Here is a 288358-nt window from a genome sequence, read left to right on the forward strand (position 1 = left end):
TAAATCTGTGCAAACACTCTATGTAAATAAAGGAACCTATAATACACACAGAAAATCACAATAGCGTGATATATCAAATGAACAAATCCACAAGGGCCGTGATTAGGGTTCGAACCTACGCACGGGGTGTTCAGAGATGCACCTTAGTCAACTGTACCACGACATGGTCATTTTTAAATGTCGTGGTACAATTGACTACAGTTGACAGTGGTACAATGGACCATGTCGTGGTACAAGTTGACTAAGGCGCATCTGGGAACATCCCGTGCGTAGGTTCGAACCCTCATCACGGATCTTGTGAATTTGTTCAAAGGGACCTAGTCTATGGAACTCACTCCATAACGAATTAAAATGCTGTCCAACCTATTCAAAAGTAACACCAAAACGTACCTAATTTCACCCTCAAAATTTTCTACCTAGTGCTTCACTCGCACTGTATCATATGTTACCCCCAAAATATGTGCCTAAGCCATATAACTTCACCGTTGTAATCACTACCATCATCTTATGTCATGGTTATGTTAAATACAAATGTCACTAGGCATTTGTCTTGTATGTTTTGTAACCTTTAAATACACAATAAAGCATATATATATATATATATATATATATATATATATATATATATATATATATATATATATATATATATATATATATATATATATATATATATATATATATATATATATATATATATTATTAAATATGACCGAAAATGTAAGATTAATAATTCTAACACGAATTTTCTCAATCTTTCGTACATTACGCTTCACTGTTGGAGGTAAATCAAAAATTAATTCTCCAAAATTCATTTTTATTTCTAGTCTGACGCGACACGGGCGCGTTTCGTAAAACTTATTACATTTTCAAAGACTTTAGTTCACAAATACACAACTGAATAGAACAATTCAGCAATTCGTTCTATTCAGTTGTGTATTTGTGAACTAAAGTCTTTGAAAATGTAATAAGTTTTACGAAACGCGCCCGTGTCGCGTCAGACTAGAAATAAAAATGAATTTTGGAGAATTAATTTTTGATTTACCTCCAACAGTGAAGCGTAATGTACGAAAGATTGAGAAAATTCGTGTTAGAATTATTAATCTTACATTTTCGGTCATATTTAATAATATATGTCTACAGGAAAGACTGCTACCAAAATATACTAAAATATATATAGATATATATATATATATATATATATATATATATATATATATATATATATATATATATATATATATATATATATTTATATATATATATATATATATATATATATATATATATATATATATATATACACAAATAAATAATAAATAAATCAGTTCTTGCAAAGCCACTAACATGCATAGCATTTCAGGGAGGTCCTTTATCCTAATTTTTCCCCGAAATACGACCCGCCAAATCGTTTAACCACCAGATCGCCAAATCGATTGGCACCCAGTCAATCCTCTCTGACCAGGATATGAACCTATAGGGTAAAGCGCTGTGTCAAAATATTTAAAAGCTCGCACAAAGCTCTGTCGCGAGTGAAGTGCCGTGCGAGTGTTTTACCACTGCGCCACGAGTACCGCACCCGCAAATGACTGATGTATTACTAACCATCCTGTGAAATGGGGATATTAGATGAACTTATAGCTAATTTTTTTTTATCTACACTGTGTAATCTTTCATATAGAATAGAGTAGCAGCACATTGCTGCGTATACCTAAGCTTGCTAATAATAAAAAAACTATATATCATTATATTTCAGTGTTAGTATTTCTAGTTTCTAATGCTGTGCTGGAGTATTAGTTTAATACTTAACATAATTTTAGATTACTTTTAGATGTATATCTGGAAAATCTAAATCTTTCTAAATGTTTTAAATTACATTTCTGAACGTAAATCTGAAAATGTAGTTGGCAACAACGGTGAGGCTCAGAGTGTAAACAGTGGCGTCCAGGTGGCAGAGAGGGCCGCCGCTGTCCACCATGGAGGGCATACTGTATAAATGGACCAATTACTGGAATGGTATGTGTTAATGGTTGACGACTGTGGTGGTGTGGTGCAGCAACCTTGTGGGAGTGTCTTCGGGCGTGTGTAGTACATCTTAACACAGCATTTATGTGTCTGGAGTTTTTGTTACTTGACAGACGAGATGATGTGGCAAGTCGTCTTGGTTATGTTCTCATATTAAGCGGCTCTGAAGTAACGTATTTGGGGTATATATATCCATAATTATATATTAAGCGGCCCTGAAGTAACGTATTTGGGGTATATATATCCATAATTATATATTAAGCGGCCCTGAAGTAACGTATTTGGGGTATATATATCCATAATTATATATTAAGCGGCCCTGAAGTAACGTATTTGGGGTATATATATCCATAATTATATATTAAGCGGCCCTGAAGTAACGTATTTGGGGTATATATATCCATAATTATATATTTTTTAAGTGCAAAAGCAAAATGAATTTTCTAAGTAGCATCATTTAACACGCAAACGGGTTTACTGAGGTATCTTTGAACTTGTGTTCTCCTAGATGTGTAGACATGTTGTACAAAGTGACCTTCTCCAGTCTATTACACTTCGTTAACAAATTTTAAAACCAAACTCAGCCCAGCCCAGCCCAGCCCAAAACCCAAAATCAACCTAATCAAATCTAATTGATTGGGTTGAACCAACCCAACCAAACATTGTTTGGCCTATTTCAACTTGAGATATATATCAGTCTTAATATAGAATATAGTTAATATATACAGGGGCCTATATACATATATACATATATGTATATATATGTATATATATTTGTAATCCTAAGGTTCCAGGTTCGATTCCTGGTGGAGGCAGAAACAAATGGGCAGTTTCTTTCACCCTGAAAGAAACCTAGCAGTAAATAGGTACCTGGGAGTTAGCTACTACGGGCTGCTTCCTGGGGGTGTGTAACAAAAAAGGAGGCCCGGTCGAGGACTGGGTCACTGGAATGCTTAGCCCCTGAAATCATCTCAAGATAACCTCAAGATGAGAAGATAGAAAGTGAGCCAAATGCAAAATACCTGTGCATGATTACTGTACCTGAATTTACCTGAAGGCCACTAATACTAGTGGCCTTGATGATGACAAGAAGCTGGCAGCTTGTCAAAGGTCCCCCCATTAGATCTCTTTAGACCAGATTAGAATGTATCCTGCTAGGTATATTGGATTATTATAAGGCTTGGTTAGGTTTAGATAGTAAACACTTGCCCGAAACGCTATGTGTACTAGTGGCTTTAGGTATTGTATGTATGTATTACCTCCATCTTTAAATCTAACAGAATGTACAGGCATACATCAGTTTAAGAGTTTAATTGGTTCCTGGAGACGCCTCGTATTCTGAAAACTCGTATTCCGAAGCTAATTTCCCCATAAGAAATAAAGGGAAATGAATTAATCCGTTCCTGACTACCCCAAAAACCCCACATCAAACTAAATTTTTATACCTAATTCATCTAAATAAACCTACAAAACTATGTTCAAGTTATTACTTACCTTGCTGTTGAATGCTGTAGGCGTATGGAAGATGGTGAGGAGGGGGGAGGAGGAGAGGAGTTACTGTTTGGAAGGGGAGTCCCCTTCCATTATCACATCAGGCAGTGAAGACCTTTCTGGTGTGCTCTCCCTGGGACGTTTTATCTGAGTGCCACTAGGTCCTGGTTGAGGCTCACTGCTCGATTTCCTCACCACAAATCTGTCCAAACCCTGGCTTTCTCACACATAATGGCCTGCGAAACACTGTCACCCCTTAACTCCTTGTCGTGTATCCAATTTAATAACAACTTTTCCACTTCTTCAAGTATTTATGGTCTTTATTTCGTTATTGTTCTGACTCCTTTTGCCACTTTAGCACTCATAATCTCATTTTTCTTCTTAAATATAGTGCATATTGTTGATGTGGCTTTGTTGTACTGCCTACAAAGTTCAACAACACGTGTACCGTTCTCATGCTTCCGAATGATCTCTTGTTTCTCCTCTATTGTCATCCTCACATGGGCTTTCTGGCCTTTATCCTTACCACTGGCTTTCTTGGGACCCATGGTGATATATATAATAACAAATTGTATAGTCAAATCACCAAAAATCCAACAAAACACTGAAAATCCGCGAGAAGAATTGATGTGGGGTAGTCACTGGGCGCGAGACAATGGTAAACTGAGGGGTGGAGGGGCGACAATCGCCGAACCACCACGCGCTGGGTCGGGCTGTACGCGTATCAACAAACTCGTGTCCCGAGGTAACCCTCGCGTTCCGAGACATATTTTTCGAGGAAATCCTGCTCGTATTCCGAAAAACTCACATTCCGAGGTACCACTGTACTGTAATGCTGCAACTATGTATGTACTGTTCCTAAATAAATTATTATTATTATTATTATTATTATTATTATTATTATTATTATTATTATTATCATCATTATTATTATTATAGTATATGGTTATATGGGGTTAAAAGTGAGTTGGAAAATGTACAACTCAACTAGAAACCTTTTATCCTGCTGTCTTGTTGCTCAGTTTTCAGTGTGTCAAAACAACATTAATTCACATGCCTAAGTAGCTACAATAGGTTTTTAAGGTTTTTACAGTATTCTTTGCTGGCTATTAAGCAATAAAGGTGTATACTTATATAATTTAGATTTATAATTTTATGTACTGCATATATTCAGTCTATTGCTAAAAAAAAGTCTTGTAGGAATCGCAGAACTCCTTAGTTTTTTTGCTGAGATAGTCATTAGCGCTTGTCTGTTGAAAATGAAGATTAAATTCAAAATAGTCTCCATGGCGCAATGGTACAACACTTGCCCGGCGCTTCGCGAGCACTTTGGCCTGGGTTCGTATCCTGTCCGTGGAGGATTGGCTAGGTTCCAGTTCTTAACTGATGCCTCTGTTCAACCAGCAATGAATGGGTACCTGGTTGTTAGACGATTTGGCGCGTCATATTCCGTGGAAAAATTAGGATTAAAGACCTGCCCGAAATGCTATGCATGCTAGTGGCTTTACAAGTATGTAACAATTCTTGTATACATAAATAAATAAATAAATAGTGTTACACCATAATGAAGCTGCAAGTGTTAAAAGTGATACACATTCAAGAAACAAATACTGCCATCAACGATATGAATAAAATAAGTCACTGAAATAATACAGAGCAGTTGGGCAAAACTTGCCCGAAACGCTATGCATGTTAGTGGCTTTGCAAGAATGTAAAAACATCAATGCTATGTACTCTTATAAACCCAATGTACCTTCTTGTATATAAATAAATAAAAGATGCCAGTTACTTAGGTATAATATTGGAGATGATGGAGGCCTGGTCTGAGACCGGGCCATGAGGACGTTGATTTCTGAAAGCAACGCAAGGTAACTGCAAGCTATTCTGTAACATCAAACAATAATCACAGAAATACTGTCATAAATAGTGTAGCGAGTAGATTATCCCAATAATATACTCGCTCCAAATATATTAATATGTTAATATTCCTGTCAACCTTTGGAGATGAATGAGGTGAGGCGTTGCCCGGGCAACACGGTGAGGTGTTGCCCGAGCAATATAAGCAGCGGTGTAGCGAACATTGGCTAGTCTACTTTCAAGTGTGGTCTAGAGCAGACACTTGCGAGATACTGTACCGACGCTCAGTGCGCCCAACTCACACCAAAGTATCACCGGTGTACTTCTGTATATTCGACCAAATATATATATAGTATCTTAGTGTCTGTGTTAATTTGTCACCATACTTTACGTAACAATAGAACCGTTACAATAGTATCTTAATCATAGATTAATAGATTAATCTGGACAGCACAAGAATTCAACAACTACAGCATCTAACTAAGATACAAGGGATCAAGTAGTTAAATTAATGACATTAAACAGTATAAGTTATTATATCCAGACAATTATTGTTTAGCAACCTTCTAGACTTCATTTCCTATTGAGTAATTAATCCCAGATTCCTTGAATGGAAATGCTCTTTCTAACATCTGTAGGCTGAGTGAGTATTTTATTTATATGAAGCTTGATTTTGTGGATAAAGCATTGCAGTGAATAATTACAATGAAGAAAATATGAATTCATGAAATTTAATACACAATCATCTGATTAAAAGCAAACAGCATAATGTAAGAATGATGGAAGGCACTTGAGAGATAGGTTTACTAAATTGTGTGTAACTTGTGAATGCAGTATTCAGTTGTAGTGAGTGCATGCTTGCCAATAGAGAACTGCTTGCCATCTACGCAGTCATCCAACATTTCCGGCACTTCCTCAAAGGGGTGAGAATTCTACATCCTCACAAACCACAAACCCCTCACATATGCACTGACGGCCAAGGGTGATTCTCACTCCTCGAGTAGCCTGCCACCTGGGATTTGTCTCCCAATTTACCTCTGATATCCGCCATGTCAAAGGAACTAACAACATCATAGCCGATGCACTGTCTTGAAAAACCATAAACCAGGTCGTGCAAAACCTGGCCCAGGTGGACTATTTGTAATCAGCAAGGCCCAACAGGAAGACTGATCTGCAGTTCTCGAACTTCTGACGCAGTCCGGTTAATAGAGATTCTCGTGGAAGGTGGTGGTAGTGGAAGGCCTGTGACACCTCCCGGGCAGGAACTCTTAGGCTCTAAATTCCTGCCCAATTTCGCTGGAAAATATTTTCGGCATTTCACTGCTTAGCACACCCAGGAATACATGCTTCCCAGAAACTACTAACTCAGCATGTCGTATGGCCAGGAATTGATGCCGATGTTCGACGATGAACTCACTCATGTCTCCAGTGCCAGCTAGTGAAAACACATCGACACACGGAGCCCTCTTCAACAGTTCCCGTTACCTTCTGACCGTTTTGAGGTGGTGCATATAGACATCGTTGGACTGTTATCGTTGGCAAGGGAATACTCTTATTTACTCGGCTGCATCTATCAATTCTCCAGATGGCTGGAAGCAATCCCATTGGTCAGCATCTAAGCTGAATCCATGGTCCAGGCTTTTCTCTCTGGATGGGTCACCCATTTTGCCAGCCCCTCTGCCAAAAGGACGCCTCTCTGAAAAAGCCCGTCTGCATCACTAACCATGGATGGTAATTCAAATCATATCTATGGAAGGAACTTGTGGAATTCCTCGGCACCACACAACCAAACCACAGCATACCACCCCAAGTCGAACGGAATGGTAGAACGCTCTCATAGACAACTAAAGGGTGTCCTAATAGCTCAAGCATGCCCCGATGATTGGACTGACAATCTTCCATAAGTCCCTCTTGGCATCCGTTTGGCCACGAAGGAGGGCGTGGATCAGCAAGTCTCGGCAGCAGACTTGGCATACGGATCTATCCTTTGGCTTCCGGGCGAATTCTTAACCCTGACACCACTCATAACGCCCTCAGACCCCACTTTAGTCCAGAAATTATCAGTGGCCATGACAAGCATTTGCCCAACACCACCACGCCAACCAAAAAACACGTGCTACATACAGTGTGTCTCGTGAGCTCCACACAGCTGAACATGTGTTTGTAAGAATCGATGCTGTCCGACGCCCTCTTCAGTCACCTTACGAGAGGCCATTTAAAGTGGTTTCTTGAACACCGAAGTTCTTCACCATTGAACGCCGAGGCAATCGGGAAAAACATTTCCATCGATTGCCTAAAACCAGCACACTGTAACGCTCCCCCAGACATTCCTCCAGAAGCACTTCGCACTTTTCGACCGCAGTTACCAGCAGCACCACCACCTGATCCTACGATGACGGACGATCCTGTGCAACCTCCCACCCTAAAACCCCAGTTAGATGACATTAGCAAAGAGGAGGAAGTTGACTTCAAAGGTTATACTATGTGTACAATTCACTAACCAGCCAGGTTCCTTGATCAAGTATTTTTCCCTTCATCCCCTGGGAGAAGTTATGTAGTGAGTATATTATGTCACTGATATACTTGCTCCAAAACTCATTAGCTTAATGAGATTGGTTTGTTAAGTCTACGTAATCCATTAATTACAATTAATACTTCTTCCTGAAAAGTACAGTTACTACTTTTCCCTAACCTGACAAAAAAAAAACTAACTTTTTAGGGACCTGACAGCTGAGGGGACAGCACTTCAGATTCGTAGTCTTAAGGTTCCGGGTTCGGTCTCCAGAGGAGGCAGAAACAAATGGGCAGAGTTTCTTTCACCCTGAGGTACCTGTTCAGCAAGCAGTAAATAGGTACCCGGGAGTTAGACAGCTGCTACAGGCTGCTTCCTGGGGATGTGTAACAAAAAGAAGGCCTGGTCGAGGACTGGGACGCAGGGACGCTACACCCAGAAATCATCTCAAGATAACCTCACGAAGATAACATAACCTGTTAGAGAATGGTGAGGCGAGGTGTGGACCGATTATATAAGCTGCCGATAGCAAATAAACAGCCTCCCCTTATGGGCTATTCATGCCCGTGCTACCTTTTGGGGGAGGCTTAATCTTTATCAATCAATCAATCGGTAATCAGCAGTCTACTTTCAAGGCCAGGCTTGGGGAGTAGAAGAACTCCCAGAACCTCATCAAGCAGCTATAAAGCAGGAGTGGTTTAGTACAGGCTGCACACCTTTAACACTGACTCGCCGTACACTCGTCTCGCCGTCACACCATTGTTCACCAAATTTCACCTGCAAACTTCTGTATACTACATTTATCCAAATATATATACTGTATATATATTATCTTAATGTTTGTGTTTATTGTCACCATAATTGATGTAACAGAAACGTTACACAGTGTTCAACACAACACCACTTTGTCTGCATTGAAAAATAGTGCTTAAAATAAGAGTGGGTAAATTTTTGTTAAATGTAAATCACTAAGTTTTCTTTTGCATTTTTTTTTTGTACTTGCAGGATGGCAGCCAAGATGGTTTATTTTAGATCAAGGCGTTTTGGCATATTACAAATCACAGGAGGAAGTAAACCAGGGATCTAAAGGATCGGTGAAACTCTCGGCATGTGAGATTTTAGGTAAGAGGATGCTGCATTTTATCTGGGTGCTACTGACAGTTATGATGTATTGTGCTCCTGCACTATGACAAAAGTGGCGTACTAGAGCATACAGACTTATGTTTTTCAGACTAGGTTTGTCATTATACAGTACAGTATGGTATTGGAGAAGCATCATGCCCATTAGCTTAAAATTCATTATTCTGTACAGTGTATCTGCTGAACAACTCCTAGGGGTCCCATGGGTTGTCTATGGCTTAAAACCTATAGCATAACACTGCATGATACCAGTGTTTAGGTAATATTTGTTAGACTAAATAAAGCAAGAGTAATGTTATTGGTAATTGCTATCATGTAGTTCAATGTCGTGTAATTCTGTATTAAGTGTAACTACAACAAGTGTAACTACACAAGTGTTATGACATGTTTGATGTCATATCAGGTCTAGGGCTAATTAATTATATTTTTTTTATTTTTCAGTACACCCAACTGATACAATGAGGATAGATATTGTGATTCCTTACGAGCAGCACTTTTATCTCAAGGCCCCTTCCCCACATGAACGTCATGCTTGGCTAGTAGCCCTTGGCAGTGCCAAAGCTGGCATTCCTCCATCGATACCCCAACCAAAAATTGAGAAAGGTATTATAATTCTGTTCTGGCATCAAAAATGCTTATATATCGAGTACATATAAAGATTGTATTTATACCACCTGATGCAATATATTATATATTTTCTTTTACCATAAGCCAATATTCATTTTGCATTTTCATTAAGTACAGTGAACTGTCCAAATCTGGATTTTATAACTTATGTCCCAATCCATATTCATGAATACTCTGATATTTATTACCCTTATTTGAACTATTTATAAAAAAAAATTGAGGGATTTTTTTTGGTTCGATTCAAAATGAACTATTGAATTTGTTTTAACTTTGCTTAATAGGTTTTCGATGGTTCCAGGTACTATACTGTTTTGTTTTCGTCTATGACAATTTTTAACGCTTAAAGCTAAAGCGTCTGATAAGGTACTACATGAAAGACTAGCAAGGAAATTACAAGCACCTGGAATAAATGGCATAATGTTAGAATGGATAAAATAATGGTTAAAACAAAGAAAGCAAAGGGTTGTCCTAAATGAAAATATATCTCACAGGAGAAATGTGGTGAGTGGGGTACTGCACGATTCCATTTTGGGGCAATCCTTTTTGTCGCATACATTAATGACATAGATGAGAATATTCCAAACCACATCATCAAATTTACAGATGACACTAAGATTAATGGTAAAGTAGGAAGTGAAAATTATACTGAGACCTTACAAAGAAATCTGCATGAATGCCACAAATGGTCGGGAGACTGGCAAATGCTTTTAAATATAAAAAATGCAAGACCTTGCATTTGGGGCTTACCAATGCACATCACAACTACCAAATCAACAACATTACTTTCCAGCAGATTGATGAAGAAAAGGATCTTGGATCTTCATGGATCAGAATCCAACAATCGCTGAAAGTTGGACAATAAGTGGGAGTTGCAGCGAAAAAAAGCCGACCAAACCCAAGGAATAATCAAATGAACCTTTTACTTCAAGGAAAAGAAGGTAGTTATTCAATTGTATAAATATTTGGGCTTGATTCAATGTGTCTTTGGGCCAATCGGATTGGTTCTTCTGGAAGTTTCTCTCCTGTCGGGTTCTCTTTGTGTAAGCTTAGGAGGCCCTTTTTGGGTACCTCCTGTGTGACCGGGTTTATGCCTCATTGATGGACCCGGCCTCTTTTGAGCTTGAATCTTCTTTTCCGTTTTGAATGTAAGTATAACGAGAATCTGGAGTTATCCTGGCTAGCGGACAATCTTTTATTTTCGCCTGGGGCTTGACATGGTTTCTGTTGTTGCCACACGCCCGAGTTGTGCGAGGTATCAATGGTGTTTTGGGCGTTTCAGGTCTCTTTTTCTATTTTTTTTTTTTTAGACCTGAAGAGCAGGAGCCTGTTTGCATCTGCTCTTTCTCGGGAAGTGGGTATTGTTCAGCTCCATGCACAGCTTCCTTATTTGTCAACAGCACTGGTTACCGGAGGATTTTTGTTCCTGTCTGCACATGGGTTCTGTCATGTGCTTTTTTGGGCCTCTTTGAGCTGCATTCTGAGAAATTCAAGGATGATGATGTGGCGCTCGGTGGTGTTCCTCTTGTGGGCCTCTTGGTCTCGGTTGGTGCAGTGTTTTCTGTGCTCCCTAAACTGTACTTGCATATTCTCAGGGAGGCAGTGGCCACTTTCTATGCCACTTGTTTCACATGTTCATGCTGGGTCCCATCTTTAGACGGGGCCCAGCATTGACATTGTGGCCCTTTGCTCTACTTTCCACTTTTTTTTTTTCTCTGCTCACGTTCCTGGAGGAAGTTTCGCCACTTTTCACCAGCAGCTACTACTTGTAGAGCTGTCTCAGACCTACTGGTTGTTCATGGGCGGTGGGGGGGGGAGGTAATTCTTGGACTTCAAGGCAATTTGGGAGAGCAGTGCAAGTGCCTATTGTTGGTTTTGGTATGTCATCTGTGGAACCAGAAGTTGGGTCACTAAGCACACCCCCTCTGCTGGTCCAACTTCATCTGGTTGGTGCCATGCTCGCTCTGTTCAGAAGAACAGCTCAATGGGTTTGCTCTGGCCCTTTCACAGTTCATCCCTTTGATGTGGGCAGTGTGGGGTGGGGGGGAGGCTAGATTAGTTTGCCAACACCTGATCCCACAATTCATGGGCTTTTCAAGTATGATGGTTTTGTTTGGCCTGCAGTAGCATTGGTCAGTCCCTCCGCCTTTGGTGGGTTTGGGTTTTTCGGGGCAAGTATCCTCTCCTCGTCTACATTGGGTCATCTTGGAGTGGGTGACTTCAGGCGTGGTTGAAATGACTGTCATTTCTGTGGGTTTCCAACATTTTTCCAATCCTGAAATGAGGTTTGCCTGATCTACAGTTCATTCTCACTCTTTCCAGGCTGAACCGGTTCATTCCTTGCCCTTCCTCTAGGATGATCACCCAGGTCAGGCTTGTACTCAAGGCAGGTGCTTGAATGATGCCTTCAGACCTCGGAATGCATATTGCATGTCTTTATACATCTGAGGTTCAGGGATTGGTCAGTCATTTTCCTGGGGTGGCAGGCTTGTCACTTTTGGGTTGTCCCGTTCGGGCTCAATCTGTGTTCCTCGCATGTTTACACATTTGGCTTGGAACATATTGGTCTGCCTTCATTTGCTTGGTGTTCAGGCTCTGGCCTACCTCTACAACTGGCTGGTGTGGGCTCCCAGCTGACCCGCATGTCTGCTAGCCAGGGATCTGGTTCTTTCCCAGCTCGCCCAGTTCGGGTTCCTGGTGAACTCGCTGAAGTTCCAGTTGGTTTCGTCCCAAGTTCGGACTGGTTGAGCCTCGTTTGGGACTTTCAGTTGGTATTGCTTTACCTGCCTTTTGCTGCTGTGCCCTGTCTACAGTGCCACCATCTGTTAGTGTTGAGCTGGCCCTGAGTGATTTAGCAATTGCTCGAGCACTTGGTCAGGAGCTTCAGTTTTGCCATTCTGGTGTATTCTCTGGGCAAGGTTGTTGGTCCCTTCAGAGGTTGTTCTGGTTTCTCCCTGGCAGCCTCTTTCACCACTTGCAATCGCTGGGTGTGGACTCTGTTGGCCCTTCAGCAGTTGCTCTATCCTCCTCTACCTTGCTCAACATCTTCACAGATGTCTCGGCTCTTGGTTGAGGCTGTGTGACCAGCTGTCACCAAGCCGGTCAGGGTCATTGGTCTTCACTCCTTTGTTGGGCGCACAGTATGGTTCGGGAGCTTGCAGCTGTGTGGCATGTACTACTGAGAGTTTGAATTCTTCGGGGCTCCATAGTCGGCTCCATTCAGACTTCTCCTCCCAATTTCCCCCCCCCCCTCATTCCCCCCCATTCCCCCCATTCCCCCACTCATCCCCCCCCACCCCCATGGATTATTGTCTCAAATGGAGGGGGAGGGGCTTTCGATCTGTCCCATTTCCTTCCTGTTGCCACAAAGTGGACCGTTGAATCTTCCTCCTTCATTTGGCTTTGTAGGACATTCGGGCACCCAGACGTGTACCTTTTCGTGTCGGCATCGTCTTGGTCAGCATTCGTCTATATGCTTTTTCCCGATAGTGAGGCCCTTGTTGTAGATGCCTTTCAGCTGGACTGGTTGAGGTAGGGGTTCATATACCTCTTCCCCCCCTTGTCTGGCAGTTGCTCCAGGTTGTGACATGATTGGAGTCTTACAGGGGAAGAGTGATACTTCTGGCTCCTTGGTGCCCTTTTCAATCATGGCTTCGAGCAAAGCTTGCTCGTGTGAATCTGGGCACTTTTCTGCAGCTCTGCCTCTCGTACAAGGTCGACCTAGTGACATTATTTGCCGGGTAAGCCCTTCTCATTCAATCTTCATGTCTGAAGATTTTGACACGTATTTATTGCCATCTCTGTGGTGATCAGTTGGTTGAGTTGGTGTCCCACCTGTGGTCCTCTTTGAGGCAATAGTATGAGGTGTTGTGGCATTCATTTCACCACTTTATCCATTTGTTGTTGTTGTTTGGTTTCTGGGTAGGTGGTTCTCTTTTCTGTACTGACTTTTTCTTAACCTTCATTTTATGCTGAATACTTTGAACGTACCTGGAGCGGGTTCTTGGAGTTCTTTTACACCCCGAGCCCAGCTGGGGCCAGGCCCACATATCTACTACAAGCTGGATGGTCCGGCACTTCTTGCAAGAACGTATCCAAGTGCGTCTTGAAGACATCCAACTTTGTTCCGGCAATATTTCTAATGCTTGCTAGGAGTACTGTCGCCTCATACCATGTGGCAATGGTGGAGCCACTGGGGGTCAATACTACCTCGGCTAGATTTTGCAAGCTGTCTTGTGCATTGTTTCACCTCCACCCTGCACATGTGCTGCCTAAGCTTGCTTGGTCTCTTGACCATGATCTTTCTTTTGTCTGCTCATTTTAGTGTCCCATTCAGTTCAGGATTGTTTTTTGAAAGCATAATTCTTGATTTCTCTTGTCTCTGGTTATTGGGTGGCGAGCTTCATGCTCTCCTTCAACGTTGCATTGGGGATTTTGTTCTTTCGACACTGATAGGCAGTTTGTTAGTTTGCAGTTGGCTCCTTTTCTTGCAAAGAATGAGATACTTCCTATAAGTATTTCAAAGAATGAGATACTTACAGGAAATTCTTACTGTACGAACATTCGCCTTATGAACAATCGTCCATACGAACATTCTTCTAGGTCCCCGTGTACCCCCTTCATGCATAAAATCATTGTACTAACTCGGTGGAGCATCCCTTTGAATTTTGCAGCAGCACGAACATGCGTGCAGCAGCTACAGTACAGTATTGTATGGGCAGGGGGTGGGGGACATGCATGGGGGTAGGTGGCTGGGTGTGTGATACCCAGTGACTGCAAGTCCTCAGTGACCCCACATTATTGCTTTTAATTATATGGATGGTGGAATACTAAAGAAACTGTTCATGACTTTTGTGAGACCAAAATTGGAATGTGCAGCTGTTGTATGGTGCCCATATCTCAAGAAGCACATCAATAAACTGAAAAAGGTGCAATGGCATGCTACAAAATTGCTTCTGGAATTGAAAAAGGAGTTACAAGAAGAGACTAGAGGCGTTAAACATGCCAAAACTAGAAGATAGAAGAAAAGAGGTGACATGACCACCACTTACAAAATACTAATAGAAATTGACCCCAAATTGACAAAGATAAATTCCTGAAACCAGCAACTTCAAGAACAAGAGGACACAGATTCTAGCTAAGGAAACAAAGGTGCCAAAAAATATTAGAAACTTTTCTTTTGTTAACAGTGATAGACAGTTGGAACAAGTTAAATGAGAATGTGGTAGAGTCAAAATCTTTCGGTAGTTTCAAAGTGTTATATGACAGAGTACTGGGGTTGGGGACTGTGGCAAGTCAGTCTGGGAAGTGACTTGGGTAAGGCACGTCAAGGAGTTAGTGAGGTTTTCTAGCATCAGTTCAAATGTTTTGTATACTGCAAGGGTAGATATGGAGGGAAGATATCAATCAAAGGCGATGCAGAGGGAGGGATACGGTGGGTCAGCCTCAAGAATGGGCTGGCTGGATTGCAAAAAGAATGTTAAGAGTCAGTCCAGCTTCTTTTCGTGTGCATCTGCAATGCAAGTGACTAGTGTTTCAACAAGATCGGGACTCGGGTGAACAGTTTGTAGGAGAGGATCAGACACCGGGGTTACAGGAATGTCAGTGACAGACATATCAGGCACAAGTAAAGGTGGCAATGGAGTGGGAGGTAGTGGTTGAAGGCGGACCGAGTTAGGTTGTTTCATGACTGTATTGCAGGGTGATGGTGGGGAGAGCCCAAGTTTGTGCTGCTATGTATGAAGGACATTGTTTGAAGGTAGTGTCATGATTGCCACTACAATTTGAGCAGCAGAGTATACCGGGCACACAGTTTCGTGTGTAATGGGAACCAGAGCATTTCTCAAATTTGATGTTGTGTGTGTAGCTTTTTGAAGTACAGTACAGTACTGGTATGGTGAAAATCTTTACAACGAAAGCACTGACTGGGACGTGAAACATACACCTCTAGTTTATGGAAGAAGCCGTTAATCCAAACCTGATCAGGGGAAAAGTAGTCCAGAAAAGTAAGTATGCCAGCGTCGGTATCACTCGATTCTTCATTTGTTCTACTCAGAAATTTCTCGCAATTGACAGTATTTACAGAGTAGAACATTCATACTGTTCCAAGGAACTATGATATACACAATGCTAATGTGTCCACTTAAAATGATTGTCATAATATTACTTGTTCAATATTTAAGTTATAAACACTGTTTTACACTAGCATACTATTTAGTCACGTACTATATTATAGAGTATGATAATCACTGAAGCAGTCCATATAGCACAAGGCAACTTTACATTTCAGTGTACTAGGTACACACAGATTTATATTTTATTTGTATGTTTGAATGTGTTGAAATATATATTACTGTATACTATTTGTTAAAAGAAAAATCCAGAAAATTAGGTGATAGCTGAAACTGAAACAATTACAGTATAGTACTGTACAGTATTTGTAAATCTGTATTTATTTATACAGTACTGTATTTATTCAGAAATCAGGATTGTACCTAGAATGATATGATCTTGATTTTTTGGAGAATACAGTGTGTAGTTGGAGCCTTGTATTATATCTTCACTAAACTTCATTTATTTTACAGAGCAGGAACCAGATAATGTGAAAGCTAAAAAGTCAGAATTACGATTGACTTGTGACCTTCTGATGAAGCAGGTCTACAGTGTCAAAACAGCAGCCAATAACCCTGATGGACCTGATCTTGAGGTTTGATATATTTATCACTTACTTATTCTGCTCTTATTCAGCATGTGATGGAATTTCTTTTTAAATTTAGAGTACAGTATTTATGTACAATGTTTTTGTATATACACGGCTTTATTAACACTTGGGCATCGTGACGACGTAAGCGCAGTCATTGATACAATACATGCAGTTCAGGCATGATGTCAAAGCAAACAATTAATTTTTGCTTATTCTTATTAGCAAGTATAAACATTGAGTGAGAGAGTTTAACATTGGGTTGTGAGCTCACGGGCAATGCCCGGCCTACCTTGCAGTGTGCTGTGTCCGAGCCAGGCAAAGTGTTAAGAGCTAACTTATAATATTTGTAAATAGTTATATCACTGTCACCCACTTTGTCACTCAAACCACTCACTCCCTAACATTCCCTCCCCCCCACACACAGCACTCCCTAACACCCCCTCCCCCCACACACGGCACTCCCTAACACCCTCTCCCCCCACACACAGCACTCCCTAACACCCCCTCCCCCCACACACAGCACTCCCTAACACACCCTCCCTGCACACACAGCACTCCCTAACACCCCCTCCCCCCCACACACAGCACTCCCTAACACCCCCTCCCCCCCACACACAGCACTCCCTAACACACCCTCCCCCCACACACAGCACTCCCTAACACTCCCTCCCCCCCACACACAGCACTCCCTAACACCCCCTCCCCCCACACACAGCACTCCCTAACACCCCCTCCCCCCCACACACAGCACTCCCTAACACCCCCTCCCCTCACACACACGACACTCCCTCCCCCCCTCATACACACGACACTCCCTCCCCCCCTCACACACACGACACTCCCTCCCCCCCTCACACACACGACACTCCCTCCCCCCCTCACACACATGACACTCCCTCCCCCCCTCACACACGACACTCCCTCCCTCCCCCCTCACACACACGACACTCCCTCCCTCCCCCCTCACACACACGACACTCCCTCCCTCCCCCCTCACACACACGACACTCCCTCCCTCCCCCCTCACACACACGACATTCCCTCCCTCCCCCCTCACACACACGACACTCCCTCCCTCCCCCCTCACACACACGACCAAGCCCAGGGCCATTCTGTCCTCCAGGTAGACTCGTTTACTCGTCCCCCTCGTGGTCGTCGCCGTCAACCCCTTCGAGTTGTGAAGATTACCTTTGCTGGTGCCAGGTGCTCTGTCCAGGAGTACATTCCCTCTCCTCGGCTCTGTAATAAGTGCTGGAGTTTTGGGCATGTAGCTCTCCACTGCTCTGGTACTCTCTCTGTCCTGTGTGGGGACAGAGGTCACTCTTAAGTCGGAGTGCACTTCTTCCCAGGCTCGCTGTCTCAATTGTGGTGAGGCCCATCCTACCTTCTCCTGCACGTTACAAGCTTGAGGCAATCGTCCTCAACTTGAAGCAGCGGGAACGTTTGTCTTTTCCTGAGGCGAGGCACCAAGTTTGCCGTCTCCCACCTTATGCTCGCGTATTGTGCTCTTCCTCTCCTCGTCCTTCCCGCCTTCCTCAGTCTCATAACCGTTTCCAGGCCTTAGACCCAGACACGCCCACCGCCGCCTCCTCTTTTCCTTTGAGTTCTGTCCCGAAGGGTCCCCCATCATGGCTCTCTGTCTAGGGTTCCCCTTCTTTCTACCCAGTCTGTCATGTCTTCTGTGTCTAGTTCCTTGTCTTTCTCCGATCCTCCTTCCCATCCATCTCCTCTGTCTCTTAGCTCTCCACACCGCCTGTCAGTGCCTGCTGATGTCCATCGCCTTCCCAACGGCCATCGTGTTTGCTCTCGTTCTGCTTCTCCTGTTGAGACGCTTGAATCAAGCGTGCACAGTGCAGTGTTGCTGGGATGCCTGTCTCTTTGAGTCAGAAGCGAAAGCCTGACTCCTTCCTCCTTCCCTGCAGGTAAGAAGGCTTCGCTTTCTTCCTTGCCCCCTACCTCTGACTCTCACTACATTCCCTCCTGTTTCGGTGGTTACGCCCCCATGTTCCTGCTTTGGAGGTTTCTTTGACCCCCGCTTTTCCCTCGGTTGCTGCTCTTGCTGAGGTGCACTCCATGGTTTCTGCCCCTCCTGCTGCTGTCCTTGACCCTCGGTTGTCCCCCCCCCCCTCCTCCTCCTCCTGTCCCTGCACGTCTGCCCTCTGGTCTGTCCTCCTGCTCCCTTCCCTCCATCTTTACTCAGTTTACCCATGTTCCCTAACCCTGACTTCGCTGACCCTGATCCTGCGCTTCTTTAACGTGCTGTGTTCCCTTTTCACCTTTGTTTCTTCGTTGTTCTCTGTTGCTGTCCTTTCTCTTCTTGTCGATGTCTATTCTTCAGTGGAATGTTCGTGGTTATTATACCAATTTCCTTGAACTCCAGCTTCTGATTTCACGATTTTCACCCCTATGTGTCTGTCTCCAGGAGTCGATGCTTGGTGTTCGTCCTGCTCACTTCCATGGCTATTCCTTTCCCTCCCCCCCTCCCCCCCAGCTGTTGCTGGGGCTCCTAACTCTTCTGCTCTCTAGATTCGCTCTGATGTTCCCTTTGTCCCCTTACTTTTTCCATTGCCTCTCCATTGTTCTGCTGCCCGTATCTTTGTGAGGAAATGGTACACGGTTTGTTCCATTTATCTCCCCCCGAGTGTCCCACTTTCTCTTCCCGATCTTAAACACCTACTGGACTCTTTGCCAGAGCCTGTGCTCCTGCTATGTGATTTCAATTGTCATCATTCCCTTTGGGGTGATGTTCTGACAAACACCTGGGGTCGCCTTCTTGAACCGTTCATCCTCTCTCCTTTCCTGTCTCTTCTGAATTCTGGTGAGCCCACTCATTTGGACTCTCGGACTCGCTCCCTTTCCTGTCTTGATCTTTCTCTCTGCTCGTCGTCTCTTTACTTGGATTTCATGTGGCGAGTTCTTGATGACCTCCATGGCAGTGACCATTTTCCCATCCTTGTTACCTTTTTCTCTGTGGCTCATTTGGGTACTAGGTTTCCTCCTATGTCCCCTTGTTTGTGTTCCACCCATGCTATGTGAATGTGTTACGTGAATTATGTGATTTATCAAGTTATTCAACACACACACACACCACGCACGCATGCACGCACGCACGCAAGCAAGCAAGCAAGCAAGTAAGCAAGCAAGCAAACAAGTAAGTAAGTAAAGAGAAACAAGTTGTGAAACATCAAGAGGATAACACGGAAAGTGTTAACAAAGTCGAGCACGAGGCGTTGACAGGTGCCAGACAGCAACCTTCCAGAGTGCCTCCACCCAATGAAACTATAAATTTCACTTACTTTCATGTTTTTCTTATATTTTGCAAACAAATTAATAATTCTATAATGAAAGATTAATTTTTGGAATTTTTTATTTTTTGCATATAGCCGCTGGCTATTTGAGTTTTGACCATATTTTTTTTTATAATTTTTATGGCAATTTTTACCATTTTATGACCATTTTTCCATAGTCGCTGCCCAAGGGTTAAGACCTTTTTCTTGCTTCTGTTCATTCCATTATATAAATGGTCTCTGTACATAAGAGATTTTCTTTAATGTGTTTTATTGTTATAAATTGTGCCTTTGTAGGATTTTTTTTAATTTGTGTTAGTTATGAATTTATTACTTGGCATTACAAAATTTATACCAATTGATCTTTTTACAGAAACTAGATGAATCGACAATTCTACTGTCAGCTACATGTGATACTTTCATACACACACTAGAGGAATGTATGAAGTTGTCCAACACTTCACCCACACCACAACTCACTGGAGACACACACCCTCCTCCCATCACCCTCCTCAAGGTTTGCCACTCTTATTTAAGTGTACAGTAGCTTAATAAGGACGATGCTTGCAAAATGTCTGAGTAAAAGACATTGAAAATGCCTTTATCATTATTTTATAGGTTGAGTGTCCTTTACAGTCTTGTTCATGCCTGTCAACTACTCACAATTTTGTATTATGTTTTAGGAGAGGAAAATCTGCAGTACTTCCACACCAATATCCACAAGACAGAACTCCATGGAAAGGTAAGATTTGTTGCATGTACAAACTTCTTGATTTAATATTTTTACATGGTCAAATTATCAGAAGTTATCCTGTATGCTAAATTACAAGAGTGGAGGGTAACGAATATTTGCTAGTACTGTACAGTGTATCTGGCCTTTATATTCATGAACAGTTGACTACAGTATTTTTAAAATAAACCATATCTTTATATGTTTAATTTCTAACATTTCTATCCTCAGAAGAACAGAATGATGGAGATATAATATATGAAGAAATTAAGTTTTCTATATAGAATTGTGTTCATGCCAAGAAATGGGGAACATTACTGCTGTACTGTACTTGTAAACACAACACTGTTTTGTGTCTGGAAGTTTCCATACAGATGTCAGTCTGAATTTCATGTTTTAAACATGATCATTTGTAAAATTAATTCCTAAACTTTGTCTAGTCTGCATAACTGCATATCAGAACAGTAATTAAATCTTTGCATTAGAATATAAATTAATTTGGATTATGGCAAACCATAACAAGATAAAAGTATTTTGTCATTTAAACTTCATCATCATCATGGGTCCCCAAAAGGCTTCATATATATATGATAAATGATGGAACAAAATTTTTGGCTATGGGTTTTGTATTGAGATACAGAATATTCCACTATTTACAAATTTATCTATGAAGATTGCCTACCCATCAACATGAACAGCATGTGTGTGTGAAGCCATGGTCAGCTTTATTCTCCCATATTGCTCCAGTTTTAAAGTCTCCAAGATATTTCCCATGTTACCTGCTTTTCTTTGTACAGTAAATAATTAAACCAAAGCTACACTAATTGAGGAGAATATCATTATTTTGTAATAATTTTATTGCAGAAATTAAACTTGTGCAGTTATTGAACATTGAAATTAGATTAAATCATGAACATACTAATTATTTATTTTAATTAATGCAGTGCAGTATTGTTTTCATGTAAAAAAAAAGAATAACAAATCAGATTTAATTCTGTTTATAAATATTTTTGTTGATCAGTGGTACTTTCTCAACGTACTGTATTGTACCATAAATTATCCCAAATATCCTGATTGAAACAATCATGAAAATCAAAATGTGTTTTTAATATTATACCACAGTACAGTACATATATAACTCTTAAGCTGCAGCATTTCTGAGTAACCTATCCACACATGCAGCAAAACAAATGTTTATTTTTATTTAAAGCAATAGATTGTTATTTAAATGAACCAAGACTTTGCATCACTGGCTGTATGCTGCAAAGACAGTGTTTTTATCTACAATGACAATCTACAATGTTATTTACATTAACCAAGAAATTTTGTTACATAAATCATTATTTTTTAGAAATCACTTGAATATTGAGTGTAGTTTCTAGTTATTTATGTTGGTTATATTTGTTTAAGCAAGAGTTTGTTTTCAATAGGGTAAGTTATGTCTTGAAGACCTCAATTTTCTTCTGAGGTAACCGTTCATTAGTTTAATTGTAACCAGTCTTTCATGAGTGAAATTACTAAAGAACAGGATTGCTGGATTGTGCGTTCCAGCCAGACTCGTTTGTTTACATGCAACACAGCTTAAGGGTTATAGAATCTTATAGCACCACTTTTAATACTTTTTTGTACACATTGTATTATTATTGTTCACTAACATCTTTTTAATGATGTGGGTTTGTAAAAAAAAAATCTATACATTATGGATGTATATACAGAAACACATAAAAAAGTCAAATATTTGTACAGTAGTTAGTAGTATAATAGTGTACTGAGTACAATTTATTCAGTATGTAAGAATTTTTCTGCATTGAATATTTCAGATGTCCATTAGAAAATAGGTGATTGTTGATGCATTACTGTAATATAGAAAAAAAATTGCATTATAATATTTTTTAGAATATTGGTGTGCATGTTAAAAAAAATTGAACTGCTATTGTGTATTAAAGTGTATACCGTGTAGCTACTCCAAGGTGAAGTGGATAAATTAGTTTTATTGACTCGTGGTCTTCATTTTAGCCGGCATTCATGTGTGTGCTGGCAAGTTATTGTTGGTTAATACATAACTTGCTGCTCTCTATGTGGCTGAAGGAGCTTTAAAAACTTTTTTTTGTGCGTGTAACTGTAATTGATATATGAGCTTGAAAATAAATCTGAACAAATAATCAAACACTATATATATACAGTATATGAAATCTGTTAAGTAAAGTTTGGGATATATTTATGAATGATTAAAAAAAAAAATAGCCATGCAGCATAATGGATGTACAGTACATATATGTATATATTGCCATATTGTCTAGTACAATATTTGAGCTTTATTAAGTTTGCTATAAAATGGCACACCATGTTATATTTGGGTGCTGGAGTATTATCATGTATTTGGGATTTACAGAGAATTATCAGCACATTTTCTGTTTTATAGTGTTACTAATTGTGTATATATAACAGATATATAAATACAACTGATGCCAAAGGAAAATCTCTATGGAACAGTTACTTGAAGTATTTTCTTTAATATGGTATTTATTATATTTGGGTACATAAGTTTAAACGGCCTTTTTTTTTAAGGTTTATCTGTGCATACTGTTAATCAGAATTTACCAGCTGTGCAGGTCTTGGTTTTTTTATTAGTTCTGTGTAATGTGTTTTTGTTGGCTTTCTTAAGCAAAGGCTTTTGGAGTTTTATAGAAGGAAGTGAAGTACAGTAGGTGTACCACAGAGCTACAGAAGTGTGTACGGAGTCCACACGGGTTGATGTGGCCATAATGTAATTACTGTATGTTGTACATCTTTTCTTTAAAGGTTTATTAAATCCATTTTGACCAAATTTGCATATGTTCTATTTTTTAAATTGTATTTGAATGAGAGTTATGAAATATGTAATTTGGTTAATATTTAATCCATGGTCCATTTAATTTTCTAATTCTTTTTGTAAAGGATAGTGTGTATGAAGGTAGTGAATTATAAGTATATGATCATATAAGTATATTTTATCAAGATGCTATATTATTTTTAAAGCATGTGCAAGCTTGCTCTCTGTCTCTCTGTATGGTCTGTCTGTCTCTCTCTCTCTTTCTTTTTTGTATCTTTCTCTCACACAGTGAATCTGCAATCTTTTTTGCTTGTGTGTGTATTTACTATTTGTGCCTGCAGAATCGAGCTATTAGCTCCTGGACCCCACCTTTCTAATCAATTTATTTTCCCTCTATTATGGCTACTACATATATTTCTCTTTAGCACACACATGCTACACACACACACACACCCCTAGTTACCAGCCCGTAGCAGCTGTCTAACTTCCGGGTACCCTACTTACGTCAGGTGAACAGGTGCATCAGGGTGAAAGAAACTGCCCATTTATTTCTGCCTCGGCCGGGAATCGAACCCGGGCCATAGGGACTATGACCCTTCAAGCGCTGTCCACTCAGCCATAAAGCCTCCTATCACCCCTCCCCCTCCCTGTGAAGTGGGTAGGGGTGTGTGTGTGTGTGTGTAGTTTATACATATATATGATGATCCAGCCTTGTTTGAAATTTAGCCATGTATAGTTTGTCCTTACAGTATAATGCATAATGCTCTATAGGAAATTCAACAATACCATTGATATTGAAATATTAGATGATAACTTGGTTTGTCAGTGCTGGAATTGTCTGAGTAATGAAATTTTTTTACTTAAGGAGTGTGGATACAACTGGTGCACCTGTTTAAATTCATGTTAGTCCAGCTTTATTATTACTGTATTGTATCACTTTTGTTAAAATATTATAGCTGCTTGGGATATGCTCTAAGCCAGCCTGTGGGCCTATTGGGTGCTCAACTATTTCAATACAAGACCATGAGATGTGTAAATTGGATACAGATTCATGGGATGCTGTACCATTTTATATTGGGTTAAAATTATCACGGCATCTTGTCAGACAATTCTGATTATCATGTATCCAAATAAATTTTCCTGTGTTGTGCCAGTTTACAACTTATCCAGAATATATTATGTAGAGGGTTTATTGTTCTCTTAAATTTGTTTTGAATGAACTGTATTTTATTCTTCATTTTGAAATGTGCATGTTGAACGTTTTATAAAAATACTCTTTGTACAAACTCTACAAAAAGAATATTTCCCCAGTGCATGGACCAATATGATCATTTTGTATAATTAAAAGGCAATGTTTTGGTTTAACACATGATTATTTAAAAAACAATCGGTTTTATTTGTATTTAATCCTTTAATTGGTATTGCAGGACACGACAGTGATTGTATACTATATAAAACTTGTGCAGCTCAACATGTTGTTTGCTTTAAAACTGAGGTATAGCTATACCTGCTGGCAAAGAAGGTACTGTACAATATTTCCATTCCATTAAAAAAGTAATATACTTTCTTATTTGTTTAGTATTATTTACAAGGTAATTTTGTCATGGTTAAATTATTTTCCCAGAGCAACTATTGTGCTAGAGAGATGCAAGTGATGTAGAAATGTAAGTGATGTATTTTGTAAGTGGTGATATGATCACCACTTACAAAATAGCAACAGGAATCTACCAAATTGACAAAGAAGAATTCCTGAAACAAGCAACTTCAAGAACAAGAGATCATAAATTCATGCTAAGGAAACACAGGTGCCCAAAAAAGTATTGGAAAGTTTTCTTTTGCAAACAAGAGTGGGAGACGGTTGGAAAAGGTTAAATATTCACCTTACGGGAGTTGAACTCTGCTCTTTCTGCCCGCCTCTTGACTATCAATCAACTGTTACTAATTACTTTTTTTTTTCACACACCACACACCCCAGGAAGCAGCCTGTGACAGCTGACTAACTCCCAGGCACCTATTTACTGCTAGGTAACAGGGGGCATCAGGGTGAAAGAAACTGTCCATTGTTTCTCGGCGGCGCCGGGAATCAAACCGTGACCACAGGATCACGCGTCCAGCGTGCTGTCCAGTCGGTCACCGGCTCCTAAAAGTGAGGTGGTGGTGGAGGCCAAAACCGTCAGTAGTTTCAAAGCATTATTGCACCATACTGGGTTGCCCCTCAGCTCTGGTGCCTTTTGTTCAACTCCTACCCACAGCTTGTATGCTGACACTGGTTTCCTGTCTCTCTAGGATCACTGAGATCGCTACTGTCTTCGCTACCTTCTTGAGGTTATCTTGAGATGATTTCGGGGCTTTTTAGTGTCCCCGCGGCCTGGTCCTCGACCAGGCCTCCACCCCCAGGAAGCAACCCGTGACAGCTGACTAACACCCAGGTACCTATTTTACTGCTAGGTAACAGGGGCATAGGGTGAAAGAAACTCTGCCCATTGTTTCTCGCCGGCACCTGGGATCGAACCCAGGATCACAAGTCCAGCGTGCTGTCCGCTCGGCCGACCGGCTCCCAAATGTGACCATGGTCACATCTGTCAAAATGCGTCAAAATGTGTCGGTTGTCAAAAACTTTTACAAAGTGTATTTTGCGTCTGAGTTATTCGTCTGTGACAAATGTCACACTGTCGACTTATGTGACAATGGTGTTATTGCGCACACTGTAACAGTCTAAATGTCATAAACATATGGAATGTATTAGATGAAGATCATGTCGATACTAATTCTGTACATTGGTTGAACGGGTAAAAATCAGTGTATTGAAGCAGCGAGAGTGGAGAAGGGTATGACTGGATAGGAGGGGGTGGAGCGTGCAAGCACATGTAGGCGAGTACAGTGGCACACAGGTGAGCAGGTGATGAGGTTGGACGCCAGGTGTCAAGTGATCAGTGGCAGGCACAGGTGACATGCTACACCAACTGCCCTCTCCTCACACACACCCTTACCTCCCCATCCAATATCTCTAGTACTATACTGCCCTATACACCAAACATGCGCGCGCACTTTTCACAAACACTTGATTGTCAGTTGAGAGGCGACACCAAAGAGCCAGAGCCCAACCCCCGCAAGCACAACTAGGTGAGTACGCCGCCAGTTGAGAGGCGGGACCAAAGAGCCAGAACCCAACTCCCGCAAGCACAACTAAGTGACTAGACACACACAGTGGACAGCGCTCTAGGGTGGTAGCCCCAAGGACCCAATCACAGCATGTCTATAACTGCGGGCAACACGGGTTCAGACCAGGGCGCTGCTCCTGCCATTTACAGTTGCTGGACCAATATGACATGACCTTAGATGCCTTGCAAAGTCAAGCAAAACGCTGACGTTATTTACACAGATTTCGCAAAAGCCTTCGACAATTTGATCATGGTGGTATTGCGTACAAAATACATTCAAAGGGAATTACAGGAAAAACAGGCAGATGGATCTACAATTTCCTAACAAAACCCAGATGTATAATAGTCAACTAGGTAAAATCTGGAGCATCAAACTGTGAAGAGCTCAGTTCCCCCAGGGTACTGTGCTTGCTCCAGTACTCTCTCTCAGCCTCATATCGGTCATAGACAAGGACACAAACTATAGTACTGTATCATCCTTTGCAGATGACACTAGGACCTTTATGAGAGTAGACAACATAGAGGACACCGTAAACTGATGTAGATCACATCTTTCAATGGGCCACATCAAACAAATTGTCTAATGAAGACAAGTTCCAGCTCTTGCTATGGTAAAGATGAAACTATAAAAACGAAAACCACATAATGTAGTTAAACCACAAAATAGAAAGAAAAAGCAATATAAAAGATTTGGGAGTAATCGCATCAAAAGAACTTACTTTAAAGAAGACAACTTAATTGTCACAATTGACAAGACAAATGACAGACTGCATAAGAAAAACCTTCCAACAAGAGATGCCAAATCATTGATGACAGTTTTTAAGACACTAGTGGTCTCTAGGGTGGAATATTATGGCACCCTAACATCCCACTCAAAACTGGAGAATGTGCAAAGATCTTTTATTTTGTATGAAATGAACTTCTTACAAGACAAGGAGGCATGGCAGGAAGTGCAAAATAGCTCTGAAGAAAAGCGAGGAGGAATATGTACGCTGGGAGACAATTATATCAATACGTGCCCAAGACTATTCAACTCTTTCCCCCATAAACATAAGGGAAGATAACTAGCCGACTTCTCACGGTGTTGATCAACCCCATGAACCGGGCTGTGATACGTCACATACTGCGAGCAGTGGCGTCTAACAGCCTGATTAACCAGACCAGGAGACCTGGTCACAGACCGGGCCGTAGTGACACTGATTCCCAGAACCAATAAAATTTCAACATGTAAATAAAATAAATCATGTGTCACGCCCCCTCACCTGGCGTCAACATGCTGGAGGCCGGTGAAGGGAGGGAAGAAAGTGCAGATGTGGGGGTGGTGGTGAGAGGTGTTGGGTGTGAGGGGGGGACTAAGGGTAGTGTCCCTGGTGACAAGAGAGAGACAGACAGTAGACACACTTACCTTGCGCGGTCCTTACAACACCCTCATTTTCGCCTGTGTTGTGCTTTGACTTTTCCCCCTCCTGTAGTTCCTGTTCCACTTCATCACCTCCCTTTCTGTCCGGTTGTCTCACGTGCAACACTCACTCTCGGTTAGTACTACTAATATTTCTCCTCGTGTTGTTCCGTCCTTACCCCCAAGGAGAGTCCCCCTTCCTCAATATTGCAAATCCCTGACCCACATCACTAAAGCTTTTACCCCCCCTACAGTTCTGAAACCCCTTTTCCTTGAACACTTTTCTTCACATTCCCGCTTCGTTTCCATCTTCATCAATGGGTCTAAGTCTGCAGACGGTGTAGACTACTGTTGTTTTTCCTGACCACATCTATGTGTCGCCTGCCTCCGAAGACTGGCATCTTCACGGCAGAACTTTTTGCTATTCTCGTCTCCTGCTTTCTCGCAGTCAATCCTCCTTTGTGGTTGTAGTTGACTCTCAAAGTGCCCTCATGGCTCTGGAGTCCTTTAATCCAGTCCATCCGGTGGTAGTAGAGATTCAACATTGGCTGTTTCTTATCTCCAGTAGATTAAGAATAGTGTGTCCCTGTGGCCTTCCTTTTACCACCGTAACCGGCGGTGGAAAACGGCTCTGGCAAGGTTGCATATTGGCCATACGCGCTTAACTCACGGTCACTTAATGGAGCGCCGCCCTGCTCCTTGTTGTCCTAACTGCATTGTCCTTCTTACAGTTGTGCATATCCTTGTCGAATGTCCTGACTTCCAGGACAAGTGTGTGTGTCTTACTTTCCAACCATCCCCCGAGGTCACTTGTCCCTCAATAGAATTCTTGGGGAATCGGTTACTTTTGATATCGTTCTCCTTATGCGTTTCTGTTCTCATATTGGCATCCTCAGTAATATTTAGTGCCCTCTGATATTTCCTCACATTTGATGGTGCTACATAGCATTCCTGGCTTGGTGCCTTCTTTGATAATTACTTCAAAGCATTATATGACGAAGAGTGCTGGTAAGACTGAACACTACAAGCGTAGCTCTTTCTGTAATTACACTTAGGTAATTACAGACACACACACAGAGACTGTATCTGTGTCTCTGCTTGTCTGAGAGACTGACAGACAGACAGAGATAGGCGACAAAAATTAGGCAACAGAGAGAAAGGTGGGCACACTGCATTTTATTACTGCCATAAAGCCTTTGACACGGTACCACATAAGAGGCTGGTACAAAAGTTGGAGAAACAGACAGAAGTAAAAGGTAAGGTGCTCCAGTGAATAAGGACGTATCTAAGCAACAGAAAACGGCAAGTAACTGTGAGGAGGGAGACATCAGAGTGGCGAGATATCACCAGCGGAGTCCCACAGGTTGTTGGACCCATCCTGTTTCTAATACAGGTATATGTAAAAGATCTTCCAGAGGGGTATAGACTCATTCCTCTCAATGTTTGGTGATGATGCAAAGATTATGAGAAGAATCTCATCTCTATATTATGCACTAATCTATCCCTATCTCAACTATAGTATCTGTGCATGGGGTTCAACCACTGCAAACCACCTCAAGTCCATCATCATCCAGCAAAAATCTGCTATCAGAATAATATCAAATTCTGCTTTCAGACAACACACAGCCCCCTTGTTTAACTCCCTAAACATGCTAAACATAATCTCACTCCACAAATTCTCTTGTGTCAACTACATTTACAAAACCCTGTTACTAAGTTACTCTATCCCTTTGAGATGTATTTTTTCTAGTCTCAATAAACATACTTGAACTTGAACTGTAAATATTTGTGGCTTCCTGACCATAAAGTTACCGCCGCAGTCGAGGGTAAGAGACCGGATGTACCCAGTATACAAGCCGCACTAGCTATTAGTTCATAAAAGCTGACAACTTACCCAGATAAACATTACTTCCTAATTATATATATATGCAAATAATACAATTAAAATGTTTAAAACGTGATTATATATATGTATCATGTGGACAGTTTTTAATGTAATTTTTTCTCCTGATATTCGGGTTCTCAATTCACTAGGGAGTGAGTTCCATAGACTAGGTCCCTTAATTTGCATAGAGTGTTTACACAGATTAAGTTTGACTCTGAGAATATCAAAGATATATTTATTTCTAGTGTGGTAATAATGGGTCCTATTACATCTGTCCAGGGAGAGTTTCAGAGCAGGATTTGCATTTAAGAACGAGGTTTTGTAAATGTAGTTGACAAGAGAATGTGTGGAGGGAGTTAATATTTAGCAAGTTAAGGGATTTAAACAAGGGAGCTGAGTGTTGTCTGAAAGCAGAGTTTGTTATTATTCTGATAGCAGATTTTTGCTGGGTGATGATGGGCATAAGGTGGTTTGCAGTGGTAGACCCCCATGCACAAATACCATAATTAAGATAGGGGTAGATTAGTGCATAATATAGTGAGAGGAGAGCAGAGTTAGGAACATAATATCTTATTTTGGAGAGTATACCAACGGTTTTAGAGACTTAGTTATGTGTTGAATCTGGGTGCTGAAGTTGAGTCTCTTGTCTAGGAATAGGCCAAGAAACTTTTCATCATTTTTATTACTGATGTTAATACTGTCTATCTGTAGCTGAATTGCATTCGATGATTTGCTTCCAAATAAGATATAGTAGGTCTTTTCTATGTTTAGTGTTAGTTTGTTAGTTGACATCCATAAGTGGACTTTTTTTAATTCATTATTCACAACATTATTTGGGGTCTAAATAGATGAGGGTAGTATCATCAGCAAACAATATAGGTTTAAGAACATTAGAGACATTAGGCAGATCATTGATATATATAAGAAATAGAAGAGGTCCTAAGATGCTGCCCTGTGGCACTCCAACGGTTATTGGTAGAGTGGAAGAGGTTATATCATTGATGGTTACACATTGGTGTCTGTCACTAAGATAGGATCGGATATAGTCCAGGGCAAGGCCTCGGATTCCATAATGCTGGAGTTGAAGTAAGAGGTAGTTGTGATTAACAGTATCAAAGGCTTTTCTTAGGTCAATGAAGAGTTCAATCGGAAACTCATTTTTGTCAAGGGTTGAGTAGGTTACGTCAAGGAGACTAATGATTGCATCATTGGTGCTCTTTTGGGACCGGAAGCCAAACTGGCAGGGGCTGAGTATGTCGAATTTTACGAGGTAGGAATAGAGCTGTTTGTAGATAATTTTTTCAAATATTTTTGATAGAATGGGTAGATTTGATATTGGTCTATAATTGTTTATGTCCGCCAACCAACATCTTAGTACACGAAATAAGTCACCTTTCATGTTCAACTCACCGAGGACTGAGCCTAAGTTGAATAGAGAGGGGGGGGGGATGGTCTCTAGTTGACAGGCAGAGTCACCCTCCGTCCGGCCGAGAGCCTATTTCGGCTGCTGTCTTCTGCCCTGCTCTGCTGTGCTGTGCTGTCTCTGTTATCCTATTACCTATCCCTCTCGAATCTACAACTCCGAGTATTTATTTGGGGACCAACTAGCTAACTCAGCCCACAAATAGATAGCCCCAGGCCCTCTATCAAGCCACTCCTTAAACTTCGGCTTGTTTGACGGACCTACTCCGCTATCAGGCTACAATTATCAGATTAGCAGAAGCAAGGTGAAATTCGCACGAGCTGACCTCAGGTCGACTTGAGGTCATTAACACTTAGAGGTGTGAGTTTCTTAATTCCTAGGGGCCGCCAATCTGGCGCCTCTCAAAACTTGTCTGTGACTCATGTACTCTATGTATATATTAAATACAAACTAAACAAAACACCTTTATGGTGTTACATGATCACAAATGTCATATCATTAATGCAAACACTCAAACGACAAGACCGACGGGTACTTATCAATTGGGTGGTAAGTCATGTGGGAATAATAGGAAATGACATTGCAGACGAAGCTGCAAAACTTGCAACTAAGAGAAGAAATGTAGACATTTACATACCACAGATTAAGAAAGTAATTAGAAACTAATGCAAACGATGTACAGTGACCACAAAACAGCAGTTGCAACATCAGGATCTGCGGGTTGGTACAAGAATTCAACCAACTACGAACCACTTAATTTGATGAAAGGGAGCAGTAGAACAGGAGAAGTACACTTAATCGCATCAGGCTTGGATACCCATGTGCATGGGAAATATGTTTACAGGTTCCGGAAGGTGAGAGGAAATGTCAACACTGTGGGGAAATGCTCGACAAACCACTGCAACATTATTTAACACAGTGCACAGTTGCAAACCCATTAAGATGTCAACTTAGATTCAACAGAGCAGAAGTTGTTAAACACGTGGGACAAAATCTTACTGAAGCGACCATACCTTACCTAGTAAATATCTTTTTGATATCCCAAGAGTTAAACTTAATCTGTGTAAACACTATGCAAATAAAGGGACCCAGTTTATGGAACTCACTCCCAATTGAATTGAAAAGCTGTCCAACTTTTACATCATTCAAAATCAATACTAAAAAGTACCTAATTTCATCTTCATAGTTTTTCACCTTTTGCCTTAAAATTGCACTGTATCTATTGCTACCCAATCTCCCAACCTTTATGTTCCCAATTTGAACATCTTTACCATTGTGATCATTGCTGTCTTCTTATATGTGCTGCCAATCTGCTGTATGGTGTTTATTAATCTTTTTTATCTGTATCTATTGCTACCCAGTCTCCCAATCTTTATGTACCCATTCTGAACATCTTTACTATTGTGATCATTTCTGTCTTATATGAGCTGTCAATCTGCTGTATGGTGTCTATTAACCTTGTTTAAATTACCAATCAAGCTGTCAATATAATCAATCAGAGCTTTAATATAACAATGTGCTTTAATACACTTACTAAGCTCTCTCATCTCATTTTTCTCTTGCAATGTATTTGTTATCATTTATCAATTCTGATAGAAATTATCTACTTAATATTATCTGTTAGATTAAGGACCTGCCCGAAACGCTGCGCGTACTAGTGGCTTTACAAGATTGTAAATACTGTACTATTCAATGTATTCTCACAAACCCAATGTACCTTCTTACATATATATAAATAAATAAAATAAATAAATACGAGTCATAAACACTCATGCTCCGCCCAAGTAAAACAGAAACACGCAACGCTTAGTAGGCCAGCCAGAGGCTAAGGGCCCGCGCAGGAATATCCTTGCAAAAATAAACTCATGTACTAAAGTGCCCCAAACTAACCTAGCCCAGGACCCACGAATAGAAAAAGGAACATGTCAATTTTGTGAGCCGCTGCAGGAGTAGGAGCAGGAATAGCGGGAACAGGAACAGCAGTAACAACGGGATCAGGAGCAGGAACAGCGGGATCAGGAGCAGGAACAGCGGGATCAGGAGCAGGAACATCAGGAGCAGGAACATAAACAACATAAAACTATTGGGTATAACTTACTTAATATCAAAAAGATATATATACAGTATATATATAAATATGAAAGATATATGATCACGCTAGGACATATCATATACAAATCTAACGTCCTGTCCAATATATCTATGTAATTGACGACAAGCCGCCACTAATCTATTCAGTTTCCAGTTTAAAATATATTTCTACATATTTTTGTGACTAATTTTACGCAATTTCAGAATTCAAATATGTTACGGCCCTACTGGGACGCAACTGGGTTGTTCTCTGATGGTAGTAGAGTTTTGGGTATCTGGCCCCAAGTTAGTAGAGGCTTTCAAGGGGTGAGCTCCGTAATACAAATGAAAACAATAGGGGAGGTATACAAGCACACTAAATTATAAGAATTTTCCTTCGTTATTATATTTGCCACCACCATATATATATATAAAACAAGTCACACACGGGGATTATAACTACACTTATATACAGTTCCGTCTTCTTCTGAAGACACTGGATATTCGGCGATGCTCACTCTGGGAAGCCCTGGTTCCTTCTTCCGTGGCCCATGATGAATCCACGCTGGCTACCCCGAATCTACCCTGGCCACAGGTTAGCCAAATTACAGTCCCACTGGGAGCTTCGTCGTGGAGGCCTTCAGCCACAATCCAGCCTGTAGCTGGCAGGTACCGATCAGCTCCGCTGTGTAGGCCACTCCACGACCGATACTTAGGGTTGCGTGCCCTAGCCAGGAGCCTCGTGTGACTCGCTGGTCACTCTCCTCATACAGCACCCAAGTGGGTGGTCTCTTCCACCAGCCAACCCCGGATAAGGCGATTCCCGACACTGCCACGCCTCAGGCAGGTTATTACTCTCAACAGAGTTCGTCCGGGGGTGACTCACAGCTCCTTCAGCAGACTGGTGAAGAGACCTTGGCTGCCTTGGGTAGACTAGTCTATCGTCCAATACAGCAGTCCCAGGTTGACTCTGCAATCAGATACGTCATTAGTACTGGGAATACTACCTGGGGCCACTAGGAAACATCACTTACTAGCTTAGACAGAAACGTCCACCTATTTGCTCCATAGATGGCGTTCACTGTCTAAGCGCCACCTCACCAGAGGTCAGCAGCGGCTACGTCATGAGCCGGCTAAGACAGGCATCCAGCACCTGTGGCCGGTATATCCCGTCCTCACTAGATGGCGTTGTCCATGTTGTGGGGTTTTCGGCTGGCGACTCACAGATGGCGCTAACTTCATGACTTCATGCTCGGACGAAGATTTTGGTTCGTAACAAAATATTGCAACTATCCATAGCTTGAAAAGTTCGTCAGATACCATAAAACGTTATTCTGTTATTCCAAAAAATATACCTATTAATCAAACTACAGTATAGGGATCTATAATGTAAGAACTCTTGTACCTTGTATATATGAAAAAAAATGTATGGTGCATTACGAGAATTTCTTAAAATACCCAACTAACATAGATCCTTGTTACAGACGGAAAGATCAGAGTTAAATTGTAGTTTAATCCATTTATCATGCATCCATACCCATCCTGTGGGCAGTAGTGGACTCCATACCCATAATGTGGGCAGTAGTGGACTCCATACCCATAATGTGGGCAGTAGTGGACTCCATACCCATAATGTGGGCAGTAGTGGACTCCATACCCATAATGTGGGCAGTAGTGGACTCCATACCCATAATGTGGGCAGTAGTGGACTCCATACCCATAATGTGGACAGTAGTGGACTCCATACCCATAATGTGGGCAGTAGTGGACTCCATACCCATAATGTGGGCAGTAGTGGACTCCATACCCATAATGTGGGCAGTAGTGGACTCCATACCCATAATGTGGGCAGTAGTTGACTCCATACCCATAATGTGGGCAGTAGTGGACTCCATACCCATAATGTGGGCGGTAGTGGACTCCATAAAATCCTATGGGCGGTAGTGGACCCCATACCCATCCTATGGGCGGTAGTGGACCCCCATACCCATCCTATGGGCGGTAGTGGACCCCATACCCATCCTATGGGCGGTAGTGAACCCCATACCCATTCTATGGACGGTAGTGGACCCCATACCCATTCTATGGGCGGTAGTAGACTCCATAAAATCCTATGGGCGGTAGTGGACCCCATACCCATTCTATGGGTGGTAGTGGACCCCATACCCATTCTATGGGCGGTAGTGGACCCCATACCCATCCTATGGGCAGTAGTGGGCCCCATACCCATTCTATGGGCGGTAGTGCACCCCATACCCATTCTATGGGCGGTAGTGGACTCCATACCATAACAGTTCCCATGGAGTAGTGGTTAAGGCAATCGCCTGGCGTTTCGCGATCGCTTTGTCCTGGGTTCGTATCCTGGCCGGGGAGGCGTCAATTCTTAACTGTAGCCTCTGTTTACCCAACAGTAAATTGGGGTTGCTTTCGGCAGGCTCGAATTCCGGGAATATAGGATTAAGGACCTGCCCGGGACGCTACGCGTGCTAGCGGCTGTACACGAAAGTAAGAACTCTTGTATAAATAAATAAGTAAATAAATAAAAAATACCCATCCTGTGGGCAGTAGACCTTTGAGCTTGAGTACCTGTGAGCCTGTGTACCTGTGTACCTGTGAGTCTTTGTAACTGTGGGTCTGTGTACCTGTGAGTCTGTGTAACTGTGAGACCGTGTACCTGTGAATCTGTGTACCTATGTACCTGTGAGTCTTTGTAACTGAGTCTATACAACTGTCAGTCTGTGTACGTGTGAGTCTGTGTACCTATGAGTCTGCGAACCTGTGAGTCTGTGTACCTGTGGGTCTGTACTCGCCTCACCTAATTGTGCTTGCGGGGGTTGAGCTCTGGCTTTTTGGTCCCGTCTCTTAACTGTCAATCAACTGGTGTACAGATTCCTGAGCCTACTGGGCTCTATCATATCTACATTTGAAACTGTGTATGGAGTCAGCCTCCACCACATCACTTCCTAGTGCATTCCATTTATTAACTACTCAGACACTGAAAAAATTCTTTCTAACGTCTCTGTGGCTCATCTGGGTACTAAGTTTCCACCTATGTCCCCTTGTTCGTGTCCCACCCGTGCTGAAGAGTTTGTCTTTGTCCACCCTGTCAATTCCCCTGAGAATTTTGTAGGTGGTCATCATGTCTCCCCTTACTTTTCTGTTTTCCAGGGATGTGAGGTTCAGCTCCTTTAGACTTTCCTTGTAGCCCATACCTCTCAGTTCCGGGACGAGCCTGGTGGCATACCGCTGAATCTTCTCTAACTTTGTCTTGTGTTTAACTAAGTATGGACTCCAAGCTGGAGCTGCATATTCCAGGATTGGTCTGACATAAGTGGTATACATGGTCCGGAACGATTCCTTACACAAGTTTCTAAAATCAGTTCTTATGTTGGCCAGTCTTGCATATGCCCCTGATGATATCCTTTTGATGTGGGCCTCTGGGGACAGGTAGGGTGTGATATCAACCCCCAGATCTTTCTCTTATTTGACTCTTGCAGGATTTCACCTCCCAGATAGTACCTTGTGTTCAGCCTCCTGCTCCCTTCACCTAATTTCATTACCTTAAACTTTCCTGAGTTGAACTTTAGCAGCTATTTTCTAGACCATTCCTCCATTTTGTCCAGGTCATCTTGTAGTCTTTGTCTATCTTCATCCGTCTTCATTCTTCTCATAATTTTTGTATCATCAGCAAACATTGAGAGGAACGAATCTATACCCTCCGGAAGATCGTTTATATATATTAGAAACAGGATGGGTAAAAGTACTGAGCCCTGTGGGACTCCGCTGGTGACATCTCGCCACTCTGATGTCTCCCCCCTCACCGTTACTCGCTGTTTCCTGTTGCTTAAGTACTCCCTTATCCACTGGAGCACCTTCCCTTTTACTCCTGCCTGTTGCTCTAACTTTTTTAACAGCCTTTTATGGGGTACTGTGTCAAAGGCTTTTTGGCAATCCAGGAAAATGCAGTCGGCCCACCCTTCTCTTTTCTGCCTAATTTTTGTTTCCTGGTCATAGAATTCTATTAAACCTGTGAGGCACGATTTACCATCTCTGAACCCATGTTGGTGGTGCGTTACAAAGTAATTTCCCTCCAGATGCTCTACGAGCCTTTTCCTCGCGATCTTCTCCGTCACCTTGCATTGTGGGAGTTTTGAAGTTGGAATAAAATGAAATTGGTATAAGGAATTGAGCTCGGAAAATTTCTAAGAATTTTCTTTATTCTTTAACCTTTATTCCTGTCGTGATATTCAATTAGGTCGCCTGAGGAAGGACTTGCTTAGCTAACACACCAGTGTAGTAAGCAGCTCATTCCTCACTTTGGGACCATGTATGAACAATTGACTAGGCGTGAAGCAAACGCCGAGACCCCAATGAAAATTTAAATCCCCTCCACTTGGGTGACGACCTTCGCCATTCAGCTGAAGCGAATCTAGCGAGTAGGTCAAGGGCTCTCACAACAATAATTTATTGTTGTGTGGTGCCGTATATTTGGTCCAAAACTCAGAATCAGTCTCAATTTTATTAGTCATTTTAGAAGTCGAGTGTGAAGAACACTTGCATAACAATTATAATGTGTGGGGTGTAACGAAAAGACAGTGTTAAACATAACAACTTAGTTTATTCAATAAAGTACTAACTACTACAACAAAACAAAAAGAAATGTCAATGACGTTATTCGAAATCCTTCCTGTGACACTATCAATGACAGCTAGACACCAGCCCCTCGGACTGCATAATGAACTAACTCGAAAATAAGCGTGACCACAGAGGAATCAACAAGAAACAAGAACTAACAGATCTATAATCACAATTACAACAAATGACACAGTAGGTTCTGAAACACGTCTCCTGTAACCTCCTAACTGTTCTACGCCTCAGTGCAGTCTACACCTGCAATAGCGGTTGCAATGCAATCAAATCAGTAGTCTTTCAATGACAACAATAACTAATGGGTTCACTGGCAACTCCAGCAACCCTTCCTCAAATTAATCCTTACGTTAACACTCCGTCCCACGGACGATCAACAATCAATAACAATTGATTTACGTTAATAACACAATAACATTTATGTTAAATTAATTGTCAGGGGACATATTTTTCCTGCTCTCTCGTGCACTGAATTAAGTACGAAATTGCATAGTGCACCAGTGACGTGCACCGTGATTCAACTTTCTGAATATAACTTTTCCACAGTCGTGTTGGGTGTCGTTGGACAGCCCATGACATTCGCTAGCCATTGATGTCATTCTGATCGCTGTATCAGGTCTGTGAAGGAAATTACAGGAGGGAGTTGATTTCAGGGAAATTTTGTACAAGTCAAGTGTAGAGAGGGAGGTATGGGGGGGGGGTTAACGGCCGTAGACCACCCCACTATCACGTGTCCACCTCGTGAGAGAGGGGGTAGCGTCATAAGGCAGGTACGCCATTGGCCAAGGCTCCTGAGCCTCAGGAATGCTGAACCGTGATTGGCCAAGACGCTGAGGGGTACCACATGGTACCCCAGGCATAGTGTTGGCGGGAAAAAGACATTCTTACCTAGAACGTTGCTATGAGAGGACGTAATTTTTCGTGCTAGGCCAAGCATCGGGAAATACCGCCTGCAACGTTACTAAAGTCACGCCTATCATCTTGCTATCTTTCCGTGTGCCGTCCGTAAGAATCCGGTAGTCGGAAAGGTGCTTGTACCGAACCGTGTGAACTTGTCACCTAGCCGCGTAATTGTGGGACGCCATCTTAGAGCAACTGGACTGAGTGAGGCGTTAATTATCAGGCTACGAAAGTGACATCCGCCGTCTATCATATCTGTGCTTGAAGGTACTGCAGTGAGACATGCTAGAGAAGGTTTCAGTGTTATGAGAGAAACCTTAAAGTTCCTAATTCTGAGGAACTACCAAAGAGAACAGTGAAGGACTCCGTCTCGGGTCTCGTGTACCGTGTAACACCGTGTACCGTCGTATCCTGGGGTACCGTGTCAAGTGGAAGGGCGTGGTACCGCATCCCTGCTGTTGTGCGCGCACCCTGGTCTGCCTAAGCCGACGTGTCTGTGCCACCCTGGTCTCTGTGTGTGGAGCTAACCCCGTGGTCTAGGACCCTGTGCTCCACCTGACCACGTGTAGGAAGTGAGGACGCCTACATCATCATCCAGCAGCAGCAGTGGGAGTGTGATTTTGACGTGTATGAGAGTGAATGGGAGTGTTGCGGGCCCGCTGATTGATGTAAGTACACTGTTTCCGTTTGGGTAATAAAACTCTGAAGCTGGGTTCGCCCCCAGTGTTCCGTCTGTCCTCTGTCCCTGGGACCACCTGGGGAGGTGAATGGGAATTGGAGACGTGTGAGTCTACCCTGTTTGCCGTCATCAAGTTGAGGTTGGGCCCAACTGTGATTTTGATGTGTGTGAGGACACCTAGAGACACGGTAGAGTAAAGTGAGTTATTTGCTTCTATTTTTTCTATGTGCCGCGTATGTATTCCTGTAATTTGATTCCCTTTTTCAACAGTGAAAGTGGTAACAGGGAGGTTTCCCTTGGTTATAAATTTTACTGTTGTATTGTGGTAAAGTGTGAATTATTGGTGGATAATTTACTGAGGGAAGTCATTTACAATTTTTGCCGCGAGTGGCAAGGATGTACTGTGATGTACTGTGTTGTACCGTGTGTAAACCGTAGACAAGTTTGTCCTTGGTGGAAGGCGTTGTGTACTGTGAAGGATTCCGTGAGAATTAAAGTCAGTTAACGTCACCGGGGGTCACGATTTACTTAACGAGGTCACTTGTTCGTTGAACATTGTTGTGATTAACGTAGAGACGTGTAAAGGCAACGGTCACAGTGAAGTTCACACAGTGGAGGAATTGTCAAGTGAAGACTAACGTAGTGTTAACGATTTAACGAGCTGTCGTTAATTGAGTGATTAACGTAAGGGGTTGACGGTCTGTTATGATCGGAGTCAATTGCGCTGTAATTAAGCTGCTGTAATTCGTTGGACTGATCAGATCTGTCTGCGGACAGAGTGATTAAGCACTCGTAGCTAATTAAAGAGGATTAGTAACCGCCACTTAGTGAATTCACCAGGTGTTGATGTTGTTGTTTACACGGAGTGTGTTGTAACCTTGTGTGTGGTACAGTAGTCTACCCTCGTTAAGGTAATCTTGTCGTAAGACCGGAAGAAAACTGTCAGTTGAGAGACAGTAGGCTTTATCAATACTCGTCTGAATTAATAGGCTGTTGTATTCAGTAATTAATTGGGAATTACTCACCGAATGCTTGACTTTCAAGTTGATTTGTTCAAGAGTAACTTTTGCTTTTGATTGTCCTGAGAGACAAGTGTTAACGTAAGATTTTTATAAGGGGTTATCATTCTTGGATTAACCGCCTTGTTACTTGGTATCTCGTTGTGGGCAGCTAGCGCCAGTCAAGTTTTTGTGATTATAGTATTGATCACCGTGAAGCCGTGACAATATTGATTGCAAGCTTGCGTCACAGTGGGCACCACAGTGTTCAGTTAGTGTCATTGTTCAGTCAGCGACGACGGGATAATTAAGGATACCGTGGGTCCATCAGGCTGTTGATTAGCTGTTCTTGAATGTGCCACTGGAGTGACAGTAAAGTAACGTAAATTCACTGTGTAGTAGTTTTAGTTATTGTTTTGTGAATAAATTGTTTTGTTATAGAAAACGGTCATTTACGTCAAACCTTCCAATATTACTGCCCCACATTTTATGTCCTGCAACGCTTTGCCTGTTTATGTTCATATCAAGTCTGTATCTAAAGCTCGAGTCCAATGCACAGCACCACACTTCTATAAATAAGAAGTGAGAATCCGTCGGCTACCCTTTATTAGTTTGTTAACTAGGAGGAGCCAGCGACCTAAGTGACAGGTGTTACCCGTGTGGTTTCGACTGACGGTTTGCTCCCGCGGTCCTATGATCTTAGGCTTTAAGATTAAATATCTGCCACTGGCAGCTCTTGCTGTTTAAGGTCTGCCTCTCTTGCGAGGTAGTTACGATTAACGTAACATCAATAGGACTTAATTCTTTTGATAATTGTCAAAGAAAAAAAAAATCTCACATTAATAACTCTTACAACTGTCACTAGTAACACGGAAATTACACAACACTCTACCCGTCGAGCATTCAGTGAGAAAATCCCATTAATCCCTGTACTACCAGACAGCTGATTAATCTCTTTACTAGTTACGTTAATTTACGTTAATCGGTTACTAATCACTCAGCGATGGTAAACTCTGATTTACAATGTCCAAAGTGCTAAGAGAATGGTAATCACTCGTGATTACCTTTAGAGTAATTAATTACTATCCTCAAGATCAATAATTAAACAATCAAAATACGCAACCTTTCACACTGGCTCAGCAATTTACATTAAGGTATGAATTCTGTCTGAGCCTTCTATACTCAGACCAATTCAGGCGGCTAATAACAGTAATTAGCCCCACGTTTACGTTATCCTAAAATGACGTTACTCCTCCCACGAGTCAATCAAGTGCCGATACTTCCGGGCAGATAAATAACGACGTTACGTTAATGGAACAATGTAGCCTTCGTGTGAGTCGATCAAGCAAGGATCGAGGTTAATTACTTTGACTTCCTGAAACACGTCAATTACCCGGCCCACTGACCGTTAATTACGACAGACAATACTCTAATTCTTATCTGGCTGATGGCTAGAGTCTGTGTACCTGTGAGTCTGTACTCACCTAGTTGTACTCACCTAGTTGTGCTTGCGGGGGTTGAGCTCTGGCTCTTTGGTCCCGCCTCTCAACCGTCAATCAACAGGTGTACAGGTTCCTGAGCCTATTGTCATATCTACACTTGAAACTGTGTATGGATTCAGCCTCCACCACATCACTTCCTAATGCATTCCATTTGTCAACCACTCTGACACTAAAAAAATTCTTTCTAATATCTCTGTGGCTCATTTGGGCACTTAGTTTCCACCTGTGTACCCTAGTGCGTGTGCCCCTTGTGTTAAATAGAATGTCTTTATCAACCCTGTCGATTCCCTTGAGAATCTTGAATGTGGTGATCATGTCCCCCCTAACTCTTCTGTCTTCCAACGAAGTGAGGTTTAATTCCCGTAGTCTCTCCTCGTAGCTCATACCTCTCAGCTCGGGTACTAGTCTGGTGGCAAACCTTTGAACCTTTTCCAGTTTAGTCTTATGCTTGACTAGATATGGACTCCATGCTGGAGTCTGTGAATCTGTGTAACTGTGAGTTTGTGTATCTGTGAGTCTGTGCACCTGTGCACCTGTGAGTCTGTGCACCTGTGAGTCTGTGCACCTGTGAGTCTGTGCACCTGTGAGTGTGTACCTGTGAGTCTGTGCACCTGTGAGTGTGTACCTGTGAGTCTCTGCACCTGTGAGTCTGTGCACCTGTGAAACTGTGCACCTGTGAGTGTGTACCTGTGAGTCTGTGCACCTGTGAGTCTGTGCACCTGTGAGTCTGTGCACCTGTGAGTGTGTACCTGTGACTCTGTGCACCTGTGAGTCTGTGCACCTGTGAGTCTATGCACCTGTGAGTCTGTGCACCTGTGAGTGTGTACCTGTGAGTCTGTGCACCTGTGAGTCTGTGCACCTGTGAGTCTGTGAGTCTCTGCACCTGTGAGTCTCTGCACCTGTGAGTCTCTGCACCTGTGAGTCTGTGCACCTGTGAGTCTCTGCACCTGTGAGTCTCTGCACCTGTGAGTCTCTGCACCTGTGAGTCTCTGCACCTGTGAGTCTGTGCACCTGTGAGTGTGTACCTGTGAGTCTGTGCACCTGTGAGTCTGTGCACCTGTGAGTCTGTGCACCTGTGAGTCTGTGCACCTGTGAGTGTGTACCTGTGACTCTGTAATTACCTAAGTAATTACCTAAGTGTAGTTACAGGATGAGAGCTACGCTCGTGGTGTCCCGTCTTCCCAGCACTCTTTGTCATATAACGCTTTGAAACTACTGACGGTCTTGGCCTCCACCACCTTCTCACTTAACTTGTTCCAACCGTCTACCACTCTATTTGCGAAGGTGAATTTTCTTATATTTCTTCGGCATCTGTGCACCTGTGAGTCTGTGAGTCTCTGCACCTGTGAGTCTGTGCACCTGTGAGTCTGTGCACCTGTGAGTCTGTGCACCTGTGAGTGTGTACCTGTGAGTCTGTGCACCTGTGAGTCTGTGCACCTGCGAGTCTGTGCACCTGTGAGTCTGTGCACCTGTGAGTCTGTGCACCTGTGAGTGTGTACCTGTGAGTCTGTGCACCTGTGAGTCTGTGCACCTGTGAGTCTGTGCACCTGTGAGTCTGTGCACCTGTGAGTCTGTGCACCTGTGAGTCTGTGCACCTGTGAGTCTGTGCATCTGTGTATGTGATCACGAGTGCCAGAATTAATGACCTTCTTCATATCCATATATCTTAATGCAAGCAGGTATTTACATTTTTCTTTTTAATAAACTTTTCGGTATGTGAATAATAGTTGTCATACGTATAAATTAATCACTGAGAGAGATATATATTAACACCAACATATACAAAATATTAGCTATTTATCTTAAGGGGGCGTCTGGTTGGTTATAAAAAAGTTGTTCAATGTCAACCAATATTTTTGGACAAGTTGTATATGAAAGGGGCTGGAATTATCCCAAGGTTATGCCCGAAACGCTGCGCGTACTAGTGGCTTTACAAGAATGTAAATACTGTACTATCCAATGTATTCTCACAAACCCAATGTACCTTCTTGTATATATATATATAAATAAATAAATAAATAAATAAATAAATAAATAAATAAATAAATAAGGTTCAGTACTGCAGCGTTAATAGAAGGGACCATTTTTTTCGACGATTTTTACACATTTTCAAGTCCGAATTAATAAATACACGTTTCAGATATAATTATTCTATGACACTTTTCTGACATATTAGCATATAATAAAGGATTGGAAAATAGATAATTTCCAAAACATCTTTAGTTTTCCTAATACAAATTTTCAAAGTTCCGCCCCCCAAAATATGCAAATATGTCATGTTTATGGCTATTATAAAACCAATAAATAAACTTAGAGGAAAAATAATTTTTTAAATCTTAGAGACATGCACTCTACATTTTATGTTAATTGTGAATAAAAAAAATTTTGAATAAAAAATGAAAATGTTATTTGAATGTTTATGTTACTTGAAAATAAATACGAAAATAATAAAGTCTAAGGTTCTAAAATCTGTGGCTGAGGTTGACATCAACCAATTTTCTCCAAAATTGGCACCCTTACAGATAGGCTTATGTGCAGTCAGGTGTATAAGTTTAATGTAAATCGTCCGATAAAAAAAAAAAAAAAAAATTGGGAAAAAAACAAAAATAAAATTAACTTAATTTTTTTTCCAATAAAACTAATTATAATATTTTTTTAATATATGCTATTGTGATAGCAAAGAGTCATAGCTATGATTTCAGTTGACACTTTGTTTGATAAACGTTTTTGACCATTTTGGTATTATTTTGACACCTACTTCAATATTTTTTTTCTCCCTTCCTATTTATGCTACAATGCTGAGACTTGGACCAGATGAAACTCTTTTCATGTACAACTCGTCAAAAAAGTTTGATTGAAATCGAACGAGTTTTCATTTATTGCATATTTGGGGCAAATTGGAACAAGACGCCTCCTTAATGTATGCATCACGAACCCACTCAAAACATGGAATATTATTCAAGTGGAAAAGATATAAAAAAAAAAATTCAGAGAGACATCTTCAGTTGTACATCATTAACATCTGAAGAAACGCTGCGCGTACTAGTGGCTTTACAAGATTGTAAATACTGTGCTGTTTATTCTCACAAACCCAATGTACCTTCTTGTATATAAATAAATAATAAATAAATAAATAAATAAATAAATAAATAAATAAATAAATAAATAAATAAGAACAGCCTGAGAGAAAGGCCCTCTGAGCTCACGCCTCATGTTATAGGAGCCTAACTTTCTGGAGGATTGAAATTGCTTGCCCAAAAGCGATTTCTTTGTGTGAAAGATTCCTAATATCAAGTATCCAGCTCGGGACTCCCAAGTTTTCCGCTGCTATGTGTTTTATTTTATCTTATACACTTGTCAGACTATTATGTGAAGGGCCTGTGTACCCAGGCCGGCATGTCAAGTTTTTTTTTCTACCACAGACGTGGCCACACATTTACAATGCTAACCAGCATATATACATTTTCTTCTGTACTCCATGGACAGGGTTAGAGATGTGTTAAACATATAGTTCAGGGGTTTATTGAACAATCAACTACAGAAGGTGATTCGGTGCTTTTAAAATTCTAAGCTAACCTACATACGTAAATACATAGATACATGTCAGCAGTGCTAGAGTGACCCCTGGTAAGCAAATGCCTGAAAAATGAGCTAATGCTGTTAACTGGATGATTATTTATTTTATGACAAGAAATCATTCGTCTGGGAATTATTTCTTCTGGTATGGGTGAGGGCACCAGGCAAGGCGGCAATTTAAAATAAGTGCGAGAATGGTCAAGTCCTAATATACGCGTTGAACAGAATAATAATAATAATGATAATAGTAATAATAATAATAATTCTTTTTATCGGGGATAGGGAAGCTTGTGTATATATAATTTAGGCTTCTGTCGGGGTCTCCAGCGAGGTGGAACTGTATAGACCCCCTCCCCCTATCCCATCTAGGAAGCAACCCCATAGCAGTTTACTGCCTCTCTGGTACCTATTTACTGCTAGGTGAACAGAGGCATTAGGTGAAAGGAAACATGTCCAACCAGTTCTGTCACGCCCAAGGGATCGATCCCAGGATCCTCAACTGTGAGTCGAGAACGTAACCTTTGCACATTTTAGCTCACCTAGGTCACCACCTTAATTATTGGTCAACTATACAAACTAAGACATTAATTCCCAATAACAACTTGATAACAACCAAAAAGGTTATAAGCGGGCTCATTGAAGATATAATATCACCCAGATGCTTCTCACTAACCTTTACTGGGATTTCTCACTCCAGTTGATACTCCAGTTATGTTACCACATATAAAAGACGCTGTCAATCAATTTATGTAAATATGTGAAACACTTTTATTTTGGCTTTTAATTATTTTAGACAGCATGGATGAGTAAATCTTTGCCTCCAGATTTCTAGCTCCTGCCATTGCATTGCTCTTCAACAAATCACTTGAACTCCAGATCTTTCCGGATATTCTAAAAAAAAGCGAGAGCAACCCCTGTCCACAAATGTGGTGATATCACTGATGTTAACAACTACAGACCTATATCAATTCTGCCAACCTTGTCAAAAATATTTGAAAAGCTAATCTACAAGCAGCTTTACTCATATCTAGCCAAACTCAATATACTTAGCTCTTGCCAATATGGTTTCAGACCCAATAAAAGCACTAACGATGCACTTATTAGTATGATTAACTTGATACATGCAGCTCTTGATAAAAATGAGTTCCCTGTTGGGTTATTTGTGGACCTACATAAGGCTTTTGACACTGTCAACCACCAAAACCTTCTTATTTATTTATTTATTTATTTATTTATTTATTTATTTATTTATTTATTTATTTATTTATTTATTTATTTATATATATATACAAGAAGGTACTTCTTAAATTATATCATTATGGAGTCAGAGGTCACTCCCTGCAATACCTTCAGTCTTACCTTACTGACAGGCTCCATATACATAAACATACTGGAGCCTGTATGTTTCTGTGAATAATTCCATTTCCCCTACACTATCCATAAGCATTGGTGTCCCACACGGCAGCATACTTGGCCCTCTCCTCTTTCTCATCTACATTAATGACCTTCCAAATACCTCTCAACACCTCAAACCAATCTTATTTGCTGATGACACAACCTTCATTTACTCCAGTCCTGACCCTCTTGCTCTAAATGTCACTGTGAATACTGAACTAAATAAAGTCCATCTTTGGCTAACTGCTAACAAACTAACCCTTAACATTGACAAAACTTTCTATATTTTGTTTGGTAATAAATCCTCAAGTGAAATTAATCTAAGAATAAACAATATACAAATCAGTAGTAAAGTTGAAGGTAAATTCCTTGATATCCTCATCGATAACAAGCTGAACTTCCAGGGACACATTCTAAATATAGCAAAAAAAGTTTCGAAAACTGTTGGCATTCTTTCTAAGATCAGATATTATGTTCCTCGTCCTGCCCTGGGAACACTCTATTACTCTCTCATCTATCCATATCTCAACTATGGTATTTGTGCTTGGGGTTCTACTACCCAAAATCGTTTACGTCCTCTAATTACCCAACACAAAGCTTCTATTAGAACAATATCAAATTCTGACCCCAGACATCACTCGGTACCCTTACTCAAATCTCTGAATATGTCAGATATTAAGTCACTACACATCCTCTCATGTGTACTCTATATATTTAAAACTCTGAATTGTAATGTCAATCCTGACCTTGAAAGTTTCCTAGAAGGTTGTAACAGAACCCATGGGCACCACACCAGAAACAAATACCTATTTGATATTCCAAGAGTACGACTTAATCAAACTAGAAATGCTCTACAAATCAAGGGACCCAGAATGTGCAATGACCTTCCCAATCATGTCAAAGACTGTACCTTTCTCAACCAGTTTAAGATGAAAACTAAGCACTACCTAATTAACTCCCTGTAACATACCTTACCCCTAAATGTCAACCCATGTCTTACTATTTTTTTTAAACAATGCTGTTTGTTGACCAACTTGTATTTTGGCTATTTTCTATCATGTTCTCCCTTTTTTATCTTTTATTTTTTTCTTTCAACGCAATTTATACTTTAAGCTCAATTACTTTTAAGTTTTAGTTTAAGTGTTTTTTCCCCACCTCACCTTGCCCGGAACGTTATGCGTACTAGTGGCTTTAGGTATTGTATGTACTACCTCAATCAATAAATCAATCAGAATGTTTGTAACTCTGCATCTATGTATGTACTTTTCCTAAATAAAATATCATTATTATTATTATTATTATTATTATTACTTAGAGGGGAATATTACCTCACGTTGAATCCTAGCGAACGTGCTGTAGGTAAAAATAACTACAGCACGTTTGCTAGGATTCAACGTGAGGTAATATTCACCTCTAAGTGTCTCACATATTTACATAAATTGATTCACAGCGTCCTTGATGTATGGTAACATTACTGTAGTATCACCTAAGTATAAATCACTAACCTGAGCACTTAGTCTACACGACACTGGATAATGATATACAGCAAATAATAAGCAACGAACCATAGCTCTTTCTTTCACTCAGTTTCTACTACAGAACTCTAATATGGTTTTAGGAAGAGATACAAATGGAACAATAATTTAATAGGTTCTGCAACACTTATAATTACTCTCACTCGAAGACTAAGACATCTGTCTCCAGTCATCGCTCCTGCTCTAATAAATATGATTTTCTAGAGAAAAATATGAAAAGTTAAGATCATGAAAATGTGAAAACCAAAATTTGCATAGATTTCATACAATTATTTGCTTTTACTCGTAAGAAGTGTAAAATTTTGCATTAAAACTGTGTGTAGTGTCCAGTCCCGTGTTAAACATTACAAAACACAACCAAACGTAGCTAATAAAGCAAAAGTGTGAGACACTTTATGTTTGTTCCAAAATGTTCTTCAACAAGTAACATCACTTTTGGAACTATGCTTTTTGTTTATATTTTAGTATTGTGTTTTATTATATTTGCGGCATTTTGCCTGAGAACGTTAACGGTGGAGCACGAGCCAAAGTTGTGTATTGGTATATTACATCATCCACAGATTACCTGTCAGGTAGTGTGGCTAGATAATTACCTCCCCGCCACGGACCACCTGCTGACGTCAGCTCACATGCAACACCAGAGAGTGTGTGTATATATATACGGGTCTAGCCCTGCCCAGGACTACAGTTCTCTCCTGACGCCTCCGCCGCAGTACTGCAAGACGAACTGAAAGCACCAGCGCCAGAGTCGAGACATCGAGGGGAGACTTCGCCAAGCGTCATGATGCAGCGGGTCGTACAAGCGTGGGTGTTGGTGATGCTAGTGGTCGTCGTTGTTACCAGCCACCCTAAGTCCTCGACCAAGGTATTTAAAATACAGTTTTAAGTCTCGTCTGTAAATGCGCTCGTACTCAAAAAAAATTTGGCCATAAATATAATTAATTTAGTATCAACTTTCTTTGTTGACATTTAAACACGAGCCTATGTTGTCATTATTGTTGTTTTCTTTGTCAGTCATTCAAAGTCTGATTCCTGCCACCCAGCTCACAAGAGTCTGGTTCCTGCCACCCAGCTCACAAGAGTCTGGTCCCTGCCACCCAGCTCACAAGAGTCTGGTCCCTGCCACCCAGCTCACAAGAGTCTGGTCTCTGCCACCCAGCTCACAAGAGTCTGGTCCCTGCCACCCAGCTCACAAGAGTCTGGTCCCTGCCACCCAGCTCACAAGAGTCTGGTCTCTGCCACCCAGCTCACAAGAGTCTGGTCCCTGCCACCCAGCTCACAAGAGTCTGGTCCCTGCCACCCAGCTCACAAGAGTCTGGTCTCTGCCACCCAGCTCACAAGAGTCTGGTCCCTATGCCACCCAGCTCACAAGAGTCTGGTCCTGCCACTCAACTCACAAGAGTCTGGTCCCTGCCACCCAGCTCACAAGAGTCTGGTCCTGCCACTCAACTCACAAGAGTCTGGTCCCTGCCACCCAGCTCACAAGAGTCTGGTCCCTATGCCACCCAGCTCGCAAGAGTCTGGTCCCTGCCACCCACTACTCTCGGTAGGTGGCGGTGGCAGGCTCTCCACAATGTCCTCGGCCACGTCATCGAGTCGGGCCATGAATGTGTCCGCGAGGTCCACTTGGTTTTCACCACTCGGAAAGTTCCTCGTGTCCTCGGGATTTACCACCTTGGCAAGCACAAGGCTGCCCTTACAGTTAAGTCCCATAGACCTGGTCACTGCGCACGCAGGGTACACAACATTATCCTCTGCGGCGGGTGGATCCAGGCAAACCTTAGGGGTAGGCAACATAATAGGCAGTCTGGAGTCCCCTACCTTATCCCCTGCTAACTCATTACCAACTATTACATCAACATTAGGGAAAGGTAGGTATGAAGTGACTCCGACTGTACAAACACCCTTGTGGAAATCAGATTCCAGGGTAACCTTATGGAGGGGTACTGCTCGAGTATCACTAGTGACACCCTCGACCAGTACCACCTCTCCAGTGTCGAGAGTGTCGGCACCTTGCAACGCACTCTCTAAAATTAAAGTCTGGATGGCACCGGTGTCTCGGAAGATCACCACGTCCTTCCAGGAAGAACCCTCAGACAAAAGTAGTCTCCCTTTCGATAAGAATGGGGTAAGCAAGTCCAACCACTGTGGGTTGGAGGTCTTACTCCCTAACCGTTCCGAAGGCCTCAAGCCCTGTGTCACAACTAGAGCATTGGGTCTTTTTTTACGGGTACAGTTGCCAACAACGGCTAATATTGTGGTTTGGACGTTTACAGTGACCACAGATACGTCGGGGAGAAGAGACATTACTAACAGAATTACCCTTCGGTTCACTCTTAGGTGTCGTGGGGTTAGACAATTTAACAGGGTTAGTTATGTCTGAAACAGAAGGTGCATTAGGTAAAGGGTTAGAATGAGCTGGTCTGGACTGGCTGTGGGTATAAGTTTTGCTACTCTGTGGGGTATAATTATTTTTATTGGGCCTTTTGCCCGCCAATTGGTAGTTTTCTGCCATCTTGGCCAAATCCCCTATCTTAGAATTTACCTCTATCCTACTTCTAATGTAATGTGAAACATTCTCTGGCATAATATCTATAAAATGCTCCATTAAAACTACGTTCCTGAGAGCCTCGTATGTTTCGGCTTTCGCCGAGTGAATCCATTTATCAAACAATCTAATTTGATCATTAACAAATTCAGTGAGCGGTTGGTTGTGAGTAGGCCTAAGGTTGCGATAAGCTTGGCAGTGAGCTTCAGGCGTAATTTCATATGCCCGCAAAATACGTTCCCTGACTTTATCATATTCAAAACACTCATCGTCAGGCATATTTATAAAAATATCTTGGGCCTTACCCCTAAGTCTTCCCTGTAGGATTTTCACCCACTCTTCCTTTGGCCAGTTCATGGACATGGCCAATCTCTGAAAATGGTTGAAAAACCTTTCAGGGTCCGACTTTGAAAATTCAGGCAAATTATGCTTTTTCTCATAATGCCTAGGGTTTGAATCCCGGACAGGCCCCCACTTGTTATGAAAAATGGTGGGCTTGCTATGGGGGAACTGGTACTATTAAGGGGTAAGGGTAGTTAGAGTACAGAGTTATCAACTATGGGAGAACTAAAAGGCCCGGCCCCCAAATAAACTAAAAGTAGTGCTGAATACTTGGCTACACACAAGGTCAATCTAGAGGTTGATTATTGCACTCCCACACAGGAAGAAGGAATACTCTGTTCTAGCTTACTTATTTATTAACCCCTTAACGACCCCCCATATACACTCACACCAATAACAGATTCAGATTCAGATTCAGATTCAGATGTTTATTCAGGTAAGGTATATACATACAAGTGATGTTACATTAATGGATTGATATATAGATAGAGCTAGTACATACAATGCCTAAAGCCACTATTACGCAATGCGTTTCGGGCAAGAAAAACATTAATATCTAGAACTTAATACTAATTGAGCATAAAGAATAAAAAGTGTTGAGAACAAATACAAATAAAGATAAAAAAAAAGGGGGGGAACATGACTGAAAAAGCAGCACAAATACAATAGGTTGACAAACAGTGTTGATTAAAAAAAAGAAAATAACAGACATGGGTTGACAATAGAGGAGTGAGGTAGATTACAGGGAATTTATTAGGTAGTGTTTAGTTTTTATCTTAAACTGGTTGAGAGAGGTACAGTCTTTAACATGGTTGGGAAGGTCATTCCACATTCTGGGCCCCTTGATTTGCAGAGCATTTCTAGTTTGATTAAGTCGTACTCTAGGAATATCAAAACTGTATTTATTTCTGGTGTGGTGCTCATGGGTTCTGTTACAACCTTCTATGAAGCTTTTGAGATCAGGATTGGCATTATAGTTTAGCGTTTTATATATGTATAATACACATGAGAGAATGTGCAGTGACTTAATATCTAACAATATAATATCTTAATATATAACAATAATAATAATTACTTTACCACACTATCTTACGTTAAAAGCCTTGGTCCAAATAGGCAGGATACAAGGTTTACACTGAGAACAAGCTAGGGTAAAGTACTACTGGATAAGCACTGAAGCTGGATGCAGCTTAGGGTAGGGAGACCATGTGGTACCCTAATACAAAAACACAACACTTAGGGGTACCCAAAACACTGGCAAATACTACCCCCAGGTCTCACCAATCTTTATTACCAGAGTGGGTACACTTAAAACGCCCCGTACTTAACTTAATGGTACAGGAACTTCAGGTAAGGGAAATAAGTAAGAGGAGAAGGGAGGAGAGGAGAGGTGCAGCCACAGAGTAGGTCTTGTCCCCACGAACGCCAGCCACAGAAGAACGCTCCCAGCGACCAGCTCAGGCCTCCCGCATGTGGTGGTGCCGGGAGGAGTCTAATTGATCGTGCAGCTAAGCACATTAAAAATCTTCCCCTATACAACATATTGTTACTTTCCTCGTTCTCAGGGTAGTTAATCTTATAACAATGTTATACTTAATCCACAACAAGCTCAAGAGTTTGAATGCTTGTGAGCAACAAGATTCGTCCTACGTTTGGCAGGGAAGATACGAACAGAGACACATCTTGAGACACTTGAGAATGAACCATGGAGGTTCGAAACGTTGTGCAAATTATATAAATAAGTGTAATACACTCTATAGTAAATCACTTCTTTTCTTCACCTTAAAAGTACGAAAATGAGTTTTGGAGAACTCCTATTTCAATTAAGCCCTGATGCTAAGAAAATAGTTAGAGGGATAGAAGCCCTAAACCAGAAAATAATAAATACAGAATAAGCGGTCATATTCAATGAAACATATATATATATATATATATATATATATATATATATATATATATATATATATATATATATATATAATATATATATATATCTGTCTCTCCATGTCTGTTTCCGTCTCTCTCTCTCTTTCTCATATGAAATTTAATTGTTTATTATTGATGTGTGTGGTCACCAGTGATAAGAGGTTAGCGGTGGGAGATAGCAAATAAAAATAGTTACCCCACTACTCTGATTAAGGCGTGGCAGTTTTAGTTTAGTTCATTTATTATGCACCCCATACCCATCTTGTGGGCGGTAGTGGAAAGGGTTACAGAGGCACATAATGGGCTCAGGGATTGAACCCCACAATTCATTTAGCTAAGCAAGTTACAATCTTGATGAACCAGTTACAAAATTCAGTATAAGTCGTCACATCATAAATGGGTTCGAGATCGATCACAAGTACAGTTTCTAAATCAAGCAACTGACATATGTGGAGAGCTAGTGTCACAATTGATATGTTTGTCCTGCACACCGCCCCCTATCCAGTGGTGGATAGGTTACAATCACTTAGTTACTACCTACAGTTAGCAAACTGGGGATATTTGGCTAAAATTTCTGGTAGCAGATCATTTTTAATGAAATATTTACACATCGCTGGAACATTGGTTATAGAATTGTCTCTGAATTCACGTATCTTTTCGCACTCCATCACATAGTGACGGAGGGTGTGTGAATAATTTTGTTGACACAGTTTACATTTGGTCAGGTCTACTTCAGCTGATAATGAGACAGGCAGACAGCATGACAAACAGACATTCTTTCTTTTGCGTATATATATTTTTTCCTCGACTAATCTGAACTCTCAGATCCTTATTCAAATCGAACCTAACAATGTGTTAAGTCCGATTAGGAAATATTTAGCCAATATTTGGTATCGTTGTATTAATTGTCCAGGCTTGGAATGCTGCACTTGTCTATTTCGATCTTACCAATTTTAAGTCCGTATTTAAAGTCTATTTAATTTTTTATGAAATTTAATTTTTGTTATTCACTCGAGTATTTGAGTGCATTGTTAATTTCGTGTGTATATAATAGCAAACATGGGCGCTCCATATTGTAGTGTCGACGGTAAACTGAGGTATGTGAGAAGCTGGCAGCTAGAGCTCTAGCTCCCGGCCACCAACTCAGCCCAACACTATATATATGTTAGCAAATATATATTTGTCCTGCAGGTTCAGCAGTGTCACGGTCCATGCCGCCGCGGCCCGGGCGTGTGTGTGCGACCACAAGAGTGTCTGATCGTCATCGGGAGGTATTCAAAGTGTTCGAAGCATTGTGTCTGCTGTCTCAGTGAGTTTCTTATATATTTCGTTGCCATTCTTAGGTACATCGGCATTGCACAGTTCCGCTAGACTAAAGGTTTTCATAATAGTTGTATCCGGAGCTAGATATGCGATACTGAAATCTCCATCTCCCAAGATGGTCAGTTCAAGTTCAAGTTCAAGTATGTTTAGTGAGATATGCAATAAATACATCTCAAAGGGATAGAGTAGCTTAGGCTATTTCTACCCCCCTCTACTTCAAGTCCCTCAAGGGGCGCACAAATTCAGTGAGTACAAATAGACAAATAACATTACAAGAATCCCATTTAACATTGCAGGTTTATATAGTAAGTACAGCATATAATTGTTACACTCTCGGGGCAAAATTCTTGTAGCTCCTAAGTATACTGTCTATCATACCATTATCACACATCCAAACAATTTGATGTGGTACACTATTTATTTCCTTATTTCTATAGTTTGCAATAAGTTGACACTCTAATACATAATGTTCTAAGGTGTGGGCGTGCGGCATACTACATAATTTACACTCCTTATCTTTTTCACTGACATCAACACCGTATTGCCAGATATATTTGTATCCTAATCTTAATCTCATGTAAATTGAATCCTTCCAAGTAGACTTTCCTTTACCATAAGTGAAGGACGAATTTGTATTTATTATTGAATAATTCTTAAGTGTGTTACTACTGTCCACCATTGCCATTCTCTTTATCATTTCTTCACCCTCCTGGATCATCTTGATTCTTGTTTTTATTTGTTTCAAGGTTAACTGACATACAACATCAACAAGAGTTTTTTCAGTGGCTCTCTTCGCTATGTCATCAACTACCTCATTCAACAGTATTCCCACATGTGAAGGGATCCACATGAATCTTACTTTATACCCAGTTTTTTCTAGTCTCTTAACATTCTCTCTACACTCTATCACAATATTCTGATATACTGGGCGTCTGCTATTTAAAGACTCTAACGCTCCTCTGCTGTCAATAAAGAAGCAAGCATTATTACTACATTTGACTACTTCCTGTAATCCTGCTAATACTCCTTGGAGTTCAGCCTGTGTTGAAGAGACATTGTCAGTTAAGCGGCGTCCAATAACAGTATCTACAGTGCCGATGTCAGTGTACTCCCTGATCAAGACTCCACATCCTGCCTTCCCATCCCTAGCTACTGACCCATCACAATATACATGTAGAGTGTTTTCTGTAGGCAGTTTTCTAATTATACAGTCATATGTTGCCCTCAGCTCTCCTATTTCATACATACTTTTTTTCTTATGCAAGGGAGTAATTACTACATCTACATTACAATCCTCCCATGGTGGTGTAAATTTTCTCTTGGGCACAGCAATACACTCTGTAATAACATCATACTTTATAACATTATAACATAATTTATTCATATGTTCTCTCTTCTTCATCATACACTGTTCACTACTTCCCACCTTTTGAACCGAGAGGATTAATTCATTAGCTCCCCACCTCTCATTAATCTAATGGCAGAGGCTACATTTATCTCTACAATTCTATCCCTAATACTCTGCAGATTCAACTCCATCTTCATTATCTCAATCATAGCATTTCTTGGGCATCCTAAGATAATTCTCATGGCTTCATTTTGTACCTTCTCCAACTTGCCCATCCTACCTTTACCAAAACAAGAAATGACAGGTGCAGCATAATCAATAAGAGATCTTACAGTACTCAGGTATATCATTCGTAGCACAGGGACTCCCACTCCGACAGAGACCACCATTTGGTCACCACTTGGTCCGGGAGACATCTCCCGTCACGCAGGGTGCAGTTGCGCCTCCACAGATCTCCAGTATCATCTTTTGATACTGGTAATGGCTCGAAAGGGCCACCACTTACGGGCTATTCATGCCCGTGCCACCTCTTGGGTGGCTTAATCTTCATCAATCAATCAATCGACTCCCACTCCCTTTCCACAGCATGCCAAGGCCTTCAGAGGTTGTAATCTCTTCCGACATTGACCCAACAGTCTGTTCATCTCAGCTTCCAAACTCTCATGGGTATATCCAACATATATGCCTATATATTTATATATATTAACTCTCTCTATATTTTTACAGTTTATTTTCAATACAATGGGGCTCCGACTTCTACATTCAAACTTAGTTTTGTTTTCATTAACCACCAGTCCCATATGGTGACACAGGTTTCCGAAATTGTCCAACACTGTTTGAACCTTTGAAATATCTTTGCCCTGAAACAAAATATCATCGGCATATATGATCGGAGTTACCCCATTTGAGTATCTCTCAGATGCTATCTTATTCATTAGTACATTAAACAGGATGGGACTCAACACTCCTCCCTGAGGTGTGCCGAGTTCAAAAGACCTCACACCTGACATACAACCTTGATACCACACCTGAGCCTTCCTTTCGTAAAGATAATCTCTTATCCAGCGCAATAATTTCCCTTTAACACCAAGACTAGCTAATTCATATAAAATAACCTCTTTGTTGGCTTTATCAAAAGCTCCTTGTAAATCAATGAAAATTCTATAATAATCATTTTCATTAGCTAGACATTTAATAATACAATCAGAGGTACTTTTTCCTTTGAGGAACCCGAACAAATTACTAGACAGCTGATCACCTATTATATATAAAAGTCTATTTAAAATGATCCTCTCCATCATTTTACAAAAACACGAGATTAAAGACACAGGTCTATACTCTCCATTGGCTTTAGGGATAGGGATGATCATAGCTTTTTTCCATTTACTGGGAATACTGCCCTCTTTATAACTAATATTAAAGAGGTCTAAAAGTGGGCTTTTCGTCATAATGGCAAGTTCATTAAGTATTTCATAAGTTACTCCATCCTCCCCAGGGGCGGTAGATTTCCCAACTTTAATCGCCGTTATTAGTTCTTCTCTGGTAATACCTGTGCAAGTGACATCACCACTGTTACCTGCTATAAGTATAAAATCCTTTCTTAGATCTTTCCAAGAATCTAATGACTCTCTCGTTACAGCGGGTAATGAACTAAGTTTGGCAGCTTCCGCCCATTTATTTACGAGCCCATTTGCAATTCCTTGCGGATCTGGATGTGCAACAAAATTATGCTTTTTACCCCTTATTTTACTTACGTCTTGCCAGATTTCCTTCAAGTTTCTGTTACTCCCAACTTTCTCTGCAAATTCCTGCCAATACTTGCTCCTAATTTCCTTTCTCTTCTACCCACACAGCCTAGCAACTGCCAGTAAAGCATTCTTCCCTTCCTCAGTCCTACCATTCCTATTCCAATCCCTGTGAGCTCTCCTCATTGTTAATGTCCACCCCTTAAGCATCTTGTCATGTGTATAATTTTCTTTCAATGCTTCGTTAGAGATGTACTGATAAAGGTGAGAAAAACCGCAGAGGGCAAAATGTTTACAATTACTAATGAAGAGAACCTCAACACTTTCCTCTCCCAATGTGGTTTGTCTCACCTTATCACTCTCAATGAATTAACTTAATTAACCCCCTTGTCAACTAGTGGGGCTAGGTATCCTAATTCTCCTTGTTTCATTTTTTTACTTAATTTTTAACTTACTCTTAACTAGTCATTTACTGAACTTAATTAATTGAGTGCATTAATATTTCTTCAGGTCTTATTAATTATACAGTCATAACTGAACTATTTATAGTTAATAATCATTAGCTTAAATTTGCCTATGTTTATTATTCAACTTTTTCTTTGATTTCATTTATTACCTAGGTTGCCTAGCCTCGCCATACTCCCTTACTCCATTGTACCCCTGGCTTTGCCTGTATCTCAAATTGCAAATTGTTACTTACAATGTACCTGAGAGTACTTGTAAGCAATCTACCTCATTTTTTCTTTTTTTTGCTCAATTTGTTTTTGTATTGTATAGTCTTGTTTATATCTTTGTTTTGTATTTCTATATCTTTTGTTTTGTATAGTCCATGTTTATATGTTTTTTCTTTAATCTCATTTATTACCTAGGTTGCCTAGCCTCGCAATACTCCCTTACTCCATTGTACCCCTGTAAGCCCCTTGTAAGCTACCTCATTTTTTTCTTTTGTTGTTCATTTTGTGTCTGTTTTGTACAGTATTTATAAATTTTTCCCCCTTTTATAGCTAAATTCTACTTTGTAATTTGCCTTTCTTGCATTGTTTTCCTGCAATCAGCTTTTTTATGCAGACAAGTATAGACCCAGAACTAAACCTCTTATCCACTATCTATGACAATCATCACTTTAATGACCTAAATTGCAGATATTTTGCAGCACATGATGTAAACAATGTATTAACTCATAATCACAATATCTCTGTAATCAACTTGAACGTTAGATCCCTAGGTAAACACTTCGATGATGTTAGTGCCTTGATTGAAACTATTGACAACAAATTCTCTTTTATTATACTTACTGAAACATGGTTGAAAGAGGATACTACTCAACTCTTTAACATGCCTAACTACTCGGCAATTCACAACTGTCGTCAACTTCAAAGAGGTGGTGGCACTGCTCTTTACTACCACCAAGAACTAACATGCTTAAAAGAAATTAGAACTAGAGACTGCTGTGGGGAGTATATCTTCGCCAGTTTCAGAGTCAAGGGTGCCGAGTCTGTCCTGTCTGTGGGTGCAGTCTATAGAATTCCTAACACTGATGTATCCGAATTCAACTCAAACCTTAGAAATCTAATACTCGATAACAGACTGAACAAAAACCATCTAATAATTGCAGGGGACTTTAATATTGACCTCTGTGAGCCTGAACATCCTACTGCTGTTAGCTTCCTCAACTGTATGAATTCCTGCTTCCTCATACCTTTAATCACTAGACCTACTAGAATCACTGATAGTACTGCCACGACTCTAGATCACATCTGGACAAACATAACCTCTCCGCTAACTTCAGGTATAATCACCGATAGCACTACAGACCATTACCCCACATTTCTCTTAACTAACATTAGCAAACCACCACTAGAGTCAAGGGAGTTAAGTTTTAGGCTGCACAATGAAACTGCTATAGACAATTTTATAACTGCTGCTGATAATGTCAACTGGGAGTCCGAGTTAGGTAACATAGGGGACATCAACCTAGCAGTGCAATCTTTTCTTCAAAAAACTCTTAGCCTTTATAACACCCACTGTCCTATGCTTACAAAACAAGTCACAACCAAAAGGCTTAACAATCCCTGGCTTACAAAGGGAATACTAAAATCCATTAATAAAAAACATGACCTTAAGAAGAAGTATAGGTTAGGAATTGTCTCCAAAGAATTCTCAAAGAATTACTCATTATTGCTATCTAAGAAAATTAGACGAGCCAAAACTAAATACTACGAAGAAAAATTTACTCAAATAAAGAGCAACATTAAAAAAACTTGGAGCACAATTTCACAAATATTGGGATCAAAGAAGACTTTAAATAACAAACCAACACTCCTTTCCAATAACGATGGTCAGCTTACAGCCTCAGATTCTGCTATTGAGTTCAATAGGTTCTTCTCTTCTATTGGGTCATCCCTTGCAAATGATATTCCATCTTCCAGTACTGACGTTAAGGACTATCTCACAGGCAACTATCCACAGTCTCTGTACCTAAAGCCTATTAATTCCACTGACGTCAATGAGATAATCCTTTCCCTTAAAACCAAGTCTATTGCCCTTGAGGAGATACCAACTTTAATTTACAAAAAAGCCTCCAGATCTTTAGCCCCTGCTATTGCATTGCTCTTCAACAAGTCACTTGAACTCCAAACATTACCAGATATTCTAAAAAAAGCGAGAGTAACGCCTGTCCACAAATGTGGTGATCCCACAGATGTTAACAACTACAGACCTATATCAATCCTCCCAAACTTGTCAAAAAATTTTGAAAAACTGATCTATAAGCAGCTTTACTCTTATCTTTTTTTTGAGATATATACAAGAGTTGTTACATTCTTGTACAGCCACTAGTACACGTAGCGTTTCGGCAAGTCCTTATAATCCTATGGTCCCTGGAATACGATCCCCTGCCGCGAAGAATCGTTTTTTCATCCAAGTACACATTTTACTGTTGCGTTAAACAGAGGCTACAGTTAAGGAATTGCGCCCAGTAAATCCTCCCCGGCCAGGATACGAACCCATGACATAGCGCTCGCGGAACGCCAGGCGAGTGTCTTACCACTACACCACGGAGACTGACTATCTAGCCAAACACAATATACTTAGCCCTTGCCAATATGGCTTCAGACCCAAAAAAAGCACTAACGATGCACTTATTAGTATGCTTAACTCGATTCATACAGCTCTTGATAAAAATGAGTTCCCTGTTGGGTTATTTGTGGACCTGCGTAAAGCTTTTGACACTGTCAACCACCAAAACCTTCTTCTTAAACTACATCATTATGGAGTCAGAGGACACTCCCTGCAATACCTCAAATCCTACCTTACTGACAGGCTCCAGTATGTTTCTGTGAATAATTCAATTTCTCCCACCCTACCCATCAACATTGGTGTTCCTCAGGGCAGCATACTTGGCCCTCTCCTCTTTCTCATCTACATTAATGACCTTCCAAATGCCTCCCAACACCTCAAACCAATTCTATTTGCTGACGACACAACCTTCATTTACTCCAGTCCTGACCCCCTTGCTCTAAATGCCACAGTAAATACTGAGCTAAATAAAGTCAATCTTTGGCTAACTGCCAACAAACTCACCCTTAACATTGACAAAACTTTCTATATTCTGTTTGGCAATAAATCCTCTAATCAAATAAATCTCAAAATAAACAATACCCAAATTTGTAACAAATTAGATGGCAAATTCCTTGGCATTCTCATTGACCACAAGCTGAATTTCCAGGGCCACATTCTAAATATATCAAAAAAAGTTTCAAAAACTGTTGGCATTCTTTCTAAGAGCAGATATTATGTACCCCGCCCTGCCCCCCCCCCCCCCCCACAAGTGTATCTTCAGAAAAGAAGGAATCTGGCAAGTATCTTAAATCAAGGGAGCTATCAGAGATGTATAGATTAATGAAATTTAACTCTCAGTCCTTTAATTGTATCCGCAAGCTAATACTTTCAATACCTCTATATCTCTGAGGGATTCCAGTTATCTCGGCAGGTATGGTACTTTTGACATAACATGAGACCCCCCTAGTTCCTCCATCAGCATATAAGTGAAAGCCTCTATAGCCATTTAGCCTCAGAATGCTACCATCCCTATCCCCAGTTTCCTGGAGTGCTACTATGTCAATATTCTCTCTAAGAGTATAATAGTGTACATCCACCGCTCTAGTTTTTAATCCATTAATGTTCCAAGATAATATTCTCAAGTTACTTTCATCCATGATTAATAATAAAACTACCTTTGCCCTGTCCGTCACATTCCATGAGATACGAGAGTACCTTAGAAACTTCCTTCCAACACCGTAACATTTTTTCTTTCTCCTCACCTTCACAACTACTACTAACATCGAAGGTAATATTATTCATATCTATTTTCTTTGTTATTTCTGTAACCCGTTTTACTTTAACCGTTCTTTCACTATTTGTCACAACAGGAGGTTGAACACCGCGAACACTACTAGAAAGTGTATTCTCCTGACTATCCTCTATCATCGTTACGTCATGCACATCATTATTTTCTTCTACGCACGTTTCACTTTCCATTTCACGTCCCGTTTTACTTTCAATTACACGTCCTGTTTCACCACCATCTTCACCCCGTCTACCTTCCATAGCCAATTTTTCCAATGCCTCAATCCTCTTATCTAGTTTTTTTAGATACTCCAAAATTTGATTACCAACCTCAGAGGTGACCATATTGTCCTGAACCTTGTCCTCACAAGGTTTCAGTTTTTCCACTGCATGATGTACTTTCCCTAAGCTCGCCTTTACTTTCTCCGTCCCTTTTTCCCACACATTGATCATAGGGGCTGCCGTTGGCTTCCAACTGTTTCCTCCATGTTCCTCTTGCACAATCTTTCCTTGCTGCGAGGATACATCTATCCTGCTTGTAAGACCCGTCCTAGTCTCTTTCAGATGAGGCTTCATGGGGCATAGAAAGGAACCAGCATTGTGGCTGCCTCGACAGTTGCAACAAAATGAGATGATTTTTTCATTTTTTTCAATCTTGACTCTACACTCTCGCGAGTCGTGTTTCTTCCCACAATACCGAGGCTTCATGGGGCACAGAAAGGAACCAGCATTGTGGCTGCCTCGACAGTTGCAACAAAATGAGATGATTTTTTCATTTTTTTCAATCTTGACTCTACACTCTCGCGAGTCGTGTTTCTTCCCACAATACCGACACCTGGGGTCAAACTGGCATTTCCATGCCATATGTCCCCAACGTGAACACTTCATGCACAGTATGGGCTCCTCGACGTATTTTGCAACGTTCCTATAGCCTAGTCCTTGCACAAAAATTTTCTCCAGCGCCTCACCCTTTACCAAGGCAACAACCTGGCTTTGTTTGTCACCACGAACACTGTTCCTCTTTGCCCAGACAACATTATCATTGTTAAGAAGAAGACAGTCAGGATTCAAATAAGTTGGAAACTTGAAAACTATGATCTTTGTGTGCAACATACCTTCTTCTGGAGGAACCATCACTACATTTTCAAAACCAACCGTCGTGAGGCGTTCCACGGCCTGTTCAGTCCCAACTGTTATGTAGGGCCGGTGAAGACCCTCCTTGAAAAGTGGTTCGTATTCCAAACATTGTTTAGCTAGACGTACCGTCCACTCTAGCTTTTGGTGGAAATTCAGTTGGCATGTTGTAGGGAACAACAGCCTCTTCCTTCTTGTCTTGTCTTGCTTGCCTTGAGTCTTGCTGAGTAGGGTCTCATTCTTTGGTCTCTTTGTAATTTCATCGTCACTCTCACTGTCTCGCTGTCTGTTATTATTTCTCCGTTTCTTTCTGTTCACTACTACTTCAAACGGTCTGTTATCATCTTGTCTGTCCTCCTCACTACCACTTAGGCATACCGCCTCAGCCATTTCTTCGACGCTGTCAATAATCGAGAACAAATGCACAATATCCTGTATCACCACGTGCAAAAACGAAGAGTGTGGGGCAATACTCCACCTCCCATCAATCAGCGGACGCCAAGAGCGCCAACCTTGCGACCGCACTCAACCGTGGTCTGGACACAACTGAAGATGGTCAGTCACGCTCGAGAGGACGGGCTGGATCAGGAGCCTATACTGGTCAATTTTTAATGTATTGTGAGAATATTCTCAAGGACTCGGGAGTAGATAAAGTACCTGGAAAGCTCCAGGTGCCTCAGATCGGCAGGTGTAGAGGTTGTACTAACTGGGTATTCAGTAATGTAGTCTATAAGATCATGACCCAGTTCCTGTTCTCAGAGTTGGAACATGTGAGCGGTTGTGTGGGTGCTCAACCATCTCCTGTTTATAGTATAGTTTTTGTAACTATGTGCACCATAGTACAAACATTGACGTACTAGCAATTATATAGTATAACTTGGTACTATTCACTTTATACAGTCCGAAACAAATCAAGCTAAAAAAACAAACTTAAATATTCCTATGCCTAGTATAGCACACACTTTTACTATATTAGGCCTCAGATAGTGTGTATTGGCCTAGGAAGGTTAGGTTAGTTAAGGTTGTCTTTGCAACATAAATACAAAACCTTTTCTGGTTTGTCCAAATTCAATAGTACAGGTTTCTACTTTCTAATTGCGTTGTACGTCGATATATGCACAATGGTCCTCATCGTTATTATAAGTCCCTTGCAAATTATATCCCATCCTCCCTAACTAATTACTACCTTACAGGTAACTATCCAGAGTCTCTGTACCTAACTCTCGCTAATTCATCTGATGTTAATGAGATAATCTTTTCTCTTAAAACAAAATCTAGTGCCCTTGCTGAGATACCATCTCTAATCTACAAAAAAAAGCCTCTAGATCTTTAGCTCCTGCCATTGCATTGCTCTTCAACAAGTCACTTGAACTCCAAACTTTTCCAGATATTCTGAAAAAGCGAGAGTAACCCCTGTCCACAAATGTGGTGATCTCACTGATGTCAACAATTTCAGACCTATATCAATTCTGCCATCCTTGTCAAAAATATTTGAAAAACAAATCTACAAGCAGCTTTGCTCTTATCTAGCCAAACACAATATACTTAACTCTTGCCAGAATGGCTTCAGATCCAAAAAAGCACTAACGATGCACTTATTAGTATGATTAACTTGATACATGCAGCTCTCGATAAAAATGAGTTCCCTGTTGGGTTATTTGTTGATCTACATAAGGCTTTTGACACTGTCAGCCACCAAAACCTTCTTCTTAAATTACGTCATTATGGAGTCAGAGGTCACTCCCTGCAATACCTTCAGTCTTACCTTACTGACAGGCTTCAGTATGTTTCTGTGCATGATTCCATTTCTCCGACACTACCCATCAACATTGGTGTTCCTCAGGGCAGCATACTTGACCCTCTCCTCTTTCCCATCTACATTAATGACCTTCCAAATGCCTCCCAACACCTCAAACCAATCTTATTTGCTGATGACACAACCTTCATTTTCTCCAGTCCTGACCCTTTTGCCCTGAATGTCACAGGTAATGTCGAACTTAATAAAGTCCATCTTTGGCTAACTGCTAATAAACTCACCCTTAATATTAACAAAACTTTATATATTTTATTGGTAATAAATCCTCAAATCAAATTAATCTAAGAATTAACAGTATCAAAATTAGTAACGAAGTAGATGGTAAATTTCTTGGTGTTATCATTGATAACAAGCTTAATTTCCAGGGACACATTCTAAATATAGCAAAAAACGTTTCTAAAACTGTTGGCATTCTTTCTAAGATCAGATATTATGTTCCTCGCCCTGCCCTGGTGACGCTCTATTACTCCTTCATCTATTCTTATCTCAACTATGGTATTTGTGCTTGGGGCTCTACTACCCAAAATCATTTACGTCCTCTAATTACTCAACACAAAGTTGCTATTAGAACAATATCCAACTCTGGCCCCAGACATCTCTCGCCCCCCCCCCCCCTCTACTTAAATCTTTGAATATGTAAGATATTAAGTCACTGCACATCCTCTCAAGTGTACTCAATATATTCAAATTCAAAATTCTAATTCTAATTCAAATGTTTATTCAGGTAAAAGTACATACATAGAAGATGAGTTACAAACATAATGTTGGATTTATGGATAAAGCGAGTACATACAGTACCTAAAGCCACTAATGCGCATAGCGTTTCGGGCAAATTTTGACCAATATATATAAAACTCTGAACTGTAATGGCAATACTAACCTTAAAAGCTTCCTAGAAACCTCTCTCAACCAGTTAAAAAAAATAAGAAAGATGAAAACTAAGTACTACCTAATAAACTCCATGTAACCTTCCTTACCCCCTAAATGTCAACCCATGTTTTGCTATGTCTTGCTATTTTCAAACAGTACTGTTTGTTGACCAAGTTGTATAACTGCTGACATCTGCCATGTATAATCTTAAAGAAAATTGCAATCTTCGGTTTATTTAGTTAAAATTCCTTTCGCTGTTCTGTTGCATTTTCTGCTGTTCTATCCAGCATGTAATTATATTCATTCTCTTTTTCTTTCTTTTCCTTTTTACAAGTCAATTTATCCCTTTGATCTCAATTAGTATTAAGTTTTAGTCTAAGTTTTTTTCCCCCACACCTTGCCGGAAACGCTGTGCGTATTAGGGGCTTCAGGCATTGTATGTACTAGATTAGTACTATTACTCCCACATTATGTTTGTAACTCATTTTCAATGTATGTACTTTTACCTGACTAAATATCTTATCTTAAGTACTACCCAAACAGGAGGATGGGCTAGGGTGCTCACTCAAGGTTTAGTGGTGAGGCTCAAGACCTAAGGCCATCTTTACTCACACCTCGTGTAGCCCACACTTATCTATTTAGGGACCTCGCGGCTGAGTGGACAGCGCTCGGGAGTTGTAGTCCTCGGCCCGTGTTCGATTCCTGGCCGAGGCGGAAACAAATGAGCAGAGTTTCTTTCACCCTAATACATCTGTTCACCTAGCAGTAAATAGGTACCTTCAGAGTTAGACAGCTGCTACGGGCGGCTTCCTGGGGATGTACTCACCTAGTTGTGCTTGCGGGGGTTGAGCTTTGGCTCTTTGGTCCCACCTCTCGTAAATGTCAATCAACTGGTGTACGGATTCCTGAGCCAACTGCTCAGGAATCTTGAGATATGTGCTGTACTGTACTGTAGATATGATATGCTCTATCATATCTACATTTGAAACTGTGTATGGAGTCAGCCTCCACCTACATCACTGCCTAATGCATTCCATTTACTAACTACTCTGACACTGAAAAAGTGCTTTCTAATGTCTCTGTGGCTCATTTGGGTACTCAGCTTCCACCTGTGTCCCCTTGTGCGTGTGCCACCCGTGTTAAATTATCCATCCTTGTCTAGCATGTAATTTTAATAATCCCTGAGAATTTAGGTGCTTTTCTCGTCAGTGAATGACGAATATGTTCTCTGTATTCCCTCTATTTCAGCAATCTCTCCTGCTTTGAAGGAGGAAGTTAGTACTGAGCAGTGCTAATTAGTAATTAAACTAATGACTGCTTACTAAACTAATTAGCAGCAGGACAGCGCCATCACCAACAACAAAGGCGCCAGCAACATCAGCGCCATTGTAGTAATGACCGCTATACCTTCATTTACGCTATTGACATAAACATAAACATTATATTTAGGCAAAAGTACATACATTCATACAGAGGACATCACACATACAGAGAACATCATACATACATAAATACATACACATAGAGGACATCATACACACATACAGAGGATATTATACATACATACAGAGGACATCATACATACATACAGAGGACATCATACATACATACATATTGCCCGAAACGCTTTGCGTAATAGTGGCTTTAGGCATTGTATGTACTAGCTCTATCTATAATTCCATCAATCTTTGTAAAATCTCTTGTATGCATGTACCTTACCTAAATAAACATTTATTTATTTATTTATTTATTTATTTATATATACAGAGGACATCATACATACCGAGCACATAGTGTTGGAGTGACAGTAAGGCAGACACGGCCTCTGGAGCCACTAATTCAAAAAATTCAATTTCAAAATTTGATTAAAACGCTCAAAATTAATAATACGCTCTACTTATTCACCCTTTTATTAACGACTGATTTAATTCCTGATATATTTTTTTTAATTTGAATAATGAATCGAATTATTTAAATATTTTTCGGCAATAATTATATTAGTTATAAACAGTAAAAGAAGGCTTATCATTGCGAGTGAATTTTGTATTTTTGTTGTATATATATATTGTATTTTGTTAAAACTGTTTTCATATGTGCATTGAACCTAAATATCTTTCAGGGCTTAAGCAAACACATGAAACAACACCAAAGACAACAACGGAAACATCTACGATGGAAACTCAAACAACAACAACAATGTAAGCATGAACAGCTGCAGCAACACCACCAGCAACATCAGCGCCAACATCAACAACAAAAGGCACCAGCAACATCAACAACAAAAGGCACCAGCAACATCAGCGCCAACATCAACAACAAAAGGCACCAGCAACATCAGCGCCAACATCAACAACAAAAGGCACCAGCAACATCAGCGCCAACATCAACAACAAAAGGCACCAGCAACATCAGCGCCAACATCAACAATAATACTTTACTTATATGACGTACCAATGAACAGCATTATACCATGGAGATAGTGACGTTATACCAGCAGAGGGCTACGACGCTATAACTTATATATATATATAATAGTAGTAGGCATCGTGCAGTCTTGGGAGACTATGGAGATGCGCTCTGGTGGTCGAGACTGCCATATAATAATAATTATAATATAACCATATTAATAATATATCTCACGATGCACTGGATATACTTGGTGTTAATAACACTGTCCGACCCAACGAGGTGGGTAATTAGGTTGTTAGTGACACCACGAAATGCATTTCCATGCGTCCCTCGCAAAGCGTCAGATTGTGAGCGTGCGGTCACTCGTCCAGTTACAACCCGTTCTCGCACTTTCTTACAGTCAATATTGACTTATTAAATACGTGCATATGTGACATACTAAACATACTACTTTACCTTGAAAAGCTTCATAGAAAACATCGACCTTACCTAACCTTCTTAGTATGTTAAGATAAGCATCTTATTGCTTCGTAATTACAATTATTACCTAACCTATTATAGGTATAGGTTAAGTAATAATTGTAATTACGAAGCAATAAGATGCTTATCTTAATATACTAAGAAGGTTAGGTAAGGTCGGTGTTTTCTATGAAGCTTTTCAAGGTAAACTAGTATGTTTAGTATGTCACATATGCATGTATTTAATAAGTCAATATTAGAGTGTAAGAAAGTGCGAGAACGGGTTGCCAGTTACTAGCCAGACCCACCGGCTCTTAAAGTGACGGCCAGCTCAGTGACGAATATATCTAAACGGATTTGTTTCTATTATAAAAGAATATAAAAGGCTATATTATCTATCTGTAAAAGAAATGGCTTTTAAAATACAATTCTATAATTTAGGATTTTGATTAAAATTATAGAAAATAAGATCACATGAGGGTAAACAGTAATAAATATTCTCTTCATTTTATTGGTATTAGACCAAGTGTCCCAATTCGTGTTGGTAAAGCCACGATACTTCGAGGACCTTCCATGGTCCGTCAGAAGAACAATCACTGACTCTCAAACGTCAGAAAGCTCTAGTATTAACTGTTACCATACATAGATACGTTAATAAAATTATGATTAAATATTAAATGACATTCTGGTCCACTGACTCCTATTTTAGCACATAAAACAGTAACTGTGGTGAAAAGCCTTGATGAAAATAAATTTGTGTTTATGAAAATCATTAGAAAATTTAAACCACAAACTTATTTGAACGTTAACCTTCTTAACTCGTCTCTTGAGTATAAAAACACTAGGAGGAAGATATTATGTTTCTGTAATCTTTTTATCTTACTCTGTCTCTGTCTTTCTCTGTCTGTCTCTCTGAGTGTCTGTCTCTCTCTCTCTCTCTCTCTCTCTCTCTCTCTCTCTCTCTCTCTCTCTCTCTCTCTCTCTCTCTCTCTCTCTCTCTCTCTCTCTCTCTCTCTCTCTCTCTCTCTCTCTCTCTCTCTCTCTCTCTCTCTCTCTCTCTGAATTATTTATAGCCTGTATTTTCAGTTCAGGTGGCGGCATAAAAAAACAGACATTTAGTGTATAATTTAAAGCATACACATTTATGTTAAGAATCATTATTAAATCTGGGGATCTTGTAAGGAAATATATACACTTAATTATGATAAATAAATTCACAATTTGGCCTTTGTAGTTTTTGTCCTATTAACAATTTAATACATATTCAAGAGCTCTCAGGCCGAATAATCAAAGAAAATCGTTTGTACACAAGGTTTATTAAAATGTCTTGATGCAAACTAATTAATGACCCAAGTATAATTAATTAATTTACCTGAAGCCCACAATATTTTTAGTGGCAACGATGGGGACAGGAAGCCGACGCCTTGTCAAATGTCCCCCCCCCCCAATTGTTCCTGAAATGTTTCTGTAAATGAGTTTTGGACTAAAGTAAAGTAATGTCTCGGCATTTATAGCTTCGGCGGACAGGCGATTCCATGGGTTAACAACCTTATGGGTGAAAAAGCAACCCCTACTTACCTAATTGTACTCACCTAATTGTGCTTGCGGGGGTTGAGCTTTGTCTCTTTGGTCCCGTCTCTCAACTGTCAATCAACTGGTGTACAGATTCCTGAGCCTACTGGGCTCTATCATATCTACATTTGAAACTGTGTATGGAGTCAGCCTCCACCACATCACTGCCAAGTGCATTCCTTTTATTAACTACTCTGACACTGAAAAAATTCTTTCTAACGTCTCTATGGCTTATCTGGGTACTAAGTTTCCACCTGTGTCCCCTTGTTCGTGTCCCACTCGTGCTGAAGAGTTTGTCTTTGTCCACCCTGTCAATTCCCCTGAGAATTTTGTAGGTGGTTATCATGTCTCCCCTTACTCTTCTGTTTTCCAGGGATGTGAGGTTCAGCTCCTTTAGCCTTTCCTCGTAGCCCGTACCTCTCAGTTCCGGGACGAGCCTGGTGGCATACCGCTGAATCTTCTCTAACTTTGTCCTGTGTTTAACTAGGTATGGACTCCAGGCTGGAGCTGCATACTCCAGGATTGGTCTGACATAAGTGGTATACAGAATCCTGAACGATTCCTTACACAAGTTTCTAAAGGCAGTTCTTATGTTGGCCAGTCTAGCATATGCCGCTGATGATATCCTTTTGATATGGTCCTCTGGGGACAGGTTCGGTATGATATCAACCCCCAGATCTTTCTCTCTATTTGACTCTTGCAGGAATTCACCTCCCAGATGGTACCTTGTGTTCAGCCTCCTGCTCCCTTCACCTAATTTCATTACCTTACACTTTCCTGAATTGAGCTTTAGCAGCCATTTTCTAGACCATTCCTCCAGTTTACCAGGTCATCCTGTAGTCCCTGTCTATCTTCATCCGTCTTGATTCTTCCAGCCGATGATCCAGCAGCTGAGGCTCCAGAAGGAGGTATCCAGCCGAGGATGTCCCAGCTGCTGAAGTTGATATCTAGTGGTGTCCAACCGAAGATGCCGCAGCTGCAATGGTCCAGCTGCCGAGGCTCCAGATGGCGTGTCCCAGCCGAGGATTTTCACGGGAGAAGAAGGGAAGATCGCATTTTACTCTCCATTCTTAATAATAATTTCTTTACAGTTCTAATTCGTCTTGTTGAAGCGTAAGTGGTTTCGCAGTTCGATGCCCACTTCACATCCTCTTACCTTGGCCTGTTGGCATTATTTAGTATTTACCCGCTGCATAGCGATATGGACATCGCTGCACTCTATGCAGTCACTTGGAGCCACCTGCAGTCCACTGTCTGCTCTGTGTTTTAACATTGACTTATAATTTGCCTTGTTATTAATAATTGCCGTACTGGAGCCTACTAACTACTAGACGCTGACATTCACTATTTCTCTTCGTTTCCCGCAGAGGAGGCGTCTGATTGTTCCAGGAGTTAGCACTTATTGTATCTGGCAGTACCATCACTAGGCTTCTATGCTACGCCCCACTCAGTTATGCTTGCGACTTCATTCAATTCTACCCATTCCTACCTTTCGCTACAGGTGTCGCATCCAGTTATCCCCACTCTTGCAGCCTAAGTTGCCAGCAGTACACTTAGGGGTGGGTTCCCCGCAACTGTGCCTTTGCCTTTCACGTTACCACTGCACGCCAGCTTCTGCCCACCCTTACTGCTTTTAATACTTCCAGAACCACGATAGGACGCACACGAGGAAAACCATTGATGATCGAGGAACACGCGGTGGGGCCCGAAAGGCGGATCACTGCTCTCATGCCCGCCGTGAGAGGTATCCTGGGAGGCGACCTACATGCTTCTAAGCTGCCACCTCCGCCCCACATCCGTGGGGCTCACCACAGTGACAACGACCCACACCGACCACCATTTGGTCACCACTTGGTCCGGGAGACATCTCCCGTCACGCAGGGTGCAGTTGCGCCTCCACAGATCTCCAGTATCATCTTTTGATACTGGTAATGGCTCGAAAGGGCCACCACTTACGGGCTATTCATGCCCGTGCCACCTCTTGGGTGGCTTAATCTTCATCAATCATCAATCTACTCATCCACGGGAGACATTTCCCATCACGCAGGGTGCAGTCGCACCTCCACAGATCTCCAGTATCATCTATTGATACTGGAAATGGCTCAAAAGGGCCACCACTTATGGGCTATTCATGCCCAAGCCACCTTTTGGGTGGCTTAATCTTCTCTCTCTCTCTCTACTCATCACACCATTTGGTCCGGGAGACATCTCCCGTCACGCAGGGTGCAGTCGCACCTCCACAGATCTGCAGTATCATCTATTGATACTGGTGATGGCTCAAAAGGGCCACCTCTTACGGGCTATTCATGCCCGAGCCACCTTTTGGGTGGCTTCATCTTCATCTTCTGTTTAAAACACGGGAGACATCTCCCGTCACGCTGGGTGCAGTCGCACCTCCACAGATCTCCAGTATCATCTATTGATACTGGTGATGGCTCAAAAGGGCCACCTCTTACCAATTCATGCCCGTGCCACCTTTTGGGTGGCTTCATCTTCATCTTAACACATTCACAAGGGAGACATCTCCCATCATGCAGGGTGCATTCGCACCTCCACAGATCTCCAGTATCAGCTCTTGATACTGGGAATGGCTTAAAACCACTTACGGGCTATTCATGCCCGTGCCACCTTTTGGGTGGCTTAATCTTCATCAATCAATCAGCGACAACGACCGACACGGGGTCGACCCTGGGGAGTCGGCCTCAGTGTGGACAGCGTTCACTTTCCCACACCCGCCCTGGGGCCAGCCTTCCAGGACTGGTCTCTGTGAGGGCGGGCTACTACGACGAAGATGTACACGGGATCGACCAGACATTCGCCTTGGTGAAAAGCACTCCCTGCATGGAGTACAAACCTGGCAGTATGCACTCCTCCCAGGGTCACGGTTGGTGGGCTCTCCCGCCCTCTACGCCACATGGCTCGTCAAGATGGCGCTCCATCGGCCCTCCAAGGGAGCTGCGTCAGTTAGCAGCATCTGCCTAGTAGACCCGGAATGGTACTTTTTTCAGTCAGGGAAACCTGACTGTTTTTTAATGGCCTCTCCGGGCATACGGGCACGCTTACGGCCACGGTAGCGAGAAGTCATGTTACTACTTATAGCAGCCAGCTTCTGCTCGCCCTTCAGGGGTGGGGGTTCCGCGCTGCTGGCCCTCACGGGATTGGGGGTGCTCCGACGGAACCCCCAAAGTGATAAGCCAAGAATACCAAGAATTGGAATTACCGTAAATTCAATCATGCAACTTTCAATTACTAGTTAGAGATGTCACTTCACTGTATTTGATTTAATATATTATCATTATAATGGATATCCATTAATATAATTTCTGTATAATAATTTATGGTTATTCACTAATCATTATTAGTCACCATAATTAATTATCCACTTTAATTATCTTTATTCGTTATAATGAGCTATTATGCTTCTTCATTTAAGGATTATCAATTATTTAATCACTTATTATGATTATTATTATTAATTAATTATTTGTATTTAATAATTAATTAATTATTATTATTATTATAACAATAAAATAAGTCCCCCACTCTGTGAACGTTTTCTTCCAACCGCAGAAAAAATATTACAGAGCATTCGGATCACTGTAGTAAGCGCCGGTGTATGCTTGGTGCTGGTGTTCAAACGACCTGACGCTCATCACAACATCACTGGCTGACATCACAGTCAACTCGAGGCTGTCATCAGGAGGTGTGATCAATCTTTCACGAAGACAAGGAAGACCATCTGCACCTCCTGTCTTAAAGAAGAAGAATTTGAACGATTAAAGGAAGGGTGTTAAAGGATATTTAAAGCACACCTGCTGTATTTTATGTGAAATGTAGGTAATGTTTGGAGCAATGTAATCTTAGTTATCAGGTCTGATAACAAATCAGACACAAAAGGCCTGGAAAAATGTTACCCTTATTGTGATAGTAAAATGTGTTGGGAGCACAAGACGTGCAGCAGACAGTGCGACGTAATACATGTCGGGATGAGGCCTGGGTACCGTTAGCAGTGGAAGGTGGCGAGTCTCATAATTTTCAACATTCCTTTGGAAAATTTTGTGAGCAAGAACTGGGATATGATCTTACACTGAATTATTAAATGTCCGGTCATTAGACCCATCAGACCTGCTGGTATGAGGTACCTACATACCTTGCCCTTCTCTTATAACTGTTATTCACTCAGTTATTCATATCTTGCCTATGGTAGCTGTTCCTGGGGGGATCTGCATCCCTAAATTACCTCTGGCCTGTAATTACTCAGCATAAGTCAGCAGTTAGAACAATAATAATCTCCTGACTCAAGCAGCACTCTGGTCCATTACTGACATCTTTGAATGTGTTATTATTAAGTCACTGCCATAATAATAATAATAATAATATTTAGTTAAGAGTAAATGCATACATAAAAACAACACATGAACAGTAGAGGATTCATAAGTAACACAAGCACAGTGCCTAAATTTACCTGAATTTACCTGAGGGCCACTAACACTAGTGGTCTTGATGAAGACGGGAAGCTGGCGGCTTGTTGAAGGTTCCCCCCCCCCCCCCATTTGTCCTGATGATTTTTTCTAGCTGGAATTTAATAATAATGATAATAATAATAATAATAATTCATTGTGTTGGGATAGAAAGCCAGAGTGTATTCATACATGTTAGGCTTATATCGAGGTTCCCCTCCCCCCCCCAGGTTGAATTACTGACCCCCGCCCAGGATTCAACCCCACAACAAGCTTACTAACTTTTGAGTACTGTACCTACTTACATAGGTACTGCCCGATAGTTGAGTGGACAGCACTTTGGATTCGTAGTCCTGAGGTTCCGGGTTTGATCCCTGGTGGAGACGGAAACAAGTGGGCAGAGTTTCTTTCGTCCTGATGCCCCTGTTACCTGGCAGTAAATAGGTACCTGGGAGTTAGACAACTGCTATGGGCTGCTTCCTGGGGGTGTGTAACAAAAAGGAGGCCTGGTCGAGGACCGGACCACGGGAACGTTAAGACCCAAAATCATCTCATGGTAACCTAGAGGTAAGATACTGCTATGTATATTTTTTCAACACATTTTATACTTTAATCTCAATTAGTATTAAGTTTTAGTCTTTAGTGTTTTTCCTGCCCGAAACGCTTTGCGTAATAGTGGCTTTAGGCATTGTATGTACTAGCTCTATCTATATAGTCATCAATATCTGTATCACCCCTTGTATGTATGTACTTTACCTAAATAAACATTTGAATTTGAATTTGAAAGGTGAACAGGAGCATTTAGTGAAAGGAAATGTGGCCAAGCATTTCTGTCCCGCCTGGGATTCGAACCCAGAATTCTTAATTGGCATCAAGAACGAACCCAACTGTACTACCAGGATCCTTTTCCCTTAAAAGTTTAACAGTTTTTTGGCATTTAGGGCTTCAGTGGGTAGGAGGTTCCATGGGGTTTATAACTCTGTGGGTGAAAAATTATCTGTTTTCAGTACTGCATTGTGACTTGTTGAGTTTGAAACTGTTTCTCCCTGTTTGTGTTACATCTGACATTTTGAAGAAGTTGTCTAAATCAATATCATCTAAATTGTTCAGTATTTTAAACGTTTCGATGAGATTAGCCCTGTTACGTCTAGTTTGCAATGTTGTTATCCCTATGGCCCCTCATCCATTCATCCACTAATATTCAGAGCATTTTGGGCGTAACATAAAAATTAATAAAACAATATATAGTACTGTATAATCTTAATGGAGTAATACTTACAGTTAAATGTATGATACAATATATCATTTGAGTGTTGATGGTGAGAGAGAGAATTAGAAAATGATTAACAATTGTTACATGATATTTGGAAATTAAACTTTGCAATAGTTCATAATGAGTTCTTTGACATATACAGTACATTGACAAGAGACTTAACTTCAGGTCTCACATACAACACATAGCCAATAAAGTTTCTAAAACTGTTGGTATATTCTAAAAAATCAGATATAGTACTGTATATATGTTCCCTTCTTGTTCTTCTTACACTATATTACTCACTAATCTATCCCTATCAAACATCCTCACAGGCGAGTTCTCTCTCTTTTGGCCTGTCTCCAGACCTGGAGTGGTCTGTCAATGATGAGTCCTTCGTTGGCTTTGCAAGTGCAAGACATGGAATCAGCATGCTGCATGGAACGGCGACATGGAACCAACGCCTTCCTTTCTTCGTGGCTTCATTCCTCGATCGCAAGGCTCTCCTGATGGATGCCTTTCAACGGGACTGGTTGAAATAGTGGTGCTCTTTTTTTTTCTTTTTTTTTTTTCCTGGTTCAGTTGTTGCTTTGGGTGTTGGCCAGTCTGGAGTCATACTCGGGAAGGGTGATCCTTCTGGCTCCTTGCTGGCCAAAACAGCCTTGGTTTCCAGTGCTTCTTGCCTGGCGTACAAACCCAGGCATTTTTCCATGTTGGAGCCACTGTAAATACTGTAATACAAATATATTATTGGCATCTTGTTCTGAATCTTTCCTCCTCTTATCATTCAGTTTGGTTTTGTGTTTGGTTTCTGTGGAGCCATTCCACAAGTTGTCTTGTGCAGTTTCCACCTTCATGCTCCTGCTCCTCCTGTTCCCTTGACCATATTTAACATTTTCTTTCCTCGCCTTGGTTTACAGTTTTCTCTTTGATGCGTGATATTTTTCTTAAGGTAGTTTTCCTGATGACTCTCGCCTCCAGCTGCCTGGTTGGAGCGCTTTATGCTCTTCTCCAGAGGCATGGATTTTGTTCTTTTGGCCCTGGTGGGCAGCTTGCTCATTTGCAGCAGTCTCCTCCTTTTCTGGTGAAGAGTGATTTGGTGGGCTTCTGGAAGGGTCCTTTAATGATTGATGCTTGGTTGGTTTGGCCGATTGTGCGTCATTTATCCAGTGGTGGCTCTTCGCCACTATCTACATACCACTGGTTCTCTCTCAGTGGATGCCTTATTTGTTGATCCTGTTTCCTTAGTTCTCTGTTCCAAGGCTCGCATTTCCCCGGGTTGTCCGCAATGTCATCAAGTCTAACCAGCCTCCAGTCTACCCTCAGGCCCATGATGTTTGTAAATATGAGGCTTTAGCTTCCGTCTCCTCTAATATGTCCTCGGGATATTAAAGTACAAATCCAGTACAAATGAATAGTATTTCTACAGTACAGTACAAATGTTCAAGAAATTTGTTATATTTCTTGAACATGTCCCTTGCATTAACTTACTTCTCATCTAGTATACCTTTAAATAATTCTTCTCATAATTACTTCAAGTTTTGCCCAAAATGCTATGCATAATAGTGGCTTCATTTTAGAGACATCCCCTATATCTTCAATTATTTGTATGTCATTGTTCTGTGTATGCATATTGTTATGAATAAAGTAATTATTATTATTATTATTATTATTATTATATTATTATTATTATTACTGTATTATTATTATTATATTATTATTATTATTACTGTATTATTATTATTATTATTATATTATTATTATTATTACTGTATTATTATTATTATTTCTGTATTATTATTATTATTTCTGTATTATTATTATTATTATTATTATTATTATTATTATTATTATTATTATTATTATATATACTCTGTGTTGACCAAATCACATACTAGAAAATGAATAGACGACAATGTTTCGGTCCGTCCTGGACCATTATCATGTCGATTGTGGTTCAGAACGGACTGAAACGTCATCGTCTTTTCATCTTCTAGTGTGTGATTTGGTCAACATTCTTCAGCCATGCTATTGTGACTCATCATCTGCATTATATACTCTATTGTCGTGTTCTTGAAGATGCCCCTCATAATTCATCCAAAATTTGCCAGTGCAGACTGCTAATTATATGCCTCTGTATGACTAACCATCCTGTGAGATTGGGATTTTTAGTATCACATAGCTAGCTGTTGATAGTCTATGTAATCCTTCATATAGTCTACAGTGACAGCATAAATGTGGATATACTTAAGCTTGCAAATAAAAGAAAAAGTGAAAACAAAAATAAGTAAATCTTTAAGGTAGAAGCTACTAAATGGCAGAAATGTTAGGCTCAAGTATAAAGGCATATTGTTTACTTTTTAAAAAATGGTCTCACATTAGAGGAAGTATTTTTGCATTTTTATTGAATGGGCAAGTTGGCTTGATAGGTCTGAACTAATCGTTGCTAGATCTTATATTAACACAGTGTGCTTTTACCATCTAAAATCAGCAAATGGCATAACCTTATAAAGGCTTGGTATCATGGTGCATTTACCATGATATTATTAATGCAAATACTCTATTGTTCTTTAATGTAAAAAGCAGCTAGTTCTGAGTTAATGTCAGTAGTGTCCAAAAAAGGATCCTAAGAACCAAAGAATACTGGGAAGACGGGACACCAGGAGCATAGCTCTCATTCTGTAACTACACTTAGGTAATTATGAAGTGCAGAGTGAGTGTTGCTACTACTTCTCACCACCAGGGTGACTTTGTATCCAGTCAGTCGTCTCACTTTTCAGTCCATCCCTCCAAAATTCCTTTTCAGTCTCACTCTGTGTCATAGTCATCACACCATACAGCTATTTACTCGGTAATAAATCTACACCTTACTTTCTATCCTCACAGTTTCTTATTCCATTTACTTCCCTTACATGCATCAACATTACCATCTATGAAAACTTTCACCACTTTCAATTTGTTTAATTTATAATATACAGTATGCAATACTACTACAGTATTTTTTGTAGAGATATATGGTGCCTGCCATTAATATCTGGGACCTGGGTAAGTATGGGTACCGAATTCAAAGCTGTTTAGCTCTTTAATGAGGAGAAGATGGGTCCCTAGCCAAATAAGTTTTAAATTTTGCCTCTTATAACTCTTACCATAGGGGATGTGGGGCATGTTTGCACCTCTGAATTGCAAAAAAGGGGTCACCATATGCATATTTCATTACAATACAAGTACTGTAAATAAATTATTGCACATATTGACCTTAGAATTTTTATTCCAGTTGTAAAGGTGTTTTTGTTTCTACATAAGCATTCTGGTCTGATGTCTGAGACTGATTCTCCATTAGAGAGTCCGATCATCATTGAAAAAATGGATCATAGACATCATCGCTACCCTTGCTGTATTGTGTGGACTCCAATACCATTATTAACGTAAGTGATAATTTTTGTTATTAAATTTTCAGTAAATTGTAAGTACCCTGAATGTTTTAGTTCCCCCAAAATTTGGGAACCACTAATTGCCAAGCAATCTAATCCCCACTAATCCAACTGTCATTAGAAAAAGAAATCAGGCTTGCATAGATAAACTACTTGGAAAACAATAACATGCTAACCTATAAACTGTTTGATTTGAAACCAGGGAGGTTGTGTGTATTAAGCCTGCTTTGTTTATGGCACTGAGACTGGATTCATATAGGAAAGAGATGGATCAGCTGACTGAATGTTCTTTGACTTGAACAATGTTTTTGATGGAGGTTCCATACAAAAGACTGCTTTGGAAGCTGGAACACCTGGGTGATGCCCAAGGGAGGTTTCTGGTATGGATGAGGTACTTTTAATTAGACAGAAAGATGAGAGTATTTGAAGATGGTTATCAGACTGAAAGGCAATGCCATGGGTATTGGTGCTTGCCCTAGCAATGTGATTATATAGATATATATAATATAATATATATATATATATATATATATATATATATATATATATATATATATATATATATATATATATATATATATATATAAAAGTTTGTGAGGGTACCACCTCTGGTGCCAATGTGGGGACCCATAGCCTCGGAGAAGAAAATAAAAAGTATTCAGAGGAGACTTTGTGAACAAAACCGCATTGGAAATGCATAGAAAAAATATTTGAAAATATATTTGTGGCAACACGCGGTGCTTGAATGGCCTGCGCGACCGTGTCTGGGAGCTTCACACACGGGCGACCAGCCCCTGATGACGTCACAGCGCACCTTGTCCACGTCCCCACAGCCAAAGTAAGTGGAATTTGGTAATTATTTTTACATAGACATGTTCAGGGACGGTAATTTATCATTTTACAAAGAAAAATGATATTTTGGGGAACATGAATTCCCCCAGTGTCATGCACACTGGGGGAATTTCACAATAAACACAGTGCATCACACTGGTTACATGGGAGACACTCGTTTTGTATGACGTCCGTTTCACATGACAAACATGGAACGGATTAAATTCGTTATGCGAGGTACCACTGTATATATATATATGTCGTACCTAGTAGCCAGAACGCACTTCTCAGCCTACTATGCATGGCCCGATTTGCCTAATAAGCCAAGTTTCTATGAATTGTTTTTCGACTACCTAACCTAACCTAACTTTTTCTGCTACCTAACCTAACCTAACCTATAAAGATAGGTTAGGTTAGGTTAGGGAGGGTCGGTTAGGTTTGGTCATATATCTACGTTAATTTTAACTCCAATAAAAAAAATTGATCTCATATATAATGAAATGGGTAGCTTTATCATTTCATAAGAAAAAAATTAGAGAAAATATATTAATTCAGGAAAACTTGGCTTATTAGGCAAATCGGGCCTTGCATAGTAGGCTGAGAAGTGCGTTCTGGCTATTAGGTACGACATATATATATATATATATATATATATATATATATATATATATATATATATATATATATATATATATATATATATATATATATATATATATATATATATATATATATATATATATATATATATATATATATATACAGAGCACCACTTGGTTTCCGAACCCCTTGGGGACGAGACCCGTCGGTTAACATGTAAGTTCGTATACGAGAAATAGAGGGGAAAAAATAAACTAGAAATGTAAAAAGAAATTTTTCCGAAAAAATTTACGAAAAAACTCTAGGGGAAAAAATCGACAGGTTCATAGCGTAAATGCGACCGTGTTTTGTTTGTACTCACCAATAAGTGAAGTCCTGATCCGCTTTATAAAAGTCCTTAATTGTTCCTAACTGATTATTAAGACGTCTGGCAAACATCCTCTGGATGTTTCCTGCCAGCCTGCCTGCCAGCCTGCAGGAACATCCTGCCAGCCTGCAGGAACATCCTGCCAGCCTGCAGGAACATCCTGCCAGCCTGCAGGCACATCCTGCCAGCCTGCAGGAACTTCCTGCCAGCCTGCAGGCACATCCTGCCAGCCTGCAGGCACATCCTGCCTAAAATATACGATGATGTACTGTACATTTAAGAAACAAATCTGGGTCACAGGTCTGTGGAGTGTGGTTAGGCTTACGGAGTCAGCCGGTCCCTCCCCCACCACCGACACACCTCCCCCTCTCCCCCCACCCCAAACCCATACACTCTCAAAGGTCACGTGGTTCATGGTTCACTTCAACACCCATATATCGCTTCCTGCCTGCCTGCCTCCTTCCCAGCCTGCAAGCCTGCCTGCCTGCCTGCCTCCTTCCCAGCCTGCAAGCCTGCCTGCCTGCCTGCCTCCTTCCCAGCCTGCAAGCCTGCCTGCAAGCCTGCCTCCTTCCCAGCCTGCAAGCCTGCCTGCCTCCTTCCCAGCCTGCAAGCCTGCCTGCCTCCTTCCCAGCCTGCAAGCCTGCCTGCCTCCTTCCCAGCCTGCAGGCCTGCCTGCCTGCCTGCCTCCTTCCCAGCCTGCAAGCCTGCCTGCCTGCCTGCCTCCTTCCCAGCCTGCAAGCCTGCCTGCCTGCCTGCCTCCTTCCCAGCCTGCAAGCCTGCCTGCCTGCCTGCAAGCCTGCCTGCAAGCCTGCCTGCCTCCTTCCCAGCCTGCAAGCCTGCCTGCCTCCTTCCCAGCCTGCAAGCCTGCCTGCCTGCCTCCTTCCCAGCCTGCCTGCCTGCCTGCCTCCTTCCCAGCCTGCAAGCCTGCCTGCCTGCCTGCCTCCTTCCCAGCCTGCAAGCCTGCCTGCCTCCTTCCCAGCCTGCAAGCCTGCCTGCCTGCCTGCCTCCTTCCCAGCCTGCAAGCCTGCCTGCCTCCTTCCCAGCCTGCAAGCCTGCCTGCCTGCCTGCCTCCTTCCCAGCCTGCAAGCCTGCCTGCCTGCCTGCCTCCTTCCCAGCCTGCAAGCCTGCCTGCCTGCCTGCCTCCTTCCCAGCCTGCAAGCCTGCCTGCCTCCTTCCCAGCCTGCCTGCCTGCCTGCCTCCTTCCCAGCCTGCAAGCCTGCCTGCCTGCCTGCCTCCTTCCCAGCCTGCAAGCCTGCCTGCCTCCTTCCCAGCCTGCAAGCCTGCCTGCCTGCCTGCCTCCTTCCCAGCCTGCAAGCCTGCCTGCCTGCCTGCCTCCTTCCCAGCCTGCAAGCCTGCCTGCCTGCCTGCCTCCTTCCCAGCCTGCAAGCCTGCCTGCCTGCCTGCCTCCTTCCCAGCCTGCAAGCCTGCCTGCCTGCCTGCCTCCTTCCCAGCCTGCCTCCTTCCCAGCCTGCCTGCCTCCTTCCCAGCCTGCCAGCCTGCTTCCTTTCCAGCCAGCCTGCCTCCCTCCCTGCCATCATGCTAACGGGTAGTGTGTGTTAGGCTTATCTTCGGGAATGAGCCGGTCTCACCCCCACCACCAACAAACCACCCGCCCCCCTACATCCCATCTCTCAAGGTCACGCGGTTCAACCGCGTGACTACCACTCACTCCCTGCCTGCCAGCAAGCTAGGCTGCCTGCCTGCCTGCCTGCCTGTCTGTGCCTGCCTGCCTGTGCCTGCCTGCCTGTGCCTGCCTGCCTGTGCCTGCCAGCCTGCCTTTCCCTCCCTAATTCTCACTACTTCCATCCCTTCCTGCCTACCTCCTAGCATCTCTCCCTACCTCCCCCTCCCTCTTAGCATCTCTCCCTACCTCCTAACATCTCTCTCTACCTCCCCCTCCCTCCTAGCATCTCTCTCTCCCCCTCTCTCACTGATTCTCCCCCCCCCCCTCATTCATACTGCCTCCCACCTAAGCTCCATCGTCCATCCACCCACCAGTTAGCCATCACTGACGCAATGCGTGCATTTGGAGCCAACATGGTGCACAGATGTTTCTTGATTGTGCAGATATGTAAAACAAAAGCACAGAATGAACATTCCAGCCTTATGGCAATTCAAAATAATAGGAATAATAGGCCGTGAATCTGTGAAGTCACAGCAGGCAAACTGGACCATCTCCCACCCACCACAACAAGCCGGCGTGACGCTTGGCGGACCCCTTCCTACCCGAACTTTGTTCGGGTAGCATGACTCCCCAACCCCAATCGGGAAACTGGAAGTTTCGGATAACTAAAGTTCGGAAACCAAGTGGTGCTCTGTATATATATATATATATATATATATATATATATATATATATATATATATATATATATATATATATATATATATATATATATATATATATATATATATATATATATATATATATATATATATATTTTAGTATATTTTGGTAGCAGTCTTTCCTGTAGACATATATTATTAAATATGACCGAAAAAGTAAGATTAATAATTCTAACACGAATTTTCTCAATCTTTCGTACATTTCGTTTCACTGTTGGAGGTAAATCAAAAATCAATTCTCCAAAATTCATTTTTATTTCTAGTCTGACGCGACACGAGCGCGTTTCGTAAAACTTATTACATTTTCAAAGACTTTAGTTCACAAATACACAACTGAATTGAACTTACGCATCTCCGATTTTATATCTACATTTGAGTGAGGTGGAAGGGGTGATGTGGCATTAACACAAGACAACAATTATTAATCTTACTTTTTCAGTCATATTTAATAATATATATATATATATATATATATATATATATATATATATATATATATATATATATATATATATATATATATATATATATATATATATATATATATATATATATATATATATATATATATATATATATATATATATATATATATATATATATATGTGTGTGTCATACCTAGTAGCCAGAACGCACTTCTCAGCCTACTATGCAAGGCCCGATTTGCCTAATAAGCCAAGTTTTCCTGAATTAATATATTTTCTCTAATTTTTTTCTTATGAAATGACAAAGCTACCCATTTCATTATGTACGAGGTCAATTTTTTTTTATTGGAGTTAAAATTAACGTAGATATATGACCGAACCTAACCAACCCTACCTAACCTAACCTTACCTATCTTTATAGGTTAGGTTAGGTTAGGTAGCCGAAAATGTTAGGTTAGGTAGGTTAGGTAGTAGAAAAACATTAATTAATTAATTAGTATATTTTGGTAGCAGTCTTTCTTGTAAACATATGTTGTTGAATATGACTGAAAAGGTAAGATTAATAATTCTAACACGAATCTTCTTAATGTTTCTTATGTTTTTCTTCACTGTCGGTGGCAATAAAAATAAAAATTCTCCGAAATTCATTTTTTAATTGTCTGATGCCTGAACGCGTTTCATAATTCGTATTACATTTTCGAAGACTTAATTTACACACAAATTCTTTGTACTTATACTCTATTGGATGAGGTGATATGGTACAAAAGTTTTAGGTGAGGTGACAAACACAAGACAGAACACGAAACAATGGGTATAAATTGGATGAGTGAACATATGAATGGAAGTAACTGCAGAAGGTCTATTGGCCCATACTTCCTCTTGTTGCTTCCATATTGGTTCGGGGACTTGAAGTAGGTAGAATATAGTTGTGCATTAAATGGCCACCCAGAGATGGCTTCTTAAACCTTGTTGGAATCAACCTCACTGAGGACCAAATTACTCTCTATAATCTGGGTATAAACTGTCACGTTATGTCCAGACCGAGTGAGATGGCCCGGAAAGTGGAGTTGAAGATCCTATTGGACGATATATTCGACCTCGAGAAGCAAAAAAAGGTGACCACTAAAGACACCTTACAAGCAGAACTTATTGCAGAAGGAGGAAAGTTTCGAGGTAACTACAGAAGCACCATACTGTCCCCCGAACTCAAAGCGGCACCTAAGAGCCTTCGTGGGAACAAGGAGATAGTCATTAGGAGAGGTGATAAGTCGCCAATATACGTCATTCTTAAAAAAGACGAATATCTAGCAAATATGAACCTCATACTCTCTGACCAAACTAAATTCCAAAGGGTAACGAAGGACACTACAGCCGAATTGAAAACGAAGGTAAACGTCCTCTAATTACTCAACACAAAGCTACTATTAGGACAATATCTAACTGTGGCCCCAGACATCACTCGGTACCCTTACTCAAATCTCTGAATATGTTAGATATTAAGTCCCTGCACATCCTCTCATGTGTAATTTATATATAAAACGCTGAACTGTAATGTCAATCCTGACCTTAAAAGCTTCCTAGAAGGTTGTAACAGATCCCATGAGCACCACACCAGAAACAAATACCTATTTGATATTCCAAGACTACGACTTAGTCAAATTAGAAATGCTTTACAAATCAAGGGACCTCGAATGTTTAATGACTTTCCTAGTTATGTTAAAGACTGTACCTCTCCCAACCAGTTTAAGATAAAAACTAAATACTACCTAATTAACTCAATGTAACCTACCTACTATCCTACTTGATAGTAGGATAGTATGTAACCTATTATCACATGAGACCAGAAGACATGGCAGGACGTGCAGAATACCCCCGTCAAAAAGCAGAGGTGCAACAGGTACTCTGAGAGAGAACTATCAACATCAGAGGCCCGAGATTGTTCAACATAGGGGGCATAACTGGCAATCCCCTCACAGTGTTCAAGAGAGAACTGGATAAGCACCTCCAAAGGATACCTGATCAACCAGGCTGTGACTCATACGTCAGGCTGCGAGCAGCCGTGTCCAACAGCCTGGTTGATCATTCCAGCAACCAGGAGGCCTGGTAGACGACCGGGCCGCGGGGACGCTAAGCCCCGGAAGCACCTCAAAGTAACCTCAAGGCAAGGTACCTCACCCCCTAAATGTCAACCCGTCTACTACTTTAGACAATGCTGTTTGTTGACCAAATTGTATTTTTGCTTTTTCTGGGGGGAGCCCCATCGGCTCCCCGGAGCTTTACCAGGCTGATATGCTAATGTCAGACTTCGGCATCAGTCATGTGTATGGAGTTCTAGGGCCTACCAGGGACCACGGCCAGAACCTGGCCCCCTCAGAGAGGCAAGGGGAGCAATGGCCTATAGAAACCCCCGTGTGGTTGGAAGCATTCTATGTCTGCCATCGACCGGGTCAAGCATCCAGAAAGGTAAGCATTCCAAAACAAACCCCTATTCTGGTGAAAATTGCTACCTTAAGCCGAACTAGTGGATAGAACTCTTCAATAGAAAACAAGCAAACTAGTATGACATCACACGTCACTTCGCCGCTGTCTGCGCAGCTCCCCCCTCCCTGGGAGGGGGAAGGGGGAGCCCCAGACCTCCCACGCCGGCTATCCACCCATCAGTTCTTTGGCTGATGCTATAGGCACCGGTTATGTGCTCCGGCTCCAGTGGTTGTTTCAGCACTGTACCTAGAGTATGGTGTCTGTTTTCTAGGTGGTGCGTGAGCCGGGAGGGATTCTCCAGTACTCGGGCTGCATGCACCTAGGGTTCCCTTCCCTAGGTGCCCTGTAAGTACTGCCCTTGGGGCCACCTTACACAAGTTTCTTGGGTCCTGCCCCTGCTAGGCCGTTTACTGCTTGGTTTTCGGCCGCTCTTTGTGTGCTCGGGTGTTCTGTCTCCCTTGTTCGCTTTAGAGTAAGGGGCAGTTTTGCACTGGTGGGGCGCAGGGTACTGTGCAGCTTGTCTTTACCAATCATGGTAGCCGGCTCTGTTCCGCTTGGGTACGCTGTCCTCTTGCGGGGTTTTCTTTTTCTTTTTGTTTATCTGCCTGGTCGGGATGTCTGCCTTCGTTCTTGCCCCTTGTGTCCCTTGTGTTCTGAGTATTATCTGGTGGTACCCCCTGCTAGGTCCCCATGAGTGTACACGTCCCGGGGGTTCAGCTCTTAGAAAGTTGTTTGGTAGCTTTGGGTGCCAGTTAGCAGTACCCTGTCTGGGATTACCTGAGCGCGAGTCCTCATATAGTAAACGCTCGGGACCCTGGGAAACCCCTGGGGGTGCGTGGGTCTGATGGATGTGACCCCAGAGTCCCCCCCTCACTTCCAGCGAGTTTGAGGGTTGCTCTCACCCTTTGTCTCTGGGGTGACTCTGTTTTGCCTCCGTCTGCTGCCTGTGGGGTCGGTGACACCTTCGGCCCGGAGTCCTGCGAGTTTGGTTGCTCTTTGTGGCTCGGTTACCCAGTTGTGCTGACTAAGCGGGTGCGGGCAGCAGGGGCGTTGCACTTTGAGCCTTGGTGGTGGCAACGCGCTCGTGGTTTACTCCTCGGGAGCCCCGGGGCTGCCCCGTTTTGGTTCGTGTTGGGACTTGGGGGTGTTGGTTGCTTCGGTTCCTTCCACGCCCCCTTGTCTTTCCCCTGGATCCCCCTTCCAGCCTGCATCCGGTTCCTTACCGTCTGTAGGTTCGGGGCGGGGTTTGGTGGTGTTGAGACTCGGGCAGTCTCAGGGAACTCCCCTTCCAGGGTAGTGACGGGGGCATTTGAGCCTGTTCCTCCAGCCGTGTTGTAAGAGTCTGCCAGTGGGCTCCCTTCCTTAGTGTTTTCGGGCTGCCCCGGTTTTCTGGTACGGCCGGGGCTTTGGGGGGACGGCTCGGCCTCGGGGCCTGTCGTGTAGGTTCCCGGGGCTGGGGAGGGGCTGACTTGGGGGGCCTGGGCCCCGTAGGACCCCATGGGGATTTTTATCCCCCTCTAGGCGGGGCTTGTGGTTACTCAGAGTGGAGTCTTTCCTCCCCACTCACTGTACGTGCTGTTGGGCATTGGCCCCTCCCCGGGCTCGGTTCCTTGGCCTTTGAGTCGGTTGGTTCCATCCTGTGGGTGGATGTTTCCTCCCACCCCTTTTTGGGACGGTGTTTTCGTCATGTTTCCCCGTTCTTGGGGTTCTACGTGACTTCTGGTCTCGGGTGTGCCTGCGCCTGTGTGTGCCTTCGGGACTAGTGTTGGCTTCTGTGTTCTCGAGGGTTCGGGAAGGTTTTCGCTACTTCCCGCATTGTTGGAACGTCTATCGGCTGCTCGTCCTTGTCGTCGTTTTGGGCTACTTGTAGCACGGTTGGGCTGCTTGTGGCCAGTGGCCCGGTTTGAGCTACTTGTGGGCCGGTTGGGCTACTTGTAGCCCTGTTGGGCTATTTGTAGCTTTGTTGGGCTGCTGGTGGCCCGGTTGGGTACCTTTTTGGGCTCTGTCTTCACTGCATTGGCCGGTTTTATTGTTCCTGCTTCCTCTTTTGGCTACTTTTCTAATGCAGTAGTCCTGGTTGGCGCCTTCCCGCAGAGAGGGTTGTGCGGTTCGGCCAGTGTGTCATGCGCATGCGCCGTGGAGTTTGTTTTGGTCTGGGCGGTGTAATTACCTAAGTGTAATTACCTAAGTGTAGTTACAGGATGAGAGCTACGCTCGTGGTGTCCCGTCTTCCCAGCACTCTTTGTCATATAACGCTTTGAAACTACTGACGGTCTTGGCCTCCACCACCTTCTCACTTAACTTGTTCCAACCGTCTACCACTCTATTTGCGAAGGTGAATTTTCTTATATTTCTTCGGCATCTGTGTTTAGCTAGTTTAAATCTATGACCTCTTGTTCTTGAAGTGCCAGGTCTCAGGAAATCTTCCCTGTCGATTTTATCAACTGTTACTATTTTGTATGTAGTGATCATATCACCTCTTTTTCTTCTGTCTTCTAGTTTTGGCATGTTTAATGCTTCTAACCTCTCCTCGTAGCTATTACCCTTCAGTTCTGGGAGCCACTTAGTAGCATGTCTTTGCACCTTTTCCAGTTTGTTGATGTGCTTCTTAAGATATGGGCACCACACAACAGCTGCATATTCTAGCTTTGGCCTAACAAAAGTCATGAACAATTTCTTTAGTATATTGCCATCCATGTATTTAAATGCAATTCTGAAGTTAGAAAGCATAGCATAGGCTCCTTGCACAATATTCTTTATGTGGTCCTCAGGTGATAGTTTTCTATCTAGAACCACCCCTAGATCTCTTTCTTTATCAGAATTCTTTAAAGATTTCTCACATAATATATAGGTTGTGTGGGGTCTATGTTCTCCTATTCCACATTCCATAACATGACATTTATTAACATTAAATTCCATTTGCCAAGTGGTGCTCCATCTACTTATTTTGTCCAGGTCTTCTTGAAGGGCATGACAATTATCTAAATTTCTTATCCTTCCTATTATCTTAGCATCATCAGCAAACATGTTCATATAATTCTGTATACCAACTGGTAGATCATTTATGTACACAATAAGCATCACTGGTGCAAGAACTGAACCCTGTGGTACTCCACTTGTGACATTTCTCCATTCCGATACATTGCCTCTGATTACTGCCCTCTTTTTCTATCAGTCAGAAAATTTTTCATCCATGATAGAAGCTTACCTGTCACCCCTCCAATATTTTCCAGTTTCCAGAACAACCTCTTATGTGGAACTCTGTCGAAAGCCTTGTTTAGGTCCAGATAGATGCAGTCAACCCAACCATCTCTTTCCTGTAATATCTCTGTGGCTCGATCATAGAAACTGAGTAAATTCGATACACAGGATCTTCCAGATCGAAAACCATACTGTCTGTCTGATATTATATCATTTCTCTCTAGGTGTTCTACCCATTTAGTTTTGATTAGTTTTCCAATACTTTCACTATTACACTTGTCAATGATACAGGTCTATAATTGAGGGGGTCTTCCCTGCTGCCACTTTTGTAGATTGGAACTATGTTAGCCTGTTTTCACACGTCTGCTACGATTCCTGTACACAGGGATGCATGAAAGATCAGGTAAAGTGGAATGCTGAGCTCAGATGCACATTCTCTCAGAACCCATGGTGAAACACCATCTGGGCCAGCTGCTTTGTTCTTACCGAGCTCCTTGAGCATTTTTTCCACTTCGTCTCTAGACACCTCTATGTGCTCTATGTTGTTCTCTGGAATTCTTATTGTATCTGGTTCCCTAAAGATTTCATTTTGTACAAACACACTTTGGAACTTTTCGTTTAGTGTTTCACACATTTCCTTTTCATCTTCCGTGAATCTATTTCCCATTTTCAACCTCTGAATATTATCCTTTACCTGCAATTTGTTGTTTATGAATTTATAGAATAGACCTGGTTCTGTTTTACATTTGTCTGCAATCCCTTTTTCAAAATTTCTTTCTGTCTCTCTCCTCACTGCCGTGTAGTTGTTTCTCGCATCTTTGTATCGCTGGTATGTTTGGGGGTTCGGCCTCTTCCTGTATTGATTCCATTTTTGTGTCTTTTGGTCTCTAGCCCTCTCGCAATTTCTATTGAACCAATCCTGTTTCCTAGTTCTGCATCTCTGTTTTGGTATAAATTTTTTTGTGCCTTTATCATATATTTCACAAAACTTGACATACATCTCATTCACTTCCTTGCCTAGCATCAAGTCTGTCCAATTATACTCACTAAAAAAATTTCTAAGGTCACCATAATGTCCTCTCCTGAAGTCTGGTTTTTCAACCTCCTTATTTTCTTCCAGCTTATAACGCATTGCATACTTTATTCCCAAAAAGACATAGTCACTTTTACCCAAGGGAGGAAGGTACTGAATGTCAAATATCTCTTCCTCCTTCCTGGTAAATATCAAATCTAGCATGGAGGGAACGTCCCCTTCCCTCATCCTCGTAGCTTGTTTAACATGTTGATACAAAAATGTTTCCAGGATGAGGTCTACAAATTTACAGGTCCAAAAATCTTCTGTTTTAGCTTCATATGCTTCCCAGTCTATGGATTTCAAGTTGAAGTCACCGACTATCAACAGTCGTGATCTATCGTTATCCGCTCTCGCTATAATCTTTCTCATTATTGTTATAAGACCTTCACGTTTACTATCTAGCTCCTCCTTTGACCATGTGCTGCTTGGCGGTGGACTATATGCATTTATTATCATTAGTTTATCATCCTCATGGCAGATCTCTAGTGCTATTATGTCAACTTCTTGTGGATTGGCAGTCATTATTGTGTTTCGGTGTGTTTCTGTGCTGGTGTTTTGCACCCTTTTTGCTCAAGTGTTTCGCCTCTCGTTCTTCTCCCCTGCTGCGGTATGTGCCCCTTCGCTCCGGGGGTGTCCTGGTTTCCAGTTGTTGGGAGGACACTGAGGTTTTCCCTGTCATGGGTGTGGGCCGCCTCCTTCGCCTCTACCCTGCTCTCCTGCGGGTCCGGCCGGGTCCGGCTCTGGCGTCTTCACCTGGCGGTGCTCCCAGGTTCTTCTGGGCACGGTTGAGTCGTGTCACGTTCGTGCCACCGTTCGCCAGGTGAGTTTCTGCGGTCTGGCGTCTTTTGGCAGGGCGCTGGATGCAGTGTTGTTTATATACCTGTCTTTATTTAGGTATATTTTTGTACGACTGAGACCGTTCGCACACCAGTGACTGTCCCATTTTGAACCCTTCCTGTCCCACTCATGTGCATGTTCAACCCATGCTAGGGTCATTCAGGGGACCTACCTTTTTTAGTGTTATGAGGTGTGGGGATTGTGGTGTTGGTTCTGTACTCACCTGGTAAGGCTCCTGGCTGTGCTTGCAAGGTTTTGAGCTCTGGCTCTTAGGTCCCGCCTATCTGGTTAAACTTGCGGGATAGTACCAGTGGAGTGCAGTGGTGCTATAGGCACAATCAGCGAACACTGTATAACCATCAGAGGTCTGCGGTTGTTACACGACCTACTTGCGAGCATACGCCTTATTGTTGGTACGTCCGTGGACTTCCGGGGCACACTAGCTTGTTTTCGAATAGAAGTTCCGGCCCATCCTGGTTGTGGGGGGTATGTGGGCCTGCGGGCCGCTCCAGCCAGCTGCCGGATAGGCCACCCTCTGGCCGGTCTAGCCTGGCCTCGGGCCGGGCTTGGGGTGTAAATGAGCTCCCAGTACCCCATCCAGCAGGTATCGAGTTGGGTTTCTCCGCCGTCAGTCGCCTGGTGTGCAGGTTTCTGGGCCTGCTGGGTTCTGTCGTGTCTCCGTTGGCCCTGTTTAGAGTCTGCCTGCTCCATTCTCTGCCTTTGCAGAAGCGAGTTGCTATTTCCATTTTACATGTTGTGGTGGTGCCTGTTGCTGCTACTGCACGTGTGCATTGGTACCATGTTTCGCGGTGGCGTGTCCTTGTTCCTGTGTCCGGTTGTGGTGTGGCACTTTGCTGCTGTTTAGTGCCTAGGGTTTGCGTATGGGGGTTTGCTTGTTGTTTTTCGTGGTCTTCGGGTCCCTGGTTTGGCCCTCTCATGTGCGTGGGGTTTTTTCTGTCCCTGCCTGATTGTCCACCCCTGGTTGTTTTCCTGTTTTTTTTGTGTGTTTCTGCTCTTTCATCCTGCCTCTCCCCCAGTCTTTTTCCTGGCATCTCCTTTGGTCGGTTTTGCTTGCACTTGCTGCTATGTTGGGGGGCGTGGTCGGTTTCCACCCCTTCATTTTCTTGTGCGTTCCCGTGTTTCCTCCTCTGCTGCAGGGGTGTTCTGCGTGTGTTCCTTGGCTTCTTGGGCGTTTTTCAGCCTATGTCCTGTGGTGTGCTTCTTTGTCTCGATCTGTTGCAGTTGCTCGTACCCTTTGGTTCGGGTACTGTTTCTGGCGGCAGCCCTTCCGCCTTCTTTGGTTTCCTAGCTTGCCCTGCCAGTTGGTTTTTCGGGGTCTTGCGATGTCTCGCGTCGGACCCGTCGTTTCTGAACTCCTGGCGGGCTTGCTTGCTTTGGGGAGTTTTTCTGTTCAGCAGACGTTCCATCTCCTTGTGCCGCTTGGGTTTCGGTGGTCGCGCCCGAGATCTCCCGTGGCTCCGCCTTTTCCTGGGCTTGGAGGGGCCTTGTCGGGGCTGCTTACGTTCTGCCTCGTGGTCTCGCCTCCGGTTGGTGGTCAGGTGGCTTTGTGGTAGGTGTCCCACCTGCGTACTTCTTTTGGCGGCAGTATGGGGTATTTTGGCGGTCCTTCCTTTTCCTGTCCCTTCTTAGGTGGTTACTCTTGTTAGCGTCGGCTTGGTTTTCTGGTGGGGGTTGGGGGCCGTCGTCTTGCCACATACTGTCGCCTCTTTTCATGCGGCGCTGGCGGAGCCGCTTCGCCTTACTTTCGGTCTTGGTGTTGCTTCTGCACCGTTAGTAAGCTGTCTCGTGCGTCGTTTCACCTCCGGCCTGTTCGTGTGCCGCTTGCACCATCCTGGTCTCTGGTCAGCGTGCTCTGTCTTCTCCTCGGTTGGTAGTACCCCTTCGGTTTTCGGCTTTCGATAAATGTGACCATGGCGTGATAGCACACAAAATGAAGTCAATGGGAATAACCAGTAAAGTAGGACGATGGATACTCAGTTTTCTGTCAAACAGGACTCAGCGATTAACGGTCAACCATATAAAATCTAGTCCAAGTGCAGTTAAAAACTCTGTACCTCAGGGTACAGTTCTTGCACCGCTGCTTTTCCTTATTCTCATATCAGATATAGACAAAAATACAAGTCACAGCTTCGTATCATCCTTTGCAGATGACACAAAAATCAGTATGAAAATTATCTCGGCTGAAGACATTGAAAAACTTCAAGCTGATATTAATATAGTTTTCGACTGGGCATCAGAAAATAACATGATGTTTAACAGTGATAAATTCCAGGTACTCAGGTACGGTAAAAATGAGAACCTTAAACATAATACAGAGTACAAAACACAGTCAAATGTACCCATAGTAGGAAAACAGCATGTAAAGGATTTGGGAATAATAATGTCTAACGACCTAACGTTTAAGGAGCATAACCAAGCAAATATTGCGACAGCCAGAAAAATGATAGGATGGATTACGAGAACTTTCAGATCCAGGGATCCCATCACAATGGTTGTACTCTTCAAGTCACTTGTGTTGTCCCGTCTTGAGTACTGCTCAATACTCACTTCCCCCTTCAGAGCAGGAGAGATTGCTGAAATAGAGGGAATACAGAGAACATATATGGCACGCATAGACGCAATAAAGCACCTAAATTATTGGGAGCGTCTCAAAGCCCTCCAAATGTACTCACTAGAAAGAAGACGAGAGAGATATAAAATAATATACACCTGGAAGATACTGGAGGGCCAAGTACCAAATCTACACAGTAAAATAACAAGGTACTGGAGTGAACGATATAGAACAAAATGCAGAATAGAACCAGTGAAGAGCAGAGGTGCCATAGGCACAATCAGAGAACACTGTATGAACATCAGAGGTCCGCGGTTGTTCAACGTCCTCCCAGCAAGCATAAGAAATATTGCCGGAACAACCATGGACATCTTCAAGAGGAAACTAGATTTATTCCTCCAAGGAGTGCCGGACCAACCGGGCTGTGGTGGGTATGTGGGCCTGCGGGCCGCTCTAAGCAACAGCCTAGTGGACCAAACTCTTACAAGTCAAGCCTGGCCTCAGGCTAGGCTTGGGGAGTAGAAGAACTCCCAGAACCCCATCAACCAGGTATCAACCAGGTTCCGGTTTGTTTTTTCGTCGGCTCTTTTCCTTTTGGCATTTGCCTCTGGGGGTCAGGTCGCTGAGTTTTCTTGCTCAGAAATAGATACATATATGTATTTATGGTCTACTCAAATAACCTTAGAGAATGGAGGCTCACTTAAACACATTGTTAAAATCAATAAGTTTACTGAAAAAAACTACATTGGATCTGCATGTTGAAATGATATATGTGGAGTTGTCAGACGCGGCACTACTTTTCACCCACCTTTGGAGCACAGTCAGCTGGACGATCCAGAAGCTCGCTACTGGCCTCTTGAATCCAGCCACTTCCTCCAGCTACCCAAAAGTCACTGCACCCACATATATATATTTATACATCAACTCATGCCTACATGAGTAACCTGGCTCCTAGCCTAACTCTCTATCACACAGGTAGTAATAATAAAGACAATGTTTACGGTATGAAAGATCTCCTAGCTCACCTAGATCAAGGGGTAATGGGGGGGGGGGGAGTTTATCTACCTTAATTCTTTCTGCTATGAAGCTGACCTATTCTCTGGCGAGGGTTGCTGAGGTCCCTGGTCCTGGCGTCTGGTCTCCGTTGATCGGGTCCCACACACAAGGCCCTCAGTCGACTTGTAGACGCTCGTCTTCGCCGTTCTCACTCTGCAGGCAGGTCCTCCTCCTCTTCCTCTCGAGGTACTGGAGACAGATCCCTGAGCACGTCGCCTTCCTCCTCCCACACTGGCACTATAGACAACTTGCAGTCTGGTTCAGCGTCCCCTCCTCGGTCTGCGAGTGGACTTGATCCCAGGCACAGCAGCTCACCTGACGCATTTGGACGTGGCCCGCTAGGCATCCCAGACGTCCCAGCCCAACGTTCGTATCTGCCACAGACTATCAGTAAGGGAGCTCTTGGCGCTCTAACACCAGCCAAACCCGGCTTCCGTGTATTCTACAGGAGCTGGGTGACCTCCCACGATGTCTGCAGAATCAATGCAGCTGCTTGGGTCCACTGGTTGGGGCTTCCTAGCCTCTAAATCAGAAGCTCACTCGAGCGCGGCCACACACTATGACGGGCCGTGACGTATTGAGCCCGCCGGGGCACCCGGAGACCTCCGCCTCGTGACGTCACACCACCCGAGGGCTTCTCCCCCATTGGTCCATGATGTCACTTGACCCTACCTGGCCAATCAACAGCCTGCAGGCGTCACGCTCCTCTGGCAGGAAACTGAGCGCCTCGGCGCCATCTTGTAACTCAAAAGGGCGTAAGCCACATGCATGACCAAACTAAAATGGCAAATTCACTGCCAGCACGATAACGTTCCATATTCTCATATATGTCAAAATGTTCCCTGAACATCAGAGAACGTTCAGGTTGCAGAGATATGACTTCAAGCTGGGACAAGCAAGATATAGGGGTGGGACACCGTCACATTCCTTGCCGGCGTTAGTTTCCTGCTCTGGTTGCTCGGTGTTCGCACCCAAGGTTTTCTCGCGGCTCCGCCTCTTCCTATGCTCGATTGGTCCATGGCGGGGCTGGTTCAGTTCTGTTTTGAGTCTCTCACCATCTGTTAGTGATCAGTTGGCTTCGTTGATGGTGTCCCACCTGCGTGCTTCATTTCAGCTGCGGTGTGGGGTTTTTTGAGGTCCTTCCTTTTTCTTTTTGTCCCTTAGTAGGTTTGCTGCATTTTGTTGGTGTGGTCTTGTCCTTCTCTTGTGGAGGTTCAGGGCCATCATCTTGCCACATACTGTCGCCTTGTTTCATGCGTCGTTGGCGGAGCCGTTCCAGGTGGCTTCGGTTTTTGTGTTACCTCTGCACCCATTTTTATTTTTCGAAGCTGTCTCTGGCGTGATTCACCTCCGGCCTGCTCTTGCGTCACTTGAGCCGTCCTAGTTCTTGGATTGGATGCTCTCTTCTCTTCTACTTGGTTTGCTGTGGCCCCCTCGGTTCTGGTTTGTTTTCCGAAGCTTTTTTCTTGTTGGAGTTGGCCTCTGGGGGGTCGAGTCGGAGTGCTTCATGCTCTCCTCCTGTGCCTAGGTTTCGGCTCTTTTTGGTTCTCCTGATATGATTGTTCACTTGCAGCTGTCTCCTACTTTTCTGGCGAAGACTGACACAGCTGCTTTCCGGAAGGGTCCTTGGGTTGTTGATGCTTGGTTGGTCTGGCTGGATGTGCATCTTGTGTTGTGTTCGGTGGTGGCGATTCGCCGTTCTTTGTGTGCCACGGCTGCCATGACCAGGGTCCCGCTTTGGGTTGTTCCAGTTTCCCTTCTTCCCTGTTTCAGGGTGCGGTTCTCTCGGGTCGTCCGCGGGGTGGTTCGGTCCTGCCAGCCTGCTGTCTATTCCCGTGCCCACGTCATTCGTAGGTTGGCTATGCGTTCCTTCGTTGATGTTCCTGGGCCTTGTCGGGCCTGTGTGGCCTTGGATTGGCAGTTGAAGTCTTTTGTCTCCACTTCGCGTTGGGGAGTGAGCGACTTCCGCCTCCCGGGTTAGGTCCCTCTTGTTTTCGTCTTTGGGTAGGTAGCTCCAGGGAGCCAACGGGGGCTCCCCCCAGAAAACCAATGTTGAATGTAATGAAACACCATTTTCTGGGTGAGACCCAGAGGTTCCCCAGCAACCCTCCCTCCCTCCCTCCGGTCAGCATTTTTTTCTCATGTTTTTTTTATATCCAGCCTCAGAACTGTGGTGTGGATGGCTGGCACAGGGGTCTGGGGCTCCCCCTTCCCCCTCCCGGGGAGGGGGGGAGCTGCACAGTTGGCTGCGTGTCGATATGTGATGTCATACTCATTTGCTTGTTTCTGTTTGGGGAATTATATCCACTTGTTTGACTTTTTGTAGCAATTTTCACCAGAAGAGAGGTTTGTTTTGGGATGCCTACCTTTCTGGGTGCCTAACTCGATCGATGGCAGACATTGAATGCTTCCAACCACACAGGGGTTTCTATAGGCCATTGTTCCTCTTGCCTCTGTGAGGGGGCCAGGTTCTGGTTCGTGGTCCCCAGTAGGCCCACAGAACTCCATACACATGACTGATGCCAAAGTCTGATATTAGCACATCAGTCTGGATAGCTCCGGGGAGCCTCCAGGTCTTACCCAGAAAATGGCGTTTCATTACATTCAACGCTGATTTTCTGGGGGGAGCCCCTACGGCTCCCTGGAGCTTATCGGGCTAATGTGTGTTATGTTAGACCGGGACATTAGCTATGGAGTTCAGACCTACCAGGGACCAGCGCCAGAACCTGGCCCCTTCAGAGAGGTTTCAGGGAGCAATGGCCCTGGAAAACCCCATATGGTTGGGGGTTTTCCTTATCTGCCATCGACCGGGGTTAGGCACCCAGAAAGGTAGGCGTAACAAAACAAACCCCACATGGTAAAAAACTACAACAAAAACCGAACAGAGAGGTAGAAAACTCCCTACAATCCCAAGGAAAACAATCAAACAATCAATTTACTGCCGCGCCGGTCGTCCGCGCAGCCCTCTCCTCCCCGGGAGGGGGAGGGGGGGGCCCCGGACCTCACCGCGCCGGCTGCCGTCAGTTCGCAAGCTAGTGTCAACCGGGATAGACGCTTCTCTGGCCTCAAATTCCTTGGCGGTGTTTGCCTCGTGTGGCGTTCTCTGCTGTTGTTGTGGTGTGCGGTGGCCAGGAGTACTTCATCAGTGCCGGGGCTGCATGCGTCTAGGGCTTCCTTCCCTAGGCGCCCTGTGAGTACTGCCCTTGCGTGTCAGGGTTATCTTCTCTGGGGCGTTCGGGAACCGCTCCCGTAGAGGTTTTTGCTGCTCGGCATTTGCCTCGCCCTTGGGGCCAGCTGGGGCTTGGGGCCCTTGTTTGGCCTTGGGTAGGGAGTGGTTTTGTGCTGGTTAGGGCGTCAAGGTGTTGCGCGGCCTGCCACCTAAGCGGCGACCGGTTCCTGTTGCTCTGGGGACGGTGTACTTTTGCGGGGTTTTTCTTTTGTTTTGTTTTTGGTTGCCTGGTGGAGGTGCTGCCTCGTGGGCCCATAGTTCCCCTGGTATTGTTTTGGTGGTCCTCTGCTAGGCCCCCGTGCTTGTACACGTCCCAGGGGTTTTCAGTATTATCATTTACCCGTGTTTTGTTTGGGTTTCTTAACCGGTTAGCAACACCTTGCCCGGGCTTCCCGTAGTTGCTACCCTACGGGCCCAGGAAACCCCTGTCGGGGCTCGGGGACCCATGGATGCGTCTCCCGAGTTCCAGCCTGCCTTGTGCGGGTTTGAAGGTTGCAGTGTGCCCTTGTCTCAGGGTGACAGTCACCTGTTTTGCCTCCGTCATGCTGCCTGTTGGGTCAATGACACCTTTGACCCGGAGTCTTGCGAGTCCTGTTCTCTGCTTGTGCTCAGGTTTTACTCTGAGGATGTTCCTATTAGAGTACAGGCAGCATCAGCGTTGCATGTTAGATTTAGGTTATTGCAACGCGCTAGGTCGGTTTCCCGCCTGGATGCCCCAAGGCTGCCCCGTTTTGGCTTTAGGGACCCTGACCTGGGGGCGTTGATTGCTATGGCTTTGACTCCTACGCCCTCTGGTCCTTCCCCTGTGGTTCTTCCTGCACCACCCCCCCTGTGTCCGGCTCCGAAACGTATGCGGTTTTCGGCCTTGGCACAGGATTTAGTTGGTGGAGAGACTCGGGCTGCTTCGGGGGCTGCCCCATCCGGGTCGGGGACGGAGGCATTTGAGCCGGTTCCTCCTGCCGAGGCTTCTGGGTCCCACCAGCAGGCCCCCTTGTCTGCCTTTCCCTTGGACTCTACCTTTTCTTCAGGGGTAGAGGGTTTGGAGGACGGCTCTGCCCCGGGTCCCGACGTAAGGGATCCTGGGGCTGGGGGGGAGTCGGCCTGGGGGCCTTGGGCCCCCTGTGACCCCACTTGGGTGCTTTTGCCTTCCCCACGGGGTTTATTGTTGCAGGGGGAGGGGTTTTCTTATCCTCCCTCCCTGTATGAATATGATTTGGGTTCGGCTCCTCCCCGGGTTCGGTTCCGGGCGCCTTTGGGTACCTCGGCTCCGTCTTTACAGGGGTTTGCTACTTCCCGTCTCTCCGCGAAGGTGGCTCGGGAAGCTCTTGCTGCATACCTCTTGCGAGACCCGGGTTATGCCTCCCCAATGGATCCGTCCTCGTTTGAGTTCGGTTCTTCTTCCCGTTTTTGGGTGCGTTTGGAGGTTCCGGGGTCTTCCTGGCTAGCAGACTGCCCTTTCTTTTCGTTGGGGGCGTGGCATAGGTTCTGTCGGACCCGCACGCTTGATTGGCGCGAGACTGCTACTTTTATGCAGGTTTACCTGGGGGGCGAGTTTGAGCACCTTAATGCGTGCTTATTCGCTCCTGTGCTTTCTCGGGATGTTGGCCTTTTCCAGCTTCACGTGCAGGTTCCTCAGCTTTCGGCTTCATTGGTTGCGGAGGAGTTGCGCTCCCGTGGGCATTTGGCTTCGGTCTTGCGTTTCTTTTCCCTTCTCGAGCTCTCTTCTGCTTGGCTCGAGGAGGATGTGGGAGCGTTGAGTGAAGGGCCTTCGTCCGGGGCGCTTTCTTCGGCAGCTAGGGCGTCGGCTGCACTGTTGAAGCTCTTTGCGCCCATCCTGAAGGAAGCGGTGTCTCTGTTTTTTGCTTCTCGCCTCGCGTGCCATCAGGCTGTGCTCGCCCTCTCTTTGGATTCCGCTTGGGCCCTGGCTCTTAGGTTTTCGTCTCCTTTTTGTCCGTTGCTGTTTGCAGAGTCTGCAGTGTCCCAGTTTCTGCATGCGGCTTCGGCTAGTTGTCGTCCTATGGCGGACTTGTTGATTCTCCGGAGCAGTCGTTCTCGGCAGTTTCGGAGGGGTCGTGCCAGGGTTTCGGTTTCCGCTGGTCGAGGTGGGCCTTTGGTGCCAGTTTCTGAGCCGTTGTTCCCTTTGGGGCCAGCGTCGTCTGGGCGGCGCAGTGTTCGCCCTGTTCGACGGTTGGGTTCTCGTACGGGGCGTCGGCCCTTTCGCAGTTTGCCCCGTTGACGGGGCGATGGGGGGGAGGCTCGCTCTGTTTGCCCACGCTTGGTCCCACGATTTGTGGGCCTTTTCGGTCGTGTCATCCGGCCTGCGGTGGCGTTGGGCGACTCGTCCTCCTTTGGGGGGTTCGGGGCTAACAGGGCAGGTCTCTTCTCCTGCGCTTCGTCAAGTCATCTTGGAGTGGGTGCGCTTGGGCGTGGTCGAACCGACTACGTCCCTCAGGTGGGTTTCCCGCCTGTTTCCAGTGCCGAAACGGGACTGTGCGGATCTGAGGTTCATTCTGGACTTGTCCCGTCTGAACCCCTGGATTCCTTGCCCCTCCTTTCGGATGACTACTCTGTCTCAGGTCCGGCTTCTGTTGGAGCCGGGTGCCTGGATGGTGTCCCTGGACCTCAAGGACGCGTATTGGCACGTTCCTATTCATCCGGGGTTCAGGGACTGGTTAGGCTTCGTGGTAGGGCGTCACGCTTACCGTTTTCGATGCCTACCTTTTGGCCTGAATCTGGCACCTCGCGTTTTCACGCGTCTGACCCGAGTTGTGTTGACCCGTCTGCGTCTTCTAGGGATTCGGGTTTTGGCCTACCTCGACGACTGGCTGGTGTGGGCTCCCAGTCGGTCAGCTTGTCTGCTCGCCAGGGATTTGGTTCTTTCCCAGCTTGCCAGGTTCGGGTTCCTGGTGAACTGGAGGAAGTCCCATCTGGTTCCGTCCCAGGTTCGGACCTGGCTGGGTCTTGTTTGGGATTCTCGGACCGCTTCCTTGTCTCTCCCTCCGGTGGCGTTGCGGCGGCTGCGGGACCGCCGTTTGCTGTTTCTGAGGGGGTCCCGGGTCACTCGGCGGTTGCTCGAGCGGTTGTGCGGGAGTCTGAACTTCGCCATGCTAGTCTACCCGCCGGGTCAGGTTTGGCTTCGGCGTCTGTTTTGGTTCCTTCGGGGACGTACTTTCCGCCTCTCTCGCAATTGTTGGGTTCGCCCTCCGGGGGTCTTATGTCGGTTGCTGCGTCACCGTCTTCCTCTTCGGATTTTTCGGGGTTCGGTGCCTTGGCGCCTTCCCGAGCCCTCGCTCGATGTGTTCACGGACGCGTCGTCTCTCGGCTGGGGCTTTGTGACCAGTGCTCACCAGGCAGGCCAGGGACGGTGGGGTCCGTCCTTCCATCGGGCTCACAGCACGGTTCGGGAGTTCGCGGCTGTCTGGTTCGCGCTTCGGAGGATTCGGGTCGCTCGGGGATCGACCATTCGCCTCCATTCGGACTGTTCTCCGGTGGTTCATTGCCTGAACCGCGGGGGTTCTCTTCGGTCCTTGGCTCTTTGGGGTTGGTCCCTTCGAGTGGTTCGTCTGCTGGATTCTCGGGGTTTGGCTCTCCGTGCGGTTCGCGTCCGGGGAGTGTCAAACGTTCTGGCGGACGTTCTGGTTACCTGTACCTTTTTCCTCCGGTCCAGCTGTTGCTTCGGGTTCTGGTTCGGTTAGAGACATTCCCGGGGAGAGTAGTCCTCGTGGCCCCTTGGTGGCCGGCCCAGCCTTGGTTTCCAGTGATTTTGGCTCGGTGCCCGAACCCGGGACGTTTCCCGCGGCTCCGCCTCTTTCAGCAGGTCGGCCCGATCCGGTACGGGGCTGGTTCGACCTTCTCCTCTGCTCTTCGCGTCTGGTCTTTTTGACGCGGGTGTATCACCATTTCTATGGTGATCAGGTGGCTTCTTTGATGGTGTCCCACCTGAGAGCTTCGTCTAGGCGACAGTATGAAGTTTCCTGGCGTTCCTTTCGCCATTTTCTGGCTCTTCGTAGGTTGTCTTTTCTTTCGGATCGGGTTGTTTTGTCCTTCCTTACTTGGCTTTTTCAGGACCGTCATTTGATGCCTAATACTGTCGCCTCGTATCGTGCGGCGCTGGCGGAGCCGCTCCAGCTCGCTTTCGGGGTGGACGTCACATCCGCCCCGTTTCGTAAGCTTTCCCGTGCTATGTTTCACCTCCGGCCTGCTCATGCGCCGCCTGAGCCGTCCTGGTCCTTGGACAGGGTGCTCTCCTATCTTTCCTCTCCTCAGTTTGTGGTGGCCCCTTCGGTTCCTGATTGTTTTTCCAAGGCTTTGTTTTTGTTGGCATTGGCCTCTGGGGGCCGGGTAGGGGAGCTTCATGCTCTCCTCCGGCGCAGGGGTTTCTGCTCTTTTGGTCCTGGGGGTAGGTTTGTCCGTTTGCAGCCTTCTCCGTCCTTTCTGGCGAAGAACGAGACGGCTGCTTTCCGGAGGGGTCCGTGGGTCATTGATGCTTGGTTGGTTCGGCCATGGGTGCATCATGTGTTGTGTCCTGTTGCTGCACTTCGCCGTTACCTGCGCGCTTCGGCCGGAGTGGCTGGGGATGCGCTTTGGGTTGATCCGGTTTCCCTCGTTCCCTGTTCCAGGGCTCGGGTCTCCCAGGTTGTCCGCAGGGTTATTAAATCTAGCCAGCCTGCGGTCTATCCTCGCGCCCATGACGTTAGGAAGTTTGCGGCTTTGGCTGCCGTGTTTGGTAATATGTCTTGGGCTCATATTCGGGCGCGTGGATTTTGGAAGTCGAACAGGGTCCTGGCCGCCCGTTATTTGGTGAATGTCCCTGCTCCTCGTCGTTCTTGTGTTGCTTTGGGTCGCAGATTGCAGCCAGTTGTCTCGACTTCGAGTTGAGGAGTTTGTGGCCACCGCCTCCCGGGTAAGTCCCATTTTTCCTTCTCTTTGGGTATGTAGCTCCAGGGAGCCGTAGGGGCTCCCCCCAGAAAACCAGCGTTGAATGTAATGAAACGCCATTTTCTGGGTGAGCCCCGGAGGCTCCCTGGATACCCTCCCTCCCATCCGGTCGGCGGGATTTTTCGCGTTGGTTGAAGCCTAGTTTCCGAACTGACGGCAGCCGGCGCGGTGAGGTCCGGGGCCCCCCCCCCTCCCCCTCCCGGGGAGGGGAGGGCTGCGCGGACGACCGGCGCGGCAGTAAATTGATTGTTTGATTGTTTTCCTTGGGATTGTAGGGAGTTTTCTACCTCTCTGTTCGGTTTTTGTTGTAGTTTTTTACCATGTGGGGTTTGTTTTGTTGCGCCTACCTTTCTGGGTGCCTAACCCCGGTCGATGGCAGATAAGGAAAACCCCCAACCATATGGGGTTTTCCAGGGCCATTGCTCCCTGAAACCTCTCTGAAGGGGCCTGGTTCTGGCGCTGGTCCCTGGTAGGTCTGAACTCCATAGCTAATGTCCCGGTCTAACATAACACACATTAGCCCGATAAGCTCCAGGGAGCCTCCGGGGCTCTCCCAGAAAATGGCGTTTCATTACATTCAACGCTGGTTTTTTATGCCTACCTGTCTGGGTGCCTAACCCCAGTCGATGGCAGGTAAGGGATACCCTCCAACCACAGGAGGTTGTTTCCAGAGGCCATTGCTCCTTGTGCCTCTCTGAGGGGATGCTAGGTTTTGATTTATGGTCCATGGTAGGCTGAACTCCATTGACTAATGCCCTAGTACTATGAATTGGGTATTAGCACAATAGCTCCAGGGAGCTTCCGGGGCCCACCCAGAAAATGACGTTTCATTACGTTCAACACTGGTTTTTTTATTATATTTCAGATGGTTGTTCCCAATCATTGGTCACGTGGGCATTGGTAATACCTCAGGGGTGATACGTGATTTTGCTGGGCCATACTTTGTGTCGGAAGACAACATGGCATTTGGCTGGCCCACCAAGTATTGGGCACTAGACCCTTACAAAGCTAAGGGTGGACCGACATCATTTGACCGTTGTGTGTCTATGGCCTCAGAAGAGTATATGGGTAGAATGGTAAGTTTAACCTTTTGTAGATAATCCTTTAAACCACAGTTTCTTCCCAGGACTGAATTTCTAAAATGTATTGAAATATACAAGCCTAATATAATTGTAGAATATGAATGTAAAAATATCCCCAAAATACAGATTTCAGTAACTATACAAAGCATCTTTCTGAGCATGACCATTTGGTTACCAGCCTTGGTAAGAGCCACTGTGGCCTCTGGACAAGGATCATGACAGCACAAAAAATCTGGACAAAATAAAAAAAATGGCCCTACATAACAGTTGGGCCAAAAGAGGCAATGGAACATCTAATGACAGATTTAAAAAAGAATATTTTTGGTTACTTCTGAAGTGGGAATAATTTACACAAAAGTTATTGTTTTTGAGTATTCGTCATACAGTACATTACTTGGATCCTAAATTTCTTCATCTCAACAATGAAAGTGTTGTGTGGACTAAGAGGAACATTGTACATGGTGAAAAACAAAGCCAGATTGTTACCTTGTTAAAGAGTGAGGCACCAGAAAGACTTTTTGTACAAGGACTTGGATACAGGAAAGTGGTAAAATATATTGAGGAGCCTACATTATGCATGAAGTGTTCTCGTTGGGGACATATGGCACATATGGCTTGGAAATGCCAGTTTGACCCCAGATGTTGGTAGTGTGGTAAGAAACATGACACAGTGTAGTCAGGATTGACAAAGGAGAAACTTTTATGCCATCTTGCTGCAATTGTTGAGGCATCCACAATGCTTGTTCCTTTCTATGTCCCATGAAGCCCCATGTGAGAGATTTTAAGCTGGCACCCATAAGCAGGGTAAACGAAACTCCGAAGGAAGGCATGATCCTTCAGTAGGAACAAGGAAGAAACAGTGGAGAGACAAAGATAGCCTCTGTGACCAACGTTTGGGTGAAAGAAACAGTGACGATTAAGGCTAGCCTAGTGGCAGTAGGAAACGAAGTCAAAAAAGTGGACCCTTGCAGTAATGAGGTACAGGGCAGCATCGTGGATTCTGTGGTTGGAACACAGATCTTGGAATACCTCAAAAAGTTGGAGAAAAGGATTGAAGCTCTAGAAAAATTAACTATGGCAAACAGATGGGATATAGTGGAGAGTGAAGTAGGGAATAAAACGGAAGTGGTAACAAAGTAAGGAAGAGGATGGAGTATGATGGATGTATAGTATAGTATGGGAGCCGGTTGACCGAGCGGACAGCACACTGGACTTGTGATCCTGTGGTCCTGGGTTCGATCTCAGGCGCCGGCGAGAAACAATGGGCAGAGTTTCTTTCACCCTATGCCCCTGTTACCTGGCAGTAAAATAGGTACCTGGGTGTTAGCTGTCACAGGCTGCTTCCTGGGGGTGGAGGCCTGGTCGAGGACCGGGCCGCAGGACACTAAAAAAAAAAAAAAAAAAAAAAAAGCCCCAAAATCATCTCAGGATAACCTCAAGATAACAAGATCACAGGTGGAAGTCTCAGGAAAATCATCCACTAGTGATGACTGTTCAACCAACCCATCCTTCTGTTTAGATAGTACCTATTGTGATGATGGTCTATAGTCAGAATTTGTACGTTCTTAGCTTTTAGATAGTAGTATACTGACTAGTAAGTAATTCTTTTAAAATAAATGAAGCTAAAACACAAACTTAAATATTCCTAGGCCTAGTATAGTACACATGTACTATATTAGCTCTAGGGAAGTTAGGATAGGTTAGTTTAGTTTATCAAAGCAACCCAAGTAAAAAGTAGTTTTCTGGTTTGTCCAACTCAATAGTTCAGATTTCTACATTCTAATTTTATTGTACGTATTTCATTTGGGGCCTGACAGCTGGGTGGACAGCGCTTTGGATTCGTAGTCCTGAGGTTCCGGGTTCGATCCCCTGTGTAGACGGAAACAAATGGGCAGAGTTTCTTTCACCCTGATGCCACTGTTACCTAGCAGTAAATAGGTACCTGGGAGTTAGATAGTTGCTATGGGCTGCTTCCTGGGGAAGGGGTGTAACAAAAAGGAGGCCTGGTCGAGGACTGGGCAGCGGGGATGCTAAGCCCTGAAATCATCTCAAGATATCCTCAAGATCTCAAGATATATGTCGATATATGTACTATGGTCCTCATCGTTACTATAAGTACTGTACTACCAAAGTAGGAGGATGGGCTGGTTCAACCCAGTGTGGTGGAAAATGTTGACAGAGAAGTTTAGGAAAAATGGTTTACAAAAATAGAATTTGAAGGCATAGTTAAGAACAGAGTTACCTTTGATTGTAGTGGGTGTGTAAGTGTTGAGCAAGTAGTAGGCTCAAAATGTTGGGAGTCTGTGTCCAAGGCGATATTGCTACTTAATGAATTTTCAAACAGAAGCAAAGTTAAAGAGTCTAAGAACATAGAGGGAAAAATTACTGCATCTACATTGCATTCCTCCCTTGTTGGTGTTAATTGTTTATTTGGTAATGCAATATATTCTTGAAGGACATAATGCTTTATAACATTAGAACATTAGGACTTATTATGCTTTCAGATGCATTATTCATTTCTTCCCACCTTTTGAAGTGAGAGGATTAATTCATTAGTTCTCTTGCTTCTCATTAATTTAATTGGCAAAGCTTCATTTATCTCTGAACTTCTATCCCCCAATACTCTGTAAGTTCAATCATATCATCATTATCTCAGTAATAGTATTTCTTGGGCATCCCAAGATTATTGTCATGCTTCATATTGTACCTTCTCCAACTTGTTTAGTCTACCTTTATCAAAACAAGAAATGACAGGTGCAGCATAATCAATAAGAGATCTCTCAGTATGCCATGTGATTTCCATTGGAATGTGAAATGTGAAATATGATTAATAATTGTGTACTGCATGGGTTTTGGAGCCTCCCTTGAGGAACCTAAAATAGACGAGGGTGGAAATAGCCTACGCTACTCTTATCATTTTGAGATGTACTGGAGTATTTCATTTTCTCAATAAACTTACTTGAACCTCCCCCTTCACCTGGGAAAAGGAGGGAGGTGAACTGGGTCTGCTGGCCCGCACCCCCCCTCAGTTCTAATTCTGATGGTGCCTGGTTGCTGTTGTAGTCGTTCTGGCTCTGGTTTCCCATTTTTCAAGTTACTCATCTTTGGCGCCTGTGGTTACTTCTTTCGGTCATAGTGGGCATTTTGTTCAGTTGTAGCCGGCTCCTTTTTAAGTGAAGAATGAGTTGGCTGGTTTCCCGAGGGGTCTTTTGGTGGTGGATGGCAGGGTTGGTTCAGCAAGGGGTGCATCATGCGCTTTTGTCTGGTGGTGGCTTTATGCTGCTACTTTTGGGCCACCGGTTTTTCTTTGGTGAACTCCTTGTGGGTTGATCCGGTTTCCCTGGTTCCCTGTTCCAGGGTTTGTGTCTCAGATCATCCAGTATAAAAAAAACTAGCCAGCCTGCAGTCTACCCTTGTACCTATGATGTCAGAAATTATGCCACTCTGACGGCTGTGTATGCAAATATGTTTTCGACTAATATTTGGGCACAGGGTTTTGGCAGTCGAACAGGGTCTTGGTGGCCATGTTTCACATGAACATCCTTGGCCCTCAACAACATTGTGTTGCAATGGGTTATGTGTTGTGGCCAAATATCGCTTATTTGTCATATACCTGGGGTGCTGCCTCTTTCCTGATAAGTGCCCATTTTCCTTCTCTGTGAGTAGTCAACTTCAAGGAGCCTCAAGGGGTTCCCCCCCCCCCCCAAACAACCAGCATTGAATGCAGTGAAATGTCAATTTCAGGGTGAGCCCCAGAGGCTCCCGGACACCCCCCTCCTAGGGTTATATGTCGTAATGGCTTGGCGCTTTCCGTTGATAATTCGCTCGCCTGAGAATATCTTAGGGAGGAGGCATTATGAACACCGGAAGGCAAGTTTCATTTCGTTCATTGTTCGGGGGAAGGTTGGGCAAACTAGCTTGTGCTAGTTTCCCTGGCACAAGTTTTTTCCTTGTGCTAGTTTCACAAAATTTTGTTTGATTGTTTTCATAGTTGGGGGAGTTCTTTTGGCAGTTTTGAGGCTGTCTCGGTTTTAACCATGCAATGGTCTGTTTTGTTTCTCTGACTTTCTGGGTGCCTTCCCTGCTGGTAGTAGACATGAATTACTTTAACCCTTAGAACAGCGGCAGTGAAGCAATGGTCATACTTGCCTATGCGCAAAAAAAAAAAAAAAAAGCATTATAGAATTATAAATCTGTATGCAAAATGTAAGAAAAACACAAAAATAATCGAATGCTGTATTTATTGTTTCACTGGGTGGAGGCACTCTCGAAAGGTGTGTGGTGGATGTGTCCCGAATTGCTATGCATGTTAGTGGCTTTACAAGAATGTAAAAACATCAATGCTTTGTACTCTCATAAACCCTTCTTGTATATATTTATACAGTATAAATAAATTGATGATTGCTTTACCTGGTACCTTACCTTTAGGTTACCTTGACGTGATTTCGGGGCTCAGCAACCATGTGGCCCGGTCGTCGACCAGGCCTCTTCGTTGCTGGACTGGTCAACCAGGCGCTTGGACGCGGCTGCTTGCAGCCTGACGTTTGAGTCACAGCCTGGTTGATCAGGTATCCTTTGGAGGTGTTTGTCAAGTTCACTCTTGAAAACTGAGGGGTCGGCCAGTTATGCCCCTTATGTGTAGTGGAAGCATGTTGAACAGTCTCGAGTCTCTGATGCTGATAGAGACTCTGATGATGGTACTCTTTCAGAGTACCTGTTGCACCTCTGCATTTCATTGGGGGTATTTTACACATCCTGTCATGCCTTCTGGTCTCATGTGATGTTATTTCTGTGTGCAGTTTTGGGACCAGCCCCTGTACTAATTTCCATGTGGAAATTATTATGTATCTCTCCCGCCTGTGCTCAAGAGAATACAAATTTAGGCTCTTTAGTTGGTCCCAATAGTTTAGATGTTTTACTGAGTTACTGAGTGGATTCTAGCAGTGAAGGATCTCTGCACGCTCTCCAGCTTTGAAAGGATCTGTCATTGTGCAGCAGTATTCCACTCTAGAGAGCACTAGCGTCTTGAAAAGTATCATCATCGGTACAGCATCTCTAGTGTGAAAGGTTCTTGTTATCCAACCTGTCATTTTTCTTGCAGTTGTGACAGCTACTTTATTGTTCTTTAAATGTAAGGTCTTCCAACATGAGTACACCCAAATCCTTTACATTGCCTTTTCATTCTATGTTATGATTTGACTGCGTTTTGTATGTGGTTTCCGTTTTTGGTATACTACATTACAACCATAGAGAGTAGTGAAAAGGATATGAACATAATATTCAATGGTGTAATGATGTATACTGTGGGTGATGACATATGGCCTAATTGACACCATATGGGCAAGAGTATACAGTAGATTGAAAGAAAAGCATAAGCCATCAATGTGGAGCGCATACATATGACAGCAGTATAGTACAAGCTCAATGAATTTTTTTTTAAATATAAATGATTATTTTAATACAGTACAGTATTTATAAATTAAAAGACAAAATTAGGAAAACCCCAGCATTGAATGTAACGAAATGCCAATTTCTGGGTTAGTCCCAGAGGCTCCCTGAAGCTATTATCACTGATTCAGTGCCATACTACTAGGTGCCATCTGCCAGGGACAACAAGACAGAACCTGGCCCCCTTAGAGGCACAGGGAGCAGCAGCAATATGAACACCTTACATTTAACCCTTAGATACGGTTATCGTCATTTATTGATTCACGGAGTAATCACCATATGACGATTTAAAAAGTTACTGTCTGGGTTTTACATATATGATGCAAATATGGATATAATAGCTCTCTGTGGATGTAATGGAGTATACCATGACACGGAAAAAATCCTGATACCACTTCATGGTTAAGATGTACTAGGTGAATGAAGTTATCGTAATGAATATTACTAAGGGAATGCGGTCATCATCATTCCACTATTTGAACAAATACTGTCTGGGTTTTCCATGTATGATGCAAATAGGGATATAATAGCTCTCTGTGGATGCAGTACAGTTTACCTTGACCCATAAAAAATAACTACAATACTTGATTGGCGTGTTATGCCAAATACTGTTGCTTCGTATAGTGGGGTGTTGGCAGAGCCGCTTCAGCTTGCGCTCGAGGTTGATGTCACTTCAGCTCCATTCCTAAAGCTTTCTTGCGCCTTGCTTTACCACCAGCCTGCTCATGTGCTGCCTGAGCCTCCCTGGTCCTTGGATTGGGTTCTTTCTTTTCTTTCTTCCGCTCGATTTGTGGTGGCCCCATCGGTTCGGGATTGTTTCTGGAAAGCTATGTTTTTGATTGCCTTGGCATCTGATTGTCAGGTTCGTGAGCTTCATATTCTGCTCCAGCAATGGGGGTTTTGTTCTTTTGATCCTGGTGGTCATTTTGTTTGTTTGCAGCCTGCTCCCTCTTTTCTCGCGAAGAATGAGATGACTGGCTTGCTGAGGGGAGGTCCTTTGGTTGTGGAAGCTAAATGGGTTCTGCCGGGGGTGTTTCATGCGCTGTGTCTGGTAGAGGCTCTGTGCCGTTACCTGTGTGCCACTGGTTCTGTTTCTGTGGATTCATTGTGGGTTGATATGGGTTCTCTGTTCCAGGGCTTGTGTGTCTCAGGTTGTCTGCAGTGTCATCAAAGCTAGCCAGCCTGCATTCTACCCTCATGCTCATGATGTTCAGAAGTACAGTATGCTGCTTTATCAGCTGTTTCTGGGGGGAGCCCCTAATGCTTCCCGGAGCTTAATAGAGTGATATGCTAATGTCAGACTTTGGCATCAGTCATGTGTATGGAGTTCTTATGTGCCTACCGGGGACCACGAGCCAGAACCTGGCCCCCTCTAGAGAGGCAAGGGGAGCAATGGCCTATAGAGACCCCCGTGTAATTGGAAGCATTCTATGTCTGCCATCGACCGGGTTAGGCACCCAGAAAGGTAGGCATCCCAAAACAAACCCCTATTCTGGTGAAAATTGCAACCAAAAGCCGAACGAGTGGATAGAACTCCCCAAACAAAAACGAGCAAACTAGTATGATGTCATTCGTCGTCGCGCCGCTGTCTGCGCAGCCCCCCCTTCCTGGGAGGGGGAAGGGGGAGCCCCAGACCTACCACGCCGGCGATCCACACCCCAGTTCTTGAGGCGGATGCTATTGGCTCGGTTGTGTGCTCTGGCTCCGGTCTTTTTGCGGCCCTGTGCCTTGTGTGTGGTTGCTCTTCTCCAGGGGTGTGAGAGCCAGGAGTTTTTCCTCAGTACTCGGGCTGCATGCGCCTAGGGTTCCCTTCCCTAGGTGTCTTGTAAGTACTGCCCTTGGAGCTTGGGGTTACCTTCCACAAGTTCCTCGGGGTCTGCCTCTGTGTGTCCGTTTTACTGCTAAGTTTCTCGGCCGCTCTTTGGGTACTTGGGGGTTTTGTCTTCCCTAGTTTACCTTAGGGTAAGAGGCAGTTTTTGCACTGGTAGGGGCGCAGGGCGCTGTACAGCTAGTTGTCACCTATCACAGTGGCCGGCTCTGTTCCTTGGGGTACATTGTCCTCTTGCGGGGTTTTGGTTTTCTTTTTGTTTTTGCCTTGGTGAGGGGTTCTGCCCTAATTGCCACTGGTGTTTGGCCTCACCCTGTTACTTGGTGTTGCCCCCCTGCTTGGTCCCCTTGAGTGTACACGTCCCTGGGGTTGAGCTTAAGACAGTTTGTTTGGTAGTTATGGGCGCCGGTTAGCAGTACCCTGCCTGGGTTTACCTGAGCGCGAGTCCTCTTCAAGTAAACGCTCAGGACCCTGGGAATCCCCTAGGGGACGCGTGGGTTCGATGGGATGTGACCCCGGGGTTCCCCCTCGCTTCATGCGAGTTTGAGGGTTGTTCGGTCCCCTTGTCTCAGGGCGACCCTCACTGTTTTTGCCTCCGTCATGCAGCCTGTTGGGTCGGTGACACTTTCGACCCTGAGTCCTGTGAGTACTGTTGCTTACTGGTGATTCAATTTACCCAGTCTATGGATGACAATCTTCGGGTACAGACTGCACAGATGTTGCATTCTAGGTTTCGGCTGTTGCAACGCGCTCGGTTGGTTGTTCACCCGGATGCCCCGCGGCTGCCCCGTTTTGCTTATAGGGACCCGGACTTGGGGGTAGGGGGTTGCTTCGACCCTGGTTCAGTCCGCACCTCCTGGTCCTTCCCCTCCTGTTGTGCGTTCTGGTTCCCCTCCCCTGCTTCCGGCCTCGAAATGTCTTGAGGGTTTTGGAGTCAGGGCAGGGGTTAGTTGGTCTTGAGACTCGGGCAGCCTCGGGGGATGCCCCTTCCGGTGTGGCGATGGAGGCATTCGAGTCTCCTCCCCCGGCCGAAGCCTTTCGGTCTGACCAGTGGGCCTCATTCTATCCTGCTTCTACGGCTGCGCTGGCCTTGTATAGTGGGGTCGGTGCTTGCGGGGAGGACTCGGCCCCGGATCCTGCTGGAGAGGACCCTGGGGCTGGGGAGGGGCTAACTTGGGGGTCTTGGGCCCCACTGGACCCTGCCTGGGTTTTTGTGCCCTCTGAGGGGGGCATACTGTTGCAAGGAGTGGGGTTTTCTTTTCCTCCCTCTGCATACGAGTTAAATTTGGTGTCTTCCCCTCCCCTGGTTCAGTTCCGTGTTCCCCCGGGTGCTTCGGTTCCGACTTTCCGGGGGTTTTCGGCTTTTCGCATCCAACCTGCTGCAGTGCGGGCGGCCCTTGTGGCACACCTCCTGCGTGACCCAGATTATGCCTCGGCAATGGATACCTCGACTTTCAGGTTTGGGACTTCGTTCCCTTTCTGGCGCCGTTACGAGGTTCCGGAGTTGTTCTGGCTGGCAGACTGTCCTGTCTTTGCCTTGGAGGCTTGGCACTCCTTCTACCGTTCCCGCATGCTTGAGTGGCGGGAGGCTTTGATGGTGCTTCAGGTTTTCCTGGGGGGCGACCTAGAGCACCTCAATGAGTGCTTGTTTGCTCCTGCCCTTCCCCGGGATGTTGGTGTCGTTCAGCTCCATGTGCAGGTTCCCCTCCTTTCGGCGGCGCAGGTGGCAGAGTACTTGCGCGCTCGGGGCCTTTTGGTTGCGGCCTTGCACTTCTTTTCCCTCCTGGAGCTGTCTTCTGACTGGCTCACAGAGGATGTGGGGGCGCTTGGGGCTGTTCCGGGGTCTAGTGCCTTGGCCTCAGCGGCTCGCTCGTCTGTTGCCATGCTGAAGCTTTTCGCGCCGATCTTGCGGGATGCGGTGGCTCTGTTTTATGCCTTCCGGCTCACGTGTCGGCAGGCGGTGCTTGCCTCCTCTGTGGAATCCGCTTGGGCCTTAGCTCTTAGGCTTTCGTCCCCCCTTTTGCCCTCTCTTGTTTGAGGCTTCAGCCATAGCGCAGTTTATTCAGGCTGCTTCGGCTTCTTGCCGTCCTATGTTGGACTTGCTAGTTCTCCAGGGGTCCCGTGGTGGGTCTTCCCGGAAGGGTTGTGCCAAGGCTCGGGGTTCCTCTCATCGTGGTAGGCCACTGGTGTCAGGTTCGGGTTCGGCGCCTCCTTCGGACCCGCCTTCGTCTGGTCGGAGCGGTGTTCGCTGTGTGCGAGGTTCTGGGTCTCGTAAGGGGCACTGGCCCTTTTGCGGTTTGCCCCATTGATGGGGCGATGGGGGGGAGGCTTGCGCTGTTCGCTCACGCCTGATCACACGATTTGTGGGCGTTTCGGGTCTTTTGCACGGCCTCCGGTGGCGTTGGGTGGCCCCTTCCCCTGCGGGAGGTTCAGGGCTGGCAGAGCAGGCTTCTTTCCCTGCTCTCTGTCAGGTCATCTTGGAGTGGGTTCACTTGGGCGTGGTCGAAACGACGACGTCCCTCAGATGGGTTTCCCGTCTGTTTCCAGTCCCGAAATGGGACTGCGCAGACCTGCGGTTCATTCTGGACATGTCCCGTCTGAACCCCTAGGTTCATTGCCCCTCCTTTCGGATGACCACGCTGTCCCAGGTTCAACTCCTGTTGGAGCCGGGCGCTTGGATGATGTCCCTAGACCTCCGGGACGCTTATTGGCACATCCCGATTTATCTGGGGTTCAGGGACTGGCTCGGTTTTGTTGTGGGGCTTCATGCTTACCGCTTTCGTTGTCTTCCATTTGGTTTGAACCTGGCACCTTGCGTTTTCACTTGCCTCACGCGGGTCGTGGTGACCCGTCTGCGTCTGTTAGGTGTTCAGGTGTTGGCCACCTCGATGACTGGCTGGTTTGGGCTCCCAGCCAGTCCGCTTGTCTGCTAGCCAGGGATCTGGTTCTTTCTCAGCTTGATGGGTTCGGGTTCTTGGTGAACTGGAGGAAGTCCCATCTGGTTCCCTCCCAGGTTCGGACCTGGCTGGGCCTTGTGTGGGACTCTCGGACAGCTTCCTTGTCTCTTCCTCCGGAGTCTCTTCTGCGGCTGCAGTCCCGCTTGTGCCTGTTTCTGGGGGCTCCCGGGTCTCCCGACGGTTGCTCGAGGGTCTGTGCAGGAGCTTGAACTTCGCGATGCTGGTCTACCCGTCGTGTCGGGTTTGGCTTCGTCGACTGTTCTGGTTCCTTCAGGGACGTCCCTTCCGCGTCTCTCACGATCGCTGGGTTCGGACCCTGGGGGCTTTGCGTCGGTTGCTGCATCACCGGCTTCCTCTTCGGGTTTTTCGGGGTTCAGTGCCTACCTGAGCTCTCGCTCGATGTGTTCACGGATGCGTCGTCTCTCGGCTGGGGCTTTGTGACCAGTGCTCACCAGGCCGGCCAGGGTCGGTGGGGTCCGTCCTTCCATCGAGCCCACAGCACTGTGCGGGAGTTCATGGCAGTGTGGTTTGCTCTTCAGAGGATTCGAGTTGCCTGGGGGTCGATGATCCGGCTCCATTCGGACTGCTCCCCAGTGGTTCATTGTCTGAACCGGGGGGGGGGGGTTCGATGAGGTCCTTGGCTCTTTGGCACTGGTCCCTTCGGGTGACTCGTCTGTTGAGTTCTCGGGGTTTGGCTCTCCTGGCAGTTCACGTGCGGGGTGTGTCCAACGTCTTAGCCGACAGCCTGTCTTGTTTCGTTCCCCTCTCCACGAAATGGACGGTCGACACCGACTCCTTCCGTTAGCTTTGCCAGACGTTCGGCTGCCCCGAGGTGAACCTCTTTGCATCAGCGTGGTCGCGGCGCCTTCCCCTGTATGTGGCGTCCTTTCCCGACTGCGAGGCCATCGGGGTCGACGCCTTTCGGCAGGACTGGTCGAGGTGGGGATCCTGTACCTCTTTCCCCCAGTTCAGCTGTTGCTCCAGGTCCCGACTCCCTTAGAGACTTACCAGGGGAGAGTTATCCTCTTGGCCTCTTGGTGGCCGGCCCAGCCGTGGTTTCAGGCACTGCTTGCTCGGTGTCAGAACCCGGAGGTTTTTCCGCGGCTCCGCCTCTTCCAACAGATCGGCCCGGTACGTCACGTGGCTGGTTCGATCTTCTCGAGTCTTCGCGTATGGTATTTTTTACTCGAGTTTATCATCATCTCTATGGTGATCAGGTGGCTTCCTTATTAGTGTCCCACCTGCGGGCTTCGTCTCGGCAGCAGTATGAAGTTTCCTGGCGGTCCTTCCGGTTCTTCTTACGTCTTCGTCGTTGTACTTCCCTTTCTGTTAGGGTGGTGTTGTCCTTTCTCTCTTGGTTGTTCCAGGACCATCTTCGTATGCCTAACACTGTCGCCTCATATCGTGCGGCGCTGGCGGAGCCGCTTCAGCTTGCTTTCGGTATTGATGTCACGTCTGCGCCGTTTCGCAAACTGTCTCGGGTGTTGTTTCACCTCCGGCCTGCTCATGCGCCGCCTGAGCCGTCCTGGTCTTTGGACAGAGTGCTCTCTTTCTTCTCCTCGTTTTGTTGTGGCCCCCTAGGTTCCGGATTGTTTTTCAAAGGATCTTTTCCTGTTGGCATTGGCCTCTGGGGGTTGGGTGGGTGAGCTTTATGCTCTCCTCCGGCGCAGAGGTTTCTGCTCCTTCGGTCGGGGTGATCGTTTTGTTCGTCAGCAGCCTTCTCCTTCTTTTCTGGCGAAGAATGAAACTGCTGCATTCCGGAGGGACCCTTGGGTTGTTGATGCTTGGTTGGTTCGGCCGGGGGTGCTTCATGTTTTGTGTCCAGTTGCGGCTCTCCGCCGTTATTTGCGCGCCACGGCTTCTGTGTCCGTGGATGCGCTTTGGGTTGATCCGGTTTCCCTTTTTCCCTGTTCGAGGGTGTGGGTCTTCCAGGTCGTCCGCAGGGTTATTAAGGCTAGCCAGCCTGCGTTATATCCGCGTGCCCATGACATCTGCAAGTTCGTGGCTCTTGCCGCCGTCTTTGGCAATATGTCCTGGGCTGACATTTGGGCGCAGTGATTTTGGCGCTCGAACAGGGTCTTGGCTGCTCATTACCTTGTAAATGTTCCTGGGCCCGGTCGGGCCTGTGTTGCTTTGGGTCGGTGGATGCAGCCAGTTGTCTCGACTTCGGGTTGAGGAGTGAGCAGCAACCGCTTCCCGGGTAAGTCCCTATTCTTGCCTCTGTGGGTAGTTAGCTCCGGAGAGCCGTAGGGGCTCCCCCCAGAAAACCAGCATTGAATGTAATGAAACGTCATTTTCTGGGTGAGTCCCGGAGGCTCCCCAGCATCCCTCCCTCTCTCCGGTCGGCATTTTTTTCACGTGTTTTTGACATCCAGCCTCAGAACTGGGGTGTGGATGGCCTGCGCGGTAGGTCTGGGGCTCCCCCTTACCCCTCCTTGGAAGGGGGGGCTGTGCAGACAGCGGCGCGACGAGAAATGACGTCATACCAGTTTGCTCGTTTTTGTTTGGGGAGTTCTATCCACTCGTTCGGCTTTTGGTTGCAATTTTCACCAGAATAGGGGTTTGTTTTGGGACGCCTACCTTTCTGGGTGCCTAACCCGGTCGATGGCAGACATAGAATGCTTCCAATTACACGGGGGTTTCTATAGGCCATTGCTCCCCTTGCTTCTCTAGAGGGGGCCCAGGTTCTGGCTCGTGGTCCCCGGTAGGCCCATAAGAACTCCATACACATGACTGATGCCAAAGTCTGACATTAGCATATCAGCCTAGTAAGCTCTGGGGAGCCTTCGGGACTCGCCCAGAAAATGGCGTTTCATTACATTCAACGCTGGGTTTTTGGTAATGTGTTTTGGGCCGATATATGAGCACTTGTGTTTTGGAAGTCTAACAGGATCTTGGCTACCAGGTATCTTGTCAATGTACCTGGTCCTCTGCAGCCTTGTTTTGCCTTGGAGCATCTGTCACGGCCATCGGTCTCGCCTTTGCATTGATACCTGTTGTACTTCCACCTTCCTGGTACGTCCCCTGTTTTTCCATTTTCTATGGGTAGCTGTCTTCAGGGAGACAATTGAGCTTCCCCAGAAAACCAGGGTTGAATGTAATAAAATACCAATTTCTGGGTGAGCCCCAGAGGCTCCATGACACCTTCCCTCCTTCCTTTCCTCCTTCCTTCCCTCCCTATGGTCGGCGGATTTTCATCATTCTAGACCAGACGAGTAACGGCCTGGCTGACTCGGGCCGGCTCCCTTCATCTCCTTAACAAGGGAGAGAGGAAGCTAACTAGTGGGGGGGGGGGCTGGTTTGACAAAGTTTTGGTTGTGTTTTCTTATTGAGGAAGTTCTTTTTATATTTTGAAGGTGTTGGTCTCATTTTTCAACCATGCAGTAATCTGGTTTGATTTGCCTACCTTTGTGGGTGCTTCCCTGGTTGATGGCAAGATGATAAACTATAAAAGTAAAGTGTACATGGGCCATTGCTCCATACACCTCTCTAAGGGGGCCAGGTTCTTGCTCATGGTCCCCAGTAGACAACAAAAACTGTGTGACTGATGACCAAGTAGTATAGCACTTAATCGGTAAGATAGCTTCAAGAAGCCTTTTGGGCTTGCCCAGAAATTGGTAAAATTACATTCAATGCTTTTTTTTTTTTTCTTTATCAGCATCTTTATGGCGAGTGGGTGGCTTCTTTGATGGTGTCCCACCTACATTCTGCATTTTGGCAGTAGTATTAAGTTTCGTGGTGCTCCTTTCACCACTTCCTTTCCCTTCATCGATGCTCTTTGGTTTCTGAGTGTGGTGTTCTCCTTTCTTGACTTTTCTTGATCAGTATTTCATAGCAAATACTGTCACCTCATATCCTACAGCATTGGCTGAGTCACTACAGCTCAGGCCCTGGCAGGTGGTGAGCTACCTCTCACCCCTCCCCTCAAATGAAAGGGGGAGGTGGTGGAGAAGTCACGCCATTGATGATAACATTGGTTACCTAAGTGTAGTTACAGGATGAGAGCTACGCTCGTGGTGTCCCATCTTCCCAGCACTCTTTGTCATATAACGCTTTGAAACTACTGACGGTCTTGGCCTCCACCACCTTCTCACCTAACTTGTTCCAACCGTCTACCACTCTGTTTGCGAAAGTGAATTTTCTTATACAGTATTTCTTCGGCACCTGTGTTTACCTAGTTTATATCTATGACCTCTTGTTCTTAAAGTTCCAGGTCTCAGGAAATCTTCCCTATCGATTTTATCAATTCCTGTTACTATTTTGTATGTAGTGATCATATCACCTCTTTTTCTTCTGTCTTCTAGTTTTGGCATATTTAATGCCTCTAACCTCTCCTCGTAGCTCTTGCCCTTCAGTTCTGGGAGCCACTTAGTAGCATGTCTTTGCACCTTTTCCAGTTTGTTGATGTGCTTCTTAAGATATGGGCACCACACAACTGCTGCATATTCTAGCTTTGGCCAGAATAGGTGGTGCAAACAAGCTTGTGCTAGTTCCAAGAGAATTTGATCATTTGTTTACAGTACATAACTGGGGGGTTCTTTTGGCTGATTTTGAGGCTTCTGTCTCTCTTTTTTTTTTTTTTTTTTTTTTTTTTTTTTGAGATATATACAAGAGTTGTTACATTCTTGTACAGCCACTAGTACGCGTAGCGTTTCGGGCAGGTCCCTGGAATACGATCCCCTGCCGCGAAGAATCGTTTTTTCATCCAAGTACACATTTTACTGTTGCGTTAAACAGAGGCTACAGTTAAGGAATTGTGCCCAGTAAATCCTCCCCTGCCAGGATACGAACCCATGACATAGCGCTCGCGGAACGCCAGGCGAGTGTCTTACCACTACACCATGGAGACTGCTTTTTGAATGCAGCAGTAGTTTGTTTTGACTCACTAACTTTCTGGTTGCCTTCCCTGGTAAGGTGGTGAAAATAAATGTCACCATTTCCTGTGCCTCTGTGAGGGGGCTGGGTTCTGGCTCTGGTCTCCGGTAGGCCTCTAGTACTCTATGGCTGATATGACCCAATAGATGGTAACCATCTTAGCTTCTGGGAGTCATCTGGGCTCACCCAGAAATTGGTGTTTCGTTACATTTAATGCTGGTTGAAAGTGGTGTATGACCTGCATGCCCGTTAGCACTTGGGCTGTGTTGTGCACCCCTTTTCTCCTGCCTGCCTGCCTGCCAAAGTTAGACATTTTAATACCTCCGGATTTATCAAGCAGGATATATTCCCATATAGGTTATTAAATCAAGTGGATACCATACTGTGTATGATTTCTACATTTTCAGGGGTAAATTAGTTCTTGACCAATTTTAGGCAGGTTGGTGATACTGTACTATATTTCTTTAATGTTACCATAATGTCTTAATTTGCTTTTAATGCCCCATTCACTTATAGCTATTATGCTAATATACTTGATTTTATTACAGCATAACTTGTTTTGTGATAACTGTCATTCACATGTCGCCATGGCTCTGAACTTAATGCACTATGATTCCTCTACGTCATGGAACATGGTGAAGGTCTGCTGTATGATAATGATTCATGGCCACTATGTCAGGTATGTATTTAATTGCACAAGTTGTCGCTTTTGTATTGCATATTTCCTGTTTGTTAATATTAGTGGTGTCAATAGATAAGTAGATTTTTATATTGAAATGTGTCAGCACTGTACTCTATTGATTAATATTGCTGGAGACTAGAAAAACACAACCTATTTCTCAACTACTTATGGATATATGTCATTAATTGAATTTTCCTCCAAGGACTCTATGTTGCATAAGAACATAAAAATGAATCTGCAAAACCTTTTGGTCCATAATAATTATGTAGAGGCACACCATATTTATGTACAACCACTTTCATTCATTATTTGTCTAACCAATACTTTCTGGGAGGAGCCCTTTGGTGGCTCCCTGATGCTATCTCGCTGAGAGGGCTCCCCACTACTCGCAGAGTAGTCTCACATCAGTCGCAGAGTTCTGTCTGGCCTCCCAGAGACCAGGGCTGTAACCTAGCCTCACAGAGGTGCAGAAAGCAGAAATGGTTATCATCATGCTCACTGAAAAAACATCCTGGAAATCAGTGAAGCTTTACAGACAACTACAAGGTTCATAGAAAATGAAGCATCTAAACTGCCAAATGACTTTGCAAGTGATTCATTCAGAACAATCGCTTCACTCAAAACTAGCTCAGATTTGTAGGTACCAATGGATGCCACCAGGCAGCCTGGAGCCCCCAGCCAGCTCTAAGGTCAGTCCTGTTGCTGATGTGGTTGAATCCAGAAGTGGATTCTTTGGGTCACTAACTATCGCAGCAGGTTCCTCCTCAGCTAATTTCCGGCCATCTTGAGGTTATCTTGAGATGATTTTGGGGCTTAGCATCCCTGCGGCCCGGTCCTCAACCAGGCCTCCTCTTTGTTATACACCCCCAGGAAGCAGCTCATAGCAGCTGTCTAACTCCCAGGTACCTATTTACTGCTAGGTGAACAGGGGGAAAAAAATTCTGCCCATTTGTTTCTGCCTCCACCGGGGATCTGTGTGCATTTAGGTCTCTAATCTCTCTGAGCCTGCTTCTTATCAGGAAGCTTACCAGGAGGCTCCAGCTTTAAGGGCAAGGTTTTTCTGTATTCAGGGTTCATGGCATGGTTGGTTCATTTGGATGCCCAGGAGTTGGCCCCTATGGTGTTTACAGACTTGGAAATGGAGGCATTGGTGAACTTCCAGCTGGACACAGCCTGCACCTCATTTTCCTTTCCCTGCTTTTGGTCTTTCCCTCTTCTCTTGGTTCTGGCTCCGAAGTGTCTGAGGGTTTCAGAGTTGGGCCAGGGTTTAGCTTGGGGTGTAGCTTGGCCTTCTCTAGGGGTGGCACCATTCACTTTGACAGCAAAGGCAGTTAAGCTGTCTCTTCTCACCAGGAATGTGGAGCCTTTGCCTTCACACCCACTCACCAGCTCCAATCCTTCTCCTTGGGACAAAGTCTTTCTGTCCTAGGCGTTGGGCATTGAATACGACTCTGTTCCGAGGCCAACCATGATGGCCCCGTGGCCATCATTGGGGCCAGCCGATGATGGTTCATCAGGAAGCATGAGGAGGATGGGGCTGGGAGAAGCATGAAGAGGGTCCATGAGTGCCCTTCAACCCTTCTTGAGTGTTGATTCTTTTGCAGAGGATATTTTGCTCCATGTTGCATGACTTTCCAACTGTGTGGCAGTCTTTGCAGAAGATTTACCTATCTCTGGGCTAAATTCTTTGATTCCTTTCCAACTGCTTCCTGGTTGCTCATTTCCAGAACTACAGGGGCTTACTTTAGTTCTCTTGTGGGGTTCATATGCACGATGTGTCCAACACTCTTGCGGATGGGGTATCTCACTTCCGTCCCATTTCCACAGAGTGAACCATTGACAATGCCTCCTTCTATTGGCTTTGTGAGACATTTGGTCACCTAGAGATTGACCTCTTCATGTCAGCATGGAACCAATATCTTCCCCCATATGCGGCTCCATTCCCCGATCACAAGGCTCTTGCGGTAGATGCCTTTCGGCTGGACTGGTCAAGATCGGGGTTCATTTTCCTTTTTCCCCCCAGTTCAATTATTGATCTGGTTCTGTCCAGACTATAGGCATATTTGGGCAAGAGTGATCCTTTTGGCTTCATGGTGACTGGCTAAGCCTTGGTTTCTGGCTCTTCTGGCCAAGTGTCTGAACTTGGATGTTTTTCAGTGGCACTGCATCTGTCAGCAGATTAACACAGTGATGTACCTCACTGGTTCGACCTCCTCTGCTCTGTTACCCCTCGTGTTACCCCCGTGAGTGCTAATCAAGCACAATAAAAGGTGTATACTCCTTTCAACTTTATATATAAGGCATATAAGGTCCAAAACCATGGTGCGCCTCTCCCACAGTCAAGTGCGAATGCTGGGCACAGTTTTTAACGGACGACGCAGCATTGTGTCGTCACCATAAATCCGTCTACTAAATGAATGGTGCAATGCTGAGTAGTCGCCGAGCGAAAGTGTAAAGTAAGTAGCTGGGTTATTGATGTCCAACCTGCACTTCTCTTCATGGTGGCACTATTAAGTGGCCTGGCACTCCTTTCACCTCTTTGTCTTGTCATCATCTTTCACCGATGTCGGTTCTCGTGATTGTCATTTTTGTCGTGGTTGTTATTGGATTGGCATCTTATGATTAATACTGTCGCTTCTTATCATTCAGTGTTGGGAATGCCTCTGTTGCTTGCATTCTGCATTGCTGTGGCTTTGGTGGTGCTTTGCAAGTTGTCTTGTGTGTTGTCTCATCTGTGGCCAGCTCATGCTCCTGAGCAATCTTGGTCTCTTGACAAGGGTTGGTGTTTCTTTCATTCCCTTGGTTCGTGGTTGCCCGTTTTGTCTGGGATGTTTTTGTAGGCTTTTGCTTCTGGCTGCAGTGTTAGGGAGCTTCATGTTCTTCTCCATAGGAAGGGGGGGGGGGGGTTCTGTTCTTTTGGTTCTAGTGGGCAGTTTGTTCAGGCGCAGCCGCCACTTTTTCTGGCATAGAATGAGTCGCCTGGCTTCCTGAGGGGTTCTTTGGTGATAGATACCTAGTTGGTCTGGTTGCAGTGCATCAGTTGGTGTATCCAGGGTAGCACCTTGATGCTACCAATGTGCATCCAATTCTGCTGATGACTCAACCCATCCTCTTAAAAATAACGTCACTTTTCGCTCGTATGCGCGCTATGGCCAAATTTGGACATAATTTGAAATGAAATCGACTCACAAAAGTGACGTACTGTCTCGTTTTCTGTTTGAGTCATCCAGCCTACTCGGACAGGTTAGGAGAGGAAACTTTCAATTAACGTTTTCCATAAAGTTTTGAAACTTTATGAGAATTTCCTGCCCACCTAACCTATCAAAGGACCCTTAACTTACTGTTGTTGAAAAAAAAAATCCCAAATTTATATGCATTTTTTTTCATTTTCAAATTACGTCCACTTTTGGCCATACGGGTAAACGGCCAAAAGCGACGTTATTTTTAAGAGGACAGGTTGGATGACTGCCTAGTTGGTTGACCCTGTTTCCTTGGTTCCCCCCCGTTACAAGGATCGTATTACAGTATGTACTCAGGTTGTTCGCAGTATCATCAAAGCTAGCCAGCTTGCAGTGTACCTTTGTGCCCATGTTGTTTGTAAATATTCTGCATTGGATGCTGTCTTCTCTAATATGTTATAGGTTGATATTCACACTCTGAGATCTAGCAGGGGTCTTTGTGGCTTGGTATTTGGTCAATGTTCCTGGTCCCAGTCAGTCTTATGCTGCTCTGGGCTGGGTTTCCTGTCCCCACAGTCTCTTCTTCTTCATCCTAATACCTGCCTTCATTCTTCCTCCAGAATGTACCATGTTTTCCTTCTCTGTGATTAGCTTCAGAGAGCCACCAAGGGGCTCCTCCCAGAAAACTAGCATTGAATGTAATGAAATGCCTCTCTCTGGTAGAGCCCAGCTAGCTCCTTCTTTACCAGGTTCTTACCAGGTTCATCAGTTCATTGTGCATCAACTCCCAACTGACCTTGTGGCCAGCCAGTTGTTGGCTTAGGATTCCAGACCACCTGGTGGAAGCCATTGGTACTATTGGGTTCAAGATAGTTAATTTAATTTTAATTTTGCCTTGAGGGGCAGGGCAAAAAGGGGCGCCTGACAGCTGAGTGGACAGCGCTTCTGATTCGTGGTCCTGAGGTTCCGGGTTCAATCCCTGGTGGAGGTGGAGATAAATGGGCAAAATGTTTCTTTCACCCTGATGCCCCTGTTACCTAGCAGTAAATAGGTACCTGGGAGTTAGACAGCTGCTACGGGCTCCTTCCTGGGTGGGGGGGGGGGGGTAACAAAAAGGAGTACTGGTCGAGGATCGGGCCATGAGGACGCTAAGCCCCGAAATTATCTCAAGATAACCTCAAGAGGGGCGAGTTTATTGGGCAGCACAATTCTTACTGTGAGTGGGCAAACTGCCAAACCAGCATGTACAACACCCCCCAATAGGAAGAAAACCCACTGGGTTGTTCATCCTGTCAATTGTACCCAGACACAGCTGGGACTTGCTTAGCTGTCTCAAGTGAACTCAAGATTAACATTTGTCAACCCTTAAAATCTTACATTCTCTTGCTTGTGCAAAATGGGGGAATCTTTTTAAGAACAGTATCTATACTTGACAAATAGTACTTTCCTAACTCAAACAATGTGGGTTTATCATCCTATAAAATGACCCTCCAGCCCAAATTTTGACATTTGTAACCCAAAAGGAAACAGGGTGGGATAGTCTTCTACTGCAGGAGTAGATATTGCTTAATTTTCTTGTTGCATGCTTAGTGGTGGGGCTACAACCTCAAATGCAGGGAAGTTTCATGGAAATCATATACCAAAAACAGAATTACAGACCCCATGGAAACAATGCATTGCTATTTGTATAAAATTAAATAAGGACACATTACCATATTTGAAAAGTTTATTTGATAATGTAATTTGTCATTAATTTTTGTATGTCCAGTGTATCAATGACTATGCTGACCTGACTAGAGCATAATGGGAACAACATCAGTTACCTTGAGCATACCTGGAGGGTTCTGAGAATTGTTCTACGTCCCAAGCCTGGCCCGAGACCAAGTTCGACTTGTTAAAGTTGAGTGGTATCATGCACATCTACATTCTTGCATGTGCTGCTTTGACAGAATATTTTGAAGAGAAAGGCATCTTCCATGTCAGAGTTATAAATTAAATTAATGTATATTGCTGATAAGACCAAGTGCAAACCCAAATTTATATAATCTTTAACCACTGCACTGCGCAGTGCACCTTGAGTCGCTAGATCAGGGGTGCTCAGGACGCTCGTAGGTATGGCGTAGGATTCAAAACTCCCGTAGGTACACGGGGCTCACATCCTGTGTCTGAGGACTCCATCTTGAAAAAAATCGTGGATAACATTCCCGGGTGTGAGAGACTCGGTACCAAGTGAGCAACTAAGGTTAGTGCATGTAGCATGAGCTAACAGCACTGCTGTTTAGCTTGTGACTGCAACATCACCTAAAAATGTCAAAATATATATGTAACTGCTATTATTTAGTGATGATACCCACCCCCCACCCCCCTCCCCGTTCAGCTCGTTGATGCCGTGAGGTGGGCTTAGTGGATGGCTGCCGGAGTGTGATGCTCCTTAGGACAGTCCTCTGTCCTTTTGTAGCCTTGTGCTCTTGCTACTGTCCTCTCAAATTTTGCTGAACAACATTTCCTTTTCCTTCTGTTTCATTTTTCTCCCCCCTCTTCTCCTATCTGCTTGTCGTTTCCTGCCGACCTTTTGCATGTTTTGGTTATTCTTTTGAACTTCTTCTATTTTTGACGCTCGGGTGCTTGACAAGGCAAACTCTTGCACCCGTAGAACTGTAGTACCCAACGTCGAGAGCAAGGGGAACCTTTTATTGTCAATCCCCCTTTCGTCACTGAACCCAATCTCGACGGACTGACGGTTCTTAAGGTGGCGTTTGTGGGGCATATACTCACAACGCACCCCTAGGAGGCCCCAGCATGATCGGCGATAGCATCTTGTTGGGTGTCCTGCCTCTAATTGTGGCTCCATGGTGGGTGTGGGGGCACATTCGTGAATGAATGTTTATGGTTCGTACCTATGTTGTGTTCTGTTCCTCCTTTACCTTCTCAGGCTCGTGGGGTGGGCGACCATGCCCCCGAGTCGGTCTGTGTTGGAAGACCAGGCTCTGTGACCTCCGCTGCATTGGGCCCCGACCTTGCTCCTCCTTTGGCCTCTCTGACTACTCCCCTTGGCTTCCCTCCCTCCTCTGTGGTTGGGTCGAGCCCCAAGCCCCCAGTGGTGACTACCTCTTTCCCTGGCACGGCTCCATCTCTAGTTGTAACTACTGCGCCTTTTAACCCCTCTCTCTCTGGGGGTTCTCAACGCCGTCTTCGACACAGCCGCACTCGCTCGATTCTTTCCCGTTCTGATGCCTATCAAGCCTTGTTTGGTCCCGCTTCGTGGGCCTAATACTTTGATCTCCTCCCTTTTGATTCTGTGCCTCCTGACGATTTCTCCCTCCATCAACATCTTGTTGATTCCCTGGATGCCTGTTACCTTCAACCCTACTCGTCTCGGTACACGTGTCGTTGCTGCTCCTTCTCAGGATGCAGCTTCCCGCTTGGCTGCCTTATCCTGCCTTGGCGAGACCCCTGTTCAGGTCTCAAAGAACGCTCAGTTGAATGCCAGTGTTGGCACTATTCTCCTCCCGCCCTATGTTGCGACCGGTGTTCGGAATCTGCAGGACTGCCACGATGATATTCGGCATATCCTCGATGCCCAGGGCCATTCTGTCCTCCGGGTTGACACGTTTACTCGTTCCCCTCGTGGTCGTCACCGTCAACCCCTTTGGGTTGTGAAGATTAATTACCTTTGATGGTAGGACCCTTCCACCCTCTGTCATTCTTGCTGGTGCCAGGTGCTCTGTCCAGGAGTACATTCCTTCTCCTAGGCTCTGTAACAAGTGCTGGAGGTTTGGGCATAGTGCCCTCCGCTGCTCTGGGACTGTCTCTCTCTGTCCTTTGTGTGGGGGCGAAGGTCATTCTAAGTCGGAGTGCACTTCTTCCCAGGTTCGCTGCCTCAACTGCGGTGAGGCCCATCCTACCTCCTTCCGTGCGTGTATCTATTACAAGCTGGAGGCAGCCGTCCTCACCTTGAAGCACCGGGAGCATTTATCTTTTCCTGAGGCGAGGCGCCAGGTTCGCCGGCTCCCGCCTTATGCTAACGTCTCTTATGCTCGCATGTTACGCTCTTCCTCTCCTCGTCCTTCCCACCTTCCTCAGACTCACAACCTTTTCCGGGCCTTGAACTTTGATATGCCCACTGCCCCCTCCTCTGTTCCTTTGAGTTCTGTCCCAAAGGGTCCCCCTCCTGGTCCTGTCTGGGGTTCCCCTTCTTTCTACCTGGTCTGTCATGTCTCCTGTGTCTTCTTCCTCGTCTCCCTCCGATCCTCCTTCCCATCCTTCTCCTCCGTTTATTGACTCTCCCCGCCGCCTGTCGGTGCGGGCTGATGTCCATCACTCTCCTAACGGACGTCGTGTGTGCTCTCGGTCAGCTTCTGTTGAGACGCTGGAATCCGTTGCCCGGTACATAGTTGCTGGGACACCGGTCTCTTTAAGTCACCGGTCTCTTTAAGTCTACTGTCTTCGCTATCTTGCGCGGTCCTTACAACATCCTTCCTCTCGCATCTGTCGTGCTTTAACTTTTACCCCTCCTGCAGTTCCTGTTCCTCTTCACAACCTCCTTCTTTCTGTCCGGTTATCTCGCTTACAGGATTCTCTTTCCGTTCGTATTTCTAATGTTTCTCCTCGTGTTGTTCCTTCTTTGCCCCCGTGGAGAGTCCCCCTTCCGCAGTTTTGTACTTCCTTGACCCGCATCACTAAAGCTTTTACCCCTCCTACGGTTCTAAAATGCCTTTTCCTTGAAACCTTTTCTTCTCACTCCTGCTCCGTTTCTGTCTTCACCGATGGGTGAGAGTCTGCGGATGGTGTTGGCTACTCTGTTGTTTTTCCTGATCGCACTTATATGTGTCGCTTACCTCCGGAGACTAGCGTCTTCACAGCGGAGCGCTTTATGCTATTCTCTATGCTCTTCGTCTCCTGCTTTCTCGTTGTCAGTCTTCCTTTGTAGTTGTTGTTGACTCTCGTAGTGTCCTCATGGCTCTCGGGTCCGTTAATCCGGTTCATCCAGTAGTTGTCGAGATCCAGTATTGGCTGTTTCTTGTTCACAGTAAATTTAAGTCGGTTGAGTTTTTTTGGGTTCCCAGCCATATTGGTGTGTCTTTAAATGAGCGTGCGGATGCTGCCGCCAAGGAAGCTGTCCGCTCTTGTCCCATCTCTCGTAAAGGTATTCCATATTCCGACTTTTACCCGGTTATCCATTCCTCCATCCTTACCCGTTGGCAGGCTTCTTGGTCGTCTGTTACTGGTAACAAACTACGTACTCTTAAATGTTGTGTTTCCTCGTGGCCGTCCTCCTACCACCGTAACCGGCGATGGGAAACAGCTCTGGCGAGGTTGCGTATTGGCCATACTCACTTAACCCATGGTCACTTGATGGAGCGCCGCCCTGCTCCTTATTGTCCTAATTGCATTGTCCCTCTTATGGTCGTGCATGTCCTTCTTGAATGTCCTGACTTCCAGGACGAGCATGTGTCTTGCTTTCCGACCGCCCCTCGCAGTCACCTGTCCCTCAATAAAATTCTTGGTGACTCGGATACTTTTGATATCGTTCGCCTTATGCGTTTTTGTTCTCGTATTGGCATCCTTGGTGATATTTAGCGCCCTCTGATTATTCCGCACATTTGATGGTGCTACATAGCCTTCCCGGTTTGGTGCCTTCTTTTGATAATTACTTAGTGATGATAGTAACCAAGTCACCTGGTCATTTTTATCAGTCAGGGGGTCTTTTCTAATACTATCATCACTAAATAATAGCAGTTACATATATATTTTGACATTTTTAGGTGATGCTGCGGTCACAAGCTGAACAGCAGTGCTGTTAGCTCGTGCTGCATGCACTAACCTTGGTTAAGTGATATACTGGACATACCAGTACGTGATATACTGGACGTATAAAATTAATGACAAATTACATTATCAAATAAACTTTGGTATGTAGCAAAGACATTGCTATGTAGCAAACCGGGAGCTGGTCGGCCGAGCGGACAGCACGCTGGACTTGTGATCCTGTGGTCCCGGGTTCGATCCTGGGCGCCTGCGAGAAACAATGGACAGAGTTTCTTTCACCCTATGCCCCTGTTATCTAGCAGTAAAATAGGTACCTGGGTGTTAGCTGTCACGGGCTGCTTCCTGGGGGTGGAGGCCTGGCCAAGGACCAGGCCGCGGGAACACTAAAGCCCCAAAATCATCTCAAGATAACCTCAAGACGTATCCTTATTTAATTTTATACAAATAGCAATGCATTGTTTCCATGGGGTCTGTAATTCTGTTTTTTTGGATTTCCATGAAACTTCCCTGCTTTGAGGTTGTAGCCCCACCACTAAGCATGCAAAAAGAAAATTAAGCAATATCTACTCCTGCAGTAGATTATCCCACCCTGTTTCCTTTTGGGTTACAAATGTCAAAACTTAGGCTGGATCATTTTATAGGCTAGCTTGTTAATTTTCTATGAATCTGGTTTTTTCATTATTACCCATAATGAATGAATGATTTGGGCCCCTAAAGTGTTGTGTTGATGCTAAAACCAAGTTTATCATGATAGATTATTGAGGACTTGTTACAGGATTAGCTACATTTGAGATGTCCAATGCTTCATGTAGATGCCATTCTTAATACAGTATACAAGTGGTCACCTGATACAGTACTAGTAATGCTCTTCTTAATTGGTCCATACTGACATTTTAAGTCAATCTGCCATTTAGTAAATTTTATGGATAGTGAGACTGCGCAAGTCCATTCTTTACTACCAAAATAATTTAGTCAATCGGTAAAGTTTTCCAAACCTCAGCCACCTAAATGTCCTTTCTAAGTTGATTATTGGCAGCAAGACCTAGAATCTTTCCAGTATTGCTCATATTTATGGCAAGATTTTCCTAGGATAGAGACTAGTACAATTTCAGACACTGCAGCCCGTTCTCCAAACAAAGACCCAAAAGTAATTCCATGCACCCACCAAACCCCATTTATGAATGACAAATGGTTTACACAAGACTACTGATTTCGTTCGAACACTTCCGGAACAAGTGCTTTGCTGAAGACTTGTTCGAACTACGTTATAAATGCTTCGCCCACGTACTATAAATACAAATAATCGCCAACAGAACCTAAACACCTAACCTATGCCTAAATATTATAATAGCATATTGTGCATATAAAGATATTTGAGAGAATTCCCATTTTGAATGAACAGCATGTAAAAATTTATGAATGCGTCTGGGGTCGACCGCTGGATGTAATGGACTTGAGTCGAAGACGGGTTGAATGCTGATGCCTCAAAACATTTTCATTGGTGACTTTTCATTATTTTTTTGCTTAACATGTTGGCACTTATTAAACTGAAGATAAATTATGATTTTTACTTTTCAGTTTTGCAGGTTTACTGAAGACATGGTTGCCATTTGTGTGTATTGCTGGAGGAATTACTGCACTCATTTGTCTACTGTGAAGATTGATGTGCCTTGACTACAAATTTAAACTTTTCATTAGGTTATTTAGTTATCTTTAGTGTATTGAAGTTATAGAACTTTAATATTAATGAATTCATAAATTGTTCAACATTGAGAAACTGCATTTATGAAGTTATGATTAAAGGTGGTACTTTTAGTTTGAAAATCTTAAATTGCGATTGCAGTATGCTTTGAGGATGGACTTGTCTAAAGGATCTTTATATGCTATAAAATTAAGTTGTCCTATGGCTTTCCCATGGTCCAAACATTTCATAGCTTGAAATTATATTAAACTTATTTACGCAGATATAGAATATTTATTTAAGCAAAACTGTTTAAAATTAACCAGCCTCAAGATCTGCAAACCAGGCCCATCAACTTCCTCATGCCTAAAACACTCATAGGAACTTAATTTTGTAACCTAACTTAATATTAAAATAGTAAATCCAATTTCCATGAACATTTCTGCCACCTTCCTGTTGAAGATTCTAAGGATCAATGTCTCCACTGCCCAGTCTCTGGCCCACCCTCAGTTATTACACTATATACGCATTAAATATACATAGGTACCTACACATTTTGTTCACCATGGCTGTATAATTAACACTTTCGCACGCCCGGCGAAGGTAAAAAAAAAAAAAGCGGTATGTGCGCGCGGCGTTTTTGCCGCGTAAGCATAAAAACAAAAATGTGTATACTCTCTTTACTCTCCTGACCTTAGTTCTCGAGCTACGTATTTCATTTTGGTACCAACGTGTTCGCAATAAAATTCTCTAGAAGAACATCAGTAAAAAGAGTCACGAAACGTATAGGGATACCAGCACCAAATAAATAACTACGAAGATGACTCGCCGTGAGCGCCCAACAGCAATTTGGGCGCCATGCAAAAAGTTTGCATGGCGTCAGCATAGGCAGGACCTGTGTCATTATTTATATCTGGAGCGTGCCGCAAGTGTCGAGATACTGTTGCAGTTTGAGGCCAATCTTCCGGGTCCCAGCACAATAGGGCCCAATTTGCCACCTCGTGGAACTGTAGCAATGTTAGCTTTTTTTGATCAGTTGTGTTGTATTTGTACAAAACAAAGGCATTATGCAAAGCCATTTGCAGGAAATAAAACGTTATCTTTTAGGTCCACTTGTGACTTTTCCTGGTAAAATGGCAATACCATTTGATCAAAGTGGTCCACACCTTTCATGAACTTATTGTACCATGCAGCCTAGTGGTGAGAAAGAGCCTCATGGCGCGCAGTTTGAAACAAACCCAAAGTAAATCGGATTAAAATTGAATTTTATACAAATATTTTTTTCAGGACATTTTATGTCCACAGCGCGGAAGCGGGTAGGCGAAACACGACTCCGGGCGGAGTCCTCATCCGCGCAAAGTGTTAAGCTGGTATGGTGTCCAAACAGCAACCACGAAATGAAACTGGTTGCTGGTTTCATTAAACCATATACCCACCTCTACATATATCCAATCAAATGCCCCATTACAAACCTAACTTTGGTTTACACGAGGCATTTACATTGCCCAGCTAGGGTGGCCACAAGGCTAACTGCTGTTGGCAGTCTTTTTTGCTACTCAATTTTATTCAGACCCCTCCAAAAAGAAGCCAACTGGTAGAGATATTTGGTCTAGTGGTAAAAGTTCAATTTGCCGAAATTTGTTTTTAAGAATCCGAAAGCCTTCCTGGCTTGCCATTTTTTTATAATTACTTTTAAGAAACCTTGATCCTACATCAACAATTTACATTTTATATAATTAAGGACTGAGAAACTATTGCTTGTAACCTTTGGTTACAGTTTCAATTATCTATTGGGGGTAATAGATCATGTGTCCATATACAAACTAAATAGCTCTTACATATATATATAGACTGGCATACAGTAACATGCTTGCCTTTCTTCAAAAGGAAAATATTAAAAATTACAATTTTGTATCATTTATTTAAGCCTGCAAATACAAATTGTGGTACTTTTATGTTGGTACAGTGAATTTAGACACCTTAAATTCTAGACTGATATGATCCATAAATTTAGTAGTGGTTTGAGCCACAACCAGTCATGAGATTCATCACATTAAACTGGCAATCTTAATTACAATCTTTCCCAAATGTGCAAAATTTAAAGGACAAACATTACACAAGTTAGTGCTTGTGGAACAAACTTTCCTACCTGTCTAGGAAAATTTGTCCTTCACAAATTTGAGCTACACGAGAACATCATCTTAGCATGCATAAAAATCACAATTTACACAAACTAAAATTTAAGTATTCACTAGTTAGGAATGTTCATTAATATAAGAAAGTGCTGGTTTAAATCTTGTCAGCTATCACTCAATATGACCAAACAAGTTACAGCATAACATGACAAGATGCAGACTTGGCATTGGCTCAAGTGCCCAATCAGATACAACTTTTTCCATAAGTTACTATATTTGGGTAAGGAAGAAACTTGGTTCAATGCACTAATAATGCACATTTAATCATTGCTATAATGAACCTTTTTATGTCCTCAAAACTAAACCAAATAATAATTACCTTTCCCAAATGCTTTAAATAAAACACTTCCCTCAAGTACTAACAAAAATGAACAAAATAATCAATGGTATTTGATAAAGTAAATAACCAGATGACTCTTAGATCTTAAAACTAAGGCACTTTTTCTTCATCTTAATCTGAACCAGTGAGTGCTACAATAGCAAAGCGGGATTCTTCAGGATCCCTGTCCATGAACTGACGGCAAACTTTGGCAGCATCCTGTAAAAGAATGTTCAAGTATTACATTAACAAATTTGAACTACAGTATAGTTATAAAATTTTACATCTTGCTTATTTGCCATCCTAAAGGTAATTTGATTGCAAAGTTCCTCTTCAGACTCAATTATTACAGCTTCAACTGCTTGGAAAGGGGGAACTAGTACAAATTAGCAACGGCAGATGGAATGACTAAAGAAATCCACATTTTTGTACCATTGGAATTATGAAGATAAGCAAATCATTATCAAAAGAATTACACGAGCCCAAAAGTGTTGGGCTCCTCCCAACACTTTTTGCTGTTATACACACACACACACACGTACCTATATTTGTGTTCACCATAGCAATCACTAAGCTGGTATGGCAAGTCCAGACAACAGGAGGTTGCCACACAGTCAGCAGATAATGCCATCTTTCCTCCCCCATCAAGATTACTCCTCCCACTATACTCCCCCCACACCGATAATTCTCACCACAATGCTGCTATTATCAGAATCCTGTCACCAAATCCTGTAAATTCATTTTTCACAAGTATATTTAGTAAAGTAGCATGAGAAGTCTTTTGAAGATTCTTGGATGAACGAAACACTGGCAGTATGCTGTGGTTAGAACTGAACATATTTAACAGCACTGTGTTCACTGATATATGATCACTGATCATTGTATACAGTCTATCACAGTCAGGCTCTTCTGTAATACTACCATGGCTAAATAATACCAGTTACATATATATTGACATTTTTAGGCAATGCTGTTAAGCTGAACAGCAATGCTATTAGCCTGTGCTGCATGCACTAGCCTTGGTTGCTCACTCGGTACCGAGGCTCTCACACCTTATGAAGATAAGCAAGTAATTATCAAAAGAATTACATGAGCCCAAAAGTGTTGGGCTCCTCCCACTCCTCCTCCCAAAACAGAAGAGTAAGGGGAGACATGATAACCACCTACAAAATTCTCAGGGGAATTTACCGGGTGGAAGAGCACGGGTGGGACACGAACAAGGGGACACAGGTGGAAACTTAGTACCCAGATGAGCCACAGAGACGTTAGAAAGAATTTTCAGTGTCGGTAGTTAATAAATGGAATGCTCTAGGAAGTGATGTGGTGGAGGCTAACTCCATACAGTTTCAAATGTAGATATGATAGAGCCCAGTAGGCTCAGGAATTCTGTACACCAGTTGAAAGGCGGGACCAAAGAGACAAAGCTCAACCTCAGCAAGCACAATTAGGCGAGTACCTGGGAATGTTACCCACTTTTTTTTTTTTTTTTTTTTTTTTTTTTTTTTTTTTTTTTTTAAATTTTGTCCGTTTAGAAGAGCCTTGGGAAACATTATGTGGACCCCATGTAGCCATGGGACTTAAATCTTATGTGGTACTCCCAACCATATATAGCTGTGGTGCGCCATTCTGCAATACTCACTCACCCCAGCTATATATGTATTGCACCCTTTTTAAGGGTTAAAACTAAAATCTTCCAACATGATTATTCTTCAATCTTTTACATTGCTTATTTTTTCTTCAATTGTTCGGTTTGACTTGTCTGGTTTCTGCTTCGATATTTTTAATTTTCCATAGTGCAGTAATTGGAACTTTACATTTTCTGTGGCCTATTGAAAGACTATCAACATTGGATTGGAGTCAAGTCCTCTATATCATCTACCCAGGAAAATTCTATCTGCAAAATATACAGTACTAGTTTGTATCTTTGTCCACTTGGACCATCAGGAAATAAACACTAATCTGCAAGAAACAAGCTTGCCACTTTACAATAGTTCAAGTGGTTGGACAATACTAGGCCCAGTAAATTAGGCTTGGTTTCTGCCTTTTCTCTGGCCCTTTACAGAAACAGAACAGTTTAGTGCAAAAGTGCTTCGTATATTCCATCCATAGTTGCTATAGGTAGTGTAAACATTCATTATTGGGTTAAGCAGATTCATTGCTAGTGTTTTTGCTCAAGCAATCAAGACCCAGGTTATAAGAAATTTGGTGACAACCATCGGGTACTAAGATATAGAAAGTACGTGACTATTAAAAAGGTATAAATGAGGAAGTATACGAGTGTCAACATTACAAGACATTAGCAAAACCTACACACAATAAAGAGATTAGAGAAATCGGCAGGAAAATTAAAGGCAATTAAGGTCTAAAATCAGTTTGGGAGCATGGGGTAAATCAAGGAACAGAGAGAGGGTGAGACAGATCCCAGAATGATGGTGGGCATGTCCCTATGTCTATCTTAGGATATTGAGGGGGATAAGGATAAAGTACAATAGGCTAATCTGACCCCAATTACAATTTCAAACCTAGCACAATAAATGTAATGGTAAAAAGTAATCCCCCCCCCCCCCCAAGTCTTAACACCAAACATGCTCAAGTTTGGAAAAATATACACACAGTGCAACAGTGTTAGTAAAACATGCATACTCTTTCTAAAGCAAAGAACATTTAAGGATGAAAATTTAACTCATATTATTAAAGATAATCTGCATGAAAATAATGCAGTTCTTTACTAAAAGAAACGTGCAACCCCTACTTGTAGAAGTGTGTCTGCAGATGTTGGTCCATGGTTAACTGGGAACTTCCTGCGACCATCTGTGAAGATACAATCATCATTATTGCAAGATGCCATTAAAATTCAGGAAACTACAATCACAGATCACATGTTATAGCAGTGTGCTATACAGTACCTGTATACCTTTACCCATATCTTGCTAGGTAAATAAAATTGTTATATTAGCACAAGGCCAGAAATTTATTCAGTATTGGTACAAGTACTATTATATAGGACACTTCATAATCTTGGAGGACATTTCTTTGTACCTCAACAAAATTGAATTCATCTTCCCTTTTATGATTAAATTACTTAAGGAGCCAATTTCATTTTACTACCGACATCCCTCTAGTCAAATTTCAATAGCAAATACAATTAATAAAAATTAAGGAAATGCTGGAAACCTGTTGGTCAATATTTTTCTATTAGAACCTTTATATCAAAATTTAAAGGGTAAACTGTAAACTTGTGTACACAATACCAAAATAACTACTTGACCACCAGAACACCAACATCAAATTTCAAGGTAAATTCAGTCATTATGAAATTGTGTATCCAACAAGGCCCTGCAAGTACTGTATATAGCCCACTGCAAACGTTCAAATAGTAGTGTAGCATGACAATTCCTTTGCAAAGATTAGTGTTAAACACTGTTCTGCTATTACACTACTACAGTAACAAATTAATGGAATTTCAGTCAAATTTAGCAGTGGAGGTGACTAACTTTAATCCAAGATTTCACATCCCTGGATAAACTCAAGTCTGGGTCGAGTCAAATGCACTAGAGATGCCATACTACACTCTTCTTCCTATAACAAGTCCTTTAGTCCAGTACACACCTTTAAATCATTATGCACAATTGGCTCTTGCTATTTGCAATAAATATTTAAGTAACACTTAAGTTTTCTACAGAAGATGCATTCTAGAAACCTCCAGGTTAACTATTCCATTATTTTCTCAACCCATCAAAATAATATTACCAAGTACCCTATTCTTGCCACGTGTAGTCAAAAAGATTACTATATAAACATTACAGAACACCAGGTATCATGACAAGTATGATCCAAAATGGCACAATACAAAAAATTATTCAAATTTGTGTATTGAATCAAACATATTTAGAAGCTATGTATGACATACACTTATCTATATAAATCAAAATGGAAATGTTTGTTTGTGCATAACCGCTAATCTCAAAGTTCTTAAATTGCTTTGGAATTTTCACACAACGTTCCATTCGCATACGTTCAGGTTTTTATATACATACTATATAGATGTCACGTCTGACAAAAAAAAAAAAAAAATGCTTTTTCTGAAAAACTGTGTTTTTCATGTGAGGGAAATCTTCGAAACCTCTTTACCGATTGCTTTGAAATTTTGACAACGTTGCATTTGAATAGGCGCGTCTTTTTATATATCTACTATATACATGCCTCACCTGTGACAGGAAATTTTTTTTCTTTTTTTAAACAGCGCCATCTGTTGGACGTAAGAGCAACACATGCTGTTATCTCCGAAAGTTCTCCACCGATTGCTTTGAAAGCTTGACACAACGTTGCATTCAAATAAGCGCGTCTTTTTATATACCTACTGTATACATGCCACCCCTGTGACAGGTAAAAACATGCATTTTTGAAAAACAGCGCCATCTGTTGCATATAATAGCAACATGCATGCTATACTAAATGTCATGAATTCCATTTCAATGTTTCCAATTGCATTGATAAATTTTATTTTCATAGATTGATATATTTTATTTTTTAAATTTAATTATTTTGTGTGACATTGTGTTGGAATTGAGCTGTGTTGTTTACCATACCGATCATTTCATAAGTATGAGTATAGATGCCACACCTGTGACAGGTAAATCTATGCGTTTCTTGAAAAACAGCGCCATCTCTTGCATTTAAGAGCAACACACATGCTATACTAAATATGTTACAATTACATTTCAATGTTTCTGATTGCATTGATAAATTGAATTTTCATAGATTTTGATTTATTTTCATTTCGATTTAATTATTTTGCGTGAACTGTGTTGGAATTGAGCTGTGTTGTTTACCATACCGGTCATTTCGTGTGTATAGTTTATTTTCTTATTTTTTCATATTTTCATTTCATTTTTTAACTTTTTCTTATATTTCAGTGATGGGAACATCAGATCACTATGTTCCCAAATTTCTGGTGGGAACATCAGACCATTTGGGAAGGCATCAGACGAGGGAGTGGGGAATGGTGGGGATGACGAGGGGACGAGAAGTGAGAGATGGTGGGGAAGACGAGGGAGACAATGGAGAAGGTAATGGTGGGGAAGGATGAGGGGACGGGGGAGTTTGGGATGGTGGGGACGAGGGGATGGTGTGAATGGAGAATGGTGGGGGAGGACAAAGGAAAAGAAGTGGGGCATGGTGAGAAGGAAGAGGGGATGGTGGAGTGGGGAATGGTTGGGAGGCCAAGGAGATGAGTGAGGACTGAATGGTGGGGAGGACGCGTTGCTGAGCCACAGCAACATGTGGCCGGGTACTGCTAAAATACAATAAATTTTGAAAGTGCCAAATACAGATCAAGAGCTAAGGGGGAAAAAAAAAAAAACTACAGTGCTGACCAACTAACTGTAGCAACCAATTGGTTGCATCTCCCTGCAACCAATTAGTGGTGGTTGAAGAGGGAAGGTTAGATTAACCACATGAAATAATACAAGGTATAACCTAAAGATGATGTTGCCAAAGAGTAAAATAGGCATGTGTTGAGCTGAAAATATTTTTAACACTTCCGGTGGGCAGGTATGCTTCTTGCTTCCAAAATTAAAACAATTGTTAAAATTCCATTGTTTTTAGCTCATTATGGAACTAGTTTTAAAATGTGTGCCTTTAGATTGCAAACAATTTGATACCAAAATGAACAACAGCACAAAAATTGAGATGAAAAACCTGAAAAAAATTACATATTTTAGTGTGGGTGTGTGCTCACGGGAAACGCCAGGCCGACCTTGGGGTGGGCTGGGGTGCACACGCCAGGCCGTGCAAAGTCATGGGAGGGAGGGAGGGTATCCCTGTGAAAAATTAAAATAATTACCCTACTTTTGGAATACAAATCTAGCAGTCCAAGATATACAATGTGGGAAAATATTTGAGTATTACAATATAGGAAGACCAGCATCTCAAATTATAGCATTATTAATCTTTCCCTATAATGGCATCATTCCGAGGAATTTCCTTCTCATCTCATGAAATTTGGGAAATAATAACTAGCAAATGATACCAAATATAATTATCAGGAGAAAACCTAAAGTCATTATGAGTATATACCACTTTGACGGTCAGGAACTGAATTCCAACCTGTAGGAAGAGAGACTGTTCTTGTAGACTGGATGGTAGAGCCACAATCAAAATATCCCAAGGTGAGCACACCGACAAACAAGGTGCTGTACAAGAGTATTCAGCCACTTCAATGTTGACAAATGTCATCGAGGCGTGTACTGCGTAGGGATAAATAATAGGAATCTGAAAATTCTGCTTCAATAGGTGCGAAGAAGCAAAAGGTCAGGCCAGAAAAGGTTGGAACGAAAGAAACAGAAGAGCCATGAACACAATGCACTACTAACCCCAGCACTACACCATTTTATAGCTTCCCAATCCGCAGGAAAACTATCAAAACTTTTTTCCTTCTAATATTCTTAAAATGAGTTCTCTAATTAAAAGGGAACAAATATAATGTACAGTATGTGACTTGGGTTGTGGTGAAGCCCAGAAGTCGGGCAATTCACTAGTGTTCATGCATTATTTACCTCATTGTAAATCCACAAAGGGCTGGGAGTTGCCAGGAACACTTACATTTTCAATTTTTTGGTTTTCTAGTTATAATCAATAGCATGCCATCCAAGACATTTATACAAGTGTGGAATGCCAGAATGTTCAAATACATGTCACTAATATGTACACAATTACATGAATAACAGTCTTTGCTGTTATTACACCATGCACAACATTTTAAGCAACATTACAAACTACTAAGCAACTTGGGTAAAGGATAGATATTGTAACCCATTATCAGTTCAGCCTACCTCTCCATATTAAATTATAACTGAACACACTGAATTCTGTATTTTGTCCATATTTTTTTTAAGGCAGTGATCTACGGTTTTAGGTTGTCAATGATATTAGTATCATGAAAATTAAACAGATTATCAGATTTTACAAATCTTCATTCAAAACCATATCTTGAGGTTATCTTGAGACGATTTCGGGGCTTTAGTGTCCCCGCAGCCCAGTCCTCGACCAGGCCTCCACCCCCAGGAAGTAGCCCATGACAGCTGACTAACACCCAGGTACCTATTTTACTGCTAGGTAACAGGGGCATAGGGTGAAAGAAACTCTGCCCATTGTTTCTCGCCGGCGCCTGGGATCGAACCCAGGACCACAAGTCCAGCGTGGTGTCCACTCAGCCAATCGGCTCCCTATGTACCATGTACACAGTAGTCTTGCAGTTACCATGTTATGCATTTTATTAGTTTGTTTATAAAGATCAGTTGTACATTAAAATTGCTGTAAAAAGTAGTCATGTTAACACCTTCAGTTTTACTTTCTGTATAAATGGCACTTACAACAATATTAACTTTTATAAAATTTGACAACTTACCAAGTTCATAAAGGTTACCATCAACTTCTACCATGGCAATAAAGTGCTCATTCACCACAGCATCACGTTCGGGTGCCTGCAGAAAAAATGCAAGATTAATGTTACTGAAGTGTTATTCACGCAGAGACAGACACACACACATGGAGCATCACACTGAGGAGTCACTGCTGGAGGCTCCAGGAGAATTCAAATTATCTAAGTGTTGAGAGTAGGGTGGGGCTGCAAGTGGTGTCCCAGAATACATGAAGGTGTAGGGAATTTGTAAAGAAACTCAGATAAGAAATAAGTGTTAATGAATGAAAAATCTGTAGTAGAAAAGTTGATCTTTCAAAATAGCAGAATGTCAACAAAGATCACCACCACCACAGGGGAGGACAGTACCCCATCAGAGGAATATTTTGCAGGTTTCTCTCAAGATGCAATGAAAGGTGGTTTTCTTGGCAGGTTAGTGATTATTGAGGATATGCTAAAAAAATATGAAGAAAAGGTAATTAAATTAGAACAAGAAAATGAAGGTCTGAAAATTGAGTTTTGTAATTTAAAAGTAAGTATTTTCCAGCAAGGTAAGGAAATTAACAGCTTGACTGATAAGGTAAGGATGCAGGACACACACACATCAAGGAACTGGTAAAGGATAATGAGGCATGGAAAGTGAAGAGTAGGGAATTTGAAGAAATAAACAAGAAAATACTCATATGGTGAACAACTACCAAGGGAGCCTCAGGGCTAACATGGAGTTAGGCAAGGAGATGCAACAAGAAACATCACTGGCAACTCAAATAGAGGAGGCTAATAAAGAACTAGAAAAGTATAAAGAAATAATAAGCGACATATGCCCAAGTTGTAAAAGAGAGAGACGATTAAGGAAGTGTGTTTGGAAGTCAAAACAAGAAATGACAAACAAGAAGTGGATCTTAGGCAAGCAATTAGGAAAGAACTCGTTACCAACAGTAAACTGGTACAAAACACTGCAGATAGAAGTAAGTCCATAATAATTTTTGGATGTTTAGAGAAGGAAATTTCCTCTAGGGTAGACAGAGCAGCAGCAGAGATGAAAATCAGAAAAAATAGTAGGATTAGGAGAAGGCCTAAATTCAAAGGAGCATGTTTGAGAGGATGGTCTCAAGATTATCCCACAGCTAACTTGAATGGCTCATTGCAGTGCACAGTGCACCAATCTCGTGCACAAGCCCTATCTCTTAACCCTGAATAGTAATCTGTCATGTTGGGTGTCCCCAGGATGCCCACATAACCAGGAATACTTATAAAATACAGAGGCTGCCGTATGCCCTAGGGTAAATTAGATACAGGGAAGTTAAGCATACTTGCCACAGGGTCAGTGATTATATAGCTGGTGCCAGGCGTGAGAGAGAGAGGGGACGCCAGCGAGACAACAGATCTGACCTCTGGGGTCAGCCTCAACCGGCGCGATGGAGAATAACTGCGACGTGGTTGTGACGTGTTCATGATGTCAGCTCTGTTACTGATCATGGAACGATCAATATGATTGGTTCTCGCTCTTTTGCTGAAATGCCATTGGTCAATTGTAACCCCTTGTGTTTGTGCCCCACGAGGAGCCCTGCATTCTCTTTCAAGGGTATTCACGTGAGGAAGCCTGTACATAGAGGACGAGTCCTGTTCTGTCTATCGGCCAATAAACAAAAGAACACCATCTATTCCTCATCATCAAGTTAAACTAGACGTCTTTTCGATATACCAACGCTCGCCCGGAATCGCGATTGTGACTATATTGTTTAGAAGTCTAGTGACAAATCACCAGAGCGAAACAGATTGGTATCGGGTAACCCCTGGTGACAAATAGAGATCATCTGAGAGTGACCTAGAGTGAACTATGGTAGTGCCGCCGCCTAAGTAAATCTGCGAGTGACTTTTGGCACAGTGTACCACTTGGTACCATATAACCTGCAGCCGCCACTGTCCAGAGCGAGTAGCTAGCCGCCACCCGCCTTGCCTCGCTGTACTACGTGACGTCACTACCCTTACTCACCGCCAGTGTCACCAAGTGTGCGCGTGTGTGTGTGTGTTAGACATACAGCGCACGCCCTCCTGCGAGTACCCTCCGTGTCAAGTACAGTTTGTTGGGAAAGCCTGTCGTCAATGGTCTCATGTCAGAACGAGCAAAACCAGCTGTCAGGCCACCTACAAGTTCTTGCATAAATGTGCTCAACCGAGTAAGTGAAAAGGAGAGGTAGCCATACCCGTAAGTACAAGATCTTGTTTCTATATTATTGTTGTGTGTGTTGATCCGAGGGATCAACCACAGTTCTCGCCTTCTCATACCTGACACAGGTATACGCGAAGACACGTGAAGACACCTGACGGTGTATGCGTGTTTATCTGCGTGGTATCACATTACACTCGTCTGTGAATGTGAGTTTCACATACACCACACATTTAGTTAGTGTGTGATAAATATTGTGCATGATTATTGCCTGTCCCATTGACAGTGCCATTGTGATTTATTGTGCATCATCATTACCCGAGTATCCAGTTGGAACTCTTGTAACCCCTTTGCACACTGGCAGTTAGGTTTGCTGTGATAATGATAGGCGGTCAATTGTGTTAAGTTAGGCGTTTCTCCATGAGTGGATCCTGGTTGATACCTGGTTGATGGGGTTCTGGGAGTTGTTCTACTCCCCAAGCCCGGCCCAAGGCCAGGCTTGACTTGTGAGAGTTTGGTCCACCAGGCTCTTGCTTGGAGCGGCCTGCAGGCCCACATACCCACCACAGCCCAGTTAGTCCGGAATGTCTTTCAGAAAACAGTCTAGTTTTCTCTTGAAGATGTCCACAGTTGTTCCGGCAACACAGTACAACCTCGATTCAGCGTACTATATGGGACCAACCCCAGTTCGTTGGAGCGTTGGATTCGTTGCAAGAGGTGACCTTCAGGAGGCGTTTGTGTCTATCTTTTTCTTGTACACAATAAAAATGCATCATCATATTACATACTCTACCTATACATTACTTCTCTACTAAAAAATACTGTAATTCATTAATTTACCTTATTGTTGAAGTTATGTCCATCTTGAAGTTTTGGAAGTTGTGAATGCTCTACATTAAATACGTACTGCAGTGCATTATGCCGTTAGCACTGTGTTGATTAAAAGTAGTTCTGCTGTATGTCGAGTACTACAATACAGTTTATGAAAACTATTGTACACTAAAATTACTGCAACTTTAGTTTTAACACTGTGTACACTTAAATTTAACACTTGTTCTAACTGTTCATGCTGCACACGATGTTTTTAGATGTTTGCATCAGCTTTGCTGGTGCTTGCTGCTTCTGAGTTGGTGCTGGGCACGGCGGCTGTGCCCGTGCTGGGCACGGCTGTTCTCGTGCCCGTGCTGGGCACGGCTGTTCTCGTGCTGGGTACGGCTGTTCTCGTGCTGGTTGATTTTCTGCTACTAGTTCTTGCAAAATATTGCTTCATTTTTGGCATTAATAAGGCACTATTAGTAAGCCCCTGAGACATTTTGTTTTATAACCTAAGAGCTGTAGTAAAAAAATGGTCAATTCCACGATTATTCTTCCACCGGCGGATAAATACTGTACGTCAATCGCAGACAAAGCTAAGGGCACTGGGTGCATACTGTACGAACGCAGATTAAGTCTATACGTACACCCTTCAGTAGGCTGGTGTTTAAGCCTGATCCAGTAACAAATTTCTCTTAAATATTCGATTTACATCAAATTATATATTTTTGGGTTATATATTTAGTTTAGCAACATTATTACGATAATAAGAGCTATAAAAAATACTTATTTTGGAACTGATTTATTAATTTTATTATTTCGAAGCCGTAGGTCACTGAACTGTGGCGACGAAATCGAACAAAACACTGCCTGGTATTGTGTTCGATTTCCAGTAACATATTTCTCTCAAATATTCAATTTACATCAAATTATATATTTTTGGGTTACATATTTAGTTTAGCAACATTATTACGATAAGAGCTATAAAAAATACTTACTTTGGAACCGATTTATTAATTTTATTATTTCGAAGCCGTAGATCGCTGAACTGTGGCGATGAAATCGAACACAACAAGCATGGTGTTGTATGGACAGGGATTAGACCTGTCCACTCGTGCTATAGTTGTGCTGCCAATAACGTGAATAATTTCTCAAATGGGAGATATCTATCTTATTACAGTATATTTTTGGTTTTATTTAGTTTAGTTTAATTAGGATAATAAAGAGTTATTAAAACACCAGTTTTAGAAATGATTAATGTGAAACGTTCAAAGCCATGGGTCACTGAACTATGACAACACACACGAAAGTGAGTGAAACCTTCACTGTAAAGCGAGGTTTACTGTACAGTATTCCCTTAACAGTGAGGTTTACTGTACAGTATTCCCTTAACAGTGAGGTTTACTGTACAGTATTCCCTTAACAGTGAGGTTTACTGTACAGTATTCCCTTAACAGTGAGGTTTACTGTACAGTATTCCCTTAACAGTGAGGTTTACTGTACAGTATTCCCTTATCTGTCCACCCTCACTCGTCTTGTTTCATCACAGAAAATGTATATAAGAAGATTTCAACATATTAGCTAGGTATTCACGCTTCAGCCTTTAAATTAATTTACAAAGATACGTGTGCCACAAATCGGTGAACGAAAATCTTTGAAACTCAGTCGTTCACTTGTGTTGACGACTCTGGCTGGTGTTTGGTTAATATGCGTCACTTCTTGTGGACCATTCTGGCTGGTGTTTGGTTCATATGATTCACTTTTTGTGTGGTCCACTTGTGTGATCCAACTTGTCTTATGAAGGAATTATTAATTGTAATCTGTGATAGAATGAGACGGTGTCTCACCACTCTGTGAACTCTGTCCCAACATCGTAAGCTTGTGGACCACTTGTGTGGGACCACCTTGTGTGGGACCACCTTGTGTGGGACCACCTTGTGTGGGACCACCTTGTGTGGGACCACCTTGTGTGGGACCACCTTGTGTGGGACCACCTTGTGTGGGACCACCTTGTGTGGGACCACCTTGTGTGGGACCACCTTGTGTGGGACCACCTTGTGTGGGACCACCTTGTGTGGGACCACCTTGTGTGGGACCACCTTGTGTGGGACCACCTTGTGTGGGACCACCTTGTGTGGGACCACCTTGTGTGGGACCACCTTGTGTGGGACCACCTTGTGTGGGACCACCTTGTGTGGGACCAACTTGTGTGGGACCAACTTGTGTGGGACCAACTTGTGTGGGACCAACTTGTGTGGGACCAACTTGTGTGGGACCAACTTGTGTGGGACCAACTTGTGTGGGACCAACTTGTGTGGGACCAACTTGTGTGGGACCAACTTGTGTGGGACCAACTTGTGTGGGACCAACTTGTGTGGGACCAACTTGTGTGGGACCAACTTGTGTGGGACCAACTTGTGTGGGACCAACTTGTGTGGGACCAACTTGTGTGGGACCAACTTGTGTGGGACCAACTTGTGTGGGACCAACTTGTGTGGGACCAACTTGTGTGGGACCAACTTGTGTGGGACCAACTTGTGTGGGACCAACTTGTGTGGTCCAACTTGTGTGGTCCAACTTGTGTGGTCCAACTTGTGTGGTCCAACTTGTGTGGTCCAACTTGTCATATGAAGGAATTATTAATTGTAATCTGTGATGGTATGGTAAAGTTTTCTACCACTGTGAACTCTGTCCCAACATCGTAAGCTTGTGGACCACTTGTGGACCACATGTGCGGTCCACTTGTGTGATCGAACTTGTCATATGAAGGAATTAATAATTGTAATCTGTGATAGAATGTGAAAGTTTTCCACCAGTCTGTGAACTCCCCCGCTTCGGCGAACCATTGTTCGTAAAAGAGCGTGGAGAAACTATAAAAATAACAGGACACTTGAGAGCAGAGAAGGTTACCAGAGAGCCAGGAATGAATACGTCACGGTGAGAAGAGAGGCAGAAGGGCAATATGAAAACGACATAGCAAGCAAGGCTAAGACCCAACTCAAATTGCTGCACAGCCACATCAGGAGAAAGACAACAGTGAAGGAACAGGTAAAGAAACCGAGGATAGGGGCAGACAGATTCACTACAAACAGCAAAGAAGTGTGCAAGGAACTCAATATGAAATTCCAGGAAGTCTTCACATTAGAGCAAGGAGAAATTCCAGAGATAAGGAATAATTAACCAGGCACCACTAGAGGAATTCGAGATTACCAGTGGAGATGTAAGGAAGCTTTAGCTAGAGTTGGATGTGACAAAGGCTATAGGCCTGGATAAAATATCACCATGGATACTAAAGGAAGGAGCAGAAGCACTGTCTGCCACTCTCCATGGTGTATAACTAATCACTGGTAGAAGGGGAAGTGCCAGAAATTTGGAAGGCGGCAAACATAGTCCCGATATACAGGAAGGGGGATAGACAGGAGGCACTGAACTACAGGCCAGTGTCCCTAACTTGCATACCATGCAAGTTAGGGACACTGGATACCCAAACTCATTTATTGGGAGGCAGACTTGTGTAATGGGTAGAAACCTTGTGCAAGATAATATGGAATGCTCGTTGGCAAATCACTTGGTTAGTGATCACTATGCAGTTTCTGCTTCCTATGAGGTACAGTGTGATGTACCTCTGACATCAGAGATGGAAAATGAATATTCCAAATGGTTTGCATAACCACTATTAATTTTATTTCAAAATGGTATCAAGATTAGACAATAACGAATGTACAAGCCTTCTCCAGAGATCTCGTCGATACGATTACTACCTAATACGACACATGGGTGTGTTGGGAACAAGCCGTAAGCCTAGCAGAAGTGGACAACACCTACCACCACCCAAGTGTGTCCTTGACCCCGTATTTGTTAAAGAACATGAACGAGTAAAGCAGCTTGGCAATACATACAAACGAACCAAAGCACAAGGTGACTTGCACATTTCTAGTTGCAAATAGAGAGGCGAGAGACGAGCAACATTATACATAATAAACGTTGGGAAGAGTTCCTACAAAGTATAAATGAGCAAACACTTGAAGTTTTGGGAGGATACAAAAAATCTTTAGATGCAACCCAACTAAACCATTGCACCACAGTCCACTAGAACAAGCAAACATTCTCCTTGATCAATGGGCACTCAAGTTACGAATCTGGCTAGTTCGCACACTTTTCAGGCCAGATTTACTCACCCGCTTCGATGAAGCTGGGGATGTTCGGATTTGTGTATAATGTCAAGAGTTCACAGACTGGTGGAAAACTTTCCCATTCCATCACAGATTACAATTAATAATTCCTTCATAAGACAAGTTGGATCACACAAGTGGATCACATAAGGGAGCCATATGAACCAAACACTAGCTAGACAAGTAACGACTGAGTTTCCATGATTTTCACTCACTGATTTGTGGCACACATCTTTGTAAATTAATTTAAAGGCTGAAGTGTGATTAGCTAGCTACATGTAAAATCTCCTTGTAGACATTTTCTTTGATGAAACAAGATGAGCGAGGGTGGACAGATAAGGGAATACTGTACTGTAAACCTCACTTTATATTCCTTCGTCTGTGTAATAGTTCAGCGACTCATGACAGTTTCAGATTAATAAATCATTTCTAAAACCAGTGTTTTAACAGCTTTTTATCATCCTAATTAAACAAAACTAAGCAAAAAGTATACTGTAATATGACATCTGCTATTTGAGAAATTATGTTACTGGAACAACAATTCCAGCGTAAGGGGACAGGTCTAAGCCTTATACACCCAGCATCATGCGTGTTTCATTCGATTTCGTCGCCCCAGTTCAGTGACCTGTGGCTTCGAAATAATAAAATTAATAAATCAGTTCTAAAATAAGTTTTTTATATCTCTTATTATCTTAATGTCACTAAATATATAACAAAAATATATAATTTGATGTAAATCAAATGTAAGAAATTAATGTTACTGGATTTGGCTTAAACACCAGCCTACTGCAGGGCGTATAGACCTAGTCTGCGTTCATACAGTAGGCACCCAGTGCCATTACTTTGTCTGCGAGTGACGTGTTTGTCCGCCAGTGGAAGAATAATCGTAATAACCCACCAGCCTTAATCAACACCTAAGGATGATGAAAGATATTTGTCTCAAGGACATGACAAAAAGGAAGGAAACAAACGAAAATGAGTCAATATTTACAAACTAGTAGCAGAAAATCAACCAGCACAACAGCCGTACCCAGCACCAGCACAACAGCCGTACCCAGCACCAGCACAACAGCCGTACCCAGCACCAGCACAACAGCCGTACCCAGCACCAGCACAACAGCCGTACCCAGCACCAGCACAACAGCCGTACCCAGCACCAGCACAACAGCCGTACCCAGCACCAGCACAACAGCCGTACCCAGCACCAGCACAACAGCCGTACCCAGCACCAGCACAACAGCCGTACCCAGCACCAGCACAACACCAGCCTGCACCAGCTCAAAAGCAGCTGAAGCCAACACAGCAGCAGCAGCAAGTACCAGCAAAGCTAATGCAAACCTCTAAAAAACATTGTGTGGAGTGAACAGTTAGAACAAGTATTAAATTTAAGTGTGTACATAGTGTTAAAATTAAAGTTACTGTAATTTAAGTGTACAATAGTTTTCATAAACTATTGTAGTACTCAACATATAGCAGAACTACTTAACAGTGTTAACGGCATAATACACTACAGTACGTATTTACTGTACAGCAGGAGTTGCAGCCCTGCTCCTGTGCCAAGCAAGTCCACAACGGGCTCACCATAGCCTGTGCTACTTTGAACTTATTGTACCAAGTAGTGAATCTTAAACAACCACCAACATACTGTACAGCATTCACAACTCCATGATACTTCAAGATGGACATAACTAATAAGGTAAATAACAAATTTAATTTTTTTTTTTTAGTAAAGTAGTAATATATAGGTACAGTATATAATAATGCATTTTTATTGTGTAAAAGAAAAAAAAAAAGACCAACGCAAAACGCCTCCTGAAGGTCACCTCTTGCAACGAATACAACGCTCCAACGCACTGGGGTTGGTCCCATATAGTGCTTTTAATCAAGGTTGTACTGTACAACTCGCTCCCAATTAACAGAGAAACTTAATGACACGCCCCAACAGACAATGAACCATCTGAGAAGTTGGATTTTGGCCCACTTCTTAGCTAGCTTACATTTATTAGATAGAAGAAGAAAGAGGTACTTTGGCCTTTGAAAATTTCGGAGATGTGCACAGGGTGTGCACAAAACCCCATCTTCCTTGTTAATGAAGATAGAAGGTCGAAATTACATCTCATTTGAATGGGGATGCCTTCAGCATTCCAAAGAACTAGCCCTCGTTAATGTAAGTATTCTCAGTGAATAGTTACAGGTTCTCTCTGAATTTTGTAAAGTTGGCCCCATAGCAACAGTGAGAGGAGGGTAGAGGTACTCAAGTCTTTAAAGGTTCCCTGCTGGTGACGTGATGTCACCAGCCGGCTTCGCCGTGATTGGTCACGGCATGAGTGCGCCTTAGGCCCTCGCGGGCACTGACTGGTTGAGTGCCTGGCATCAAAGGGGAGCCGCTGCCTGTATTTCTCGCGCCAAATCGCCGCGGGCGTGAGATTCCCGCCCAGGGGTGCGCATTCTGTTTTGAAAGCCACGGTGTCAAAACGTTGGAAGCCCTGGTCCTGGCCAAGACCTCTGGTTCCTCCCGTCAATATCAAGAATACAGCCAGCTTATTACCTGTCGGCCGTCCCTACACCACCGCCACAAAATCCGGTTATGAAAGGGCATCGCCAGAAGTTAATATAACGAAGATACGTGGTGTCTTAGCCGTCAGCCAGAATCACCCCACCACAGATGCAACCAGACTGTGTCCAAGTGATCGTGAGTTATCGGCTTCACCGTGAGCAATTTGTCATTTTATTGCTCAGTAACTGAGAAGTAAGAATCAAGTTATGAACAAGTTGTTCGTTCTCTCTAGTTTCCCTACAGGACCTAGTTCGATTCCATGAGGAAGCACGATAGGTAAACACCTCTACAGTTGTCCTGTGTGACCACTGTAGGCGTACTTAAGTGTGTTTGTCATCTTACACTTCAATTACCCACATTTAGCAACTTTTGCAACAGTGTCATTGTGTGCATTTGTGGTTAGTGTGGTTTCAATATTATACCATCATTAGGTTAACCCATTTCCATGCCGTTCTGTCTGTACTTCCAGGAGACATGCTGTAATATCAAGTAAGGTTATATTACATTGTTGACACAAGTGTCAGTGTATTGTGGTTATTATTGTTTACTGACACGTGTGTTGGCGTGTTGTGTTCATTAGTGTATTCACCTAGTTGTGCTTGAGAGGATTGAGCTCTACTCTTTCGGCCCGCCTCAACTGTCAACCATTTCTAACTACTAGTTTTTTTGTTTTTTTTTTTCACATCACATCCACCCCAGGAAGCAGCCCGTGACAGCTGACAAACTCCCAGGTACCTATTTACTGCTAGGTAACAGGGGCATAGGGTGAAAAACTCTGCCCAATGTTTCTCGCTGGGCGCCCGGGATCGAACCCGGGACCACATGATCACAAGTCCAGCGTGCTGTCCACTCGGCCGGCTGGCCCCCGAATAGTGTAATTACCAAAGTGTAGTTACAAGATGAGAGCTACGCTCGTGGTGTCCCGTCTTCCTAGCACTCTGTCATATAACGCTTTGAAACTACTGACCTAATATAATACTGTGTATTATATTAGGTGGTCTCTGACCCGGTGTACTTTGGTTTAGTGTATTGCGTATTGTTGCACTGATCTCCGTGAGCGCGTACAGTGTTTTGAGTTCAGCACCTCGAGACGTCTGTGTAACTGCTTGTTCAGTAACTTTAGTAATCAGTATACTTTGTGTTTATGTACTCGAGACGTCAGTATACTTGCGTTTGTTTAATCTTGAGAAGTCTGTACTTTGTTAAGTGCCTTGTGGAGTCAGTATACTCCGTGTTTACTATTCTTGAGACGTCAGTGTAACAGTGTTCATTTTTCTTGAAGTCAGTGTATTGAATTAACGTAGTAAATTGTTGATTTAGTATGCGGTGATTAGTAATCGTGTTGACTAATCGCCGTTTGTTAGCAGTCTCAGTGACGCTGAGTCCTTTACTTCAATTTGTCGTGAATTACGTTGAGCTGTATTAAGTTTTATGAATAAACTAATTGTTGAACTACAAGTGCCTTTACGTTCACACCTTCAGAACCCTTGTACCCAGTATTGACTGCCATTATCACTTATAAACGTGATCCCTTTCACGTTGCCTGGATTACTTGGATTTGAACTGCGTTCATGGCCGCACACATCAAATAAATTCTATTTGATGTGATGAGCTACTCTGATTACCTCCCTCTGAGGTCCCAGAAGCTCCATGACCCAGTGGATAAGGAGCCGGTCGGTCGAGCGGACAGCACGCTGGACTTGTGATCCTGGGTTTGATCCCAGGCGCTGGCGAGAAACAATGGGCAGAGTTTCTTTCACCCTATGCCCCTGTTACCTAGCAGTAAAATAGGTACCTGGGTGTTAGTCAGCTGTCACGGGCCTCCTGGGGGTGGAGGCCTGGTCGAGGACCGGGCAGTGGGGACACTAAAAGCCCCGAAATCATTGAGATAACCTCAAGAGTGCCAAGGATTTGGACTCCTGCAGCTGCTCTATGCATCCCTGGTCAGTCATTAAAGTATAATCTGCCCTCAGCATTAGTTTGATGCTAGTTTAGTCCTTTCCTGACCGAGGTTTCTTGTAACCTATTCACCTCTAAAATAGATAATCTCACACCATCAATCTTGCCTGTACAGCTATCGACGTGTTGAATCTTGGTGATGTAACTGAATGGGAATTAAATCTTATACTAAAGATGGGCAAATCAACTGCTTTTGGAGAGGACAGTATTACTTATAGTTTACTGAGATTAGTCTCACAAGTACCAGGTAATCCACTTTTGGTGTTAGAGAGAGTGAGTAAGTGAAGGAGTATTACCTGATGTTTGGACAAAGTGTCGTCATTCCTATCCCCAAACCACATTCAGATAATTAGAGACCCTATATCTCTAACATCGTGTGTTTGTAAAGTGCTTAACGCATTGTCCTTAACCGACTTTTGTATCGTATACAGGGGCGCCTGTCACCAACTGTTTGGATTCATGTCAGGGCTCAGCCCACAACACTGTTTTTGCTGAATACTTTGCTCATATTGAAGCTTCCCCTCAAGCAGTCTTCATCGACCTAGCAGCAGCTTTTGATACCGCAAACAGGGAAAGCATACTAGAATATAGTATGTTCCTCGCCATTCCTTGCCGAGCTAGTAATACAGGAAAATTACTGAAATGGATAAAGGGCTATTTGTCTAATCAAACAGTATATGTTTTGTTAAATGGTGTTAAAAGCACAGAGCAAACACTTAGAACTCCACAAGGAGGGGTCCTCAGCCCCTTGTTATTCAACGTTCTAATGCATAAAGATCTTCCAACTAATAATGAAGACATTTATGCTGGTGACATGTTCACAGGCTGCCTCCAAGCCAAGAATGCAAGTTCTGCTCGACACTTTTGCTACTAGAGCCGAGGCATGTGGCCACCTTATCTCTGTACAGAAAACTCGTGCCCTCCTTCCATGTGGTATTCCACTACCCAATTATCATATAGATGGGCGAGCACTTGAGAACTGAGTTTTACAGATACCTTGGTGTCTGGTGTTAATGACCCTGGGTACCTTTCTTCTCTCAAGAAGACAGATTAAAACCCTTGAGGGTCCTTGTTTGTGTCAATCATGGAATTAACACGAGACTTGCTAGAATGTTTTATGCATCATTTATATGCTCCGACTACAATGTTCTACATCTCACACTATACAGAGTTGAATCTCTTAAAACCTTGCAAAATGAAGCTATGTGTCTCATCCTTGAGGCTCCAAAGTCCACGAGAACAGTTAATATGAGAGAGTTAAAATTACCTACCATAAGTGAGAATTTTGTCCATTAGCACAGTTTTGGGCATGAAGGTATCGAGTAGATCTCGGCAACACGAAGTTTCAAGCTAAACTTTCTAATATGCTACACTTGCCCGAGATCTATAGAAGAGCGAAATCTTATTATGCATTTTGGTTCTACAAGGTAGCCAACTCCAAAATATTAAATATGTACTCAACTCAATGATTAATCAACCAATTACTCCATGGGATAACTGGGATATATCAGTTGATTCTGTAATTGCATCCAAGATAGTGTACACACTACATTATTAGAGCAGTTAACACTGAAAAGCATCACAGTACTCAGGGGTATGGGTAACTATTAGTGCTATACCGATGGTTCTGTAGAAGGTGGACTATGTACCGGATGTCCATGTAATATATTTGAACAATCTTCTCTCGTACATACAGCAATGAAGCAAGTCAATGATTGGGCAAGTACAACTCAAACTGAACTTGCAGGCACATGCCTTGCCACTGAATTTTTAAAAAGAAATAGGCAGTGGACTTTTATACTGTGACTCGCAGAGTGCACTCCTGGCATTGAACGCACATAATAGTAACACCCAGAAAACAGTGATATTCGAATGAATGTTTTAGCTGCTAAAGAAAACAATTTGAAATTTAATTCCTATGGATACCATTACATGTTGGCATCTCAAGGCATGAGACTTGATAAGCTTGCAAAGACAGCCTGAAGAAAACCAGTAGTAGAAATTGATATGGGCATTTCATTAGCAGTGACAAAGAGAATACTTAAATATCTAATGAAAATCTCACCGACCTAACAAACTCACAAAGCCCTGAAAGTTGTAGTATTAAATATTATGATAGATATCGTGAGGAGACATTTGCACATGGGACTAATAGAGCAAGAACTCGGCAATGTGATGTTATAGTGGCCAGAATACACCCGAGATATAGACATATCTGGAAGCTTTCAAAACCAAAATGTCAAGTACAGAATGTGTCAACTTTGAGAGAAAACATGCACTCCCTTTAACATTATATTGTAGAATGTCCCATATTGACTGACTTTTGCCCTCCTGGGCCGAGGTATGCTGAACTCTAATTACTATATGAATACTGGAACACTTGATATATTGGACTTGTACCCAAGATTGACCATGTAATGTATCAATTATACAATGTATGTGATGTAACTATATAACCCGAGCTTGTAAAAGCATCTTAATCACCTTCAGCGGTTAAGTGCTTAAATTAATAACACTATTTTATCTATCAGATGTCTTACCCTCTCAGTAGAACCATGAATGAATGAATGAATGTATGTATGTATGTATGTATGTATGTATGTATGTATGTATGCATGCATGCATGCATGCATATGTATGTATATAAAGTATATGTGGAAGCTGATCAGAATTACATTTCCCCTCTGTAAATACACACTAATGACACTATGTAAAAAGACACATCAACCACTTTATGTAGGGCATACATAACTATATCCATGTATTTATGTCTGTAGGTTAGATTAGCATTTTAAAAGCATTTTAGAAGCACTACAATCACCTTCTGTGGTTTTATTCTGTTCAATAAATCCCTGAACTATATGTTTAAACAAATCTCTCACCCTGTCCATGGAGAACAGAAGAAAATGTATATATGTTGGTTAGCCTTGTAAATGTGTGGCCACGTCTGTGATAAAATAAAAAATAAAATAAAAATTGTCCAATATATTGTCATATCTGTAGGAACATTCAGTTAATGTTTACTATACAATACATTCAATAATAAGTGGGTATGAGGGTTCATGAGAACTAGATGACAACTATGCAGATACATTATGAAAACTTGACCAAACTATTTAACCCCTCTTTACAGGTACAGTAGTTATTTTTTCTAAAGTACAATAGTATTTTATTACAAACCCAGTAATTCCTCTACAGTATTGCACTAAGTGGTATCTTAAAATTTTTAAATATACTAATATTAGAAGTCTGTAAATATTGGAAAGGATACACTGCATACACAGAATATTTCACTTTACTAGTAACCAATAAAGCCAATTACCTCTGTCTGTCCTTCTTGTGCCGATTCATCGTGAGCTTTGGAAATACCCTCATCACTTTCTAATGCGTGACCTCTTTCTTCCGGCGACAGGGATGTTGTCTTTTCCAGGAAATCTTTTAGTGCACCATCACCAAGCTCAATTCTTGAATAGGAAAAAAATTGACACTTGTTAGGAATTTACATGCAGCCACAGAGTATAACCAAGATAAAACTAGGCTAGGTTTCTATAAAACATTCCAATTTGTTTAATCTTGCTAGAGCACTATTGCATGTCAAAGTAGTATGTAAAGACTAAACTCAAAGGTTCTCACGCACAATGTTAAAATGAACAGGTTTCGAGATTAAGAAAAGTTGTACTCTGTATACTATAGTGCTTAGAAAATTGTCAAAACCCTTTATAAAATTAAATGTTTCATGGTGAGCAAAAACTGCCAAACTGAAAATTTAAAATAGAAATTAACACTTTCGTCCCCCGTGGACATCTGTGACACACACAATTAACCCCTTAAACTGTGCAACACTTCATATGACGTGTTGAGTAACCGAGGGGAAAGTGCACACCCTTTCATATGACTTTTTTAGTACCACGCAAGATTTACATGGCTCGTGGCTACACTGGGTTCACATCAGCTTCTTTAGGGGCTCTTTACAAGAGATGCCATTAAAAAAAAAACTGGGGAACATTCCAGGGTGTGAAAGCCTCAGTACTGAGTGAGCCACCAAGGCTGGTGCCTGCAGCATGAGCTCACAGCACTGCTGTTTAGCTTGTGACTACAGAATCGCCTAAAAATGTCAAATATATGTAACTGACCTTATTTAGTGATGATAGTATTACAGAAGACCCCTGACTGATAAAAATGCCCAGGATTCTGATAATAGCAGGATTGTTGTGATAATTTGCACTGTGCTGAGTGAGGAGCACTGTTGAGGGAGGGAAGGCTGTAGCGTCATCTGCCAAATCTGTCTGGCCACCATTTACTGTCTGCACTTACTATACCAGCTTAGTTGTTTGCTAAGGTGAACAAAACATGTAGATAATTATATACAACAAGTATATATATATAGTTTAATAAAACAAACAAATAGTTTTGGTGTTATGAACATAACTGAATCATTAATATGATCACGATACCTTTGAGTATAACGATGATTCACACATTTTATTATATAAATGTATCACTAAACAATATTGAATATTACTTCAGAAAATACTTAGAAAAAATTAGATATGCAGTATTCAATTAGATAATGTCTTTGTAGCAACTCCCGCTTGACAGCTCGGGCAGAGCCGACTGCCTTCGGCGTTTCCTCTGTCAATGTCTTTTTGCCAGACTTCCCCTCCCTATTGCCTCAAAAATATGCCAGCTATCATTTTTTTATTATTTTCCTGTGAGCAGGACACAAACGAACACTCAAGACTTTTTTTTGCGCGTGCCTGTGGGTGTTGAAGGCCAAATACCCATGAGCAGCTTAGGGGTTAACTCTGCGGATGTGCAAAATGGACAGCCATGACGTCCAAAATTAAAATGTCAAAACTTCAATTTCCGATCATTATGGGACTAGTTTTAAAATGCGCAGTTTTAGATTGCGAACCATTTGATACCAGAATGAACGACGTAGCATGAAAATTGAGGTGAGAAAACTGAACATAATATACAGATTTTAGTGTTGGTGTCCAGACGAGTGCTTGCTCATGGGTAATGTTCAGCGGACTTTCTAGTTTGTTGTGGGTAGCGCGACTGTATTATTACCTTTATATATATATATATATCCCTTTGGAAAAATATATTGCAAACAAATTGATACCAAAATGAACAATGCAACACGAAAATTGACTGGTAACACTCATGGGGTAACACTACCAATTTTCAGATTTGCTGCAGGTGGCATGCCGGATTTTTTTCACTTTGAATGCATATATCCGTTTAGAGATTTCTATTGCGATCATCTTGATCCCAAAATGAACTATGCAACACGAAAATGGATGTGAGAAAACACATTTTAGTGGGGGTGTTGTGGGTGTGGGGATGGGTGCTCGTTCATGGGTCATAACGTGACCCGTGAAACGTTTGGCAGATTTTCGGATTTACTGTGGGTGACAAGACGGGCATTTTGACCTAATATGCATAATATCCCTTTAGAGAAGTCTATTGCAAATATTTTGATACCAAAATGAATGATGTAACATGACAATTGACGTGAGAAAACTGAGAAGAGTACACATTTGTGTGCCATTAGGTGCTTGCCCACGGGTAATGCTTTGTCGACTTTCTTCCTTGCATAGGGGAGGGGGGGGGGGGGGGCTTTTGGACCTTGTATACATGTACCCCTGTAGGAAAATTCTATTGTGAACACAATGATACAAAAATGAAAGACGTAGCACAAGAATTGAGGTGAGAAAACTGAAAAACACATTCTAGTCTGGCCGTGCACTGATACGAAACGCCTGGCACCCATCGAGGTAGACTGGGTCGCACCTGCCAGGGGACGCGAAAGTGTTAATATGATTAATGTCTCATGATGCAAAATCTTAAACCCATTATCTATATTTATCAGGAGAATATATAGACTTCATTCTATTCAATATTTATTTCTGTGGGGGAGCCCCATTGGCTCTCTGAAGCTATCCATACTGAAAGTGCTGTATTAGTTGGGGTCATCACATGATTGACGATTGATAAAGATTAAGCCACCCAATAGGGCAACGGGCACGAATAACCCGTAAGTGGAGGCCCTTTTGGAGCCAATACCAGTACCAATAGCTGGTATTTGGGATCTGTGGATGAATGGGATCTTCATGGTCGCTCGCAGTTTATGGCCCGCAGGAGGCTTAGTCGCCAGGTTGCAATTTAACACTTTCCTGGATTTTCCACTTGGAATTACAGGCGGTTTGCTTAACCGCTTGTTGGATCACGACGTAAATTTACGGACCGTGTTATATTGGGTATTTACTACTCGATCGACTTGGGGTTTGTATGAATATGTGCCATTAAATTTTTGTTTTCTCTAATAGGCACTGTGCCTATTTGAGAAAACGGCAATGTATTGTAACTTAGAGGAGAGACTATTGAATTGGTGACAACGAGGGTAATCGCGCACTCCACACACTCGTGTTGGCCGCGATCATGATTCTACATTTATATGCATGTCTGTGTTGAGAATTTTATTCCGAACACTATACAAACAAAAAAAAACGGAGTGAATCAAGTATAAACTTGAAAAAACATGAGCAAAGTAAAAACTTTTTACGCTCACGGGTACAAACACGCGTAAGATTCGCGTAAGATTTTATTCGCCGCAAATTTATTTGACACTGTTGGCCAATTCTACCCATGTTCTTATAGAACTTTCTATTGCGAACACATTGCTATAAAAATGAAATGCGTAGCTCGAGAAAATGTCATGACAGTGAAATAAGTATAAACTTTCAAAGCGCTGCATCACAACAGTGTCGTCGCTGCTGAAATCACGGCTAACGCTTCGCCCAGTTCCCACACTCGTGCGGAACATAATTAGACATTGATAGGCATATGTCTGGGTGGGGAATTTTATTGCGAGTTAAGTGATATCAAAATAAGCGCTGTAGGATGACTGAGGCTGGCAACAAACGAAAGAGTATGAACATTTACTTCCTGTTTGGGTGTCACGGCGAGTCATCTTCATATTTATTTACTTCGTGGTGGTATAGCAAATGCTTGGGTGACATTTTATGCATATGATCTTGTAGAGAATTTTATTGCCAACGCATTGATACCAAAATGAAAAACGTAGCTCGAGAATTGATGTTAGGAGCGTGAAAAGATTATAAACTTTGTGTTTACGCTTGAGCGCCCAGAACGCCGCGCGCACAACCCGCTTTTTTTTTTTCAGCGAGTGCCGCGCGCACTAAAGTGTTAATGTGCAAAGCAACGCTGTATATTTGAACAGAGCAACCTCGCTAGTGTGGTACCATCAGGATCGCCATCCTTTGAGGAATTGAATTTGTCCGTCTTTGAATTTCCGGAGGAATTCTGGGTCTGGGTATTCTTTTTTCAGTATTGAGAGATCAATGCAGGCGTTCATGGTGTGGGCGTGGACATACATGGGGTGCGGGTATTTGTTCTGGCCGATTATCTTGTTACATCTGTGGGCCAATTGTCATCTGGTGTGCGCACTGCCATTGAACTCTGCGGAATGAACAGCACATGACAAGTATTTTTATTTTCGTCGTCGTCTTCGTCGTCAGTCGCAAGGTCGTTGTCGTCGACTTCGGTGGCAGCTCTGGAGAGCCTCTGTGTTAGTTGTGGAAGTTTTGGGTGGTCCGTTGTCGTCTTTGGATGTGGTGTCTTCGTTGGCATGGGTAGCCAGTGTGGGTGGCGTCCCTGTTACCGGACTGATTGTGGGTCCTGTTGCAGGGTCGCACGCTGGGCCAGTAGCAGGTGGAGGAGCTGGGAAAAGGTCGCCTGGTACCGTCACCGTCGGAAGTCCATTTGCAGTGAGCAGTCTGTTGATAGTGTGGAGGTATAGGTTGACATCGTTACCTGCCAATTTGTCGGCGAGGTGTAGAAGTACCGGTAGGAGGGTGGTGGTAACTGCAGCAGCTTCCCCAGTGTTCTCGGGCAAGGCCGGGGCAGCAGACGAAGGCGGTTTGGCTAGCCGAGTTGAGGTGGTGTTTTCCATCTTTTTTATTTCCTTCTGCCAATGGAGACAGTCAGGCGAAACTGCAGTGTGCGGGCCACTGCAGAGTAGGCAGCGTCAATGGGAGGATGTGCAGGCTGAGTAGTGATGCTCCTGGGCACAGATACTGCATTTCTGCACTTGCTCGGTGCACTTACTGGTGTAGTGGGAGTACTAATAGCACTTGAAGCACTGGCGGAGCTCCGTGTATCATTCCTTGGTCATGCGGGCAGGTGGAATCGTAATTCCGGCGCACTTAAGGCCGTGTTCTTTGGCGTGGGTCGCTGCGATGACCGTGGTGAAGGTCACTTTCAGTAATTACCTAAGTGTAGTTACAGGATGAGAGCTACGCTTGTGGTGTACCGTCTTCCCAGCACTGTCATAACGCTTTGAAACTACTGATGGTCTTGGCCTACCTTGAGGTTACCTTGAGGTGCTTCCGGGGCTTAGTGTCCCCGCAGCCTGGTCGTCGACCAGACCTCCTGGTTGCTGGACTGATCAACCAGGCTGTTAGACGTGGCTGCTCGCAGCCTGACGTATGAGTCACAGCCTGGTTGATCAGGTATCCTTTGGAGGTGCTTATCCAGTTCTCTCTTGAACACTGAGGGGTCGGCTAGTTATGCCCCTTATGTGTAGTGGAAGCGTGTTGAACAGTCTCGGGCCTCTGATGTTGATAGAGTTCTCTCTCAGAGTACCTGTTGCACCTCTGCTTTTCAACGGGGGTATTCTGTACATCCTGCCATGTCTTCTGGTCTCATGTGATGTTATTTCTGTGTGCAGGTTTGGGACCAGCCCCTCAATTATTTTCCACGTGTAAATTATTATGTATCTCTCCCGCCTGCGCTCAAGGGAGTACAGATTTAGGCTCTTCAGTCGGTCCCAGTAATTTAGATGTTTTATTGAGTGGATTCTAGCAGTAAAGGATCTCTGCACGCTCTCCAAGTCAGCAATTTCTCCAGCTTTGAAAGGGGCTGTTATTGTGCGGCAGTACTCCACTCTAAGAGAGCACAAGCGTTTTGAAAAGTATCGTCATCGGTATAGCATCTCTAGTGTGAAAAGTTCTTGTTATCCAACCTGTCATTTTTCTTGCAGTTGTGACGGCTACTTTATTGTGTTCTTTAAAGGTAAGGTCTTCCGACATGAGTACACCCAGATCTTTTACATTGCCTTTTCGTTCTATGTTATGATTTGCCTGAGTTTTGTACGTGGTTTGTTTTTATATTTTCAATTTTTCTGTAGCGCATGAGCTGGAACTCATCTTCGTTAAACACCATAGTATTTTCTGTAGCCCATAGAAAGACCTGATCTACATCTGATTGGAGGTTTGCTGTGTCCTCTATGTTGCCAACTCTCATAAAAATCCTAGTGTCATCTGCAAAGGATGATACAATGCTATAGGTTGTGTTCTTGTCTATGTCCGATATGAGGATGAGAAAAAGTACTGGAGCAAGCACGGTACCCTGGGGGACTGAGCTCTTCACGGTTGATGGGCTGGATTTTATTTTGTTGACTATTACACATTGGGTTCTGTTAGTCAGGAAATTGTAGATCCATCTGCCTATTTTCCCGGTAATTCCTTTTGAACGCATTTTATGTGCAATAACACCATGGTCACATTTATCAAAAGCTTTTGCAAAATCTGTGTAAATTACATCAGCGTTTTGTTTGTCTTCCATAGCATCTAATGCCATATCATAGTGGTCCAGCAACTGCGACAGGCAAGAGCGCCCTGTTCTGAAACCATGTTGTCCGGGGTTATGGAGATGCTGTGATTCTATGTATTTTGTGATCTTACTTCTTAGCACTCAAAAATTTTTATGATGTGCGATGTTAGTGCTCGGTCTGTAATTTTTTGCCTCTGCCTTATTTCCTCCTCTATGGAGTGGTGCTATCTCTACTGTTTTTAGTATGTCAGGGATAATGCCAGTATCTAGGCTTTGTCTCCACAGAATGTGAAGGGCCTGCAATAGTGTTTTTTTACAGTTCTTGATGAATATGGAGTTCCAAGAATCCGGGCCTGGTGCAGAGTGCATAGGCATACTGTTTATGGCTTCTTCAAAATCTAGTGGGGATAGGGCGACGTCTGATATATGATTTGATGTTGGTATCATATCCATGAAAAATTCATTTGGGTTATCAATCTTTGGTGCATTTAATGGCTCACTGAAAACAGTCGTACTGCTTCCTCAGTAACTCGCTCATTTCTTTGTCGTCATCGGTGAAAGTTCCATCTCCCTTTCGCAGGGGCCCGATACTAGATTTTTTTTTTTATCTTGATTTTGCATAGGAGAAAAAATATTTCGGATTTCTCTCTATTTCACTGATGGCCTTTTGCTCTCTTTGCCTCTCCTGGGTTTTGTATGATTCTTGTTGCTTGAGTTCAATTGTTTCTATTTCTCTACCTAACCTTCTTTGCCGTTCTTGAGATAGGGTGCGACTCAAGTTGTTCCACGATTCGTTTTCTTCGCCTATATAGGGAATGACGTTCCCGTTCCAATCTGCATCTCTTTCTTAGGGGTATGCAGTTTGAACATATTCCTAGTGCTACCGAGCTTATTTTTTCCAGGCACTGGTTCAGGTTTGCATTTTCTAGCTGTTCTTCCCAGTTTATTTCTGTGAAGTCCTGGTTTATTTGCTCCCAGTTTATCTGTTTATTATTGAAGTTGAATTTGCTGAAATCTCCTCCACCGGGAATCTGGACTGGTTTTGAAGGTCCATTCCCCATGGTTGTCAGAACTTCAATTAAGTTGTGATCTGAGTAACAGGTATTTGTAATTATGTTCCCGATCAACTCATCATTATTAGTGAAAATGAGGTCCAGCGTGTTCTCCTTCCTAGTTGGTTCTACTATTTGCTGGTTTAGGGCAAACCTGTCGCACATCCGTAGCAGGTCATTTGCATGTGCCTGTTCATTTAGGCTACTTCCTGGTATTCTTTCTGATATTACTGTATTAGCCAGGTGCTTCCATTTCAGGTACCGTAGGTTGAAGTCCCCAAGCAGGATGATATTCGGAGCTGGATTTGTGAGGTTTTCCAAGCAGTGTTCTATTTTCATTAGTTGGTCTTTAAACTGCTGAGGGTTTGCCTCCGGTGACTTATATACAAGGACAACAACTACATTTAGGATCTCTATTTTGACTATCAGCACAGCCTCCACCACCTTCTCACCTAACTTGTTCCAACCGTCTACCACCGTTTGCGGAAGTGAATTTTCTTATATTTCTTCGGCATCTGTGTTTAGCTAGTTTAAATCTATGACCTCTTGTTCTTAAAGTTCCAGGTCTCAGGAAATCTTCCCTATCGATTTTATTGATTCCTGTTACTATTTTGTATGTAGTGACCATATCACCTTTTTATTCTGTTTTCTAGTTTTGGCATATTTAATGCCTCTTAACCTCTCCTCGTAGCTCTTGCCCTTCAGTTCTGGGAGCCACTTAGAAGCATGTCTTTGCACCTTTTCCAGTTTGTTGATGTGCTTCTTAAGATATGGGCACCACACAACCGCTGCATATTCTAGCTTTGGCCTAACAAAAGTTGTGAACAATTTCTTTAGTATATCGCCATTCATGTATTTAAAAGCAATTCTGAAGTTAGAAAGTGTGGCATAGGCTCCTCGCACAATATTCTTTATGTGGTCCTCGGGTGATAGTTTTCTATCTAGAACCACACCACCTCTGGTCTCCACGATGTCAGCTGGCGAGACATTTCCGATGGTAGAGACCTTTTCTAAGATCTCAGCCGTAGTGAGAATGACGTCCTCTCAGAAACGAACCTTGACTGTGCAACATGGTGCAGGTACCATAGATGCCTCGGTCTGTGCACTATCTGTGCGTGCATGGAACTGTCGGTTATCACAGTTCTTGTTGCCTACTGGTAACCAGAGACAGAACCTGGCCCTCTCAGAGGTGCAGACAGCAATGGCCTACGAGCACTTTACATTTAAAGCAAGTCATATTTCCCCATTCTACCAGGGAAGGCATCCAGAAAGGTAGGCAAATCAAAATGGACCACTATCTGGTTAAAAATTGAGAGCTACAGCCTCAAAATAGCAAAAGAACTCCCAGAAAGAAAAAGCAACACGTCATCCACCTAGCTCCCCCCACTCATTACCGTTATTCATCCCTCACCTCCCTCCGGTAGGAGGGTAGGGTGAGCCAGGAACCCACCATTTCAGTTCAAGACTGATGTGCTTCGGGAGGTCAGACTTCAACGTGGGCCACAATTCCAGATTTTTTAACAGATCGTCTGTTCCTACCTTTCTGTGCGCTGGGCTGGAGTTGTTCTGGGCATGCTGCCAGATGCATATGGGGCCGCATGCATCTAGGGTCGCATTCCCTATGTGCTCCCCGAGTACTGCCCTTGCGTGGTCAGGGTTCTCTTCCCTGGGGCATTCGGGACTCACTCCCCTTTACAGGGCTTCCTTGGTTGTGGTTGTCCTCGCCCTTGGGGTAGGCTGGGGTTTTTTGGCTGTCTCTCCCCAGGTTGGGGGAGTTTGTTTGCTGGTGGGGCACACTGCAGCTAATGCAGCCTGCATTGCTATTACACGACTGCCGACATTTCTTTGGCTACTAGTTTTCTTGCAAGATTTCGGGGTGGGGGGGGGGGGTTCTTCCGTTTTCATTCCGGCATTTTTTGCCCGATGTTGCAAAGGTCTGCTAAGCTTCTTATTAGACTTAACCTAGGTTGTGGTGGTGGTCCTCTTTTGCCCTCAGTGTTTTCATGACTGCTAGACAGGGTTTACCGGTTTAGCTGGCCCCAGTGCCTGGGCTTTCCATAGGGCTCGTGCACGCTACAGGCCTTGGAAAACCCCCTATGGGATCGGTCATGCAATGGACTGGTCCCATACCTGCACACACAAATAACATCACACGAGACCAGGAGGCATGGCATAATGTGCAGAACACCCCTTAGTGTTCAAAAAGAACTGGATAAGCACCTCCAAAGGATACCTTGATCAACCAGGCCGATTCATACGTCAGGCTGCAAGCAGCCACGTCAAACAGCCTGGTTGACCAGTCCAGCAACGAGGAGGCCTGGTCGATGGCAAGGTTGCGGGGACGCCAAGCCCTGGAAGCACTCCAAGGTATGGATACTTCTTCCCAGCCCACTCTCGCCTTGTGTGAAATTGAAGGTTGTGTCTCGCTCTTGTTTTAAGGAGAATCATTCGTACTGCCTCTCATGCTGCTGGTTGGGGCGGGGAAACCTACAAACCGGAGTCTTAAAGGATTGTTCCCCCACTTGTGCTCCATTTTATTCATCCCCTCATGTGATCTCAGGATTAGGCAGCAGCTGCGTTGCATGATCAGGTTGTTTTCCCGGTTGAAGGCCCTGGAGCGGCCCCACTTGTGTTTTGGAGGCGTTGGTAGTTTCAGCCTTGATTCAGTTCACGCTTCTTCCTTCCCAGATGAGCATGGTTTGCTCTGATACCTGCTTGATGGGGTTTGGGAGTTGTTCTACTCCCCCAAGCCCAGCCAGAGGCCAAGCTTAGGAGAGTTTGTGAGAGTTTGGTCCACCAGGCTGTTGCTTGGAGCAGCCCGCAGGCCCACATACCCATCACAGCCCAGTTGGTCCGGCACTCCAAGAGAAAACTAGATTTTTTTTCAAGATGTCCACAAGTTGTTCCAGCAATATTTCTGATGCTCGCTGGTAGGACGTTGAACAACCGTGCACCTCTGATGTTTATACAGTGTTCTCCAATTGTGCCTATGGCACCTCTGCTCTTCACTGGTTCTATTCTGCATTTTCTTCCATGTCGTTCACTTCAGTATGTTGTTATTTTACTGTACAGATTTGGGACCTGTCCCTCCAGTATTTTCCATGTGTATATTTGGTATATCTCTCTTCTCCTTTCTAGCGAGTACATTTGGAGCTTTGAGACGATCCCAATAATTTAGGTGCTTTATCTCGTCTATGCGTGCCATAAATGTTCTCTGTATTCCCTCTATTTCAGCAATCTCTCCTGCTCTGAAGGGGGGAGCGAGTACTAAGCAGTATTCAAGAAGGTTCTCGTAATCCATCCTATCATTTTTCTGGCTGACGCAATACTTGCTTGGTTAAACTCCCTAAATATTAGGTCGTCGGACATCATTATTCCCAAATCCTTGACATGCTGTTTTCCTACTATGGGCAGATTCGATTGTGTTTTGTACCCTGTATTATGTTTCAGTTCCTCATTTTTGCCGTATGCTCCCTTCCCCCCTGCTTCCAGCTCCCTAACGTCTGAGGGTTTCGGAGTTACGGTGGGGTTTAGCTTGGGGCGAGGCTCAGGTAGTTTCAGGGGCTGCCCCTTTTGATGCATGTGTGGAGATGGTCGAGCCCCTCTTTCCATTCGAGGCTTCCGAGTTGACCCAGCAGACTTCCTTTTTTTGGTTCCTTTTGACCCCACTTGGGCCCTCTGCACTTGGGCTTCTGCAAGGGAGGGGGTTTTCATACCATTCTTCCCTTTGTACGTGTTCTGTGCCTCATTGTGATGTTGGTCTGGTGCAGCTGCTTGCTCACTGTTTTGCTGCTTTGGCGGCGGATGACTTCAGACTTTTTTTTCCCTGTCTTAATTCTTTCGTTTTCAGGAGCTACCTCTGGATTGGTTTTCAGAGGATGTGGGAGTGCAGGGTGGGGAGGCCCTCAGCAAGGGTCCTGGACTGCTGCTTCAGCATCATCTGCCTTGCTGCAGCATTTTGTGCAGACCCTCCAGGAGGCAGTTTTTAGGTTTTTCCCACCTCCCTTCTCACATGTGGACAGGCTGTGCTAGTTATTTGCTTCGGCTCTGATCCTGTCTTCCATTTTCTTCGCCGTTTTGGCCTTTGTTGTTCCCAGAGGACTGTGTGGCTCTGTCGGCGGCCTCTGCTCACTGTCAGCTTATTTCGCAATGGTTGTGCCAGGGTTTAAGCCTTGTTTGCTCTGGGTAGGCCTCTGGTGCCAGTTTGAGTCTGATCTCCTCGATGCCTTCTTCATCTGGTCAACACAGTGTTTGCTCTGTACGAAGGTCTGCATGTCTGGGTTCGCGTCTGCCCTTTCACGGGTTGCCCCCTTGTCAGGGCTTCCGGGGGGGGTGGCACTTGCCAACGCCTGGTCCCCCAACTCGTGACCCTACATTTATCTTTTCAGATAAATGTAGTGTTCATAGGCCATTGCTCTCTGCAAGTCTGAGGGGAAAGGGGGGCCAGGTTCTGGCTGTTTCCAGTAGGCAACAAGAACTCTGCAACTGATGACCCAACTAATATAGCACTATAGATAGCATCAGGGAGTCTCCATATCTCACCCAAAAACTCATTTCATTACATTTCACACTTTGGGGGGGAGGGGGGCAGCCACTAAACTTTCAATAGCAGCAGTATAATTTGACCTGATTGAACCAAGTCCACCTTTCATGGAAAAATCCATTTTGCAGACTGAAATCATTTGCATACAACTATTAAAAGGAGATTGGTACTACAATTTAAAGGCATTTTTGAAACCACCTCATCCAAACTGACCTTCAGTTAACAAGTCATGTACTTATAGAATATGCATCGTTACATTTCATACACAGTATCTAAATCAGTTGCAACCTGCAAGTCTTGGTCCAAAAGAATGGTTCCAGTTTGTTCAAACATTTACACTAAAGAATGACTGGTGTACCAATGTCACCATATTTTGAAACTGCCACTCCATAAGTTTAATGGAGAGCCATTTCCTAATTCCACCAGTAGCATTTAATTTATCAGACATCCTTCAAGTGGTAGAGCAAACAGTAGTGTACAGAAGACCTTGAAGTCGTCTTATTGACAGTGAGTAACTCTCAAACACCCAAGTGGATGTTTGACAGTACTTCTATAAACGTCATTTAATCATGACAATAACTTAGGTACTAGAACATGCTCTTAACCTTTAACCTCTTTGGCTGCAGCACTATTAGACCCAAAAGTGTTACCATAAAACAATTGCAAAGTTTTTCCTAGTAATGTGCTAGTTTATTACATTCTAGAGCAGTAATAGTAAATCTACCTCTATTGTTTGGTACAGCAAAATGGTTAGTGGCAGGAGCCTTCAATACTGAGGAGCTACCAGACTTAACACAAAAAGGCACTTTTCAAAATTATAAACTATTCTATTAATAAAAACTGATGCATACTTGTCCACATTATTGGCAATGGCATGGATGAGAGCCACAGTGCCACAGGCATTGCCAACAAACTGCTTCATAAAGTAAACTTTTTCAGGGACTTCTTGACCTTCAGCCTCCAACTCCTCGTCATTTTTCGTCATGAACTCTTTTCCCTGAGGACAAAGTTATAGAACAATCTAAAATATAAAAAATGTACAATATAAATTATTAATTTCCTATTTTTGTAAAGAGATCTGGCCAAAGAAAAATAAGAAAAACATTTAGGTAAAGTGTTAGAAAAATTAGCAGTGGTTTTCTTTAGTGTCTACTTTCCTTGGCGAGGTATGTAAACTTCACACAATAGTTAAAAAATAGTTATAATAAATAAAAATTAAGAATGTTATCTTTCAATTTTCTTAGTATTGAGAAGAAACATATTGTCAAATTGAATTCAAACAGTAACTTACCAAATGTTAAAAGCTACTTGTATATGGGAGCATGTTAATCAGTTAGTGCTACCTACAAGTGGAGAGCATCCACACTGCTTTACAGAAAACCCTCATGTCCCTGCCTTGCATACTGTGTTAGTGGTAACTTCTAGCACTAGCCATCATATTTTACCACACCTGCCATCTACACTGCAGAGATTGAGATGGAGAGAGAGAGAGAGGGTGGGTGACTGGATGGGCAGAGTGGTCAGGCACGGGGATGGCAGGCAGGCAGGCAGGGTGGGTAGGTAGGTGGCTGATGGGTAGGTAGGTGGCTGATGGGCAGGCAGGGTGGATAGGTGGCTGATGGGCAGGCAGGGTGGGTAGGTGGCTGATGGACAGGCAGGGTGGGTAGGTGGCTGGGTGGGCAGAACAGGGTGGGTGGGCAGAACAGGGTGGATCGATCGATCAGTTGCTGGCTGATGGGCAGGTCGGTGGGTGGAAGGCAGGCAAGGTGGGTAGGTGCATGGGTAGGCAGAACGGGGTGGGTGGATCGATCTATTGGTGGCTGATGGGCTGGCTGGGCAGGTCGGTGGGTGGGTGCATCGGTAGGGAGGGTGGATGGGTGGGTGGGTTGGCGAGTTTAATGTGGATGAATGGATGGATTGGTGGCTGATTGGCAGGCAGGCTGGGTTTTGGTGGGTGGGCTGGGTTTGACTGGCAGGCAAACTATCACAGACTGGCTGTGGTCATGCCACATCCCCTGGGGCCTGACAGCCAAGTGGACAGCGCTTCAGATTCATAGTCCCAAGGTTCCGGGTTCAATCCCCGGTGGAGGCGGACACAAAATGGGCGAGTTTTCTTTCACCCGATGCCCATTGTTCACCTAGCAGTAAATAGGTACCTGGGAATTAGACAGCTGCTACAAGCTGCTTACTGGGGGGATGTGTAACAAAAAGAAGGCCTTGTTGAGGACTGGGCAGCAGGGACATTAAGCCCCAAAATCAAGCTAACCTCCCCTCAGCTTCATCCCTGCTGCATTCTACCCCTCCATTCCTTCCCAGAAATATCCCCCACCCCGCCAGGCAGGCGAGGACGGTTGGCATGGTATTAATATGGTTCAGATTCTCGGTTACCTATCTACCAGATGGTGGCAGACTGCCCTGACTGACTGGTATACAAGAAGGTACATTGGGTTTGAGAGTACACAACATTGGTGTTCTGTAAACATCAGACTCGTGCTGCTTATAAACTGACTGGTTGCTACCACAACTAAATGCCTAACTGCTTTTGACTGGTTATGACTGACTTGTGAATGCCTGCCCGACTTTACCATTGCTGCTGCCGACTGGTTGTGACCGACTAGCCATTGCCATGCTGCACAACAGAAGCAGTGAAATTTGTTAAAAGAAAAATGTAACCACTGGTCTAGTGAGGGCAAGTTTGTCAAACAATAGCGGGCTGCAGTTTAACATGTACTGAACTCTACACTCAATGCCATATTCCGGATTTAACAGCCCATGACTAAATAAGGCACCAGTTAAGACTATCTCAAAATTGGTCATTAGAACGGTAACTAGGAGGTCCATAAATAGAGTGTATACTGCAATTATTAACATGCCCATGCACTCATCTCCAGCTGAGTGCATGGGTCTGTACATGAATCTGTACAGCTCAGCTTTATACAGATTCATGGAAATTCAATATTTATAAAGAAATTTAAGGTGCCAGTAGCACAGGCACTCAGTATAGTGTGGAGCAGCAGCTTGGACACGGGGGGGGGGGGGGGGGAGACCAGAAGGGCTTAATCAGCAGACAGCCCCTCTAAACACAGGGGAGGTAGCAAAGCATTGGCAAAGAATTATAGACCAGTTGCACCAACATATCACAAAAGTATTAAGAGTAATCGGGAGTCAGGTCACCAGTTTCATAGAAAATGATCTCCACAACCTAAGCCAACATTGATTTAGAGCAGGAAAACTCTCAGCTACTCTACCACTACAACAAAATCACCAAGGCATTAAAAGAAAAACAATGCAGGTGTGGTATACACAGACCTCGCAAAGGCATTAAAAAAATGTGAACCATGGAGTGATAGCACACAAGATGGGGTCAATGGGAATAACTGGTAAAGTAGGATGGTGGACACTGTACTCAGAAAACTGAGTAACAGTCAACCATATAAAAATCAAATCCAAGTGCAGTTAAATGTTTTGTACCTCAGGGTACAGTCCTTTCACTACTTTTTCCTCATTCTCACATCAGATAGACAAAAAGATAACTCACAGCTTTGTATCATCCTTTGCAGATGATATACCTGCATGAAAATTACCTCTGCTGAAGACATTGAAAAATTACAAACATTAATAAAGATTTTGACTGGGCAACAGAAAATAATGTTTAACAATGATAAATTCCAGGTACTCTGGTATAGTAAAAATGAGGACAAACATGATACAGGGTACAAGACAGTCAAATCTGCCCATAGTAGGAAAGCAGCATGTAAAGTATTTGGGAATAATGATGTCTGATGACCTAACGTTTAGGGAGCATAACCAAGCAAAAATTGCGTCAGCGAGAAAAGTAATAGGATGGATTACGAGAACGTTCAAATCCAGGGATCCCATCACAATGGTTGTAATATTTAAATAACTTTTACAGTCCTGTCTGGAGTACTGCTCAGTCCTCACTGTTCCCTTCAAAGCAGGAGATTGCTGAAATAGAGGGAGTACAGAATATATGCAGCATACGTAGACACAATAAAGTACCTAAATTACTGTGATCGTCTCTTAAGCTCTCCAAATGTACTCTAGAAAGGAGATTAGAGATCAAATAATGTATACGTGGAAAATACTGGAGGGCCAGGTCACAAATCTACAGTAAAATAACAGTGAACAAATATGGAAGAAAATGCAGAATAGAGCCAGCGAAGAGCACAGGGGGAGGGGAGCATAGGCACAATCAGAGAACACTTTATAAACAAATCCACAAGGGCCGTGACGAGGAGTCGAACCTGCGTCCGGGAGCATCCCAGACACTGCCTTAATCGACTGAGCTACGACAGGGTTAAAAGGGTTGAAACCGAAGTTCTACTGAACTTACTGGATCCCGTAGCCTCTCCGAGGCACAAACCAGGCTTTTATACAACCCCCCCCCCCCCCCCTGCACCCGAGCTATGTTAATAGGCCGTTCTCCCTCTTCGCCCTTACATCATCACACCCTTGATGATGTAAGGCCCTTGTGGATTTGTTCATTTGATGCATCACGTTAGTGTGATCTCTGTGTGAACACTGTATAAACATCAGAGATCCGCGATTGTTCAACATCCTCCCAGCGAGTTCAAGAAATATTGGCGGAACTACCGTGGACATCTTTAAGAGAAAATTAGATAATTTTCTTCAAGAAGTGCCAGACCAACTGGGCTGTGGTGGATATGTGGGCAACAACAAGCAACAGCCTGTTGGCCAAAGCTCTCAAGTCGAGCCTGGCCCCTGGTTCTGAGAGTTCTACTCCTCATCAAGCAGGTAACATATTAAATATTTTTTGTACACTTGTGGCTGGAAGGATTCAACCAATATCCGATTACTTTATGTCCACTCACACTTTGAACCAAACCAATTAAGAATGTGAATTCAAGTCACATTCCATCTACAAATTACATCAAGACAACACAAGGCCACATGCTTTCTTGATGCCACTTATCTGGATATACACTCTTCTTGTTTTAGGCATGGCCAAAAAAGTGAAACTGGCGAGGCAAGCAGTCCAGAAAAAAATGCTCTAATAAAAAGGCGCGAGGTGGGTGGTTCAATTAAAAATATACAAGAGTCATCAGACGAGTGTCCACTAGGCCTCGCTGCCAAGGGGCAGCTTTTTTTGTACTTTGTCAGTGATGATATTGAGAAGTTGAAACAGAGGAGAGTGGAATCCCTAGTAGTGTTGTGCACACTGAATATGGCATTAGGAAAACTATGCTTTCAGATATTGAGCCTAAATCTAATATCTGACTTTCTAGAAGTCAAAGTGATAAAGCAATACATAACAGAAAGGTAATAAGAAATGCAGAAGTGGAGTGTTGATAAAGCAGTGGCAGCGGTACAAGCAGATGTGTTACTGTAGAAGATGCTTCTGCTTGTGACGCAGGAAAAATGTCAATATTTTGAAGGCATTCTTACATTTATGGAAACTAATAACTGAATTTGACACCAAGGGCATGAGCCAGTACAATCTGTATGTGAAGCTCTTGCAAACAACATTCAAGGGCCAGTCTTTTGCAAAGGTTTCCAAGAGCTTGCATTGAACCTAATACACCCGACTGATCATGTGTTGATCCAACCACTTAACATCTGAGGTTACCCCATCACCATTATTCTCCATTTTAATCAACCCAATGCCAATATCCACCACCTCTTCCATCTAAATAATGCTCCAGCAGCAATAGTAAGTTAACAAGCAGATCGGAACTTCTCATATGGGTGAGTAAAAAATACAGTACTGTTGGATTTTTGCCATAAAAATCGTATATAAAAAAAAAAAAAACAGGATGAACCACTTTTCTGGACTACATGATGCTGTGTAAATGGCATCCAGAAAGCATGTGCCCCTCTATCTGAATGGAGCCACAACAGGGCTCTACGGTACTGTGACCGATTATAGAATTAGTTAAATAGTAGGGGAAAAAATTGAGACCTAAATTAAGCATGAAGCAGTTCAAAGTTGCCCATCTTAAAAATACATACTGTACTGTAATAGTAAAAGATCAATGACATGCTTTAAGTTGAGATTGTATGTAAATTATGCCAAACAGTGGGGGAGGGGGGATATGCAATGATCACTTATGACCCTGGGTTCCTTAGTTGGAAACCAGAGGTCAAATTGAGCTCTAAATAATTACTTTACATTAATTGATAGGAACAAAAATGCATCAGCAGTCCTATCTTCCTTGCCAGACATAAGACAAATCTTGTTTCTTACAGAGCATTAAGACTCTGGGCTTGTTGATTAATAAATATTGAACTAGTTATCAGCTATGTTTAGAAACGATTTAAGTAAATAGTAAAGTACAGTATGTCTGAGTAAACTTGGAATGATGGCTGCTGTACGATTAGCCGAGTATCCAGCCGGCAGCGATCAGGAGGAGGGAGCGGAGAGGCTGCTTCTTTCTTCTCTGGACTACTGTGCTTGTGTCAACACCTCTCCTGTGTGGTTATCTTGAGGTTATCTTGAGATGATTTCGTGGCTTTAGTGTCCCTGCGGCCCGGTCCGTGACCAGGCCTCCACCCCGAGGAAGCAGCCCGTGACAGCTGACTAAGACCCAGGTACCTATTTTACTGCTAGGTAACAGGGACATAGGGTGAAAGAAACTCTGCCCATTGTTTCTCGCCGGCACCCGGGATTGAACCCGGGACCACAGGATCATAAGTCCAGCGTGCTGTCCGCTCGGCGCCCGGCCGGTCTCTGCCAGTGTGGCTCTGTCTTCTCTTCCTACTCTTCCCTTACCCCATGTTGGGGTTATTTCTCAGATAAGTTAATAAGTATTCAGGTATCGTGTTACTAGCTAGGTGTGTGTGTGTGTTTTATAAGTATTGCATAGTATAAGCCAGTGTTTTGCACATCCCTAAGTTTGTGTTGTGACTAGGGTACCACGTGGGGCTTAGCTACCTCGGGCTGCTTCAAGCCTTTTGTGCGCCTCTCGTCAAGTAGACTTTACTCTAGTGTTGTCCAAGTGTAAGCCTTGTATCCCGTCTAAGTGGACCAAGGTAGTTAATGTAAGATAGTGTGGTAAAGTTATTATAGTAATGTATATGGGGGGTTGTTAGTGTTTAATAAATAAGTTAGTTTTTGAGGTGTATCCATTAATCCTGTTGCAGTGGTGTAGATGATTGTATACTAGACAGCAAATCTGTTTCTAAAACCTTGAAGCATTAACAGGAACCTATGTTCCTTGGGGGCCGGGCCTATCTATTCCACTATTTTTGATACATCTTGATTCTAGCTATTGGCCCTTCTCAGTAATACTCCATAACCCCCCCCCCCATAACAAGTAAACAAATTCATAACAATCACTTACGTAACTGTGCCAGGAAGTGTCAAAATTCATGAGGAATAATTTAAATTGTCACTTCAAGAAAACACATTAGGTAAATGGGATAACTACATAGAACAAGGAGCATAAAATTTTATTAAGCCATAATTATTCAAACTAAACAATTGCAGTGTCTAGCAGACTATGCAAAATATAGCATGAAAGTAACTTTGCAAATCTCAGTAATGAACCCTAACAAAATCATTTTTTAGCACTCAAATGGCACCATAAAAGATTTAAAAATAATTTATGCTGTTAAAAGTAATATAAACCTAAAAGAAATTTTGTTTAATAATTATGCTAGTATTCATCCTTGTAAAGTTAAAGGTCATCATTTGTGCCCTTAATACATTCAAGGAACGTCATTTCACATTGTCAGTGACTTTTACTAATAATTAAAAGCATACCTTTTCATTAAAAGGGTACAGCAGAATAACTGCACCAACAGGCTGTGGCACCATACTGAGCAATTCATCCTCCAGCCCATATACATCATGGATAGTCCAGGAAGCAGGTACACCCAGTTCTGCCAGGAACTGAAAAGAAATGTGACTAATCAGAATTTGAAAATGGAAATTTGTACGCTAAGCTTCACAATGGTCGCCTATAGGAATCAAAGTAATATTTTGTAAAGTCTGTCCTCGTTTGTCTGCTGAAGAACTATTTTCAAGCATGGTCTTATCTCTTCCAGTGACACTAGGTTAAACCCACACATCTTTCCTCATAACTTTCTTAATTATGAGCAGTTGCAAAGCTAAAGAGGATAACAACTCGCTGAGCAACAAATTTTGGAACTCTTAGATCATATTTTAGGTAGTCTTCACAATAGAGCAAGATGTTCATGCTGAGGTGGTAAAGAATCAAACTGAGCAGCACTGGAGAACTGATAACTCATACCTGCTAAAGCTGAACATGATCAAGATGATGGGACTACAGGATTTATCTATTGATACAAAGTGGAAGCCTTGTGCTACTTTATTTGATACTAAGTGTAAGTCAGTGGAAACAGGAGAATCACTACAGCTATAATTTCATTTCAAGTATGTAGTGTTACAAACCTGATCTCCTGTGGAGATGTATAAAGGGACAGTATTTATAACAAATTATCTGTTAATACAGGGGAGTTGTGTGGGGGAATTAGAATTTTTCCTTTAAAGATATCGGCAGCTGGGAGGTCGCGAGTGACTAAGATTGCTGGGTGGAGTAAAGGAATGTCATTTCAAAGTAGTACCTTTGAGCTGAAGACCGTTTAGGAGTAATATGTATTGGTATAGCAAAACTGTGTGAAGGAAAAGTGGACTGTCACAACCTGTGAAGGGAGTATGGTTAATGGAGTCAATAAAGGGTTTGTTGAAGGAATGTTGAAGTATAAATTATGAAGAGGCAAGCAACAAGATAACCAGATGCCATCTTTGACAGATGTGAGCAGCAGCAGCGCCGACCGATCCTTGCTTTACCAAGGAATTTCTCCTGCCAGATCACAAGATAAGCCACTGGGTTGTATTATACAGGGTGCAAGACGTGACAGAGTACTGTATATCAACAGTCTACCGAGTAGGTTACTTAGATTCCAGTTTTCCTAGTTATGCATGTGTAACTTATGCTAAAAGGTGTGGTAGTTGTGCACACAGTTCCAGTGTTAACTAGAGTTACAGGGTGACAAGAGCCCTGGGTGGATATAATGGTGTTAACATTCAGAACGACCACAAGTTATTAGGAGCGAATTTTGCAGTGTAATATATGTGTGTGTGTCTTAAATATAACTTGCCTCATCTCTTCTTGGATGCTTCCCTACTCCTTGAATTTTCCTTGGCACAACTAGAAACCTCATCCCTAGACAGTATAGTAAAAGAATATCAAGACATGGCCAAGGAACAAGTCACACAAGAACAAGTCATGGCCTAGGAACATGGCCAACTTCGGATTGAATGAAAGGCCAGGCCATGCATTAGTTATTATAGGTAGTTTATAAAAGGCTGTGACAGTAAATGGTATCAGTCGCAGTTGAAGATCCAAGTATTTGAGAGACCCTACCAATAAAGGGTCGTGACAGTGCTAATAAAGAAACATGAGGCACGAAACCATCGGCTAGTGTCCCATATTTGCATATGCAAGTTATGGAAAGACCTTAAGAGGCTAAACACCTTAAGGCTATTTTTTTTTAGCCTATTCAGGGATGGTAAATACTATATCAAACTGATTCATAACCAAGTGATCAGACAAGATCTGTATACTGTATTAGATTTTTGGACAATCAGAATGCATTGAACAATACCCTAATAGAGGGCTAGTACTGTACTCAAAACTGAAGAATCCAATAGGTGTGACTGAAGGCAATAGTGGTTCCAGGAGACCATCTGCAATGGAAGAATGGATTTTGCCAGTTGCATCCTGCAGAGAAAGTACTTGGGCTAATTCTAGTCTTACTACATACAAAACTTAACAGGGTGAATAAAATACTTCTCATGTACATTGTATTTTAATTGTAAATTAAAATCATCCAGCTATCAATCCAACCCCCATCCATCCATCCAACCCCCATCCATCCAGGCAAACATCCCCATCCAACCAGCCAGCCATCCATCCATCCATACCCCAGCCAGCCATCCATCCATCCATACCCCAGCCAGCCAGCCAGCCAGCCATCCATCCATCCATCCAGCCAGCCAGCCAGCCATCCAGCCAGCCATCCTCCATCCATCCAGCCAGCCCCCATCCATCCAGGCAAACAACCCCATCCAGCCAGCCATCCATCCATCCAACCCCCCCCATCTAGTCAGCCAGCCAGCCATCCATCCATCCATCCATCCATCCAACCCCCCCCCCCATCGAGTCAGCCAGCCATCCATCCATCCCCCACCCATCTAGCCAGCCAGCCATCCATCCATCCAGCCCCCATCCATCCAGCCAGCCAGCCCCCCATCCATCCATCCAGCCCGCCCCCATCCATCCATCCAGCCAACCCCCATCCATCCATCCAGCCAACCCCCATCCATCCAGCCAGCCAACCCCCATCCATCCATCCATCCAACCCCCATCCATCCATCCATCCAACCCCCATCCATCCATCCATCCAACCCCCATCCATCCCCCATCCAGCCAACCCCCATCCATCCATCCAGCCAACCCCCATCCATCCATCCAGCCCCCCATCCATCCAGCCAGCCAACCCCCATCCATCCAGCCAGCCAGCCCCCATCCATCCAGCCAGCCAGCCAACCCCCATCCATCCATCCAGCCAACCCCCAGCCATCCATCCAGCCAACCCCCATCCATCCAGCCAGCCAACCCCCATCCATCCAGCCAGCCAACCCCCATCCATCCAGCCAGCCAACCCCCATCCATCCAGCCAGCCAACCCCCATCCATCCAGCCAGCCAACCCCATCCATCCATCCATCCAGTCAGCCAGCCAGCCAGCCCCATCCATCCATCCAGCCAGCCCCATCCATCCATCCAGCCAACCCCCATCCATCCATCCAGCCAACCCCCATCCATCCATCCATCCAGCCAGCCAACCCCCATCCATCCATCCATCCATCCAGCCAGCCAACCCCCATCCATCCATCCATCCAGCCAGCCAACCCCCATCCAGCCAGCCAACCCCATCCATCCATCCATCCATCCATCCATCCATCCATCCAGCCAGCCCCATCCATCCAGCCAGCCCCATCCATCCATCCAGCCAACCCCCATCCATCCAGGCAGCCAGCCAGCCAACCCCCATCCATCCAGCCATCCATCCAACCCCCATCTATCCAACTAGCCATCCATCCATCCAGCCATCCATCCCCCAATCCAACCAGCCATCCATCCATCCATCCCCCAATCCAACCAGCCATCCATCCATCCAGCCATCCATCCCCCAATCCAACCAGCCATCCATCCCCCAATCCAGCCAGCCAACCATCCATCCATCCCCCAATCCAGCCAGCCAACCATCCAACCCCCAATCCAGCCAGCCAACCATCCAACCCCCAATCCAGCCATCCATCCATCCAACCCCCATTCCAGCCATCCATCCATCCAACCCCCATTCCAGCCATCCATCCATCCATCCAACCCCCATTCCAGCCATCCATCCATCCATCCAACCCCCATTCCAGCCATCCATCCATCCAACCCCCATCCCAGTTACCCATCCAACCCCCATCCCAGTCATCCATCCAACCCCCAATCCAGCCAGCCAACCCCCATCCATCCAGCCAGCCATCTATATCTATACCTCCAACCCCATCCAACCCCCATCCAGCCATCCAGCCAGCCAGCCATCCAACCCCCAACCAGCCAGCCATCCATCCAACCCGCAACCAGCCAGCCATCCATCCAACCCCCAACCAGCCAGCCAGCCAGCCATCCAACCCCCAACCAGCCATCCATCCAACCCCCAACCAGCCAGCCAGCCAGCCATCCATCCAACCCCCAACCAGCCAGCCAGCCATCCATCCATCCAACCCCCAACCAGCCAGCCAGCCAGCCATCCATCCAACCCCAACCAGCCAGCCATCCAACCCCCAACCAGCCAGCCATCCAACCAGCCAGCCAGCCAACCCCCAACCAGCCAGCCATCCAACCCCCAACCAGCCAGCCAGCCAGCCATCCAACCCCCAACCAGCCAGCCATCCAACCCCCAACCAGCCAGCCAGCCAGCCAGCCATCCAACCCCCAACCAGCCAGCCAGCCAGCCAGCCAGCCAGCCAGCCATCCAACCCCCAACCAGCCAGCCAACTAGCCAGCCATCCAACCCCCAACCAGCCAGCCATCCAACCCCCAACCAGCCAGCCATCCAACCCCCAACCAGCCAGCCATCCAACCCCCAACCAGCCAGCCAGCCAACCCCCAACCAGCCAGCCAGCCAACCCCCAACCAGCCAGCCAGCCAACCCCAACCAGCCAGCCAGCCAACCCCAAGCAGCCAGCCAGCCAACCCCAAGCAGCCAGCCAGCCAACCCCAAGCAGCCAGCCAGCCAACCCCAAGCAGCCAGCCAGCCAACCCCAAGCAGCCAGCCAGCCAACCCCAAGCAGCCAGCCAGCCAACCCCAAGCAGCCAGCCATCCAACCCCCAACCAGCCAGCCAGTCAGCCAACCCCCAACCAGCCAGCCAGTCAGCCAACCCCCAACCAGCCAGCCAGTCAGCCAACCCCCAACCAGCCAGCCAGTCAGCCAACCCCCAACCAGCCAGCCAGTCAGCCAACCCCCAACCAGCCAGCCAGTCAGCCAACCCCCAACCAGCCAGCCAGTCAGCCAACCCCCAACCAGCCAGCCAGTCAGCCAACCCCCAACCAGCCAGCCAGTCAGCCAACCCCCAACCAGCCAGCCAGTCAGCCAACCCCCAACCAGCCAGCCAGTCAGCCAACCCCCAGCCAGCCAGCCAGTCAGCCAACCCCCAGCCAGTCAGCCAACCCCCAGCCAGCCAGTCAGCTAACCCCCAACCAGCCAGTCAGCCAACCCCCAACCAGCCAGCCAGCCAGCCAGCCAGCCAGTCAGCCATCCAACCCCCAACCAGCCAGCCAGCCAGCCAGCCAACCCCCAACCAGCCAGCCAACCCCCAGCCAGCCAGCCAACCCCCAACCAGCCAGCCAACCCCCAACCAGCCAGCCAACCCCCAACCAGCCAGCCAATCCCCAACCAGCCAGCAAGCCAGCCAACCCCCAGCCAGCCAGCCAGCCAACCCCCAGCCAACCAACCCCCAGCCAGCCAGCCAACCCCCAACCAGCCAGCCAGCCAGCCAACCAACCCCCAACCAGCCAGCCAGCCAGCCAGCCAACCCCCAACCAGCCAGCCAGCCAGCCAGCCCCCAACCAGCCAGCCAGCCAGCCAGCCCCCAACCAGCCAGCCAGCCAGTCAGCCAGCCATCCAACCCCCAACCAGCCAGCCAGCCAGCCAACCCCCAACCTGCCAGCCAGTCAGCCATCCCCCAACCAGCCAGCCATCCAACCCCCAACCATCCAACCAACCAGCCAGCCAGCCAGCCATCCAACCAGCCAGTCAGCCATCCAACCAGCCAGTCAGCCATCCAACCAGCCAGCCAGTCAGCCATCCAACCAGCCAGCCAGCCAGCCAGCCATCCATCCAACCAGCCAGCCAGCCAGCCATCCAACCCCCAACCAGCCAGCCAGCCATCCAACCCCCAACCAGCCAGCCAGCCAGCCAGCCATCCATCCAACCCCCAACCAACCAGCCAGCCAGCCAGCCAGCCATCCAGCCATCCAACCCCCAACCAGCCAGCCATCCAACCCCCAACCAGCCAGCCAGTCAGCCATCCATCCAACCAGCCAGCCATCCAACCCCCAACCAGCCAGCCAGCCATCCAACCCCCAGCCAGCCAGCCAGCCATCCAACCCCCAACCAGCCAGCCAGCCATCCAACCCCCAGCCAGCCAGCCAGCCATCCAACCCCCAGCCAGCCAGCCAGCCATCCAACTCCCAGCCAGCCAGCCATCCAACCCCCAGCCAGCCAGCCAGCCATCCAACCCCCAGCCAGCCAGCCAGCCATCCAACCCCCAGCCAGCCAGCCAGCCATCCAACCCCCAGCCAGCCAGCCAGCCATCCAACCCCCAACCAGCCAGCCATCCAACCCCCAACCAGCCAGCCAGCCATCCAACCCCCATCCAGCCAGCCAGCCATCCAACCCCCAGCCAGCCAGCCAGCCAGCCATCCAACCCCCATCCAGCCAGCCATCTATCCAACCTCCAGCCAGTCATCCAAGCCACCCCTACCCAGCCAGCCATGCATGCATGCATTCATTCATCCAACCCCCATCCATCCAGCCAGCCATCCATCTATCCATCCAAACCCCCATCCAGCCATCCAACCCTCATTCAGCAAGCCAGCTATCCAACCCCCATCCAGCCAGCCAGCCCCCATCCAGCCAGCCAGCCCCCATCCATCCAGCCATCCCCCATCCATCCTGTCAGTCAGCCGTCCAACCCGCATCCAGCCAGCCAGCCATCCATCCAATCCACCCTTATCCAGCCAGCCATGCATGCATGCATCCATCCAACCAACCAACCCCTATATCCAGTCAGCCATGCATGCATCCAACTCCCATCCATCCATCCATCCATCCAACCAACCCCTATATCCAGTCAGCCATGCATCCATCCAACTCCCATCCATCCATCCATCCATCCATCCAACCCACCATCAACCAACCCACTACGCGCATCTGGTATTCCATTGAAAGTCTGAAGATAAAAGGGTGGAGAGGGATGGGGAGAGTGGGAGGTGAGGGGGAGAGCGGTGGCGTGAGTCACACCGCCACCGCCCACCTCACAGGGTTGGAGAAGGGAGGGGAGAGGAATGGAAGGTTCTCTTCGTGCAAGGGCGGCCATTGCCCAAAATTATAATTCTTTATTATGCACCTAATAACCCATCTCGTGGGCGGTGTCCAAACAAATCTTGCATTTTGTTTCATATGACAAAGTATTTGTTTCTATGAAGACTTTAAAGTTGGCAGTACAATGTTTGGCTTATTTACAAATTACCGCAAAGTTATACGGGAGATTGACCATTTCGCTTATCCGGTGACAGGAAGCTTGCGTATCCACAATAGGCTTTAATCAAGCACATCCCTCCCCCCAACCTCCAGAATACAACCCACAAGAGTTGCATAACTCCCGGGTGAGTATTTACTGCTAGGAACAAATCATTAATTAAGGGAAACGTTCCACCATCTCTGTCCCGTACGCGAATGCCTGACTTTTGAGAGCTTGGACCAACAGGCTGTTGCTTGGAGCGGCCCGCGGGCCCACATTCATCATATCCCGGTTGGTCCGGCACTCCTTTAAGAAAACTAGTTTTCTCTATGTCCACGTTTGTTCCGGCAATATTTCTTTTACCTGCTGGGAGGATGTTTAACAACCGTGCTCTTTACTAGGACTATTCTGCATTTTTTCCATATCGTTCACTCCAGAATGTTATTTTACTGTGTAAATTTGGGACCTGACCTTCCAGTATTTTCCCTGTGTATAATTTAGTATTTCTTCTTTCTAGCGAGTACATTTGGAGAGCTTTGAGACGATCCCAACAATTTAGGTGCTTCATGGTTTTGTTCTGTATCCCCTCTATTTCAGCAACCTCTCTCGCTTTGAAGGGGCGAGTGAATAGCAAGCCTCAAAACGGAACAGTACAAGTTATTTGAAATACTCTGTAGTACAACCATTGTGATGGGATCCCTGGATTTGAAGGTTCTTGTAATCCATCCTATTTTTCTGGCTGGCGCAATATTTGCTTGGTTATGCTCCCTAAACGTTAGGTTGTTAGACATTCCCAGATCCTTTACATGCCGCTTTCCTACTATGGGCACATTTAATTGTGTTGTACCCTGTATTATGTTTAAGGTTCTCATTTTACCATACCCTAGTACCTGGAATTCATCGCTGTTAAACATGTTATTTTCTACTGCCCAGTCGAAAACTTTATTAACATGTTTGTAGTTTTTTTTTTAATGTCTTCAACAAAAGTAATTTCCATGCTGATTTTTGCGTCATCTGCAAAGGATGTTACGAAGCTGTTGCTCATTTGTCTATCTGATATGATAATAAGGAAAAGCAGCGGTACAAGCACTGTACCTTGAGGTACAAAGCTTTTAACTGTGCTTTGATTATTTTATTTGGTTGACGGTTACTGTGGTCTATTCGACAAAATTTAATATCCACCGTCCTACTTTACCCGTTATTCCCATTGACTTAATCGTGTGTGCTATCACTCCATGGTCACATTTATAAAATACCTTTGCAAAGTCCGTGTATATTACATGCCTACTTAAAACTAAACTAAATAAATTAGGATGACATTCCAATTTAATTGTCAAATCATCAAATTTTAAAACTTAAAATTAAACAGCAGCATGCCAAATGCGAAGGAGGCACAAACATTTAAATTTCATACACAATGTAGTATTTTTCCGTCGGAATGTGAAATTCAAGTTGCCAAACCAATAATTATAAACCACACAGTATTCATATTGTCTAAAGTATGAAGAGTGTCAAAAATACTAGAAAAACTGAATAGTATTGTCTAAACATCAAAGAACAATCATACACGTTATGTACTGCCACTTCAAAAGACTTAAACCACATTTGTTACCAACACTTTGTCTCTAAGTTTATACCTCTTAATGTATTATATCTAGTTATATTACGGACTGATTTAGTATAACAATTAAAACTATGCCTTAAAGTTTGTTTAGATTGCCTATTTTGCCCCGTTTATACATTTCGTAGTTCACACAGCTGATATAATGTTACTAAACCAGCTTTTTCCCAGCCGCTAGTTGGAGACTAGCATACCGAGTGAATATTTTTATCAGCCATCCAACTAAAACCATCTACAAATTTTTAATTAGGCCATTCCTGGGAAACTAGTTAGGTTATGTAAACGTACTGAACACTACAAACTAAGATTACAAACTAAGATTTAGGTCTAATAGGCTTGTGGACCTCTCCAAGCAAAGCTGGTTAACCAGATCCAAAAGCTCAACACCGGCCACAAGTAACCTTAGACCAATACTTGTCATGCCCAGCAATTATTTCGCTAAAGCTAAGGTATCTGCTTTAACCAACCATGACCAACATTCAACTTCTAGTGATGAACGTATTCTAGTCTGCTCTGCTCACTAAATGAGCATATTTACAAGTGCTCTGAATAGTTTAGTGTTCCAGAAACACTTGCTACCAACCTGAAAGCAAGATTATTTCCACCATTATCTACACCACTTCATTAAGTGGTTTAAGTGGAATTATCAAATCAACCCAATTGAGCGACAAATTTACCCCATACTACATACAGCCCATCCTCCTGTTTTGGTGGTAGTTATAGTAACGATGAGGACCATAGTACGTATACCGACGTGCAATACAATTAGAAAAGTAGAAATCGGTACTAGTGATTTTGGACAAACTTGAAAAGGTTGAGTTTGTTAGAAAGATAAACTAAATTATTAAAATAACCTAACCTTCCGAGGCCTAATACTGTACACGTGCGATATACTAGGCCTAGGTATTTGTCTTTAGCTTCATTTTTCGGACACAAAGTGAATAGTGCCAAATTCTAATTGCTTGATACGTCAATCTTTGTAATCTGGTACAGTTACAAAGACAACTAATCTAAACAGGAGGATGGGTCGTATATTGGTATATTGCTATCAGCTGGGGATAACAACTAGCCCGACCGGATAAGCATTGCTTCTAAAGCTGGCGATAACACGTGCGAGTACTATAATTTCATTGACAAGAATAAGTAGTCAAACTGCTAGTTATTAATGTAGTACAACTGGTGATGGCAGACTTTACACACGTACACATGGCCACTTTTGCAGTATTATGCCCTAATTATATTTTACAAATTACTTAAATGCGTAAATAGTTAGAATAAACTAAGCATTTAGCACCGATGCTGTTGTATACGGTAAACCAGTCGATCCTCGAGGACCAAGTTGCATTCCAGAGCATGGCTTCCTGATACAAGAAACTAAGCTTACCAGGTGACAGTGCTACTTTATGAAGGGAGAACAAACTTCGCCAGAATAAAGTTCCAACTAAAGCGTGTTTAAAAATGTTTAAAGATTTAAGCTTCAAGAACCTTGCCAAAGAACATTTAGTAATTGACATTTGCTTTGGTGAACTAAAACGAGTCACGGGTTTTTAAAAACAAACGCCAAGTCGTTCTGATACTCTTGTGTATTTTTAATAAATACTAAAACCACCAGATAAGCCGGCTTCAAATTATGTTTCAAGCTTAACACTGGTTTCTATGAATAAACATCTATTTTCATAACTTTTAGGTGGTTCATACTTTCAGCTTTGTACAATTCACCTTCCAGTCAATTACTCTTAAGTGTTCATTTCTTTCAAATTTAAAACTCCAAACCAAATCTTCCCTCTGTTTATTTTTCAATCTTCATGAAATGTGCACTTCAATTTTAACCATTTTGTGCGCCATTCACATCACAAGCCATGCGTTAGGAATGTCAGAAGGGGAGGCGGCCGCAGGTGGGATCGATGCCTCAGGGGCCCGGAGTCCAGGCGAGTGAGTCACCAATTCACGAGTCTAGACAACCGCCACGTGGCCAATTTTACAACCATCTTTCAGTCTACCATGTCTGACAAATACGCACATGGTATGGACACTGGAGCAAAACATTAGTTTGACATTTCCAAACTATTTAGCCGACTCAAAACTGCCTACATGTTAAGCTAAAATTGGTGCAGTGAACAAATAAAAGCTAGCTAAAAAAAATCAATCTTTTAATGCCGCCAGTGTGTCGACAATAGCAGGTAAGGTAATTATCAGGAGAACGCACTAAGCCAGTATGACTATAGCACTAAGGAGGGTGACCAACCATTTATACCATCGGGAGACCAGAACGCAAGTCGGCAAGAAGCTGAGCAATCACTGTACCGACCAATCCAATAAAATATGGTTTGTTGTAAGTATTTTAATTTTATATATTTATAATTTTTGCCCCGAGGGGAGTTATTTTTTCCACTTTTCGGTGCTGCATACTGTTAATATGAATTATTCGCGCTCCAGCAACACTACCATGATAGAACTGATAAGTTGGCCAAGACTTTTGCTCGTAGAGGGAATTGATTACCAACTTTGACTGCCTTTGAGAAGCCCGAGGGCAGTAATATTCCGGGAACAAACTAAATTTCGGAGACTTGAGGCAAAGTGAAATTCACACCAGTTCCTCCATCTATCATCATTCTATTATGCAGGAGGTACCGCACGTCTATGGGTCATCCAATAAGGTTAGCAGACTTCTAGATGTCACCACTGCTAGGCTTAGGCTCGGCTACAAGTACCTCTGGGAATTTGTAACATCTGCTCATGTAGATTTGACTAAATGTAAACTCTCAGCAGAACTATTCGCATACTTTGTGTCATTATATATGTGGGGGTTCGATGTGAAAAAATCGCGGAATTTAGAGATATCATCACCAATAGTGTCCAAGAAATGTGTAAGTACTTCATTCATAATGATGTGCTGCCCGAGATCCAGGCGAAGTATCCAAACATTGCTTACTGTAAGTAATGCATGCACATGACTGTAAAGCTGCCGCCCAGTTGGGTGGGTGTGCAGCAAGACGAGTAACTGTGCGACTCATCATAGATGTAAAGTGCCTTGTATAATGACTTGTGAGCCTCTTGTTGAATCACTTGTGACAAGATTATTGATGTGTGTATTTGTGTGGGTGATTAAATATGTATGTGTAATGTATATATGTATACGTATGTACATGTATGCACGAGCCGGTCGGCCGAGCGGACAGCACGCTGGGCTTGTGATCCTGTGGTCCTGGGTTCGATCCCAGGCGCCAGCGGGAAACAATGGGCAGAGTTTCTTTCACCCTATGCCCGTTACCTAGCAGTAAAATAGGTACCTGGGTGTTAGTCAGCTGTCACGGGCTGCTTCCTGGGGGTGGAGGCCGGGTCGAGGACCGGGCCGCGGGGACACAAAGCCCCGAAATCATCTCAAGATAACCTCTCAAGATAACGAGTATGTGTACATCTATATATAACATTAATAATTGTGTAACTATCGTCAAAAGATTGTTATTTGCTTAGCTAAACGAACTAGAGGGTTCAGTTCCTGAACCGATTATGTGCCTAATCCTATACACCACCGCCCACGGGATGGGTATGGGGTGCATAATAAAGAAATTGAATTGAAGCAACACTAGCGTCGGTATATGTCGTCGGTCTATCCCACTGTTGATGTAACATTATACCTTAAATTTTGTAACTAGCTCAAGACTAGTTATTCTACAGAAATCACTGATATCTTGTGTTGGTATGGCATCTCTTGTCTGAAAGGTTCTTGTTATACAACCAGTCATTTTTCTGGTAGTTGTGACGGCTACTGTATTGTGTTCTGTAACTACTACTGTTATGATTACACCCAAACCCTTTACATTGCTTTTACATTCTATGGTATGATTTGATTGCGTTTTGTACGTTGTTTCCGATTTTATATTTGATTTTTATCCATAGCGCAGGAACTGGAAATTTTCTTCATTAAGTATCATTTTATGTGGCCCATTGAAAGACCCCGATTTACATCAATTTGGAGGTTTGCCGTGTCCTCCATGTTGTCTACTAAAAAAAACCAGTGTCATCTGCAAAGGATGATACGGCTCTGTAGTTTTATGTCATTGTCTATGTAAGACAAGAACATATCTTAGCTAAAGGTTTTTGGGTTCTGTTCCTGAACCCATTATGTGCCTCTAGTGGTTTCCACTACCACCCACAGGATGGGTACGGGGTGCATAATAAATGACCTAAACTAAATGCAAGTTAACATGAGCAACCTCTACACAGTAAAATACAGTAATATACTGGAGTGAACGATATGGAAGAACATGCAGGGTAGAACCAGTTAAGAGCAGGGGTGCCACAGGCACAATTCGAGAACACTGTATAATCAGAGGTCCACGGTTGTTCAGCATCCAAACAGCGAGTATAAGAAATATTGCCGGAACAACCGTGGACATCAAGAGAAAACTAGATCATTTTCTCCAAGTGCCGGACCAATCGGGTTGGGGTGGATATGTGGGCCTGCGAGCCGCTCCAATCACAGCCTAGTGGATGAAGCTCTGACAAGTCAAGCCTGGCCTCAGACCGGGCTTGGGGAGTAGAAGAACTCCCAGAACCCCATCAAGCAAGCAGGTATCAGCCTGATGCTAAAAGTACTGCAGTACTTTTAGCAAGTATTTGAACTAAAGTTCCAATATGAAGTGGCATTAGTAAATCACTTGGCACCCTCTAAAAATTAAAAAAAAAAAAAAAAAAACATTTTTCGACCCAAACAGCTTAAGTCCTAGCAATCCTAGGCAAAAAACGGAGTGTATTAGACTTAGGATTGCTTGGAGAGGTAAAATTTGGTTTTATATTTACAGTGTGGCTAAAAGGTTAATTTGTCCAAATTATACAAAATTAAACTTTCTGATGGTCCATTATTACATACTAACGCTTTCGATCACAGTTATTATAAGTATGGAGGATGAGGTGACATGATGGTAATGCTGGAGGAAGCTCTAGCATCATCTATTTCCTAACCAAGACTTCCGCTGTGCACCAGCCATTCCCTTGTCCAGTTTTTTTATTATAAATAACATTTAGGTACATCTGCTTTTGTATCAAGGGGTTGTCATAGCCAGGGAGTGGTAATGGGGGACGAGCTCCCATGACCTATAAAATCCTCCTATACGGCAAGCGTCTCCAACAGCCTCTGACAACCAAGTCCAACTCCTGGCCTGCACGGGTGGCTTAATCTTTAAGTCCAGCGGAAGTGCTTTTACCGACAGGAGAAGGGGCGAGGGCGTGCCTCTGCCGCCTTAAAACCAGCTGCTCCGGGTAGATGGGACTCGATAGCCTGGGAAGGCAGCCCATCTAGGGGAAGGAAACCCCCGATTTTAAACCTCCGCTGCCTTGCGGCCATACCCCTTTTCTGGGAAAGGCTTCAGGAGTCAACCTCGAGGAAAAATCCGGAGTTGGAGCCCCTAAGGCAGTTCGTTGTTGACGTCGACCTCATTCTGGCAGCTCCTGCGACGTTGCTGGAACCATGTGTATTGGCATTTGCCTTTCTATTGGATAATTTCAGCAACGTGGAGAGGGGGGACCTGCTGCATGGGTAACAGCTTCTCCTCCATATCTACCTACCCAGGCTTTGCGCCCTGTCAGGGCGCAACTCCATAGTCTTAGACTGAAGGATGCCTACTACTATTACTACTACTTCATCTGCTTTTGTGCAGATACCCTACACTATATGAAGGAGAGTACAGCGTGTCAAAAAACTACTTACGTAATGCTAAATATCTCCATCACAGGATGGTTGGTCATACAAAGGCATGAGGTAAATAGTCTGCACTAGCAAACTCTGGGTATATTAGGAGGGTATCATGAACACAAGTGAATAAGGAAACATACTGAAAGTCCTCATCTCTCAGGATGGTTAGTCAAACCGAGTCATACGTTCAGTAGCCTGGACTGGCAAAATTTGGGTGCAATATGAGGATATCCTCAAGAAAACTAGTGAATAAAGTACTGTAATTGCAAAGCTCCAGGTACCTCATGCCAATGGGTCTGATCTGATAACTGGGCATTCGGTAATGTGCGCGAGATCATGTCTGTTCATGCTCAGAGTTTGCACCTGGAGTGCTCAGGATTGGGAAACCGGTCACCTGTTGCCACAGGTAACTAACCCAACCTGATCCTAGCAACCATTGTGTCGCACAGTCTGGATAACCCTTCAATGACAAACATTGCAGCCAAATTTGCGTGTAACAAAGATGAAGATGAATTAGTCCTACGTATCCCCATCTCTGCTGTCAAAACTATTATACCAAACATTCTTTGTCCAGAGATTTCAATTTAAAACTAGTTGATTCACCACATTTAGGAAGAGTTTAGACCTAACCACCTTACTTCACTTTTCTCTTCGCCATAATTACGTTTATTCATATTCACTTTAACCAGTCTTAATGTTTAAACATGCAACTTTTCTACATTTGTATTAATTAATCTGCATATATCAAATTAGGTATAATACTTATATTACAGTAAATGTAATTTTTGAGGAAGGGGGGGTCTCCCTTTAATCTCCCTCGCGATCCCATCCACAATGAACAACCATCAGGAGAAAAACTATGCCTGTGTGAATACAATGTATAGGTGCACATGAACAATTACTGACGAATTGCACACACAGCTGGTTCTCGAAGTATCAAATCATTCACTATTTAATTGTAACTTATGTTAATGACATTCTCCATTATCAAGATCGTTCAGCGTGATGTGCTTCCGTTACATCCATAAATAACACTGTATACCTACCTTATAATGACATGCCTTTAAGAAAGTTTGAGCATCTAAGCATGTAATGAGAGACTAAAGGCGAGTCAACAGCAAAAAAGCCAGGACTAAGATTCAAGTTGGGCCATATGTATGTGAGCAGATATGACAAGACGGCGTCAGAGATAATTAAAAAAAAATGAACCTTGCCTTTATATAAACTGTCTCATTAATACCCTTCATCTTTATACAACATTTGCCTTTCGGCAAGCTAGTAAAGAATAACAAGTCTCCACACAAACTAGACATGTTAGATACTAATCCTAAAAAGGGGTCTCCTAAAATCTTTCCTGTATCTACTCTTCCCTGACGCCGTCTTGTTGAACATTGTTACGGGAATTTTGGTCCTGGGCTTTGCTGCTGTTGACCCTTTCCTTTTTTCGGACTCATTTTTCTCCATAAATAAATTGTCTCATAAATTGTCTACTACAATAATGCTTATAAAAATATATTACATTCGCCCTTCTCTCCTAACGCTGATGTAATTTACACAGATTTTGCAAAAGCCTTTGACAAATGTGACCATGGTGTTATTGCACATAAAATGCGTTCAAAAGGAATTACCGGAAAAACTTACGTTTAATAATAAATTTTTACAATTTCCTGACTAATAGAACCCAATGTGTAGTAGTAAACAATATAAAATCCGGACCATCAACCGTAAAGAGCTCTGTCCCCCAGGGTACTGTGCTTGCTCAGTACTTTTTCTCATCCTCATATCGGACAGACAAGGACACAACCTATAGTACTGTATCATCCTTTGCAGATGACACTAGGATTTTTATGAGAGTAGACAACATAGCAATAATGCCGTGTCTTTTGTCAAGACAAAGATAAAGACTAAAGCCTTCACAATTTGTTACCGTACTAATGCGCTGGTTTGTTAACCATGCGTATAAACTCCGCATTACTTTGAGCAAGACTACTGAATCTGGAAACTTCGAATGCAACTTCTAGGTATCCCCATCCTAGTTTCCTACCCTAATCTACCAGTAAATCTTACACAGTGTTTAAACTGAATTTTTTGAAATTTAGACAAACTACACATTAAAACTAATTAGTCTCGTCTCGTTACAAACATTACGTCGAACGAGCATGGTCCGTTACTATATTAACCATTTAGGTTCAACAATTCTAAAAGTCAAAATTTATTGGTCTACAATACTTCATACAGGAAACAGTCAAAACCGAACTTGTACGCAGTTTGGAGCGAGGAAGACCAACAGGACAACACTAAACGTAAAAAAAAATTTTTTAGTTTAGTTCATTTATTATGCACCCCCATACCCATCTTGTGGGCGGTAGTGGAAAGGGTTACAGAGGCACATAATGGGCTCAGGGACTGAACCCAACAATTCATTTAGCTAAGCAAGTTACAATCTTGAGCTAGTTACAAAATTCACTAAGTCGTCATATCATAAATGGGTTCGAGATCGACCACAAGTACAGTTTCTAAATTAAGCAACTGACATATGTGAAGTGCTAGTGTCACAATTGATGTTTATCCTGCACACCGCCCCCCATCGTGGGCAGCGGTGGATAGGTTAAAGTCAGTGACTACCTACAGTTTGCAAACTGGGAATATTTGGCTAAAATTTCTGGTAGCAGATCATTTTGAATGAAATACTTACACATTGCTGAAACATTGGTTATAGAATTGTCTCTGAATTCACGTATCTTTTCGCACTCCATCACAGTGACGGAGGGTGTGCGAATAATTCGCACATCTATGGTTCATAAAATCAGAAGACATGGATGTTACTACTGCTCGGTTTAGACTTACAATTATCTCTGGTAATTCTATCTGCTGATGTAGACCTGACCAAATGTTTTAAGTAATTTGTTGACAGTTTACAAGTTAGTTTAGTCACTTATACACCTCGCATCCATCCCGTCGGCGGAAGGCGTTACAAAGGCACATCATGGCTTCACGAACAGTCCGTCTAGCAAAACAAGTATATCTTATGAAGCCAGTCATAAGACTCTTGGACATTTTAATTGCCGAAAATATTAACGATAATTTTCGATACGTTTTGAGAAAGCTGTAATGACCAGTTGTATTTCAGCCTATTAATTCAGGTCAATTTAATTAATTGAAAATTTATGAGAATAACGTCCACCTTTGATTATTGTAAGTACGAATGAACTCTAGGATCCATGCTAAATTATGTCGATGTTTAAATATTTCCTTATTAATAACATTTTACACGAGATGCATCAATGAAGTTTAATTTAATTATAAAGCCAATTGTGTGTCAAGGAGATAAAGTCCTGTGCAAACGAAAACTAGGGCGGAGCAAACCGACTGAAGCCAGAAAAACGCCACAGCGACCGTTAGAGCACGATACGATACTTCCATTATCCCCCCCCCCCAATACTCACTGCAGTAATATGTTCAGCCCCCTCCACCTCGCCCCCCCCCCTAGTATAGCCTTATTTTATTCAACACTAATCCAACTCCCCCACCCCCTGCTTCCACAAATGCAAGTTATAAAGATGTCTAGCCAAGAAATTCCGCGAATAACAAAGTTATACTTACGTCGACAAAATCTATACTTGTGCGTCATCTGGAGTCGTCAACAGTGTCAACCGTCCCGCAGACCACATCACATTCCGCAGCCCCAACAATCTATACACCACGTGTGCTAACTTCACTACCGCAATACTTCCAGAACATTCCCCATGCTCTGTCTGGCCACTTTCTACACACTTTAGTAGGGTGTTGAACATGCTGCTATGGAGGAATGTTCACTCACAGGATGAATGGCGCTGCCTAATAAACCCTCCCCTCGGTGCAAAATTCACACACACACAGAAAAGGTGAAAAAAGGTGAAAAGAAAAGGTTAAAAGGTGACACCCGTCGTGTCAACACCTGCATCAGAGGAGCTCCAGGATATGTCACAATTCCTAAGTATTGTAGTATAGGTTGATGATAGCGAGTGGTGTCCCAAAGAACAAAGGTGTTGTGCTTTGGAAAAATAGGCGAGAACACGAATGTGCCAAGTAAAAAAATTGGACAAGAAAAAGTTGCCCTAGTGTTCATAGTGCAGACAACAACATTCAAGATGGCCGCCGGTATGAAGGAAAACAAAACGGGTAGATTTGGGGGGTTTTAATGAAGAAACCATTAATATAAGCAGTCTACACAACAAATTGGCAAAATTAGATATTATAGTGAACTATTATATAGAAATAATCAGCAAACTGAAAGTAATGAGCATTTGAGTAGCAAAGTTTTAGGTCTTGAGAGGTTAGTGAAAGACTTATGCAAGGTCAAGAATCAATTGGAAACAAAGTGCAAAGCCATGGAAGAGGAAAATAAACTTAAAAATAGCTTTGGAAGAAAGCAAATTTGAACATAAATGACTACAATAGGTAAGTAAATTCAACAGGAAAAATAGTTTTTGTTAGTACTGATGGAGGAAGTTACACAGGGAATAGAACAGTGCAAGAAAAATATGCATCTCACCTATGAACAAGTGGCCAAAGAGAAGGAAAAAAAATAGAAGAAGCGGTTAAGGAAGTCAAACACTGCAGCAACCAAGATAAAACAAACATTAAGCTGGAAGCGAGAAAGGAATTTGCATCAAATCCTAAATTGGTGCAAAACACAGTTGATCGAAGCAAGTCCCCGATAATTTTGGGTTGCAAAGAAAATGAAAACATCTAGGTCAGAGCTGTAGAAGAGAAAGTAGTAGATAAAATTGTTGGCCTCGTGGATCTTACTACCATATAGAATGTCTGCGACTACAGAAGGATTGGAAAGTACGTAAAAGGGGAAAGATCGACCTTTGAGGATCACCCTGAACGGTGCCAAAGAGATGGAAGTACCAAGGAATGCTAGCAAATTACAAAGTGATGAGGGGAAAGTATGGTTGTTAAGACGAGATCTTTCAGAAGACAAAAGCTGAAACTGAACCTCGTCCAGGCAAAACGTCTAAATGAGAGCAGGAATGAAGAAGAAATCAATTCAGACCGATAAATTGTTACAAAAAGGCAAACCAACAAGATCACTAGAGAAAGGGGTAGTGAAGAATAAGGAGAGGGGGAACATGTTCCTTAAAATTGCATACACCAACATAGATGGAGTGAGATCAAAGATACTAGACTTAAGTAATGTAACAGCTGCAGACACCAGACATTGTTGCACTCACGGAGACAAAACTTGAGGATATTTTAAATGAGGGGCTACTCAGTTTGGAGACGGGACAGAAAAAGTGGAAAAGGAGGTGGCGTTGCAGTGCTGGTGAAAGAACACCTAAAGATATACAAAATGATTGCCAATCCACAAGTTGACATAATAGCACTAGAGATCTGCAATCAGGATGATTAACAATCAAATGCATATAGTCTACCGCCAAGCAACACATGGACAAAGGAAGAGCTAGATAATAAACGAGAGGGTCTTATTACAATAATCAGAGAAATTATAGCGAGAGCACATAAAGATCGATCAGTTAGTTTAGTTCATTTATCATGCACCCCATACCCATCTTGTGGGCAGTAGTGGAAAGGGTTACAGAGGCACAATGGGCTCGAGGACTGAACCCCACAATTCATTTAGCTAAATAAGTTACAATATGAGATAGTTACAAAATTCAGTAAAAGTCGTCACATCATCAATGGGTTCGAGATCGACCACAAGTACAGTTTCTAAATGAAGCAACTGACGTATGTGGAGAGCTAGCGTCACAATTGATATGTTTGTCCTGCACACCGCCCCCCGTCCAGTGGGCAGCGGTGAACAGGTTACAATCACTTTGTTACTACCTCCAGTTAGCAAACTCGGGATATTTGACTAAAATTTCTGGTAGCAGATCATTTTGAATGAAATATTTACACAGCTGAAACATTAGTTATAGAATTGTCTGAATTCACGTATCTTTTCACACTCCATCACATAGTGACGGAGGGTATGCGAATAATTTTGTTGAGTTTACATTTGGTCAGGTCTACATCACGACTGTTGGTAGTCGCGACTTCAACTTTAAATCCAGACTGGGAGGCATATGAAGCTAGAACAGAAGATTTTTGGACTTTTAATTCGTAAACCTCATCCTGGAAACATTCATGTTTCAACATGTTAAACAAGCTACGAGGATGAGGTAAGAGGATGTTTCCTCCATGCTGGATTTGATATTTACCAGGAAAGAGGAAGATATTTGACATTCAGTGCCTTCCTCCCTTGGGTAAAAATGACCATGTCTTTTTGGGAATAAAGTATGCAATGCGTTATAATCTGGAAGAAAATGAGGTTCAAGCAGTTGAAAACCCTGATTTCAGGAGAGGTCATTATGGGGAACTCAGACATTTCTTTAACCCTTAGACCACACATATTACTGCGCATATTGGGCGCCCCAGTAGCGAAAATATTTGAATTGTGTAAAACTTAAAAATGTTAAACAAATCTCCAACTTATTGGATTCAGTGTCTTGAAACTTTCAAAATATTTTCAGAAATGATTTTAGACGAACTTTTAAAAAATAAGAACGTTTTGTTAAGAACAGCTAATAACTGGAACTGAAGGATAATGCAGTAATAAATAGATGCAAGCACCTGTCCGATGCTCAAAAGAATAGTAAGAAGAGTCCACAGTGGATATGCAGTTGGTTATCTTGAGGTTATCTTGAGATGATTTCGGGGCTTCCCCACAGTCCAGTCCTCGACCAGGCCTCCACCCCACAGGAAGCAGCCCGTGACAGATGACTAACTCTCAGGTACCTATTTACTACTAGGTAACAGGGGCATCAAGGTGAAAAACTCTGCCCTCGCCGGCGCCCGGGATCGAACCCGGGACCACAGGATCACGCGTCCAGTGTTCTGTCCGGCTGAGCCTTTATATCATTTATATCGGTGCCTTTATATCATTGCTGAGTAATAGACAACATAATGAGTAACTTATGCTCTATTTTGTTATATATAATATAAATACATTGTCCGATGTTTATGTGTTACTTTCATCAATGTTCCAAAATATATTTTTAGGGGCCGATTTTTTCCGATTTCAAACTATTTTCTGTCTCTCTAGGTTTTGGTGATTAAGGACCATATTAGGTCTTTTTCACTTATGTAAAGTATACCCTAAATATATCCTCTAAATTATAATTATCCCTTTTTTTTTTTTTAGGTTATTTTTACTTAACTTCAACACACTGACCTGTAACTTTCACATATTCGAGTACGAATGTCAAACAATGTTTATTAAAACAACAAATTAAAATTACCTTTATTCATTGTTGATAACTTCAACTTCAATTATCTCAAACTAGAGTTTCAACTTTGAGTGGCTTTAAAATTTAAGTTTGACCGATTCTCACTATTTTGACATTGTGTGCTCAGCTGTGTTCTACAATCCCTTCAGAATGGATTTTTCATAAACTTTATACATTTGGAGTTATAATTTTTTGGGGTCTAAATTTGCAGCATATTTCAAATGCCTGACAATTTTTTTTATTGTTAACTATACTGAAAACCTATATTCTAAATTTGATGAAAATGAACATATGCTATTCTCAGAGAATAACATTAAATGAACAATTGGTGATGGTTCATATTTTTTATTCAAAATTGAAAATCTGAAGTTTTCAATATTGAATTTTAAAATTAATTTTGATTCTCTTGTTTTCCAAGTTACGCTGTAATCATTTAGACAAAGTTGGAGCATCTGCTTAGTTGATTATGCAAAAAAAAATTGGAAAGCGTTTGTGCAAGTTTTAATAACTTAAATTATTGTGTCAAATCGTATGTATGTATGTATTGCGCTGTTAAGGGTTAAGGAATTTGACTGTAAAGACGCTGTTAGGACGAAGTAAACGAGATGTATGTCAAGTTTTGTGAAACATACGATAAAGGCACAAAAATTTTACCAAAGAAGAGATGCAGAACTAGGAAACAGGATTGGTTCAACAGAAACTGCAGGGGAAAGCCAGAGACCAAAAGACGCAAAAATGGAATCAATATAGGAAGAGCCCAAACCCCCAAACATACCAGTGATAGAAACAACTACACGGCAGTGAGGAGAGGCGCAGAAAATTTTTGAAAAAGGGATTGCAGACAAACGTAAAACAGAACCAGGCCTATTCTATAAATTCATAAATTGCAGGTAAAGGATAATATTCAGAGGTTGAAAATGGGAAACAGATTCAAGGCAAATGAAAAGGAAATGTGTGAAACATTAAATGAAAAGTGTGTGTGTTTGTACAAAATGAAATCTTCAGGGAACCAAACAATAAGAATTCCAGAGAACAGAGCAACCCGTTCTCGCAAATTTAATAAGTCAATATTGACTTATTAAATATGTGCATAGGTGACATACTTAACATAATAGATACCCTTAAAAAGATTCATAGAAAACACCGACCTTACCTAACCTTGTTAGTATCTTAAGATAAGCATCTTATTGCTTCGTAATTACAATTATTACCTAACCTATAATAGGTATAGGTTAAGTAATAATTGTAATTACGAAGCAATAAGATGCTTATCTTAAGATACTAACAAGGTTAGGTAAGGTCGGTGTTTTCTATGAATCTTTTTAGGGGTATCTATTATGTTAAGTATGTCACCTATGCACGTAGTTAATAAGTCAATATTGACTTTACGAATTTGCGAGAACGGGTTGAACAGAGCACAGAGGTGTCTTGAGACAAAGTGGGAAAATATGCTCAAGGAGCTAAGTACGAACAAAGCAGTTGGCCCAGTTGGAGTTTCATTATGGGTTCTGAGAGAATGTGCATCTGAGCTCAGCATTCCATTTCACCTGATTTTTCAGGCATCCTGTGTACAGGAGTTGTAGCAGACATGGAAAAAGGCTAACATAGTTCCAATTTACAAAATTGGCAGCAGGGAAGACCACCTCAATTATAGACCTGTACCATAGACCTGTACCATAGACCTGTACCATAGACCTGTACCATAGACCTGTACCATAGACCTGTACCATAGACCTGTACCATAGACCTGTACCATAGACCTGTACCATTGACCTGTACCATTGACCTGTACCATTGACCTGTACCATTGACCTGTACCATTGACCTGTACCATTGACCTGTACCATTGACCTGTACCATTGACCTGTACCAGTGTAATAGTCAAAATTTTGGAAAAAATAATTAAAACTAAATGGGTAGAACACCAGGAGACAAACGATATAATACGAAATCACCTGTAAGGTTTTCGATCTGGAAGATCCTGTGTAACAAATTTACCATTTCTATGATCGAGCCAGAGATTTTACAGGAAAGGGATGGTTGGGTTGACTGCATCTATCTGGACCATAAAAGGCTTTCGACAGAGTTCCACATAAAAGGTTCTGGAAACTGGAACACACTGGAAGGGTGACAGATAAGCTGCTAACACGGCTGAAAATTTTTCCGATTGATAGAAAGATGAGGGCATTAATAAGAGGAAGTGTATCGGACTGGAGAAATGTCAAGCAGAGTACCACAGGGTTCAGTTCTTGCACTGGTAATGTTCATTGTCTACATAAACGATCTACCAGATGGAACAATTATATGAACATGTTTGCTGCTTATGCTAAGATAAGAGGGGAGGGAAGATAAGAGGGGAGGGAAGATAAGAGGGGAGGGAAGATAAGAGGGGAGGGAAGATAAGAGGGGAGGGAAGATAAGAGGGGAGGGAAGATAACAGGGGAAGGGAAGATAACAGGGAAGGGAAGATAACAGGGAAGGGAAGATAACAGGGAAGGGAAGATAACAGGGAAGGGAAGATAACAGGGAAGGGAAGATAACAGGGAAGGGAAGATAACAGGGAAGGGAAGATAACAGGGAAGGGAAGATAACAGGGAAGGGAAGATAACAGGGAAGGGAAGATAACAGGGAAGGGAAGATAACAGGGAAGGGAAGATAACAGGGAAGGGAAGATAACAGGGAAGGGAAGATAACAGGGAAGGGAAGATAACAGGGAAGGGAAGATAACAGGGAAGGGAAGATAACAGGGAAGGGAAGATAACAGGGAAGGGAAGATAACAGGGAAGGGAAGATAACAGGGAAGGGAAGACTTAAATTGCCATACCCTTCAAGAAGACCTAGACAAAAGTATATGGAGCACCAATTGGCAAATGGAATTTAATGTAAATAAATGCCATGTTATGGAATGTTGAATAGGAGAACAGACCCCACACAATCTATAAATTATGTGAGAAATCCTTAAAGAAGTCTGACAGATCTAGGTATGGTTCTAGATGGAAAACTATCACCCGAGGACCACAAAGAACGTTGTGCAAGGAGCCTATGCTACAATTTTTAACTTCATAATTGCTTTTAAATACATGGGTGGCAAAATACTGAAGAAATTGTTCACAACTTTTGTTAAGACGAAAGCTGGAATATGCAACGGTTATATGGTGCCCATATCTAAAGAAGCACATCAGCAAACTGGAAAAGGTGCAAAGACATGCCACTAAGTGACTCTCAGAACTGAAGGATAAGAGCTACAAGAAGAGGTTAGAGGCATTAAATATGCCAAAACTAGAAGAGACGAAAAAGAGGCCATATGATCACTGCATACAAAATAGTAACAGGAATTGATAAAATTGATAGGGAAGATTTCCCGAGACCTGGAACTTCAAGAACAAGGTCATAGATTTAAACAAACTAAACACAGATGCCAAAGAAATAAGGAAATTCACTTTCGCGAACAGTGGTAGACGGTTGGAACAAGTTAGGCGAGAAGGTGGAGGCCAAAAACCATCAGTATTGTAGTTTCAAAGCATTGTATGACAGTGCTGGGAAGATGGGACATCACGAGCGTAGCTCTCATCCTGTAACTACACTTAGGTAATTACACACACCATTTTCCCATCAGCCCTCCACCCCCACTATTTACCCCCCCCCTCCTCTCTGACTGCCTCACTACTACTCAAGCCCCCTTTGCCTTTCAGACCCTCCCACAAGATGCCCAGACCCCACTCACCCCCCAGACACCCAGAGTTTCCAAGAGTTTCTAGGTTAGGAACACCAATGATGATGGGGTATCCAATAAAGCAGAAGAGATAAAGAGTGAGGCAGATCGACAGTTGCAATAGTGGAAACAAATAAATGGCATGGTCTCGGATGCTATCTTTCCAGAAGGGTACCAAGTGATAAGAAAAGAAAGGACAAAGACGGAGTGGGAGTAGCATTGCTAATAAAGCGGAAATGGAAGTTTGAAGACCTGGAAAATCGGGGTACCAATGAAAGCACAAGCTCCATACATGGAACTGACAGCAGATGGGAAGAATATTGCAATCTTTATAATCTATAAATCCCTACCAAACAGCAGAAAGCCCAGGAAGGAGTATGATGAAAACAACAAGGCATGTATTCATGAACTACAGAGGGCAGCAACAATAGTTCACAGAATGAGAGCAAAACTGCTGGTAATGGGGGACCTAAATTAGAAACGTGGGGAGCAAAGTTAGTAGACGTCATAGACAGGAATTTCCCCAACATGTGAAGGAAGACAAGGAAAAGAGGGATGGGGGAATACACCAAGTCTATTAGACCCGATTTTCACCCAGAATGTAGAAGACAATTTGAAACATTAAATACCACTAGGAGCTAGTGACCATTGTATCACTAGTCTGACTACATGATGGAACTTAAAATTGTGACCACGGGACAAGAAGTCTGGGAAAGGAGAGTTGACTACAGGAAAGGGGACTACAGAAGGATAAGGGACTATCTGGGAAAGTGCAGTGAGAGGAAGAAATTAGATGAAAACCAGACCAAGATATGATGAACCCAGTCACATCGAAATGAAAGGAGGCCGAAGAGAGATTTATACCAACAGTAAAGGAAAAAAGCAGGATGGAATATAATAACCCATGGTTTAATAGTGTCAGGAAGCAAAAATGAGAAGCAGGAGGGAGTGGAGACAGTACAGAAGACAACAGGATTAGATGCGACAGAGCTAGGAACGATTACATTAACAGTATCTGAAAGAAATGAGAAAAATTGCTATCAAAGCAAAAAAGCAACCTAAATTACTACATAGCCATACAAGAAAAATGTCAGTGAACGACCAAGTGACAAGACTAAGAAAAACAGAAGGGGCATATACAGAAAGTGACAAGGAAATCTGCGAGGCACTGAATGCCAGTTTCCATGGAGTGTTCACAACAGAGCCTGAGCAGCTCCCATTGTTAGAAGAGATTACCCTAGATGAAAGATATAGATCGGAAATAGGCGAGACAGCAGAGGCAGTAATGAAACGGTTGACAACATTGGATGCATCTAAAGCGGTTGGACCAGACAGTATCACCGTGGATACTAAAGAGGCAGCGCAGGGCCTCACATGCCTCTGGCAATGATCTTTAATGAGTCACTTATGTCAGAAGAATTGCCCAGATGCTGGAAGAAGGCAAATGTTGTAAAGATTTAAGAAAGGAGATAGGGAGGAGGCACTTTACTACAGATCCATATCACTGACAAGCATCCCCTGCAAAAATACTTTAAAGAATAATTAGGCTAAGACTTGTTGCACATCTGGAGAGCATTAGGTTAGTAAAACATCAACATGGGTTCTGGAGAGGGAAATCATGCCTAACAACCCTTTTGGAATTCTATGATAAAATAACAAGGATAAGGCAGGACAGAAGGTTGAGTTGACTGCATATTTCTAGACTGCCAAAAAGCCTTTAATACAGTACCACACATGAGACTGATATTCAAACTTGAGAGGCAGTCAGGAGTAAGTGGAAAGGCCCTAGCATGGGTAACGAACTACCTAACAGGAAGGAGCCAGAGTAACGATAAGGGGCGAGAAGTCTGACGAGCGAACAGGAATGAGTGGAGTACCTCAAGGATCAGTGCTGGGGACCATTTCTATTTCTAATATACGTAAATGACATGTTTACAGGAGTAAAATCCTACATGTCTATGTTCACGGATGACAAGATTAATGAGAAGAGTTGTGACAGATGAGGATTGTAGGATCCTCCAAGAGAATTTTAACAGGTTGCAGAGATAGTCAGGGAAATGGCTATTGGAGTTCAACACGAGCAAATGTAAAGTTATTGAAATGCGATCCAGTGATAGGAGACCAAAGGGATAGTACACAAAGGGGAACTGCCTACCTGTAATTCAAGAAAGACCTGGGAGTGGACACAACACCTAATCTAACCCTTAAGGCACATAAATAGGATAACAATAGCAGTGTACTCTACACTGGCAAAAGTTAGATTATCATTCAGACACCCAAGTGAGAAGGCTTTTAGGGCGTGTTACACTGCCTACGTGAGACCAGTCTTAGAGTATGCTGCGGCATCATGGAGTCCCCACCTGAAGAAATGCACAAGGAAACTGGACAAGGTTTAGAAGTTTGCAATGAGGCTTGTCCCAGAGTTACAAGGGATGGGATAAGAGCGCCTGAAGGAACTGAACCGTACAACACTAGAAAAAAGGGACGGGGGGTATGACAGGAACGTATAAAATACTCGGGAAAATTGACAAAGTGGAAATAGATGAAATGTTCACACGTAATATTAACAGAATGAGGGGACATGGGTGGAAGCTGGAAACTCATCCGAGTCACAGAGATGTTAAAAAGTTTTCTTTTAGCGTGAGAGTAGTGGAAAAATGGAATGCACTTAAGCAGCAGGTTGTGGAAACAAACTACAGTTTTCATAATTTTAAAATAGATATGATAGGGAAATGGGACAAGAGTCATTGCCGTAAACAACCGATGGCTAGAAAGGTGGGATCCAAGAGTCAGTGCTCGATCCTGCAGGCACAAATAGGAGTTAAAAAAAAAAGTTTACAATGTTTAACTGTTTACAATGGATAACAATAGAACACAGGGACACCGATGGAATCTTGAGACTCGCGTGTCTCAGATGTTAGGAAGTTTTCTTTTAACGGAAGGGTGGCTAGTAAATGGAATGACCTAAATGCGCAGATTGTAGAGGCTAACTCAATTCATAACTTTAAAAGCAGGTATGTTAGAGAAATAGACCAGGAATCATTGCATTAGACAACAGCTAGAAAAGCGGGATCCAAGAGCCGAGTTCGATCCTGCATGCACAAATAGAGTACACATGCGCACGCTTGCTGCCTGTCCAACAAGATATTCCGTAACCAATATGTAGATACTGTATAGCTTTCATGTAGTGTACAGTACAATGCACGAAAGCGCTAGTGTGTGCAGGCAGGCAGCCAAGAAAATTGCAGCATCTAGGACACCTCTTGCCTTCTCAACAGAAGGTGACTGGAAAAACTATTTGAAGCACAAGTTTGCTGCCATTTTTACTGTGCACTGCTGTCCTAGATTTCCTGCCCCCCATTATCCAAATTCTGGTTAAAGTAGAGATCCATGAGGAGACTTATCTTGGCACATTTGGGTTGGACTGGTCAGTACACAAGAACCTTTAACATTGGACAAATTTTGAGACTTGACATTATGCATAGGGCCAATGTTCTTAAGGTTCCCCACCTAGCCGTACTTTGGACAAGATGTTGGCAAGACAATTACGAGGAGAAAGCATTAAGCCAGTTTGACTATTGGCTAGAAACTGGTAACTGTCCCCTCTAGAAGATGTTTATGATGGCAGTTCCAGTCTCTGGAATACTACTAGTGATCATTCCGAGACCAACTCATTTTGAACACAATCATTCAATATTTAGACAAGCATGAAATGAAGGCATTTTATCACATGAAAGCTCTGGCACAACTTGCTAGCTTCATCCTTTAACTACAATGATTTAACTGTATATAACTCTTAAGTTACATTTTCTTTGGTTTTCAGTTTCATCAGCCTACCAGCATTAGAATAAATGCTAAGGTGACTAATGGATGCAAATGAGAGCACAAAGTGAACATTCCCATGCAGTACCTTGCACAATTTCTACCGAAAAATCAAAACCTCTCAGTCCGGCACTCTGAAACCGGACCTAGTATTTGGTCTGGCTCTTAAATCTTCATTCTGTACACACTTTGGAACTGTTCATTTAGCATTTCACACATTTATTTCATTCTCAGTACAGTAATTCTGTTCCCTATTCAAATTTATCTTTTACATGAAGCTTGCTTTCAATGAATTCATAGAAAAGGTCTGCATCTGTGACATTTGTCCACTATAATTTTCTGCCTCTTCTCACTGCTGAGCAATTGTTTCTTGATTGCTTGTAATGCCGGTACATTTGCCAGTTTGCCCTCTTACGATATTGAACCCATTTTCTCGTCTTCCTCTCTGACCTTCTCAATTTCTGTTGAATCACTCCTGTTTTCTGGTTCTGCATCTGTTTTGGTATGAAAGTTTGTGTGCCTTCATCAAATATTTTGCAAAATTTTGTATACATCTCATTTACTTCCTTGCCTAGCAACAAGGCTGTCCAATTAAACTCCTTAAAAAAAAATTGAAGTTCCCCTATAGTGTCCTCTTGAAATTGAGTTCAACTGTTTTGATGTATTCTCTTCTAGATTACATCACAAAGCATTTTTAATGTCCAACAGGACATTATCTCACTCCCAAGGAAGGAAGGTACTGGAAGTCAAATATCAATTCTTTTCTGGTGAATATTAGCTCCAGTACTGACAGGACATCCCCTTCCCTCATTCTTGTGGTCTGCTTGACATGTTGATGCACGAATATCTCCAGAATGATGATTACAAATCTGCCTGTCCAAATGTCCTCCATTCTTGCTTCATAGGCCTCCCAGTCTATGGCTTTAAAAAGTTAACATTTAAAGTTCTCCAGTACCAACAATCGTGATTTACCTATCCGCTTTTACTATAATCTCTTATGAACATTATGAGGCCCTCTTGTTTCTCATCCAGTTCTTCCTTTGAGGAACTAGCTTTCAAGTCCCTAACACTAGAAAAAAAATTAATTTCTGTTCCCATTTGAAGCAAAACTTCTAATGAGGTTCATTTTCAGCTTTTCTCTGTCTTCCTTTGAGAGGTCTTGTCTTACTGACCAGTTTGCCATCCTCATCACACTGCAATTTCCTGGCATTTCTAAGCACTTCCGTCATGTGTTTCACTTCATTAAATGTCACCCTTAAGGAGCGGTTCTTTTCTTTTTCCTATCCTTCTAAAATTAGACATTTTCCTTTTAATTGAGGCCTTCTCCTAAACCTACTATTTTTTGACTTTTCTTCTGAACGATGATACAGTTTCCTTTTCTAAACACCTGAAAATTATTATGGACTTGCTTCTATCTACAGTGTTTAGTACTAGTTTACTGTTGGTAACTAGTTTTTCCTAATTGCTTGCCTAAACTACCACTCGTTGGTCATTTCTGGTTCTGACTTCCAAACACTTCCTCGGTCATCTCTTTTACAACTTGCACATACTTTTTAATTTCCTCTTTGTACTTTGAGCGAACGAGCATGTTTGTTTTCTCACTATCAGGTTGTCAGCAATTAGCAGGTGCCCAATCCAGGGTTTATGAGGGGCATGGGAGTCAACCTCCCAACCATTCTATGACAAGTTAAATCACAATGCAAACTTCCATGAGGCTAGCCTCAATTATCTGGTCTCCAACCTTGGACAGGTTTTCATAAAATATTTTCATGTAATTTAAAGCCCAATAGCCAAACCAAGAAATGTATTTATGCACACCTAAAAATTTGCAAGGATTTTTTTGTTTGTAGCCAATACTTTAGAGCAAAGTGGATATTGCATACCACTAACACTATTACACAAACTTATATGCTAGTCCAAAAACCCCAATGAATTTTTAGGGCAACCTAATATTTTGGCGATACATTTCATAAAAAGGAAGGACTGTAACAAGTACATTTTCCCATCATTGATTACCTTAATATTTTTTCCAGGCACTATCATTTCCTGGTGACAAAAAATTGATACCCCCAAATAACACTGCTATTTTGTACAAAAAAACTTTTTACACCAAGAAGCAGGCTGCAATACAAAATTTGTACTTACCATCACCGACATCACCTCTGCTTCATTCTTACCTTATTCATAACCTAAAAAGAAAAAGAAATACTTAAAAGTTTGAAATCACAATTCACATTCTGCACAATGCTACTTTGTACCAGTAAACTGGAGTTATATTGGCCAAGACTAGTGTTGTAAACAAAAACTTACAAATGTTAATAGGCTCAAGTTCTAATGCAAGGGGAGACTTAAGTACTGTACTGGTTTCAATGTTAAAACCGGTTGCCACAACTTAAGGATACTTGACAACCCAATAGTCAGAAGACCCAGGATGCATATGTATAGACAACTGGTTTGCACGCAGAATACAGACAATTGAAAGTAGCTTTTAGTTTATGCTTAATCAAGCTGCCTGGTTTCTGCAGGTTGATTATACTGTGTATATAAATCTGAATACAGTAATGTTCTATATAAACAAGGATAGATCCAATAGAAACCAATGGGGCATATAAAGCCCAGCTATCTATGCCCAAGTGTAATAGGTTGGAGGCCAGATGCTTGGAGCTAGCTTCACTCAATGTGGCAGGGTGAATGGTCTAGAGTATGGGACTGACATAAGACTGGTTGGGGGGTCAGTTTTATTGGTCCCATTGAGGGGAGGGGCAGATGGAGCATGGGGGGGAAGTAATCTGTGAATGGTGGCTGGCAGAGTCTCGAGTTCATAGTGATCAACATTATTTTATAGTATTTGAGAGCGAGAGGAGAAGTGTTTGAAGAGTGCAAGGGGGATCTTCAGGAAGAAAATTGGAAGATGGGAAGAGGAAAGGGTTGGGAGGGAGACTGAGAAAACTGGTAACCCCCCCTCCATCTCCTATAGTTACCTGTACCACAAGTTAAAGGTCTTTTGTACAGTATTTAAAAACCAATTAAAATAGTCTGGAAAATATGTATAATACAGATGTACAGGTATCAATATAAAATACCATATTGGTATAGTAGTACCGAATATAGAACCGGGTAGCAAGTTTTATAAAGGAGTAATAAAGCACTCATTTTTAAACAAAATAGCATTCAAGCAAATACAGTAGCAATGGCAGTGGAAGTCTTATCTGTATAAAGTAATAAAAGGTTGTAGCCAACAAACACCGATTGAAAAGTGCTTAATGTGGTGAAATGCCTAACTATGCTGTACAATACTGTACTGTACTGTACTTTTTATAGCACAGTTTGTTAACAAAAAAAAAAATTAAATTTACTCTTAAATTCAAAATCTTTTAAGCCATTAGATAGTTGAAAAGTCTCACGTTACAAAGCCAATTACATTCTGGGTACTGTATTCCCCATCCAGTTACTGGCCAAACAGTATAAGCAGGCAACATTTAGCTTAACCTCCAACTTTAGATACAGGTGAACTACTGTACAGTATTTAATAATTAACCGTTTAAAGTGAAGTACTGTATCCATTTGCTTTACAGATCACTTCCAAGACAATGACCCTTTATACTTTTTTTTTCAACACAAACACATTGCAGACAAATGTAAAAATTTATTCTATAAATATCTTATAATTTATCTTATATCTATCTTATAAAATAATTTAGTAAATATCTATAAATAATTTATTCTATAAATTCATAAACAAATTGCAGGTAAAGGATAATATTCAGAGGTTGAAAATGGAACAGATTCACGGAAAATGAAAAGGAAATGTGTGAAACGTTAACAAAAAGTTCTAAAGTGCGTTTGTACAAAATGAAATGTTCAGGGAACTAAACAATAAGAATTCCAGAGAGCAGAGCACAGAGGTGTCTAGAGATGAAGTGGAAAAAATGTTTAAGGAACTAAGTAACAAAGCAATTGGTCCAGATGGAGTTTCACCATGGATTCTGAGGGAATGTGCACCCGAGCTCAGCATTCCACTTCAATTGATTTTTCAGGCATCCTTATGTACAGGAGTTGTAGCTGATGTGTGGAAAAAGGCTAACAGTTCCAATCTACAAGTGACAGCAGGGAAGACCCCCCTCAATTATAGACCTGTATCACTGACAAGTAATAATCAAAATATTAGAAAAAATTAAAACTACAGTAAATGGGTAGAACACCTGGAGACAAAGAAATCGGTCAAACAGTATGGTTTTCGATCTGGAAGATCCTGTGCAACGAATTTACTCAGTTTCTACAATCGAGCCACAGAGATTTTACAGGAAAGAGATGGTTGGGTTGACTGCATCTATCTGAATCTAAAAAAAGGCTTTTGACAGTTCCACACAAGAGGTTGTTCTGAAAACTAACATTAGAGGGGGTGACAGGAAAGCTACTAACATGGATGAAAAAATTTCGTAATTGATAGAAAAATGTGGGTCGTAATCAGAGGCAATGTATCAGATTGGAGGAATGTCACAAGTGGAGTACCACAGGGTTCAGTTCTTGTACTGGTAATGTTCGATGTCTACATAAACGATCTACCAGATAGAATACAGAATTATATGAACATGTTTGCTGATGATGCTGAGATAATAGGGAAGATAAGAAACCTAGATGTTTGTCTTCAAGAATACCTGGACAAAAGTATATGGAGCACCACTTGCTAAATGGAATTTAATGTGAATAAATGCCATGTTATAGAATGTGGAATTGGAGAACATAGACCCCACACCACCTATAAATTATGTGAGAAATCTTTAAAGAATTCTGAGAGAGAAAGATCTAGGGGCGGTTCTAGTTAGAAAACTCACCCGAGGACCACATTAAGAACATTGTGCGAGGAGCCTATGTTACACTTTCTAACTTCAGAATTGCTTTTAAATACATGGGGAAATGGATGGAGAAATAAAAAAATCTACTTTTGTTAGACCAAAGCTGGAATATGCAGCGGTTGTATGGTGCCCATATCTTAAGCAGCACATCAAACTGGAAAAGGTGCAAAGACATGCTACTAAGTGGCTCCCAGAACTGAAGGACAAGAGATACAAGGAGAGGTTAGAGGCATTAAATATGCCAAAACTAGAAGATAGAAGAAAGAGGCAATATGATCACTACATACAAAATAGTAACAGGAATCTATAAAATTGATAGGGAAGAATTCCCGAGGACCCAGAACTTCAAGAACAAGAGGTCATAGATTTAAACTAACGAAACAAAGCTGCCAGAGAAATAAGAAAATTCCCCTTTGTAAACAGAGTGGTAGACAGTTGGGACAAGTTAGGCGAGGTGGTGGTGGAGGCCAAAATCGTCTAATTTCAAAGCATTATATGACAGTGCTGGGAAGACGGGACACCACGAGCGTAGCTCTCATCCTGTAACTACACTTGGGTAATTACACACAAGTTCTTAGTCTTGTACAGCCACTAGCACACACAGCATTTCAGGCAAGTCCTTAATCCTATGTTCCTCAGAATACAATCTGCCAAATCATTTAACCAGGTACCCATTTTACTGTTTGGTAAACTGCTACAGTTAAGGATTTGAGCCCAGTAAATCCCCCCCGGCCAGGATATGAACCCAGGACAACGATCTTGCGAAACACCAGGCAAGTGTCTGGCCACTATACCACAGGGACTACTATTCTTATATTAATTATAATTATATAGAAGTTATTCTTAATGCCACTAGCATGCATAGCATTTCGGGCAGATCCTTAATCCCAATTTTCCCCGGAATACGACCCACCAAATCATTTAACTAGGTACCCAGTCACTGCTGGGTGAACAGAGGATACAGTTAGGATTGGGGCCCAGTCCGATCCTCTCCGGCCAGGATTTGACCCCAGGCCAAAGTCTTCGCGAAGCACCGGGCGAGTGTTATACCACTGCACCGCGGGACTGCACTTATTATAATTCCGAGCTAGGGGACAGGCAGTCAGAGTACATATACATGTTAGGATTATATCGTGGTCTTCCCAAAGATCAAATTACAGACACCCCTGGGTATCTATTTAGTACTAGGTGAAAAGGGGTATTACTTCAAGGCATGTGGTGGGACCTCTGATAAGCCGCTGGCTTCCTGTCCTGTTTCAGGCCACTAGTACTCGCCTATTTGTGCTTGCGGGGGTTGAGCTTTGCCTCTTTGGTCCCACCTCTCAACTGTCAATCAACTGGAGTACAGATTCCTGAGCCTAATGGGCTCTATCGTATCAACATTTGAAACTGTGTAGTCTCAGCCTCCACCACATCAATTCCTAGTGTATTCCATTTACTAACTACTCTGACAATGAAAAAATTCTTTCCTAATGTCTCTTGTGGCTCATTTGGGTACTAAGTTTCCACCTGTGTCCCCTTGTTCGTGTTCCACCCGTGCTGAAGTTTGTCTTTATACACCCTGAGAATTTTGTACATGATTATTATGTCTCCCTTTACACTTCTGTTTTCTAGGGAGGTGAGGTTCAGCTCCATCAGCCTTTCCTTGTAGCTCATACCTCAGTTCCGGGACAAGTTTGGTGGCATACCGCTGAATGTTAGTGACTGGTAACTTCAGGCGATAGAAAAAAAAAAAAAAAATTTTGCCCCGAGGGGCGAGTTTATTGGGCAGTTCCACTCATCTTTTGAGTGGACATACCGCCATAGCAGTATGTACAACACTCCCCAATAGGAAGAAAACCCACTGGGTTGTTCATCCTGTCACTTGTACCCAGCTCAAGCGAACAGCTCCTCAAACAAGAAAATTAACATCTATCAACCCTTAAAAGTTTACGTTATCTTGCGGGTGCAAAATGGGGGAATCTTTTAAGAAGAGTATCAATGTTTGACAAATAGTGTTTTCCTAACTCAATGTAGGGTTTATTATTCTACACAATTCTGATTTCTCTCAGGTGTTCACATTCACGTAGATTCACGTGTTCAAGGCGGTGTCCATCACTCTCACCACAGTTTGAAGTGTGTTTATAAGTAAAATTAGTTTGGATAACCTCCCTAACCATGACTGTGAACTGGTACGGGCCAGCCAGCAAGATCAATGTTAAGCCAGAAATACAGGGATGACCATAGTCTGTGGCAGAGGTGCTAACACATTTTAAAGTTGACAGATATACGTTCGTTAACCAAATACTACTGAAATAAAGGGTTATACTAGAGGATACTGGTAACAAAATAGTGCCGCAATACTTCATTCACACCAAACAAGAGTCAGTCTCAAGTGACAACACAAGACTAAACTATACCTAGATGATTAAGTGAGGACAGTGAAGGTAAGCGTCCGCCTGAGACCCCTCCACACCCGCCCCCAAGAACAAACCACATGAACAACGAGGCTATAATGAACACCACACCGCCCAACACAACACCAAGAGCAACATACCGCAGGGTTGGACTCGAGGGGCAGCCAGCGCACCATGGTGACCGAGAATTCACTTGATGAGGGTGGAGAGTAAGAGTGACGACCGCTCGGCGTGGCAGCTGGCAGGGTTCTAGCGGGTTCCGGTCCGCGCCGCCGCCTCTCCTCCCCCCTCCACCCCGCCCCCCACACTTCCGCCCTCACAAATCCTATTTCCTTCTCAAAAACCTCCAACTAACCATCTTCCCTCAGCTCTATTCCATCTCCAAACCACATCAGTTTCCCCCCTTCTACAACCCGAGCCCACCCCTTGCCTCTCCTCATCCAACAACCCCCTAAAGCCCCACTATCCCTTCTCATCATCCCCCCCCCCTCAAGTCCAATAATATGAACCAACGCCCACCACAATTGTTATTCTCATGGTAAGCAATTGTCAGTGCCAAAGGGGGATAGAAATAGCCTTAAGCTACTCTATCCCTTTGAGATTTTGATCTGTAATTTTTTCTTGTCTCAATAAACATACTTGAACTTGAACTTGTCAATGCCAGGAAGCCTGGCACTGACTTCCTGACACTTCCTATATATATATATATATATATAAATATACATATATATATATATAAATATATATATATATATATATATATATATATATATATATATATATATATATATATATATACATATATATATATATATATATATATATATATATATATATATATATATATATATATATATATATACATATATATATATATATATATATATATATATATATATATATATATATATATATATATATATATATATAAAGAGCAAATGGCGAGGCTATCCACAGGGTCACCTACTCACTTATTGGCCAGATCCAGCTGAGCTTAACCTGGCTGACCTAGTATACAGTACCTATAGCGAACACATATATAATCATTTGTGCCACATCTGTCATTTATTTTTATTTTTATTGGTTTAGAAATGTGTGTTTCTGACATTTCAAAACTGCAGTTTAATTGGCAATACCCTGGAAACACAAACCGTAACTGTCTCTATTTTCCGCTTATTACAACTTGTAATATAGTTGTCACATTTTGGCTTAACGTGTTTATGACGTATTAGAACGTTGTTACAACTTGCTATATTGGTTGTTATAACTGGTTAGGTGGTGTTAAAACTTGCTCCAACGTTGTACCAACGTCGTAGTTTCAGTGTGTGTTTGGCGGGTATAACATAAATAAAGGATACATATATATTGGCTATAACCGATCCATTTATCAACTCTGCTCCTTAATTCCTTAATAATTGCTTTAATTTACGATTTTACATATTTACTTATGTATCTGTTAAATTAATCAAATGCAGTTTAATTGCTTATCAATTATACAATATGCGCATCACTCGGTCAGGTTAAGCAACATTGGGTCTGGGCAGCAATAGAATGCAAGCATGACTGCGCAGTTAAATAGCCTAGTCCATGACCAGGTTCTGAGGAGGAATCTTGTAGAAACTGGTAAGAATAATTGTAATATAATGTTCCAATGATTCAGTACTTGGCTCTTGTGAAAATCGCAAAGTTGTTGTTTGGTCAAAATTGATTTGTTTTTGTATTGAGGTAATTATTTTCTTTCCTGATCCCATGTATGACTAACCATCATGTGAGATGCGAATATTAAATGAACTTATAACTATTTTTTTTTATCTACTCTGTGTAATCTTTCATATGGAATAGGGTAGCAACACATTGTTGTGTAGCTTTCTGCTGAAGCTTACTGCTAAGCTTGTTAATACAACAAGAAAAAACATCATAAGCTTGTTGATAATAATAATAACAATAATAATGCAATTATTTATATAAAATGTACACAGAAACATGTTACAGCAGTTAATTAGTGTTAAACATTACATCGGGTAAATAATAGTTTTTCTTCGTAATATACTTTTACTGAATTTGCTTAATTTCAACCAAAACTGAGACTTCTGACTCAACCTAAATATGCCGAGTATTTCTCAGTATTGTCTACCATAGATAAAGCTAGACCTAACTGTTAGACATTGTCGTTGTCATAATAATTGTAAAATAAATATTTGAAAATATTAAAATCGCTCGTAGGCAAAAATCGATATTGAATACTAGGCTTAGAAGTAGACTGGCTATTATAAGCACGGGCATAAATATATCAAATAATATAACCCACTTATAAACAAAACATTATTTATTAGGACCACACCTTTTAATGTAGCAGTGATGGCTCAGAGCAGACAATAGGTAGGGAGCTGCACCTCTCTCATAGAGAAATAAACCGACATGGAATACTTTTCTGTTTAACCACTCGAAGCATGGACGGGGGGGGGGACTCAATTATATACTACAACGCGATTAAATTTATCTGGTGAGCCTTAAGAACGTTACGTATTATTCTACATGCAGTCATGAGTAGCATCAGATAAGGTGGGCGCCATGAGGCACTAAGGTCACTGACTGCGCAGTTACCGATCAATGCCAGGCAGGTGACGACTAACATCAACACCACATTCCTTAACAAATTCCTTGCAGTTGTTTTTAAGCAAAATGATATTACCGAATGCGTGTGATAGTGGCTTTAAGTAAAACAAATTAATGAATACATTTCCGCTAATGAATACAAATGTATTCAAATTAATGTATTCAATTAATGTAATCAAATTAATGAATATATATATATATATATATATATATATATATATATATATATATATATATATATATATATTATATATATATATATATATGCAATTGACGATCACAAAACACTGATCATTTTATGCGGAAAATCCACAGAGAAATATGAAGTGAGGTGAACGTTTCGGCTTGTTAAAGCCTTTGTCAACACCAGACTGACTCAAGTCAGTCTGGTGTTGACAAAGGCTTTAACAAGCCGAAACGTTCACCTCACTTCATATTTCTCTGTGGATTTTCCGCATATATATATATATATATATATATATATATATATATATATATATATATATATATATATATATATATATATATATATGTCGTACCTAGTAGCTAGAATGCACTTCTAGGCCTACTATGCAATGCCCTATTTGCCTACTTGTTTCAAATATTATTAATATATAATGGTAAGAACATAAATTATTGACTTAGTTATGTTAGTTTGGGTTAGGTTAAGATAGGTTAGGTTAGATTAGGTAGGGTAGGTTTGGTCATATATCTATGTTAGTTTTAACTAAAATTAAAAAAAAATCATACATAATGAAATTGATAGCTTTATCATTTCATAAGAAAATAAAATTGAAAAATGTATAAATTCAAGAAAACTTAGCTTATTAGGCATTTCAGGCCTTGCATAGTAGGCCGAGTACAGCATTCTGGCTAAGTACACACATATATATATATATATATATATATATATATATATATATATATATATATATATATATATATATATATATATATATATATATATAGACATATGTCGTACCTAGTAGCCAGAACGCACTTCTTAGCCTACTATGCAAGGCCCGATTTGCCTAATAAGCCAAGTTTTCATGAATTAATTGTTTTTCAACTACCTAACCTACCTAACCTAACCTAACCTAACTTTTTCGGCTACCTAACCTAACCTAACCTATAAAGATAGGTTAGGTTAGGTTAGGTAGGGTTGGTTAGGTTCGGTCATATATCTACGTTAATTTTAACTTAAATAAAAAAAAATTGACCTCATACATAATGAAATGGGTAGCTTTACCATTTCATAAGAAAAAAATTAGAGAAAATATATTAATTCAGGAAAACTTGGCTTATTAGGCAAATCGGGCCTTGCATAGTAGGCCGAGAAGTGCGTTCTGGCTACTAGATACGACATATATATATATATATATATATATATATATATATATATATATATATATATATATATATATATATATATATATATATCGGTCAGTCAGAGTTTCTAGCTATGCCCCCGGGAAGTCCAGTGCTGTACCTACTCAGCCACCTCTGTTGAAAGTTAGGAAGTGGAGAAACCTACATACAGCAGACAGCACTCATGCAGCCCTAGCATGTTGAAGCAGCCCGTCCTCCTAAGGTTTCCCAGCGTTAAGAAAACGGTTATTTTAAAGTGTTCTCTCCTGAGCTCCCAGACTAAGCCAGAGGGCAAAACAGAAAACGGGACATTACGTCACTTTCGCGAGCCGCTTCCATTTTCCAGTACGACAATGTTCAGCCTTAGTAACCCATACGAGCGAAAAGCGACGTTCTTTGTAAGAGGACAGGTTGTTGAAGTGATTTGATGAACTACCTGTGCTCAATAATGCCAGGAGAGTTGTCGGGTGTTGAGTGCATCTGGGTCTCACGACTTCCCAACACATTTTGACAGTCGCTGGCTGAGTGGTTACGGCAATAGACTGATGGGGCCATGAAGACCCTGGCTGACTGGGTTTGCATCCTTCATTGGGTTAAGAGTTTTCAGGTGTATATTGGCTTTGGGACCATTCAAGGTTTGGACCCTCCCCCTCTCCCCTCATCTTCACTACTTAGTATCTTCGTTATATATACCTGTACTATCTTCGTCTCTATAACCATTTTTACTGCTGTAATAATCTTCCCTAGTCACTATCTTCTCAGTAACCAGAATGAATTCAGTTCATCGTTTTCGAGTAAATTATAAAAATAATTGTTTTTTTATTAATACATGAGGTACATCTGCATTAGTGCAGCTACCCTAGACTATATGAAGTGGAGTACAGTGTGTCAAAAAAGCTAACTAGGTGATGCTAAAAAAAAAAACATCATTATAAAAATAAACGATTAAATTAATAGGCGGGAACAAATTCTACGGGGAAACACACCCGCATTTTAATTTCTGACTATGTAAATCACACGAGCCTCCGATGGTTATCTTGAGATGATTTCGGGGCTTTAGTGTCCCCGCGGCCCGGTCCTCGAAAAGGCCTCCACCCCCAGGAAGCAGCCCGTGACAGCTGACTAACACCCCAGGTACCTATTTTACTGTTAGGTAACAGGGGCATAGGGTGAACGAAACTCTGCCCATTGTTTCTCGCCGGCGCCCGGGATCGAACCCGGGACCACAGGATCACAAGTCCAGCGTGCTGTCCGCTCGGCCGACCGGCTCCCTGGTTACGGATAGAGACTGATATTTCTTAATGTATTTAACAAAGGCTGACACCGATCAGCCTATGTCCGTCCCGAACCACTTTCCCTGCAAAGTTAGGTGAGGCTAGCACCGAGCCTCTGGCTTCCAATCGTGGACAGACAGACAAACTCACATTCTTCCTTATAAATATACTAGGAGGGGTACCCGGCGGTGCCCGGGATAGTCTGCCCCCCCCCCACCACCCCTTCTTCTTTTCCCCTCTCTCCCCACATCCCTGATTACCCTTCTTCCCTCTTTCCTTCCTTCCTTCCTTCCTTCCCCTCTTTCCTTCCCCTCTTTCCTTCCTTCCTTCCTTCCCCTCTTCCCTCTCTTCAGCTCTCCCTCTCATTTCCCCCCTTTCTGCCCCTCACTCTGTCTCTCCCCTCACCTCTAACCTCGAACAGACGGACATTTCCATTTATGTTTATCCCGATAGTACAGTTAGGCTCGTTCTCCACTCACAATCGAGAATTCCCGGTTCGAATCCCGGGCGGGACAGAAATGGTTGGGCGGATTTCCTACTACCTAATGCACCTGTTCACCTAGCAGCAAATATAAGTACCCAGGAGTGAGTCAGCTTGTTGTGGGGTTGTATCCTGGGGAGGGTTAGTAATTCAACCTTGGGAGGGGGGGGGGACCTCGATATAAGTCTAGTATATACGCGTATATACCAGACAGACAAACAGCCAGCGTATATGTATATACGCTGGCTGTTTGTCCAGGGACAGTCAGTTGGGAATTAGAACGAGTACTCGGTTGCACCTGGGTCTCTTCCCCCCCCCCATCTCCCCTTTGATACCCTTGGTTCCCTCTTCGTCCTTCCCTCATCTTACTTCTCTTCCTCCTCATTCTCTTCCCCCCCCCAACCATCTATGCCTCCTCTTCCCATTCTCTGAACATGTATTATAAAGAAACTCTAAAACATCTGTACGGGTATGTTATATTCTGTATTTACATGTTTAGATACATCTGCACCTGTGTAACTACCCTAAACTATACAACCCAGGTAAACTATACAACCCAGGTAAACTATACAACCCAGGTAAGGTGGAGCTGTACGCAAGACGCAGCTCTATGATAACTCTAAGCTCGACTATGTTAACTAGATTCAAATTCCTTGGTCTTGAGGTCCCACTCTACTTCCGATTGTAGCCAGAATGGGTCGTCTATATAGCAGGATGTACGTTTCATATATCAGATCACTACTAAGAGGATTAAAGCACAACCCGTGTTTCTACTTGAAGAAAAGTACAATGAATTAAGCCAGATTGATGCTCTGGTTATAGAGTATTCCCTCCACAAAACATTTATGATGGTTCTCTACACCATTTCACTTCCAAGACCTTGTATGTTCCACTGTAGTACTGGTAATGGCCAGACGACGGTTTCGGTTGGTGTTGTCTGTTCTACTAGATCTCCTCTTCGGAATAGACCTCTATGTTCTCCACCTCGCAAGTCGTATCATTTCATTGTTGCTGTCAGACGCGAACTTACCTAACTTTACCACTAACACTTACCCACTATTGTTAAGGGGCTAGATTCACAAAGAAGTTACGCAAGCACTTACAAACCTGTACATCTTTTCTCAATCTTTGGCGGCTGTGTTTATAAATATTAAACAGTTAATGAGCTCCGAAGCACCAGGAAGCTGTTTATAACAATAACAACAGTTGATTGGCAAGTTTTCATGCTTGTAAACTGTTTAATAAATATAACCAAAGCCGTCAAAGATCGAGGAAAGATGTACACGTTCGTAAGTGCTTGAGTAACTTCTTTGTGAATCTAGCCCAAGGCCACTAACTCTCTAGTGACCTCGACGTAGACAGGAAGCCAGCGGCATGTCAAAGGTTCTTTATTTGTCCTAATGATTTTATAAAACCTCATTTTGTAATTCAGCAGTGATTTGGTATTTACGGCATCGGCTGGTTGGCGATTCATGGGTTCGTAACACTAAGGGTGAAAGAAGCATCTATTGTTTTCTGTCCTACATCGTGGCTTGAGCTAGAAACTTCCTCCTTTCAAGTCTGTCCGGTTTGCTGTTCTGCTGTTCAAGTCTGTTAGTCCGGTAATCATATAGTTGTACTCACATAGTTGTGCTTGCTGGGGTTGAGCTTCGGCTCCTTGGTCCTGCCTTTCAACTGTCAATTTACTGGTGTACAGTTTATTGAGCTCTTTTAATGTCAACATTTGAAACTGTGTATAGCAAAATATGACATATAGCCGTTTTCACTTATGGTCATATTTCCTGTATAAAAAAAGGTAATTTTAAACTTTATATATGTACAATCACTCCCAAATTTCGCTCGAAAATAACGCTCAGAAGTCATATTTCCGATTGTTATCGTATTTTGAAAACTGCCGGTCAATTTGAGCAAAATATGACATCGTTGTACCAAAAATATGAAAGGTGGTAAAAACGGAGATTTGTCATGTTTGCAGTTTGAACACACGATGCCTATTGGAAATACGGCTCTTGACCGTTATTTTTAACGTAATTCAGGGTGAGTGCACATATGTGTGCACTCACCGTATATCATGCTTGTTATCCTGAGTGTATATTTTACTGCATTATTCCTTGAACTGATCCTCGAATTGTGCTACAATGAACCATTTGATAACCCTTAAATTTTACCCCTAATGTACCTACTAATCTTTGTCATTATTGGGTATTAATCTAAGCTTTGTGTATTGTGTCAAATTTTCTTACAATGTACCCGTAAACATTTTTTGTTAATTTTGCTGGGAATTATCTACTTAAAATTGCTTACTTAAAATATCCATCGTAGTTCTGAAACTGCATGTCAATTTGGGCAAAATATGATAAATTTACATTTTCACTTATGGTCATATTTCCCGTATTAAGGGACGCAATTTAAAACTTTAAAAATGTGCAATCACCCTGAATTACGTTAAAAAATCACAGTCAAGAGTTATATTTACAATTGGCATTGAATTTTTCACTCTGCAGGTCAATTTGGGTAAAATACAACATATCTCCGTTTTCTATTATGGATCATTTTCTATATAAAAACTACTCTTTCATTTTATATAAACAAGACGATTTACATATTGATTAGTAATAAGTCCAACAATCAAATTAATCTAAGAATTAACAATATCCAAATTATGAGCAGAGTAGAAGGGAAGTTCGATGGTGATCATATTGACGGCAAACTAAATTTCCATTGACAAATACAATATGTAACTAAAAAAGTATTTAAAACAGTAGGCATTCTCTCCAAAGTCAGATACTGTATTGTGATATCTCGCCCTGTCTTAGTTACTCTGTAGTTTATTAATTTATTTTATTATGTATTTTATTGTATTCAGTTTTGTATTCAAAACTCTGTATTTTATTTATTTATTTACATTTTATTAATTCTGCTAGAATTTACCTACTTAAAATTATCTGCTAGATTAAGGACCTGCCCGAAACGCTGCGCGTAATAGTGGCTTTACAAGATTGTAAATACTATGTGTATGTATTCTCACAAACCCAATGTACCTTCTTGTATATAAATAAATAAATAAATAAATAAATAAATAAATAAATAAATAAATAAATAAATAAATAAATATTATTCACCCATCCCCCCAGCAACAATGTCAGTTTAAACTGTTTCTACACAAATGTCAGAAGCCTATTAAATAAATTTGATTCATTATGTGTGTATGCTGAGGTTGAAAATCCTGACATCATTGGCATCTGTGAAACATGGGAACGAGAGGACAGAATAGAAGGGAAATTCCATCTCCCGGGACACCACCCACCTTTTAGAAAGGTCAGAACAAGCGCATGTGGTGTAATGATATACGTGAAAGAGGACCTGAATGTAACCAACAATGAGGGACTGAACACCATGGGATCCTCAGAGTCTGTATGATGCAACATACTAGCTCAAAATGGTAGCAAAATGACTGTGGGATAAGGGGGAATTTTAACAATGAGACCATAGATTGGGTTAAGCTAATACCATAAGAGGAGGGAGAACAATTTCTAGATCTGGTTCATGACTCCTTTTTCATACAGCATGTGGTAGAACCCACTCGGGGTAACAGCATACTAGATCTTGTAAAATCAGAAGAGGGCATGATTAATCAAATTTCACGTGGAAGAAACGCTAACTCCCTCATGTGACCAACATATTTTAAGATGAACCACAAACATATAAACCCACATAAAGGTTCATGATGATGATGAATTTCTAGATTACTATCTTGGAGACTATCGAGGAATGAGAGAGGAACTGCAAACATCCCCCGGAGGGAACTAATAAGTGAACATGGCATGGAAGCATCATGGCAAAACTTCAAGAAGGTCATCACGGAACTTGTTCAAAAACATGTGCCAAAAAGGAGAAAGAAAATGAAGGAAACTCGAAGGATGACACAGACAGTAAAACAAGCATTGATAACTAAGAGGAACCTCTGGAGAACGTATAAATAATCCACGATGGACATCATTGATTATCAGATATAAAATGACACTAAACTCAGCCACCCAGGGAATTAGAACAGATAAAATAAACTATGAAAGAAAACTTGCCCAAAACATAAAGAAAGATCCAAAATCGTTAAAATCAAAAGGACATTTTAGGACCTTTAAAAGATGAGACTAACCAAATTATATGGGTGATATAAGGACACAGCAACACCCTAAATGAATATTTTACATCAGTGTTCACACTAGAGAGGTGAGATAACATCCCGCACAGATGTTTGAAGCAGGTGAAGAGAATGAATTTAGGAATATAACCATAACATACGACATAATCAGGAAGAACATTTACAAATTAAAAGATTTAGAAGCCTCAGGTGTGCAAGGAATCCAATCCAAAATCATAAAAGAAGTGGCAGAAGAAGTATGCCTACCACTGAAATTACTTTTCACAAAATCTCTGGACCAAGGAAGAGTCCCCTAGATTGGATATATGCAAATGTCACCGCTATTTTCATAAAAGGCAGAAAGAGCCCAGCAGAAAACTACCGTCCGATGAGCTTGACATCACACATCTGCAAGCTCACAGAGAGAATCCTAAGGGAGGGAATCATTCACTATCTTTCAGTGAACAATCTTGTAAAATCGACACAACATGGTTTTGTTAAAAATAGATCCTGCCTAACTAGCCTGTTCACATTTTTGGAAACGGCTTTTTAATAGTGACAAATGCAAGACCCCTGCAAGTGGGGCATAGCAACCCTCACCACAACTGCCAAATTAATAACATTACATAGAGAGAGAACTCTATCAACATCAGAGGCCCGAGACTGTTCAACACGCTTCCGCCACACATAAGGGGCATAACTGGCAATCCCCTCACAGTGTTCAAGAGAGAACTGGATAAGCACCTCCTAAGGATACCTGATCAACCAGGCTGTGACTCATACGTCAGGCTGCGAGCAGCCGCGTCCAACAGCCTGGTTGATCAGTCCAGCAGCCAGGAGGCCTGGTCGACGACCGGGCCGCGGGGACGCTAAGCCCCGGAAGCACCTCAAGGTAACCTCAAGGTAACGGTAACTAGCTGCTCAGACAAAGGCCTTCCAGTTGTTGTAGTATATTATTGATTTCGCTAAAACCTTTGATAAGGTACCACATGAAAGACTGGCAGGGAAATTACGGGCAAATGGAATAAATGGAAGAAACTAGAATGGATTAAAACAAAGAAAACAAAAAGTGGTGCTAAATGGGAATGAATCTGACTGGAGAAATGTTGCAAGTAGGTTACCACAAGGGGTCCATTTTGGGGTCAACCCTTTAACCCAACCCTCTTGTCATATACATCAATGACATAGATGAGAATATTACAAACCACATCATCAAATTTGCAAATAACTCTAACATTTGTGGTAAAGTGGGAAATGCTAATGATATTGAAGCCTTACACTGACATCTACATGAACTCCACAAATGGTCAGAAGTCTGGCAAATGCTTTTTAATAGTGACAAATGCAAGACCCTGCAAGTGGGGCATAGCAACCCTCACCACAACTGCCAAATTAATAACATTACATTACGGCAGATTGATGAAGAAAAGGATCTTGAAGTCAAAATCCACCACTCATTGAAAATTGCACAGCAGGTAGAAACAGCGGTCAAAAAAGCTAACCAAACCCTTGGAATAATCAAGCGTACCTTTGAGTTTAAGGAAAAGAAAATAGTGATTCAATTACATAAATCTCTGTTGCGTCCACATTTGGATAACTGTATCCTAGCAAGAAGACCACATTTTTAGAAGAACATAGCTGCTATAGAGAAAGTACAACACCGAACAACAAAAATAATTCCAGAGCTAAGTCAACTGACGTATCAGGAACGGTTGAGGACCACAGGGCTAACAACACTGCAAACCAGACATAACAGGGCGGCTCTCATTGAAACTTTTAAAATACTGAAAAATTTGGAGGATCTTGATCCGGAAAATTTCTTCAATAGGTCAGATGTAACAAGCAAAGAGCAATGGTTTCAAGCTCAACAAGCCACAATGTAGGACTGAGAACTGGAAATGCTTTTTCCATCCACAGGGTTATTAATCAATGGAACCGCCTACCCGCCGAAGCCATAAAAGCCAAAACTATTACATTTTAAACTACATCTGAAAAGACATCATCAAGGCAAATGTAGGGACTTTCGACAAACCGCCGACTTTCTGTCTTTGTCGATGCCACTTAGTGTTAGTGGCCCTCAGGTAAATTCAGGTAATATCTCACCTACGGTATCTGTGCCTGGCTATCTATATACCACCCTTAATTACCTGCCACCCCCTAATTACTCAACAAAAATCTGAAATTAGAACAATACAAATTCCAGTCCCAGACACCACTTTCCTCCCTTACAGTCCCAGACACCACTTTCCTCCCTTACAGTCCCAGACACCACTTTCCTCCCTTACTGTCCCAGACACCACTTTCCTCCCTTACTGTCCCAGACACCACTTTCCTCCCTTACTGTCCCAGACACCACTTTCCTCCCTTACTGTCCCAGACACCACTTTCCTCCCTTACAGTCCCAGACACCACTTTCCTCCCTTACTGTCCCAGACACCACTTTCCTCCCTTACTGTCCCAGACACCACTTTCCTCCCTTACTGTCCCAGACACCACTTTCCTCCCTTACAGTCCCAGACACCACTTTCCTCCCTTACTGTCCCAGACACCACTTTCCTCCCTTACTGTCCCAGACACCACTTTCCTCCCTTACAGTCCCAGACACCACTTTCCTCCCTTACAGTCCCAGACACCACTTTCCTCCCTTACTGAAATCTTTGAACATGCTAAATATCAAGATTTATCGCTTTTGACACTACCCGTCTCTCCTCTTCCCTCCACTCCTCTACACTACACAACACTGCTCGCCTCTCCTCTTCCCTGCACTCCTCTACACTACACAACACTGCTCGTCTCTCCTCTTCCCGCTACTCCTCTACACTACACAACACTGCTCGCCTCTCCTCTTCCCGCCACTCCTCTACACTACACAACACTACCCGTCTCTCCTCTTCCCTCCACTCCTCTACACTACACAACACTACCCGCCTCTCCTCTTCCCTCCACTCCTCTACACTACACAACACTACCCGTCTCTCCTCTTCCCGCCACTCCTCTACACTACACAACACTGCTCGTCTCTCCTCTTCCCTCCACTCCTCTACACTACACAACACTGCTCGCCTCTCCTCTTCCCTCCACTCCTCTACACTACACAACACTACCCGCCTCTCCTCTTCCCTCCACTCCTCTACACTACACAACACTGCTCGTCTCTCCTCTTCCCTCCACTCCTCTACACTACACAACACTACCCGTCTCTCCTCTTCCCGCCACTCCTCTACACTACACAACACTGCTCGTCCCTCCTCTTCCCTCCACTCCTCTACACTACACAACACTGCTCGCCTCTCCACGGCAGAGAGACGAGCGTCAACTGGGCGGCAGCTTTACAGTCATGTGCTCCACACCCACCCAACTGGGCGGCAGCTTTAGTCATGTGCTCCACACCCACCCAACTGGGCGGCAGCTTTACAGTCATGTGCTCCACACCCACCCAACTGGGCGGCAGCTTTAGTCATGTAATTATGCATTACCTACAGTAAGCAAATTTTGGATACTTCGCTAAGATTTCGGGCAGCACATCATTATGAATGAAGTACTTACACATTTCTTGGACACTATTGATGGTGTTATCTCTAAATTCCGCGATTTTTTCACATTCCATTATATAATGACGCAAATTATGCGAATAGTTCTGCTGACAGAGTTTACATTTAGTCAAATCTACATCATCAGATGTTACAAATTCCCAAAGGTACTTGTAGCCGAGCCTAAGCCTAGCAGTGGTAACATCTAGAAGTCTGCTAACCTTATTGGATGACCCATAGACGTGCGGTTCTTCCTGCATAATAGAATGATGATAGATGGAGTAACTGGTGTGAATTTCACTTTGCCTCAAGTCTCCGAAATTTAGTTGATGTTCCTGGGATATTGCTGCCCTCAGGCTGCTCAAAGGCAGTCCAAGTTGGTAATCAATTCCCTCTTTACGAGCAAAAGTCCTGGCTAGCTCATCAGTTCTATCATGCATTCGGAGACCAATATGGGAAGGAATCCACAGGAGACTGACTCTGACTCCATCATTGATTATTTCATTATATCTGTGTCTAGCTTCAGAGATAAGCACATCACAGTTATGCCTTGGGAAGCTGAGGGCAGTCAAGGATGACAAGGAGTCACTTAGAATTAGCGTGTCAACTTTGGATTTCATATACGCGCTCGAGTGCAAGGATTATGGCTACCAATTCTGTTTGAAGAGTGGAGGCCCAGTTATCTATACGAGCTCCACACTCATGGGAGAAGGAACCATCTCTCCCCGTCACAACAACTGCACTTCCAGCTACACCATGGGACTGATGCAAGGATCCATCAGTGTAAATAATCTGGGAAAGGGAGCGCTCTCTGAATTAAGCATCAATTTGTCTTAAGGCATTGTACTTTGCTTCTTGTCGAAGCAAGGTTTGTTCTTTAATCAGCTTCTTGGGTGGGAAACGGGGGACAGTAATTTGGAAAGGAGTGATCTCCCATGGGGCAGGAAAGTGTCGTTGTTGTCTCTCTTGGTAGGGGTGATGAAAGTTATACATTCTGAGCACATTGGCAGTTTCGGTAATCCATTTGGAGGGATGCTGATCTTCAAGGAAGAAGGCTTGGAGGGCTTCAGTGCAGGGGTTAGGGTGGGTTAGCCTAAGCATCTTGATACAAATTAAAGCATTAATTTCAGTGATACGATCACTTACACATGAAATATTCAGTTTCTTCCTCATATTTAGTAATTTAGTTGTACGGGGGCATCCGAGGATTATCCTCATGGCTTCATTTTGCATCTTTTCCAGCCCTCCAAGCATTCGTTTATGTGAACGAATGTCTAACCAGATTCAGACAAAATCTCTTATATAAACTACGTGGAATCTGCAAAAGATCCCCTGCTATTAAACATTGTTTTGTGCGAGATGGTAAAATAATAGCTAGGAAGACTAACTCTGGAAAAACTTATGTCATAACCACTGAGGCACACCTCACTTCTTTCCTGGATGACTGTGGGATAACAGCTGAATAACCAGAACATAATTTGTAGTCTCACATACAACCAAAGTGTACTTAAGCTCTGCCTTTCCTTTCCAAAGTTTTTTTTTTATTATTTTTATTTTTTGTTGTCATCTTTGTTGTTGACATTGCTTGTTTTTTACTTTTAATTATTTGGTCTTAGTTAATCCCCTTGTCACTAAACCTAGCTGGGCTCTTTATTACCCTCTTATATTTAAAGTAACTTGGAATTTGTTTCTTAGTAATCATTTATTGGAATTAATTAATAGTATAACTGTTTATATAAGCATCTACCTCAGTATCATAGTCAAATCTTCCACATGAATATAATCTCACCCTGTTTATTTTTACACTTAGATTTATATTAGAGTAAATTTCTAGATTTACTTAGATTTATATGTCATTTTTTTAATTATCTATTTGAGCTCACTTTGTTTTCTTAGGATCATACTAATTATAGGATTTTAATTAACCATTACTAAGCTAATTATCTTTAAGATCATTTTACTTTATGACTATTATTTTTCTTATTATTTTTTATTTTACATTTATATTGTCAGTCTTTACTGATTTTTTGTTTTTTTCTTTTATGTAACTTCTGTGTCCTTCCTGGCTATCTATTGGATCTTTATTTTACTTCTAATTTGTTACTATTTTATGTGTATTTGCTTTTATTCTTGTGTTTTGCTTTATCGTGTATCTTGTATCGTGATCCCTCTGCATCCCTATGCACACATATTGATCCTGATCAAAATCTTCTGTCTCATATCTACACCAACCAGCACATTGATCATCATTATTGCAAGTATTACACAGCACACCAGGCTAAAAACAAACTCCAAAATAGCACCTGCTTATCTGTTTACAACCAAAATGTTAGATCACTTGGTAAACATTTTGACGATATAAATGCATTACTCACAGCACTAGGTACTAACTTATCGTTCATTATTTTAACAGAAACTTGGCTAAATAAAGACTATACCCAACTCTACAACTTAGCTGGTTATAAAGTCATTCACAACTGTAGGCCTAATAAAAAAGGTGGTGGCACAGCTATATATTACCGAGATACATTTATCTGCAACAGTGTCATTAGTGATAGAGATGACTACCGTAAATATACTTTTGTTCTGTTTACAATTAAATCCCTTAAATCCTCCTTGACTATTGGAGCCATCTATAGATTTCCCCATACTAACATAGCTTCTTTCTCAGACAACCTAAGGAATCTTATTATAAACAACAATCTCAACAAAAACCACATCATTCTGGGAGGAGACTTCAATATTGACCTGGGTCAACAAAATTGCTCTCAAGTTGACTATTTCCTTAACAGCATGAACTCCTGTATGCTAATCCCCACAATCACCAAACCTACCCGAGTCACTCAAACATCAGCCACTACCTTGGACCACATATGGACAAACATAACAGCTCCCCTTGTATCTGGTATAATCTACGACGGAACAACTGACCACTATCCTACCTTTCTCATAGCGAACATGGACATAACACCAACAAAAAGCAAGAAACTTTCAGTTAGGCTACACAGTGAATCAGCTTTAGGCAATCTTACAAATGCACTTCACAATATTAACTGGGATTCTGAATTCAATAATACCCAGGATATAAATTCATTAGCTAACCTCTTCCTCTCCAAAACTCTAAGCCTCTACAACCTTCACACCTACAACCTACCTTCAACCAACCAACCAACCAACCTACAATCTTCAACCAACCAACCTGGTTGATAGAGCAACCAAGTCCTATTTATAAATCCATCACTCTTTGTAAAATCTCTTGTATGTATGTACCTTACCTAAATAAACATTTGATTTAAACATTTTGATTTCATTGTCCCCTTCTTACCAAGCAAGTAACTGACAAAAGATTAAACAATCCATGGCTCACAAGTGGCATTCTCAACTCAATCAACAAGAAACATGAAAATGAAAAGAAACTTAGGATTGGCCTAGTTTCAAAGGAAGTAGCTACAAGGTACTCATCAATGCTTACCAGTATCATAAGAAAGGCAAAACTTGCATATTATGTGAATAAATTCAATGAAACAAAAGGCAACATGAAAAGCACTTGGAAAATAATCTCTAATATCCTAGGAACTAAACAACACTCACATAACCAAATAAAACTCTACAAGGATGGGGATATACCGTCAACTGATTTAGAAATGGCAATAAAATTTAATAGCTTCTTTTCATCGGTTGGTGCTAATCTTGCCAGTAAAATCCCACAGACTCAGACACATATCTCTCAGGCAGCTATCCAAACTCTCTTCTCCTTTCACCAATTAGCCTGGCAGATGTTGTGTCCATCATACACTCTCTAAAAACCAAGGCAGGGAACACCAGTGAAATTCCGTCCATTGTATACAAGAGCGCCTCCCATGCCCTTGCCCCACCCATAGCTCTACTGTTCAACAAATCTATACTGTCACACCTTCCCTGATATCCTTAAAAAGGCAAGAGTAACGCCAGTCCATAAAGGAGGCAATCCGGCGGACATAAACAATTATAGACCAATATCAAATCTACCCATTCTATCAAAAATATTTGAAAAAATTATCTACAAACAGCTTTATTCCTACCTCGTAAAATTCGACATACTCAGCCCCTGCCAGTTTGGCTTCCGGTCCCAAAAGAGCACCAACGATGCAATCATTAGTCTCCTTGACGTAATCTACTCAGCACATTGATTGTAACCATGATATATATATGTGCCAGTTTAAACCTATTGTCTTGTGTATGACCCTCTGTCCTACGTGACAGTGAATACCAGCATTATCCTCACTATAATAGGACTTAATTGAAATCCTCAGATTAGGCAAAATTTTAATTAATTTTGTCAATAAAGATGTTAATAATAAAATAATAAGCCCTTGACAAAGATAAGTTTCCGATTGGACTCTTCATTGACCTAAGAAAAGCCTTTGATACTGTTAATCACAACTACCTCTTACTTAAACTCCAGCATAATGGAATCCGAGGCCTTGCCCTTGACTACATCCGATCCTATCTTAGTGACAGACACCAATGTGTAACCATCAATGATACAACTTCTTCCACTCTACCAATTACCGTTGGAGTGCCACAGGGCAGCATCTTAGGACCTCTTCTATTTCTTATATATATCAATGATCTGCCTAATGTCTCTAATATTCTTAAACCTATATTGTTTGCTGACGATACTACCCTTATCTATTCAGACCTCAACCCACATACACTAAATAATGTTGTGAATAATGAATTAAAAAAAGTCCACTTATGGATGTCAACTAACAAACTAGCATTAAACATAGAAAAGACCTACTACATCTTATTAGGAAGCAAATCATCAAATGCAATTCAGCTACAGATAGACAACATTAACATCCGTAATAAAAATGATGGCAAGTTTCTTGGCCTATTCCTAGACAAGAAACTCAACTTCAGCACCCACATTCAACACATAACTAAGAAAGTCTCTAAAACAGTTGGTATACTCTCTAAAATAAGATATTATGTTCCTAACTCTGCTCTCCTCTCACTATATTATGCACTAATCTACCCCTATCTTAATTATGGTATCTGTGCATGGGGGTCTACTACTGCAAACCATCTTAAGCCCATCATCACCCAGCAAAAATCTGCTATCAGAATAACAACTAACTCTGCTTTCAGACAACACTCAGCTCCCTTGTTTAAATCCCTAAACTTGCTAAATATTAACTCCCTCCACACATTCTCCTGTGTCAACTACATTTACAAAACCCTGTTCTTAAATGCAAACCATGCTCTGAAACTCTCCCTGGACAGATGTAATAGGACCCATTATCACCACACCAGAAATAAATATCTCTTTGATATCTCCAGGGTCAAACTTAATCTGTGTAAACACTCTATGCAAATTAAGGGACCTAGTCTATGGAACTCACTCCCTAGTGAATTGAAAAGCTGTCAAACTCTTGACTCATTTAAAAACAAAAACAAAAAGTACCTAATTTCTTCTTCGTAGTTTCCTACACTGAGCTTTAAATTTGCTCTGTATCTAGTGTTACCCAATCTCCCAATCTTTATGTACTTAACCCAAACAACTTTATCATTGTGTTCATTGCTGTCTTCTTTTATGTGCTAGCCATATGCTGTATTGTGCCTACTAATTTTTGTTAAACTACCATTCAAGCTGTCATTGCAATCAATCTGAGGTACTTATGTGCTTTAATATACCTAAAATTTTCTCTCATCTTTTATTTTTTTTTCTTGCTTTGTAACTGTTATAATTTTTTATAAATTTTGCAAGTATTTACCTACTTAAAATTTTCTTAGATTAAGGACCTGCCCGAAACGCTGCGCGTACTAGTGGCTTTACAAGATTGTAATTACTATACTATGTATCCTCACAATTCCAATGTACCTTCTTGTAAATAAATAAATAAATAAATAAATAAATAAATAAATAAATAAATTCTCTCAGGCACTAGAGCAAGCATGGGTGCAGCATAATCGATCAGAAACCTAATATATGAGAGATACATCATTTACAATTCTCACATTTGCACCATAGCTTGGATGGTAGCCTGCCACAGCCTTGAGAGCATGGAGCCTCTCTCTACATTGGCGACCCAGTCTGGCTACAATATTGCGTTACAGTGGAACTTCAAGACCAAGGTATTTGTATCAGGTTACATAGAGCCATCATGCAACTGCATCTTGCGAACGGCCCCACCCCGTCTGGGTGGGCGTCGGTTCAGGATCTTTGTTTCCTCTACTGAGATGACTAAGCCTAGTTCCTGACATGTGTACAATACAGAGTTCAGAACATTTTGGGTGTTGGTATACCAATTGGTGTGGATCAGTATATCATCCGCATAGCTAATGATGTGTTCGCTGGGCCTTCTGGTTACTGAGTTTAAAAGTGTATTGATTAACACATTGAACAGAGTAGGACTAAGGACACCTCCCTGTGGAGTGCCAAGTTCAAAATCTCTCGTTACACTCCTATGCCTATGTCAAGTACAAATGACTTCCTGTTGGATAGATAGCCTCTTATCCACCGTAGAAGCCATCCTCCAACATTCGTTTTAGCAAGTTCGCTCAGAATGACGTGTGGGTTAACAATGTCAAAGGCTGATTTAAGATCTAGGAAAGTGGTGTATGACCTATCAGTATGCAGGATGAGGAATGTGGTAATACAGTGATGTACATTCTTTCCATGCGTAAAGCCATATATCTGGGGAGACAACATGTTATTAATTCTGTAAAGGAGACGGTTGAGAACCATCCTCTCAAGACACTTACAGACACAACTATATCAAGCAGACTAATAATTGCATCGTTGGTACTCATTTGGGAGCGGAAGCCAAACTGACAGCTATAGGGACTTAGTATGTTGAATTTTACGAAGTAGGAGTAGAGCTGTTTATAAATAACTGTTTCAAATATTTTTGATAATATAGGTAGATTTGATATTGGTCTGTAATTGTTTATGTCTTCAGTATCGCCTCCTTTATGAAATGGCATTACTCGTGCTTTTTTAAGGATATCAGGGAAAGTATGACACTAGTGATTTGTTGCATAGCAGAGCTATGGGTGGCGCTATGGCATGGGAGGCACCATGGATGCCTCCCATAGATGCCTTGTATACCATGGATGGTATTTCACTAATGTTCCCAGCTTTGGTTTTTAATGAGTGAATGATAGACATAACATCCGGGCTGACTGGTAAAAGGAGAAGAGAGTTTGGGTAGCTGCCTGTAAGATATGTAGTAACGGGTGTCTGGGTCTGTGGGATTTTTCTGGCAAGGTTAGCACCAGCTGATGAAAAGAAGCTATTAAATTCTATTGCCGTTTCTAAATCTGTTGCAGGTGTATAACCATCCTTGGAGAGTTTTATCTGGTTGTTATGTGATTGCTGTTTAGATCCTAGGATGTTAGAGATGGCTTTCCAAGTGCTTTTCATGTCTCCCTTTGCTTCTTTAAATCTATTCTCATAATAGAAAAGTTTCGCTCCCCTTATTATACCGGTAAGTATTGATGAGTATCTCTTAACTACTTCTTTTGTCCCTTGGCCAATCACAAGTTTCTTTTCATATTCATGTTTCTTGTTGATTGTTTTGAGTATGTCACTTGTGAGCCAGGGATTGTTTAATATTTTGGCAGTTACTTGCTTGGTGAGGCGAGGAGGTGAGTGTTGTAGAGGCTTAGAGTTTTGGAAAGGAAGATGGTGGCTAATGAATTTATATCCTGTGTATTATTGAACTCAACTTCTCAGTTAATATTGTGAAGTGCATTTGTGAGACTGCCTATTGCTGCTTCACTGTACTTGTAACCTGAAGGTAAGTTTCTTGGTATCTGGTGGTGTTATGTCCATGTGTCCATTAAAAGCGAATAACGTCGCTTTTGGCCGTTTACCAGTATGACCGAAAGTAGACGTAATTTGAAAATGAAAAAAAATGAAAATAAATTTGGGATTTGTTTTTTTTCAACAACAGTAAGTTAAGGGTCCTCTGATAGATTAGATGGACAGGAAATTCTCATAAAATTTCAAAACGTTATGAAAAACGATAAATGAAAGTTTCCTCTCCTAACCTGTCCGAGTAAGCCAGACGACTCAAACAGAAAACGGGACAGTACGTCACTATTGCGAGTCGGTTTCATTTCAAATTACGTCCAAATTTGGCAATAGTGCGCATACAAGCGAAAAGCGACGTTATTTTTAAGAGGACGATTTGGTTCCAAAGCCTTTTGAATAGCTAGCATCTCTGTTTGTAAAGTCGAACATTCGAACGAATGAACACCCATTTGTGAGTCTTCAACTATTTACAGAGTTTCCTGCTTAAACTGCAGCTCCAGTTTCTTGTTCCTGTTGGTCTACTGATCCATCTGTGAAGTATCTGTCACTACCACTCCCGTTGTCAACAACAGGACACGCAGCGTCACTACCACTCCCGTTGTCAACAACAGGACACGCAGCGTCACTACCACTCCCGTTGTCAACAACAGGACACGTAGCGTCACTACCACTCCTGTTGTCAACAACAGGAAACATAGCGTCACCACCACTCCCGTTGTCAACAACAGGACACGTAGCGTCACTACCACTCCCGTTGTCAACAACAGGACACGTAGCGTCACTACCACTCCCGTTGTCAACAACAGGACACGTAGCGGCACTACCACTCCCGTTGTCAAAAACAGGACACGTAGCGTCACTACCACTCCCGTTGTCAACAACAGGACACGTAGCATCACTACCGTTGTCAACAACAGGACAAGTACAGTCACTTCCACTACCGTTGTCAACAACAGGACAAGTACCGTCACCTCCATTACCGTTGTCAACAACAGGACACGTAGCGTCACTACCACTCCCGTTGTCAACAACAGGACAAGTACCATCACTTCCATTATCGTTGTCAACAACAGGACACGTAGCGTCACTACCGTTGTCAACAACAGGACACGTAGCGTCACTTCCACTACCGTTGTCAACAACAGAACACGTAGCGTCACTTCCACTACCGTTGTCAACAACAGAACACGTAGCGTCACTACCACTCCCGTTGTCAACAATAGGACACGTAGCGGCACTACCACTCCCGTTGTCAACAACAGGACACGCAGCGTCACTACCACTCCCGTTGTCAACAACAGGACACGTAACGTCACTACCACTCCCGTTGTCAACAACAGGACACGTAGCGTCACTACCACTCCCGTTGTCAGCAACAGGACACGTAGCGTCACTACCACTCCCGTTGTCAACAACAGGACACGTAGTGTCACTACCACTCCCGTTGTCAAAAAAGGACACGTAGCGTCACTACCGTTGTCAACAACAGGACACGTAGCGTCACTACCGTTGTCAACAACAGGACACGTAGCGTCACTACCACTCCCGTTGTCAACAACAGGACACGTAGCGTCACTACCACTCCCGTTGTCAACAACAGGACACGTAGCATCACTACCGTTGTCAACAACAGGACAAGTACCGTCACTTCCACTACCGTTATCAACAACAGGACAAGTACCGTCACCTCCATTACCGTTGTCAACAACAGGACACGTAGCGTCACTACCACTCTCGTTGTCAACAACAGGACACACAGCGTCACTACCACTCCCGTTGTCAACAACAGGGCACGTAGCGTCACTACCACTCCCGTTGTCAACAACAGGACACACAGCGTCACTACCACTCCCGTTGTCAACAACAGGACACGTAGCGTCACTACCGCTCCCGTTGACAACAACAGGACACGTAGCGTCACTACCGCTCCCGTTGACAACAACAGGACACGTAGCGTCACTACCGCTCCCGTTGTCAACAACAGGATACGTAGCGTCACTACCACTCTCGTTGTCAACAACAGGACACGTAGCGTCACTACCACTCCCGTTGGCAACAACAGGACACGTAGTGTCACTACCACTCCCATTGTCAACAACAGGACACGTAGCGTCACTACCACTCCCGTTGGCAACAACAGGACACGTAGCATCACTACCACTCCCGTTGTCAACAACAGGACACCTAGCATCACTACCACTCCCGTTGTCAACAACAGGGCACGTAGCGTCACTACAACTGCCGTTGTCAACAACAGGACACGTAGCGTCACTGCCACTCCCGTTGGCAACAACAGGACACGTAGCGTCACTATCACTCCCGTTGTCAACAACAGGACAAGTAGCGTCACTGCCACTCCCGTTGGCAACAACAGGGAGTGTTATACTGTACAATCGTTGTAGCTTGGCGCTTTCTTCTCATAGTTTCCCTCCCTTCCCGTTGACAATAAGCATTAATCCTCACCATAATGTTGTACTCCAGCTCCTGGTCCGCTCTTTCTGTTATAAAGAAACCCCAAATAAGTAATTACCAAAAGGAACCAAGCTGGAAGGATGACCGCTACTATGCGGCCCAGGTCCACCTAGTGACTCCTCCTGTACACTCTCCTCCACGACTTTACTCCCAGTTATATGAATTACAACAATATTAATTATACCTAAATGAATACTATTGCAGCCTAACTGAACATTATTGCAGCCTAACTGAACATTATTGTAGCCTAACTGAACATTATTGCAGCCTAACTGAACATTATTGCAGCCTAACTGAACATTATTGCAGCCAAACTGAACATTATTGCAGCCTAACTGAACATTATTGCAGCCTAACTGAATATTATTGCAGCCTAACTGAACATTATTGTAGCCTAACTGAACATTATTGCAGCCTAACTTAAACTATTGCCGCCTAACTAAAAAAATTGTATCACGGATATAAGCATAAGGTAGAGATTCTTGACGACAATTAAGTATAAAACGCAACAATGGGACGTAAGAAACGAGCATCAAGAGAGGTGTCCCTCCCTCTTTACCGGGACGACACTGATTTGTATGTATCTGTACGGTTAGATGGCCAGCCAGTTCATTTCGTGGTGGACACCGGTGCAAAATACACCCTTGTTACGGTTCCCTTTATGAAGGAATATGGATTGGAGGCCGTAATGGGCAAGGATTTTAAGCGTTTAGATAAAATGGAGTCCATAGACATAAATGATAACGAGTGGAAGCCAATGGACTTCTCAAAGTTCTTCAAGGGGGTCCTGAAAGCTAAACCTTATTTCCGGTGTGCAAATTTATCTCTGGATGCAGAGATCTATGTTGATGATTTACCCTGCGATGAGGCCTTGCTGGGAATGGATATTTTAGTTGCACATAACTGCTCAATAATTAATGACATGAAAAATCCCCGACTAATAATACGGCCAGTGAAAGAGCACAAGTTGCAGGATAACACGAAGTACTTTCTCACAAACTACGATTCCATCAGAATCAAAACTAAAATCAACGGCAAGAGAGCTAAGGCTCTCCTGGACACTGGTGGGTCCATAACATTTATGAGCAGACGTCGTGCCAGAAAACTGGGCCTTAAAATTGAAACGTGTGAAATGCAAGAAGTGCAAAATTTAGACGATAAAACATTAAGAACAAAACACGTTATAAGGAATGCAGAGATAAAATTCCAAGGTCTTACATTCCATACAGATGTATACATCCTCCAGATGTATGACAGCGAATACATAATCGGAGACGATATCCTCCGATACACCAATATAACTTTCACAGCAGAAAAAGCTGTCTTGGAGCGCAACAGCAATCCCTATCCTCACCAGGGATGAAGCTCTATCCGGTGTTAGGCCGAACACCGGATGCATCGATAGACCTGTAACCACAGAAAAAGTCCATCCCGAACAGAAAGAACACACAGCCCATCGACATAAGCAACATAAACAGTGAAGTCCATTCCGAACAGAACACACAGGCCATCGACTTGAGCAACATTAACAGTGATGAAGTTAGACCTAAAAAGTCACTCAAACAGAGAATGGTAAAGTTGTTGACCAGAGTAATGTGAGGATCTTGTAAACACCTCCACAGACCTGTGTCGCGTCTCTGAAACACTCCTTAATGTGCCCCAAGGTCCTCTTTTTCTTTTGGCCTTCCCAGCATGACGCCGCCTTCTCATAATATTTACTTGTGTTTCTGTATAATAAAGTGTATTTTCTGTATTTTTCTGAAAGAATATTATTCTGTAAACGAAAAATTTCTGTTTAATAAATTATAGTATTGTAATTATAACAATATAATAAAGAGCTATATAGTCATCCTGGCTTTGTATTTTCTCCCTTATAATTCGTGTTCCTATATAACTTGTATATTATAATATTATAATAAAGAATTGACCAAAATTTGACATACAACTTCGGGATTGTTGACAACGGGAGTGGTAGTGACGCTATGTGTTCTGTTGTTGACAACGGGAGTGGTAGTGACGCTGCGTGTCCTGTTGTTGACAACGGGAGTGGTAGTGGTTCGGTAACAGGGTTGTTGATTTGTGGAACCTATTACCGCGTAACGTGGTGGAGGTGGGGTCCCTCTATTGTTTCAAGCGCGGGTTGGACATGTATATGAGTGGGATTGGGTGGTTATAGATAGGAGCTGCCTCGTATGGGCCAATAGGCCTTCTGCAGTTACCTTGTTCTTATGTTCTTATGTTCTTATACCCTACTTTCGAGTATCTACACCCTACTATAGGGTATGAATTCCCCTACTATTGGGTATCTATACCGTACCATTGAGTATCTATACCCTACTACAGCGTATCTATACCCTACTATAGTGAATCTATACCCTACTTTGGGGTATCTATACTCTACTATAGTGCATCTATACCCACCTATAGTGGAATAATAGGGTATAGATATCTTATAGAATGGGTATCTATCCCCTATTATAGGGTATCTACCCTACTATAGCATATCTTTACCCTACTATAGGGTATCTATTCCCTACTATAGCGTATCTATACTTTACTATAAGGTATCTATATCCCTATTATAGGGTATCTTTACCCTGATATAGGGTAACTATACACTACTATTGTGTATCTCTACCCTACTACTGGGTATCTACACCCTACTATAGCGCATCTATACCCTACTATAGGGCATCCATACCTCTATAGTTTATGTTTACTCTACTATAGGGTATCTATACCCTACTGTAGGATATCTATACTCAACTTTTGGGTATATGTACCCTACTATGGGGTATCTATACCCTACTATAGGGTAACTATACCCTATCATAGAGTATCTCTACCCTCCTATAGGGTATCTCTACCCTCCTATAGGGTATCTATTCCCTACTATAGTGTTTCTGTTCCCTACGATAGTGTATCTATATCCTTCCATATGGTATCTATAACCTTCTATGGGGTATCTATATTCAACTATAGGGTATCTACATCCTACTATTGGGAATCTATATAATACTATAGGGAATCTATATCCTACTATAGTGCATCTATAGTAGGATATAGATTACATGTATCTATACCTTACCATAGGGAATCTATATCACATCATAGGGTATCTATACCCTATTACAGAGTATCTATAACCATACTTATAGTGTATCTAATCCCTACTGTATCACCCACTATACTGGTTCCAACGAGTTTGCAACAACAACCCCAGCCCTCGATAGATGCACCCCATGCCGAGTATACATTTCAAATTCAAAATTCAAATTCAATTGTTTATTCAGGTAAAGTACATACATACAAGGGGTGATACAAATATTGATGAATTTAAAGATAGAGCTAGTACATACAATGCCTAAAGCCACTATTACGCAACACTAAAGACTAAAACTTAATACTAATTGAGATTAAAGTATAAAATGTGTTGAGAAAAATAAAAAAATAAAAAAGGGGAACTTGGCAGAAAAACAGCAAAAATACAATTTAGTCAACGGACAGCATTGTTTAAAAATAACAGACATGGGTTGACATTATAGGGGTTACCTTGAGGTTACCTTGAGCTGCTTCCGGGGCTTAGCGTCCCCGCGGCCCGGTCGTCGACCAGGCCTCCTGGTTGCTGGACTGATCAACCAGGCTGTTGGACGCGGCTGCTCGCAGCCTGACGTATGAGTCACAGCCTGGTTGATCAGGTATCCTTTGGAGGTGCTTATCCAGTTCTCTCTTGAACACTGTGAGGGGATTGCCAGTTATGCCCCTTATGTGTAGCGGAAGCGTGTTGAACAGTCTCGGGCCTCTGATGTTGATAGAGTTCTCTCTCAGAGTACCTGTTGCACCGCTTTTCAACGGGGGTATTCTGCACATCCTGCCATGTCTTCTGGTTTCATGTGATGTTATTTCTGTGTGCAGGTTTGGGACCAGCCCCTCTAATATTTTCCACGTGTAAATTATTATGTATCTCTCCCGCCTGCGCTCAAGGGAGTACAGATTTAGGCTCTCTAGTCGGTCCCAATAGTTTAGATGTTTTACTGAGTGGATTCTAGCAGTAAAGGATCTCTGCACGCTCTCCAGGTCAGTAATTTCTCCAGCTTTGAAAGGGGCTCTCATTGTGCAGCAGTATTCCACTCTAGAGAGCACAAGCGTTTTGAAAAGTATCATCATCGGTATAGCATCTCTAGTGTGAAAAGTTCTTGTTATCCAACCTGTCATTTTTCTTGCAGTTGTGACGGCTACTTTATTGTGTTCTTTAAAGGTAAGGTCTTCCGACATGAGTACACCCAGATCCTTTACATTGCCTTTTCGTTCTATGTTATGATTTGCCTGAGTTTTGTACGTGGTTTCCGTTTTTATATTTTCATTTTTCCATAGCGCATGAGCTGGAACTTATCTTCGTTAAACACCATATTATTTTCTGTAGCCCATAGCAAGACCTGATCTACATCTGACTGGAGGTTTGCCGTGTCCTCTATGTTGCCTACTCTCATGAAGATCCTAGTGTCATCTGCAAAGGATGATGCAGTGCTATAGATTGTGTTCTGGTCTATGTCCGATATGAGGATGAGAAAAAGTACTGGAGCAAGCACAGTACCCTGGGGGACTGAGCTCTTCACGGTTGATGGGCTGGATTTTATTTTGTTGACTATTACGCTTTGGGTTCTGTTGGTCAGGAAATTGTAGATCCATCTGCCTATTTTTCCGGTAATTCCTTTTGAACGCATTTTATGTGCAATAACGCCATGGTCACATTTATCGTTATTGGACAGGAGTATTGGTTTGTTATTTAAAATCTTCTTTGATTCCAATATTTGTGAAACTGTGCTCCATGTTTTCTTAATGATGCCCTTTGTTTGGGTAAATTTATGTTCGTAGTATTTAGTTTTGGCTCTTCTAATTATTTTAGATAGCAATGACGAGTAATTCTTTGAAAATTCTTTGGAGACGATTCTTAATCTATACTTCTTTTTAAGGTCATGTTTTTTATTAATGGATTATTAATTTAATTATTATTATTATTTGTTAATATTAATTTCATTTCTTCCATAGAAGTGTTCCCAGTTGTCTATGAAAGATATTGCATTTGATTTGCAATAGCTTTCCCTCCGGCAATTGACACCAAGTGCCCTCGACAACCATTCATTTCCCACTCCCTTTCTTGGAAGGATGCCACATATGATCGGGATTCCTCCCTTGCTCTTAACTAATTATATGGCTAGTCTTAAACCTCTGTATCAGTTCCTCACTCCTAACTCGTCCAACATCATTTCCACCTGCACTAATACAAATAATGGATTTGTTCCCATTTCCTGCCATTATATCATTCATATTCCCAACAATATCACCAATTCCAGCTCCCGGATGGCAAACCCTTAACCCTGTTTCCCCTATCTCTGGCACAAAACGTTTTGTCTAAATACCTCTCCTGGGAATCTCCCACAACCAAATCACACACTTGCGATTTGGTTGTGGGAGATTCAAACACAAGTACTCAATTAGTATTAAGTTTTAGTCATTAATGTTTTTCCTGCCCGAAACGCTTTGCGTAATAGTGGCCTTACGTAATAGTATGTACTAGCTCCATCTATAAATCGATCAAATTATGTAAAATCTCTTGTATGTATGTACCTTACCTGAATAAACATTTTATTTTTATTTTTAAGTGTCAAGTGCCATCAAGATTCAAACATCAAGTGTTGGTCACACTTTATTTCATATCTTTTTCCTGCTCTGTCCTTTGCAATGATCGTTCCATTCCTAGTGTAGCATTGCTTGATAAGACTTTGGTTTTGTTTGCTAATTTGATGCAGCCTAAAGAGGAGGAATCCACGCTGCTTGGTACGGCACTCATTGACATAAAGGTTGTTTTATTGATGGGATGAGCTCATACTTCACAGCGGGGATTTGTGAGTTTAATGAGCATTCGCCTAGTGCTACGGGGACTGTTTTTATCTGTCGTGACAGCTGATTATATATCAACGTTGGCTTTGATCTTTGAATTAATTAGGTCACGGGCTACATTACAGCAGTAGTCACCTTGTAGTTCTTCTGGTAGATCAGCAGAGCTAATGCTTAGAGAGTTGGGTAGTTGTTGTTGCTTTAAGTTCAAATCAAATGTTTATTCAGGTAAAAGTACATACATAGAAGAGGAGTTACAAACATAATGTTGGATTTATAGATAGAGCGAGTACATACAATGCCTAAAGCCACTGATACACACAGCGTTTCGGGCAAGTCATCTTCAGAGGCCGTCTGGTGCGTCAGGAGGAGATTTATTTGTTTATCCAGCTTTTGAAGGATGTCACTTTGTTCTGGTTGGGTTTCCTCGATCTTAGTTTTGTTTGTCTACGCAATTGTCACTTGTTGCATTAATGCGTTTGAATAATTCTATTCAGCTTTATTAGACCCAGTTCACAACATACTATATGAAACAATACAAAGCAAATGCATTAACAATATCTGAAATAGGAATTACAAATCGATTTAATAATTAACCTTACAATAAAAAATAGTATAATGTAATGAATGTGATATTTAGAAATATCACATTTTTATACAAATTGGTAAATATTTAAAGTAATTAAAAAAATTAACAATTTAAGATTAATGCCTTTAGCAGTCGATAGTGTGTCAAAATTTATTCTTCTTCTTCTATTCCATTTATCCATTCAATAGAAGAAAATAAGAAAATTGCATGCAGAGTACAACGTCTGCTACGAAATGGCTTTTCCCGCCACCAGCGGAGGCACAAGGAATGTTCGCTGATTGGCTGGCCAGATGGACCGTTCCTGGCCCGCTGGACAACTCACTACTGGCGGGATTAGTGGAATTGGCCTAAAAATACATTTATGCAGCACTCTTAATGTTTCCTCTCTTAGTACGAGATCTATGAACCCTATTTTTGCTTCCTTGTTAATATCGGGGTTGGTTTGATCGTTTTTCTAGGAGAAAATTCATGTTTTCATGTGTGAACCTGTCGTTTCGTTCCGGTGTGTACCACGTGACATGTATTGACCAATCAGCGGGCGAGCTTTGTGCCCACCGCCAAGATCATATAGCTACTCTCCACAGGAAGAGTCTGCGAGAATGCTCACATTTTTTGGCTCGTATCTCGTTATCTGAGTAATTTGACAATAGTTGGTCATAACTGAATGTATGCGAAATCGTGTCAAATCAATACTATATCAAAATGTAGACCATACGAGGCAGATGAACTGTCCGAAAAGGGAGTGATGAACTCGCCATTTTAGGAATCTGATGTCGGTGGACGATTTGTTGTTGTTTTTCTGTGCCTAGATTACGCCAAATTGCAAGCATTATTTAAACTGTTGAAGACGTGCCAGACTAGCGGGAATTATCGAGCAGGCCAGGATGACACAAAACCAGCAGAATATCACAACACTGCTGATCCCAGACCCAAATGGTGAGTGGCGGTGGAGGTGTCGGCGCGGCCCACACACTCTGCCCTCCGTCTCAACCGTTTTTCATGTTAATACGGGCATCGCGGGAGGGTAATAACCAGCTGGGCATTATTAGAGATGTATTGAATGCATGTGGAAGCTGCACTCTCTCTCACTGCAACGTTATTGTGAGTGGCAGTGTCAAATTAGCTGTTCTAAAATGTGCCCTTCTTCCTGGTGAGCCCGGAACTTTCAAATAAATGATCTCGTCATGTGAGGGTTTTGTGTCTAAAGAACAATTGTTTTCCTGCAGTGATATACTGAAGGAGGGTTAGGTAACGTGTAGGAAGTAGTGGAGGCGTGTAAATCAATATCTGGAGGAGTGAGGTGGTGGTAATAATAGGAGGTAGTGTGGAGAGTCACTGTCAAGGTCTTCACTGCCTGCTCTACACTTGTCAACTGATGGCCAGCTTGCACAATGATACTCTTAGTTTTATATTGGATGTGATCACATTGTGGTTGGTACTAGTGTGTGTTGGTGATGTGTGCTTGTGTGTAGTGGAGCAGCTTGGTAACTTGTGGGTCTCCATAAGGAGTCCATCTGGGTAACTGGTGGAGCGGGTATTAACTCACTCCATAAGTCTGGCTCATAATAGAAAACTGAAGATTTTAAGTTAGACCAGGATTCAGTAATGGTTGCCAAGGTAGAAGAGTCATAATAGGATGTTTCACTGGCTGTGTAACTTGAGTAGTTTTGTCTCATGACGTTTTCTGCAAATGTTTTACTCTGTAAATACTAGAAATTATATTAGATACATCAATTATTTGAATATAAAATCAGCCTGCACTTTAAGCAGGCTCATGTACTCACTACTTGAAAAGCTGTTTCAAGTCGACTTTTCCATATAATACAAGAAAGAATGAGAGAATAGATTCTTGGTTTACTGATGTGTCTTGGATAAGTAGATACATAGTGTTGACCACACAGTTATTTGAGCACCTTACTAACACAGTTCTAGTTTAGCTGTTGCCACTAAAGTGCTGTGAAATTGGAGTCCAAGAAGGTCATAAAGTTTCTGTGCAGGACTTCCATATCAAGTAAGGGGTAAATTTTGGCAGTGACTAGGTTTGTTGCAAGAGCCCAGTTGAGCCGTAAAGTGCGGTTATTGTCATATGTTGATCTCCCAGGGTGTTGTTGGCATCATTTTAATTACTATCATCAGTTTTTATACAAATTATGTAAATGTGGATATAATGCAGCTACTGTAATAGTTAAACTAAACACATGAAATAAGTTATCGCAATTGCTTACTTTAGGATAGTTAAGTTCTAATATGTTGTGGTTATCATCAGTTCATAACTTGGCATTTCTCGCCAGTATTTGATCTATTTTTGATCTGCATGACCAGACAGAATAGCAGCGAAGGTTGCAAGACACTTCTTTGGTCTGTGCCACGAAGGTATTCACATGCAACATAGGTGTACGTAGTACATAGCAGGCCTGTATATGGTACTCTCTGATTGTTAATTATCGTACGTGTTAATAATTCCACACATTGTGTAAGCTAAAGCAAAACTGTGAACAAATAAGCCATCTATTGTAATTTGAACATCAGTCCTCACTCCCACCTTGCTGAGCTAGGTAATTACATTATGAATCAATGGACCCAATGACCCCCACATATATCACTATCTTGATGTGCACAAAAGTTAGTTTAGTTCATTTATTATGCACCCCATACCCATCTTGTGGGCGGTAGTGGAAAGGGTTACAGAGGCACATAATGGGCTCAGGGACTGAACCCCACAATTCATTTAGCTAAGCAAGTTACAATATTGATGAGCTAGTTACAAAATTCAATATAAGTCATCACATCAACAATGGATTCGAGATCGACCTCAAGTACAGGTTCTAAATTAAGCAACTGACGTATGTGCACAAAACAAAACAAAAATATAGTTTTTAATATACTGTAAATTTATCATTTTGTAAAGTTTTTTTTGTTTTGTATGTCAGCAAAGGTGACAGAGGGTTAAATACAGTCTTCCTCTGTTGAAATCCAATTCACTGATAAATGTACCAATATCTGCACAAGTCTGCTTCTAGCAATACACATCTAGCAGTGGGAGTGAATGGGGTTGGCCCCACTGGACAGTAAATCAACAATGGATACAATTCACAGGTAACTTTGAATGTTCTGTATCCTTGCACAGGGTGAATATTTACCTGAGGCCACCATCTACCTAATGGCTACGATAGGGACAGGAAGCTGTTTGCTTGTCAAAGGTCCCCAAAGCTTGTCAAAAGTTCCTGAGAATTTTTTCCACCTGGACTTTAAACTGCAGTAATGTCTTGGTATTTTTGGCTTTGGCTAGTATGTGGTTCCAAGGGTTTATGAATCTATGGAAAATCTATGGAATCTATGGAGAAAAGCTTCTCCTGATTTCTGACCTACATTGTAGCTTGTTGAGCTTGAAGCTGTTAACCCTTGTATGTATTACATGTGACCTTATAAGGAAGTGGTCTGAATGAATATCCTCTAATTTAAGTATTTTAAGTTTCAGTGAGATTTCCCCTATCAGATTTAGTTTGCAATCATAAACCTGTGGCCCTTAACCTTTACTGATATGAGTCAACTTAGTTCTGGGATGATTTTTATTGTTCTGCATTATTCTTTCAATAAGCAGATATGTCCTTCTGAAGATGAGATCTCCAGAGATATGTGCAGTTGAATAGCCTCTCCCTTTTTCTTAATCAAAGGTTCGTTTGACTATTCCTGGAGTTTAGTTAACATTTTTTTTTAATGCAGTTTCCATTTGTTGTGCAGAACTGATGGATTTTGATTTCTAGGCCTTTTCCTTCAAATTGTTGCAAGGTGGTAGTGTTGATTTGATAGTTGTGGTGCATATTGTTATGCCCTATATGCAAGATCATACAATTTTCAATATTAAACAGTAGCTCAACAGTAGAGTATTTTGGAAGAATAAGAAGGAAAATGTAAGGTAGTGTAATGAGAAATGTTATTAATGAAGCCACTTAATCATAGACCAGAAAAGAACCTGACAAACACCATTCATATTAGTCATTTAGCCACTGCACTGTACACCTGGTTTTGGCAAAAACTCCATAGTGCAATTGTCAAGGACATATTTTTTGTTTTTATAAATGTTCAGGTAATGTCAAAATGTTTCCAAATTCAACCATTTTTCATTTCAAAACAGTGATGAAAACATTTAAAAACATTAAAAATAGCCTAGTTAAACAAAAATAGCACAACTCTCAAGAGCGCTTTAGGGCTCTATCCTGCAATTTAGATCTGTGCAGTACAGTCGGGTTTGTTCTTGATTCACAATTGAGAATTCTGGGCAGATTGGAAATGGTTGGACACATTTCCTATCATCTAATGTGCCTGTTTGCTTAGCAGTAAGTAGGTACCCAGGAGTTAGCTTTTTTTTTGGGTTTCATCTGGTGGGGGGGGGGAGGGGGGAGTGAGTTAATAATTTGACTTTGGGAGGGGATCTCTATAAAAGCCTAACATGTAAATACACTCTGGCTACCTGCCCCCTGACACAATAAATTATAAATTATTATGAGTGATGTTTGTCAGTTTTTTTTCTGGTCTAGAATTAGGTGATTTAACATTTCTTACCTTACATTTTTTCTTGTTCTAGGATTATTGCTCTTTTGAGCTCCTGTTTAATATTGAACAGACTTCTGGGATTGGTTCTCCCAGAGGTCATTTAGCTTGTTGCAATAGAATTGCTGATGGCTTCATCCTGCTGCATAGCTGGTTTCTTCTGACCATAAAAACAATGTTTTGTCACCTAGACTTGTGCATAAATTAGTTATAAAATGTTTACTTCCTATATTTTTTCCTTGAGGTATCTGGCATTAGTACTTTATCACCAGTAGTATACAGTACTACTGGTGTTATATATAGGCATTGACTGCTCTTTGTAAGAGTGAGTTAGGGCCATAATAGTTGTTTGAACGGCCACCAACCAAAATGTTTTGGATTCAGGTTGTCACCTTTTCAACTATCCTCCCCTGAAAAACAATTTAGTAGATCATAAAAATGCAGTTGTATGAATAAATTGGTGTTGCTGCCTTGAACTCTTGTGTTGATAATTGTACTGACATAGTTTACATTGTGTAAATATACAAGACAGTGACTGATGCTAGGAGTATTCTATACCAAGTTTTTTTCAGACCCTTTGGAGAAAGTGCAATCTCAAGAAAGTGCAAACAATATCAAATACGTCACTGTTTATCTACACTATATATTATATCTATCTATACTATTAGTCACTCAAATGTGTAGGGGGGAATGGTCTTGGGTACGGAACAGATGTAGGCTGGTTTGGATCAGAACCAAATTAAAAGTTGAGTTAGGAAATATTAGCAATTATAGACCCCCAGGTGATTTTTGTAAAGTCGAGTGAAAAATGTGGTGTAATTCCTGTGGAGTTTTTAGTGATACCTTGCGAGGATTTCAGGGCTCGATGTCCCCGCGGCCTGGTCGCGGTCGAGGTTTGATAGTGATATATTTTCTGTGAAACCCATACAATTGTTTCAATGCTTCTTAATACTGTACTACATTGCCCGAGAGAAGGTGGAGTGGGGTGATAGAAGTGGGAGGGACAAAGAAAAGAAAAAGGAAAAAAAGATATAAGAAATCTGAAAGACCTGTATAATTTCAGTGTTTAATAATAAATTGTGAGGAGGAGGAGAGGGGGGAAGACGAAGGGAATGGGGGATGACAGGGTCAGTTGGAATGTGAGGAAGAGGCCCGGGTGCAGCCAGGTACTCCATCTGTATAAATAAATACAAATGTCTGTCTGTTTAAGGTTGGAGGAGAGGAGAGGGGCAATAAAAATGGCGGGAAGAGAGGATGTGGGTATGGGAAAAAAGAAGAGATGGAGGGGGGGGGGGAGAATATATGTTAATTTTGCATTTTCCTTCTATAGTGTGAGTTGATTACATTTTATATATGGTTTTAGTTTTTATATTTTAATTTTTCCGTAGTGCAGAAGCTGGAACCTGTTTTCATTAAACATCATATTATGTGGCCCATTGAAAGTCCTGATTTACACCAGATTGGAGGTTTGCCATGTCCTCTATATTGTCCACTTGCATGAACATCCTAGTGTTATCTGCAAATGATACAGTACTATAGTTCGTATTCTTGTCTGATATGCAAATGAGATAAAGTACCGGAGCAAGTACGGTTCCTTAGGGGGACTTGATCTTTTTACGAAGGATGATCAGGATTTTACTTTAACAATTACACTCTGCGCTTTGTTCCTTAGGAAGTTAAAGATCGATATCCCTACTTTACCAGTAATTCCTTTTGAGTGCATTTTGTAAGCAATAACACCATGGTCACAGTTGTCGAAAGCTTGTGCAAAGTCTGTGTATATTACATTTTACTTGTCTACCATGGGACCTAAGGCCATGTCATAGTGATCTAGCGATGGTGAAAGGCAGGAGCCGCCCTGTTCTTAACCCATGTTGCCTGGGGTTATGCAGAGTTTGTGATTCCATGTGATTTGTATTCTTACTGTACATGGCACTTTCAAAGATCATGTATGAAGTTAGAGCTATAGTATTGGTCTATACTTTTTTGCATCTGCTTTACTACTTCCTTTGTTAAGTGGCACATAGTGTTAAGTTCTCTGCAGTTTCAAGTATGTCAGGGATGACACCAGTACATATCTAGGCTTTGTCTACACAAGATATTAGAGCCTGTGATAGTACAGTAGTGTTATGCACTTCTTGGCGAATATAGAATTCCAGGAGTCTGTGTCTAGTTCAAAGTGCATGGTCATGCTGTCAGTGGCTACTTCAAAGTCCAGTTGGGTTAGGGTGACATCTGATACGTAGGCTCGATGTTGGTGTCACATTCATGAATTCATTTGGATCATTGATCTTCAATATGTTTAGGGGTTCACTGAAAACAGAATCGTACTGAAGCTTCAGTATTTCACAAATGTCTTTGTTGTCATCTGTGAATGTTTCATCGTCTTTGGACAAGGGTCCAATGCTGGATGCAGTTTTTGTTCTAGTTTTTGCACAGGAAGAAAAAGTATTTTGGATTCCTCTATTTCACTTATGGGCTTTTACTGTCCTTTGCCTCTCTTGAATTTTATATGATTCTTGCAGCTTGAGCTCAATAATTTCAATTTCCTTGCATAGCCTTCCTCATTGTTGGATTAGTGGAGCATTTGAGATGTTTCGTTATTTTTTTCTTCGCCTACAGAGGGAATGTCATTCTCGTTCCAGTTTACATAATCATCTCTTCATTGTGGTACAGAATGTACCCTCTACATATTTCTAGTGCTGCTGTGCCTGTTTTCTTGAAGCACTGCCTTAAGTTTGTATTTAGTTCTTCCCAGCATATATCTGCAAGGTCTTGGTTTTTTCATTCCCAGTTAATCAGTTTATTAAAATTGAAACTGCTGAATTCTCCTCCTTGGATTTGAGAGTGGCTGCACAGGTCTATTGCCTATGCTTGTATGAACTTCGATTAGGTTGTAATTTAAGTAACAAGTATTTGTAATCATAGTTCCTAATCAGTTCATCGTTGTTTGTAAAAGTAAGGTCTAGGGTGTTTTCTTTCCTAGTTGGCTCTATTTGCTGGTTTAAAGCAAATCTGTCACACATCTGCAAGTAGGTAATTTGTGTGACACTTCATTCAGACTGCTTCCTGGGTTTCTCTCAACTATAACAGTAATGTGTTAGCCACATTTTTAAATTTTAGATGCCTTAAGTTGAAATCACAAAGCAAGATGATGATAGGGGCATGGTTTGTGAGGTTTTCTAAGTAGTATGCTCCTAGATTTCATTATCATAAATCTTTAAAGCTTTTTCACAGTAAGTAATTTGTAGGGGGGGTGTGGTTTTATTTCTCCTATTCCACATTCGATACTATCCCATAGTACAGTACAGTCGGACTTAACAGTCGGGAATTCCTGTTTCAAGCTCAGGGTGAGAGACAAATGGTTGGGTGCATTTGCTATCACCTAATGCCTCTGTTCACCTACCTTGAGGTTACCTTGAGGTGATTTCGGGGCTTAGCGACCCTATGGCCCGGTCGCCGACCAGGCCTCGTTGCTGGACTGGTCAAACAGGCTGTTGGACGCAGCTGCTTGCAGCCTTACATATGTCACAGCCTGGTTGATCAGGTATCCTTTGGAGGTGTTTGTCAAGTTCACTCTTGAACACTGTGAGGGGTTGGCCAGTTATGCCCCCTATGTGTAGTGGAAGCGTGTTGAACAGTCTCGGGCCTCCGTTGATAGTTCTCTCTCAGAGTACCTGTTGCACCTCTGCTTTTCAACGGGGGCATTCTGCACATCCTGCCATACCTTGTGGTCTCATGTGATGTTATTTCTGTGTACAGGTTTGGGACCAGGTCCTCCATGTGTAAATTATTATGTATCTCTCCCGCCTGTGCTCAAGAAAATACAGATTTAGGCTTTTTAGTCTGTCCCAATAGTTTAGATGTTTTACTGAGTGGATTCTAGCAGTAAAGGATCTCTGCACGCTCCCCAGGTCAGCAATTTCTCTAGCTTTGAAAGGGGCTGTCATTGTACAGCAGTATTCCACTCTAGAGAACACTAGCGTCTTGAAAAGTATCATCATCGGTATAGCATCTAGTGTGAAAGGGTCTCGTTATCCAACCTGTCATTTTTCTTGGAGTTGTGAAGGCTACTTTATTGTGTTCTTTAAAGGTAAGGTCTTCCGACATAAGTACCTGTACACCCAAATCCTTTACATAGCCTTTTCGTTCTATGTTATGATTTGACTGCATTTTGTACGTGGTTTCCGTTTTTATATTTTCATTTTTTCCGTAGCGCATGAGCTTTAACTTATCTTCGTTAATCCTAGCAGTAAACGAGTACCTAGGAGTTAGGTTTCAAAATCCTTTGGCGAATCGTCTTGTGTACGACTTAACATAGAACATGTGTAACATAAGAACATTAACACATAAGAGCACTGGCACCTTGTGGGGTGCCGGTGGGGCACCTTATAGGGGTTGGTGGCTGAGTGGACAGAACACTGGACGCGTGATCCTGTGGTCCTGGGTTTGATTCCGGGCGTCGGCGAGAAACAATGGGCAGAGTTTCTTTCACCCTGATGCCCCCATTACTTAGCAGTAAATAGGTACCTGGGAGTTAGTCAGCTGTCATGGGCTGCTTCCTGGGGTGTGTGTGGTGTGGGGGAAAAAAAATAGTAGTTAGTAACAGTTGATTGACAGTTGAGAGGCGGGCCGAAAGAGCAAAGCTCAACCCCCGCAAGCACAACTAGGTGAATATATACATGTCCAACCCATGCTTGAAACAATCGAGAGACCCCACCTCCACCACGTTATGCGGTAATTGTATCCAGTAATTCAACCCATTGGGGGAATGTCTCAATACAATCCTAACATTTTTATATACACTGGCTGCCTAACAGGGGACAGCCATACATTGCCTCTAATTACTGCCCCTATTTTTCTGTCGGTTAGAAAAATTTTCATCGATGTCAGTAGTCTCCAAGTCACCCCTCCAGTGTGTTCGTTTCCAGAACAATGTCTTATGTGGGACTGTCTATGGCCTTTTCTAGAGGCAGATAGATGCAGTCAACCTAGTCGCTTTCCTGTAAAATCTCTTTGCTTTTTCATAGAAACTTAATAAATTTGTTACACAGAATCATCCTGTTCAAAAATCATACTGTTATTTTATAACTTCTCTGGATGTTTTGTCCATTTGGTTTTAATTTTTTCTATCATTTTGACTATCAGGCTTGTCAATGGTATTGGTCTATAATTAAGGGAATCTTCCCTGCTACTGTTTTGTAAATTGGAACTGTGCCCTTTTCCATTTATCTGCCAAGACTCCTGTACACACAGATGACAGGAAAAATCAATTGAAGTGGCATGCCCAACCAAGATGTTCATTCTCTCAGAACCCAAGGTTAAACTATCTGGGCAAACTGCCAAGTTTCTACCTAGATCCTGGAGCATTTTTCCCACTTTGCCTTGAGACACCTCTGTGACTGTTATTCTCTGAAATTTGTATTGTCTGGTTCTCTGAAAGCTAAATTTTGCACAAGCTCACTTGAAAACTGTTCATTTAGTGTTTTATGCAAATTAACTTTTCATTCTCCATGAATCTGTTCCCCATTTTCAAATTCTGAATTTTATCCTTTCCCTGCGATTTACTTTTTAACATTTATAGACTAAGCCTAGTTCTGTTTTACACTTACCTGCAATCCCTTGCTTGAATTTCTTTCTGTGCATCCTCTTACTGTTGTGTAGTTGTTTGATACCTGGTTGATACCTGGTTGATGGGGTTCTGGGAGGAGTTCTATTCCCCAAGCCCGGCCTGAGGTCAGACTTGACTTGTGAGAGTTTGGTCCACCAGGCTGTTGCTTGGACCGGCCCGCAGGCTCACATATCCACCACAGCCCAGTTGGTTCGGCACTCCTTGAAGGAAACAATCTAGTTTCCTCTTGAAGATGTCCACAGTTGTTCCTGTAATATTTCTGATGCTCACTGGTAGGACGTTGAACAACCGTGGACCTCTGATGTTCATACAGTGTTCTCTGATTGTGCCCATGGCACCTCTGCTCTTCACTGGTTCTATTCTGCATTTTCTTCCATGTCGTTCACTCTAGTACGTTATTTTACTGTGCAGATTTGGGACCCGTCCCTCCAGTATTTTCCATGTGTACTGTATATTATTTGGTATCTCTCTCCTCTCCTTTCTAGTGAGTACATTTGGAGAGCTTTGAGACGATCCCAATAATTTAGGTGCTTTATTGTGTCTGTGCGTGCCGTATATGTTCTCTGTATTCCCTATATTTCAGCAATCTCTCCTGCTCTGAAGAGGGAAGTGAGTACTGAGCAGTACTCGAGGCGGGACAACACGTGTGACTTGAAGAGTACAGCTGTACAACCATTGTGATGGGATCTCTGGATTTGATAGTTCTCGTAATCCATCCAATCATTTTTCTGGCTGACTTGAAATTTTTCTGGCATTTTACTTGCTTGGTTATGCTCCCTAAACGTTAGGTCGTCGGACATCATTATTCCCAAATCCTTGACATGCTGTTTTCCTACTATGGGCAGATTCGATTGTGGTTTGTACCCTGTATTATGTTTAAGATCCTCATTTTTGCCGTATCTGAGTACCTGGAATTTATCACCGTTAAACATCATGTTATTTTCTGCTGCCCAATCGAAAACTTTATTAATATCTGTTTGTAGTTTATCAATGTCTTCAGCAGAGGTAATTTTCATGCTGATTTTTGTATCATCTGCAAAGGATGACACGAAGCTGTGACATGTATTTTTGTCTATATCTGATATGAGAATAAGGAACAGCAGTGGTGCAAGGACTGCACCTAGAGGTACAGAGCTTTCAACTGCGCTCGGACTCGATTTTACTTGATTGACTGTTACTCTTTGTGTTCTGTTCGACAGGAAATTGAGTATCCAGCATCCAACTTTACCAGTTATACCCATTGACCTCATTTTGTGTGCAATCACTCCAAGGTCACAATTGTCGAATGCCATTGCAAAATCTGTGTATACGACATCTGCATTATGTTTTTCCTCTAATGCCTCGGTGATTTTGTCATAGGTGGTAAAGTAGCTGTGAGAGGCATGATCTTCCTGCTCTAAATCCATGTTGGCCTGGATTGTGGAGGTCATTGGTTACCATGAATCTAGTGACCCGACTCCTGATCACTCTCTCAAATACTTTTATTATGTGGGACGTTAGTGCAACTGGTCTATAATTCTTTGCCAATGCTTTGCTACCACCCTTGTGTAGAGGGGCAATGTCTGCTGCTTTAAGCACATCTGGTATCTCCCCTGTGTCCAAGCTCTCCCTCCACACTATACTGAGTGCCTGTGTTTGTTGCTTGTTTGTATAGTTGGCTTTAAGGGCTAGGCCTCTTCCTTTGCTGATTCCATATTTTTGTTTTTTTGGTTTTCTCACAATTTACATTGAACCAATCCTGCTTCTTAGTTCTATTTCTCTGTCTTTGTATAAATTTTATTGTACCTTCATCATATATCCTACAAATTTTACCATACATCGTGTGTATTTCTTTGCCAAACAATAAATCTTTCCAGTCAAATTCATTAAAGAGCTTGCTAAGTTTCCCATATTTCAGCTCCTCCTTTGTTGCTTGTTGGTGGAATGTAGGTATTTATAAGTCTTATGATTCTGATTACAAATCTCAATACCATTGTCAAATCTTGATACTCTTACCTTCAGGGGATCTTTCACCAGCATGACAACTCCACTTTTTCAAATATTTTCTCTCTCCAAATTTAGTACATAGCTACTTATGAATATGACTGCATTTGAAATATTATCCTCAAGTTTTGTCATTGTTAGTGCAACAATTTCTAACATGTTGAGCTGTATTATATTCATCAGCTCCAATATTTTTATCCTACTCCAAGTTAGTACAGTATATACCATTTTGAGGAACATTTTCCCACTCCCTTTGTCCTTTACTCCCTCTTCCTGTAATGATTTTGTTGGTATGCTTTTGTGTACCATTTCACCGGCTTCCCCAATTCCTTTCACCTTGTAGTAATAAAAATCTTCTTCGTTCCTACCCTCGTTTAGACATTTTGCTTCCTTTAGGTTCAGTTTTTAGCTTCTCTGCCCTTGAAAAATCTCATGTTACTGACCATAGTTTTCTGATCATAGTTTTCATTACAGGTATTTAGCACTTTCCTGGGTATCTTAAGTGCTTCTGACATAAGTTTCAGTTCATTAAATGTCACCCTTTGGGGACACTTCTTATCTTTTTTATATATGCCTATCCTCCTGAAATCATTAACATCTTAATTTGTTGTGCTGCCTTCACCTAAATACTGTGTACTATTTTCTTGATGACTTTTAACTCTTATGTTGCTCTGACCACCTTAGATAGTATTCCTCATTTTTTACACCTGAAAATTATGGACTTGTTTATATCTACAGTGTTCTGTACACATTTACTGCTGATAAGCAGTCCTTTCCTAATTGCTTACCTAATGTCTGTTTCTTGCTGCTTATTTCTGTTTTTACCTTTCAAAACATACTTATTTGATTGATTGTTTTTCTCTTTTACAGCTTGCACATGTTTCTTTTACTTCCTCCTTGCACTTTCCAGTCCTTTAATAACCTCCTCTAATTGAGTTGTCCTTATGGTTTCACTTGGCATATTCTTGCCTAACACATTGTTTTGGCTGGCTAGAAGAAATGCACTGAGATCTACTCCAAATGTATTAGTTTTCCTCTTCAAATTCATCTCCTATTTAATTTTCTTGTTCTAATTTAAGATTTTTTCTTCATAATTTTTTAACTAATCCTCAATATTGACTAACCTTCCAAGAAAACTACCTTTCATTATTTTTTCCACAGAGAAATCCTTGAAATACACATTTGTTGTTGTCCTTCCTTAAGGCAGTGGCCATTTTTGTTTTTCAACTTCTTTTGTCTTAAATTACAACTGATCCAAATTTTTCATTCACTTTTGCATATTTGTTTTATTTCAGCTATTTTTCAAATTCCCTAAAATTTTTTGCTTCGAACACTGCTCATGGTGATCGAACTGTTCTGCAGTACATAGGCAATTGGATTTCCCTGAAGCACATTGATGTAGCAACTAGCTAGTGTGTAATTACCTAAGTGTAGTTACAGGATTGTGTCCTGTAACTAAGCTAATGGTATCCCATTTTCCCAGCACTGTCATATAACATTTTGAAACTACTGATGATTTTGGCCTCCACTACTTTCTTAATAACATGTTCCAACCATCTACCACTCTCTTTGCAAAAGAAAACTTTCTAATATTTTTTTGGCACCTTTGTTTCCATGGTTTCAATCTGTGTCCTCTTGTTCTTGAGGTTGCCGATTTCAGGAATTCCTCCTTGTCAATGTGGTTGGTTCCTGTTATTATTATTTTGTAAGTGGTGATCACATTGCCTCTTTCTTTTGTTGTTTAGCTTTGACATTTGATGTCTGAAGCCTCTCTTCATAACTTAATTTTTCAGTTCTGGAAGCCATTTTGTAACATGCTTTTGGATCTTTTCCTTATATTGATGTGCTTCTTGAGATATGGGCACAATACAACTGGTGCGTAAACCAGTTCTGTTCTCTCAAACGTTATGAACAGTTTCTTTAGTATTTCACAATCCATGTCATTAAATGTGATTCTGAGGTTGGAAAATGCAGTATATGCTCCTCGCACAATGTTTTTTGTGTGTTCTGGTGACAGTGTGCTATCTGGAACTAATCTTGCAAGAAGTGCCAGACCAACTGGAATGTAGTGGATAGAAGCTTCCTTGCTTCAGGGCACCTGACAGCTGGGTGGACAGCGCTTCAGATTCATAGTCCTGAGGTTCTGGGTTCGATCCCCAGTGGAGGCGGAGACAAATGGGCAAAATGTATCTTTCACCCTGATGCCCCTGTTACCTAGCAGTAAATAGGTACCTTGGAGTTAAACAGCTGCTACGGGCTGCTTCCTGGGGGGAGTGTAACAAAAAGGAGGCCTGGTCGAGGACTGGGCCGCGGGGACGCTAAGCCCCAAAATCATCTCAAGATAACCTCAAGATATTTGAACTTGCAGGCCGTTCCAAGCAACAGCCTATTGGACCAAATTATCACAAGTCGAGCCTGGCCTCAGGCTGGGCTTGGGGAGTAGAAGAACTCCTGAGACCCTCTCCAGGTGTGCTTCTGGTACACTGTATATCCCTAGATCTTTCTTTGAGTTCTTTAAAAAACATTTCCACATTCCATAACATGGCATTTATTCACGTTGAATTCCACTTGCCACACATGGTGCACCAAGCACTTGTTTTATCTAGGACAATTTGAAGGATGTGAGAGAAAGGTATTCCCTCAGCTAGACTTGTAACCCATGGTTGCAGTGCTGTGCAGTGTAAAGCTGTGTACACTATTGAGCATTGGTAATCACTTATAAGGACAGGAGTACCTTGTGTAAGGTGTCCGTATGTTTAGCTCCTTGCATTTCTGTAAATGCTCTCTCCCTCCTAACAGGAGTCAGATATCACCACTGATTAAATTAGCATTCAGGATTTGACATTGACCCCATCCAAAATAGGATATTTTGTTGACAAATATGATTATCATAGGACATACCTGGACGTACTTGATGGGTGGGCTTGGTCCATTTAGAGATCCATTATATGGAGACTTGGATTTTGGAGGGTACAGTCTACTATAATACAGTGTAATGTGATTGCTGTATGTATTAGCAACAGTGTTCTTGGCAGACTTGCCAAGAAGCATGATTATCATTGAATATGTTTGAAAATATCAGTACAATAGCTATATTATTTGGTGTTATTACAGTATAGAAATAATATATGTACAGTATCTGAATGAAAGCTCTTTAGATGATACTTCTCTGAGGACAAGTTAGATTACTTTGTAAATGTGTGTGATTTAATCATTGTACTATGTAGGACTTGCCTCTGATACTTGATTCTGTGAAAGTATTGATGCAGCTTCTTAATCTGTTGCAATGTGCCATTGTATTATTTTCACAAGGCTTACAAATTTTGGGCCACATGTCTAGCAAAGTAACAAATGTTTTTAATATACTGATTGGTTTCGTATTTTCCTTACAGGTGGTCAGCCACAGATGATAAAGGTGATGGGTGGCAAGGGTGGCCACCTTCCCATTCAGCTAACTGGAGTTAGTGCTGGTTGCTCTGGGGGCAATGTAAAGGCCACCTTTGTCAAGACATCTGGTAATCAGGTAATGTACGCACAAGTTATTGATTCTTTTATGCCTCGTGCAGAATTTTGCTCTCTTGCTGGCTATTTTTTTATATTTACAAGATGCTTAATTAATAATCAAATGCACACTTAAGCTTACTTGTTATGTAATTTTTGCCAAATGTTATTTGTCCTAGAAAGGATTACTACTAGATGAAGTGTGGTGATGGTGTGGGGGTACAGTGAACAAATCCACAAGGGCCGAGACGAGGATTCGAACCTGCGTCCAGGAGCATCCCAGACACTGCCTTAATCGACTGAGCTACGACAGGGTAAAACAGTTGAAACCGAAGTTCTACTGAACTTACTGGATCCTGTAGCCTCTCCGAGGCACAAACCAGGGTTTGTGGATTTGTTCATTTGATGCATCACATTGCTGTGATCTCTGTGTGTAATGGGGGTGCAGTGTTGGTTTGGGGGCCACAGTGTGGTGGTGTGGGGGAGGGGGCACTGTGGTGGTGTGGGGGAGGCACAGTGTGGTGGTGTGGGGGAGGCACAGTGTGGTGGTGTGGGGGAGGGGGCACAGTGTGGTGGTGTGGGGGAGGGGGCACAGTGTGGTGGTGTGGGGGAGGGGGCACAGTGTGGTGGTGTGGGGGAGGGGGCACAGTGTGGTGGTGTGGGGGAGGGGGCACAGTGTGGTGGTGTGGGGGAGGGGGCACAGTGTGGTGGTGTGGGGGAGGGGGCACAGTGTGGTGGTGTGGGGGAGGGGGCACAGTGTGGTGGTGTGGGGGAGGGGGCACAGTGTGGTGGTGTGGGGGAGGGGGCACAGTGTGGTGGTGTGGGGGAGGGGGCACAGTGTGGTGGTGTGGGGGCGGGGGCACAGTGTGGTGGTGTGGGGGAGGGGGCACAGTGTGGTGGTGTGGGGGAGGGGGTACAGTGTGGTGGTGTGGGGGAGGGGGCACAGTGTGGTGGTGTGGGGGAGGGGGCACAGTGTGGTGGTGTGGGGGAGGGGGCACAGTGTGGTGGTGTGGGGGAGGGGCCACAGTGTGGTGGTGTGGGGGAGGGGCCACAGTGTGGTGGTGTGGGGGAGGGGCCACAGTGTGGTGGTGTGGGGGAGGGGCCACAGTGTGGTGGTGTGGGGGAGGGGCCACAGTGTGGTGGTGTGGGGGAGGGGCCACAGTGTGGTGGTGTGGGGGAGGGGCCACAGTGTGGTGGTGTGGGGGAGGGGCCACAGTGTGGTGGTGTGGGGGAGGGGCCACAGTGTGGTGGTGTGGGGGAGGGGCCACAGTGTGGTGGTGTGGGGGAGGGGCCACAGTGTTTACTAGTTGTGTTGTGTTTTTACGGGGGTTTAGCTTTGCTCTTTCGGCCCGCCTCTCAACTGTCAATCAACTGTTTACTACTTTTTTTTTTTTTTTTTTTTTTTTTTTTTTTTTTTTTTTTTTTTCTCTCCACACCACACACACACACACCCCCCAGGAAGCAGCCCGTGACAGCTGACTAACTCCCAGGTACCTATTTACTGCTAGGTAACAGGGGCACTTAGGGTGAAAGAAACTTTGCCCATTTGTTTCTGCCTCGTGCAGGAATCGAACCCGCGCCACAGAATTACGAGTCCTGCGCGCTATCCACCAGGCTACGAGGCCCCCACAGTGTGGTGGTGTGGGGGAGGGGCCACAGTGTGGTGGTGTGGGGGGAGGGGGCACAGTGTGGTGGTGTGGGGGGGAGGGGGCACAGTGTGGTGTGGGGGGGCATGGTGTGGTGGTGGTGTACTCACCTAGTTGTCCCGCCTCTCGACTGTCAGTCAACTGGTGTACAGGTTCCTGAGCCTACTGGGCTCTATCATATCTCCATTTGAAACTGTGTATGGAGTCAGCCTCCACCACATCACTTCCTAGAGCATTCCATCTGTTAACAACACTGTCTCTGAAAAAGTTCTTTCTAACGTCCCTGTAATCTTCTCGAGGTAAAAAAGGTAATCTTGAGATGATTTCGGGGTTTAGCATTCCCGGCCCGGTCCTCGACCAGGCCTCCTTTTGTTTACACCCCTCCTCCCCCCCCCCAGGAAGCAGCCTGTAGCAGCTGTCTAACTCCCAGGTACCTATTTATTGCTAGGTAATAGACGCATCAGGGTGAAAGAAACATTTTGCCCATTTGTCTTCACCTCCACCAGGGATCGAACCGGGAACCTCAGGACTACTAATCCGAAGTGCTGTCCACTCAGCTGTCAGGTGCCTCAGCTGTGGCTCATTTGGGTACTCGGTTTCCACCTGTGTCCCGTTGTTCGCGTACCACCTGTGTTAAACAGTGTATCTACCATGTCAATTCCTCAGAATTTTGCCAGCTCTCAAAAGCCGGCAAAATTTGTAGGTAGGTAGTGATCATGTCTCCCCTTACTCTTCTGTCTTCCAGTTTCGTGAGGTGCATTTCACGCAGCCTCTTAGTTCTGGGACTAGCCTAGTGGCATACACTAGGTGTGGGGGCACAGTGTGGTGATGGTGGTAGTGTGGGGGGCACAGTGTGGTGGTGTGTGGGGGAGGCACAGTGTGATGGTGTGTGTGGGGGGGGGCACAGTGTGGTGGTGGTGTGTGTGGGGGGGGGGGCCACAGTGAGGTGGTGTGTGGGGGAGGCACAGTGTGGTGGTGTGGTGGGCATAATGTGGTGGTGTGGGGGGGCGGCACAGTGTGTTGGTGTGGGGGGGGGCCACAGTGTATTCACTTAGTTGTGCTTGTGGGGGTTGAGCATTGGCTCTCTTGTCCTGCCTCTCATCCGTCAGTCAACAGGTGTACAGATTCCTGGGCCTACTAGGCTCTATCATATCTACATTTGAAAGTGTGTATGGAGTCAACCTCCTCCACATCACTTCCTAGTGCATTCCATTTACTGACTACTCTGACACTGAAAAAGTTCTTTCTAATGTCTCTGGCTCATTTAGGTACTCGGCTTCCATCTGTCCCCCCCTTGTGCGTGTACCACTTTTGTTAAATAATCCATTTTTTCTACCCTGTCAATTCCCCTAAGAATCTTGTACAGTATGTGGTGATCATGTCTCGACGAGCTCTCCTGTCTTCCAGTGACGTGAGGTGCAGTTCCCTCTGCCTTTCCTCGTAACTCGTGCTTCTTAGTTCTGGAACTAGCCTAATGACATACCTCTGAACTTTTTCCAGTTTCGTCTGGTACTTGACAAGGTACGGGCTCCATGCTGAGGCTGCATACTCCTGGGACCTTACATACCTAGTATACAAGGTTCTGAAAGATTCCTTACACAAGTTTCTGAAGGCAGTTCTGATGTTAGCCAGCCTCGCATATCCCGCCAATGTTATTCTTTTGATGTGGGCTTCATGAGACAGGTTTGGTGTGATATCAACCCCTATGTCTTTCTCTGTTCGTCTCGTGAAGGATGTCATCTCCCATTCTGTATCCAGTGTCTGGTCTCTGTTACGGCCCTCTCGGGTCGCAACTGGGTTCGTACTCTGATGTTATTAGAGGAAGTTGTATCCGGCCCCAAGCCAGTAGTGGCTTTCAAGGGATGAGATCCGTGACGCAAGTAAAATAAAAGGGGAAGGGAAAGAAAGGCAAAAACTTAAGCTTATAATTACCTTCACCAATAAGTAATATATAAAAGTTACACAGGGGGAGGGGTATTAACACTACGCAGGGGAAGTATATACATGGTCGTCTTCTCCTGAAGACGCTGGATCCTCTCGGTGCCAAGTCCTCGGTGCTTTCGTGGTCTCTTGACGAATCCTTCGATCAAGCTGAGTCTACCCCAGACACAGGGCCAGCCAAAACACAGTTCCACTGGGGCACCGCCGTGGAGGCCGTCAACCACAAGTCCAGCAGGTCTGCTAGCAGGTTCCGGATCAGCAATGCTGGTCAGGCCACTCCACGAGCGATACTAGGGTAGCGCCCTAGTCAGGAGCCTCGTGTGATACCACAAATCACTCTCCTGTCCTCAATACCCCAGTGGTTAATCGTCTCCAGCAGTCGGTCCCGGGTACGACGATCCTTCACTGCCGTATCACAGGCAGGGTAACACCACAGTGTTCATCCGGGGGCCGACTCACAGCTGCTGCAGCAAAGCACAAGGTATGGGGACGGCTGCCTTGGGTAGACTGACTCAACTTCCATCACAGCAGTCCCAGGTCGACTCTGTAAGCAGACACGTCATCAATAACTGGGACACACTAAAACACCTCACTTACGGGCTCAGGCACAAACGGCCGACATATCCACTCCATAGATGGCGTTGTAGTCTGAGCACCACCTCACCAGAGGTCAGCGGCGGCTGTGCTGTGAGCTGAACCGGACTGGAAACTGGCTCTTGTGGCCAGTACACCTTGTCCTCACCAGGTGTCGTCGTCCATTTGGTGGGGGTTTCGGGAGCTTTTCACAGATGGCGCGGTCGTCACTGCTCCGTGCTCGGACGCTGGATCCGGGTTCGTAACAGTCTCCTATTCCCTTCCCCTAGTTTCATTACCTTACATTTACTTGGGTTGAACTTTAGTAGCTATTTGTTGGACCATTCATTCAGTTTGTTTAGGTCATCTTGTAGCCTCATACTATCTTCCTCTGTTTTAATCCTCCTCATAATTTTTGCATTGTCCACAAACATTGAGAGGAACGAATCTATTTCCTCTGGGAGATCATTTACATATATCAGGAACAGTAAACAGAACAGTGTAGTGTGGTGGTGTGTAGTGGGGCAGTGTGTGGTAGTGTGGGTGGTGTGGAGCATAGTGTTGGCAGTGTAGTGTATGGTGTGGGGAAGTTGGTGGTGTCGTGGTGTGGGTGGTGTGTGGCACAGTGTGGGGGTGTTGGTTGGTGGTGGTTAAATTTTTTGTTTGTTCCATGAAAAGCCTGAGAATGTTCAACACGTCCACTACACACAATGGGTATAACTTGCCGACCCCTCATAGTGTTCAAGAGAGAACTCGATAAACACCTTCAAAGGATACCTGATTAACCAGGATGTGAGGAACCATGTCCAACAGCCTGGTTGACCAGTCCAGCAACCAGGAAGCCTGGGCAATGACTGGGCCGTGAGGACGCTAAGCCCGAAACCATCACAAGGTAACCACAAGGTATGGATACGTAGTGCAAGGGTTAATATCGAACTGTTTGCTGGAAACAAACCTCCCAGAAATATGTTAGTAAGAACAGCTTGATAATGCAAACTTAAATCAATACTTTAAAAAAATAAACACAGTAGCATATTAAATATGTGCAAGTCACATAAGAAAGATTAAAAAAAAAAGTTGGAAACTAAAAAGGAGAGAGGCATTCCCTCTATAAGCAAATAAAACAAATTGCAGAACATCTCAAATGCTTTCCTCTATGCTAAGAATGACAAGTAAGGCTGTGTAGAGAAATAAAAATGATTGAGCTAAAGCTCCAAGATTTATATGAAGCACATGGGATCACAACATCTATATAACCTGGATTACATGGTTTTAGACCAGGGTGCTCCTGCCTCTTATAATTGCTAGACCAGTTAGCTGGCATCGTAAACAAGCTAAATGCTGATGTAATATACACAAATTTTCAAAAGCTGTCGATAAATGTGACCACAGTGTTATTGCATTCAAAATGTGCACTAAAAAAATACAGGCAAATTAGGGAGATGAATCTTTATCTTTGTAACAGAACCCAATGTGTAAAAGTCAAAAAAGTAAAATCCAGATCATCCACTATGAAAGGCTCAGTCCTTACCCCACCCTTCAGTGATTTTGGGGATCAACCTCCCCACGGCCCGATCACTGACCAGGCCTCCTGTTTTGTCATCTTGTCATTCAGGCTGTTGAATGTGGCTGCTCGCAGCCTGATTTATGAATCACAGCTTGGTTGATCAGGTATCCTTTGGAAGAGTTTATTGAGTTCTCTCCAAAAGACAGTGAAAGGTCAGCATGTTATGCCCCTTGTATGTAGTGGAGGCATCTTGAACAGTCTCGACCCTCTGATTTTGATAGTTCTCTCTGAGTACTGTACCTATTGCACTTCTGCTTTTCAACAAGGGAGGAGTCTGCTTATACTGCCAAGTCTTATGGTGTCATGTGATGTTTGTGTGTGTAGATTTTGAACCAGTCCCTCTAATATTTACCAATTCCCCAAGATACTGTGCTTAATCCAGTACCTTTATTGATCCTTATATTATATATAGACAAGGATAAAACTATGGTATGGTGCAGTATAGAGAACATGTATGGCATACATGTACTTGCTTGCACCTAAATTATTGGGATCGTCTCAAAGCTCTCCTAATGTACTCACTAGACGAGAGAGATATCAAATAAAATACACGTGGAAAATACTGGAGGGCCAGGTACCAAATCTACACAGTAAAATAACAACATACTGGAGTAAATGATATGGAAGAAAATGCAGAAAAGAACCAGTGAAGAGCAGGTGTGTCATAGGCACAATCAGAGAACGCTGTATAAACATCAGAGGTCCACAGTTGTTCAACATCTTCCCAGAGAGTATAAGAGATATTGCCGGAATAACCGTGGACATCTCCAAGAGAAAACTAGATTGTTTTCTTGAAGGAGTGCCGGACCAACCAGGCTGTGGTGGATATGTGGGTCTGCAGGCCGCTCCAAACAACAGCCTGATGGACCAAACTCTCACAAGTCAAGCCTGACTTTGGGCTGGGCTTGCAGAGTAGAAGAACTCCTAGAACCTCATCAAGCAGGTACTAAATCATCATTTCCAGATGACTCTAGAATTGTCAAGAGAGTAGAGAGGACTCGGCAAATCTCCAATCTGATGTTAATCAGGTCTTTCAACTGGTCACAGAAAATAACATGGATGTTTAATGACCACCTATCTACCTACCTGTTGATTACCTATTTGAAATTTTGAAGATAAATGTTCCCAGGGCCCGGTCTTTGACTAGGCATCATGGTTGCTGGTCTGATCAATTAGGCTGTTCAATGTGGCTGTTTACAGCCTGACGTATGAGTTACAGCCTGGTTGATCAGGTATCCTTTTAAGATGCTGGTCGAGTTCTCTTTTGAACACTGCTAAAGGTCGGCCAGTTATGCACCTTATGTGTAGAACAGTGTTGAAAAGCATTGGGCCTTTGATGTTGATCGAGTTCTGTTGCGTCTCTGCTTTTCAGTGGGGCTATTTTACACATCCTGCCTTAGTCTTCTCCACTTTCCTAGTCTCATGTGGTGTTATTTGTTAATGTGTATGCAGATTTGGAACCAGTCTTTCTAATATTTTCCAAATGTAAATTTATGTGCATCTCTTGCTTGCACTCTAGAAAATACAGATTTAAAATTTTTAGGTGGTCTCAATAATGTAGATGGGGAATTAATATTAAAATTAATAATATTAGTTTTATTAAGTGGATTCTAGCAGTAAAAGATCTTTGCATGCTCTCCAGGACAGCAATATCTCTACCATTGAATGGAGCTGTTAATGGGCAACAATTTTCCACTCTATATAGCACTTGCATCTTAAAAAGTACTGTATTGTCATTGGTGTGGCATCTCTTGTCTGAAAGGTTCTTGTTATTTAACCTGTCGTTTTTTCTTCCAGTTGTGACAGCTACTTTGTAGTTGTCCATAGAAGTAAGGACTTCATACTGTACATGATTACTCCCTAAATTTTATACATTGCTTTTTCCTTTCAATAGTGTGTTTGACTCCATTTTATTTGTGGTTTCTGTTTTGATATATTTTTTATTTTTCATAGCATAGTAACCGGAATTTACTCTCATTAAACATTGTGTTGTTTTCTGTAGCCCATTGAAAGACTTTATTAACATCCGATTAAAGGTTTGCTGTGTCCTCTATACAGTATTGTCTTCTCTCATAAAATTCCTAGTGCCATCTTCAAAGTGCCTGATAGTGAAACAATAGTGCCTGATCAAAGGATGATCAGGCACTATTGTTTGTGTCCTTGGCAATATCTGATATGAGGATGGGAAAAAGTACTGAAGCAAGCACAGTACTTACTGGGAACTGAACTTTTCATGAGGGATGTTCTGGAACATTACATTGTTGACTATTAAACTTTAGGGTTACCTGGAGTATACTGGGAGAGAACAAATCCACAAGGGCCGTGATGAGGATTCAAACCTGCGTCGGAGAGCATCCCAGATGCTGCCTTAATCGACTGAGCTACGACATGGGAGAGGGTTTCTGGAGTTCTTCTATTCCCCGAGCTTTGTTTGGGGCCAGGCTCGAAGGGTTCTGTTTGTTAGGACATTAACTTTCTAGTAATTCCTTTTGTGCACATGTTTTGTGCAATAACACTATAGTCAAACATGTCAAAAGCCTTTACAAAATCTGTGCATATGACATCGGTATTTTGTTTTTCTGTAGCAGGTAAGGCCATGATATAGTGGTCTAGCAATTTGAGAGGCAGGAATGTCCTGTTCTGAACCCATTTTGTCCAAGGTTATGTAGATCCTGTGATTCCATGTGTTTTATGATCTTAGTTCTTATGATGATGTGCGTGTGTGCCTGTTAGTGCTATAATTCCTTAATTTTTTCCCTCTGCTTTATTTCCTCCTATATGGAGTGGTGCTATCTTCGCTGTTTTAAGTATGTCCGGGATAATCCAGTAACTAAAATTCATCTCCAAATGATGTAAAGCCATTATCATATTGGTTATTTTAATTCTTGATGAAGTAGAATGCCAGGAATCGGGGCCTGTTGCAGAGTACATGAACATACTACAGTATCTATGGCTGTTTCGAAGTCCTTTAGGGTTAAGGGTGACATTTGATATATGATGTGATATTGGTATCACTGATGAATTCTTTTCGATTATAGATCTTCATTGTGTTTATGAAAATAATCTTTATTTTGTGCACAAAATACTTGCAAAAGGAATTACTGGTAAAGCAGGAAAGATGTATCTTCAATTTCCTAACGAACAGAATGCAGTGTGTAATAGTCAACGCAGTAAAATCTGGATCATTTGTGAAAAGATCAGTCCCCCAAGATACCGCACTTACTCCGGTACTTTTCTCATCCTAATATCAGACATAGACAAGGATATAAACTACAGTACTGTATCATTTGCAGAGGACACTAGGATTTTCATGTGAGCAGACAATATAGAGGACATGTAGAGGGGAAAAAAATGAATGAGCTAACCTTACCTTGTGATTACTTTGCATTGGTTTCGAGGATTGACATCTCCACGGACCCTTCTTTGTCCAGGCCTCTTGATTTCTGGTCTGTATTTATTTCACCTCTGCTTTTCAACAGGGGGTATTCTGCACATCCTGCCATGCCTTCTGGTTTCATGTGATGTTATTTCTGTGCAGGTTTAGGACCAGCCTCTCTAATATTTTCCACATGTAAATTATTGTGTATCTCTCCTGCCTGTGCTCTAAAAAAAATACAGACTTAGGCATTTTAGTTAGTCCCAATAGTTTAGATGTTTTACTGAGTGGGTTCTAGCAGTAAAGGATCTCTGCATGCTCTCAAGGTCAGCAAATTCTCCAGCTTTGAAAGGGGCTGTCATTGTGCAACAGTGTTTCACTCCAGAGACTACTAGTGTCTTGAAAAGTATCATCATCGGTATAGCATCTTTGGTGTGAAAGGTTCTCGTTATCCAACCTGTCGTTTTTCTTGCAGTTTTGACGGCTACTTTATTGTGTTCTCTAAAGGCAAGGTCTTCCAACATGAGTACACCCTAATAATTTATATTGCTTTTTCGTTCTATGTTATGATTTGACTGTTTTGTACATGGTTTCCATTTTTACATTTTAATTTTTTACGTGGTGCAGGAGCTAGAACTTTTTTCTGTAGTGAAAGAAAATAAAGAAAGGTTATAGAATCAGCTTTGGTTTCATTCCTTGTTCTTTTTAGTCCTTCTCTGTTCTCTTACCAATTTTTTTGTACTTTTCCCTTTTTTTTTTGGTCCCTTTAATTTTCTTGTATTGCTAATTGAACCAGGGGTTTACTTTACTTTATTCATCCACCACCTCCTTGAGTGCTATGAACTGCTCCATTGCATTGGCATATTTCCCAGCATTGCATTGCATTTTGTTTTCTGTCCTCTCTTTCCATTTCTCTTTCCCTCTGAAAGTCCCTCGTGTTTCTGATTTCTTCTTCTTCAGGCCGGGCCGAAGCCACCATCTCGGCAGCCCGGTCTCTGTCTTTCTTTTTTCTTTTTATTCTTCCTTTTCTCCTTCAGCTCTACTATGTATTCAAGCATGATAATGCAGTGATCGCTAGCTCCTAGACGCATCTCGTGCACTATTTTTTCAACATCCGATTCATTTTGGGAAAACACCAAGTCTAGCGTTGCTGGTAGATCACCTCCTCTCACTCTTGTTAGTTCTGCGACATGTTGTAAGAATGATTGTCTGCCATGTCTACCAATTTTCTTCATCAATTGTTTGGTTTCATCACCCCTGTGGGAAGCCTTATTTATCCAGTCTAATTCTCTGTGGGTGAAGTCCCCCCGTATTACGATTTTAGTGCTTGTTCCCCTTGCTTCTGTGGCTGCTTTTTACATCACCTTTAGACAATTCTCATCGCCACCCTGACAGTGTACGCACTTAATTGTACTCACCTAATTGTGCTTGTGGGGGGGTTGAGTTTTGTCTCTTTGGTCCCGCTTCTCAACTGTCAATCAACTGGTGTACAGATTCCTGAGCCTATTGGGCTCTATCATATCTACATTTGAAACTGTGTATGGAGCCAGCCTCCACCACATCATTTCCTAGTGCATTCCATTTATTAACTACTCTGACACTGAAAAAATTCTTTCTAATGTCTCTGTGGCTTATCTGGGTACTAAGTTTCCACCTGTGTCCCCTTGTTCGTGTCCCACCCGTGGTGAAGAGTGTCTTTGTTCACCCTGTCAATTCCCCTGAGAATTTTGTAGATGGTTATGTCTCCCATCACGAGAGAGATACCAAATAATATACACATGGAAAATACTGTTGGGCCAGGTCCCAAATCTACACAGTAAAGTAACAATGTACTGGAGTGAACGATATGGAAGAAAAAGCAAGATTGAACCAGTGAAGAGCATAGGTGCCATAGGCACAATCAGAGAACACCGTATAAAACATCAGAGGTACGCGGTTGTTCAACGTCCTCCCAGCGACTATAAGAAATATTGCTGGAACAACCGTGGACATCTTCAAGATAAAACTGGACTGTTTTCTAAGAGAAGTTCCGGGTCAGCCGGGCTGTGGTGGGTATGTGGGTCTACGGACCGCTCCAAGCAACAGCCTGGTGGACCAAACTCTCGCAAGTCGAGCCTGGCCTCGGGCCGGGCTTGGGGAGTAGAACAACTCCCAGAACCCCATCAAGCAGGTATCTCCCCTTACTCTTCTGTTTTCCAGGGATGTGAGGTTCAGCTCCTTTAGCCTTTCGTCGTAGCTCATTCCTCTCGGTTCCAGGACGAGCCTGGTGGCATACCGCTGAATCTTCTCTAACTTTGTCTTGTGTTTAACTAGGTATGGACTCCAGGCTGGAGCTGCATATTCCAGGATTGGTCATCTCTTGAGGTTATCTTGAGATGATTTCGGGGCTTTAGTGTCCCCGCGGCCCGGTCCTAGACCAGGCCTCCGCCCCCAGGAAGCAGCCCGTGACAGCTGACAGCAGCCCGTGACAGACAGCAAAATGAGGATCTGAAACATAATACAGGGTACAAAACACAATCGAATCTTCCCATAGTAGAAAAACAGCATGTCAAGGATTTGGGAATAATGATGTCCGACGATCTAACGTTTAGGGAGCATAACGAAGCAAATATCGCGTCAGCCAGAAAAATGATCGGATGGATTACGAGAACTTTCAAATCCAGGGATCCCATCACAATGGTTGTACTCTTCAAGTCACTTGTGCTGTCCCGTCTCGAGTACTGCTCAGTACTCACTTCCCCCTTCAGAGCAGGAGAGATTGCTGAAATAGAGGGAATACAGAGAACATATACGGCACGCATAGACGAGATAAAACACCTAAATTATTGGGATCGTCTCAAAGCTCTCCAAATGTACTCTCTAGAAAGGAGACGAGAGAGATACCAAATAATATACACATGGAAAATACTGGAGGGTCAGGTCCCAAATCTACACAGTAAAATAACAACGTACTGGAGTGAACGATATGGAAGAAAATGCAAGATTGAACCAGTGAAGAGCAGAGGTGCCATAGGCACAATCAGAGAGCACTATAAACATCAGGGGTCCGCGGTTGTTCAACGTCCTCCCAGCGAGCATAAGAAATATTGCCGGAACAACCGTGGACATCTTCAAGAGAAAACTGGACGGTTTTCTAAGAGAAGTTCCGGATCAGCCGGGCTGTGGTGGGTACGTGGCCCTGCGGGCCGCTCCAAGCAACAGCCTGGTGGACCAAACTCACAAGTCGAGCCTGGCCTCGGGCCGGGCTTGGGGAGTAGAAGAACTCCCAGAACCCCATCAACCAGGTATCAACCAGGTAGCTGACTAACTCCCAGGTACCTATTTACTGCTAGGTAACAGGGGCATTCAGGGTGAAAGAAACTTTGCCCATTTGTTTCTGCCTCGTGTGGGAATCGAACCCGCGCCACAGAATTACGAGTCCTGCGCGCTATCCACCAGGCTACGAGGCCCCCTCAGTGAACTAGAGTGGCAGCACAACACCACAGTAGTGATGGTACAGTGAACTATAGTGGCAGCACAACACCACAGTAGTGATGGTACAGTGAACTAGTGGCAGCACAACACCACAGTAGTGATGGTGATGGTACAGTGAACTATAGTGGCAGCACAACACCACAGTAGCGATGGTGGTGGTACAGTGAACTAGAGTGGCAGCACTCTAGTAAAAGAAACAGAACCACAGTAGTGATAGTACAGTGAACTAGAGTGGCAGTACAACACCACAGTAGTGATGGTACAGTGAACTAGAGTGGCAGCACAACACCACAGTAGTGATGGTGATGGTACAGTGAACTAGAGTGGCAGCACAACACCACAGTAGTGATGGTGTTGGTACAGTGAACTAGAGTGGCAGCACAATACCACAGTAGTGATGGTGATGGTACAGTGAACTAGAGTGGCAGCACAACACCACAGTAGTGATGGTGGTGGTACAGTGAACTAGAGTGGCAGCACAACACCACAGTAGTGATGGTGTTGGTACAGTGAACTAGAGTGGCAGCACAACACCACTGACATAAGTGGTATACAAAGTCCTGAACAATTCCTTACACAAGTTTCTAAAGGCAGTTCTTATCTTGGCCAGTCTAGCATATGCCGCTGATGATATCCTTTTGATGTGGGCCTCTGGGGACAGGTTCGGTGTGATATCAACCCCCAGATCTTTCTCTCTATTTGACTCATGCAAGATATCACCTCCCAAATGGTACATTGCATTCAGCCTTCTGTTACCTTTGCCTAACTTCATTACTTTACACTTTCCTGAATTGAACTTTAGTAGCCATTTTCTAGACCATTCCTCCAGTTTGTCCAGGTCATCCTGTAGTCTCTGTCTGTCTTCATCCGTCTTGATTCTTCTCAATTTTTGCATCATCAGCAAACATTGAGAGGAACGAGTCTATACCCTCCGGAAGATCGTTTACATGTATTAGAAACAGGATGGGTCCAAGTTCTGAGCCCTGTGGGACTCCGCTGGTGACATCTCCCGACTCTGATGTCTCCCTCCTCTCCGTTACTCGCTGTTTCCTGTTGCTTAAGTACTCCCTTATCCACTGGAGCACCTTCCCTTTTACTCCTGCCTGTTGCTCCAACTTTGTTAACAGCCTTTCATGGGGTACTGTGTCAAAGGCTTTCTGGCAGTCCTGGAAGATACAGTCAGCCCACCCTTCTCTTTCCTGCCTAATTTTTGTTGCCTGGTCATAGAATTCTATTAAACATGTGAGGCACGATTTACCATCTCTGAACCCCTGTTGGTGCGTTACAAAGTTATTTCCCCCCAGATGCTCTACGAGCCTTTTCCTCACGATCTTCTCCATCACCTTGCATGGTATACAAGTTAGGGAAACTGGCCTGTAGTTCAGTGCCTCTTGCCTGTCACCCTTCTTGTATATTGGGACTATGTTAGCTGTCTTCCAACTTTCTGGTAGGTCTCCTGTTTCCAGTGACCTGTTATACACCATAGAGAGTGGCACACTTAGTGCTTCTGCACCTTCCTTTAGTATCCATGATGAGATTCTGTCAGGCCCAACAGCCTTTGTAACATCTAGCTCCAACAGACACCTTTTGACCTCATCACTGGTGAGGTCAAATTCCTCCAAGGTTGCTTGGTTTGCCTCATCATTTAGTGCAGGGGGCTTCTTGTTCTATTGTGAAGACCTCCTGGAATCTCGTGTTGAGTTCTTCACACACCTCCTTGTCATTCTCTGTGTATCTGTTCTCCCCTTTTTTTCAATTTCATCACTTGTTCCTTCACTGCTGTTTTCCTTGTGATGTGGCTGTGGAGCAGCTTTGGTTGGGTCTTGGCTTTACTTTGTCATTTTCATACTGTCTCTCTGCTTCCCTCCTCACTCTGAGGTACTCATTTCTGGCCCTCTGGTATCTCTCCCTGCTCTCCGGTGTTCTGTTATTTATGTAGTTTCTCCATGTTCTTTTACTCAGTTGCTCCGCTACCTTGCATTCCTGGTTGAACCATGGGTTTTTCTGTTTTCGTTTTTCTGCTTTTAGACCGGGATAAACCTGTCTGCAGCTTCCTGGCACTTCTGGGTGACAAAATCCATCATGTCCTGCACATTCTTGTCTCTAAGTTCTGTTTCCTCGTCTCGTCAGTGTGGGGGGGGGGGTGTATTGTACCTGTCTGTGGCCTGATAACCTTCCCATTAACTATATATTTCATTAATAGTTAAAAAAGTTTTATAATTCACAGTAAAAGTTGTTTGGTTTTGCTCACAAAAGTTACAAAGGTGTTTAAGGGTTTTAGCGGTGTTTGGGAAGGTGTGCTGCCCCTGGCCTTCACCGCACATCCGCTTCATCGCTAAATTGCAGTATCTCCCTATATATTTTAATTTACTAATTTTTATAATTTCTGTTGCAAGATTTTTTTTGCGCAGGGATATTCCTGCGCGGGCCCTAAGCCTCTGGCTGGCCCACTAAGTGTTGCTTGTTTCTGTTTTATTTTGGGCGGAGTATGAGTATTTATGACTCGTATGGTCGCTTTGACAGTGAGATTTTGTCCCAGGTGTTTAGCTACTACTTCTGCTCTGTTGAATCAAAGTTGAAATCTTAATGGGTTTGTAACTGTGTACTGTGTTAGATAATGTTCCAGTGGCCTGTCGGGATGCAAGTGTTGATCGTGTATTGTTTGTTCTCCATGCGGTATCCGCTGGACAGTTTTCGTCGTTAGTGTGATGAAAATTAATGTGTTGGGTGAGACTGGTGGTTGAGCAAGTGTTGGCCTGATGCCTCAGTCAGGCAAGAGTGACCGTGTGATCGTCACCCTGGCCTTAACCTGGCCACCTGCACCACGCGACTCCAGTGAGCATTACTAGTGACAAACGGCGATGGTATCTAATACTAGTGTAATGTGTGTTGTGTAGCTACCTTCTTACGTGATCAGACACCTTACTACGATTTCTGCTTGCCACCGCCTTGGAAATATGGAAAAGGGGAAATGTTAACGTTATCCATAGTTACTGACGGTCTTCTACAGCGATTGGATAACTAAGCTTTTGCTCTTCTAGGTTTCGATGAAGGGTTTTGACAAAGTGGTGGGGAATCACGGCGTGGAGAGTGATGAAGAACACACTGGCAAATGGTTTTAGGGATACGTAGAATTCCCCTTCTGGAGCAACAGCGTTTATGATGTACTTTTTTTGGTGGTTCTGAGAATTAACATAATCTGCTGCCCGGTCTCTGACGAGGCCTGGTTGTGGTGTGGGTTAACCACCAACTACGAGTTAAACGTAGTTGCTTGCAGTCTGACGTTCAGAACGAAGGTGATTTCATGTGGCTTGTCAGAAGACCCTTTTTGTGGCTAAAGGATATGATACATTGATTATTTAATCCTGTAGAGATAAGCCTTATGAGCTTTTTCTATCACAATCCTATCTTTTGACTTTGTCGCTTGTTTTTGGGAAGTCCAGCACTTAGTGCAAGTCTCGTCTAAATATTAGATGAATATTATATGGCGCCACGTAAATTTGTCAGTCAGTGGACTGTGGTGGTGGTTGTGGTTTGTAGTGTGAGGGAATAACTTGGTAGTAGGTATGCACGTGTGGGATGGCGGTGTGGGGAAAACTGTTAGAGAAGCTGGAGAGGGAGGGACTACCAGCTGGAGGTGACTTTGACATGAATGTGGCTCTCGTGGCCTTGACTTGCACCAGCTAATTTATATCATTTGGTGGTGTCCGGCAGGTCGCTACACAACTACCGGACGCTACTGTACTTTATGCACCCCTGCTGACGCGCACGCGCGCTCTCTCCCCCCTACCTCTCTCCCCCCCACCTCTCTCTCCCCCCACCTCTCTCTCCCCCCCACCTCTCTCTCCCCCCACCTCTCTCACCCCCCCACCTCTCTCACCCCCCCACCTCTCTCACCCCCCCACCTCTCTCACCCCCCCACCTCTCCCCCCCCCTCACCTCTCCCCCCCCCTCACCTCTCCCCCCCCCTCACCTCTCCCCCCCCCTCACCTCTCCCCCCCCCCTCACCTCTCCCCCCCCTCACCTCTCCCCCCCCTCACCTCCCCCCCCTCACCTCTCTCCCCCCCCACCTCTCCCCCCCCTCACCTCTCTCCCCCCCTCACCTCTCTCCCCCCCCCTCACCTCTCTCCCCCCCCCCCTCACCTCTCTCCCCCCCCCTCACCTCTCTCCCCCCCCCTCACCTCTCTCCCCCCCCCTCACCTCTCTCCCCCCCCCTCACCTCTCTCCCCCCCCCTCACCTCTCTCCCCCCCCCCTCACCTCTCTCCCCCCCCCCCTCACCTCTCTCCCCCCCCCTCACCTCTCTCCCCCCCCCCTCACCTCCCCCCTCACCTCCCCCCCCCCTCACCTCTCTCCCCCCCCCTCACCTCTCTCCCCCCCCTCACCTCTCTCCCCCCCCTCACCTCTCTCCCCCCCTCACCTCTCTCCCCCCCTCACCTCTCCCCCCCCTCACCTCTCCCCCCCCTCACCTCTCCCCCCCCCTCACCTCTCTCCCCCCCCCACCTCTCTCCCCCCCCCCACCTCTCTCCCCCCCCCACCTCTCTCCCCCCCCACCTCTCCCCCCCACCTCTCCCCCCCACCTCTCTCCCCCCCACCTCTCCCCCCCCCCCCACCTCTCCCCCCCCCCCACCTCTCTCCCCCCCACACCTCTCTCCCCCCCCACACCTATCCCCCCCACACCTCTCCCCCCCCCCACACCTCTCTCCCCCCCCCACACCTCTCCCCCCCCCACACCTCTCCCCCCCACACCTCTCCCCCCCCACACCTCTCCCCCCAACCTCTCTCCCCCCCCAACCTCTCTCTCTCCCCCCCCAACCTCTCTCTCTCCCCCCAACCTCTCTCTCCCCCTCTCCCCCCCCAACCTCTCCCTCCCCCCAACCTCTCCCTCTCCCCCCCAACCTCTCCCCCCCAACCTCTCCCTCTCCCCCCCAACCTCTCCCTCTCCCCCCCCAACCTCTCCCTCTCCCCCCCCAACCTCTCCCTCTCCCCCCCCAACCTCTCCCTCTCCCCCCCAACCTCTCCCTCTCCCCCCCAACCTCTCCCTCTCCCCCCCAACCTCTCCCTCTCCCCCCAACCTCTCCCCCCCAACTTCTCTCTCCCCCCAACTTCTCTCTCTCCCCCCCCCCAACTTCTCTCTCTCCCCCCCCCCAACTTCTCTCTCTCCCCCCCCCCAACTTCTCTCTCTCCCCCCCCCAACTTCTCTCTCTCCCCCCCCCCCCAACTTCTCTCTCTCTCCCCCCCAACTTCTCTCTCTCCCCCCCAACTTCTCTCTCTCCCCCCCAACTTCTCTCTCTCCCCCCCCCCCCAACTTCTCTCTCCCCCCCCCCAACTTCTCTCTCTCCCCCCCCAACTTCTCTCTCTCCCCCCCCAACTTCTCTCTCTCCCCCCCCCCAACTTCTCTCTCTCCCCCCCCCCAATTTCTCTCTCCCCCCCCCCAACTTCTCTCCCCCCAATTTCTCTCTCCCCTCCAACTTCTCTCTCTCCCCCCCCAACTTCTCTCCCCCCAATTTCTCTCCCCCCCAACTTCTCTCTCTCCCCCCCCCAACTTCTCTCTCTCCCCCCCCCCAACTTCTCTCTCTCCCTCTCCCCCCCTCCCCTCTCTCCCCTCCCCCTCCCCTCTCTCCCCTCCCCTCTCTCCCCCTCCTCTCCTCTCTCTCCCTCCTCTCTCCCCTCTCTCTCATCTCTCCCCTCTCTCTCCCCCTCCCCTCTCTCTCTCCTCTCTCCCTCTCCCTTCTCTCTCCCTCTCCTCTCTCCCTCTCCCTTCTCTCTCCCTCTCCCCTCTCTCTCTCTCCTCTCTCCCCTCTCTCCCTCTCCCTTCTCTCTCCCTCTCCCCTCTCTCTCTCTCCCCTCTCCCTTCTCTCTCCCTCTCCCCTCTCTCTCTCTCCCTCTCCCCTCTCTCTCTCCCTCCCCCTCTCCCTCCCTCCCCCTCTCCCTCCCTCCCCCTCTCCCTCCCCCTCTCCCTCCCCCTCCCCCTCTCCCTTCCCTTCTCTCCCTCCCCCTCTCCTCTCTCCCCCTCTCCTCTCTCCCCCCTCTCCTCTCTCCCCCTCTCCTCTCTCCCTCCCCCTCCCCCTCTCCTCTCTCCCTCCCCCTCCCCCCTCTCCCTCCCCCTCCCCCCTCTTCCTCCCCCCTCTCCCTCCCCCCTCTCTCCCCCTCTCCCCCCCTCTCCCCTTCTTCTCTCCCCCCTCTCCCCTTCTCTCCCCTCTCTCTTCCTTCTCTCTTTCCTCTCTCCTGTGTATCGAATTTACTCAGTTTCTATGATCGAGCCACAGAGATTTTACAGGAAAGAGATGGTTGGGTTGACTGCATCTATCTGGACCTAAAAAAGGCTTTCGTCAGCGTTCCACATTAGAGGTTGTTCTGGAAACGAACATTTTGGAGGGGTGACAGGTAAGCTTCTAACATGGATGAAAAATTTTCTGACTGATAGAAAAATGAGGGCCGTAATCAGAGGCAATGTATCGGACTGGAGAAATTTCACAAGTGGAGTACCACAGGGTTCAGTTCTTGCACCGGTGATGTTCATTGTCTACATAAATGATGTACCAGATGGAAAACAGAATTATATGAACATGTTTGCTGATGATGCTAAGATAATAGGAAGGATAAGAAACTTAGATGATTGTCATGCCCTTCAAGATGACCTGGACAAAATAAGTATATGGAGCACCACTTGGCAAATGGAATTTAATGTTAATAAATGCCATGTTATGGAATGTGGAATAGAACATATATCCCACACAACCTATAAATTATGTGAGAAATCTTTAAAGAATTTGATAAAGAAAGAGATCTAGGGGTGGTTCTAGGTAGTAAACTATCACCTGAGGACCACATAAAGAACGTTGTGCGAGGAGCCTATGCCACGCTTTCTAACTTCAGAATTGTCTCTTAATTAAACACATGGATGACGAAATACTAAAGAAATTGTTCACGACTTTTGTTAGGCCAAAGCTAGAATATGCAGCAGTTGTGTGGTGCCCATATCTTAAGAAGCACATCAACAAACTGGAAAAGGTGCAAAGACATGCTTCTAAGTGGCTCCCAGAACTGAAGGGCAAGAGCTACGAGGAGAGGTAAGAGGCATTAAATATGCCAAAACTGGAAGACAAGAAAAAGAGGTGATATGGTGATATGATCACTACGTGCAAAATAGTAACAGGAATTGATTAAATTGATTGGGAAGATTTCATGAGACCTGGAACTTCAAGAACAAGAGATCATGTATTTAAACTAGCTAAACACAGATGCCGAAGAAATATAAGAAAATTCACTTTCGCAAACAGAGTGGTAGACGGTTGGAACAAGTTAGGTGAGAAGGTGGTGGAGGCCAAAACCGTCAGTAGTGTTAGTGTTATATGACAAAGAGTGCTGGGAAGACGGGACACCACGAGCGAAGATCTCATCCTGCAACTACACTTGGGTAATTACACGCACTCACTCACTCACTCACTCACTCACTCACTCACTCACTCACTCACTCACTCACTCACTCACTCACTCACTCACTCACTCACTCACACTCACTCACACTCACTCACACTCACTCACACTCACTCACACTCACTCACACTCACTCACACTCACTCACACTCACTCACACTCACTCACTCACACTCACTCACACTCACTCACACTCACTCACACTCACTCACACTCACACTCACACTCACACTCACTCACTCACTCACTCACTCACTCACTCACTCACTCACTCACTCACTCACTCACTCACTCACTCACTCACTCACTCACTCACTCACTCACTCACACTCTCTCACACTCTCTCACACTCTCTCACACTCTCTCACACTCTCTCACACTCTCACACTCTCTCACACTCTCTCTCTCTCTCTCTCTCTCTCTCTCTCTCTCACACTCTCTCACACTCTCTCTCTCTCTCTCTCTCTCTCTCTCTCTCTCTCTCTCTCTCTCTCTCTCTCTCTCTCTCTCTCTCTCTCTCTCTCTCTCTCTCTCTCTCTCTCTCTCTCACACACTCTCTCTCTCTCTCACACTCTCTCTCTCTCACACTCTCTCTCACACACACACACACACACACACACACACACACACACACACACACACACACACACTCACTCACTCACTCAATTGTGTGTGTCGGAATTGACAGGGCAGATAAACTGTTTAACACGAGTGGTACGCGAACAAGGGGACACAGGTGGAAACTAAGTAACCAAATGAACCACAGGGGCGTTAGAAAGAATTTTTTCAGTGTCAGAGTAGTTAACAGGTGGAATGCATTAGGCAGTGATGTGGTGGAGGCTGACTCCATACACAGTTTCAAGTATAGATATGATAGAGCCCAGTAGGCTAAGGAATCTGTACATCAGTTGATTGACAGTTGAGAGGCGGGACCAAAGAGCCAGAGCTCAACCCCCGCAAGCACAACTAGGTGAGTACACGCACGCACACCAACACATCCCCACTACGTTTTTTTTCACACTGGGTGCTGCGAAAATTTGCAACTGAGTTGAGCATTCTACTCCAATTACTATTGCTGACATCCTTGTGCACAGACATCTTAGCAGATATGTATATGGAAAGATGTAAACATAGTACCAGCCTATATAAATGGTAGTCGAGAGAAACCTCTAAATTATAGTCCCGCATCATTAACAAGCGTGGTAGTCAAAACACTAGAACAAGTATTTAAGGCCTCTCGAAGGTTAATAGCCTCTCAAAAAATAGTTAAAGCCTGGCGAAGGCGGCTAGGTAGAGCAATAGAAACAATAGAACTAAAGCTGCAAGAATCATTTCCTGTTGGTCAAGAGTCAACAGAACACGATGTGTAATAGTCAACAAAATAAAATCCAAGCCATCTACCGTGAAGAGCTCAGTCCCCCAGGGTACTGTGCTTGCTCAGTACTTTTTCTCATCCTCATATAGGACATAGTCAAGGACATAATCTATAGTACCGTAACATCCTATGCAGATGACGCAATGATTTTCCTGAGAGTAGACAACGTAGAAGAGGCAGCAAACTTCCAATCAGATGTAAATCAGGTCTTTCAATGGGTTATGAATATGGTATTTAGTGAAGGTAAGTTCTAGCTCCTGCGCTACTGAAAAAAAACGGAAACCACGTTCAAAACGCAGTCAAATCATAACACAACGTAAAAGCAATGTAAAAGATTTGGGTGTACTCGTGTCGGAAGACCTTACCCTTTAAAATACAATAAAGTAGCCATCACAACTGCAAGAAAAATGACAGGTTGGATAACAAGAACTTTTCAAATTAGAGATGCTTTAACAGTGCTACATATCTAGGCGCTAGTGCTCTCTAGAGTGAAATACTGTTGCACAATGACAGACCCTTTCAAAGCTGGGGAAATTGTTGGTCTGGAGAGCGTGCAGAGAACGTTTACTGTTAGAATCAACTCTGTAAAACATCTAAACTATTGGGACCGACTAAAATGCCTAAATCTGTATTCTCTTGAGCGCAGGCGGGAGAGATGCATAATAATTACACGAGGAAAATATTGAGAGGCTGGTCCCAAATCTGCACACAGAAACACCATCACAGGAGACCAGAAGGCATGGCAGGATGTGCAGAATACCCCAGTTGAAAAGCAGAGGTGTAATATGTCGGATTACGAGGTAGATAGGATGGATTACGAGAACTTTCAAATCTAGGGATCCCATCACAAAGGTTGTACTCTTCAAATCACTTGTGCTGTTCCGTCTTGAGTACTGCTCAGAACTTACTCATCCCTTCAGAGCAGGAGTACAGAAATAGAGGGAATGCAGAGAACATATACGGCACGCATAGACGCGATAAAGCTCCTAAATTATTGGAATTGTCTCAAAGCTCTCCAAATATATTTGCTAGGAAGGAGACGAGAGAGATATCAAATAATATACTCGTGGAAAATACTGAAGGGCCAGGTCCCGAAGCGATACAGTAAAATAACAACGTACTTGAGTGAACGATATGGAAGAAAATGCAGAATAGAACCCGTTAAGAGCAGGGGTTATCTTGAGATGATTTCGGGGCTTAGTGTCCTCGTGGCCCGGTCCTCGACCAGGCTTCCACCCCCAGGAAGCAGCCCGTGACAGCTGACTAACTCCCAGGTACCTATTTACTGCTAGGTAACAGGAGCATCAGGGTGAAAGAAACTCTGGCCATTGTTTCTCGCCTGCGCCTGGGATCGAACCCGGGACCACAGGATCACGCGTCCAGTGTTCAGTCCGCTCAGCCCCAAGCTCCCGGGGTGCCATAGGCACAATTAGAGAACACTGTATAAACATCAGAGGTCCACGGTTGTTCAACACCCTCCCAGCGAGGGTAAGAAATATTGCCAGAACAACCATGGACATTTTCAAGAGAAAACTAGACCAATTTCTCAGGAGTGCCGGACCAACCGGGCTGTGGTGGATTGGTGGGTCTGCGGGCCGTTCTAAGCAACAGCCTAGTGGACCAAACTCTCACAAGTTAAGCCTGGTCTCGGGAGTAGAACTACTCCCAGAACCCCATCAAGCAGGTACTCGGAGAGTACCTGCTTGATGGGGTTCTGGGAGTACCAATTCAAGTACCTGCTTGAATTCAAGTACCTGCTTGAATAGGTACTCGGAGAGTACCTATACCTATCATCTGATGATGATAGTGGTATATAGGTATTGCAATAGGTACTCGGAGAGTACCTATTGCAATACCTATATACCACTATCATCATCAGAATCCCGAGGCTGTTCAACACGCTTCCATTACACATAAGGGGCATGGCACCTCAAGGTAGCTGGCAGACCCCTCAGTGTTCAAGATAGAACTTCAAAAAAGAATACCTGATCAACCAGGCTCTGATTCATACGTCAGGCTGCGAGTAGCCGCGTCCAACAGCCTGGTTGACCAGTCCAGCAATCAGGAAGCCTGGTCGAGGACCGGACCGCAGGGACAGGAAGATCTTGTTTAACAAATCATCTTAGTTTTTATAATAGAGCTACAGAGATACTACAGGAAAGAGGTGGTTGGGTGTACTGTGTCTATCTGGATTTAAAAGGGGTTTTGATAATCCCACACAAGAGGCTGTTCTGCAAACTGGATCATGCTGAAGGGGTGACAGGGGAGACTTCTGACATGGATGAAAATTTTCTGACAAATGAGGGCAGTGATCAGAGGTAATGTTTCTGACTGGAGGGTTGTCACTAGCGGAGTACCACAGGGTCCAGTTCTTGCACCAGTGATATTCATCGTCTACATAAACGATCTTCCAGATGGAATACAGAACTATATGAACATTTTGCGGATGATGCTAAGATACTGGGAAAGATAGAAGACGCAAACGATTCTAATGCCCTTCAAATTGATCTAGATAAAATGTATGCTTGGAGCGTCAAGTGGCAAATAGAATTCAATGTGATTAAATGTCGTGTTATGGAATGTGGAAAAGGAGTAAATAGACCCCACACAACTTGCAAATTATGTGGAACGGAATTACGGAACCCTAATGAAGAACGAGACCTAGGGATGGTTTTGGATAGTAAGCTGTCGCCAGAGGAACACATGAACATTGTGAGAGGAGCGTATGTGTTGCTTTCCAACTTCAGGCTTGCTTTTAATTATATGAATGGTGAAATACTTAAGACACTGTTCATGACTTTTGTTAGACCAAAATTATAATATGCAGCAGTTGTGTGGTGCCCAAATATCAAGAAGCACATAAATAAACTGGTAAAGGTGCAACGGCATGCTACAAAAATGGCTTCCGGGACTGAAAACAGAGTTAGGAGGAGACTAGAGGCGTTAAACATGCCAAAACTAGAATAAGAAGAAAGAAAGGTGTGGTCACGTCTGTGGTAGAAAATAAAATAAAAAAAATACTAAAAGGAACAGACCAAATTGAGAGGAATTCCTGAAACCAGCAACTTCACCAGCAAGGGGACACAGATTCCAGTAAACAGAGGTGCCGAAAAATTATTAGAACATTTTCTTGTGCAAAGTGATAGACGGTTGGAAGATACAAAGTGAGGTGGTGGAGGCCAAAACCGTCAGCAGTTTCAAAGCGTTATACGACATACAAGGAAGAGTACAAGGAAGGCGGGACAACACGAGCGTAGCTCTCATCCTGTAACTACACTTAGGTAATTATATATATACATTCCTACATACCATATACAGATAAGTTACAATAACATGGCTGAAAAATGACCAGACCACACACTAGAATGTGAAGGGACGACGACGTTTCGGTCCGTCCTGGACCATTCTCAAGTCGATTGTCATTCTCAAGACAATCGATTTGAGAATGGTACAGGACGGACCGAAACGTCGTCGTCCCTTCACATTCTAGTGTGTGGTCTGGTCATCATACTTTAGCCACGTTATTGTGACTCATCGCCTGCATGTGGCTGAAAAATGTTGACCAAATCACACAATATAAATTGAAGAGACGACGTTTCGATCCGTCCTGGACCATTATGGTATGTACCATACATACACTCCATACATGCATATTATACATACATGCATACCATACATATATACATACCATACATGGATCGCATTACCTTGAAGTGTGCGGGTGGCTGATTGGTGTTAATTATGGTCAAGTGTTGTTAAGTCATAAAGTGTTAAGGTGTTAGCCTGCACCTGGCGTGTGGGTGGAGCAGCAATATATACATGTATCGTGTCCTTGGCCCACAACCTTCTCTCCAATGATCAGCAAGACTTGCCTTACAACTAGCGGTCATTCGTTTAAACAAAGATGTGAAAATGGGAAGAGGGGGACAAGATGCGCGAGAGTTGCACAACATTTCCAGGCAGCTGTCTTGATTCCTGCTCCTCAGTCACGCAGTAGTTGATCTTGAACCTTAAGTTAAAATGTATAAGTTTCCTTTGAATATGGTTATCGCCAATACATAATACTGAAGTATCATTGTCTTAATTTTGTCAGTAATATATGAATGAAAACATTCTTGCACAAGTTGTGTATTAATAAGTCTTGCATAGTTACAGGTGTGTAATTATACCTTGTGTAAGTTCCGGGGATCAACGACCCCACGACCCGGTTTTCGACCAGACCTCCTGGTTTTTCGTCTGGTTAACCAGGCTGTTGGACGCGGCTGCTCGCAGCCTGACATGAATCACAGCCTGGTTGATCTAGTATTCTTTGGAGGTGTTTCGAGAGTTCTCTCATGAACACCAGCCGGCCAGTTATGCTCCTGATATGTAGCGGGAGTGTGTTGATAAGTCTTTGGCCCTTGATGTTGATAGTGCGCTCCCTGAGCCCACCTATTGCCTCTCGGCTTTTCAATGAAGCTACTTGGCACATCCTGCCATGCCTACTGGTTTCAGGTGACGTAATCTCCATGTTCAGATTTGGAACCAGTCCCTCTAATATTTTCCACGTGTAAATTATTATGTATCTCTCTTACCTGCGCTCTAGAGAATGCAGATTTAGAGCTTTTAATAGGTCCCAATAATTTAGATGATTTATAAGAGTGAATTCTAGCGGTGAAGGATCCCTGCACACTCTAGATCGGCACTATCTCTGGCTCTTAATGGGGTTGTTAGTATTCAACAATATTCCACCCTAGAGACCACTAGTCTTGAAACGTATCATTGGTATGGAGTTCCTTGTTTGGAAGGTCCTTGTTATCCAACCTGTCATTTTTCTTGCTGTCGCGACAGCTAGTTTATTATGTTCTTTAAAGGTGAGGTGGTATGATTACTCCTAGATCCTTTACATTGCCTTTCGTTCTATAGTGTGAATGTTTATTCCGCCCCAAAGATCTCGGTATATAGGGAAAACATCATCTTTCTATAGGTGATTAACAGTGCACAAACAACAGGGCTCCATCATTGAGCATATAATCTCCTCACACAAGCAGACCATCACTGGAGACATCATAACAAGCAACACTGAAATAGTCGACAGGTATAACGACAGCAGAAGACTGGACATGAGCGAGGTGCTACACATCAAAGGTCAAGACCAGCAATCAACAACCAGTTAACACATAATTACATTCAACCCACTTCAAGACCCTGAACCAACACAGAGACAGTAGAAGCAAGAACATAAGCTGTTTATGTTCATGCATGTAATGGCCTATTAATATCCATTATGTTTCATCCACTTGTTCATCTTAATCACGTCCTGTACTACCTCACCCCAAGAGAATATAAGCTCTTGCTAAAGCAGTGTAAACTTGTCTTTGAAAATGTAAGGAGTGCCTTGCAAAAGGCATCCTTAGGCGTCAGACCATAATAAATTGTGAAAATGAACTTTGGAGAGTTAATTTCTCAACTTCCCTCGACGATGAAGAACATCATAAGAAATATTGAGGATATTTGTGATAGAATAATTAATTAAATGCTTCAAATGCTTAAATCATTGAATCATCGAAGGGATCATTAACCCTTTCGGTCATTTTTAAACAAATGTTATATTTACAATAAAGACTGCTACCAAAATATACTAATATATATATATATATATATATATATATATATATATATATATATATATATAATTATATATATATATATATAATTATATATATATATATATAATTATATATATATATATATATATATATATATATATATATATATATATATATAAATATATATATATATATCAACCCGTTCTCGCAAATTCGTAAAGTCAATATTGACTTATTAACTACGTGCATAGGTGATATACTAAACATAATAGATACCCTTAAAAAGATTCATAGAAAACACCGACCTTACCTAACCTTGTTAGTATCTTAAGATAAGCATCTTATTGTTTCGTAATTACAATTATTACTTAACCTGTACCTATTATAGGTTAGGTAATAATTGTAATTGCGAAGCAATAAGATGCTTATCTTAACATACTAAGTAGGTTAGGTAAGGTCGGTGTTTTCTATGAATATTTTTAAGGGTATCTATTATGTTAAGTATGTCACCTATGCACATATTTAATAAGTCAATATTGACTTATTAAATTTGCGAGAACGGGTTGTATATATATATATATATATAATTTTATATATATATATTATATATTATATATATAATAGTCTTAACCTGGTTGACCAGACCAGCCTCCCCCTGGTCAGAGACCAGACCTTGAAAATGAGAAATCCTAAAAAAACTGTATGAGGACATGTTTAGAACTCCCAAAAACAGCATGAAAGTGGAAGATCAGGACAACTTCTTTATGCGGGATATCCAAACACCTCTAAATATAACTGATATCAACACGAGTGTGGCAGATTTTGAAAGGGAAATTGACATCATGCCCATGCATTCGGCCCCGGGTCCAGACTCATGGAATTCACTTTTATAAAGAAATGCAAGGTGCCAGCAGCGCAGGCACTCAGCATAGTGTGGAGGAAGAGCTTGGACACGGGGGAGATGCCAGATGTGCTTAAATCAGCAGACATGGCCCCCCTACACAAGGGAGGTAGGAAAGCATTGGCAAAGAATTATAGACCAGTTGCACTAACGTCCCACAAAATAAAGGTATCTGAGAGAGTGATCAGGAATCAAGTCACTAGTTTCATGGAAACCAGTGACCTCCACAATCCAGGCAAAACATGGATTAATTAAAAGCGGAAAGATCATGCCTCTCACTGTTACTTGACCACTACGACAAAATCACTGAGGCATTAGAAGAAAAACAGAATGCAGATGTAGTATACACGGATTTAGTAAAGGCATTCGATAAATGTGACCATGGAGTGATAGCACACAAAATGAGATCAATGGGATTAACTGGTAAAGTAGGACGCTGGATATTTAGTTTCTGTCGAACAGACCACAAAGAGTAACAGTCAGCCATATAAAATCGAGTCAAAGTGCAGTTAGAAGCTCTGTACCTCAGGGTACAGTCCTTGCACCACTGCTTTTCCTTACTCTTATATCAGATATAGACTCAAATACAAGTCACAGCTTCGTATCATCCTTTGCAGATGACACAACAATCAGCGTAAAAATTACCTCTTTTGAAGACATTGAAAAACTACAAGCAGATATTAATAGTTTTCGGCTGGGCAGCAGACAATAACATGATGTTTAACAGTGATAAATTCCAGGTACTTAGGTACGGTAAAAATGAGGACCTTAAACAATACAGGGTACAAAACACAATCGAATCTGCCCATAGTAGGAAAACGGCATGTAAAGGATTTGGGAATAATGATGTCTAACGACCTAACGTTTAGGGAGCATAACCATAAGATAAATATTGCGTCAGCCAGAAAAAATGATAGGATGTATTACGATAACTTTCAGATCCAGAAATCCCATCACAATGGTTGTACTCTTCAAATCACTTGTGTTGTCCTGGCTTGAGTACTGCTCAGTACTCACTTTACACTTCAGAGCAGGAGAGATTGTTGAAATAGAGGGAGCACAGAGAGCATGTACGGCATACATAGACGCGATAAAGCATCTAAATTAGTGGGATCGTCTCAAAGCTCTCCAAATGTACTCGTTAGAAAGACGACGGGAGATATATCAAATAATATAAACGTGGAAAATACTGGAGGGCCAGGTTCCAAATCTACACAGTAGAATAACAACGTGCTGGAGTGAACGATATGGAAGAAAATGCAGAATAGAACCAGTGAAGAGCTGGGGTGCCATAGGTACAATCAGAGAATACCACTGTATAAACATCAGAGGTCCGTGATTGTTCAACATCTCCCAGCGACTATAAGAAATATTGCCGGAACAACCATGGACATTTGCAAGAGAAAACATAGTTTTCTTAAAGGAGTGCCGGACCAACCGGGCTGGGTATGCGGTCCGCTTCAAGCCAACAGCCTAGTGGACCAAACTTCCACGTCAGTAGAATAATTCCCAGAACCCCATCAAGCAGGAATCGAGCAGAGACCGGGCTTCGGAGAAGTTGATCCTCGAAGCCAAGGCGAGTGTAACCTGCTTAGTTATCGTGTTTTGACACGTGTTATGTTTTAGACTTAACGACGTTACGACTGGCTGGAGGCTTGGTATTTGCCTGGTATTGAATACTGATGCTGTACCTTACACATACACTGGGATATTATGCTATCCAAATACGGTAGTTGTACATGTTGACTATTAAAATGTTGTATATTTGCTAATATAATCAGTAATAATATATTAAAACCTTGCATTGAGGCGAAGTTTGATCTGGTTAATAATTAAATAATGGAGAAGACTTATGTTTTCCCAATTTGGATATTGTAACTTGTAAAGACTTATTCGCAACAGTTGCGGAACTGCGGCTGGTGGACGGCAGGAACTTGTAGCACCTGTCAACTTGTGTGCTGAGGGGAAGTGGGTGATCCTCTCGCCACACACACTAACCTTAACTCTCCGTTAATGTACCTGCTACTAAAAGATTTAAACGACAGTGTGTATTCTTAATTTAATGATTGATTAGAAGAGAATACAGGTAAGAGCGTTGAGAGCCGCCAGCTTGAGGTGCACACTGACCGTTGGCGGGTGGTGGTGATGCCAATATGGAGGAGACTTGAAGGTTTTCGTGTCGTAAGACGGAGGAGCGAGGAGTACGTGCTGGCTAAAGAGGTCCTTGGGGGCGCCGTGTAGGTGGGATTAACACGGCAACACTTGAGACGGCAATATCTTGGCCTCCTCTTCTGCTCCACCTTCCTCACTTCTCTAACTATAATACTCTCTCCGCCACTGCTCTCTCATTTATAACTCTTGTAATTGTTTGATGTTTGTCTGTTGCTTGATTTAATGTTTGTGTTGCTTGAACCACTGTTGTTCGTCTGCTGCTTGAACCATTGTTTGTGCTTCCTGACCTACTGGTGTTCGTCTGCTGCTTGATCCATTGTTTATGATAGCTGGTCACACCGCTGGCTGCCTGCCGCCGCCCGTGCCACTGCTGGCTGCCTACCTGCCTGCCGTTGCCCGTCCCACCGCTGCCTGCCTGCCTGCCGTTGCCCGTCCCACCGCTGCCTGCCTGCCTGCCGTTGCCCGTCCCACCGCTGCCTGCCTGCCTGCCGTTGCCCGTCCCACCGCTGCCTGCCTGCCTGCCGTTGCCCGTCCCACCGCTGCCTGCCTGCCTGCCGTTGCCCGTCCCACCGCTGCCTGCCTGCCTGCCGTTGCCCGTCCCACCGCTGCCTGCCTGCCTGCCGCTGCCCGTCCCACCGCTGCC

At 43.1% G+C, this 288358-nt stretch overlaps 4 protein-coding genes and 1 long non-coding RNA gene across 15 annotated transcripts in view; 4 read left to right on the forward strand and 1 right to left on the reverse strand.

Moving 5' to 3' along the window:
• The first annotated feature begins 1886 nt into the window (after positions 1-1886).
• Positions 1887-24751, forward strand: LOC123760406 (pleckstrin homology domain-containing family A member 3). 2 transcript variants are annotated; one of them, XM_069338381.1, is made up of 7 exons: positions 1887-2016; positions 8891-9007; positions 9467-9628; positions 16234-16355; positions 20013-20156; positions 20323-20381; positions 20601-24751. In XM_069338381.1, exons 1-7 carry the CDS (start codon positions 1977-1979, stop codon positions 20611-20613), a joined length of 657 nt encoding a protein of 218 aa, XP_069194482.1. In that variant the 5' UTR covers positions 1887-1976; the 3' UTR covers positions 20614-24751. The 2 variants fall into 2 exon arrangements, with proteins under 2 accessions (XP_069194482.1, XP_069194483.1); XM_069338382.1 differs by having other exon boundaries at positions 20604-24751.
• A 13818-nt stretch (positions 24752-38569) lies between these two features.
• LOC138372765 (uncharacterized) lies at positions 38570-68644 on the forward strand. 3 transcript variants are annotated; one of them, XR_011230951.1, is made up of 4 exons: positions 38570-39543; positions 48912-49216; positions 54359-54476; positions 67870-68644. It is a non-coding gene; the product is annotated as an uncharacterized lncRNA (long non-coding RNA). The 3 variants fall into 3 exon arrangements; XR_011230950.1 differs by having other exon boundaries at positions 38571-39334; XR_011230952.1 differs by having other exon boundaries at positions 38571-39238.
• Positions 68645-73810: 5166 nt separating this feature from the next.
• On the forward strand, positions 73811-131219 carry LOC123760403 (transmembrane protein 222). Of its 5 annotated transcripts, none has more exons than XM_045746077.2 (5): positions 73811-74027; positions 79177-79327; positions 104157-104367; positions 120030-120160; positions 130690-131219. In XM_045746077.2, the coding sequence occupies exons 2-5, from the start codon at positions 79218-79220 to the stop codon at positions 130766-130768; spliced, it is 531 nt and encodes a 176-aa protein (XP_045602033.1). In that variant the 5' UTR covers positions 73811-74027; positions 79177-79217; the 3' UTR covers positions 130769-131219. The 5 variants fall into 5 exon arrangements, with proteins under 5 accessions (XP_045602033.1, XP_045602030.1, XP_045602031.1 ...); XM_045746074.2 differs by having other exon boundaries at positions 73812-74023; XM_045746075.2 differs by lacking the exon at positions 73811-74027 and adding an exon at positions 74108-74248.
• A 1479-nt stretch (positions 131220-132698) lies between these two features.
• Uch (Ubiquitin carboxyl-terminal hydrolase) lies at positions 132699-212070 on the reverse strand. Of its 3 annotated transcripts, XM_045746072.2 has the most exons (8): positions 211965-212070; positions 206750-206761; positions 175379-175507; positions 168486-168631; positions 155720-155861; positions 140715-140790; positions 136059-136117; positions 132699-133525 (listed from the first exon to the last, which is right to left on the reverse strand). In XM_045746072.2, the coding sequence occupies exons 1-8, from the start codon at positions 211998-212000 to the stop codon at positions 133439-133441; spliced, it is 687 nt and encodes a 228-aa protein (XP_045602028.1). In that variant the 5' UTR covers positions 212001-212070; the 3' UTR covers positions 132699-133438. The 3 variants fall into 3 exon arrangements, with proteins under 3 accessions (XP_045602028.1, XP_069194485.1, XP_069194486.1); XM_069338384.1 differs by lacking the exon at positions 206750-206761 and having other exon boundaries at positions 211965-212047; XM_069338385.1 differs by lacking the exons at positions 206750-206761; positions 211965-212070 and adding an exon at positions 206718-206744.
• A 30460-nt stretch (positions 212071-242530) lies between these two features.
• Positions 242531-288358, forward strand: part of Dp (transcription factor Dp) — a 131363-nt gene continuing 85535 nt past the window's right edge. The window contains exons 1-2 of one of the 2 annotated variants that reach the window (XM_045746068.2): positions 242531-242933; positions 257556-257686. In XM_045746068.2, the coding sequence (XP_045602024.1) occupies positions 242882-242933; positions 257556-257686 (183 nt within the window). In that variant the 5' untranslated portion in view covers positions 242531-242881. Of the gene's footprint in view, positions 242934-242973; positions 243099-257555; positions 257687-288358 lie in introns of those variants that run through there. The other variant, XM_045746070.2, reaches the window with a different exon arrangement.

This window comes from Procambarus clarkii, chromosome 39 (assembly GCF_040958095.1).
Source record: "Procambarus clarkii isolate CNS0578487 chromosome 39, FALCON_Pclarkii_2.0, whole genome shotgun sequence".
NCBI lineage: Eukaryota > Metazoa > Arthropoda > Malacostraca > Decapoda > Cambaridae > Procambarus > Procambarus clarkii.

Excerpts from the sequence above, each read along its gene's own strand:
- LOC123760406 (XM_069338381.1), top strand. The coding sequence starts at position 1,977 with ATGGAGGGCATACTGTATAAATGGACCAATTACTGGAATG. Across the intron at positions 2,017-8,890 it reads ATGGACCAATTACTGGAATG|GATGGCAGCCAAGATGGTTT; the intron begins GTATGTGTTAAT and ends TTGTACTTGCAG. Across the intron at positions 20,157-20,322 it reads CTCCCATCACCCTCCTCAAG|GAGAGGAAAATCTGCAGTAC; the intron begins GTTTGCCACTCT and ends ATTATGTTTTAG.
- LOC123760403 (XM_045746077.2), top strand. The coding sequence starts at position 79,218 with ATGTCTGAGACTGATTCTCCATTAGAGAGTCCGATCATCATTGAAAAA. Across the intron at positions 79,328-104,156 it reads ACTCCAATACCATTATTAAC|ATGGTTGTTCCCAATCATTG; the intron begins GTAAGTGATAAT and ends ATTATATTTCAG. Across the intron at positions 104,368-120,029 it reads AAGAGTATATGGGTAGAATG|CATAACTTGTTTTGTGATAA; the intron begins GTAAGTTTAACC and ends ATTTTATTACAG.
- Uch (XM_045746072.2), bottom strand. The coding sequence starts at position 212,000 with ATGGTGCGCTGGCTGCCCCTCGAGTCCAACCCTGCG. Across the intron at positions 168,632-175,378 it reads TGTACCCTTTTAATGAAAAG|GGAAAAGAGTTCATGACGAA; the intron begins GTATGCTTTTAA and ends CTTTGTCCTCAG. Across the intron at positions 155,862-168,485 it reads ATTGCCAATAATGTGGACAA|AATTGAGCTTGGTGATGGTG; the intron begins GTATGCATCAGT and ends TTCCTATTCAAG.